This window comes from Symphodus melops, assembly GCF_947650265.1.
Source record: "Symphodus melops genome assembly, chromosome: 2".
Lineage (NCBI taxonomy): Eukaryota > Metazoa > Chordata > Actinopteri > Labriformes > Labridae > Symphodus > Symphodus melops.
In genome coordinates, this window is record NC_136692.1 from 22,504,369 (window position 1) to 22,792,726 (window position 288,358).

Below are 288,358 nucleotides of genomic sequence, written 5' to 3' on the forward strand. Positions count from 1 at the left end.
CCCTGCCGTGACAGTGAAGTGTTGTACAGTCTTATGGCCAGGGGGACAAAAGAGTTCTTGAGTCTGTCCGTGGAGCACGACTGTGACAGCAGTCTGTCACTGAACATGCTCCTTTGCCCGGTGAAGGTGCTGTGCAGAGGGTGGTGTGTGTTGTCCATGATGGAGAGCATTTTGTCCAGAGACCTCCTCTCTACCACTGTCTCCAGTGAGTCCAGCTCTGTGCCCACCACAGAGCCGGCCCTCCTCACCAGTCTGTCCAGGCGTGCTGCGTCCCTCTTCTTGCAGCTTCCTCCCCAGCACACCACGGCGTAGAAGAGGACGCTGGACACCACAGACTGGTAGAACATCTGCAGCAGCTTTTTGCAGATGTTGAAGGACCCCAGCCTTCTCAGGAAGTACAGACGACTTTGTCCCTTCCTGCAGGTAGTGTCCATGTTAGGCGACCAGTCCAGCTTGTCATCCAGCTGCAGCCCCAGATACCCGTAGGTCCTGACCACCCCGATGGAAACATTTTCTAGATGTGGTTTGTTCCTTCGGAAGTCCACCACCATCTCCTTGGTCTTGGAGGTGTTTAGCTGCAGATGGTTGTCACTGCACCACGTCACAAAGTCCTCGATCAGGCTCCTGTACTCCTCCTCCTGTCCATCCCTGACACAAGCAACTATCGCGGTGTCGTCCGAGTATTTCTGCATGTGGCAGAGCTCAGAGTTATACTGGAAGTCAGAGGTGTACACGGTGAACAGGACAGGGGAGAGCACGGTCCCCTGTGGTGCTCCGGTGCTGCTGACCACAGTGTCAGATGTGCAGTCCTTCAGTCTGACGTACTGTGGTCTCTCTGTGAGGTAGTCCGTGATCCACCTCACCAGGTGCGAGTCCACCCTCATCTCGGTCAGCTTGTCTCTCAGTAGGAGGGGATGGATGGTGTCGAAAGCGCTTGAGAAATCAAAGAACATGATTCTCATCACGCTGCTCCCTTTGTCCAGATGAGAGTAAGCCCTGTGTAGAAGATAGAGGATGGCATCGTCCACGCCCACCTTTGCCTGGTATGCAAACTGCAGGGGATCCTGTGCGTGTTGGACCTGGGGTCTGAGGTGTTGGAGCAGCAGCCGTTCAAAGGTCTTCATAACGTGGGATGTCAGAGCGATAGGTCTGAAGTCGCCTGGCTCACTGGGGTTTTTCTTCTTGGGGACCGGGGTGAGGCTCTTCCAGAGCACAGGAACCTTCCCAAGCCGCAGGCTCCTGTTGAAGACGTGCTGAAGTGGCTCCCCCAGCTCAGCAGAGCAGGCCTTTAGCATCCTGGGACACACCTTGTCCGGGCCTGCTGCCTTCCTGGGGCGGAGTCTCTTCAGCTTCTTGCTCACCTGGTCTCTGGTGATGGTGGGGGGATGGGGGATGGATTGTCACTGGAGGTTGTGTCTGTCCTGGTGGAGGTGTTGGGGGGAGTAAGAGGGGGGGGGTTGTAGAGGGGTGCTGGGGGGACAGGCACTGGCTGCAGCGACGGGGATGTCAAACCTGTTAAAAAACAGGTTGAGCTGGTTTGCTCTCTCAGGGTCCCCGTCTTCTGCGTTGTTGTTTTTCTTCTTGCAGCCTGTGATGGTTTTCATGCCCTCCCAGACCTCCCTCATGTTGTTCTACTGCAGCTTCTGCTCTACCTTCCTTCTGTAATCCTCCTTTGCCTCTCGGAGTCTGACCTTGAGTTCCCCCTGCACACGCTTCAGCTCTGCCTGGTCTCCCTCCTTGAAAGCCCTTTTCTTCCTGTTAAGGATCTCCTTGACATCGCTGGTGATCCAGGGCTTGTTGTTCGGGAAGCAGCGCACATTTTTAGTGGGAACCACAACGTCCATACAGAAGTTCATGTAGTCAGTTGTGCAGTGTGTGACCCCCTCAATGTCATCACCATGGGTCTCTTGCAGGGCACTCCAGTCAGTGGTCTCAAAACAGTCTCTGAGCGCCTCCTCTGCCTCAGGAGACCACTTTCTGAAGGTGCGTGTAGTTACCGGTTGTCTCTGGATCTTAGTCTTGTAACTGTGGCTTGAGTAGGACCAGGTTGTGGTCGGACTTACCCAGAGGTGGTAGGGGGGTGGCAGTGTAGGCGTCCTTCACGTTTGCATACAGGAGGTCTATTGTCCTGTTCTTCCTGGTGGGACAGCTTACAAACTGGTGAAAGTCCGGTAGTGTGGAGTTCAATGTAACATGGTTAAAGTCACCTGAGATGGCAATGAAAGCATCCGGGTGCAGCGTTTGTAATCTCACGATGTTAGAGTGGATGACGTCACACGCAGTCTCGGCGTGCGCACGGGGTGGAATGTAAACACAAACCACGATCGCGTGAGAAAACTCTCTGGGCATGTAGTAAGGACGGAGACCTACCGCCAGCAGCTCGATGTCTTTGCTGCACGTTGCCTCCTTCACAGTAATATGTCCATGGTGGCACCATCTGTTGTTAATAAACAGCGCGAGTCCTCCTCCTTTCCGTTTGCCGCTGCGTTTCATGTCTCTGTCCGCTCTCACTGTAGTGAAGCCCGGTAGATCCACGTTAGCGTCCGGGGTGTTTTGAGTCAGCCAGGTTTCTGTGAGGCACATTAAACTGCACTCTCTAAATGTCCGGTTGTTCCTCACGAGAGCAGCCAGCTCGTCTGTCTTGTTGGTTAGACAGTTTACGTTCCCCATAACTATCACCGGAACCGAGGGCTTGTACCTCCATCGCTTAGCCGCTAGCTTAGCCCTTAGCAGAGCCCCGGCTCGACAGCCTCTATACCGCCGCCTCAGCTCATCGGGTATCGGATGAACGACGCCGGCTTGTCCCGCTGACCTGAGTGAGACCACCGTCTCCCTTGAATAAGAAAGTTTTCCGCTGCTATTTCCACGAAGGCACGAAAGAGTATCCATAGGATACATAAAGTTATACACTGAAAGTGTACTATAAAATTCTAAAACTATAAAAGTAGAAGTTGGCACGGAGCCAAGACAAACAAATAACATATCACGACGAGTACGACAGGGATGGAGCTACTGGATTATGCAGCCACTCACGTCGGCGCACAGGTGAGAAGCTGCACTCTCTAAATGTCCAGTTGTTCCTCACGAGAGCAGCCAGCTCGTCTGTCTTGTTGGTTAGACAGTTTACGTTCCCCATAACTATCACTGGAACCGAGGGCTTGTACTTCCATCGCTTAGCCGCTAGCCTAGCCTTTAGCCTAGCGCCTGATTGACAGCCTCTGTACCGCCGCCTCAGCTCCTCTGGTATCAGGTGAACGATGCCGGCTTGTCCCACTGTCCGGAGTGAGAGCAGCGTCTCCCTTGAATAAGAAAGTTTTCCGCTGCTATTTCCGCAAAAACACGAAAAAGTATCCATTGGATACATAAAGTTATACACTGAAAGTGTACTATAAAAACTATAAAGGTAGAAGTTGGCACAGAGCCAAAACAGACGAATAACATGTCAAGACGAGTACGACAGGGACGGAGCTACTGAATGTGCGGCCACTCGCGTCGGCGCACAGGTGAGATCTTATGTCTTTTGAGACATTACTGATCCCAGAATATTCTACATTTGTCTTACTGATCCCAGAACAGTCTACCTATGTGTTACTCACCCCAGAACAGTGAATCTTTGTGTTTCTGATCCCAGAACAATCTAGCTTTGTGTTACTGATCCTAGAGCAGCCTGCCTATATTTTACTGATCCCAGAACAGTCTCTATTTTTGTTACTAATCCCAGATCAGTCAGTCTTTGTGTTTCTGATCCCAGAACACCCTGCCTATATTACAGCTTCCAGAGCACCCTGGCTATATGTTATTGATCTCAAAACAGTCTACCTATGTGTTACTCACACCAGAACAGTGAATCTTTGTGTTACTGATCCCAGAACAGCCTGCCTATTTGTTAGTGTTCCCAGGACATCCTACCTATGTGTTAGTGATCCCAGAACAGTCTTTATTTGTGTTACTGTCTATACAACACCTTTAGGGACTTCTGCACTGAGGACACAGAAGATCTTGTTTGTCCAAAACCAGCTGTGGCTCGTCCGTAAATATGTCCTCTACTATTACATTTAATAACACTACATAAGATTTTATTGTACATAATTGTTGTGTCATTAAATAATCTTATATTATTAATCAAATTACACTAGATTGATTACATTGTACATTAGTGTTTAAAATAGTCATATTAAATACACTTTCTACTACATAGCCTTTTCAAGGACTTTCCAGGCCCAGTTCCCTCTAACTCAAGGATCCAACACAGCATAGTTTGAGGCAGGGATCAAGGTTAATTACTGTGATAACACTGAGAAAGTTTTAAACTGAGAACTAGCAGGCTTTACTAAAGCTCAGAGACAACTATTAAATAGAGAAAGAAGCTTGAATGTGTGAACACTTCGAGCAGTATTATTGTGGCAAGCTATGTGGTCGATTGACTAACTTTAAGTATAAAAAATTATCAAAAGAACTTCAATTTCTATTATTGCACAAAATTGATAAATTCAAGCATTTGAATGACCCATGTCTATTTTCAAAAACTTTCCAGACATTCAGATTAAGGATTTCAAGGACCCGTTATATTACATTTTACATAATTGATTTTAATGATTGGACGAGTTATCAAATGATTTATTCTTCTCTTGCACTGTAACTTTTATTACCTGTGTTGTTCTATTTTAGCTTTTAACAGTAGTTTATTTTCTATCATCTGGGCCCTTAATGATTATTTTATTTTTTTTAAATTGTATCTAGGTCCTTCTACAATGTGTTTCTGTGCACTTTTTGATAATACTTGTAATGTTTCATGTAAAGCACTTTGAACTGACTTGACTTGTTTATAAATGTTTTTCAATTCATTTGGAATGTGGCGGAATGTTGATTGCTATCTTTCGAGCCCTTTTTCTCAAAAACAAGGTTTGGTGACAGTCGATTTTGGAAGAGCGTGTCTCATACAATATTTGGAGTAGAAAAAATAATTTTGGTATCGTTATGAAGCTGAGACATTCCTCTTTACAGCCATGAAGAAAACTCAATATGTGTTTCTGGGTGAAAGTGACTCAAAATGATGGAGCAGGTCACATATGTTTTAATCAAACAGGGCTTTATTAATTATAAGGTATTTGTAATTATCTATGTTCTTGTAATTTTTTGCCTCCTTGAACTCGTATGATCTTACGTTGACCTTCTTGGTTTTCTAGACAAGAAATACATGCTTGGAATAACAAAACACAAGCAGCCTGGCATTACAGGAAAAAGATAAATAGAAGTTATTCAACTTTTTTATTAGTGTGGCATATACTGTATGTATTGTGAATAACCCTGCCATGTGCTATACGCAGACAGCTGCAGCTACCCACCAGCTGTTTGGTTCAGGGATCACTGTTAATGGAGCTGATCTGGGGTTAGTGGAGGACGCTCTGCTGTAAGTGCCCTCTCTCTGGTGAACGCTGTCATATTGTACGATTGTAGAAGCAGCTGGCTGTGCATATGATGATAGTCCAACATTAACATTTCCACCCTGACTTATCACTCACATGTTACGATGTAGTTCACAGTAGAGCTGCTTACTTGCATTTCTTTATTTTTATTTCATTTCACCAATTCCACCAAGCTCTCCACAAAAGCTAGTTCTGTTCTGGTTTAATGTAAAAATCAAATTACTGATGTATTCTCCAAGAAGAAAAAAGAAAACGAAAACCCTGCTCCTGTGTTAGTGTGATAGTTAGAATGCTGTTCCATTGCCATCTGCCTGAATGGCTTTGGAGCTCATTATAACGATGAATGTGTGGGCTGGCCCCCATAACGACTCTGATGGTTTTCATAAACTTTGACCAAGACCTTTTTAACAATATAATCGTGAGTATACCCTTAATCTATGTAGGACAGTTTATCGTTGCAGTTTTAACTTGTTCCAACTCCCTGATGCTTAACTCATGATATGATATGAGCACAGCCTGTCTGTGAACTCTGCAGTTCATCACTTCACTGCCAAGCACCACAGAGTACAACAAAGGCTGTAAAGATAGCACGTGAGAAATGAAATCCATGACGCCACAATATCCCCGTCTTGTGCAAAAAACCTACTTTGATCTCCTATCCATCTCCCCAATCATCCCTGCGTTTAACTGTGAGCAAGACAGAATACCACTGTGCTGTAAATGTCCTGGGTAATTGATGCACCATTTTGTCATGGCATGAATTATTCATTTGTAGTTGTTGCTTCTCCAAGTTGTAGTCACCTCGTCTAAAATGGTCCAAGGAGAGATTTATCACTTTGCCTGCTGTCGAAAAAGAATATATTAAAGTGAGGTTTGTGGATCGCTTCTGTGATAAATGCCATATTTATAATGCCCTCTGAGAGATGATGGCTGCTGATAATTTGCCTTCTTGATATCTGCCCATATGTTGACTTTGATTCTGGTTCACTCACAGTTAGATGTATTTAAAAAAAAAAGGAAAAGTGCACCAACAGAGCATGGCTGATTGTAAATGAGTAATGGAGGTACAATTCCACAGAGACAGGAGGATATATTGTTTAGGTACAGAACAGAGTAGATGAGATGCGTTTAGTGACTCAACAAAAAAAAAAAAAAATCCAAAGAGATGGAGGAGACATTTATTAAGTCATTTGTTCTTTCATTTATCACTGCTGTCTAACAGACGTTGACTTCTTTTTCAACTAAAGGGCATGTGAGTTGAATTTGTGGTAACTTATCAGCCATAGTATAATAAAGTTTGTTATATTGTTGGGCTAACGTAAAGTTAAAGTATAGAACAAAGTGGAGAGGGCTTCTCTCTGTTGTGTTACATTGAGCACAGCCCCGCTGCAGTGTGTGGATTTTATAACCTTTACATCAAACCTAATATGTCTATTCCTTTGAGATGTGTCAAAGTGAACGCCATTGACCTGTTTATTTTCAACAGTGCTCTGGACCAGTTGCCCTTTTGCATTCCAACTTGAAGACACATCTTTATTTTCCCTTTATCCACTGACATTTGACCTATCTTACACACAGACTTTTTTTTTCAGATCACTGAAGTGTCAATTACATTTATTTTTCTTTTTTTCAGGTTAAACCAAAGGCAAAAATTGAACCGTTTTTTTTCTGTTTAAAACAAACTCTGGTGCACTTTGATAGTGTGTTTTGTTTGGGATGGTGTTAATTCTCAAACAAACTTTGGTGCAGGCCAAAAAAGTAAACTCTGGCCTGCTTGAAAACGTGGTTCGGTTTGCTTCTAAATGTACAAAAAAATCTGTTTGCTGTAGGTGATAACTTGATCCTTACCAAACTAGGCTAGCATTGCTGAAAACATCAACTTTCAGTCCTTCTTGCCAGTTAACGGGATAATTCACCCATTTGTGTTAAGCTTTGTATCATTAGAAACCTGGTAGTATGGTTGATGGTGCATCCCTCCCTCATTTTACCTTGAGATGGGCAAGCTCTGTATTTCTTGTCTGAAAATGAGCCTTTGCTGACACAAAAATCATATAATCAATAATTTTGTGTTATCTGAGGCTGCTGTGGTTTGAGTGGGTGAAACCAGAAAACTAGATCCTCATGTTTTCAACCATTTGAAGCTACAGACACACATTTTCCATTCACATTTATTTATCATTTATAAAGTTTCATCATTTGGATCCTAATCAATCATTTTCAGTGATCTTGACACATAAATATCTGTGTTTATACAGAGTTCATTGTCAAAATATAGGCTAGGCTAAGACAAAACTGTATCATAAGAAAAAAAATAAAAATAAACAGACAATTCAATGTAAAATCTTTGTGTCAGTAGAAATTGTCCTTTCGGTTTTCGGTTCCTTTCAGGTGTTTGTTATCAGGTAAAGAGACTAAACACTGTAACTGTGTGTGTCTGATTAGAAATAATAGTGTATTTGTGTGGACATAAACAGCTGTTAGATTGACTGAAAGTGATCAGCTGATGTTGCGTCATGAGATGTTGATGAGGAAAGGACGTTTCATGTCTCTTAACTGATTTCCTCTGTCCTTCTTTTCAGCTTTGTAGCATCACAGCCAACATATAACGTCTCTTTTTTATAGATCAAAATATTTCCAAGCTGCACTATGCAACAGTATACCATTCTTCTACTGTGCTGCTGTTCACTTTGGCGTCATAGTGCAGCATTATGCTGGGTGGCACTAGCCACTGACCTGAGCTACATACACAACTAATAGAGGGTGGCTCCAGTTCACAACATTTTGTTTTGTTGCGCTTGACAAAATGCACTTGTGAAAGAAAACTAAACTGAACGAGAAAATGCAGTCCACCAAACTACATACAGTATGTATGTAAAGGCTACCTGGGAGCACTGACTAAAGCTTAAATGTTTTTTTTGTTGATTTATGTACATATCAAACAATCTATACACAATGCATTAATTCCTGTGGTTCAGAAGACTTTAGTAGACATTAAGGAAACCGTGTAACCCCTAATGGGTAGTTTTCAACCCCTAATGCTTTCTGCTTGCTGAAGCCTAAATCAATATTTTATCTTATAGCTGTAATAAAACATGTTTGTTCCAAATAATAGGTAAAACGCCTTGCAGAAAAATATGAATGCCAAGACTACAACTCGGTGTCAACTTCTACTCTCACATTAGTGCATTGAAAGGAATGCAATGTAACCATCCGCCTCTATTTTCAGTCTCCTGTGCCCAAGGCTATAGTATTATTCTTTGAATTGCCTTTCTCTGCCTTCACTCAGATTCACCAAACACATGCAAGAAATACAAATAACTTTACACAGACACAACTTTACTCCTCCCATTTTTCACAAATCTTTTTATTGGTCGGTGTTCCAGTGAGCGGACGTGATCCCCCAGGCAGCCTGTAATGAATTGAAATCACTTTATGCTGACAATCATGACATGCTTGTTTATTTACAGGCTTTCTCCTTTGGGATGATTTACAGTGGCAGAGTGTTCAAAATGACCGCTCACATAAATCATATTGCAGTGTAATGAAAAGTCATTATGAAAGCCAGTCACATCTCAGGCTGATAAGAGTTGGGTTTGAGGGTGAAGCTGTGGCAGGGAATACTTTTGTTTTGAACCACAATAAGGTGTTTAATGTTTGAGAAATACAATAGTTTGATGACTGCATGCGTTTGCAAGGTGTGTGTTTTTCTCGCAGTTTGTGTCTCCCATGTATCCTGATCCGAGTGATCCTCTTTGCAAACAGCAACACTTTTAATCCACCGTTCTTCTGAGGGGCTGAAGGAACTGCTATAGCTTTTCTTTTCTTTTGCTGATGTGGAACAGGCCTGGTTGGCTTGCCTCCTACAACATTAATTAACACCATAGCTCATGATGGATGACCTCAGCTTCAGCTACCTAGCTCCCATTCATCACAAAATGTAGGAGGATAGAATTCCAAATCTTTTATTTCACTCCTTTATTTTCCCTCACACAGCACAAGCAAAGTCATTTTACCACCAACCCCCCCCCCCCCCCCCCCACACACACACACACACACACACACACACACACATTACGACATAAAGACGATCCAGTCAAAAATGAAGAAGAAAAAAAAACAAAAAACTGTTGCTTACAATTGTGTTGCCGACCATGGTAAATTTGATACATTAGAAGCTATAAATTGTCTTCTGCAAAGGGATTATGTGCGGCTATTTCATCTTCAGACTTCTTCTTCACTGTTAAAGAATTGTCTTGAAAATCTTTGAGATACACGTAAAAAAAAATGTAATATATTATGAAACTGTTTCAATATTGTTCCCAACTTTGGATTGTCAAACCTTAAAAAACCCATTCATTAGCTTAACGGAAGAGTAACAAGCCATTTACTGGGAATAAGTTGTGGGTTTTGTAAACTCACTTGTGTTAATCATCCTCCAGATGGACCTCAGAACAAACCTTTGGTTCTCCACCTTTCCTTGAAAAGGTGTCTGATCAATTGTTCCAGTTCAACTCGTTCTAATATTCACAATGTCATAAAACATAAACATACTGCCATATAGTAGTTGGTCCCCATGGTGTACATTAGCATTGGATATCACCTCTTGGTGTCAAAATTGAAGAACCATATTTATGATTGAATATGTAGTTTCTCAAGTCCTCCTCCTTTGACGATGATGTGTAGATGATGAAGAAATATCCGCTGACACTGACTTGCTTGTAATATAAGACATTTATTTACAAGAAACAGCATCAGTCCAGGTTAGCCATGTTACCTGGGAGAGTCACCAGCCAATTATGATCCCTCATGAACAAAGAAAAGACCCTAGTATTATACAGTATCGGTCAACAACATCAGAACATTTACGACTTCATTTAGGCTTTGATCATTCAGGTGTGCATCTCCTACAGTCCTGCACCCCCTGTGGTTCCTCAGGACATATGACTTCAAAGGTTATACAGTTCACCATGAGGTGACTTCTTATCTCCTCCAATGTATCCTAAGGGTCTGTTCTCATTTCAATACCAAATTGTTTATCTTTCACAGTCTTAAAGAATGACCCCAAATAGACCCCTTCATTGTCTTTGATGTTAACAAATCTCTAACCTTAAGAACACCATTTACCACTAGTTCACATATTACAACAGCATACTTACACTTCACATACTTATTCATATTACATTATGTCGCATGTAAAATACACTACAAATACATTAGGGGGCATTCAACCAGTGGCAAAAATAGACATCATCATCATCAACACACTTTCACACAGCGACCTCACCGGTGTTGTGGTTTTCAGGAGTGAATACCTGACCAACGGCTAGGTTGGGTTTTATGATGTAAAATTTGATTGTCGAAATAAATGTAATAATTAAGTTTATTTAATTATTAATATAAATCCATTTGTTATTAAACTGAGTTTAATAGAACCTCGGAGCACCACCCTGTAAACAGGGAACAACCAAAATATTACAAATATCAGTCTAAAGTTGATTAATTAAATACTAATATCATTAATAATTAATAATCTGTATTTAATTGAAGGTGTGAAATCCGAACACAAAGCCCTTTCACCCAGCCTAAGTCATAAAGCAAATCCACAGTGATCACAAACAACTGCTCTTCAAATATAATTTGAAGAGCAAACAGAATTTATTTAACAAAGAAACATCAAGTTAATCAATGAAACTCAATCAAACAACTGTTATAAACTAAAGGTAACAAGTAAGCGTAGCACATGGGTGTGTGTGTGTGTGTGTGTGTGTGTGCGTGTGTGAGAGAGAGAGAGAGAGAGGAGGAGAAGAGAGAAAACAAGATGGCAGCGTGACCACATGTGGTCACGTGATGGCAGACACTGAACACAGGCCTCCTAACCTGGTCTATTGTCTAGAGACGGAGTTCAACTCTGTCTCTACCTGATCTACGTTTCTGTTGATAAAGGAAGCAAAAGGGGTCCTTGGGACGGTCTCCAGCCGTCTCCCTGCAGTTGTATGGTGATGGCGACCGTGAGCAGGGCCGTGGTGTCCTCCGTCAAGCGAGGTGATCTCTGTGGATGTCCTTTCTTTACAGGACAGAACGAGACGTAATCTTTATGATCTCTCTCAATACCGTTTTAATATGGGAGAAATAAGACGCTCTTCTTAGAGATGCATTCAAATGGACGATCTGAGCTCGGAAGTCAGGATGTCGGTATGCTTCAAGGCCTTAGGTTAGCTGCGCACCAAAACTTTTGAACAAAGAGAAGCGAGGGGTATCCCCGGACGTCGCCAGACGACGTGTGAAAGAGAGTGAAACAATGGGAGACAACCGGTTTTATCCCTCCCAAACTTCACACCTATGTGTTAGGTGTGGCAAAGCATTCTGGGAGTACCAGCAAGGCCTGCTGGGATAAAGAGTCTTTTGTCATGGTTCTCCAAAGGGACACAGCCTGAACTTTGTCATCCTGGCTGGACCCAACACCGGAGTACGAAAGAGGGAGCACATTACTCCCATTCTGGCCTCCCTCCACTGGCTGCCTGTGCACTTTAGAGTTAATTTTAAGATTCTTTTATTTGTTTTTAAGTCTTTAAATGATCTCGCCCCACCTTACCTCTCTGAGCTGCTCCTGCCCGGTGCCTCAGGTCAGCTGACCAGCTGCTCCTGGAGGTACCGAGGTCTAAGCAGAAGCTCAGAGGGGATAGGGCTTTTTCTAATGCCGGTCCCAAACTCTGGAACGATCTCCCACTGCACATAAGACACGCCCCCTCACTGTCCATTTTTAAAACTAATCTTAAAACAAATTTTTATTCTTTGGCTTTCAACCCAACATGAGACTCTGTTTTTGTTTTTTATTGTTTTATTGTTTTTATTGTTTTAACCCTGTTAGTGTTTACTTATGTTTTATGTTTTGTGCTCTTCATGTCTGTACAGCACTTTGTCACAGCTACGGCTGTTTAAAGTGCTTTATAAATAAAGTTGAGTTGAGTTGAGTTGAGAGACACCCCCCCACACACGTGTATTGGGCCTCACGTCCTGTGTGTAGAGCCCTTTAAACATGAAGTTGCAGTATGAGAAATAAAGCAATGAACATCACAACCACAGGTATTAATGGTCACTAGAACTATAATTGTATATTTATTCATTTTTGGAGAGATGATGCGATCTATCGATTGATGCCCACTCTGCTGGTTCTGATAACCCCCCCCCCCCCCCCTCACACACACACACCCTTCCTCGCTCCTGTTCAGCCACACACTGTGCTGACAAGCACTCTTTGCTGTTAAATGTCTTCTCATGCTGTTGTTCAGAAAATGAAGATATTTGTACATGATGTAATTCCATAATGTTACCATGTTGGTATTGATCGTTTTGATGCTCCACTTAACTAATATCAGGTGTCTTCCTGTGACTCAGCTGCTGTACCAACAGATAGTAGATAAAAGTGAATGAAAACACAAGCTCTATTTGAAGGTGATTTAATGAAACAAAATAGTTGATAGTGTTGACAGTAACTCTGCTTAGATCCCCTTTTGCTTTAAATTATAAAATGCATATATATACCAAAACCTAGAAAACAAGTAAAAGTCAAGAACCTTAATATTATGATAAATATATATCCAGCACTTCACTCTTCAGCCTACATTGTTCGCACCTCATCAAGGACCGACATGTTCCAGACACAAGTGTGGGTAAGCACACAGCATGAACATTGAACAGCAAGCCTATGTTTGTCTTTTTCAAATGGGAAAGTTCTGAACACCATCTGCAGTTTCTCTGAAAATAAGTCTGAAATGATGAATTCATGCATGTGTTGGACTTGCCAGCACGGAATCCATGCTGAGAAAAATGTGAGCTACTTCAGTACATGACTGACATTATGGCATTTAGTTACAGCCAGGCGCTGCAGGAAATTTGTTTTTAAATGTTTCACTTGATGAGAACAATTTAGTTTAGTAATTTAGTAAACCCTACTCATTCTGGTATAATTTCCTAAATGGCATGTCTTTACCACATAATTCATGGTATATTTTTCCCCACTGAGCAGCATTTCATGAATATGAAAATGTACAATAAGAGGCTTCATGAGATCAAGTCCTTTTTAGTACCACACTGTAAATTAGTTCATTTCTGCTTAGCACGTCACACCTGTCAAACAGGGAGCACAGGTCAGTCTGTGTGTGGGAAAGAAGAGGGATGAATGTCTGCAGGACTGCTCAACCTTGAGGATAGATAGCACCAAATCGGTATAGTTCAGGCCCTCAGATTGTGCCTCCCTTTTATAAACTATTTCTCTGCTCAGCTCAACATGCTAGTAAGCACTCCTGACTGGAATGCTTACTAGCATACTAGCAGGAGGAAAAGAGCAGGAGGAAAAGACAGTGACAGCAGGTCAGTCCAAAAGACGGCTGTCTGCTGCTCTTTGATGTGACTGAAATACTTTGACTGTTAGTGATTTATTTTGTTTCTTAACCAAACTTAAAGTACTATTATTATTATTTTTTTATTGTTTCTTTTTTTGTACCCATAAAGTTTTAAACAAAAAAAAAACTTGAAGTAAAATGTTGAACCTTTTTTTTTGTTGATTTTTGCCTTGATAAGAAGGCAATTTACAATGACAATTCATTTTTTTAAATGATGTAGGTTGGTGTAATTGATGTTGTATTTTTGTTTGTTGTGTTTTTCGTTGGAATTTAATACAAAATACTTTATTGGAAGAACACTTGTTGAAGATTTCTGTTTTCATTGCTATTATTCGAAGGTTGTTTGTGGTAGTTTTTCATTGCGAGTGGAGACTTGGTGACATATTATGTGTTGGGTCCAGCCAGGATGACAAAGTTCAGGCTGTGTCTCTTTGGAGAACCATGACAAAAGACTCCCAGAAGGCTTTGCCACACCAAACACATAGGTGTGAAGTTTGGGAGGGATAAAACCCCAGGACAACCAGTGTTCTCTCTCTTTCATACGTCGTCTGGCGACGTCCGAGGATATCCCTCTGCTTCCTTTTTCACAGCATGAAAAACTTTGTTCAAAAGTTTTGCCACACAGCTAACCCAAGGCCTTGAAGCATACCGACATCCTGAATTCCGAGCTTAGATCATCCATTTGAACGCATCTCTAAGAAGAGCGTCTTATTTCTCCCGTATTAAAACGGTATTGAGAGAGACTGTAAGGATTACGTCTCGTTCCGTCCTGTAAAGAAAGGACATCCACGGAGATCACCTCGCTCGACGGAGGACACCACGGCCCTGCTCAACCCCCTTGGACGCGCCGCTATCACCATACAACTGCAGGGAGACGGCTCGAGACCGTCCCAGCAAAGTACCCTTTTGTTGATTCTTTCATCAACTGTGGACAAAACGGTTACATGTGAGGCTTAGCTAGGTCTGGGCAGTTAGATATAGAGAGTGTGTTTAATAACTGAGTTATTATTGTGAAACGGTGATATTTGCTTGGTATTTGACCACTGTGTCTTAGGTTTTATGAGAGTAAAACCTCTTTTGTTTTCTTTATTTGGGCCGCTGCGTCCCGTCTGTTTCTCTGTGAACTCTCGCGTAATAACCGGGTAATAGACTCATTATCAGAAAGACTAGTGTGAGCGCCGTCTGATACAAATCCGGCCACTGGCTTCTGGTAGTGAAGTTAACTATGCTCTGAGTTGTGCGTGAGTTCCAGGCTGCGATTGAGCTTTCGAGGTGCGCTCTTTTCTCTCTCGCTCTCTCCCTTTACACACACATGCACCTTTCGGCAGACGCACACACATAGATATCTGTGGCTTTCCAGACGCTGCAGAAACGTAGATCAGGTAGAGACAGAGTTTGACTCCGTCTCTAGACAATAGACCAGGTTAGGAGACCTGTGTTCAGTGTCCGCCATCACGTGACCACGTGTGGTCACGCTGCCATTTTGATCTCTCTCTCTCACACTCACTCACAGAAACACGCACACACACACACGTGTACCAAGCTTGTTTGTTTTTGTTTGTTACCTGTAATTTAGCTTATAATAGTTGTTCGTTTGATTGAGTTTCATTGATTAACTTGATATTGCTTTGTTAAATAAATTCTATTATATTTTAAAAAGTCGTTGTTTGTGATCACTGTGGATTTGCTTTGTGACTTAGGCTGGGTGAAAGGGCTGTGTTCGGATTTCACACATTCAATTAAATACAGATTATTAATTATTAATGATATTGGTATGTAATTAAGTAATTTGAGCCTGATATTTGTAATATTTTGGTTGTTCCCTGTTTACAGGGTTGTGTTCCGAGGTTTTATTAAACTCAATTTAATAACAAATTGATTTATATTAATAATTAAATATACTTAATTATTTAATTTATTTTGACAACAAAATTTTACAGTATAAAAACCCAACCTAACCATTGGTCAGGTATTCGCTCCTGAAAACCCCTACATAATGGTGCCGCCGTGGGAGGTCCCTACATATGTGTTATGATCTATACTGGATTGGACCCAAAAGTTCAACTCAGATGCCAGTAGTATCTAGTGTACTTTAATGAAAGTCAGAGCAATTTTGTGTCAGTGAGGGGGAAGGGGTGATGTGTCCAGAAATCCCAGTGGTGAAGAGTCGGACAGAGTGTGAAGAGTGTTCCAAAAACCTTGTAGGGAAGTTCCTCTTTATTTGAAGACGAAACGATCTGGCAGCGGTGAAGAAAAGACCAGGGTTTTATACTGTGAAGGTTGATTACTGGGTTAGGTTCACCAGGTCCTGCCTGTGAAAGAAAGCCATGCCCATGCTCTCGCAGACGGGGGAGGAGACACAGGAGGATCAGACAACCAGGTGAAGACAATAAAAAAAAGGGGAAGGAGGAGCTGCCAGGCACAGATCCTGACATTATGTTTTACACGTATAACAAAATATATTATTAACATACCATATATTATCATATATGTTACATGTGTACAAAACTTTGAACAAAATGTCTTAATAAATAAATGCAGAATATTGTACTCATGATCAATCAATCTATCTTTATTTGTATAGCGTCAATTCATAACAGGCGTTATCTCGAGACACTTTACAAATGAATCACGAATCATTGTGTCTTTGGTACGGCATACATTTTAGGACATCCTCAGGTCTCAGACGAAGGTGTCAGACCTCAGACGAAAAAGCATCAGTTCTCAGGAAAACCTCCGTCGGGTGTCAGACCTCAGACTAAACGGCCTCAGATGAAACTGTCTCAGACTAAACGGCGTCAGACCTCAGACGAAACGGCCTCAGACGAAAAAGCCTCAGACGAAAAAGCCTCAGACGAAACGGCCTCAGACGAAAAAGCCTCAGACGAAAAAGCCTCAGACGAAACGGCCTCAGACGAAAAAGCCTCAGACGAAAAAGCCTCAGACGAAACGGCCTCAGACGAAAAAGCCTCAGACGAAACGGCCTCAGACTGAACGGCCTCAGACGAAAAAGCCTCAGACGAAACGGCCTCAGACGAAAAAGCCTCAGACGAAACGGCCTCAGACGAAAAAGCCTCAGACGAAACTGCCTCAGACATATTTATTTTATTTATTTTTAAATTCGAGGGGGGGGGGGGGTGACTAAACGGCCTCAGATATAATTATTTTATTTATTTATATATTTTTAAATTGGGGGGGAAGCGGAGCGTTGCCGGGGAACATGAAACGTCATCAAGATGCGACCACAACAACCCTGGCGCGTCTATGGGCGCGGAATGAAAATACAGTAAGTAAGTTTTAGTTAACGTTCGCCGTTCTGTTTCTTTTGCTTATGCCATTGTTATATATATTGATTTATTGACTTATGGTTAAAAGGTAGGAAGAGAGCTAGCGTTATATTATATTTTTTTAAATTGTAAAATTAGGCCGATACTATTGTGTCTTGCTAATCGTAGCTAGCTTCAGTACATTAACGTTAGTAGCAATGGCTAATGTTTTGCTAAATTGGTCAGTAATTGATCCATATATATTTCAGCAGATGGACAAAGTGAAAGCCTATGAGGATCTTCAAAAAGAACTTGAAAACGGTAACGACTGTTTCATTGTGGTTTAACGGTAATGGTAGCACATTCATGCTGTGTGTCTGTGGGGGGGGCTTACTTACTTTGTCTGCTGCCACAGAAGCACAGGATGTTTGCCATAAAAGCATTTTATTTGCTAGAGCTGTATCTGTGCCTTTTTTTTTATTGCACTTCCACCTATGGGTAATTTGGAAGTTGACGTTCTTGTCAATACGTGTACATTTATTTCGGAAGAGATGCAGGACATAGTTACGATTTCTGCACACTTGACCCCATAATGTTTAATTTGAGCAACATTTTCACTATTTCTTTAGTTTACATATATTTTACCTTTTGTCTTGTTAGCTCGAAGGACATGATGCCAGTTTCATATCATTGGACCTTTCAATGGCTGTTGAGTATATCCATGCACAAAGAATCATTCACCAAGACTTAAAGCCAGCAAATGTCATGGTAAGCTACTTGTCTTGAATTACAGTTTTTCTCCCTGATTTTGTTAATTTTCCCAGATCACAACTGAAATTCTCAACTATTTGTTCAACCTCCACGTCATCAAGTCACTTATGCACATCAGAAAAGCAATTTCTCTGCTTTTTCAACAAGTGAAACAGATACAGTACTGCAGATGCAAATGCTTTGGCATATTCATGCAAAGGATTATGTACACTTATACAATTTCCTACATTATCCAGAGCGTATGTTATGTACTGTAGATAAACATGTTTTACATAGGTTATTTTTGATTGTCTTGCCCCCTGAAACATCTAATCATTCGTTCATTGCATGAATCAGTACATGCAGAATGGTTGAACATGTCACATTTTCAATACTGTAACACATTTTGATCGACATGGCATGATCACTTAAATGTAGGAAAGAGTGGACGACTATACATAATTTGCATGAATGTCCCAAAGGATTTGTCCAAAACAATTAGAAATTTGTTTTATGATGTGCACCAATGACTACATGTGGAGGTTGAATAATAAGTTTTGAGATTTTAAATTCTGATCTGAGAAATCTATCAAGCAACTGAAAAAAAATTGTAAAGACAAATTAACCCATATTGTGGGTGTGGTGCTAAGTTGTGAGCTTCATCCCTCTGCCAAGGTTGCCTTGCATCTGTTTCCTGAGATTCACTGCACATCAATAAAAAAAAAGTTAAAAGTGCATCCTACCTGAATACCATAAACATTGGGTGATAGGACTGTAATTAGTATGGGAATTATATAGGTATTATGTCTGTTGCAGCCACGTGGTTTTGACCAGTTATACAATCTGTGAGAGTTTGGACAACCTGACCTTAAAAGATTTGTATTTCAATACCTTACAGGTTCACTACCCATCTAAGAAGGCAATCCTGACAGACTGGGGCCTGGCAAACATTAGAGACACTGTGATGGTTCGTCAAGGCAGTAGGTTCACTGCACAGGCTGTAGGGCCAACTGGTGGTACTTATCTTTACATGGCTCCCGAATGCATTCTACACTTTGAAGAGGCCTCCTTGCAGACAGACATGTGGTCCATGGGAGCTACATACCTGGAGCTCCTCACTGGGTCTGTTCCGTGGAAGGTCAAGAAACAACGAGAGCTGGTTGCACTAATGGCTGCCAAAACCCCACCACATGCCCTAGCACATCTCAGTGAGAGGTACAGTTTTCTTAGTGGGTTGGTAAGCTATGACCCCGCATCGAGGCCTGCCGCATCTGATGTTGTACAGTTCCTCAAGTCAGGAGTTGATCTTGCAAGCCGATATGGCTACAGCTGGTAATCAAGCAATAAGTTGGGGTTCAACAGTACATTTTTACCACTGTGCTAATATGTTTTGCTGTATGTTGTAGTCTGCTGTTTATGAAGCACTGAAATTCTTTTCTTACAGTTGAAAATTATCAAGAAATCAAAATGTAGGTTAGGACCTTTGAAACATGGAAAACATTGTTTAACAAGAAAGTTTCACTTTTTCTGAACACTAAACTTCCAATACTGTGAAAATGTTTAAATAAAAACATTGCCAGTTATTTGTATCATTTTATTTCTCAAAAGGTATTTAATATACTCCAGCTGATAGCCCTGTCGCTTGTCTTAGCCAAAGGAAGACTGGTGAGGTGTTTTAAAGATGTCACTTGCTCACTCCCCTCCCATCCTCTGTCTGATGAGAACTTCGTATATCTCATTTGCCTCTGCAAATGTACAGGGTGTAGGAATTGTATTCTTGTTCATGGCAGTGGTGAATTCTTGGACTATCATGAGGTATGCAGCAAGACAACCATCTGCTGTGTTTGGAAAATGACTGCTTTCCAAAATGGCATGGCACATGTCTCGGAACTCCTGGTTTGCCACCATTGATGGTTCATCTTTCTCACTGACAAGTTCTTTAGCGTAGTCGAGGAGGTCTGTGTCGACTGGGCACAGCATGTCAGCAAAACCTGCAATTGGGGGAACATTTTCCATTAGAATGACAAGTACATCAATAATTGCAAAGCTGTTTCAGAGCATGCATATAAATCAGTTCACCATGACCTACAATGCTTTAAGCTGAAGCTTCAATGTCTTTCCTGCATGTTAATTTAAATATGAAATGTTTTAAGTAGGTTTACAGATTTAGTAATATGAAATTAAAAAGATAGGTAGCCAACACTAAAACATAAACAAATATTTACAAATTTCAGAATTTGTTCCTATAATCTGTCAGTCTGATGCAATGGTGTGATTACATTGGCAAATGACGTGTGTTTTGTTACGTTAGAATTAAGTTAAATAAAGATTATCAACTTTTGTTGCAACTTGCAAGTAACATACCAGGAGGTGGGGACGTGTAGAGAACATCTGGCTTCCCAAATGGACCTGCAGCATAGCGTTGTTTGCGGATGTCATGGGTGTTCCATGTTATCTGCTCAGTTTTCAAATCTTTCTGAAGGAGTGGAAGGTGTGTGTACTGCAAGCAGTTGCTTTGGAGAAAGAAATGGAACTCAATGTTAACATTAAATCTGTTAGTGACATGCAATTAATCTGATCATTATTGACTTACATGTGTACAGGGTTGTCAAGCTCAAGGATGCCAGACTCCATCATGGCCTAAGCATGTGATTTTGAAAAAGACAGAAGTTGTATGTTTTAGCATTACATCAGTGAACCAAATTCTAAATTTATGTCAATCAAGTCTATGATTACAATAAGAGTGAGGAAATGCCCAAAAACTACAAGATTTTAATTCCCAAAGATGAGTGGGTTTTTTAAATAAAAATAAAGTCATGTAGCAAAGTAACTAGAAAATCAGGGTATGCAGCATTTATTTTCTTTTATATTAAGTCAAAACATCCTCATGCTTTTCCTTAAATACGCATACACAACAGTTAGGATCACTTCAGAAGGCAATAGAATAAAGCAAATGCTCCTGCTTGACGAGGACTTTTTTGATCTTATACTCTACAGTTTATATGTGTTTCTTGGGGACAGATTCAATCAGCCTTGACTAGCAACACATTACATTTAGAAAACTATCTAATCCAAGATATGGTCCAAAAACAAAAGAAAGTCAAACATCTAAATTGTCAGTTGGTGTTGGATGTTCATTTTACATCAAGCTGGTGTAAATGTCAAGCAAAAAAACATTAAACTTTAGGAGCGTACTTTTTTTATTACGTCTGTATTGTTAAATCATTTGCTTTTATACCTCAAATGTTATCAGCCATTTCTTGATCCATGCCCTCTTTAAAAGGCTGTTGAACCATTCGGCTCTCTAAACAATGAAAAATTACACTATTATTTTGAATGCCATCAGTGCCGGTCTAAAAATATTTGTGTATAAATGTAAAAACTTTCCTGGTTGTGCACTGATGTCCCCATTCTGAAGCACTGCTGTGCCTGGTTCCCCTGCTCACGCATGTGAAATGCCATCTGCATTTGACCAACAACAAGGTTCTCCTTTCCTCTGTCACCTCGAATCAATTTGGGACAGCCTGAGCATACAAAAAGAAAATCTTTTGTTTGTGCCATAACTGTTTGGTATTTGAAACCATATCAAGGACATTCTATTGTTACCAAAACTTAAATCTTTCGCTTGGTAACTGTTTTCTAGGAATTCCAACCAATTAAAAACAATACAGTGCATACCACCCTGCTCCTGAACAGCATCGTAGAAGTATCTTGCAACAAATCTTTGCTTGCGGTTGGAAGTGCCTAGCTTCAACCAAAGAAGTTTCCTAGAAAAACTGAGTGGACAACAACAGAAAAGGTGCACATATTCACATTACTATAATAGGACTGAATTACCGTTATGGCACGTGTAATCATAGCAAGACTTTTACTGAAAGTCTACATGGCCATATGTGACAAAATCTACATCAACACCTAATCTTCATGGAACATTAAATTATCAATGAATTTACAGACTGCAAAGAAAATGCAACATACCCATCAATACCTAGATGTATCCACATGCCAAAGAACTTCAGTTTGTCATTACCTGTATGGAACAATGTATGTTTCTGAATGAGTATAAACTTACCATCTTAGAAGTTGATCACTTAAATTTAAAAGATAAGATATGTACCATCAATGTGCCAGGTGTCATTTGGGCCATGGCAGAAGTAATTCCTCCGGTGAATTTTCTTCTTGCCAGGAGCTCTTTTTTGAAGACCACTTGCATCCAGATCCCTCATTATTTCAGCAACATCATTTCTATATTAACAGGAGATTACAAATTAATTAAAATGACCTACAAATTAATTGAAATGAGCTTCTACCTCATAACATTAAGAGCAAAGTATAGAGACCAACCTGTAGCAAGGCTGCACTCCTCTGATATCCCGAACCCGTTTCAGCATTGCCCTGATGCCTTGTTCAGGTGACCACTGTCTCATCTCACTCTGTAAATCAACACATTGCACAACATATTAAACCATTTGAATTATCATAAGGAAAAACACTGCAAATACAACCTGAGCAACTAACATTTCATTACATGTATTCAATATATCGGCAAAAATCCTGCAACAAAGGTTCCAGAAAAACATATTAATATCTTAGCCTTATTGACGATACTTGTTTTATTAAGGCTTACCTCCACAGCTTTGCGGATTTCAGTGAGAGGTCGCTGGGGGTCTCTCCGCCTCAATCCCAGAACTTTCAAAATCCTTCTCATGTGTCTCTCACTGTTAGGTCACAAAACAACCACAATACATGCTTTCCTTATAAAAGCACATGCATTGTGTCTTGTCCACAAGGAAAAGACTTTTGTAATTATAAGACAATGTGCATATCAGAGATGTGTCATGTCAATGGTATCTGATACAGCAACACATTTCTCAAAATGCAGGCCTACCTGATTTCATGTCCAGATGAAGCCAATACAGAGCGTATTTCCTTCTGTTTCAAGCCATTTCTGAATAACAATATTATCATATCCTCTACAAAACGTTAAGTGTGACAACCATAGGTTGAATGATATTCTAACACCTGTACTGATGCAAAATAGCTAGCCAGTGGAATTATGGAAATTTCTGGGTGTGAACATTCTACTTAAGAGGTAGTAACTTTATTCAGCTAAAACTCATACATACATAGCCTCATAAGTATATTGATGATTGTGGATACTCCTTTCACTCTTGCTGTCAGTTGACATCTTGCACCAATGTCTGAAAAAAAGTAAACAACAAAAATGTTATTGCAAAATAATAGCATTAGGCAATTAGTAGAAATCCACAACTGACAGCTTTCTATACAATACGTCATTTGAAATTTAACGAGCTATAATTTTAGGACTAATGGTCAGTATTTACACTTGGTTCATTTTAAATATCAAACAAAATGTGAGAATTTGATTTACTACAATACACGACCTAATCACTTCACTGTTTTAAGTGCTTTAATAGCCTCACAGCGTTAATCATTTAAAGCCTCCCATAATCATTTAAGGGAGCTAAAATATGTGTCTGCTACAAACGTATGCTATGTACATTTGTAGCAATTGCTACTACTGAAGCTAGCTACGATTAGCAAGACACAATAGTATCGGCCTAATTTTACAATTTAAAAAATATAATATAACGCTAGCTCTCTTCCTACCTTTTAACCATAAGTCAATAAATCAATATATATAACAATGGCATAAGCAAAAGAAATAGAACGGCGAACGTTAACTAAAACTTACTTACTGTATTTTCATTCCGCGCCCATAGACGCGCCAGGGTTGTTGTGGTCGCATCTTGATGACGTTTCATGTTCCCCGGCAACGCTCCGCTTCCCCCCCAATTTAAAAATATATAAATAAATAAAATAATTATATCTGAGGCCGTTTAGTCACCCCCCCACCCCTCGAATTTAAAAATAAATAAAATAAATATGTCTGAGGCAGTTTCGTCTGAGGCTTTTTCTTCTGAGGCCGTTCAGTCTGAGGCCGTTTCGTCTGAGGCTTTTTCGTCTGAGGCCGTTCAGTCTGAGGCCGTTTCGTCTGAGGCTTTTTCGTCTGAGGCCGTTTCGTCTGAGGCTTTTTCGTCTGAGGCCGTTCAGTCTGAGGCCGTTTCGTCTGAGGCTTTTTCGTCTGAGGCCGTTCAGTCTGAGGCCGTTTCGTCTGAGGCTTTTTCGTCTGAGGCCGTTCAGTCTGAGGCCGTTTCGTCTGAGGCTTTTTCGTCTGAGGCCGTTCAGTCTGAGGCCGTTTCGTCTGAGGCTTTTTCGTCTGAGGCCGTTTCGTCTGAGGCTTTTTCGTCTGAGGCCGTTCAGTCTGAGGCCGTTTCGTCTGAGGCTTTTTCGTCTGAGGCCGTTTCGTCTGAGGCTTTTTCGTCTGAGGCTTTTTCGTCTGAGGCCGTTTCGTCTGAGGTCTGACGCCGTTTAGTCTGAGACAGTTTCATCTGAGGCCGTTTAGTCTGAGGTCTGACACCCGACGGAGGTTTTCCTGAGAACTGATGCTTTTTCGTCTGAGGTCTGACACCTTCGTCTGAGACCTGAGGATGTCCTAAAATGTATGCCGTACTTTGGTTCTCTATGTTCATTTGAGTATTTAAAAAAAAAAAGAAAAAAGAAATTTTACATTTAATACCAGATTTTGTGGTCAGCTTCTTTGTCAGTTGATTCTATATTCAGTTTCTTCAGGTATATGACCTCTACACTACTGTAATCTGTTGGTCTGAATCTGATTTAAGACATCTACAACAAACTGAAATGTTCCTCTTCCTGAGTGAGTCCAACATTACTCAGGTTGCTGTTCTGCTGTGCACGACTATCTTTGATGACGCCACATTAGAAAGTCTCTATCATCTCTGCACTGAGCTGCAGCTATTATCTGTATCTGACTTTCAATTGTGGGTGTCATAAGCAGTTTTCAGGATCCAATATTTATGAATACCTAACATTTTAGACTCTCTGAAATTGAATGTAGCACTTGTCTGAGTAGCATGTGAGCAGTCTATTTTGTAATGTCCTTCAGCACAACATGGCTATAAAAGAGGGATTTTTAGAATATAGAAAAATTGATCAACTGATGTAAATTAATGATGCCTCCTGTTTTCATTGTTCTTCTTCCAGCTGGGGCTATGTGCTTAATAGCTGTGTTCCAGCAAGATTCGAGCTTCAAATGTGGAACCTTACAAGATCAAAACCATAGAGTCTCTAATGACAAAATCTGATTTGCCTCAAGTGGAAATAAAACCAATTTCAGTCAGACAACTCATATTGTAATTGTTTTAAATGTTTCAGGAGCAGAACGTGTCTGTGTAATGATATCTATGCTCTGACCTCTTCACTCCTTGCAGATTTATTTTATTAAAGCATGATAAAATAGTACTTTGAACCTTCCAAGTCAGATCAGGTAGGTGGATGCTCCAGAAGTAAAAAATGTATGAGTCCAGTACTGACAGAGAGCAGCAGTGCCAATGACAGGGCAGAGGGGGGACACTGGAAATATGCTGATTAAAGAGACTCCTAAAGCAGGAGGCTGAGTTTGCCAGGTGATTGTGGAGAGAGACGCATAACTCTGAAGTCAGTGGTGCTCAAGTTTCATGCCTCAACTGGTTTGCAGGTGTTGCTCTGTTTGGTGCAGTTTACCTTAACATTTATGAAGCATTAGGTGGCCTTTTTTTGTTTTAAGTACATGTATCCTGTAGAAATGGAACACAGCAACTTTACAGAGCGGAAAAATGGTTGAGTGTAAAAGCAGAAAATAGTACAGCAGTCAAAAACGTATCTCAGAGGAATCTTAACTCCAGGACAGTTGGGATTTTGTCATGGTTTAGTTTTTATGTGCTGTCCTGTAACTACATGGTTTCAATGTCTTTTATTACTTATATTGTTTTATATTGTATTTTATGCTCTTGCTGAGAGGTTAATTCCCTTAGAGGCAAAGCTGGTTTCATTCATTCAAAATGAAAAGGGCAAATATTGGATGCTAAATTTCTTTTGAACTTGTCGATCTTTGACCAAATCGTTGCAGAGCGGAAAAAAAAACAACAGTTAAATATCTCTAGGGGCATGAAGAGAGAAAGGCATTAGGAGTTCAGCAGGGTCATCAAGAAACACATTTCAAACGGTTTTTGTCTGCTAGAAAAGATCCTCAGCTGTGGAAACATAGTGTGTGCTCATACCAGCACACACTATGTGCTTCCAAACAGGAAGAGCATTCAAGCAGCTTTTAAGCGGAGTTGGGCCATTGTTCAGGGATGAAGCTGAACGAGATGTGCAAGCGGATTTTGCCATTGCATCTGAGTTATATCTGTTCCATTGGGGTGTTTACAGGGGTACACTAATGAGGAAAGAAAAGTCAGATTTGACTCAGTTTACAGTGCACAGTTGAGAACCTATGGAGACATGATTTGGCAACACAAATGTTGCATACAGTTAGCTTCCTGCATGTCAGTCTATAGACAGCATCAAACATGCCCGTGATCTAGCAGTCCTTATCTTAAGCTTCAGGTTTCATGAACCAAGGTGCTCCAGTTTGCTATCAAAGCACAGCAGCATGGGCTGAAGCTTGCTTTTTGCATGCCAACTGTTGTGATGCACTCTAGTTGTGTAGTGTCAGTGGTGTGTGTGCTATATACTACAGGGCCAGTTATAATAGACGTATGTTATGAGCTTGTTGTCCGGATATGCCTGGTGGCCATGAGTTTGACACCTGTGCTTTAAACATTCAATGGCTTAGTTTATCTCTGTCATGTTATTGATGAATACATTGTGTTCACTGAATACTGCTTTTATTAGTATAATTAAACTATAAGAGAGGGTTTTGATTATACTAACACTATCCATCTAATAGGCCTGACTGAAAAACTGTTCCAGACTTCTAGCTGCTTCCAAGGTTCAATGACAACTGATCCTGTGGAAAATTAAGTTGGGTTTTTAAATCACAGCGTTTGGATGACACCTCTAACGATTATCTGCTGTGTCTGCCAATCTCAGCCAGATTGAGTGGCCTCTAAAGAAGCTGGAGGTATGTCATAGCAGTATTTGTAATCTGAATACCTTCTTAGTGCCAAAGAGTCAAGAGAGATCCATTTGCATTTCGAATCCAGTTTTGAGGTTTGTGTTTACTTGACTAGAAGTGGTTAAAAGCCCAGTATTGCTTTCAGAATGATGAATTATTTATGGTGTTGATGTAAGTGGAAAAACTCCCGTCCCTGTTCTTCTAAAAGAGCTGTTACATGGAGGATTTTCTGCAGCACATTTTCTGCTGTGAACAACCTTCTGATGTTGCCTCCTGTGGTTGTCCGGGGAAAAAAACACACTGCACTTCTCATCAGCTATGGAGGTCCTTGTTTTGTTCTGTTCAGACTTTACTGAGTTCATTGCATGTTGGCATACATCAAGGACACATATCAATAATAATAAAAAAAATTAAAAAAGGAACAACTGTATGTTTAATCAAAAAAAAAAAGCATTATAGTTTAAGTCAGTCAACTATACTAGTGAAGAAAATATTAAAGGGCTTAAATGGTTACTGGATTGGATTGGTCAACCACCACATTCTATGGCTTCCATTTTTAATAACACTACAGAAGCAGTTCTGCAGATGCCAATCTATATCCAATAATATTACAGAAAGAATGTGTTATATCAGCCCAAACAGAACTTTTTCTGAGCTTGTCGATTCTGTGGATAAGTCAGGGAAGAGAAGAAATGGTAAGAAATGGAGGATTAAAAAAAATAAAATAGCTGGAGGTCAGAGAACTCAATGAAAGTGAAGAAGACTGAAATGGGGGGGGGGGGCTAAATTAATAACAGACATTATTACTTTATTATTGGCATAGTTATAAACACAAAAAGTACAGCAAGCTTGTTATAATAACACACGTTAAATTTTTAGGGTGAACAACACAAAAGTTAATGTTCCATCAGTTAGCCAGACCCCCACTGCCTTACATTCTACCTCACCTCATAAAATACAAGCTATCTTATGCATTGCCACCAATAAAAGCACTGAATAAAAAATTACAGGCAGGAAAGTGGTTAAAATGACTTGATGACATGTATGATACACTACAATATGACTGGACGTGTTATAGACTTTACTGACCCTGTGTCTTGGACTGAAGTGTTGCAAATATTTGATGATGATAATTCAATAAGAACAATAAAAATGAATGTAAAACTCAAGCTTATTGACAGCAGTACATCAGGATGATAGATAGATAGATAGATACTTTATTGATCCCGAAGGAAATTCAAGGTAATGAAGGATGTGAAGTGAGTTGAGGATTTCATCAAATTTAAGTTGTTTCTTGTAACAATGGAAAATTATTTACTACCGATTGGAATTATAATTACTTTTAAATTACTATTAATTCAACTCTATTCTAAATCACTTTCTGCATATTTAAAACATTACAGGTGTTTTGGTAAGCACACAACTGACTTTTGACGCTACTATTGCTTTTGACATGGTGAGAGTGAATGAAGAAAGGTCAAACAGACATGGGCTACTGAGTTACGCTCTGGTGTGTCTGTTTACATTTGCGTTGCAATGTATATTGGTGTGCTCATAAGTGTGCCCTGCGATGCTCACAGACAGTCTTAACAACAGAGAGGAGCAGGGAAAAGTAGCTGCTGCTAAGCTACATCAAACACACTGAACAACAGCTCACCTCTTGCAAGCAGAGAACTATCATCATGATCATTTCTGTCTCTACTTTCTGCTCATGTTAAGTTTATTATCCCTGCACTCAAGTTCATCGCTCTGTCTACCCATCATTATCATTTATATTCAATAGTTTCAGCTTCTAACTTGTCTATTCTCATTATTGCACTTTAATATATTTAATATATGTATCATTTTTTGCTCTTTATATCAATACTGCTCACTTACAACTGTCATCAGTTTTTTTGCACAATCATCTTACTCCAGCAAAGTATGCTTACATTCAGTTAAACATGACTTACAAATGTCATAGTTAATTTCTCACTTCTTTGACGAGTTGGAATGTTTAAGTCAGTCCCTCCAGGAGTTCGCAGACTTTTGGGGGGATTGTTGTGGCCTAAAATGCATGATATTGCATGGCAGCTTTTCCAAAAAATTGCAATGCTTGTTGCAATGTTTTTAGCTGGACCTACAGTGCTTTTCTTTTCAGTGCACAAACGCTTCATGTACACACTTCTGAGTGCATATTAACAGGGAAGTGAGTTTGGTCCGAGGTACACACACAGCCCCTTAATCACGCATTCCCATCCTGCATCACAGTAATCATTCTAGGTCAAAAGGGATAAGCAGAGCATGGCATTTGGTTCGAACATTTTTTCCTAAATCAAATATGTACAACATATTTATTCCAAAATGCATTCTTATTTGAGCCATGCGTGCCAAAATGCTCTGTAGTTTCTTGCCAACCTTCCTCCCCTCTTTTCAAACAGCTTCTGAAGTTTGTTAGAAAGAACATCCAACTGCGAGAGAAATAAGGATTGCAGTGGCATCGTAGTGAAGCGTTAAAATTCTGCATCTGTTAAGACAAATTATAAAAGGCATAAAAACACAACTGCTCCAAGCTGCTGCTCAATTACCCTTTAGAGTTCCTTGTGCTGATTCCTCCAATCTAGGGACATACTATAAACTTCCTCTTCCAAACACTCTTGGTCCTGGGAATTAGCAATTGAATCTTGTACTGGTGGTGATGCTATAATAGATCATGTTCTCACAATACCAGGTATAAAATAAATTAGGGTATGAGGTGCGTGTCTCTGCCTCTTTTGAGACTGAAAAGTACCATAAGCTACAACCAAAAAACATGTGAGACTGACCAACCTCAAACACATGCAACAGAGTTTTCTGTATGTCGATAGAGCAACAGTGCCTAGTTTTTACTCTATGATAAATATGAATAAATTTTTTAAACAGTTCCAACACAAACTGAACAATACAACCTGCATGAGAGCTTTCTCTATTACAGAACAATACAATCAACTTGTTATGATCTCTACTGGATTGGACCCAAAAGCACAACTCAGACGCCAGTAACAGTCAAGTGTATTTAAATTAAAGTCAGAACAGACTAGTGTCAGTGAAGGGGAAGGGGTGAGGTCTCCAGGAATCCCAGTGGTGAACAGTGTTCCAAAGGCAAGCAGGCGATGAGCAGGCAGGTGAAGGTCTCCACGAACAATGGTCACCTGAAGTAAAAACACAGAGAAGTTAAAAAAACAACTGCCACAGTCTGAACAACATCTACCAAACTGGTGTGACAAAACGATCTTGCAGCAAGTGAAGGGGAGACCAGGGTTTTATACTGTGAGGATTGATTAGTGGATGACGTTCACCTGGTCCTGCCTGTGAAAGAAAGCCACACCCATACACTCACACAGAACAGACAGGGGAGGGGACACAGGAGGATCAGACTACAAAAAGAGGAAAGGAGGAGCTGCCAGATTAAATTAAGCACATTTATCATGCTTACCATATACATCAGAGCCTTCAAGGTCAGTGGTCACAGCTAACCGACTGAATAAATACCTGTGAAGAAAAACAATGAATTTTATTACTAATGTAATTCTGCTTGATTTAGTTTTGTAAGTCCAGGGTCTGTGAGGTCTGACTGTTCTAGCTTTTGCACACGGCAATTATCTTGCTCTCAACTGGCCCTCCTCCCTTGCACAGGAATTTTAGAAATAATTATCATATAACCCTATGGAAATATATTAAAGCACCTGGGTGGCTCATTTAACTGCAAGAAATACGGATTTCAGCCAAAGCTTGTTGCCTCGTGTAAACAAAAAGCTGCACTAAACGTTATAAGAAGCAACTGCTGATTTTTAGGCTTACGCAGACTTCAACCAGTATTTACATTTTACACTTTTAATTTCAGTTTGGATACTTACCTAACATTTCTTATTAGATAAATGTGTTTCCATGGTATTTAGCAGCAGATACATTTTAACAGGCACTAAAACTATCACTTCCAGCTCCATTCCCTACTCACTTAAATAGGCTAAGCTTATATGAACTTGATAGTACGAATTTCTGTGAATACGTTCAGTTTGGTTACACTTTGTAGAGGTGACTTTGCTGTTAGCAGACTACGATCTATTCTGAGAAGCTATGACCATATTTGAAGAGAAGCATGTCATTTGAGGTATTCCAAAGGCATAATGAATGGCCTCAGTTGACAGTAGAATGAGGAATTGTTCTTCAAATAGAGGGTTGACATTGAAAGAGTAAAGGTGATGTGATTCTCCAGACCATGTATAGAACTATCCAAAGTGGGAAGGAATTTATGACACCTGTTGTACTGTATATAATGGCTCCACACTGACATTGTGAAGCAGAACCACTTTGACTTATGTTTAATACATTTTTCCTGCAATAAAAACATTGACTGTTCACAAAGTTAGAGAAATATTAGTCTATCACAAGAATGATTTGGAAATGGCTTAGCTAGCAAGTAGCGCTAGCATGGAATTACCCTTTGCAACGGCAATGACCGTTTTGCTCAATGTTACTATCAGAAAGAAAGCTAGACTTAGTGGGAATATGGGTTTGATGTGGCTAGCTTTAACTCTGATAACAATTTATTGAAATACAATTACTTTTATTATTATTTATCATTATATTATGTTCTTATTTGTGTGTGTTTGTGTTTAATATTAACCGGTTAGCTGTCCATCGTTTCCGAAGATGACGCTTGCTTCGGGATTGGGGAGGGGGGTCAACGGCGTTGCCGTTGGTGCCACTTCTCGTGGGCGTTGAGGCCGATCCTTGAGCCGCAGACTCATCCGCAAGAGGAGCAGGGGAATCCAGAAGACAAAGGAGTTCCTGCTGCCCTCTGGTGTCTTTTCCTACGTTTCTCGGTTCTTCGCAGATGGTCTTTATTTTGGATTTGTGAAACTGCTCGAGCACAGGCAACCTGCCAGGCTGATCTATCCTGTGCCAGAACTTCAAGGTGCAAGGGATTGATGTTGGAGTGCTTTAAAAGTCCCTTAGTGTAGTCCTTATAGCGCTTCTTTTGTCCACCAGCTGCTCGTTTGGCACCTTGTAGTTGGCCGTAGAGGACTTGGCGAGGCAAGCGGTGGTCCGGCATTTGGATGGTGTGTCCTATCCAGCGTAGGTGTCTCTTAGCCACAGCGGCTTCCATGCAGATAGAGTTGGTGCTCTGCAGGATTTCCGCATGATGGACTCGGTCCATCCAGGAGAGGCCGAGGATCCTCTGGAGGCAGCGGATGTGGAAGGATTGCGGGAGTGAGATGTGTCGGCTGTATGGAGTCCATGTTTCCGCCCCATAAAGCAGGGTGGAGACACACACAGCATTGTAAACGGCAACCTTGGTGCTGACCCTCAGGTTTCGATTTTCGAAAACCCTGCACGAAAGATGAAGAGGCTTTTTTGATACGGGTGTGTATTTCCATATCCACAGAGCAACAAGAGGACAGAGTTGAACCAAGGTAGGTGAACTGGTCTACATTTTTAAGTGGAATGCCATTTACAGTATATGGAAGCTGGGGGATGGAGAGGTTTGAGAGAAGATTTGAGAGATGACTTCGGTTTTTTGAATGTTAACCTGATGACCTTAGGATTGATAGAGACGTTGATAGACATGTTGAGGGCATGCTGCATGGATTCAGGGCTGTGTGCTCGAATTGCACAGTCATCAGCGTTTTGCAGTTCAGCTATGCAGCAGGATTTGGTCTTTGTGTAGGCCTGCAATCTCTGGATGTTAAAGAGGCTTCCATCAAGGCGGTCCAAACCCAAAAAGACTAAAGATAAACACAAGTAGTGAAAAAAACCTGTAATCATATTTTTTGTATACTAAAGAGAAGTTTAGGCTGATTTTGAAATCCTCCCAGATAATTTGAATAAAGTTTCAATTTAGAGAATATTATTCTTCAGATTGTCAATTACACACACTACACAGTATTAATACATTTAATTCTTATTAGCCTAGTTAAGTAATCATCTATAAGTTGACCAGGCAACAATTAGCACCACAAAAGACAATCCATCAAACACTTATTAATGTGTCCTAGCTGTTGATACACTTGGTGGAATTTATCTAGCAAAATCAAGAAATTGCTGTGCACTCAATCGTGTATAAATGTTTCTTTGTGACTTCAAATACAGGTCTGCATTTTTTTTTGCTTACACATCATACAAAATTGCTCCCGAATGAACTAATCAACAGTGACTCTTGCTTTCCCATTCATGGGAAATTGTAATTATCTCTGCAGCACACCAAATTACATGAAACTAGGCTCCGACAGTGCTTTGGGTTAGTAATTACTGAAGATTAATAAGTGACATAAATCGGTATGTTTTTTTTGTCCTAAAATAATGCTTTTCTGAGCAGGCTTATTTTGGTTTGAACAAACATTTCAATAGTGTTTTTCTACCAGCAGGTGGTTTCTGTAGAAACAGCACTGATGATCAGTTCATTAGTGAAAAAAGTTCATAAAACCATCAACAAGAAACAAGCTGCAAAATGGCACAACACAGACCGGATGTAGATTCTGTTAGCTCACTTTTACATGTCTCTAAGTAATTCAATGTGCAGGCACATTACTCTTGCTCTGGCTTGATCCGGTCAGGTTAGGCCACCGAGTCTGACAGTTTTGTGTATAAATAACTCAACATTGTAATGTTGTAATGTAGCATTGTAATGTTGTGCAATGCATACGCCAAATTTTAATTTTGTGTGCATATGATACGCCAATCCCTTACGTTTGTCAGGGGTCAAGGGGTTACCCATAGACAACTATTCTAACCTCTCCCAATTCCTTTTCCTAACCCAATCCAGTCCCACAGTTTGCGTACAAATAACACAACATTGTAATGTCGTGCAATGCATACGCCAAATTGCAATTTTGGGTGCAGATGATATGCCTTGCAACACACAGGTTAAGGTTAGGAGTCATGGATTTATACAGTCTATGACCACAGGCGCAAACAGTGACAACCAGACAAAGCATTAGCAATAGGTTGGTGTTTGTATTAGTGTCCCATTAACTGTATAGAGGTGTTGAAGTGCAATAAACACGGACAATATCTGACTGCGTTGTTTTCGATTTGATCAGTGAACCAAAATGAACTCCCGCTAAGTGCCATGCAGGTAGATTTTCCACTTGATGAGTACTTGCTCCAGACTTCATATGAACATATTCAGTTCAGAGGGCTATCCACCACAGGGCAGGTTTTATGAAAAAGTCATTATAAAAATATACTGTGAGTGCTCAGACAGACGGACAGACAGATAGACAAGACAGAAATTATTGATCCCAAGCTGGGAAATTGTGGTGTTACAGCAGCAGACCATCAAACACATAATGTTAGTAACAAAACAATATAAGGATACAAAGTAGAAGAGCACTAAAAATGTAAGAGCTAAGAACACAAAAAATATACTGTATACACCAGGATTTAACTTACCATCGCAACAATTCATGCAAATTCAACCAATCCCTGCGATTTCTGGGCGACCTTGCAATTTTGTCCAATCACCGCAACTTTTCTGCAAATATGAACAATCAAAATAGTTTTCCCCACAACTTTCACCAATCAAAGTAGTCCCCTGTGAATACAGCGAGCTATACGTTCCTAAAGTTTAGTGACCACGGACCAAACTCACTTCCCTGTTAATATGCACTCAGGAGAGTGTGCATGAAGCGTTTGTGCACTGAAAAGAAAAGCGCTGCAAGTCTGCCCTGTCTCCATGACAACAGTTTGTTGACAAAGTGTCGCTGCGTAGCTGACACTGCTCCTCACTTTTTACTGCATGTCATTTGAGATTTTTAACCCAGCCGACACGGAGCATAAACAATCTGGGTACAAGATACAATCTGTGGAAAGATATCAAACACAGGGAATATCAGACATTTTGAAAATAGCAAATGTGAAGTCAACAGCGCCTTACGGAAAAGAGGAAAAAGCTTGGCGCGGACACACAAAAATGACGGGGTGCGCGTATGTGAGATGGAGATGTCACTGAGTGAGGCAGAGGAATATGCCTCAAAAGTAAATCGCTCTGCTCAAGATAAAATATCACTCAATCACATCAAAGTGTGTGCAATAAAATTTAGCAATTTTTGCTTCCTGCCGCAATTTAATTGCAAAAAAAACAGCTAAAAACATTGCACCGTGCATTGCAATTTTTTGGAAAAGCTGCCGCGAAATCATGCATTTTAGGTCGCAGCAATCCCCCAATAAGCCAGTGAAATCATGGAGGGACTGGTAATTATATATTACCAATTGATTTAGTCAAGGTAAAGTAGTGATCTTGAATTAAAAAATGGTTCAGTATAAGAAAGTGGAAAAAGACTGAAAATTAATGTGGTAGACCATTAGTTGCAAGTGTGTGTGTTTTTTTTATATTTGATTGACAACTAAGACATTTGCTCACAAAGCTCTTTCACTTATACAGCATACGATGAATTTTTTTATTTTAAAAAGTAAAGGACACATTAAGGAAACATGTAAGTTTTTCTTTGCTATTTATTTTTGAAATAGAAGCTGTTTAGTTTACATACAGGTGTAATTCTTGTGTACAGGTTATTAATGCAGCTTGAGTGTATATTGCATAAATATACACTGCTCAAAAAAATAAAGGAAACCCTTAAACAACATTCCAAGTCAATCACACTTCTGTGAAATCAAACTGTCCACTTTGAAAGCAACACTGATTGACAAATAATTTCATATGTTGTTGTGCAAATGGAAAAGACAACAGGTGGAAATTATAGGCAATTAGCAAGACTCCCCCAATAAAGGAGTGGTTCTGCAGGTGGCGACCCCAGACCACTTCTCAGTTTCGATTCTTTCCGGCTGATTTTTTGGTCACTTTTGAATGCTAGCGGTGCTTTCAATCTCGTAGTAAAATGAGACTACAACCGACACAAGTGGCTCAGGTAGTGCAGCTCATCCAGGATGGCACATCAATGTGAGCTGTGGCAGGAAGGTTTGCTGTGTCTCTCAGCGTAGTGTCCAGAGCATGGAGGCGCTACCAGGAGACAGGCCAGTACATCAGGAGACATGGAGGAGGCCATAGGAGGGCAACAACCCAGCAGCAGGACCGCTACCTCTGCCTTTGTGCAAGGAGGGACAGGAGAAGCACTGCCAGAGCCCTCAAAATGACCTCCAGCAGGCCACAAATCAATCAATCAATCAATCAATCAATCTTTATTTGTATAGCGTCAATTCATAACAGGTGTTATCTCGAGAGACACTTTACAAAAAGCAGGTAAAAGACCTTACTGTTTGTCTGTTAACATTGACAAAAGAGCAGGTAACAGGATCATGCTCATTGTTATGTTTACAAAAAGCAGGTAAAGGACCTTACTTATGGAGCATACACACGCACTAAATGTGCATGTGTCTGCTCAAACGGTCAGAGACAGACTTCATGAGGGTGGTATGAGGGCCCGATGTCCTCAGGTGGGGGTTGTGCTTACAGCCAAACACCGTGCAAGACACCAAGATTGGCAAATTCGTCACTGTGCTCTTCACAGATGAAAGCAGTTTCACACTGAGCACAGTGACAGACGTGACAGAGTCTGGAGACGCCGTGGAGAACGTTCTGTTACCTGCAACATCCTCCAGAATGACCGCTTTGACGGTGGGTCAGTAATGGTGTGGGGTGGCATTTCTTTGGGGGGTCACACAGCCTTCCATTGTCTCGCTAGAGGTAACCTGACTGCCATTAGGTGCCCAGATGAGATCCTTAGACCCCTTGTGAGACCATTTGCTGGTGTGGTTGGCTCTGGGTTCCTCCTAATGCAAGACAATGCTAGACCTCATGTGGCTGTAGTGTGTCAGCAGTTCCTGCAAGATGAAGGCATTGATGCTATGGACTGGCCCGCCCGTTCCCCAGACCTGAATCCAATTGAGCACATCTGGGACATCATGTCTGGCTCCATCCACCAACGCCACAATGCACCACAGACTATCCAGGAGTTAGCAGACACTTTAGTTCAGGTCTCAATGACTACACACACAAGGCATTTATAGTAAATCATTATTTATAACATTTAATTGTCCCAGGTATGTTACATTAGTAACTTCTATACCTATAACTAAATAATAACAGTGAAATATAGCCTCTGTATTTATTTTAGGTATAAACATCAGTATCATGTTACCGCTGGGTGGAGCAGAGAAGGAACAGTATATGTTTCTAATGACTTTGATAAAAATAAAAAATAAAAAAAATTCACAGAGATATTGAATAATGTAATCCATTAGCTGAGTTTTTTGATTTTTCAGTATCCAACCACACCAACCAGCGTGTTTCTGGTCATGGTACATGTTCTCCTGCGACTCTGTAAAGTAAACAAACAAACAAAAAAAACCTTTAAAATTCCATTAATAAAATGTAAATAACAGCTAACAATGCACACACCTAATTATTTAGCCTGACACTTACTGTATTGTATTTTCTTCAGGACCAGCTGAAACATGTAGGCAACAGATTAAAGATATAAGTCTGAGGTCAGCTGAGTCAACTACGTAATGTAACAAGGTGCACACACGGGAGCCTCTAAACCAAGTTAGACAGCTAATAAATACAACAACATCCACAGAGACAATCAATGAGGTTGTGTAAAAACGTTATTGGTTTCGTTTTAGTCTATACATTAATCTTGATTGTTTTCTCAGCCTTGATAACTTGCAGAAATAGGCTGGACACAACTAACTAACAGTGAGCACGGTCTTGTTACCTGCTCTTTTGTTAATGTTAACAGACAAAGAGTAAGGTCTTTTACATGCTTTTTGTAAAGTGTCTCGAGATAACACCTGTTATGAATTAACGCTATACAAATAAAGATTGATTGATTGATTGAACTATGTTTCACAATTAAGTTGTTTTTCAAAAACAAAAGTGGCAATTTCAACATGTACAAACATCACGTCTCATACATACTTATGATAAGGTTTGTAATAAAGCAAACCATTTGTATATCCGTTAACATTTCAGGGAGTTAACAGTATTTTTGATTAAGCTTATCACTCACCTTCCATCTGCTCCCATAGAGTGCAGCACATCAGCTGCCTGACCCAAGGTGGCCACTGTGTAGCTACTCCTAATCCTGTATGCGTCATCTAGTGTTTATATATATCTATGGTATATTCAGCAACTGTTTCTGAAATTATTATTTATACTTATTTAGAACAAGACATGCCTATTTACTTTTTTATACTTTGAAAACTGATATTAGCTTGTTGTTATGAAGCCACATTGAGGTAAATGTCCCTGCTCAGAATGATTTTATTGTAGAAACTTGCAACAAGACAACTGTAGCTACAAATGTAGTACAGCTTGGGAATGGTGCAAAACACCATTGTTATGAATTATATTATTTACTTACTCTTTCTAGTGGACATACTTGGTGTTTTTATATTTCATTTGATTCATTTTGTGACTGCTCTACACACAGGAGGAAGATGAAGCCCTCTGTCAAGGATCCATGGAGGAGACAATCGTGGGCATATATGTTGTCAAACCGATAGGTACCACTGATTCACCAGAAGACATTGGGATTGTCCTTGAAGGCCAGATGGTAATGCAAGACCTGGACAATGTTGCGTTAGCTGCCGCAATGCTATTTGGCGTTATGTATTTTGAAGTCCTCCAGAAAATAGTAATGAAGCTGGATGCCACCACACTCTACAAAAAAGCCCAAGTTCTCAAAAATGAAATGTAAAAATCTCCATTCCCATCTTGTGTCATTTTTAATATCAAGCAGTAAATGGGAGCCTGTCCTCCACAAAAAACGACTAACTCAAATTACGACCCATATTTACGTTTTAGAGTCAAGCGACCTCGAGCGGACGTATAACACCGCCCTCAAAAGAATACCTTATTACCAGTTACCTTGGTAAGCGCATCAAGCAGTGTAACAGAGCAGGGTGACGATTTACTGGTATTTCTCCGTTCACCGGTAGGGGTGCTAATTTACACTTAAAAGTAAATAGGCATGTCTTGTTCTTAATAAGTATAAATAATAACCTCTATGGTCTTATAGGTTGGAGGACTTGTTGGTAAATGATAATCAGGTATTAGACAGCAGTATTCAGACATCGGGATGGTTGCAGCTCCAATGTGAAGCGCCTCATTAGAGTGTATAACAAGGTTAACTGGTATACATCATTTACACACATATATCTTCGAGCTAACACTGCCACAGGGGATGTAGCTGCCATGTGCTGCATACGTAAATCCAATATTACATTTTATGAGTAAGATCACATATTACAGTTTTTCTCCCGTCAAAATGTTTTAGCCATGCTAACCAAAGATCTGTATGGATTGTTGGTTTGTCAGTGGAGGATAAAAGTTACAATTTAAAACTTTTCCTATGTTGTTAATAGAAATCTGACTCCTCTAAATAATTACCTCAAATCTCTGTGCATTCTTTTGATGGGATGAGAGGAATGACTGGAGGCATCTCTTTCAGGTTAACAGAGTTTATTAACCCGATGAATCAAGAATAGAAGTTACAGAGTCTCTGGGTTCAACACTACGTGTCCCTGACGACAGACAGATACCTGGTCAGTTCGCGAAGTCTGAGCCCCGACTATCTTTCCCTGAACCCTTTTATATATTAGACAGAGAATATCTAACCAAATTATGCATTTGAGAATGTGCGGTTTCCTTCCTCCGATTGGGCAGCTTTCCAAATTATGCGCCTCCTGATGTTTGGTTCCGCTTCTCTCATTGGTGCATCATACTCCCGAATCCTTTGTCCAATCTGTAGGGAAAGACACTTCCTACCTGTTTCTTATCACAACCTGACATCTCGTCTAGTAACTAATTCTTTTTAAGGAGAAGACAATTTAGGTAATGAAGAATCAAGGCTCACTCAACCTATATAAAAGTGGGTGAGTGATTAACTGTTCAGGGCCTTAAACTAAACCTATGTTTGATTTGGTGAGTGATTCAGTTTAAAGGGCCACATCAAAACACATGTTGGAATGTGCACTCACTTCTGCATGACCTCTTCACAGAATACATTTAACCTCTGAACTAAAATCTTAAACAATTAGATTAAAACACAGATAATAACTGATATAATATAAATGCGAGCAACAATCATTCATACAATGGATATCTAATCATTCCTTTGTATTTGGTGATCAAACCTTTATTCAACAATACAATATTGCAATAAACACTTTAATTATAAGCAGAAAAAGGCCTAATATTCTATCATCAGTCAGCTGGTAAATGAAATATATGTTGGTTATGGCATATCACCATGGTCTTAGCATGACGACATGGTATTTCACATGTCTGAGTTTGTATGTAGCTTCCAGCAGGGCAGCTGACCGAGCTCACGGAAACAAGTTAACAAGCGAGCCATGTGAAATTTGACTGCTCCAGTAAGATAGGTACAACCGCTGGAATAAGGACTTAAGGCTGTTCTAGTACCCCACTCCCTTTGTCATGATGTTTTTGATGTATTGTATAAAGCACTATAAATTGCCTCTGTGATTAAATGTGCTATATAAATACACTTACTTTGCTATTCACTACAGATTGAGTATATAGTTGCAGGAAAAGGTATCAGACAACATAGAGCTAAGGATGACCATGTCATAAAAAAACACAGGGATTTCTCCTTGATGAACTTGCAGAAATTTTGGACAAGGCAATCATGGTTACCCGCAGATAAATCTAGCTGACTTTGATAATTCCCTGACCTTTGCTTTAGCTCTGTCAGCTCTGAGGTTAGCATGGTCTTAAAGAAATATCTCTATTTGGAAAAGGTAACCATCACATTTGACACAGACACTGTTGTGCTTCTGAAGATGAAGCCTAATCCCGAGCTCCTATAGAGCCGTCACTTAGTTATATGACTGTATGCTAGAAATGTATATGGTGTTCTAGTCTCCTAATCCTTAATCTGTGTTTAAAACTACTTTTTGGCGAGCAAACTTATACAACTAAGACAATAAGCATTATTAGCATTATACAGGGTTCCGATTGTAGTAGAGTCCAACCATGCTGCTCTTGAACACAGCCTCTCACCTGCCCCTCCCCCCTTTGCTCATCAATCAGGTCGGCATATTTAATGCACCTGAGTGCCTGAGATCAGCCTGGCATTTGTTTGAAGGGTTCCTGGTGAGTAGGGTGGCTTTGGTTTTACTTTACATGTTATCAGTGTTTTTATTAATGGTTTCTTTCTTCTTTTTTAGGTGTTTTAACTGCTGTTGTTTTGCCCTGTTTTGCCTTATTTTGCTTCAGTTTTGTTACTAGTTTTGCCCTGTTTTGCCTTATTTTGCTTCAGTTTTGTTACTAGTTTTGCCCTGTTTTGCCTTATTTTGCTTCAGTTTTGTTTATTCCTTTGTTTGATTAGTGTTTTAATATATTTAGTAAATTTGATTTACTATAATAAATACCTTTTTTATGTTTTGATAACACGACTGCCTCTTCAGTTCTTTCGAACTTATGTGTCCTTAATTTTCCTGTTTTGGTTTCCTTATTTGTGTATCTCCTGGGGTGCAAGTCCCCAGGTGGCGTTGTCTGTAGTTTATTTTGTAGTTTAAGAGAAAATCCATAAAATCCCCACGCCCGCCCTGTCACATTCTTGGCGTTGTCGGCAGGATACTGTTAAGGCAGAGACGTGTAGTTTTCATTTTGGCATTTCAGTTGGTTAAGGCAATTTTTTTTGGTTTGTTTAATTTTGGCATTTGGGGCAAAACAGCAGCAGGTCCTGGAAGGATCTCCCCGCTGCCTCCTGGTACTCTGTTAACCCTTTCTGCTCTGCTTTTCCATGGAGGAGGAAATAGCCCAATTAAAGGACTTGGTTGCACAGCTGCAGGCTGAAAATCGACAGATGCGTCAACGATGGGACGACAGTCTTCCTGGGACCAGCTCCGCCTCAACAAGCTCCTCTGTCTCCGGAAACCCTTCAGTCAATGGTCTGGTAACTGAGAGACTGGTTTATTTACCGAGAGAGAGGAAATGTCCAATGTTTCGGGGCAGGACTGGTTTAAACATTGTTGAGTGGGTCGAGGAGGTCCAGGCTAGCATTCGTGCCAGACACCTGTCGCCAGCCGAGCAGGCACTTTTCATTTTCGACCATTTAGAGGGAGAGGCTCGGGAAGAGATTAAGTACCGCTCCAGAGAGGAGAAGGAAGATCCAGGACAGCTTTTAGCTATATTACAGGAATTGTATGGGTGTACTAGGTCATATGTGTCTTTGCAAGAAGAGTTCTTTTCAAGAAAGCAACAAGAAAGTGAAACATTGCAAGAATTTTCTCATGCTTTAATGTGTCTCATGGAAAAAGTTGTTCTGAAGACTCCGAATGACCTGCCAAACAAAGATGTGTTACTCAGAGATCAATTTGTTGAGCAGGTTTCTGATTGTGCTCTTCGCAGGGAGCTGAAGCAATATGTTCGAAGCCACCCTACTTCCACCTTGATCATTGTCCGCACTGAAGCAATTAGGTGGGAACAAGAGGGGGTGCCCGGGGGTGGGAGGAGTAGAAGCCACTCTGTCCCTTCTGTATTTGGTCTGCAACACACCATTCAGCAAAGCCATCCCAGCTATGGCCAGGCAGGTAACTCTTTTAGTGCTGAGTTAGGTGAACTAAAAGACATTCTTAAAAATCAACAAGAGCAACTGAATCACCTGACGCAAAGTCTGGCCACCCTAAGCAACCCCCATGGAACCCAACCAAATCGTAAGAAAACAGTAATCTGTAGAAGGTGTCAAAAGCCAGGCCACTTTGCCAGGGAGTGCGAGGGAGAGTATGTTGCTCCACTGCCAGTTCCCGCTCCAATGCGCCCCAGTTCCAATGGCAGGCAGCGCCCTCAGAACCAGGGAAACTTTCGCCCCCTGAACTACTGAGCCAAAGTTCAGGTGGGGGCCCCTTAGGCTCAGAGTCTGCAATGGATAACCCCGAAAGTTTGGTGGCAGATTGCCCCACCTTAGCGGTGCTTATGGGTGGTGTTACAGTCCCATGTCTGGTCGACACCGGGTCAATGGTGTCCACTATAACGGCAAGTTTCTTTGCACAGCATTTCGAACCATGGGGTCCTGACAAACTCCAATCTTGTAACTGGTTAAATCTGAGTGCTGCTAATGGTTTGGCTATCCCATATGTCGGCTACCTCGAGCTGAACGTTCAACTTTGTGGTAAGAATGTGGCCAGACGAGGGGTGCTGGTGGTCAAAGATCCCCCAGGCATTGTACCTTCAGTTCCAGGTGTGCTTGGTATGAACATTATCAAGGAATGTTACTGGGAGTTGTTTGTACAGCATGGTGCAGCACTTTTTGACTTACCGTCTGTGTTGCAGGCTCCCACTCAAATTCAGCAGGCTCTCCAAAAGTGTCACCAGGCCCAGGCCAAAGCCCCTCCCGATCGCTTAAGTCGTGCAAAGGTGAAGGGGGGGAGAGTTTGCAGAGTTCCTGGGGGTACCATGAAAATCGTGGCAGCCACCTGCTCTCAACACCTGGTGGATGCCGTGTTGTTTGAGCCCTTGAGCAATGGCTTGCCTGCAGGTCTGTTAGCATCCCCAGCGCTTGTAAGAGGTACTGCGTATATCCCGATTGTCAATGTAGGGACTCAGGATGTTGTACTGTACCCTCGCACTGTTCTTGGTACCCTGAGTCATGCCGATCTTGTAAGCTCTCCATCAGGTCTCGAAGAGGGGAAGATGGCTGCCACAGTGTCCTCCCAGTCTGTGACTAGTTCAGTGCAGGATAAAATTGCCGCGATTGATTTAACAGCCCTCAGGCAGGAAGAGCAGGTGCAGGTCAGGGCTCTGTTGCAGAAGTACAGTGGTGTCTTTTCTTCACATGAAGGTGATTTAGGTTGTACTAACCTCATTTTTCATGAAATTCCTCTAGTTGATGAGGCCCCTGTTCGTCAGCGATACAGGCGGATCCCTCCGTCGGAGTATGAGGCAGCAAAGGCACACATCCACCAGCTCCTTGAGGCACAGGTAATCAGAGAAAGTAGTAGCCCCTTTGCCTCTCCCATCGTGTTGGTCAAGAAGAAAGATGGCAGCCTCCGTTTGTGTGTGGATTACCGACTCTTGAACAATAAGACCCGTAAAGATGCCTTTCCTCTGCCCCGCATTGAGGAGTCCCTCGACGCCCTCTCAGGGGCCCGCTGGTTCTCGACCTTGCGGCTGGGTACAATCAAGTACCCGTTGCCGAAAAAGACAAAATGAAAACTGCATTCTGCACTCCCTTTGGTCTGTTTGAATGGAACCGAATGCCATTTGGGTTGTGCAATGCACCAAGCACTTTCCAGAGGTTAATGGAGAGGATCTTCGGAGATCAGCACTGCCAGTCATGGTTGTTATATCTGGATGATGTTGTTGTCTTCTCTTCTACCGTAGCTGAACATGTGGAACGCTTGGACGCTGTACTTGGCCGCCTCCAGAAAGAAGGTCTCAAAGCCAAACTGGAGAAGTGCTCTTTCTTCAAGTCAGAGGTAGGCTACCTGGGACATGTCATTTCCAGTAAAGGTGTGTCCACCGACCCTGCAAAAATAGAAGTTGTGTCAAAGTGGCCACGGCCTAACCAGGTGTCTGAGTTACGGTCCTTCCTAGGATTTGCTAGCTACTATCGTCGCTTCATTGAAGGGTTCGCTAAACTGGCTGCCCCTTTGCATCGTGTAGTGGCTGAACTAACTAGCTCAAAGTCAAAGAAACCGACAGGAAGGAGTCTGTCTGCTGCATGGACAGAAGAGTGCGAACAAAGCTTTGAGGGACTAAAAAGCAGTTTTGTGTCTGCTCCAATTTTAGGCTATGCTAATTTCTCCTTACCTTTTGTACTTGAGGTTGACGCCAGCTACAGTGGACTGGGTGCTGTTCTTTCACAAGAGCAGGATGGAAAAGTAAGACCCATAGCTTATGCTAGTCGTGGCCTCAAGCCTACAGAGCGTAACATGAGCAATTACAGCTCTATGAAACTTGAGTTTCTGGCCCTTAAATGGGCCATGACCGAAAAATTCAGAGACTATCTGCTGGGTCAGAAATGCATTGTGTTCACTGACAATAACCCTTTAAGCCATCTATCTACAGCAAAGCTGGGTGCTACAGAACAGCGCTGGGCTGCACAACTGGCTGCTTTTGATTTCACCATGAAGTACAAGCCTGGTCGGAACAACCAAAATGCAGATGCCCTGTCACGACGGCTACCCGCCATGTCAGATGCTTCACATTGTGAAGTCTCTGGTGTCAGACTCCCAGCGCCACTACAGCAAGTCCTTGCAAATAACACAGCAACCCAGGCTATTCAAGCCACCATCTCATCTTTCCCCTGTCATACTAGCTCTGACCTGCAGGTGTTGCAGGAAGCAGATCCCACCATCCAAGAATTCCGGAAGTTTTGGACCAGGAAGAGGGGCCCCGATGCAACTGAACGGCGTCAAACCTCCAAGGATCTTCTGGTTCTGGTCAGACAGTGGGACAGGATTGTGGAGAGAAATGGAGTGCTATATCGGAGAGTCCGTCGACCCAAGGGTGAGGAAGTATTACAATTGATATTGCCAATGTCGTTAAAGGACCAGGTTTTGCATCAGCTACACCATGAACATGGACATCAAGGGGTCGACCGAACAACGGATCTGGTTCATCAGCGGTGCTATTGGCCAGGAATGCACAATGACATTAGGACATGGTGCCAGGAGTGTGAACGTTGTCAGGTAGCTAAGAACACGCAACCAGCTGCCTGTGCATACATGGGTCATTTGCTTGCCTCCCGTCCCAACCAAATCCTTGCTGTTGACTTCACGATACTGGAACCATCACAGAACGGGTTTGAGAATGTCCTAGTGATGACAGATGTTTTTTCCAAATACACCCAGGCAGTCCCAACCCGGGACCAGCAAGCCTCTACAGTTGCAAAGGTGTTGGTTAATGACTGGTTCTGCAGGTTTGGGGTGCCAAATCGTATCCACTCGGACCAAGGTAGAAATTTTGAGAGCAACCTAATTCAACAGCTGTGCAGTATGTACGGAATACAGAAAAGTCGCACTACCCCGTACCATCCAGCTGGCAATGGCCAATGTGAGCGCTTTAATCGTACACTGCACAACCTTCTACGCACTCTACCTGTTACCAAGAAGAGGGATTGGGCTTGTTATCTGCCACAAGTGACCTTTTCCTATAACACCACAGCACACCAATCCACTGGTGAGTCCCCATATTTTCTAATGTTTGGCCAAGATCCTCAGTTACCTGTTGATTTCCTTTTGGGCAGAGTGCAGGAACCTGTTGCTGGCAGCACCCATGCATGGATCATAGAACATCAGACCAGGCTCCACCACGCCTTTGAAGCAGCAACCAAGCATCTGGAGGAAGCGGCGGAAAAACGAAAGAAACGGCATGATCAGCGTGTGACGGGTGTCCCGTTGAAAGAAGGTCAGATTGTGTACCTCAAAGACACTGGACTCAGAGGCCGACACAAGATCCAAGACATCTGGAGCTCAGAACTCTACAAGGTCCTGAGGGCTCCAGTAGTAGGAGGGTCTGTGTACACCATTGCCCCTGTGAATGACCTCGACCAGGTAAAACATGTCCATCGATCACTGCTGAAAAGCAAGCTGGATCGTGAGATTGACGGCCACCTTCCAGAGCTGCCTGAAGTGATTGAACCACTGCCTGACGATGAACCTGCACCGGAGGGTGAATGGTTTGTTTTGGTCTCCAAACCCACTCTGACACCAGAAACCGGTCCACCAAGTCAGCCGACTTATGCTGCTCAACCCGTCCAGCTGGAGACTATAGCACAACCTCCTGTGGATCGAAGTCGGAGGAACCCACTACCAGAGTTGCCCCATGTTGCCCTTGGCAACAGTGAGGCACTGAGAAGGACCAACCGCACAAACGCTGGGCAGCACCCGAATGTTAATCACCTCCCTCAGGCAGCAAGGAGTAGAGCAATAGGGGCTACGAACTCTCAAGTGCCTGTGCCAATTGTCTGTGCTATGTTTAGACCATGGCAGCAGTGATACAATCGTCGGGCCGACGATTCAAAGCCCAGGGGTAGATTGTAGTAGAGTCCAACCATGCTGCTCTTGAACACAGCCTCTCACCTGCCCCTCCCCCCTTTGCTCATCAATCAGGTCGGCATATTTAATGCACCTGAGTGCCTGAGATCAGCCTGGCATTTGTTTGAAGGGTTCCTGGTGAGTAGGGTGGCTTTGGTTTTACTTTACATGTTATCAGTGTTTTTATTAATGGTTTCTTTCTTCTTTTTTAGGTGTTTTAACTGCTGTTGTTTTGCCTTATTTTGCTTCAGTTTTGTTACTAGTTTTGCCCTGTTTTGCCTTATTTTGCTTCAGTTTTGTTACTAGTTTTGCCCTGTTTTGCCTTATTTTGCTTCAGTTTTGTTTATTCCTTTGTTTGATTAGTGTTTTAATATATTTAGTAAATTTGATTTACTATAATAAATACCTTTTTTATGTTTTGATAACACGACTGCCTCTTCAGTTCTTTCGAACTTATGTGTCCTTAATTTTCCTGTTTTGGTTTCCTTATTTGTGTATCTCCTGGGGTGCAAGTCCCCAGGTGGCGTTGTCTGTAGTTTATTTTGTAGTTTAAGAGAAAATCCATAAAATCCCCACGCCCGCCCTGTCACACTATCATCATACAAATAGTATCCCTCTGAGGCTGAAGACTCCTACAGAGTGTTTAAACATAAAATTTAGTGGAACAGTCAGTTAGCTCAGCAGCAGTATTTACTAAAGTGTTCATGTATTACATTGAAGACAGTGCCTGAGGAAGTGCACCAGGCCCGGAAGCCAAATATGGTCAGACCTTGTAATACCAATGCATGGGTCGATTACGTGATGTACACCAACTCTCCAGTTGAAAACTTAATTAAAGCTTCACTTTAAAGGGATACTTCACCCATTTGCATGAAGCTTTGTATCATTAGAAACATGGTAGGAGTGTTGAATGGTCGTGAATCCAGCCCTCATTTTGCCCTGAGATGAGAAAAATATGTTTTTCTTTGCCTGGAAGTTTTCTTCATGTGATGCAATATGACGCTTTTTGCATCACATGAAGAAAACTTTCAAGCAAAGAAAAACACATTTTTCTTGTCTCAGGGCAAAATGAGGGCTGGATTCACGACCATTCAACACTCCTACCATATTTCTAATGATACAAAGCTTCATGTAAATGGGTGAAGTATCCCTTTAAGCATGTATGCAGTACAGCCTTTAAAGTTAATAAAGGTTACAGGACATGGAAGTACCCTAACTCTACAGGCACCAAGTAGAAGATGTCGTTGGTGGCTTCTTTAACCACTGAGCCATTTTTACATGAATTAGCAAGGCCAAGTATCTGACACTGTATCCAGTTCTGCTTATACACCCATGATAAAGTGTAGGTGGCCCAAATGTTGACAGCACTTAGAGGCCAAAACACAGCCAATGTAGGAACATGCCTATAGGAGGAGTAAAAGACTTCCATCTTGACTGAAAACTCCTCCTGCAATCTCATCTGAAAAAAAATCTGCTGAAAAACATAGATAAAGCGTAAGTCTTGTTACTGCACATTTGTCATTACCCGGTGTTCAGGGGGCTAGGGGTGGTCAAGGAGTAAGTAGGACAGTCATATTTGTAGTGCAGCAGCGATTATCATGCTGAGCTCCACCTCGGGGTGCAAGTGGGCCCTGAAAGCTCTCCGAGATATAGGATTGATTTCCCAGAGAGAAAGATAATTACTCTCAGTTGCACAGTGGAGGAAACGTGCGACACCCTGTTAGTCCTATTCAATGTGGCATCTTTTCATTAGGCTCTCTGTCAAAGCTGCCTGGTGGTTTCCCCGTAAAGCTGCACAATAGATGTAGATGCTGTTGGAGCTATAACCCACAAATTGAAAGCAAAATGTCCTGCTATACTTTTGTCCTGATAATGCTTCGATAAGAAGAGAGGTAGGAGTGTAAGAGTGTACATTTATATGTATTGTAAATGTGTCCAAACTTATTGTAAAACTGTTTCTCCCCAGTTTGCAGTACGAATACAAATTGAGCTTCAGGCTGTCACATGTATTGACCTCTGCTTGTATTTTTGAAAAGGGCTAAGACAGTGAGCCTTGATTTTGAGTTATAATGAATGGCACACTTGAAAGACAACTACAACTGTATCTTGACCTGGTTCATACGTGCTTGTATAAGTGTTTCTTACTTTTTCTTCAGCTTTTTTTGTTCATTTTGACAAATACGCAACAAAACGTATACTGTCCAAAAGCACATAGGCACATATAAATTCATTCTCCAGAGTGCAGTAGGAAACCCCTGACTGGGTTTCGCCACAAGGCGCTCAACGTCAGCTTGCTTTTTTATATTCGGTTTCAATGAGTTGCTGAACTTCAAAAGGAAACTATGTTTTTAATGTCTTAATTTCGCCACTGCACCTTGCTTTGCTATTTTTTTAACAACTAGACTATAAACAGAAAGACAAGGAAGACACTCCTGGTTTGATAATGTCTCCCATGATTAAGAAAAAAATAAAGAAACCTTAGCTGGAAGAAATGTATCACTGACTGCATGCAAATGATACTTCTCTGACTGGTCACATAGTTTTTTTCACCACAAATTCTTTCAATATGGCATGACAAGAATTAAAACTATTCTGCTGCAAACTGTCAAAACATTCATCTGCTCCCTAAACTTGTTTGGATAGGCTCTGTTACGGTGCCCAATCCACTCATCTTGCTAATATGCGTGTGTGTGTGTGTGCGCGCGCGCGTGCGCGTGTTTGTGTGCGGAGCGGCTGCAAAGACAGATGGAGCCACTGAAATGCGGATGAACCCTTATTTTTGAGCATATGAAGTCTGGAGCAATATCGCAGATGTATTGAACGGGATGCCACTGCTTTATTATTCTCAAGACATGTATTCAATGGCATCATTGAACTTGCACCAGCTGTTTTCAATTCTTTGAAATGCATACTGTTTTTTTTTTTTTTCTCCCGCCATCAGGTGAGAAAGCTCACTGAATGCTGAGAACTGTGTTTTCCATTTTCTATCTTTATTCATGAGTGTGAGACAAAGGCGCTGGCTACTTGGCAGACCTTGTTTCCAGAGCGCAATGGAGACCGATATTTGTGTCCAGTGCATAAAAGCTGTGACTGCTTGAGTTAGACCTTGGATATCGAAGAATGATAAACCATAGAAATACGAACTTGTCTTCCTTTCTAATTCAACCACATAAATCATAGGAATATATATTTAAGGTAATTAGGGCTCAACGAAATGAATGAATGTTGTCATCATATGAACATATGTCCATACTTTGCGAAGAGAGATTTATTGTCATGTAGCTCTAAAGGCAGCTTTCTTAGGGTCTTAGAGTCAAATAGTTCAATTAATAATGTATGGATTTTTGTCTTTGTCAAAATGCATTTCAAAATGCAACATGTGTGTTTTCTCATTAACTATGTTTTGAGTAATGAATGCTGGCTGGTTCAAGAGGGAGGACAGGCCGTGTTCCCAGGTTTGGAGCCATATCATTTTTGGGGTACTCAAGCATCAAAAAAAGGACAGGGATTCATAGACCTCTGCCTTGGCTCCGGATACGTCTGATCATTTTGTTTGCTGTTTGGATCTTGGAAAATAAACACCTGGTCATAAATAAAGAAATGTCCTGTAAAACAAGAGGTACACTACGAGGAAATAATTGCACTTCCATCGGGTATTTGCCTTTATCCCAAAACCCTTATTTGCTCTCTTTCCTCATCAGCAAAGTTGTCTCACAAATGAGTATTTCTGCTCTTCTGTCACATATTCAAACTAATTTGTATCTCATGAATAACAAATCTATCTATCCCCATTTTCCACCACTTATCCGGGGCGGGGTCACAGGGGCAGCAGTCTAAGCAGAGACGACCAGACTTTCCTTGCCCCAGACATTTCCTCCAGCTCTTCCAGTGGGACACCAAGACATTCTCAGGCCAGCCGAGAAATACAGTCTCCGTAGGGTGGCTGGGCGCACCCTAAAGAACAAAACATTATCTTTAAGGCATCTGGCTTATCTGGCTTCCTCTTAAAACCTAACAAGTTATTTTTACTTCATTTTCAAAGTTTAAATTTGCATGAACAAGAATGGAGTCCCATTGTCCATAATCCATGCATGTTAATTAGCAGCATTGTTGTGTGTTATTATTGCTACAGTCAGTCCAAGTGATATGAAATAAAAGGTGACCTAAGGAAAGCTGTATTGTCTTTTGCACTGATTAGTGGTTAAGCTTGTGCCACCATTAAATGTAAATCCAAGAGTTTCTGCAAAACAAGACAACAGAACAAAAGAAGTCCAAGTCATGCCAAACTCACAATGTAGTGCTCCCATGAGGATGCTGGGAGGGCATGTTAGAATATGTTAACATTCTGGACAGCTTCTGCTTTAGGAGAAGGGATGTATATTTATTTCATGTAATTGGTAGAACCAACAGTATAAAGCCACAAAGGAGGCCATGACTCAGTCTGGATGGACATCGGAGCTGCTGGTGAAGCTGCAGTGTGTAGGACAAAGGAGCCTTACAGTCTTGCCAAACAGGTGTTCTGAGCACATCCAGCGAGGCTGACATTTTATTCAACTGTTGGATTACCTGGCCCGCACAGTGTTCAAGTGAGACTTGGCTTTTACAGGCCATCGGTTTTCCAGACTTGACTTTTATTGCCTGGCTGTTAGCCAACGAGGGCTAACAGCACCTGGCCCTCGTAGGTACCCCTTGCTAATTCACTCTCAGAGTGTAGTGTCATCTTCAGTGACCTTTGCTGACTCAACTCTGCTGCTGTATGCATTACAGCGACTTGCTTTAGATAGAGGGGTAAATTACACTGTGTGGATTGCTGCAGCCCATTTTTTAGGACTGTTCCCACAGCAACATACCAGGTATCTTGAGGTGAAGTCTAAATACAAAACACAGTGTCAATAACTGATCATAAATGATGTTTGTTTGTGTTGATTCAGTCTCAGTAGTCAGAAGGTTTCACACAGCCATGTGCACAGTGCCATCTAGTGTAGAGAACTTTAACACCTTTGCCGGAGAAATCAAAAAGGGAATGTCTTGCCTTTGCAAATTCAAGCATGCAACACGACAGAGAAATGCAATCCTTCATACCCAAGGATACAAGCAAAGATAATGTTAAATTGTGTCATAACTTGAAATGAACACAGTCAAAAAGCACTACAAAAGTAGACAAAACATCAAACACATTTTGAGGTTATTGAGCTACAGTTTGTAATTCCAAATGCTTTGAAATTTTCAGAGGGCTAGCCTTTGTGAACTCTGATCGATCTAAATTTAGACTGCCATATAAACCTCCAGGGCACCATCAAAACAACCCTTAAATTAAAAAAAAGACTTCAGCTTCTACAAGTCATTGTTCTCTCATCTTCATTGTCAAGCTCCAATTTTGGACATTGAGCAACATCGTCTGCTTTGTGTTCCCCATCAATGAGAGGCAGCTCATAATCTGCAGTGTGTCACCTTGCAGTGATAAATGTATCTACAAGCAGACAGGGAAAGAAACAGAGCCAGTAAGAATGAGACTGATCATGCAGGGGATGTTCCCTGTCTGACCCACAGTGTGCTTCCTCTCTCCTGCTTGAAATGAAAGCAGATCACTGAAAATCCCTAAAGTGATGTTTTTCTTCCTTGAACTTTTTCCCACATAACTGTTTTATCCAAAATCATATAGCTTCTGTATAGCGTCAAGCAAGCAGTTTATATCAGAGCATTGTGACTGTACAGGCACTGAACTATGCTCCCAGTGTGAAGTAATTCATCTGTGTCAGTGTTCCACGTCTGAAATGCTGTTATCATGTTTATGAGGTCGCTTGCGTAGATCCAAAGTCAGACAACAGGGGCTCTGACTGATCATGTAGGGTTTCAGTGAACAAGGTGAAAGCTGGTGTCATTCCTAATGTAAAACACAGCTGCAGGGCATGATGGGAGGCAGGATTCATGGCTGATGTTTTAAGGCCTTCTATGGAACTATGTAGTGCAATTAATAACTCAATACAGATGTGAACTACTTCAAATTTCCACCTTTAATGTCAAACTCAATGTCACAGGAATTACATACATATAACAATGTGAAACTGAAAACTAGAAGCTAAAACCTTCTGCTGCATGAATAGATCACTTTTAAAGTCTGGATTTCAACACATGCACATACTGTATGTGCTTCAGTGAGTTAGCAAGCAAAGAAAAGACAGAGAAACCTATTGATTCAAACAAAGTCGGATAGACCTCATGTATTATTGAAGGACCGCCTAACAACCAACAGGCTGTCATTTAAGCTAAGGCCAAAAGTATATTAGTCCATAACAAACTAGATTGAAGGTTGTGAAGGATCAGTGATGAAATGTCAATATTATTCGCAAGTTATATAACCCTTCAGTCACATTATATATATATACTGTATGTGTGTGTGTGTGTATATATATATATATATATATATATATACTTTTTTTACTGTCTTTTTTAGAGACAGGACAGTGGAAAGAGTCTGAAATCAGGGACATTAAGAGAGTGGGGAATGACATGCAGGAAAGAAACCACAGGTCAGATTCGAGCCCAGGCGACATGCTTTGGGGACCACATGGGGCACGTACAATGATGCTTCCGACACCCTTTGTCATATAAGAGCAGCAAACAAGATGAAAAGTGAAAACATTAAAGGTACAGCTAAAAAACATTTCCCCCATGGTATACTTTCAACTACCAAGATGAAAAAAATCCAATTTAACAGCTCATATACTGTTTGAATTTATTTTTCGGTATAGCTGCTAATCAAACTGTTGCACAACAGCATCCGCATTAATTCAAATATGAATGATGTTCATCGAAGTGATTCCAATTAGTGGTTTGTCTGTCCTTTTATTCCTTAAATGTGTCTTTGATGAATGTTGACAGATCATATCTGTGGACACCGTGGACACAGGCATCATGAAAAGAAGCTTCATGAAGGTGTTTATGATTAGTTCGCTGCAATGTTACATATCTCACAGAAGTGTTGGAATGTCTGGGTCATGGACATGTTGCTGGCTCCCGGCTTATGGTTCGTTTCTAGGGACAATTTTCAGAATTTTTCGAAAGGCCTAATTAAAAAAAAAAAATAGTTCTGTCGAACTATTTTCTTCTATAAGTGATGGTACAAATTTCTGTGTATACGTTCAGTTTGGGTACACTTTGTAGATGTAACTTTGATATCAGCAGGCTACTATCTATTCTGAAAAGCTATGACAATATTTGAAGAGAAGCATGTCATATAAAGTATTTTAGAAGCATAATGTATGGTCTCAGTTTACAGTGGAATGAGGAATTGTTCTTTGAATAGAGGTTTGACATTGAAAGAGTAAAGGTAACACCATTCTCCATGTATAGAAATCACTAAAGTGGGAAGGAATTTATGAAATCTGTTGAACTGTATACAATGGCTCCACGATGATCATTAAATTGTCTATCTTTCAGCCTGCACAGAGTCTAAGTGTTGTCTGTTAGATTAGGACCATGGCCGTGGTATGCTGCATTAATATTACCCTGTTTGTTCAATAGATTTAGCCTTAGGGACATTTAGATTATTCAACCATCAATAAGCAACGTTTAACATTAACAGAGTCATGTTAATGTCTTGGGTGCCCAAGTTTACCGTCATCCTAAAGCCCATAAAGTTACCTTCATTAACCAGACATCAATTATATTTGAAGTCGAAGAATGCAAATCAAGTAGATTATCTGATAAAGTGATTCAAAGATGTTGTATGATTTTGATTTATTTAAAAGAAAAAAAACAATAGGCCCAATAAAATGTATGAAGGATTACAATTTCCAACTCCACTAAATGCCCTAGACAATACCTGCCTTCTTCTCTTCACTTGAAATAGGCCTCATCAGTTTCCACTGATAGTTTTCACAGTGTTGATGTTTTATATTGGGGTTTCTTTCTTCCTAAACAAAAAGAACTAAAGGATCTTTTGGAAACTCGAGAATACCTGCTTGGTTGCAGTTTGGGGTAAATCGATCCATTGCAGGGAATTGGTCAAACCAAACACTTAACAGACTTAAATGAAATAAACTACAGAAGCTAGAATCACTTTCTGTTCCAGCATGTAAACATTTTGTTTTTGCTGCAATGTTGGGCATCTAAACATAGGGGTTAATGGGGGTGGACTCACTACTGGGCCCACTGCCAATTGGCTGACTGAGGAACTGCTGTTTAAACACTTCTGTTCACAAAAGCCACAATAAAGAAGTCACGCCAGCCAGTTTGTAGATGAAGACTGACACATGGTTTAGCAAAAGAAACTGCTGGTTTCTGTGAAACAACCATGAAGTGCAACCATGCTGCACAGTGTTTTAATCTAATCTCATTAATCGCATCATGAAGCTCATTTGAAAAAAAACAAAAAACAAAACAAAACAGTGTCATGTTAAATGAAAACTACAAAGAGAACATGCTCAGAACTTTACTTTTCCTTTAGCAAGCCACTTTTTTCAATGTTTCAGTGCAACACGTACAGAGTGTGTTTCTCCGCCTGTAACACTTTGATCTGCTGCTTGGGTCTACAGGCTTCAACAGAGATAACAAATACACTCAAACTAAGAAATGTGTAAGTTTTACAACAAATATAACACGCTGTTTACTGTATATACAAAAGGAAAAACAGATGGAGACTCAACAAGGCCCAAAGAGAAAGGGGGAAACTTCTATGAAAACTGAAGGACAAGAAATCTCCCAAGTTACCTTGCAGTGCAGCTGTGTAAACTCTGAGCCCATTTCCCTGAACACGGAGAGCCACGAGTGGGACTCTGAACCTTTATGGTTCAGAGGACACGAGCAGCTCACAAATGCAAATGCAGTCTAAAGCACTCATAATTCAGATTTCTCTGCCGTACTGAACACTGGTGTTTTAGACCTTCTCCATTTCCCAATTTCAAATTGAAAAGGAACACGTGGTGTTTTAAACACATTTCCTGTTCGCTTGATAACAATGTAAGCCAAAGAAACATACAAAGCAGTTTACTCTTACTGACACATTACACGATCTGCCCCTACCAACTCAAACACTGAAGAGCTTCATTGAGTTTAATTGGGGATCGAGTGCTCACTATATCCTATCATGCTACAGTGATCGACGTGTAACTGCAGGGTGTTTGAGTAGACAGTGCTGTCACTTTTGGTTGCGGCTACTGAAGCAAGATTTGACCACATCATCAGAGCTATGCTACATGTCAAGCACACAGCTGATGCAACATTAATCACTTGTTTTCAGCTACTCTTCCAGAAGTTTACACAAACATTTTTAAACACTTTCAGCCTATATACAACCTTTTGTAGCCGCATTCAAAGTCAAGAAGGGTGATCAGTAAAAAAAAAAGCATAATCATTAAAACAAGCAGAGATTAAACGAGGCCTGAAAGACTTAAAGTGTTGCCACTATTGTAGTTAAATGTCCGGAGCTTATGGATACAACCTCAGACACTGTCAAAGCAATACATTTGAAGGAGGTTCAGTGCTCTTGAGTCTGAAGCATTGGTCAATATACAACATGATAAGTGTTTAATCACTGTAAGTTATGAATCCTTGATGACCTGTGTTGCTTTGGCCTCATAAATTGTGATAAGGTGTTTGTTTTTTGTTGGGGGTTTTTTGTATCATGGTCCATTTACAGGGGTTTTAATGTTTCAATCAAATTTGAAAATTAAAAATGTTGCTCTGATTTGCAAACCTACCTTGAGTTGTGGGGGAGAGAGAGAGAGAGAGAGAGAGAGAGAGAGAGAGAGAGAGAGAGAGAGAGAGGAAATAATAAACTCATTTTGAACATTTTTCAGAAGGAATATATTATGGGCGGGTGAGTGAGAACAATTTGGCCAAAAAAGAGGAACAAAAACATTACTTTTAGTTTATACTTTAGGTATCTGCACATCTTGGAAGCAAAAGACAAAAACAAACAAAGCAAAGGTTCAAGTTCCACTTTAGAAACAAGTTTAACATAACAGCCATTCTGTTTGACACACACATGGTGGGAAATAAGGTATACAACACCTTTAATGTGCTCAGAGGAAAAATCAAATAAGTGTAGCCCCTTCTTGCATAATTTAAGGTGAAGTTACTCCCATAAAATGTTAAACACATTCATAAAGTATCCCTCCTTTTTAGCATACATACACAACTTAATTCAATAGGAATCTCACTATGAGGAATGTAGAGAATAGGTTCCATGACACAAACATATCCAGCAAACAAATCCAGCAAATATTCCTTTGTTTAATTACTTACTAATAGCTTAAACAATCAATTTAGATTTTTATCATTTGACTGTTGACCTGGCATGCCATGCGGATGACCACCCTAAACATCTGAGGCTTATCAGTCCTCTATATCGTGATTCACTGCACCCATTAATGTTGAGATTGCATGCAAAACCTGCTTTTTCCTGTTTAGACAACCATGATGAACTCCCAGCGTGCGTATGCACTCAGTCAGTGGAAGTGACAGACTGCAGGGAGTGACACATCGCTATGAAAATCCTATTAAATAACTTAAAAAACATCAAGTTCAAACAAGATCAGCAGCCTGCGGGGTTGTGTGGCAGGACGGGAGCACTCGTCACTGTCTGGGATTCGAGGCTTCTCTGTGAGGCGCACCTTTCACTGACACAGGACTGAGACCAATGTGACAGAGCCACATCTCCCCCTGTTGAGGGGAAAGTATACTGCCTGTCAAATCTCTGCATGTGATATCTCACAAGCTTTAGCTGATGCAAGTTAAATTATGAAGACTGGTGTGCTGGGCTCAAAGAGAAGCAGGGTGAACCTGAGAGTCATGTTTAAAGCGTCACACAGCTGAGCTATGACAAGAAGCTCTCAAAAATGACAAATAGTGCAGAAAGGTAGCAGCACTTTGGCAATGATTGTCTGATTAACTTATCACACTGGATTCTGGACCACCTAACAAATGCATCTTTGAATGAATGAATTGATTGGATGTAACATCTTTACTTGCAGTTTTAGCATTCTTATACCATATACAGTAAATTGAATCTGTAGCAAAAATAAACAAAAACTGTTCCTGTGCTGTCCATACTGTTAGCATTGTTTTCGTTTGTGTCCGTGTCTCGATAAATCCATTAAAACCTTATCCATATTTCCAGAGAACAAGGAAAGAGAAACATTTTAGAAGCATTCAGATGATGTTAAGAATTCAGCTGGCTCAGGGGGAATCTAGTAATAACCATGCCGGAGGGTTAACTCCAAATCTACTTAATCATTCCCTTCATCCTGAAGTATTTGTGGATACCATAGAAAAAGAAAAAATATATATTTTAAAAAGTCATGTCTATGTCTAAAAATATGTTTTATTGTTGTTTTCTTTTTTTTTCTGAGATAACACTTATAGTTAAATTGAAATCTTGATAGTTTCATATTATTGAGATATTAAGATATATTTGAGACTTCAACCAAACCAAAAAAGAAAAAGTTCGGAGAACTTGTTTAAAACAGATGTTTTGATTTGCATGAATTTAATTATTATAATTTAATTATTCAGTTTAGTCATGAGAAATTAAATTATAGTAAAGGCAAAATGTCCTCTGCTTTTTATCTTACCTATCAATTGGTCTGAGGGTTTGGACTTCTTCTTTATGTTTCGTTAGATACCAAGCGTTATATGTACAACATACATCTTTTGTACTTTCCTTTACCATTCAGAATACAAGGTCCATTTAATCTCAACAGAAAGGCCCACTGTATTCCTCCAAATACCAACTTCAAATCATTTCACAAAATAATTTTTTCCTGCCCTTATTCTTATAGTTTGTAGTTCCCAATGATACGCAGCTTATCTTTGTGTGCTCGGACTTTATAACCGATGTAAGCCTGAAAGCCTTTGGTGATTTGGTGATGGAAATTCCAAATGAATTATGAGCACATCAGGTGCTCTATGCAGCCATATATTCTGCAAAGAAAGTCGAGTGAGCCCAATGCTTAACTCACCAGCTAATACTTGTATTTAAAGGAGACCATTAAAGCAAACCAGCAGGAATCCCTGGGAAGGACTGTATGCTAATGTGAGCAGAGGTCGAAACGAAGAAAGAAACAATGAGAAAGTTTGCATAAAATATCCCTGAAACGGATGATAATATAACTTTCTTTGTCCATGCAGAATCAGGGGTTCAACCGGGTCTGTTACAAATGCATACGCATCGCCTCAGCTGTATAATATCAAGTCACACTGAAGCGCATACTCTACACACACCAATGCAAGCACAGATGCACAGTTATGCAAATCAGCCAGTGTTGATACAATAGCACTACTCCTTCTCATTCTCAGTCAATGGCAAATTCTCCTATAGGCTATATTTTATTGTCAGCTCCTATTTATGCTAAAGCCAAGGGACAAATACGCCCTTTGCAGTCAAAACAAAAGATCCTTTTGAGCTGCCTGGTGCATACAAAAAGGGACATATACAGAAAACCTCGGCTATAAATTAAGCAGTGATCAGCAGAATGCAAATGCACTGCTGATAGTATTCTGCATTTCCATATCAAACCCTCTGATCAATTCTTGAGCCTTGGCTGAATGTTTAAGTTGTTGTGTTGTGTGGTTGGGGTTTTCTTAAATAGTAAAATCCCGTGAAAATTCTAATGAAATTCAGTGGATGCAAAGAATTCATGTGTTCTTGATGTCTGGTTTCTCCACAAGTCCATAAATCTGCAAACACACAGTGGTGTGTGTCCTTTGCGTTACTGATTCAGTACCAGTTGCCTTTTAACATAACAAGGTTAAGAGCAAAGGCAGCACTCCCTTCTCTACAGCTGTAGAGAGAGACCCCATCCCCCACTGGGACACCCCCCAACTCCAACATCAAATCAAGCATTTCCAATAGCAATTAATACTAACGCATGCAAATTACCCAGGAGAACAAAATGACATTCCCTCGATGGACGCCCAGGCTCGGGCTCTATCTCTCCTCCTTGTGCCCTCCTGTCCTCAGGGGAGAATTGAGAGAGGGCTGGCGGCGGCCTTTCTCTGTAAGACTTCTTTTATCGTGTACTGTGGCTGGATGGTCCCTGCTCTCTGTTGCTGTCTCCTTAGGTGAGGCTTGGTTAAGGCTTCAGCTTAGCTGTTGTTCGTAAGAGTAATGCTTTCTTTCTAATGCTGTGTATCAAATTCAGCCTCTCACTCACCCAAAAGATGGTCACTATTAAAGCAGCAGAGGCCCAGATGTCCACAAATTGAATCCTACACTTCTAATAAGGTAAAGATTCTATATATGCCAGGTTAAAATTGCAAGCTGACTCAATTTAGCACTTTGGCTTTTGGTTAACCATTTACACACAACTTAATGACAGTGTGCTATTCTTTTAAAAATGTATTTTGTAGAGAGTTTTCAGGTTAAGTCTTTTGTATTTTGGACTAAATTAAACCCATGTCCAGAATCACAAAAAATGCTGGAATACTGCCTGTTATGAATCAATAGAATGCAATCAGGGAATTACCCTTCAAGCATTGATTATAAGAGCTGGACTGTCTATGGACTACAGTAGATAATGTAAAGGGAAATAAAGCCTTCTTTTGTTCATAGCAACCAAAACAACCCTAACAGGAGAGAGGATTTTAGTCAAGACCTTTTATTATTTACAGGTGGTCAGAATGGGACCCAAAATAATGCGTTGTTGTCAGCAGATAAAAAACAGCCAATTTATTTATGTAGTTACAGTTAGTTCATGTTGTGTTTATAGTTTATGTTCAGAAGAGGAATAGGTTTACTGGACTGACCTTTTTTTTAAAAAAAAAATCCCCAAGAACTCTGAATTTAAAGTCTGAGCTTTTTACATATAAGTGGAGAAAAATGCAATTACTTGCTTTTAAGTTGGCCCTACACTTCGACGCGTTAATAAAAACTTGACAATGTGCCCCTCCCTCTGGAGTTGTACTGAAAAAGTTTCACCCTGAATAGAGTGAATGTAATAAAGGGCTCTTTGAGCATGTGTCATGGTACCTTACAGGCGGCCCTACATGCAAGAAACAACACCTTGTATGTTGGTGCCCTGCCACATGCAGATGATTTGCTTATTAGCTTATGTCGATGAATTGTTTGTTGTACAAAAAACATCCATCAAAGAGCATGATAAAGAAATTTGAAAGCAAAGAAGTTTAGATCCTGGGGTAAGTGAACTGACATTCACATTAAATTATATACAGTACACAAGAAAAAATAAATTAATCGTATCTACAAGTTTTCCCCAGATGCAGCTCCAGCTCCCATCAGTTATCAGATATTACAGTGTTAGAAATGTGCCCAGAGATACATGAGTGTGCCAGTGATGATGTGAGCAAAGGTACATGTGACATCATACAGGTTGCACTTTGTAGGAATTCATGTGTTCAGAGGTCGTCAGTAGATTATTTTTTTTTTTTTATACCATTAAGTCAGTCAGCTTGGTGTTTTATAAGGACACGCCCGGTTCCCATCAATCACTGCTTCTTTATCATAATACAATGTAGCTGTACATGAAAGCAAAGTAGAAGTGTTTTACATAATGCATTACAAATAGACATATTTGCCTCGATACATAAAAACCAAGCAGATTAAGGCTGAGATGGTTCTGATTGAAGTATTCTGACCAAAAGGTGGTGCAGAACATAAATTAACCACTTTTTTAATTTACTGTGTTTGAAAGGTGCTCAACTTTTTTGCATATCGAATACATTTAAGGGGATTAAGTCCTATGCTTACAGCTCATTTATGCAGACATCTAGGAACAGACACATTTCGATATGATAAGTGCAATTTCATTCTTGTTAAAATGCAAAGAGTTCATACGTACATCAAATGATCAGAAGGTTCAGAAGCAGCGGTTTGGGTCAATTAAATGCCTTCATTATGTAAAAAAGGTATTTATGTACATTTGAGGTGAGAGCTTTTTTTTTCAAAACTAATTGTCATATCATTTAAATGTGAGACAGGGAATAGTTAGTGAGTAAAATTAGTGGACTTTTGGATCGCAAGAAACTGAAAGGCAAGATCCTTTTTTTTTTTTGGAAGCCTCTGGGTAAGCTAAAGATGCTAACTCTAGCTAGCTAATATAGCATCGAGCTAAATTCATCGATTCATCTTAACGTCATCAGTTCAGGAACTCTAGCTAACTATAGACCTATATCTAACCTTCCTTTTATCTCCAAGATCTTAGAGAAAGTGGTAGCTAATCAGTTGTGTGATTTTCTCCACAACAACAGCTTGTTTGAGGAGTTCCAGTCGGGATTTAGAGCTTACCATAGCACTGAGACTGCACTTGTTAGAGTAACAAATGATCTTCTGTTAGCCTCAGACAGGGGACTTCTATCTGTGCTTGTCCTGTTAGATCTTAGTGCTGCTTTTGATACAATTGACCATCAGATTCTGTTACAGAGACTAGAACAATTGCTTGGAGTTACAGGGACTGCTTTAAGTTGGTTTAGATCTTATTTGTCAGATAGATCTCAGTTTGTGTATGTTCATGATGAGTCCTCTTTGTACACCAAAGTTAGCCATGGAGTGCCTCAAGGATCAGTGCTTGGTCCGATTTTATTTACATTATATATGCTTCCTCTAGGTAGTATTATGAGAAAACACTCCATGAACTTTCATTGCTATGCAGATGATACTCAGCTCTACATAGCAATGAAGCCAGAAGACACCAACCAGCTTCGTAAACTAGAAGCCTGCGTCAAGGACATCAGGACCTGGATGACCAGAAACTTCTTACTGCTCAACTCAGACAAGACTGAAGTTATAGTGATCGGACCTAAGAACCTTAGAGAGACTTTCTCTGCCGATATGACGGCCCTTAGTAGTATTAGTGTAGCCTCTAGTACCACTGTTAGAAACCTAGGAGTTCTGTTTGATCAGGATATGTCCTTTGATTCCTACATTAAACAAATTTCAAGGACTGCTTATTTTCACCTTCGTAATATCTCTAAGATCAGGCAGATCCTGTCACAAAATGATGCTGAAAAATTAGTTCATGCATTTGTTACCTCCAGGTTGGATTACTGTAATTCTATTTTAGCAGGGTGCTATGGTAAATCTCTAAAGACCCTCCAACTCGTCCAAAATGCTGCAGCTCGTGTTCTTACTAGAACGAGGAAAAGGGACCACATTACTCCTGTATTGGCTTCTCTCCATTGGCTCCCTATAAAATCTAGAATAGAATTTAAAATCCTTCTGCTCACCTACAAAGCTCTAAACGGTCAGGCACCATCGTATCTTAAAGAGTTAATTGTACCGTACTATCCATCAAGAACATTACGTTCCCAGAATGAAGGCCTGCTCGTGGTGCCTATAGTCTCTAAAAGTACTATGGGAGGTAGAGCCTTTAGTTATCAGGCACCGCTCCTTTGGAATCGTCTACCAGTCGGGGTCCGGGAGGCAGACACACTAGGTACTTTTAAGAATAGACTTAAAACTTTTCTTTTTGATAAATCTTATAGTTAGGGCTGGCTTAGGACCAGCTCATAGTTATGCTGCTATAGGCTTAGACTACCGGGGGAACTGGCACCAGGATCTCTTATCTCTCTCTCCCTCTTTCTCTCCCAGCTTTCTTACCTTATAGTAATAAGATATGTCTATAGTGACAAGCAGTAGCTTGTCACTATCTTTGTATTCTAACCTCTCCTTTTGAGCTCTCTTAGGTTCCTTGAGCTCTCTTAGGTTCCTTGGGACTGTTGGTGAGGATGGCCTGCCCAAACAACCCCCCCCCCCCCCCTCCCCCTGAGGATGGCCTGCCCAGACCCCCCCCCCCCCCCCCCCCCCAACCTATCCCATCCTATTCTTCTTTCTGCATCTTGTCCCATCTCCCCCATCCCATTTTCAAGCCCAGCACAGTTTAGCAGATGGCTGTTCCGTCATGAGCCCGGGTCTGCTGAAGATTTCTGCCTGTTAAAAGGAAGTTTTTTCTTGCCACGCCATGACGGATTAAGCTGGGCTCTTGTAACATAGCCATAAGTAAGGTCCTTTACCTGCTTTTTGTAAACATAACAATGAGCATGGTCTTGTTACCTGCCCTTTTGTTAATGTTAACAGACAAACAGTAAGGTCCTTTACCTGCTTTTGTAAAGTGTCTTGAGATAACGCCTGTTATGAATTGACGCTATATAAATAAAGATTGATTGATTGATTGATTAACAAGTTGTGTCTCAATGTGAAACGCCAAATATGAGCCATATGACAAAGACGCCCATTGAATGTTTTAACCTGGGGAGGATGACGTGTTTTAAATTTGTGTGCATACAAACTGTACCCAAGACACAATCTCTTCTTTTAGAATACTTTCGCATCACCAAATGCAATCAAATTTGCCACCCATATATTCCAATTTTCATCCACATAACACCATACGATTTAAAATATTATGAGTATGATATTTTTACGCCAACCAATTCTAACGGAGGACGTAGATGTTGTTATGGTCCTGTGTGTTGTGCTGTATTTGTTCCTCCTCCTGTCTGTGTGAGAGTGGGCATGTCTGTTTTAGGGCGTGTCTGTTTTAGGATGTGTCAGGTGGGAGGAGAAGGCGGCTGCTGACTGGAGGAGAGGAGTGGACTCTGATTGGAGGAGCTGAATAAAAGGCAGTGGATTCATTCTGCTCACCCCTCTTTGCTCTTGCCATTTCCAACTCGGCCAGCCACGTTGAAAGATGTTGTAAATTGTGAATGTGTTATTTTTCCTCTTAACCCCAGCGTGAGAGAAGCCCTACTTTTGTTTAAAGATTTTTCTCCTGTTTTGTTTTAGTAGAAGTTAGGGGAAGTATTGTTTTTGATTTTCCAATTATTTTTGATAGGTAAGGTTGAGGGTACCTTATGTTTTTTTTATGTTTGTTGTTTTAAGGGTACATTTTTCTCTCCTTCGAAAATAAACAACCTGTGGGTTTACTAAAGTGGCCTGGAATGCTGGTTCTTGTTGGGAGTGGGAAGAGTGGGGGCCGCTTTTATGTTGTGTCCAGGTTCCCCTATACTGGGGACATAACATCATTTGGGGGCTCGTCCGTTCTTTCTAATGTCCGTTATAAAAATCAAATTTGTGAGTATCTGGTAAGTTTTTGGTTTTTGTTGTCTGGATGGCAGTTTTCTTGGTGGAATGGAGGAATGGAGTTTAAGTTGGAGGAGTTTGCTATGGACCCTACAAAAGAAAAATTAGATCGATGTACAAAAGCAGACCTTGTACTGATTGCAGGGTTTTTTGATGTGCAAGTACCACTAAATGCAAAAAAAAGTGAGCTCAAGGAACTGTTGGGTGAAAGACTGAAAGAAAGTTGTATGCTTGGTGAACTGGATGATGACGTTGAACCAGGGGTGAAAGCAGGTATTACCACCCCACTAAAAACCCTCCCTGTGCAAACCAGCAACACTACAGAGGAGGTCAAGCTCACTCTCCGCATAAGGGAGGTAGAGCTGAGAAACAAGGAGTTGGAGGTGGAAGCCATGCACCTGAAAATGAGAACTCTGGAGCTTGAACATGGAACATGGAGCTACTCCTACCAGGTCATCAACATCACGTCACCTGCATCTAACCCACACGACAACTTTGATGACAACTCTCTTTTTCGAGAGTCTGAAGTTGATTCATATTTTGCTGCATTTGAGCGCATTGCTGCAACCCTGCACTGGCCTAGGAGTGTGTGGCCTCTTCTGCTGCAGTGTAAACTAACGGGGAAAGCTCAAGAAGTCTGCAACTCTCTGTCTATTGATGAAAGCCTGGATTATGACACTGTGAAAGCCACTGTTCTTCATGCTTATGAACTTGTACCTGAAGCTTACAGACAAAAATTTAGAAAATGTGAAAAAAATGCCAACCAAACATTTGTAGAGTTTGCCAGAGTAAAAGCCCACCTTTTTGATAAATGGTGCCAGGCTAGTAAAGTTACAGATTTTGAAAATCTTCGCGAACTTGTGTTATTGGAAGAGTTTAAAAATCAAACTCCCGACAAAATTGTAACTTATCCCCACGAACAGAAAGTCTTGTCTCTGACGGCTGCCGCAGTACTAGCTGATGAGTTTGCGTTGGCACACAAACATGTTATGACTCCCTCACTTCGTCGTGATTCAGTTTCGTTTGAAAGAAATGTTAAATTCCCACAAAATGTCCGTCGTTTTCAGTGTTTTTATTGCCATGAGCAGGGACATCTAATTGTTGGTTGTCCCATATTAAAGCGGAAGGAACAGTTAAAAAGTGGGAAATCCAAATATCCGATTGGTCTCATTCAAAGGAAGACTACGGCAGAAATTCACATGAATAAAGTTGATGAGGATTTTCGCCCATTTGTGTCACAGGGATTTGTATTATTGAAGACGGAAACAAATAAAGTCCCTGTTACCATTCTGCGTGATGGTAACAGGGACTGGCCGTTACAGTTGTTAATTTGTGGTGGAGTATTGCCCTTTTCGGAGCAATCATACAGTGGCAAAGATATTATAGCGTGGGAAGTAAAAATGAGTGTGGTTCGTGTGCCGTTGCATGCTGTTCATGAAAACCGCTAAAAACTCTGAGTCATGTGACTCCGGCTCGGAACGTAAACAAACACCCATCTCGTTTGAGCTTCAGCCTGGTGACACTGCCCTACCACTTCCGATTAATAAAGAAACTCTAATCAAAGCCCAAGAATCTGACAACACGTTGTCAGCTTGCAAGTCTCTGGTAACCAAGCCAAATAATAACAAATCTGTGTCCTACCTTTATGATGAGGGAGTCCTAATGCGTCGTTGGTCTCCTAGTTCTGGTGTTACGCACGCGTCCGTGTGCCAAGTTATGGTACCGAACCCTTTTCGTGCCCATATCCTGAGTTTAGCTCACGAACATTGTATGTCCGGCCATTTAGGAATTAAAAAGACTTACAATCGTGTCCTCCGTTATTTTTTTTGGCCAGGACTTACATCCGACATTGTAAGGTTTTGCCGGTCATGCCACGTCTGTCAGGTCTCCGGAAAGCCAAATCAGGTGATACCGGCTGCCCTGTTAAAACCAATTCCTGTAGTTGGGGAGCCATTTGAGCAGGTTATCGTGGATTGTGTTGGTCCTCTCCCTAAAAAAAAGTCGGGACACCAATATATCCTTACTGCCATGTGCGCGGCTACACGTTATCCTGAAGCAATTCCGATGCGCGCAATAAAAACTTGTGGTGTTGTGAAGGCTTTGGTAAAGTTTTTTTCCACTTTCGGACTTCCACGGAGCATCCAGAGTGACCAAGGCTCAAATTTCAGTATTTGCCCAAGTCATGTCATAGTTAGGGATTAGACACAAGGTCTCTAGTGCATTTCATCCGGAAAGTCAGGGTGCTTTAGAACGCTTCCATCAGACTTTAAAAAGCATGCTCCGGAAATATTGCACAATATTGCGCAGTCAAACATGGACTGGGATGAGGGTCTGCCGTGGCTACTGTTTGCTGTAAGGGAGACTGCACAAGAGTCATTGGGGTTTAGCCCCGCTGAGTTAGTTTTCGGCCACACCGTGCGCCTGCTGAGAGAGAAGTCTAAGCATGGTGTTACTTTGTCGGACTATGTTAGTTCCGTTAATGAAATGCTTCACAAAGCGTGTAGCTTGGCCCGTGAAGCCCTCACTGTGGCACAGTCCAAAATGAAAGCCTGTTTCGACAAAAAAACTGTTGCTCAGACATTTCAGCCGGGGGAGCAGGTGCTGGTCCTGTTACCCGTCACTGGTCCTAGCCTCCATGCTAAGTTTGCTGGCCCATTCGTGGTTGACCGCAAACTTAGTGCAACTGATTAGGTCATTCAAAGTCAAAGAAAACTCTTAAGAAACTCATAAGAAAAAAAATGTTGCGTGTGAAATTGAGGAAAGTTCCCTTCCCGTTGTTCCTATTGCTTCGGTGTCCGTCACTCAGTCTCCTTACAGTCCTTGCGTCGATGGGCTGGATGACAGCTGCAGCTCAGTTTCAGGCGCGCGCCTCGGAAACTCCGAAATCCTTAAAAATCTGAACGCACACTTGGCGCACCTGCCTGACTTCGCTAGGACTGACATTCATCAGCATATTAAAAATAAATTGTCCCTTTTTAGTGACACTCCTTCCCAAACAAATGTGCTAAGTCATTGATGTGGGAGATCATAAACCGATAAAACAACACGCCTATCAAGTCCATCCAACAAAAAGAGACGTTATGCAGAAGGAGGTGAAATATCTCATTGAGAATGGGCTTGCTGTATCCAGCAACAGCTCTTGGAGCTCTCCCTCTCTTCTGGTCCCGAAACCCGATCAGACTCCGCGTTTCTGCAACGATTATCGGAGAGTGAATGCTGTCACTAAACCCGACTCTTTCCCTCTTCCGCGGATGGATGATTGTGTCGATCGGGTTGGTTCGGCTCAGTTCGTAACTAAACTGGATCTCCTTAAGGGTTACTGGCAGGTCCCGCTTACTCAGCATGTGTCCCAAATTAGTGCTTTTGTCACCCCAGACCATTTTCTGAAGTACACGGTCATGCCTTTTGGCTGAAGAAATGCTCCAGCAACCTTCCAAAGGCTCATGAATACTGTGTTGAGAGGAGTCGGTAACTGTCAAGTTTACCTTGATGATATCGTCGCGTATTCGGTAACCTAGAAAGACCACATGAAAACTCTGTGTGTGATTTTTGATCGGCTGCGTCAGGCTTCCCTTACTTTAAATTTGGCAAAATGTGAGTTTGGAAAAGCTTCTGTTACCTATTTAGGTAAACAAGTTGGACAAGGAAAAGTCTGCCCAGTTGCTGCGAAAGTGCAAGCCATTGTAGATTTCCCAGCTCCCCAAATGTGTCGTGAGTTCCGCCGGTTCCTGGGTATGGCTGGTTATTATCGAGCATTCTGTAAACATTTCTCGGACATTGTAGCCCCACTCACTAGTTTGGTTAGCCCCAAAACTCCCTACAGGTGGTCAGAGAAATGCCAATCTGCCTTTGAGGGTGCTAAAGCTGTTCTCTGCTGCGCCCCCGTGCTCGCTGCCCCAGACTTTGCACTGCCATTCAAGATTGAACATTTTTGGGGGAAAATGTTTGATTTTGTTTGTGTGGGGAGGTGTTATTGTCCTGTGTGTTGAGCTGTATTTGCTCCTCAAAATTGCAAATGTAACTGATGGTTGAATGCTGCCGTGTACACATGCACACGCCGCCAACACAACCATCCTCACACACATAATGACACAAAACCCTCTAATAACCCTGAGCGAAAGCAACACACTGAGAGGGAAGGGCAGGAGGAGGACAAAGTTTTCCCTTTCTGAGCAATTAGGTCTCCCTCCTGCAGGAGTCTCATCTCCATCATTAAGCTCAGCTTTTAATTGAACATGACGTCACGGGCCATTGAATCTGTCATTATCAGAGGTGGCCCTGAGCAATGTGGGGATTGGAACAGACTCAGTGTTCATTATAAGCTAAAGGCAACCACCATGTCCAATATGTAGGTAAACGCTGTTGTAGCTGTTCTTGTTCTGGCTTTGAACAAAGCTTCTGAGCCTTGTAGGAAAAGCTAGTTGTTAATAGTTGTTTCATAATAATCTGCATTTAAACATGTTTCTCTTCAAGAGTGAGATGCACATAAAGGCAGCTTAAGTAAAATATGGTGATCTGAGAGTAGAAATTCACCACTTTGCATTTATATTTGTGCTCCTGTGGAATATTCTCACATAGTAATTTGGGCATTTAAAAAACAAACATGGCAAAACTCTGGTGTGACACTGATCTATACATAAAAACTCGTACATATTGTCGAGGAAGGACAAACTAGTCCCCAAACTTGAATATTTTTCAATTTGAACCTTCAAAAAATCCTTTTGAACACAGTTTTTAATTCAACCTCGACTGTGAGACGGGCGACTCAGGTGCACTCACACATGCATGATGGAACAGTTATGTAATATACGGTGAGGTCAAAAGGTTAGTTTTCTTTTGAGACAACTGCACCATTTTTTTCAAACCTACTAAGCCTAAAATAATTTGATTAAGCCTTTAGTTTGTTACGTCCCTCAACATTCACATTGGACACTGTGCTGATCTATTCAGCTCAGGTGCTATTACAATATTTCTGCTTGCTCAGTTTTCAGTCTAATGGAACAAATTAAGAGAGATCTGTATTGTTATTGTGATTTTTTTAATTTATTCATACAATAAACCATGGTTATTCTTTAAAATATTCCTTATTGGATTTTTTAATCCTTTGTTTTGATACAAATAACTAAATGCAGCTGTGGGAACTTTCATTGTGTTCGATTTTGTTGGAGCATGTGGGCAAAAGCAAAGCACATAATGTTGTAACCTAAACGTGCCGGGAGTCCCCTTGTTAGCACTATTACATTTTATGTAATCCCTTGCTATTTACCTCTACCAAGAGCTTCTCCTCTACTCTCTGAGACTCTCCTTCACACTAAATCCTCAGTAATACCAGCCTGTATCGGCAGCTGGTCCCTTAGGGACACTGCAGTATACTACCTTGAGATGTCAGCAGAGCCAGCCCTGTTTTGGAATTGATCTCTTGGTAATCTTCTCTCTCCCTGGGGCAGCCGTGCATCTTCCGGCTCAGAACGATTAAGGAGTCCGTCTGTCCCCCCCTGTGCTCCATTCCCGTACGCTCTGTCTGTTTCCCCCCTCGACTGTTGTCAGCAGCAGAGGCATCAGTACACATCAGTGATGACACCGCCCTGTGGCCTGTCCCTCTCCTCCTTTGGTAAGGACAATGAAGGCCTGTGGATATGTGCATCATGTGAACTATGATGACTCCTCGCCATATGAAACGCTCTCATCATCCGTGTTACTCGAGTTGTTGTGCGCACGTCTCATGAATGCCTCAGCTGAAAGATACTCTGTTCACTGGCATGCGATGATATGAATCCCTCAACAATCAGTCTGTGTTGGTTTGGCCATCGCTGTAGCGGCCATCGTTATCACTGCTGCTGCTCCAACCGCCGCTATTTTAGGCACGACATAAGGGCCAGCTGTAATTACTTCTATCCTTTATGCACTATCACTCACTTCAGCATCATTATATTCTGCACTGAGACTTGTTAAGGTTATATCTATGCTGAAATTAACATCTTCATCTTTAATGACTCCAGCTCAGACACTCATCCCTATTTATGAGAGGATCCTTTCTGCTCGACAAACTGGTCTAAACTTCCCTAAGCTGTGAGGGGGAAGACGGACTGAGCTTTTTCGAGTCAAATTACTGTTAGGGCTGTTTAGGTTTCTCCCAACTAAGTTGAGCATGAATAATGTATGAAAAATACTAGAATAGCTCTTTTTAAAGTGCTTGAGCACGTTAAGCAAACTTTAAACTTTTTGAGATTTTAAATTTTAAGCACTAATATTCCGCAAGATGGGGCCTGGGTCAAATGTTCTTAACATATGCAAAGCATGTAAGGTTTTTGCAAATATATATCAGCATATTTTCCTTACATATTTTCAATTGGGGAACTTCTAATCTACTAGTCTTGAATGTGTGAAGTAGAATGACATTGTCACATCCCTACCAAATGTTAAAGCTTTGCCAGTAAATTGCAGTGATGCATTTAAGTCCAGCCTTATTTTTTTATTACTCCATAGGCCCATATTATCCCTGTAAATTGATTATGGTCAGCTCTTTGCCATTTTTTTTCTTTCTTAGTTGAGTGACCTCCAGTACAATGCTTTCTATGTCTATATAGAACATTGCAAGGAAATGTTCTTTACAATGTCCCCTCTCTCTTCTCTGGAAGCTTTGTGTTTGGCAACACAGATCTCATCTCTCATTTGTAACTTTGCCCTACTGTGATCTCCTGAGACAATTGTTTTCACTGAGTCGGACATATGTGTCACTGGAAGCACAGCAGTAAAGTCTACTCCCACACAGGAGCCACTGGAGCAAAACCATCTTTTTTTTTAAGGGAGCCAAACTAGGAACCAGCGAATAGAAATAAATGTAGTGTCATCTGGCAGGGATGTTGGCACTGTTTTGTCACTTTCTGACATTGTTTCCTCATTTTTAATTTCATTTCAGCATGATGATGTATCACAGGAAGAGTCGGGGATCGTCAGCATAGCAGTGGTATGAGAAACTAGAAGAGAAGGGGACCAAGCACTTGTCCTTGATTCACCCCTGTTGATACTCCAAATCACTCTATAGGATCTCCCTGGGAGGTAGGACATGAACCAGTGGAGAGCAGATCCTAAGATACCAAGCTCACAGAGTGTGGAAAGGAGGATTTGGTAGTTCACTGTCAGAGGGAGCTGACAGATCGAGCAGCAATAGAGCTGAGGCCTGAGACACATTGAACCTCCAAATCCTCTGTAAGTGCTTACCTGAATCAAGCAAGGTCATACTGTATAACTTGACGTTACAGAAGTACATGTCAAAGAAGAGACAGTTGTAGCTGAATAGGGTCTGTTAGGTTACAATTAACACTTGAGTGACATGAGGAAGTGATACAAGGGTTTATATATGGAGAAGAAATGAAACAGAGGTATTTTGATTCTGCCAGCAATGCTTTGTAGGGGAACCTTGCAGTCGAGGCTTTTACTTTGACACATGCCAAATTTTGAAATATTACAGCAAAGCAAGTAAACAGACGTTATTCCATGATGGAAATGATACAGCACCTAACCAAACTGGAAAAACTGTTCAGGATGGTTTGAGGAACAAGACTAGAGTTCCTCACAGTTCTAAATTGACCGACCCAGGTCGTTAGACGTAATACTTGACAGAGCAAGTGTTTTTCTTGTTTTTATTATCCACAACTACCATGGGCAAACAAGGTGTAACCCCTTTTTGTTAACTGGTCATGTAGCAACTGACAGAAAGAGGTAACCAGGACTCAAATTACCATAAGTTTTCTTGAGGAATGGGTTTTAAAAAAAGTGGCAACCTCCATTGTCGAAAAAGGAAGCCAATGTGGAAGTGCAAGAAAGTGCAGTTTTTTGAGTGCCCACTTGAAGCTGGCTACAAAAGCCAAAGAACTCCCATGGTTGAAATAGCTTTTCTAGATGGCCACTGCTATCGTTGGAATTAGGAACTCCTCTACAAAAACCGATGTGTGATGTCACTGAGACAATGTCTATGTTTTATATGATATATGATATTGAGTTTGAGTTTAAGGGTATTGATTAGGCCTTACAATCTTTAGATCTTAAGTCAATCTGTCAATCTGTGGAATGTGCTTGAAAAACTCATGTCCACTATATGTAATAATAATAATAATATTATATATATATATATATATATATATATATATATATATCACTCATATGTCATTTTAATGACACAAAATGAATTAAATATACAGTACATATTTTTTAAGGATTATGCATTTTAGCTTGTAAATAGTTTTATCTCTAAGTTAGATAAGTGTCACTTTTTTAACTCAATAACTATTTTGTGCGTTTTAACAAGGTATTTTCTATATTTTCAGGGGATTAGTTGGTCATCATTTGAAGTGGGTTACACCTTTTTTCCACATAACCAGACACCTTCAGAGCCGGCACAAGCTGGACCCACACAGAAAAACATGTTGCTCAATACTTTGGGTGCTTTGTGTTGCATGAGGAAGAAAATACCAACACAAGCTTGTTTTTTCTGTTTATAGGATGAATATTACGCCCCCAAATACATAGTATTTCTTTACAAATGATGTAAGAAAATGAGAACACAGTTAACAGACGTCTTTCCATTTAATAAATATGATTATAAATGCATAAAACAATTACACACAGCACAGTTGAGGTCAAACAAAAACACTGTAACACCTTACCGTCTGTTCTCATACAAAAGCTGTACAGTAATAAAACTCTTTTTTTTAATTATTATTATTATTGTCGTTTCTCTACAAAAATAATAATCTCGCTATTTCTGCAGGAGGGAGGGGATGGAGAGACATAGAGAGGGGGAAGATTGTGTAGCTCAAAGATAGTCTTCAACATCATACTGACTCTAAACACTCTCAAGTGATGTTTCACCCCAGCTTGTCCGAACAGCATCCTAACCAGAAGGCCAGAGATCCCTCGGGTTAACTGGACTTTATGTCCATTCAACCTGTCCTTCCCAGGCTCCTACTGCTGGTCTCCCTCAACATTTTTTGAAATCATAACCAGGAGACCGTTTTTGAAGTGTGAACTTAATCCTTCTTAGAATACAACTTTACATATTTGCTTTCAAAACATGAAAATAAATCTTTTAATCTCCTTATGCATACAAAACCAAATCATTGTTGTATTGCTACATTCCTAGATGTTTTTTGCTTTTATAAAAATCCCACAACAGCGATCTAAATTCAGCCTAAAGGACAATGCAATGGTACAGAATAAATCCCCTTGTAGCTGAGTTGGAATTCTGTCGTGAAACCTCAGGTGGAGCCCTAACATCTACATACTGGTAAACTACACACCTTTATGCAAAGAAATGTGTCAGTCTGCATAAGCTGCACAACTTAGAGAAACTGAAAGAATTCCCTCATTAGAATAAGAACTTCAAACAAAATGGAGGTGGGTGATCTTCAACTTATTATAAGAGCTCTGCGATATAACTTTTATCAGCAACTGGGGCCTGAACAACACTACAGAATGGCAATGCATCATGAAGTTAAATCACTTCTTTGTTGTGTACTCGTGATGACAAAAAAAATATGCTGCAAGCTTCAGGTTTTTGTCTCCCAACCAATGGTCATTTTTAGCACTGATTTACATCAACAGACCAACAGCAACAATGTCCATGAGTCTTCTTCAGTCTGTACACCACTGAATATATTATGGATGTAATGGTGAATGTTAAATCAGCAAAGGATCCAGTGGGGAAGCCAAACCTCGCAACTTCAACAGTTTGTACGGAAACTCCTCAGCCGAGTTCAGTGCAACCTTGGAGTAATGGATGTATAATGACGAAGCTATTTAGAAATAAGTCTGTGTGTGGAACTAAATGAATCTAATCGTCACCCTTGTGTATTGTTTGTACTGTTGGTAATGGTGTGAACAATTGAAGGAAAGAACTTTCAAACTGACCAAACCTAATTCTGAATTCTGAAACTTTCACTCACAAAGTAGCACATGGTTTGACAGTACTCTGAACACACCAACCATCCATGTAGCATCTGCGCTCTAGTTCCTCTTCTCCTACAGTGTTGTATAATGAGCTGGGATGAAAATGGGTGCTTCCAGAGTGGCTCAGGACATTAGCCTGAATGTGTCACCAACCTTGAGCTTGACTGACCACATTAAGAATTCAAAAAAATCCAACCTCCTCTTAGTCTTTCCAACAGAAAGCTCTTAATGCATCAGAACCCCAAAAAGCACTCTTCCGTCTCTATTCCCCTCTCTCTGTCTTGCTGCCATGCTCTTTGGATTCTCCCACTAAGCAGCTGTATCTCATTCCAGCTACAACCTTAAAATCCAAGCCTTGATAACTGTACTCTGCCTCCTGTTGTGAGCTGTGATTTTGGCGTGGCTGAGAACGATTTTGGGATGCTTTTTCTCTGCTGGATAGTCCTCCTGACATTCTACGTTTCTCCTTCTAAGCCTAAAAGGTATTGGGGGGGGGGGGGGGGGGGGGGGGGGGGGGGGGGGTTGGAATCACCTGCAGTCAGAAAGGTGCAATATAGCACCCAAGCCATCAAGTGTCTCTTTATCTGTTGCACAAAACATTTTTACAAACTGGTATGTCTCATAAATAGTACCAGAAGCGTTAGATTAACAGCAAAGGTTAAATTACTCCAGAAACCCTGTATTTCTGTTCCTAAATTAAAATCCTAAAAAAAAGAAACATCTCAGTAGAAAATGTGTATTGTGCCATAAATCAGCTTTCTGAGCGACAATGGACCAAAAGCTTTTAAGTACTCTATTCATATTTTAGAACAGAATTCCTGTTTTAGTCTGAAATTTGTTATTAAAATACACACGTTTATAACATAGACATTCATGATTTACAAAATAAATGTGTAATTCCCTCCAATATCATATTTCATAAAAGTATATTCATATGAATAAATAATACATTACTGCTGTTAGCTTCATAACAGCAAACCAATTTCAGATATGGAAGCAAAACAAAACATTGCTTTTTTTTTTTTACCCTTCCTATTTCATGCTGGCATCCTTTCTTTATTATGGATCTGACTTTCTATAAATAGATGGCATGTATCAAAATGAAATATGATTGGACATACGGTATGTTAAAAGAAAACAAATACAGTATGTTAAAACCTGTACACAGTTTTCTTCTGGTTTGAGCAGAGCACAGTATGTGTCAGCAGGGTCCAACATGCACAGGTATAAAGCTCGAAACCATTGTGTCCCAAATGGTAAGAAAAAAAAAGATCAATGCCGCAGATGGAGTGGTAATCCAGTCCAGAGTTTAGACGACGTACGTGGGGAGTTCTGTGGAGAATTTCACATGTACATGAGGTTTCATACATCCTGCGGGTAAAAATGGGAAAGGAACAGTGTCAGAGGATATTTCACAAAAAGACAAAAAAACAGAGTTGGACTTGAAATTAGTGTTTTGTTTTGTTTTTATCTTGGGTGTCAGCTAAACAAGTAAACACCAAAAAAACAGTCAGCCACCGCTTGCTCACTTCAGGCTTAAAGCCACCTTTTCATCAACTTAGAAGTCTGTCTTTGATCAGTCAGTAAGATTACATCATGTCCAACATTCATTCTGACATTTGTTCTACTACTTTCACCATATTAGTGTTAACTCTCACACATCCTGTTCAATAAGCTTAGGATAACTTAAACATCATTTATTTAGTACAGTAACATGCAAAAGTCTCAAGGAGTTAAACATGTGTTACTGTTGAAGGGAAGGCATGACATTAAAACAGAAAAGAAGCTCTTAGGTATCTTGTAAGGTGTGTTTAGATGTCACAGGACTCACACAAGTGACAATCAGATAATGAAGGCAGGTGCAAACACTTTGAAATGAAGCTGAAGGACAAAAAGAAAAGTTAGCAAACCGGCTAAGTGAGTGAGCCTTCTTTGGAAAAACAATAAACAAACAAACATTGAGTGTACTGTACTGACTTTCAGACAACTGCAGTCAAGAATCTGAACCATTCAGTTTCTCAACATAAAGATGACTGGAAGAGACAATGAATCTGCTGTAAAAAGAAAACTTGACAATGATAATACCTACTGTCAATGTTCAACTAAAGAATCCAGCTCTATTTATCCTATTTCCACTGTCAATCTAGGAGTGTCAATATAGCAATTATATAATCTATACATATATTTGAGCTCCTGCTTTTTGCTTTACAGACATTGAGAATCTATGACAAGAAGCACTGAAGCGGTACCAGAAAAGCTTCATGGATCATTGCATGACGAGGATATTTGTTTGAAAGTAGTAAGGGGGGGCCCCTTACTACTTTCAAACAAATATCCTCGTCGTCTTTATATTTCTTAATGTTTACACTATCCTGACATCTAAATTTCTATGTCAGTCTCTTGATCCATTCCTTTCCTGATTCATACATTTTCCTAGTATTATTATCCAAAGTTACAAAAACAATACCGGCCTTGACCTGCAGAGGCTTTCTCTCCATGGATAACTGCAGTCTTTGCTGAAATATTCTTCTGTCGTAGCTGCTCTTGTGCAAACAAATTCTACATTTCACAAAGCCATTACTACTAGATTGGGAGACAAGCTAGTTTCCATCCAAGAAAATGATACATGGGCTGTACTTACAACTTCAAGTCTTCTGACCACCTCAAGTACTTTTACACTATGTCACATGACTCTCATACACACATTCAAACTATATTTGTAAAGCACTTTGTGACTTTCTGTTCTTGAAACGTGTTTTTATAAATAAACTGATGGCAGAGGATGCTATGTAAAGTGGCCATCAGTTTCAACTAGTCCATTCAAAGATACTCATAACACCCACTGGGAGATATTTCCAGTGGGTGTTTTGGTTCAGTGTCTTGCCTGATGAGAACACTTTGCCATGTGAACAGTAGAAGCTGGGATCACACCAGCAACCTTCCAATTGAGAGACTTTACTTCCTAGCAACAGTATCCCAATTCCCATCTCAAACTGCTTAATCAGCCTAACATGGAGCAGTTTTTGGTCATTCAAAGAATGTTTCGTGATGGTCAGTTACGACAGGCACTTGCTCACCCAGAATAAAGTCACGCTATGTTTTTTCCCAAGCATGTTAGAAAGGATGAAACAAAGGTATGAGTAGGAATGTAAAGATTAATCGTGAGGCAGTTAAAAATAGACTCAAAGGTCTCACAGTTCACATCAATACTTTAACAAATGATCGCAGTAACAGGGTCCGACATCGACACCCGCCAAGCGCCAGATGCAGGTAGATTTTCCGTTTGGTGAGTACATTTGAGAGAGCTATCTGCCACAGAGCAGGTAAATGTTTGACCATAAAGTCATAAAAACTATGCTATGATTATTAATCGTGTTTTATGTAGCTGTAGCTACCTGCTCCTCTCTCTGCTGTTATGACTGTGAGCATTGCGGTGCTCGCTGGCTGAGAGCCTGACACACCAACAGACACTTCAGTGCTAATATACACACATACACACACGCACGGCGCACCCCTTTGAACTTTTAGTGCATCAGCACACAGTTGATCCATACGACCGAGTCAGAAACTCTGCTCTGGTCAAATGGTCGACTTTTCTCCATTGACTCTCACCATGTCTGCAGCTAACATAACGATAGCAATGTCCTCTCACAGTCGGTGTCGTCTCAGTCTGTGAAGGTCTCCACTCAGACTCTGTGAGACAGCGCTGCTTTAGAAACACTGCAGATATAGGGCATGCTAAGTGCACGAGCAGCAAGAGATACACATGACTAATAATGAGTAGGCTGATTATATGAAGGGTCTAATGTTGTCAAAGCTAAATCTAGAGAGAACTCGTTTTGTGGAATACTCATTTATTATTCTCTCAATTATACTTTTTAGTCTGTAATGTTGTAAAACTTTTTTTTTTTTAATTTTTCAATTTCCTGCTCTGATAAAATTATTGAATCTGTGACTTAAATATGTGATTGATTCAACAGATGAGATTGCCTTCTCAATTAAATATAAAGTAACACAAACACTATTTGTAATTTCGTATGGTATAAAATATGTTTGGCTGTTTGTTTGTTTTTTCTCCGCTTTTTCTCTACCTGCCACCTTGGCTGGTGAGTTAAAAAGTTAATTTGGGACCCTGTCAGTAATACAATGAGCGTGAGCAGCTGTAGTGCAGAGGTGGTTGGTTGTAACAAGTAGGCGTTACCAAGGCAACTGCGAAGACTACAAACAGGGTTGTAGCCCCGTAATTTTTCTTCCGTCTAATTTTGTGAACTAGATCGTGAAAGAATCGTATCGTGAACCCAGTATCGTTAATCGTATCATATTGTGAGTTGCGTGAATGGTTACATCCCTCGTTCTGCGATTAAAAGAAGCATCAGAGGGGGTAATTTTTGTCGTTTTGAGAAGATGTTTGACATAGAAGAATTCAGTAGTGTGCAAATGGCCTAAGGCACTTGATGTTGGATTTTCTTCAGTTACTTAAAAAAAATATTGTTATTTTTTTCAACTGAGAAGCAACTTTACTCCGTTCTGTTTAGCTCTCCTTCACGTCTTGACCGGACCCTTTCACTTCTAAGAAACATAAAACAAAAAGCACAAGATGAGATTCAAGAAATGGCACATAAACAGTACAATGGTATGAAATAATGGAGACAATATTGTTGTTGTTTTTTTAATCTAGCCACAGACGAGAGTAAGAAACCAGAGCAGATATTTACCGATGGGCCGCGAGTTAAACTCTGTGTCCAGAATCTCCAAAGAATTCACCAAGTCCCGCTGTGAGCTGGGCGTGGCCTCTGTTGGATTAGCTGGACTCATCATTTCTTGTTCTTTTTCGTTCTGCATCTGCGCATAGACGTTGAGGCCTGGGATCTTCCTTGAGGAAAGATTTACAGTGAGGCAAAGGGATAAAGACAAAAGCCTAACTAAAACAAAGAGAGCAAGGACATGACTGGGAAATCAGTATTAGACTTTATGTAACCATCTGTTGCCATGGATTTCCTGCTCAGCCAAACTCTTCGTGACATCAGACTATGATGACAAATCCATATTGATCAGCACTGATGTTTAATTTATGCATGATAATGAAGATATTGTAACGTGAGGGTCCGATGTGCGGTGGATGGATCACTCTACTTAGAGAAACAGCAGGATGGGAATTGATAACTTTCCCAGCAGCACTTAACTATCATTCACCTGGCTAGCTAATGCTACCTCACATAGACTTACGCTGTCTATTGGAGCTGACGTATCAGTGTGGCAGCCATCTTGGTTGGGTCACCGATGCGCCCGCCCTGCATTTATTTCTAGTGTGGAAAGTGTATCCCCAATTACAATAATCCTCATAACCCCCCCCCAAACTTTTAAATTGGAAATTTGGTTTGTTACAAATGGTAGAAAGAAATGTAATTATTATACAGGACGCTGTCACACATTAAAAAATATAATAAAAGACTTTGTATTATGCTCTAACAAAGACATATGGTAGTCTATGGCATATTGGTGTAAATGTATTAATGAATTATTTTGATGTTTAATAAAGAAACAATTTTGATTGTTTATTTGAATTTATTTCTTACAGAAGTCCATTCTCTGGCATTTGCAATTTGCTTCTCCTGCTCTAGACTCTCCACTCTAGCCAAAGCTTCTCTGAGTCTTCCCAGAGACTGTAAATACAATATCATACCACTCACAGTTGTTTGGTGCATGGCACTGCATATGTGCAGGTACACCGTCTTAATTTGTTACCCATAATATCACTGCCAGCACCATGACTATGAGAAAGAAAAAAAATGGTGTGTGTGTGTCAAAGAGAGAGAGAGTGTCAGTGAAAGGGGCTGTGTATGTGTTTATAATATAATACATTTTATTTATAAGCGCCTTTCAGGACACACAAGGACACTGTACGACAATCAAGTATTCATCTGTGTATTTATTTATTCATAACATATAAAAAGTTTATATGTGAGAATGTCTAAAAAGAGTTGCAGAAAGCAAAGGGGAGATATGAACAGAGCCATGGTGCTCACAGCTGTCTGGTTAAGGATGTTAGACCACAGCAAACAGAGGCGTGTGGTCAGCCACAGCCTGCAGCTGGAATCTCACTTTAATTTTCTGATTTATAAAAAATGTATGTATATGTAATCTATGTGTATTATGTGTATATATGTATTATGTTACATTTCCCTGTTTATTCCCATCGTTAGCCAATCACTGGCTAGGGTGATTAAACTGAAGGAAAACCTTATGACACCTACAGAGGTAGATTCAACATAACATGGTCACAGTTACTAGGAGCTACAGTAACAATTAGAACATGTAAATATTATCATTATTTACATAAACTCAGAAAAGGTAAATAGTTCACTGTATAAATGTTACCTTATTTTCAACTTGAAGTTAAATGAATTAATTCACTCAAATATATGAATGTACTTAGCTTTTAAATCTTACAATATGAAAGATATCTATGGAAATTTAATTAGGAAAATTAGGGCAGGGGAAGACACCTCTCACCAATGTTTTACATTTGGACGGCAGTACCCATTTCAAACGCTAGGTGATAGAGTTAATTTTGCACCTTTAGACTTCAGGCTAAATTTGATGAAATTAATCAAAGCTTTTCTATCACCTTTTAAGCTTTAATGTATTTTTGAAGGTATAATTAATTTATCTCTGTATAGAGCATTTTCTTTATAAAAATATGTTTTCTTGTATGCTACTCTGAGGAAATGTCATTAGGAGGGGCTGCCCGCTAAGCTGCTGCTAAGAGGAAATCCTATACAAGCCGTTTATTTGCAGCCATACAGGGGTCTCCTTCTTTTCAAAGTTAACAGGCCAGTAACTCTAAAAAAGATAAGCAATCAAAGTCTAAAGCTTCAGCCAAAAAAAAGATCATTCTCGCTTGGATGTCCTTCTGTAGTGTTTCAAAGGCTGCCAGCTGAGCTGCTGCTTATTTAGGACGCATGTTTAGCGTTTTTTTATTCCACAAGTGGTAAGCGCTCAACAAGTCAACATGTAACTATAAATACAATTATTCAGAGAGGTTTGTTGCTTTTTCCTAAACAAACATAGCTAGAAACAAAGCAGTGAGTCATTATAAACACTCCCGAGCCGACAGAATGAGGGGGCTGCCACTACCTTTAGCTGAGCTTCTTTGAATAATTTGAGATACAGACATCTGAGGGTGACTGAAAGCCTTTTTACAAATTGAAGAGATATGAAGACCTACAAAGTGATGTAGAAACTACCTCTCAGGTTTTTTTTTCTTTTTCACTCTCAGAGTATTTCCATGTTCTTCACTTGTAACAAATGGACAGGGACTTTGATACGCAGGCTATAGATGGCTGTTTTGAGTGTTAATTTCCAAATTAAAAGTGATGCTAAATGAAGGAATATCAAGAGATAAACTCATATGAAAGTATTTAGTGTCAACATAAATATATCATGACCCTGACCTGCAATTGTTTATCTTACAACTTAAGATGACACACTTAATGTTGCATGTAAATTTGCATTCACATAATATAAATTCTAATAATTGCCTGTAAATCTAAAGTTTAATCATGTCTCTGCTAGTCTTTAAAGCTTATAACCCCTGTGCCCTTTTCCCAGGGCTATTCACTTTGGTGAGGAGACATGATTTAACATTTGATAAAAGGTCAACTGCCCATGTTCAAAGGGCTTCATATTGATAGTGGCTGAAGGCTGACTGACATTTCTTTAGTAAAGATCCACCTGACAAAAGAATTTCCACATGATCCCCACAGAACGTGTGAAGGAAAAGCCAATTCACCACAAATGAGTGCTGGGTCTGTTAGGAGCAGTATTTGACAGGCAGCTATCAACCTTCTCTGTAGCCTCGCAGGCTGCTTTTGTTTACCGAGCTGTCTGGATGCTCTGACACCTTTTCAACAGCTCCCTATCACGTACAGAGTGACGACTTTATAGACACAGCATTTCATGAACACTTTACCTCTTGAATTTGTAGATGACAAATACAGCTAAACCCACAACCACTACTGATAGCAGCATTAGCATGGCAGAGCCACTGTGGTTCTCGCTGGTGTCTACTAGGGGCGCTGCAGACAAAGGGAGACAAAAGCAAAAGAGCATGAGCAGCACAACCACTTACACATCCTGTATTTGCAACCAGGTGAATCATGCAATGGGCAGTTAACAGCAATAAGTGAGACCTCACAGGTTAAATCACAGATTAATCATTTTATTATATATAGACTTCTCTTACTCTTTATCTTATAAGCCCCTTTAGGACAGTAGCAGCATCCCCAATAGGAAGAGGCACACATACTTGTAACGATGCTCACTCTCTGAATGTCTCTGTGTAGCTACATGGTGGGAGCCAATCAGACATAGGGGTGGTTATTGGGGCAGCAAATATAATAAAATTATTCCTAACTGTCTACAGTGTCTAAGTGTCCTGATAGTCTACATGCTTTATGTTCTGTCCCACTAAGTATAGAACAACAGAGCAACCCCCCAGAGTGAATCTTAACACACACACACAGCCATGGTTGTTTACCTGCTGAAAGGTGTGCCGCGTAAACAGTGACTTGGACCCCTGGTCGCAAAGTAAACTGCACAAGGTTTTGGTTTAAGGCGCCGAGCAAAACCTCAGAGAGCTGTGGGAACACAAAGGGGGATGGGGTTTGAATAACATGATTTAATAATAATATGTGATTTTACTTCATGCAATTTTTGCAAAGGGTTCATCCCTTTTCATTGGACTGTATTAATGAAATAATTAAGTCCAAATATCAGTTTCCCATGACAGCAGTCTAAAAGATGTTCTGTTTTAAATATCTGCTTCATCAGTTTGTGAATGTTTTTCAAGTTGGACCGAAAGTACATGAGCATATTGCATAATTAAAAGTTGTTAGTTTTGCAGTGGACGCTATGTTAAAAAAGAGGATTCAAAAAACAAACAAAAAAACCATCCTAGAAAAACAAATAAACATTTTAAAGTTACCTTATTAAACCAATATAAATAAGTCTTAGAGCTCCCCAAGACATATCTCTTTAATTTCTTGCGAAAAAATTGTATTTCAGCCCTGCTCAGAACAGGCTATTTCAGTGTATGTAGCTTTAAATGCAAATGGGCTGTGTCTGACCACGACCCTCTCTGGAAGGGCGTGGGTAGCTTAGGCTTTATTTCATCATGCCCAATTGTTTACAGTGAGAAGGTACACTCAGAGGGCAGGGCTTACTGCCCTTTGTGATGTCACAAAGGGAAAATCTCCAAACGGCCTGTTTGAACACACATTTAGATAATTAAAGCAGAATATACAGAGACCATGGACTTTTCTCATAATTTTGGGGTTTGTAGAAAGACTCAGGGCCTGATTTACTAAGATCTCAATTAAACAGTACTAAATTGCGGGTTCACTGCAAAAGTTTGCACGTTTCGTTGGTGGACGTTTTGCAGGTGATTTACTAAGAATAGTTGCATGAATGAATGCAAACCTTGTGGAAGCGGTTGTATTTCAGACAGGCATGTTCTACTGGTTTACGTCATGTCACAGAGTTTGGACAGAAAGCAGGACGACTACAAGCGCTAAATAGGTATTAGTGAGAGGCAAATGTACGTCCAGTATAAAGTAATAGCAGATAAATCTGAATATAACAAAAGGAAAACATGGCTTATAAGAAAATCTAAGAATTAAACAGGGACTCTCTTTTCTTCCCTCCCTCTTTGAATTGAATTGAATGAATTGTCATACATTGGACTGAAGGTGCAAGTCCTCTGTGGCACTCGTGCTCAGTGTGTGTGCCACTTGTGCCATTGTTGCACAGCAGAAGCTGGTCAGCACTGTGTCTGATCAGACATAAACGTACTATTTGGTCAATACGAGTTGTTTTGCTCATACGAAAGACACAATCCTCACTGCACGCTTTTAGTAGATCAGATAGCACATTTTTTGCTAGTGGTATCAAGTTTGTACACGTTTTAAGACACGCAAACATTTAGTAAATCAGGCCCTCTGTCTGCTCTCTGGCCTTTGTATTTTGCTTCTCCTGCTTTAGACTCTCCACTCTAGCCAAAGCTTCACTGAGTCTGACCCATAGGCTAAATATTAGGCCTTTAGACGAGTAGGAGAATTGGGTAATGCATAGGCGTGATCCTAACTAAAGCTGAAATGATTCCTCGAATAATTCGATTACAAAAATTGTCAGAAGAATTTTCGCGTCATCAAAACTATGCTATAAGTATTAAACATGTTTAATGTCACTACAGCTACCTGCTCCTCTCTCTGCTGCACGCTGATCTGACACACAGACACTTCAGCGCTTACGCGCACACATACACGAGCGCGGCGCACCCCTTTTAACTTTTAGTACAGTTGATCTGTGATCCATATGACCGAGTTGGGAACATGTGCTCCGGTCAAACGGTCGGCTTTTCTCTGTGCACTCTCACCATGTCTGCAGCTAACATAGCGATAGCAACATCCTCTCACAGTCGTAGTCTCAGTCTGTGAGCGTGCTGAATGCACACACTGCAGGAGCAGACAGTGATACGTCTAATAATGAGCAGGCTGATTATATGCAGAGTCTAATGTTGTCAAAGCTAAATCAAGAGAGAACTTGTTTTAGTTTTTATATATTTAAAGTTTCTCAATTTCCTAATCTGATAAAATAATTGAATCTATGATTTCAATCTGTGATTAATTCAACAGAACATGCTTCCTCAATTAAATGTACAGCAACAGATGTGTAGGTGACACAAAAACACTTGAACCTTGAACAGTGAATCAAAAAGTTAATTTGGGACCCTGTCAGTAATATGGTGAGTGTCAGCAGCTGTAGAGCAGAGGTGGTTGGTTGTAACAAGCAGGCGTTACCATGGTAGCTGCAAAGACTACAAGCAGGTTTGTAGGGACGACCCGAGAAGAAGTAAACCTTAATTAAGCAAAAGTATGATTTATTCGATTACTCGATTAATTGATCGGGATATTCGATAGAATACTCAATTACTAAAATATTCGATAGCTGCAGTTCTAATCCTAACACAAACTGTAATAGTGTTAAAAAAACAATAAAGTGTATTTTGCATAGTAGGTTAGCAAGATTATTTATAATTTTTGTCCACTAATTTTTGTCCACACAAATTATGATGATCTGACATCACACCGCACCTATTTACACATCCGCAAGTTTCACAGAGTAGTGTTTGTTTGTGGTTTTCACCTTTCCAAAACAGACATTTAATAAAACATTTGAACATTCAACCCATAGCAAAACTCATCATCAGCAAGGTACACTGTTTACAAGCAGCTTTAGCATTTTAAACTGACTGCTCATTCTGAAATGGATAGCAAAGCATTTTGTAACTTACCATTAAGATAACAACTAAAAATGATAATCTGACACCAGGGCTTCTGCTTCCTCTTAATATGGCTCAGACAACTCAAACACTGTTTAGAGCTGAACTACTGTACGCTGATTGTCATGTGGGTGCAAAGCTGGAACAGATGACAATCAGATGTGATCTGCAATGCCCCCTTAGTCTTGATACATTTTCCAATCGTTATGAACATTTACCTTGTCTCACTTTTTGTCATTAAAATGAGGCTTTCAGCTTTAATATCATCAATGCACTTTTGGCAGGCCATGGAACATTTCCAGAGGCTTTAAAAATCATGAAGGTTATTTTGTGCATTTATTATTTGTATGCATCTATGGCCCAAAGAAACTTCAATGTCCTTACAACGACCCAACATCTGAACTCTCCTGTTCATGTTCTAGTCTTTGTCTGAGGGATCTTTTGAACCTGGTGATGCACAATACAGAGGTTACAGCCTCACTTGCTTTCCAGACGGGCAGGCTACTTTCTGCTCTGAGAACAACTAACTTTGAAATAAATTCGGCAGATTACCCTGACCCAGAGGTAAACTCGCTTCAAATACAGTATGTTCCCCCCATAAAGGCTATTTCCATTCACTCAATTATAAACCTCTATCCTGCTGAGGCTGTGAGCGGTAAACACAGCCCACAAATGAGTAGGTCTCTTCAATCTGGGAAAAAAAAACAAGCATGGATGTGCAAAACAAAAATACTCCATTTCCTCTCTGCAGAGCCCATTTTTCCTCTTCAGAGGCTTCATCTATCTTGTCTGCCTCATTTGCTAAATTAATTGTGATATGAGTAATTTCTGTGGAGCTTCATTTTCTCCTTTTTATCCGTTAGAAGTTTAAATTTAGACTAGGCTATGACTAATTTATTTTTTTCCTAATGTATACCAGGGTCAGTAAGTCTATTATACATTCTAACGAGCAGAGCAAGCCTTGCATGTTTAGATGCTAACCTTGAATGGAGATTTATTGTAGGCTTGCAGGACGAGAAGATCTTTGCAGGCGATCAACCAGGTGAGAGCAGGGAAGGGAAAGAGGAAAATCCAATTGATTTCCTTCCCATGGACTCAACATTATTATCAATCAGTATGTATTATAAGGCTCTGAGCTAAATTGTACCATCTTGATATGCTGCTGATTTAGTGAGCTGATCAACCATGACAATTTCTTTGACCAGCCTCCCCACTTCAAACCACCACAGGATGTGGCTCAAGGGATTTTTAAAGTCGTTCCTTCTGATAACTTGTTAATACTTGTCAGGCTTATTGATGAGCCCATTGCATAGATTCCTCAGGCATGTACCAGAGTTGGAATCAAGCAAAGACACGGACATGCTTCAGTGGATCAATACTGACATCTGCTGGAGGAGGGAGGAACTCTGAGCGAGGACTTTCTCGGGGAGCAATTACTGAACAAGCTGCCGCTGTTAGAAAAGGGATCAACCATGACTCACAGAACAAGAAAAAAAAAGGATCATTGCTTCACAATTGTACTTGAGGTCAGGGCCATATTAGAATGAGGATAACGAGCTGAAATCCATCCACCTACACAAATACTGTCTAGGGATAGAGAAGAGAGTGACTGCTGCTAACACAGCCACAGAGCTGTTGCAGCATTGTTGTCCCACCTGATCTAAATGAGCGGAGCTCTTCTCTGGTTTTCCCTCTGTCAGCTCTTTATCAGGGAGGAGGAAAAACTCTGCTGCTGTGGGTAAACCTGGCAGGACGGTGACCAGAAGCTGATCTTCTCTCACTCCTGTGGCCTGAAGGGAACAAGATGGAAAGATTTAGAGAAAGATTTAATACAAAAAAAAATCATACAAAAGTAATTACTGAAGTCATGTCAATACAAAGTTGTGTTACAGGTGCTTTAAGTAGTGCTGGGCGATATAACTGTCTTAGATCGTGAAGGATTTAAACGTGTTGATGATCTGCCAAAGCAGAGAGTTCGTAGAACCGGGCTAATATGCTGAATCTGTGATGCTGCAGTTTATGCTCCCATACAGACGCAGAGCGGGATCACCGCTGAACATGAAAACGAAACTTGAGAGTTGGTCCATAAAAACAATTCCATCTTGGATATATATAACGGTTAGAGTTATTTCCAAACCGACAGGGGGCAGGAAACAGTTGTCTGAAGAGTTTGCACCGTGATGGTTTGTAACCTACTTCAGATAGCGACACAAACTCTAAACAAGACCGAGAGACGTTCACATTCTGCTGAGAGTCAGGCAGAGCAGAACTCAGCCAGTCAGTGAGGGGAGGTATAATCCCAGTGTTTAAAATGTTGCTGTGGGAGATTTCTGCTCTCTCTTGTTTTTTTTACAAGTCACTAAGAAGCACCTAAAGCTCACCTATTGTGAGAAATGAAACGAGAATGAAATGACATCATGAAATGCAGAGCGGCAAAACATTTGCAATAACTGATTTCTATACATTGATTTTCATGCATACTGCTTGAAGTGATGTTAGTCAGATGCTCTTTCTCATGTTAGCATGCAGGTGAGAATGAGTAACCATGGTGACTGTCCTTCAATCAACCATGTCCCGCCCCCACTATGAATAAAACTTACTTTGACCACGTGTCAAAGTAAGTTTATGTGTCACAGAATTAACACATGTCTATTATGTCCACATGTGTTTAAATGAATGACTAACTGTGAAAATGTACCTGAACTCTGAAATACATTTAAAGACACAAAAGAAGACACAATACTCAATTATTATTTTAAAGTGGAGCAGAAAAGCCTCATCTTATGTATTCAATACAATCAAAATGTAGGACACACATTTCTGATGTTAAAAATGTTCTGGAGGGAGATCTCCAGACCCCATAAAAAGAGATTTTTTTTCAACAGACTAAAAATTAAACTTGCACAGCCATTTTTGATTATTTTGTCTCTATGAAGACATTTCAATGCATTAGAAAAGTGGTTCCCAAATTTGTTTTCCTTAGACACCTTTTACTTGTATCTAAGAAAAGCTGAGCTGTTTATTACGTGCAAATATAAAATAAAACAAAGTATCATTAAGTCCCACCCCTTTACCTCTGTAATTCACAAACATTTGAGGTAACTGCAGCTTGAGCAGAACCTTTCTCCACTTTCCCCTTGTTATACATATACAGATATACGGTGCTTAGTTTTTCTTGACTGAAGTTAATCCATTTTAACAAACGGAATGTGTTCTTTGCCGTGGGGACTAAAGATGTGATACCAAACACCATAACTGTGATACAGCAGCGTGTACACAGCTGACAATATGGATCGTAAAAGTCAGCCACAATCATTTATTTTCTGATATTTTGTTCCTCTTAAATAAGTAGTCACCTTGCAGTGGTCACCTTTCATGTTTTCTATACGACAATGACATGTCATATTCATTTACTGACTATATACTCACAGGACAATCGTTCAGCCTCCTGCACACTTTCTTACTGGATGGGACATAGACACATTTCCTCTCAATGAAAAAACCTTGTCTGCTCAAAGCTTCTAACAAACTGCCAACAATGAGCAAAACAGGAGCATTGAAAGTTTGTATTCTTCTGTGTGTGTGTGTGTGTGTGTGTGTGTGTGTGTGTGTGTGTGTGTGTGTGTGTGTATTTGTGTGTGTGTGTGTGTGTGTGTGTGTGTGTGTGTGTGTGTAGCAACCCTTATTATTCTCTCAAACAATGACAGTCACGGCTGCTAGAGATGGAGAAAGAATAGGGAAAGCACCCTCGTGTTGTTGATAATTCTGAGTATGGTAATGCCCGCATTCAGAGAATTAAAAGAGTAAGGGGACTTTATACAGAGACCAGCAATTCAAATTTGACAAACTAAAACTAGACAAAAATATCACCCATAAGGAACTTTTTCATGACCTTATGTTCATAAATGAATATACAACTTTCACTGTGGCTCAGTTACGAGAATCAGTCGTCTCTGAAGCAGAAGGTCAGGGGTTTAATCCCCAGCTCCCCTAAGCTGCCACAGCTGCTTCTTCTGCTGCATATGAGTGTGTGTGAATGGAGTAATCACTTCTGATGGCTTTAAAGCAGACTCTGCCATCAGTGTGTAAATGGATGTGAAATGGTTGGTAAGACATGTGGAGTCAAAGCGCTTCAGTAGTCAGAAGACTGGAAAGCGCTATACAAGTTCATGTCCATTTACCATTTATTGTACCGTAGTCTTCATCCGAAATGAAATGAGTGAATATCGTGATCTGGATTAAGCAGTTAGTTAAACCTATATGTAAAGTGGTTTCCACATAAAGGACACCAGTTTCACATGTGAAGAGCGGACAAATGTGCAACAGAAGCAATGTCGACTGAAAGTCTTGCCGTCCTCTGTTTCTGTTCAAAGTCTTTGTGAATTTTCTTTTTTTTTTTCTTTGGAAACACTATCTGGCACAGAGTCACAGATTTAAGAGGCCACTGAATGACTTTCATTTGCATCTTTTTGTCTACTCCATGAAAGTTAACAGCATGAATATGTCCGTTCACTGTATGATGAGGAGCTCACTCAAGTAGCAGCCTTGCAATGCGTCTTATTTGTCAGGCTGTTGTGATACGGGTAGGATTTAGGGTTTGTCAATGTAACTGTGTTGTAGGATCAACTCGGAAATTTGAATGCAAAGCACAAAACTTAGTTCTAATACAATTTGCAGTCGGCTCAATTACTAACCCCACTGAAACGAAACCAGTGTTTTTGCTATGTGTATTGAGTAGAAACAAACTGAGTGCATTCTGATAATAACAGCAGCCTTATCCTGACACCTCGATGGAGGATGTCTGTGACTTTAAATGCATGTATGTGGTTGTTGTTGTACTTGGCTTGTGAGTGAGAACGTTATTTACTGCATGTTGTCATCATTCCTGCAGCCTCTCCTTCTTGTTCCCACTCAGTGAATCCTGTAGATGTTTCAAGCTATCATGTCAAATTCCTACCAAATTTTTTTTTATCCGATTTTTTTTATTTTTTATGTTCCGCCTTCAAGGCTGGGGTTGTCATGAGAAGATGATGTCAGTAACAAATAACAAAACAGACATGTTCACTGAAGACTGAAGGGCCGGGGTGTATTTCTGGCATCAATTTTGATTTTTTTTTTTTAAAGGATCAAGAAGTGTGAAAATATGATGCAAGACAGGCAGATTGCTTCTTTCCTCTGAAACATATTGACGTAGGAGAATGTTATGGAATTAAACAGGAAATTAATGAAGAAAAATCTGTACCTTGACATGTATTGTGTGTATGCTGAAATCCTGTTTTACACTTGACAGGTCAAAAAGCCCTCTGAGTGTCCCTTCAGGTTATTGCAGATCTCACATGAGGAACATACTGGCATTTATTCTTCTGTACACTTCCAACATCCACAGCCTCGTTACTGTTTGGCCATAAACTCTCAGAGCGTGTGGGAGTCACTGCATTCAACATGCTTTTGAACTGATTTTTTCCCCTCTCCTGCCCCTTGCCTTGTCATTTGTCATCATGAAAGTCAGATTCATGTCTCGAAGCCTTGGGGAGGTCACGCTGCATTCATACTGCCTCAGTGGTTCAGTAGAGCACGGACAGTATTTACCAAAGTTAAAGAAACGATTTCCATTTGAAAACCTGAGAAAGAGCTTTACCTGGATCAGGGAGTTCCTTATGACTCTGCTCACATCCAGCCTCCATTCGGCAACATCAGGGTTGTGGTCGTCCAGGTTTGATGAGAAGGCGAGCAGATGGGATTGGAAATATTCTGCAGGCACAGAAGAGTTAATGCTCGTGGGACGCGTCCTCGTTTTATTCTGACATTACATTTAGCAAGAGCCTTTAGATCCAGCTCACATGGATTTAAATCCCCATCATCATGAATAGAAGGTTATACTATTTAAAATTGTATCTACTTCCAATAATTCAAACATTGTTTCAGATTTTATTCTACCTTAAAGAATTAAACAAATTTGAGCAATATTATACAATGTAGAATTGTCTAATTGAGGGTTGAGCAATATGGACTAAAAATATATTCTCCGACCAAACTCGATGTTCAACGATTTAATCGATCTACAAAAAACACACACCGAAAACTGTGCATGGCATAAAAAATGAACTAAAAACAGGTTTTGCTTGTATGTTACTAATAAAGTTTAGGGAATTAAATGTGTTAATTGCTAAATTCACATGAATTTCGTCATGCTTAGTGCTGTGCTAATGATGGATTCATGTTGGGTCTGTAGATAATATAAAAATGAGTCTTTTTACTGCTTTTTGTTCATAAAGAGGGAGTGATGGAACTTGTTTTTTAAAGAATGATGATTCTGACACCCTAAAGTTATGGTACCTACCGATTGTATTAATCTATCAACCCTTTATCGGGCAAGTGACTCTTTTTGGTAATTTCCGTACATATTACATATGACCACCCTTCTGCACCTCAGTAAGGTCGAGAAGCATGTGATCCTCACTAAGACAATCAGAAGAGATCATCCTACGTCACTGATCCTGCTATTGTGGCATTTAACTTAGTCAATGTTGATTTTTTCTAAATGAAATAAAAAAAATGTGATTTTTATTCTTAACAGAAATAAAGTTCTGTTATGTCCCCCAACAATACTCTGAGGTTGAATTTTTGAATTTCAAAGTATTTCAACGAGTGCCCTATAATGGGTTAAAACATTAAATTAGAGCTATAAAGAAGATGAGTTCATTGTGGATTAGCCAAATCGATGCTGGTTCCATTCCTCATCCAGCAGATCAGATAAGTGAATCTTGAAATTACATGAATAAACAAAGAATAAATAAAAAGTGTAGGGAGGTAAAGCTGCACATGTAGTCCCTCAGTTGCTCGTCAAAGTTTGCCATAGGGATCCACAGATCTTAAGAGCAAAGGGAGAGAGATCCAAAGTTTAGGAGTAATCATTTTAAAATCACGGTCTCCTTAAGTTTGGAGCCTGAAGCGAGTAACAAGCAGCAAATTATGATCAGAGGACATCAGAGACCTACTGGTAATGTGGGGCTGCAGTGGCTTTATAATGTAGGAATCAATGGGCAGAGCCTGAAAGTCACATAAAGTATAATAGAGACAATTTCACATTATTCCGTGTATGTGAAATCAAAGCATACAAAAGGTCAAAATTGTACAAAGAAGTTTGTGGTTATTGTCTGAAAAGCGTCCGTGGACTAATTTTAGGTTGTTTTTTTTAAGAAATCGCATTGTCCGACCAGAAACACATTATATTGTTATTTTTCTATATCTGTATTTTTATTTTTATTCTTTATATTTTGTATATATTTTTAAAATCTGTTTTGAAGTAAGTTTACACCGTGGTTTTAGCATAAACCTTTTTTTTTCCAATCCTGCTCTATGTCCAACACATGTTGAAGAATTTACAATAAAAAAATAATCCAATACCATACAGTTTTATTGTATTACGATAGGCACAGTGTGAAAGTATACAATACTAAAGGATACGTTACGATAGGATGTGAATACGAGCATACCATACATAATGTTACATTATGTTAAGACCCGGCGCAGTTCTATTATATTTTAGACATAAAAAATACTTTTAAGTTGTATGGCTTGTCGACAGGTGATACCTATTCTTCATGCAGTATTTATTAGCTATTCATGAGCAACATTTTATTTCTGTGAGTTGACTTGACAGAAAGTGAGCAAAAACAATATAACACTCACAATCCAAGCTGTAAAATCTAGCTTCATTTTCCCTAAATATCGATTAAATATCGGTTACGTATTAGAGTGGCTATGTTAAATGTTTTGATAGTCATTGTGTGTGTGTGTTGACTCAGTTACAGATCCCCAGTGGAGATGGAGTCACAGAGTTTGACAGCTCACCGTGGACAGCGATAGTTTTTCTGTCCTGCAGAATAGTATTCCCAGCCGACACCTGCACCGTGACTGTACTGATGCCTTCCCGGGAGAATGTGCAAGCCACACTTCCCTCTAGGGTGATTAGAGGCTGCTGGGGATGAGAGAGAGAGAGAGAGAGAGAGTGAGTGAGGACTGATGAGGAGGATAGAGATAGAGAATGTAAGAGTCTGGGGGGTTCCAGTGAGAGACTCTTATCAACGGCTGGTCTCACACTGCTGTTATTTACACTACAGAGGTGTCAGCCTGCTGGCACACACTTGCACACCAACACACACACACACACACACACACACACACACACACACACACACACACTTTGAGATCTTTGCAAAAATCTGTGCTGTGCTTCATACAGCGTCTAGGCCCAGAGAGAGTTCCTCATGTGACACCGGCAGCCCCTTCCTGTCATTACTCACGTCTCCATTCGTTCCTCAAATAGCAGTGAGATGCTAATACAGCCACGCTTTATTACAACTTGACATAAGAGGCTGTCCTTGTGGAAGGCCTTTGATGGTGCTGAACAAACACATTTACACAATCATGAAGACAGATAGTAAGAGTGCAGCGTTGCTACAGTCAGGGCTTTCAGTGTTCAGAGCATCTAAATCTGTTGGTCCACAGAGAGGGAGGTTAGTTTTTAAGTGTCTCAAAGTCATCTAACAGCCTTTGCTGTTAGAAAAAGCTGTTTTTTAAAAGTGTTGTGTTCCTCTTAAAATGGACACTTTTAATGATAAGTATCCTGAAATTCCCCAAAACATATTTGCGTGTATACTTAAGATGATACTTATGATTACAAGATTTGTGGTCATACTTGTTAGCTAATTAGCAAGTATGCTAACTGCTTTGCTTTCTTCAGCTTAAGTGATGTGCTTTATTTATAAAAAGTGTTTTCTGATTCTAAGTTACTGTGACAATGTTTCACTTTGCAGTTTTTAAATAATGTAATGAGATTCAAGATTTGTATTTGTCACATACTCAGAAAGATGTGCAGTGACATGTGCAGTGACATGTACTGCACACTGCATGGCCTTGTTCCACAAGGCCATGCATAACAATACACACTCATATATATACAGTAAAATAGAATATAATGTTGAAAAAAGAGGAATTATTTCAATGTACAAAATATAAAATATGGATTAATGTAAACAGTGTAAATATGTGTAAGTGTAATATAAGTTTTTACCTCCTTTACAATCATATAATTCCTCTTTCAATGTCACAGAACTGAATTGGCGGCAGAAGTTTCACACTTCTGTTGCCGCTGGATACAAGGATGGTATTTTCAGCTCTGGAGGACATAAGCAGGGCTGCAGTTTCAGGTGTTAGCTATTGCAGTTAGAATAAATGATGATTCACATCACTGGCTAACAGTAATTAACCTGCCTTGTGTCTCACATGCATCAGCATGCTCTGCATTTTTATCAAAGCTGATTAACAAGGCTGCAATTTTTTCGCAACCTGGATACACAGAAATAGCTAAATGGAATAATGATTCTACCTTTTTAGAGGAGAAGAGTCAGCAACCTACTTAATTGCAGAGAGAGGTAAAAGCTCAGAAAGAAGAGGAAAAGTCTGGAGTGCACAGTACCTCTGTGTTATTTCCGATCCACCAGATGTAGGTGACCGTTCCCACTTGGCTGGGCAACAGAACTGCAGTCAGGTTCACTTCCTTATTCCTCACTGCCACAAAGGGAGCTGAGAGATGAATATACTCCAGCTGACCTACTCAGGCACACATATACATCACAGAGTGAATCTAATGCAGTGCACAGCATGTGCCACAAAAAATAAGAAATAGAAAAACAACAACTTTATTTTTTCGAATTTTTCAAAAAAAGTTGTGAGAAGGTATAGTGGGAAAGAGTTTGGGAAAGGGGAAGGCACATCTTTGTTTAGGATTTTTGTCTGACCTGGGACTGTTTGGCTGCCATCTGTGTGTTATTTTTCATCCGTGGCACTCCTGAGCCTGCAGTGACTCTATTTGTCTGGCTGGCACATAGGATTGACAGATTGGTGGGGGCATCTGCTCCCTGATCAATAAGTCAGTTTCAATACATCTGTCACTCCCTGAATACACTTGGGGTGGTCAGTCTAGTTACATATGAGGCTTCTGTGGGCCGAGCGGCTGTGAAGCATACGCCGACTTGAGTGGGAGGGCATTGGGATTTGTTCTATCTCACTTGTTTGTTTGGTTATGGGAGAGGAGCGTGTTCTTTGCAGAGATAAAGCACAGAATGTGGTACACAGTGTACGGGCTGACAGCAGCAATTCCAATGCATGTGATAAAAAGTGGAAAGCAAATTTAAGGTAAAAAGCAAAAGAAGGAAAAACTAAGAAGATACCCTCCAAAACAACAAAGAACACTTTTCACACAAAGATGTTTTAAAAATCCAGAATGTCTCACATGTCACATGCAGGTAGAGCATAGCTGTCTCTGAGCCCAGGCTGTTCTCCCCAGTGGCAGTAACCCGGTAGATCCCCACAGCTTTGTAGATGTGTTTGATCCCGTCCTCAATGGAGCTTACATTGGAGTAGGTCAAAGCATGACCGTCTCCAAAGTCCAGAGTGATACTTGTCCTTGCGCTGTCACCCTGCATAACAAAAGAAAGGACTTTCAGGGAATTTGCAGGTTCAGCTCTTTATCAAAAGACTCCCTCGGGTTTCAAGAAGCTTATGACATAGTTTTACCAAGAAGGAAGTGGATGTTGTCATGATGTTGTGACTAATAGGACAATGGTGTTTCAAGACTTTCAGATTGAATTTTGACTTACATCATGAATATGGATATGAATATTAATTTCTGGCCTCTATCCTAATGGGCAGGTCACTGTGGTGCCATCAAGTCAGGCAGCCATAACCTGCTTTATTGTCTATTTCTTTCTGAGCCAACAGAAATATGTCTACGAACGAAACGGGGTGTCAAAATACTACAGCTACTGGGGGAGCTATCATTTTTATTGTAAGTGAATTGTTAGATTGTTCATGTCCACATAATTTTGTGTTTTTAATGTGTTAGCGTCCTCTCGGGGCGTCTGTGGCTCAGTCGGTAGCGTCATCGGTCGAGGGTTCGATCCACAACTCCTGCAGCAACATGTCCGATGTGTCCTGGACAATACAATTAACCCTCATTTGCTCCCGCTGCTTCATCTGTGGCGTATGAATGTGTATGAATGGTGTTAGTTACTTTTGATGGTTACTTTACATAGCAACCAGTCACCCCCAGTGTGAATGTGAAGGTGTAACGTGGTGTAAAAGTCAGAAGACTAGAAAAGTGTGTTGCTGAAAATATGGCTGAATCCAAGCTCATGTCCATTTACCATGTACTTCTCATTCAAATTGTTAATCACAGCTTTCTTTTTTACAAAACTGGGCACATGGCTAATATCAAAAATTGTAGTAGTAGTCGTAATTTATTTCGGTCCACACTTACAGTTTTTCATCAGGAATACAAGTACAAATAGTAGAATGAAAAGAGAAAATAAGAATTTGCTTTGAAGCATGTAGTTCTTGTAACTGATTATTATTGACTTTACTCTTACAAATAAAATAAGGATAAGTGTGTGATGTCCTGTTTTTTTTTCAACTCAACTGCCAACTTCAGCCACCTGAAATTCTATATTCTTTATTTCATCAAACTAAAACTGACACATTCAGTCAAATCAAAGAAAAATTCTGCATTGTAATAGTATGAACTAACACTATATAATTTTAAGTTAAATAACAAATACTTCACCCTAATACCCTTGTTTACATTCTGTATATGAAGACACTTAGTTGGCTTGACAGTTTAAGAGAGATGTTGATTTGTACAGAAAATCAGCTTACCTCCTCCAGAAAAACAAGGAAGGTGACATTGGTGCCCAGTGTGGCCGACAGCGTGCCCTCACTGGTGACCAGGTGGAGGCCTTTAGGTGCTTGGATGGGACACTGCTGCCTCCTGGCTGTGTACTCCAAACTGACTCCAGCTGTACAGTTATTAGAGACGACTTTCCGATATCTGGGAGTGTGGAATAATAAAAATGTTTTTTTCTTAATATTTGACTGACTGTATATGCAGTAGGAGCAATATTTCATTTTCATTTGGTTGTTGGACATGTGCCAGAGTTGTTCTGAAAAGGTTACTTTTGGAACCTAAATGTAAACACTTGTGGTGATATTTATTTAACACTGACACCTATGCCTGGTCTCCACTGTTAGATTATGATTCTATTATGTGTTTGCAACCTGAACTTCAAGGTTCAAAGGTAAATATCGCTGAAACATGGAAAGGATATGTAGGGAGAAAGACTCAAAATAATAATTTTTAATGGAGAAGTTATACGTATCCACATGGCAGTGGCAAAAAGAAAATAAAACTGGAAAAAAAGTCATTGAAAATATGTTTATTTGAAGGAGAGTGTAGAAGGCTTTATTGACACAAAATAAATGTCATGTGCATAATAAGTGCTGGAAAAGACTAAATGTCATTAATTATAGGGCATATCTGACTTATTAACCATTTTGGCTCATAAAGTATTTTTACACCGTGTCCCTTTGCATTTTGAATGTTATGTGAACCATTTTCCAGAATCTGCCTTATGCATGCCCCTTAAGGTGTGTTATTAAATACATCCTCTATGATAAAGCCCACATTTCTTCTGCCACTGAAGAAACCACACAATTGAGCCACTTCAACTTCAGTTCGTTGTTCATTTACCCCAATACCTGCATGTCTCTATAGTGGATGTAATTTCATATTCTAGTCAGCTCTCATCCTCCACTTACCCAGTGCTGTTAAGGAAAGTCATCCCTGTGGTGCAACTCCTGGACATTGTTGATGGATGGAACCAAAAGGCTGGGGTGCATTTGCCGTTTGTCCGCCTCTCATATCCGTAATCACTGTAACGATTAGTTGCAGAGAAAAAAAAAAAAAAAAAAGTCACCCAAACGGGAACCACAGATAAATCAATGAGAAGACAGATTCCAAAGTTTGTGAGCCTCTTATTGGACACATCAGACTAAAAACAGACTTTAAAAAGTCTTTGATAAGTTTTTCTTAATGCCTTACATTACTTTTAAACAAGTCGATCAGAAGATATGTTCCATGCTGAAAATTGATTGAATGTCATGTATTTAAGACTTAATCAACATTGGAATTTCTGACTTATTTGCAGAAACAGCCTGCAGAAACTTGAGGTTTCTTTTTCCATTGACTTAACAGTAGCTACAGCAATAGATCTGAGCCTCTTTGGTGCTTCTTAAACACATCCCAGAAGTTGTTTGTCCTACAAATTAAAAGGCAGAGCAGCACTGCATCCCCAAAATGATAGGGACAAATTGCCCCAATTAGAGCTACATGCACGCAGATGCAAAAAGTGTTGTGATTGTTAATGAAAGCTATTAGGCCTAGTGATTTATGGTTTTGATGGTGCTTATTCCAAGAGCTGCCTCACTCAAGAGACCTGCAGATCTGGGACCAAAGTCAAAAAAAAAAAAAAAAACAGAAAAAGAAAGAAGCAACACTAATACTGCTGAAAATTCAAAGAAAGCAGTATGAAAGAATGTGGAAAACACCTTTTGTAGTCGCAGCTGTAAAAAGAATATCAAACAGCAGCTATAAAAACACAGTCACTTATTTCTCTGAATAATTTGACCTTTAAGCATTGAAGGATGGCACACATTCATGTGAAATCAATTGAACATCTTGTAATGAGTACTCACATTCTCTTGCACAACACACACTGAAATACTCCTTCTGGGCCAAAGTTAAAAAGGAAACATAAGAGGTTTTTTGGACTTGTTCTGGTAGTGTGATTGAAAGTGTGAACGCATGACTAATAGGGGTTTTCAAAATGCCTGCTGTTGGATTGTTAGTCCCCTTTTGGTCTATGTAAAATGATGTCAAGGTCCCCTGTCAGCTTCATAAACACACACACACACACACACACACACACACACACACACACACACACTGTAGGTACATGTTTAAGCATCTGACTGGATTCCATTTATCAGCAGCAGCTTCCATGAGAATCTGCCAGAGGTGCTCTACAATTCTAATCTGGAGGATGTTAACCATGATGTTGATCTCTTATCTCTAATCCCTCACTTGAACTCAGTCCCCTTAAACCCTAGAATATAGGAAAATTCATTTGCACTTATATAAGTCCAATACTGAGTGCAGAATACTTGCTTTCCTCCATCCATTTTCACATCATGGAAAGTTAAATGTCCAAAAACTGTATTTCATGCTTGAAGAAAGAAATCACAGATATTTTTTTCCACAAAATCTTCTGTAACTTTTGAAAAGCTAACTTTCTCTTTATAATTTTACAAAATATAATTCTCCAAAAGGTTTTAAACTACAATGAATACTTCTCGGTGCTTGCCAATGCAAATGTCAGAAACATGTAGGGAAGTTGCAGACGTTTTTGTTTTCTATTTAGATGTCAGCACTGGTCTACAATCTTAAAGTGCTTACACAGCTCAACATTTGTGCTGAAAGGGGTAACACAGTCTGTAAACAGAATAGAATATTTGTTTAGCCCATTGTTACACTTGCAGGCTATGGCGAATTTGACACAAACTGTTTAAAACAATCAGTGTATGCAACGTTTTCAATTTACAGGGGAAGAAAAAACACAGTTTTGTCTAAAAGTACACAACAGATTCTTATATTTTGGACCAATTGCCATTCGTCAAGATTAAAGATCTAGAAGCATTTTCATTTATGCGCCCAGCTGTTAGAAACTCATCTCTCATTGTTTGTTTTCTGAGCTGTTCTTAAGGATAGATTCTCCATCTCTGGTAAAAAGCAACATTCTCATGAACAGGAAGTTCATGCAGCAGAAGATGAACTTCAAACCATTTCTTACACAAATATGTATTTCTCTCAGCTTCAAGGTATATTGTGTGGCCTTGTCTTAGTTACTCAAAGAATAAAACATCTGTCCAAAATAAATTCAAAATCTTACAGTCCTTAAGTTAAATGATATGCTCTTCAATCAAAGTACAATTCAAACACAACTTAACCACATTTTAAAGTGCATACTGAAAGATTTAGATTTGCGTATTCTTATGCTCAAACTACTCTGAAAAATCCATGTGGAGTGGGACTTGCTACATTTTACTACAAATGAATTCCAAGTTTGGGCTGCGGCAACTCAGGCGAAGTCTAGGTAAGTCACATCACACTCATGTTTAAGTCTGAAGAGCTTACACATTATAGAACAGTCTAAATGAAAGCCACTGATAGATGTACACTCATAGATGTACTTTATTGATCCCATGCTGGGAAATTGTGGCGTTGCAGCAGCAGGACATCAAACACACAACAAGAGAACAAGAGAATATAACATGGAATACAAAGTAGAAGAGCACTAAAAATGTATAAAAGCAAGAAGAAGAATAATATATACACCAGGATTTAACTTAAATATCCCAACTAGTCAAAAAAAAGTGAGAAATTACCTACAGCATTAATTCATGTTTAACTGAATGTGAAACATTTTTTGCAGGAGTAGGTGAATGTGCAAAAAACAGTGATGTCAGTTGTAAGCAGTATTGATATAAGAGCAAAACTAAGTGATACATGTAATATAACAAGTGCAATATTGAGAACATACAGTTGGCAGCAGAAACTATTGACTATAATGATGGATGCACAGACAGATAAAGTGAACATCAGTGATGCATATATTAAAGTGGAGACAAGTTAGGCAGTTAGCAGCCGAACTATTAGCCTTAATGATAATGATGAGTAGACAGACTGATGAAGGGAACTTGAGTGCAGGGATAATAAACTTAACATGAACAGAAAGAAGAGAGAGAGATGATCATGATGACAGTTCTCTGCTTGCAAGAGGTGAGTTGCTGTACAGGGTTATGGCATTTGGTAGGAAAGATTAAGGCATTCTAAATCTTAGTCTTACTTAAAGTTAAGATTTAAATTCCCTGGATCATAAATTTCCTATGATTAAACTACTGCTGAACTAATCAATGAACAACCATACAGATGCAATGCAAGCGGGATTTAATAAGGAGGTTAAAAAAGGTCAAATAAGAAAAAAAGAATGCTCACCATTCAAAGTCAGCTTCTGTGCAGTCACAAGGGCCAGACGTCATCGACACAGAGTATGTCTTTCCCATAACGCACCTGGAAGTGGGCTTCAGTTTCCGGTAAATTCTTTTCACTCCCATGAGGCAAGGTTCTCCCTAAAAGGTCGATTTCAACAGAAAACCAAGAGGAAAATCACACGGAGAGAGTTTAAAAAATGAGGCGCTTTTGTAACTTGCCACAATAAATAATTTACACGATGCAACCAAGCATAAGTACATCTCCGGGTGTGTGAAAAGCACCGTTGCCTTACTTCAGCTTGTTGTGTATTCCTGTTCAGCAATTTTTGGGGGGAGGATTTGTGCTGTGTGGTGTGCTAAACTAAACAACTGTTCCTCCGTCACAAGTGTCAGACCTGAGAATGTGCTGCTTGAGTTCTTTTTTTTAAAGTTTCTTTTTTTTTCTTGTTGTTGAGATATTGAGAGGAATGAATAAGTAGGAACTTCAGTTTGAAAAGCTCCCAGCAACCAAGCCATTTTTAGACATGTATCTATGTGTGGGAAGTAGATCTACAATCAGTTGGAGTACCATAGAACTACTGCTCTTTATATTACCAGAACTTTCTGTCTTTGTGCATTAGGTGTCACTAGTGAGATAGTCTCAAATCTGGGTGTTCCACAAATAGATTCAAAGGGCCGGACACTGTCCTTACCTTCCCCAGTGGTCCTGAAACACAAACACTGCCCTCTGTTTTAAGGTGGTGTTCAGCTTATTTCAACAGTGAACTGATGGATGTCTGCATTTAGGCAGGTTGTCCCTGTAATTGGCTTGGAATCTTGTCATCTTCCCTGCTATATGTTTTGATCATCAGTCTGCTCAGAGCATATGGTTGTCCAAACCAATAACAGAACGGGGCCATGACTAAAGGCGCACACAAAGTCCCTGGCTCTGCCTCAGGCCTGGACAGGTTGAGGGGTTTTCAGAGAGGTTTAATGTATGCAGGGGAAGAGGGAGGGCTCGGGTTGGTTCACAGAGCACTTGGAACATCGGCAGGAATCTGCAGAGACTCTGCATAAGTGCTCTGGGTACCGAGAGATGTCCCCGCTTTAGTCCACTTCCTCAACAGCCAGGCTAAAGCCACTGATCACACATTACTCTGATGTTGAAAGGCTTCAGTTTGGTCAAGGGGCCCTACTCAAGCTTAGCTCGGTTACTGAACCTTTGAATTCATTGTTGGAAAAATGACAAGCTCTTCAAACTTCAGATGGTTGTTTTTTAATGACGTAAGACTGAAAACTTATTTTGAAAGAATAGCTCCTGCAGTCAAACTTTAATCCTTTCTGGGTATTTTTGTTGATGCAGCAGACAGAGGGCGTGTCAATAAGCTGAGAGTGCTGACATGAGATAAATGGGCTGAGCCTGATATCAGCCCCTTTGTGTTACCTCCAGCCCCATGCTTACTTTCTGCAATCTCATTTGGATGCTAAAATGCTACGTCTTCTTTTTAGTATCCTCAGGTAAACCAACATGGTGACCACAACAAGTACAATACTTGTTGTTATGTCTATAGTTTATATTAAGAATATGTACAATACAATCAAAGGCTGACAGGAGAATCACTCCTGAGTATATGTTACACAAGGAACAGAGAGAGTTATCCTGCAAAGGGTGAAGGCCCATGTTTGCTGATTGTTTTGAACATCTCTTGGGGAAAGTTGCAGAGCACATAGAGTACTCATGTTCCTGATCTGGACTGTTTTCTGATGTCTTGGATCTGATCTTTCTATTTTTAATACACGTTTATTAATTATTAGGAAAGTGCAAAAAATTACAACTGGAACCTCGAATAAGATAAAAAGAAGCAATTGCATAATTTATCACTATATAACACATTTATCAATCATTTATTGACGTTTTTTGTTTTCTCTTTGGGAGAATTCCTACGTACATACTGAATATAAAGTTATTACAGGTATTCCCATTGCTAGATGAGTAAGATTTAAAGAAATGTTTACTTTTCCCTCAGTATTTTTTTATTTTTGAAAAATGAATTGATGAATTTAATAATGATGCTATAATGTGTGTACCTCGTTGTGCAGGTGCCATGTCTGATAATCAACCTCTGTACACCTCCTGTTGAAGATGGACCTGAAGTCTATTTTCACCAGCTGCCACTCTGACCGATGACTGACGTGACCAAATATCCTGAAAAGAGACGCAAAAGATGCCTTTTCTTAGACACATAGCATATTGCAGGTAATAATGATCAGAATAATAATGATAGTAATACATGAGAACTTTTTGAACAGCACTTTTCTGACTAGTCTAAGACATTGAACTGAGAACAACGACAAAACAAAGAAAACAATAAAATAATAATCTATCAATCAGATATAATCTTAGGAAAGAAGGATGAGAACAGAGATTGGAATTACCCTTTAAAATGTTTTAAGCATCAGGAAAGGGATGTTCTATTCCACAAGTAGACCAACTAAGAAAACCAACCATTATACTTCTTCTTCCTTTGTGCCATACACTTTTGCCACCTCATCACTGCAGCACTCCTGCACTACTGTAGGTGCACAGTTGTAGTTCCTACATAGGCGATTGAAGTATTCTTATACCTCTCATTCTTCAAAATTAAACTCATATAAGTGAAGACATTTTGTCATGGAGCACAGTTCGGTGCATAGCAGTGCATTCTAAGGACAAGCAGGTGCACATGCTAAGTAGAGCTATTGACATGTTTACAGAAGCTGCATGGGCTCAAAGTCATTTGATATTTCCGAGAAGGCCTATATACATGATATTAGCCCAAAATATTTAAAAAACAGTAGTTAGGTAGTCAATGTTTGTTGGCTATAATGTTATTAACTAGTACCCTTTGACAGGCTGCTTCTTTTGTTAGCTAACTGTAGCCTATGTAGCTAAAGAAAACTCAGATGTGATGAAAGTACAGTGACTACACTGCCCAGTTTCATGAATTTACTACCGTCAGTGTTTTTCTATGTGGCTACCATTAGTTGATGAAAGACAGGCTTGGTCATATGACGTATTGACCGAACACATCAGAAAGCAAAGAGTTGAGAAGAGTCTTAAGATGTGAATTGTGTTTAAATGGTGTACACCTTCAGGAGGTGTGTCTTAGCAGGTTTATTTATCTATCAAAATACAACAATCATTGATTATCTTTTCTTTTTGTTATGTGCTGTATTGTATGTGAACGTGATATTCTCTTGTGTCCAAAACAAATTTCTCCTAATCAGACATTAACAACTAACTAACTAACTAACTTATAGTAAACCACAGTTGTTGTATTGTGTGGCAGGTTTGGACTCGTGTTTTACTTCTGAAATGCTTACTCATAATAAAAATCCTCTTTTTTTTGTTCAATGATCAAAACAAAGTATAATCCAAGGTTATAAGACTAACCAGATAAATATTCCATCTCCAGCTAAATTGAGTGGATGTGTTTTCTGCAGTGACCCACTCACCATTCATACCACAACATATTTATCACAATCAATCTGTCAATTAGCTCTGGGGGCACTCGACCATGACAGGCACTTACTGTAAGAATGAATACAAATTGATAAGAAAACAATGCATGATGGTCTTATGAAAACAAATGGCACACGTCTGCAAGCCCACAGGCTCCCTGCTGGAGAACTTCTTTCAGTGCAAACCTGCCAGTGTCTTCTTTCCACTGCCCCTTTCCACTCCCACTTTTTTTTCTTTCTTCGTATTGCTGTGCACTTTCCTCTCCTCCCTCTCCCTTTCTGTCTCTCCAGCTGTGCCCTTTCACTCTCCCGTAGAGCTGACGACTGAGCTGACTGTCAGTCTGTCATTTGTGGCAGATGTCATAAAACATTGATGTAATGGCTGTGGAAACCCTTTGCAAACACATCCCAAGTCCTAAAATCTCTGCTGCAATAAGGGAGCAGGGCTGTGTCATACCATATGCATGTACCCAGCTCTGGGCCATTCTAATGATAAATGGGAAAGTGCACAAAAGGAACCTTCATAAATCTGCTTTCTGAGGACAAGCCGCATCGCACTCACTGCTCTTCCCAATTTTAATGCTGTTAAAACTTTTTAAAACAAAGTTTCTTGTCTGTTTTCTCAGGGATATTTTTGATCATTTTGAGCATTTTCCTTTGAGCTTGTTCTTCAAATGGACAGTCACGCTGTCGCTGGCTGCCAAGGCATTGATCTCCTGTGATCAGAATCTGAAGACAGCCAGTTTTGATGTTTGGTAGACCTTGTGAGAAATCTTTTTTTTATTCATGAAAAATAAAACAGTCAGTCAGTCAGTCAGTCAGTCAGTCAGGAATGCTGAATCAAGCAGGCTTAGATGTAAAATGATAAAAGTTTGGTTTTACCACAAAGGAGAGTAGAAACGATTTTTTTCAGTGTGAATGATGCATTTCTATGTTGACAAATCACTCACGTCATGATGAGCGTCTCCTCCCCAGGCTCTCCCAGCACCCCGTCCACGAACAGAGGGCTGTTGGTGAAGCTATACTTGCTCCACTGCCGCCCTTCGTCAAAGCTCAACCTGAAAACACAAAAAGAAGCAATGCTCACATCTCGACTGTGTGCACACGCTAACGACCCTGAGAGGTGTCTAACATCTGTATTTTTCATTCCGGCAGGGCTAAGGCTCTCTGCTCACTGAACACTGATCAGCAGAGCCAGACTCATTATGGCTTCAAACAACGAGAGGGGAAATTGAATGACAATCGTCAAAGCAGCCGACTTCTCCACCATGGCTGCTAGGTTTTTTTTCTAGCCAAAATTGTATCATCCCCCCTGTCTGAAGACAAACTCATTTGCCTTTGTTTGACTTACTTAAGACTTGGAGCTTCCTCTGAGAGAATTAGTCATGCTGTGACAAATGGCGTCTCTGTCATAATGACTCACCACAGGTGTCGGATGGGTAGCGGAGTGTGTCTTATTGCGACCAAGGCTCCTCCTTTGTCAAGATACAGTACTGCGTACTCCTCGTTGAAGATCTACAGGGACACAGAAAAAAAAAAAAGAGGGTTGAGCCTTCAGTGACTTATTAGCCATGTACATGTCCAACATGTCTGCACACACCCATGCTGAATCATTAAAGGAATTAAAGTAATAATATACCACACACCCACACAGACAGACACACACACACATAAAATATACATCACAGCTAGAACTTGCTACATCAGCTTCTGTATAATTATTTTTTATTGCTGTATTGAATCAGGAACAGGCCCCATAAATTAACAACATGAGGCAGTGAAGTAAGGGAGCAACCCAAAGGCACTCTACGCACTGAATCAAATCACTGCTAATATTTTATTTGATTATCAACCTGAAACATGTTGCTTAGTGTACGAGGATTAAAAGCCTGTGTGACACAATCAAAGAGAGAGGGAGGGGCGAGCAAAAGGAGGAGGTGGATATTTTAAGTGGCAGGGCAGTCAGTTCATATTGCTCCATATAGGATGAGGGCATGATTGGCTCATCCTTAGAAATAATAATTATCAGGTGCAACATTGTGAATCGTATTCATAATATATCAAATCTACTGCAGTTGATACATGTGTCAATATTATTAACCTGATCTCAGCCAAGGACACGCTAATTGACTCTAAATACTAAATTCACAAAAACCCTACAAAATGCTTCCTGCCTTATAGAAAACATGCATACATCAATCTTTACAATCAAGGCTACAGCTTGCAGTGCTGTTGAATTTGACTACATTATATTATAAAAAGAGGTATTACTATTATCTGTCTAACATGTGAACAAAACATTAAAGGGGCAGAATATGAGAAAAACCTTTCAAATATGATGCACTCAAGAAAAACCTCCTCACCCACAATGAGCAAAACAGCAAAGAGGACAAAGAACGAATGCCTCTGTGTTGGTGAAAAGAGAACAATGTAAACCATGGGGAAAGTACACTTAATGGCACAGCTGCTGTGCTGGATATAAAAGTTTGTGTACTTGTTTGACTAATGAATGGCAACTAAATTTACATCTGTGGTTCTTCGTTCTAATTGTAGTCAAATTTATAATTGCAAAAAATAACAATACTGCAGACATTTAGAGGCCAGTCTTTTCTTTTACTAATGCAGCTAATGGGCTAACATTAATAGCTGTTGCACTCCTCTATTTTTTAATCTAGAACTACCGGCCTCATTCATTTGCAGAGGTTTTACTCCCCAGCCCCCATGCAGATGGTGTCCAGTAAGCTACTGACCTTAGCTTGCTCTACGCCATAAACTTAAAGCATGGTGGGTTCTCCTTAGAGGTTTTCCTTTATCAGCCAATAAAAATGTGTTACATTCAGTATCATCACCAGCCCCACAATAATAAATCTTCTGATCCATACACTAGTTGATGTAGTTCTTACTTTGACTAAAGAATTTGTACATTTTAGAAGCCATGTCTGCATTTGCCTCAGTGCCATTGCACACAGAGCACACTAGATAATATGTTTTCCACACTATGAGAGACTTGATGGGAGAGAAAGACGAATAAATGTGAATATCAGGATTGGCAGAAAAATGTATTAGGACGATTTACTGTAGCTGTTGATGTCCAAGGATGTGCAAACCTAATCATAATGTTCATAATGTTGTTTAAGGTTAAATGCATGTTTAAAAATCATCATTTCCAAGTAATTGACTCTCAAGTGTCATCGTCATGGAAAATGTCCAAATCTGTTTTTGTAACATTAGTATTAAAATAAATATGCATGATGGCAGCAGTAACATATTTATTAAATCACCAATTTTTACCAGAAGAGAAGATTTACATTTTACGATAGTGTGACTCATTCAGATATCATAGTAATGAAACATGTCCACACCTGTCTCCAAGTGTTTCCTGCATCCGAGGTGATGAACACACTGACATTGCTGGTGCTTAGCTCAGAGCCAATGGAGCCTGCAGGAAAGACGACATTTTTACAGATCAGTAAAAAGAACAAACCACAGTGAGTGCTTGAGCTGCGGTAACTGCATAATGCAGTCCAAGATCAAACAATTCCCAAATTTTATAAAGAACCTTCAGACTGGCAGTGGGGATTCAGCAGGGGGGGGGGGGGGGGGGGGGGTTGCAGCCTGCAGCTGCAGACCGGGGCTATAATTACAGTTCTCCACAAGAGCTCCTGTTACTGTGCTGTGTGACTCTCATACATACTCCGAAATTATCCAATAACTCTAGATTATTATTACATCACTTCTGACAGTATTTAACAGGGCTTTCCTAGTGCAGTGTGGAACGTTGTAATTGTTTTAATGTAACATGTAATTTAAGTTTTTAAACACCAGGATGGAACATATTGTTTGTGTTTCAGGTGTGATTTTCCCCCTTTCCTAAACGCTCTTGACAAAACAAAAAAAGTTTTGTAATCTATGCTTTTAAAGTGTAACAGCAGAATAATAAACATATTATCCCCTTGCAGCTGTGATCAGGTAAACCTAAGCATACAGTTTGACTGCCAAGTGGTTTAAGGGAGGTTGTATGAAGTTCTTAAAGTAAGTGTCTACTGTAGAGAAGTAGTGACATGGCAGCAAAGGCATCAAAGTTGATCGTTTCACTTTCTGACCCCAGTCGTTGATTACATGCACAGTATACTGAATGCATACACAGCCCTTGTAGCACTAAAATGTTTCTAAAGAAAAATGATAAAATGGTGTGACAGCAAGAAGGAGTGATTCAAATATTAAAAATGTCGTCTACGTTTAAACTGATATAGCTTTTTTCTACTTGGGGCTTTTTTCATAATTAATTATTTTACAGACCAGACAGAAGTCAACATCTTCAAGCTGTATGCAGCTCTGACTGATTGTTTCTCCAGTGTGCGTCCATCTTTCTCCCTGACAGTCTACACCAGACACATACAGAAGTATCTATTGTCACTGAACATTGGTTTCAAGCTAACTTTCAAAGTCTAAAAATGCTCTGCATTTCAGCACTCTGCTCGTCTTCTTTTCCAGCTGACTTTAAAAAAAGGAGTGACATTGACTCTCACCCCCTGGAGTATCCCACCTTCACTGATGGCCAAGATGGGTTTTTCAGAGCTGGACTCATTTGAATTATTAGCATAAGGAGGTTTCAGCACATTTAGTTCTGGCTATGGAAAGTGACAACTGAAAACTCTGAACTAGGGAGACTGACGATGTTTTTCCTTTAGTGTCAGAAGAGCTGATGATTTGCTGTCATCCCTTTAATAAATTCTAGATCACATTAAACTTACATTAACTGTCCTTCTTAGATTTGGAAGAAGATAAAGGGTCTTAATAAAAGCACATCATGTATGTTCTTTGTTTCTCTTATCATCTTTGCAGTTTTTCAATAACCAAACCTCCCAGCCTTGACCTTATACTACTCTTCAAGTCTTTGCTATCATTGGAATAATAAAATGAAGTTACAAGGAACTTCCAATCCAATGTCTGCTCTTTTTGTGCAGCACTTATGAGGCTATATATATAGTTTTTCGAAATACAATGACATATTACACAAAGGAATTCAAATCTACCTTATCTTATATTTGGTTAGAAAGTAGTCTGTAACACAACGAGTCATTAAACCTCCACAATCAGACCTCAGAACTCTTTTAACATCTCCACATATTTTTGAATGGTTTCTTTGTGTACAGCAAATGTAATGTAAATTTGAAAAGAAATCACTAAATATGATATACAGTAGCACTTGACGAAGAGTCCGGCTGTGTTCTTGAAAGCGTATAGCAAAGAAACTGATCTGTCTTTGGGAGCCATGGTGTTGTGAGTCTTCGTGTTTTTTTGGACTACGTTGACGAGGTGAACTCTTGTTTTTTTTTTTGTTTTTTTTTTGAGTGAAGCCGAGGTGAAGCTGCCTTAAATCTACATTATTTTAAATCCAGCAGGTGGTAGACTCTATCTGTTGCTAAATGAAATGTAAAGGTATATGTGAATATGGATAAGAAAACCAGAAAATAACGCCTACTTCAAAATTTATTATTAACTCAGTTTATCTAAATCTCAGTAAACCTTTTCTTAAATTCTTTATGGTAACATTGTCTAGTTTCAGGTCTTCCTCAATTCAGAGTGAAAAATACATTAAAAATAATAAAGCAGAGCATTCTGCGAGTCTACCTGGCACAGATGAGTTACTACCATGGCAACCTGTCAACCAAGATAGCAGTAAAGCAATGCCCATCTACCCTCCTGTCAAATACTGTCATTTAAAGGCCCAAAAAAAGACAACAGGGCACTGTAGAAATGCCAAACTCAAAACCTTAAAAAGGACGTCCACTAACAAAAAGATGATGTCACAGTTGCATTGCCCACTTTTTTATTGACAGCGAATGTCAACATACAACCACAATGAGTCCATAGGTGAAACCTGCTCTCAGAATTGGTAACACACTTAACACAACCAGACTGAAAGAACTAAAGGCCAGAATATACTGTTAAGGAACAACATTTTTAAGTGGGGAGTGAAGCCAAGATTGTCATGAAAAGCGGTAGTTTTGAGCATCTCTTTTTCACAAGTGTCTACAAAATTACGTTGAATTCCCTCTCTGTTTATTTATGCTGACTGACAACAGAGATCCAACCAAATCAGTCGATTGTTCCATGAAACTTGTTTAATTTACTGTGTTTCACTAAAGGTCCAGGCACCAACACGTTAAGTGTAAGCTTGGCCTTCTCCAGATACCCGGGGCGTGTGCCGATGTGTTATTGACAGTGCAGGTTCATGGGGGAGTAAATATCACTGAGGTGTGAATACACCGGGGGGCTGCTGAACTCATATTCCTCTATTTCTTTCTTTTCCCCCACTGAGTCGATGAGATGAAGTTCTGAGGGCTGAACCTTGAGAGTTGTATTTCATATTTTATATTTGCTCTTGCTTGTGTTGTGTAATTCCCCTTATTCAAAGGTGAGGTAGCACAGGGACAAACAAAGGTATCAGGCAAATATCTGTATTGAGAGCAGCAGTGCCATGTTGAAAACCTCAATGCACAAATACGCAGGCATGCGTCAGAGGCAGATTATTTTTTCTGTTGGCTTTGTTTGTCTGACTGATGTCTGTGGTCTTTGTCTCTCCTCGTTAGGAAAAAAAAATGAATATGCCCATCGTTAGAAGAAAGCAACCAAAATAAAAAAATAAACCTTCTGGATTTTGAATGCCAATAAAGAATGATTCAGAGGAGTTTTTAGAAATTGCAAACATGTTTAAATTCAGAGAGTTTAAACAAAAAAAACAACTGTCGAAATTTATGACATTTAATACATTTAAAAACATTTGAAAAAATTCTATCAAAAGCCTGTCTTTTTAAAAGAAAGCCTTTCAGAGCTTCAAGAGAGAAGACACTGAGTAAACAACATGCCACTCAGCAGAGATTTGATCTCACCCACCTGATGCGACAATGATTCCTGGTGATGACTCCCTGCTGGCTATGTTTCCAGATGTGTAGGGATTTGCAGACACGTGGAGATGAAGATGTAATGAGCAGTATGGCTGTGAAAAAGAATTCAAAAACTCAATTATCAGAATGGTGGACCAAAGCAAACAGTGTCAGTATAAACATTCATAAGATACTTGTGTATGAAGTGTCTGCTGAAGTGACATGGGTGCAAACTCCCCACTGAGTTTGATCCCAAACAGCACATCCCTATTGGCTGGCCCCACCATTAATTTTGATTGGGTTAACCTTTACCGACACAATTCTCATTACGAGCCAGCAAAATGCCAGTGGTGCAGGCCATGTTGTGACGGGCTGTTAAGAGGTTTATTAAAACTCTGACATTTCCTGACAAATGACTGTATAATATGGAAAGAAGGCGAAGCATGCCACAGAATTGCTAATTGGTTTATCAAAAATATGGGGATTAACGAAAGTCACATTAAGGTAAAATGTGCTAATGCGCCTTTTATATAAAGCACTAAAGAGGATGTAACAGTAATTAAAACCAAGGAGTCCATCTTAGTCCGCTTACTTTCGCTTTCAAACTAAAATTGAAGATGGCGTTCAACAAAACTGGCACATCTGCTGTTCCTGCAGTTAAACCAATACAAATGGTATCTCGTGGTACACGTAAATGGAACACGTGTGTTACTCCTTGGCATCTTTTGAATTGTTTTGAAATGTTTCATCCCCAGAGCATCTGTGCAACCAAAGTTGCAACGCACGTAACGTCAAGGAGAAGTATTTTTGAGATGAACAAGCCGCTATGTTCAAAAGTTATAGTTTAATCTCAGCTCTGTCCACATGTAGGATGACTACAAAGACATTCCATAAGTACCATTAAGAAAAAGAACAGGTTCAACTTTGATTTTCGTACTAATTACATAAAATACATTAAACTATTCATAAATACTATTCAAATTAATTCATAAATAATAATGTTAGCAAACTATTTTTGAATTGTGTAAGAATTTTAGTTTTTGAGATGTGTTGATTTTATGAGCAGAGTGGGAAGAAATGTGTTGTGCTTTTATTATTATCATATTTTTTTTAACATCATTTTAAGCATTATCATACAAACAATGATTAGCACCAGAGGTCAGCTTTACCCAATCATCCACTCTTTGAATCCACAATGTTTCATGCCGCATCACATCAACACCAAAACAAAAAGAGCCAAGGCCTGGGATTTTTTTTTTTTAACAAACAATACTACAACTTTGGGATACTTTTAGATGTAAGGAAGAATCTCCCATTGGAAGTTGATAGCCACATGTTCTCGCTGTTTTTTTATCACAAGTAAGGAAATATAAAGACTTCAGCTTTAAAAGCAATGTTTACGATGTAAAAGTTTTAGCTTTCCATTCTCAAAGAGGAAGGTATTACTTAATAGAGTTACATTTTAGATCATTTTAACACAGGATTATGCTGGTAAAGGTTTTCCTACGGCAGAACTGTTAAATGATTATTCAAGATTTCTTTGCTTTTCTCGTCTTAATTGTGGAGTGCAAACACAACTCGACTGTGAGAAGCACCTAACTTTCAGGAGCTTTTAGGGGTAAAGAAAGATGAGGGAAAAAAAGAACAGTCTGCTTCTCTGTCTGACACCTCTTTCTCTCTGTGTTTCTTAAATGGGAGGTCGGCTTATTGGACTGAATCAAAATGGCTGACCTTTCAGCTCAGCAGCCTCAGAGCACTCAGCTTTGACGGGCGTTGCTCTTTTTAAGCGCGGCCTCTCGTTGCTGCTGGGATCAGTCAACTCCTGTCAAGGCCTCTCTCTCTTGACGGAGGCGCACACAACTATATAAACACATACGAGCCCAGCACACTGATACACAGATCCTCACCAGTACGCAGTGAACACTGTTGCCTCTTAGGTCTTTGCTCGGGGCCTGCAGTAACCTCCAGTCTCTGCCCCTGTTGTAGGTGATGTGTGTCTTCACTTGATTGTCCGTCTTTCTGTTGGCGAGGAACATTCCCTTTATCCCCGCTACCTGGAAAATAAGAAGAATAAAAAGTGAATACAGATGCAGGCACACAGGCACAATACCTTAAGATATCATGCATTTCCAAATCATCAAGACACGTTGCACCAAATGAATGCTATGCATGGCAAAGTTAATCACCTGCCCTGAAGCGATGCAACCACACACTAGCCTCTTCTGTATTCCAAATACAGCAACAAACACTGAGTGGGTAAATGGATGCCAGCCCGGGGGACTTCTGAGTAATCAATGTGTGTCTTAAATGAATCTGACTCCTTGTTGGAGGCCCATGGGAAAAGCTCAGAGATACTGAACTGAATCAGTGACGATCTCATCAGGCACTGAAACTCCACTTTAGTAATTGACAGATACTTCAATCTCTTTTGGAGCAGAGATTTAGCATAATCCTACGTTTTAGGTGGCAACCCCAATCAAGAAAGTGAATTTGATTCTATCATTGAGACATGAGCAGCATCATCAACGGCTAAATTATTTGATTCAGAGATCAGGTTTTATTCCACATTTGGTGCTAGTATGTCTTAAAAAAAAAAATTAGACCTCCCATTTCCAAAGGCTCAGCATGAGCTCTGCACGTACTTCTATTTTCTTTTTGGATTAAGTGCATTCTGTGCAGTAATATCTGCAGTTATTCGTCAAAGAAAGAAATAATCTCGGCCTCCCAAAAAAAATCTATATCCCTGGCACAATTCCCCCTCCTGCCTTTTGTTGATGTCAGCACTTTGAAGCTGCTTCGTATTCACACAATGTGCTCGGAGGACTGTAGGCCTACCGCAGCTGGGTTCCTTTCCAAAATGACAAAACAAGTATGTTCCATCATCTCTGCCTCCCAGCTGTGAAATATTGATCAGCTTTCATAATAAAGTTGCTGGCTGGGCACTCATCAAGTGGGGCATCATAGGATACAGTTCAAAATAAAGAATTCTTCAGAGTTGAAAGAAGGCATGGGGGATGGTAAACCTTACGTGCACCATCCAAATTGAAAATTAAAGCGTCTTGAGTTTGCTGCTAGAAGAGAATATGTGAAGAAATGAATTTATTCATTTACCTCATAAAGGTCAACCATGACGTTGCCCTCGAGGCCCATACTGCTGACCACATTCTCTAGAGCAAGTGTGTAGTAGACTCCCGAGGTGTCTGACACGTATAGGTTGTAGGTTTCGTTTTGGTTCCACTCCTGTACTGCTGCAACCACCCGGTTTTCATCTGTACTGATGACATGCAGGTCCTGGCAGAGAGGCAAAGGTAACATCAAGGGATGACAGTGACACATAAAATAACTCTGTCATGTTACCACAGCGCTTTATATTCCCTTTAATCCTGCCGTTGTTTTATGTGCAAGCTGTGTGTGACTCTTCCTTACCTCGCTTTCACGTTCTTGTGTACTGAAAATATGTGTCTCGTGTTACTAGGGTCTGTATAAGTCAGGGGAGATAAATGTTTGTGCAAGGCAAACACAATATGTTTTTATTGGCCTATTAAGGTTTGTAAGAGCCTGAAATGTTACAACAACCCAAAATGTGATAAAAAAAAAAAAAAGTGTAATAAAACCCGAAATGTAATGCTGATAGTGTAACAAAATGCAAAGTCCAAACGAAATAACTTTTTGCAAAAACTGTGACAAGTTGATACAGTCAGCGATTACGTTATGGAGCAGGTAAAATATTTGTCTTCTGATAATTGTATTAAACAGACATAAACATAATACACACAGCAGTAGGCTAGAATTTCAGTTTGATCTTAATGTGTTTAATTTACATTATTCTGTACTGATGATTGGTGAAATCGATGTTGATGCTTTGGCAACTCTTCAATACCTGCTGCCTTCCCTTTAAAGCTCAGCTGACTGGGTGCATGCTGAGCCTGCTGTATGTCAGTGGCACAAAGGCTTCAGTGTTGATTGGCTATTGCTCGTATAACTAGCCAATCAGATAGTGTTGTGGACGGGACATTAAGTGAGAAAGTGAAAACAAAGCGGAGGGATAGAAATAGTCGAGCCAAAGATGCACACTTTAATAATTTGTTCTGTGATCAGTATTCTTTAGTAAAGAAAGACCAACACGCAACTTGTTTTCTTAGAACTCAAACGTCTTTATTGGCATTAAAGTGTGGTTAAAGCATCAACATCAATTTCACCAGTATAACATAGTCAAACACATTAAGGTCAAATTGAAATTCTACTGCTGTGTGTTTTGCTCCATAATTGACCTCTTAATGTCTCATGTGTTATCTTCTCACTTTCGTCATTTAAGAAAAAAGAAGACTATAAATGATTTGGGCAACAATAATCATTCATTAATAACATAGACTGTATATAGATATATAAACTTAAGATTCAAAGTGTTAGAACAACGCCATTCATCCAGGGTTATTAAAATTGAAGCAGTTCAAGTCAGTGAATATATTTACAATATATATCTGAAAATAGATATGGAGGGTGAGGGCATTTGTGTATGATACTCTACATTGAAGCAAAGACCCTTTATTCCATAAATTATTAACTCATTCTATGATGTTATGCAATTATTTCACTAAATGTCCTGCTCCATAATGTAAAAGCTGACCCAAAATGTATCAACTTGTTACATTTTGGGCAAAAAGTTACCGTGTTTTGGGTCCACCATGTTATTATATTATCAACCAGCGATTACATTTCAGGCTCTTACAAGGCTTTAAAAAGAATTTGTATTAGACATTTCTTTAAATGTTTCAATTTGTTCATTCATATCTAAAAGATGTGCTCTTTAGTCTCTAATAGAAATATACCAACTGGTTTTTCATCCTTTTTTTCACTCTTTCTGGTTTTAATTATATTCAATAATTAGAGATACTTGATCGGCTGTATTCAGGTGTTTTAAAGAGGATGCTTTTCTCATTAACACTATGTCAGGCTCATTGGACAGACATTATGCAGCTGAGGCCATGCTGTTCACTTGTGTGCTTCATCTACCTCTCACAGTGCCAGTAACACCTTGCAGTGAGCCGACAGCAACCAGAGCGCCTGGGGCTTGATTGAATAAAACATGTTTAATTGTCAATGGGGATGTGACAAGCAAGGCTATGCGCACTCCCCAGCAGCACGGAATAACAATTCTGGAATGACTGTGAGAGCTACTTTTGGCCTTGATTTGCCCATAAATAACAAAAAGAGTGTCACACAGAGCGAGTCATGAATGGGTGTGACTTTAGCTAGAATACCAAACAGAGATAGGAGCAAATAATTTGACTTTGAATGCAGAGGCCCCCTGAGAAAATACTGCACTGCAAGCTTAATTTGAAATACCTCTCATTTATTATAGTATCACTACAAACAATTTCTTAATTATTTGTTAATCATGAAGATGTAATTAGTCATATTCACTTCATTTGTATCTGGTGTTATTCCTTTACCTTGGGCAGGGTGTACTTGGGCAGCTTCATGGGTGTAAACACATCTCTTTTTGCAGACACGTAGTAGATCGGCCGCCCTGCCGTTGATACCTTAAGGTGATGACACCGTTGAGTAAAAAAGACTTTTGAAAAACATAAAAGAAATAGATAATGCATTTTTCAGCAGAACAGGGGCCCTGAATGCTACACTAATAGCCCCTCTCTGAGAATGACCTTGAAATATGTCTTATAAAATGCCCAGACGTTCTGCCTCATACACCACTCTAATACTTTTCACTGAGCAAACTGGACAATTACCTACCTGGACAAACACATACTCATCTTGCACCACCAGAGAATTGGGGTCAATGTAGCCAGGGAATGGTTTGCCCTTGTTGGCATCCGTGCAATTCTGTAGCTTGCAGGTGACATACAGCGCCTCTGCTTCCCCACACACACACACACACACACACACACACACACACACACACACACACACACACACACACACACACACACACACAAAGACACAGATACGCACATGTCAAGCAATGGCATCAGCAATGGTATTAGCCAATGAAGAAAGGCAGCCTTCACCCCGAGCCAAGCGGCCTCTTCTGGCTTCCTACATTACTCGTGTCAATAAAGCAGATCGGGGGAAGGGAGGAGCCGGACGGAGGGGAAGACAGATGACCAGAAAGGCCAATTGCTTTCTTTGCCTTCAATCACAGCGCCTGCAGGAAGCCTGTCTCCACATGTTAGCGCCAGCCAAATATGTGTCAACCTACTCCAAGTACACATGATCAATAGTGATAGTCTCTGGCTGTGTGACTGTAACATCTGACACTATTCATGTTTGCTATGTGTGTTTGTATTACTGGCTTTTTCTGTTGTGTTGGCCACAGACTAAGGTGGCAGAGACACTTTAAAGGCTTTTTGGACAGAGAGAGAAATCATCATTTTTGTTATTGTAAATGTATTCCGTCATTCATTTTTGATTGAACAATTAAGTGAGGTGACTCAAAGGAGGCAGAATGGGAAAAACATGAAAGGTTGTAGTCAAATAATGTTTTCCTTGTGTTAATTGGTGTCCTGTTATTTGTGTTGTGTATGTTGGTATTTTGGTGGTAAATATCTGGTAGAGTGAAATTGTTTTTTCATGCTAAAATATTTCAGTTGTGTTTGTGGCATCAAATCCTGCTGCTTTATTTGGTAGTTGCGTTGTTGTATGTCAGGGTTCTCCAACAGGAAGCTCACAGGCAGGTTTCCAGGAGCTCGCCTATAGGTTGACCGACTGTGTAAAAAAATAAAAAAAATACATCCAAAGACAGTAAATGCACCTCTTCCCACCATTCATTTATTTGGCCCATAAAAAACAAGTGCAAAGTAAAATAATTTTCTTTGGCTTTGATATGAATTTTCAGGAACATATCTGACTATATGGCACAATAAGAAGTGTACAAAATTCCTCTTTTTTTCTTGGACTTTAATGTGAAGTTAAGATTGTCCATCCGCATTGGCTTATTGCAATTTCACACATTAAAAATATTAGCTAAATTCAGCTGATGTGTGCTATGTAAATAAATGCAAGCCAGTACATCTTGGCCACTTTCATTTTGTCAAAGTAGCGCATTAATAGAATCTATTCTATTAGAATAGGATAGATTATTTTTTTACAGTATATAAAAAGATTCTAATGTATGCATTACTTCTCTCTCCATTGTCATTGTGTGTCCAAAGACACCATTTCAGCTGTCCTTTTACATTATCCCCCGAGGAATTATCCAAACAACTCCCAACTCCTTTCTACTTTAACACAATGCTCCCAATACAGTACAAAGACGAGAAAATGGAGAGCTGAACTTGGAATTCAATTACTCACGTCCTTCAGAGATGCTGGTTTCCAGGTGGATTAAGCCCGGCTCTTTGTCCAAACCTGTTTTGGACCTGAAAGTCAGACAAATGTGTCTCAGGAACATCACTATTAGTCTTTTGCCTGCCCGGCTGCTCTTACCTACCTGGCTAATGACAGACCTGAGTGATTTAAACTTCAAAGTCAGACACATTTATAATTACAGAGAAGTCATGTGCTTTGACAGTTGTGGTAAACATCAGCAGGGGCAATGGTCACAGGAATTACTGTATTTTTTCTCCATTGTGGAAGACAGCTTAAAAGTGAACGGAAAAAAAGGAACAAAGGTTTACTGAACGATCTTAATGTTTAAAGCCCCTGAAGGTCCTTTTTCCCCTAGACTGATGGAGGAAGATGTTTCCTGACATCATTAGCAGAGGAAAAGCCATTGATTTCTCTCTGCTACAGTTGGGATGTCCACAGATAGAATAGCATAAAATCATTACAGCATTAAATATGTATTAAAAAGACTGGGGGATCAGAGAAGAGGCAAAGACAGCACACACATTGAGTGGGAGCGAACAGGGAGGTGGAGAGACATGAGGGAGAGAAAGAGAAAGTGGGGGGATGGGAGGGTGTCGACAGGTAGCACACACATTAATGGTGAAAGGTATAAAGAGGGTCTGTGTAAGGGGAATGAGAAGCAGACAGTAGTGAGACAGTCAGAGACCACCAAAGCTTCTCATCATTATACGTATTGGTAGTATTGGTGATTTCCCAGATGAAACACAGCTGTGAATAGGATGGCCTACTTAATCCGCACCACATTTCCATTTTATCTGAATAATCTATTCAGGTATAAGAACAGTGTGAGACAGGCAAAGAATAACCCTTTGAGTTAGAGAAGCTTTATGGTTTCTATAACTTTTCCCCACTCAGTGATGGAAAGAAAAAGTGTGTTGTGTCTTTGTGTATGGATGACACTGGTTTAGAAAGACTTTATGTCAGAACAGGTGTAAAAATTGGACTCATGAGACGGCGCTTGCCAAAATACAGCATACATCAGGCTCCAGATGTTTTTTTTGTCGAGATTTGTAATGTCATATGCAAAACATTTCATGGCTGTACTCAGACTAAGCTCTCAAAGTGATTATGACTGAACATGGTGGAAGTGCTGTATGTAAAAGTTTGCCAACCTGTGCTGTGTGAGCAAGCACTTGCTCAAGTTGCCCAAATGAGCTTAGGAATCTCCATCTTCTTTACATGTTTGGTGGACACATGCACAGCAGACATAAGCTCTATCTGCAGCCTCATTACAGGACATCCACCACACCTACCACGCAGTGTGCGTCCCAAAAATAGAACTCTGACAGCTATTGCAGCATCAGCCCTCCAGGCTCCCTTCACTCCTGGCTGCCCCGCTTGTTACTATACGCTGACAGTTCTGCCGCAGTTTGTTGGGGTGAGAGCTTTTTGGTAAATGTTAGGTACTGAATTGAGGTCAGACATGTATAGATCCCGCTGAGTTAGACAGCACATTAGTGGTAGCAGTGAGACCATTTAGTGAAGAAAACGATAGGAGAGGAGGGAGCAATAGTTAAAGGTTTGGGGAATGTTTATGAGAAAGAATTGAAACAACTTTGCAACAGCTCCGAATGGACACATCATCTCACAGTTTAGCATTAAAAGTCTTGCTGAAGGGTACCATTCGATTATTTAAATCTTCATATATACACATATAGGTCATACTTTATTTTAGGATAGCCAAACTGTGATTCACCCAGAAACTAGTTTGAAGGCTCTCTCCAAAGTTGAACTGTTGGTTACCTAATGTGACTTTTCGCCAGGCAAAGATCAGGCATGTCATAATAAAGTCAACGGGAAACTCCAGCTCCTCAATTTTTGTTAGGAAGGAAAGGCAATGACCTGGACTGATCAGGATGTCTTTAAGGTCAAGCTTGATTAACAAGAGGCTTCAAAGCACCGTAGGTAAAATGTTACGAAAAACTCAAACTACCAGGTATAGCCCTAACCGTACAACTTCTGGTCTACAGTTTTTCTGCAGATGCCCTTCAGTTTGACTCGCATGTGTTTGGATGTAGGTTTTGCGGGAGGTTGTTGATTAAGAGCACCACACCAATGGCAATAAATACTATACGAAGAATGGAAAGCCATCATCATATAGCAGATCAAAGATGGAGAGGAAATATGGACGAACAAGGCGGCCCTTAAGGGGAAAAAAATGACCTCACACTTTTCAAAGTGTCAAACTGCTCTTCTAATAAACTTTGCTGCTGTAGATGAACTGTATAGAACATGCATACTGTTTTTCTTCAAATCCTCAACAGGAAATAAATCAATTACGTTAGAATGATAATCATGAAATGCAGCCTCTGAAAGTCATCTTGTAATTCAGGTTTTGTCAAAAACTTTAAAATTTAACAACTAACAATCTATTAGCTTTTTAGGATGTTTAAACGATTTTGAAGGTCGGTTGGTTAAGTACAAGACACATTTGTTGGGGCAGAGTTAGTTATCTCCTAACTGGAAGGATGGGGTTCAATCCCCACCTCCAGCAGCCACATATAATGTATGGCTCAGACATGTCTTTGGGAACACCACCATACAAGACACCATACAATGTCACACCTATAAGACGCAATGGATAGGTGTGACCTGTGGTGTAAAGAGCTATTACTAGTCAGAAGACCAGAAAAGTGCAAGCTTATGTCCATTTACCATTTACCAAAGTTGACTGATGACCAGTCCAGGATTTACCCCACTTGCCTCCTTGGGGTTTACTTATGTAAGACTGACTATTAGGAATTACATTAAATGAGCTAACACTGTTTTTAAATGTACATCAGTTAAATCAGACCTGACTTAACAATTATTGTCTGTGGAGGAAATATCTCACAGTGGGTACATTAAACTGATGGTGGGCTGGAGATTGTTTCTAAGTTTGTTTTTTAAAGATAAAGTTTTAAAGCACAGGAGGGGTAGGTCAGACTAAATGATTGAAGTTTAAATCTAATAGGTTAAGGTGGTTGTTGTTAGTGTCATATGAGCTACCTTTTCAACAAAAGCCATATTTTTCTACTTACCAGTAGAAGCGATTGGGAGCCACTCTCTCATGCACCAGTTGCCACCTCCTCCCAAACTCCACTGAGCTGTAGAGCTGAAGCGAGAAAACCAAGTATTAGTGCTTATTTAGTCACAACTAACCTAACACAAAATCTACTTTACAATTTTGTATCACACAAGCTTATTGTCACTTATTGAATGTTTTATTTTGAATCCAAAATGATGTGAGATTGCAGAGGTTTTCATACATGTATTTACTTAGCATCTCAATTAAGCTGTAAAAAAAAAAGGGAAAACAACTTTCTCACACGGATACTCATACATAACAAATAGACTGGACATACAGGTTCATTATTTAAATCCACTGAATGTGATCACAATTTTTACAAAAACTGCAGGTAAACAGCATGAACCGCAGACATTTAGAGATGGAAGCATTTCCTCCATCCACAAAACCAACCACTACAGCAGAAAGAGATGTTCATAGAGGGGACTTTTAATTACTTTATTGAAACTGTCTACACCCTATTATTTCATTATGTTTTTTGAAGTGTTTGTTTTTACTTTTTGTGTCTTTTAAGCAAACAAATAATTTTACTTTCACATCACACACACTGAAAAAAAAACAAAAAAAACAAATGAAACGATGAGCATGCGCCAACACCATGGCCCACTGTTTGATACCTGCTACCCAAGCGTGCACACACAGAAAGATGTGCAGGAGCTTGCCCAAGATGAATGCACGCTTCTATAACGAGCCTGGAATGGGTTTGGAGTGATGCAGAGAGGAGCACGAGCACAGTCGGTGGTCTCAGCACAGCTATTGTTCACTTTTCAGTAAATCACTGCATTGCTTAGATTTTATAGCACTACAGAGAAGGAATGGAGAATGAATGGGAAATCTCTGTAATAGAAGGCCAATAGAAAAAGAACCTTGAAGGGTTTGTGTGTCTTGCCACACACAAGCCCTGTGTGATTTAGAGGTCCCTGATTCAAGTGAAATAAATGTAACCGCACATATTAATTAAGTCAATTGTTAAATGGCTCATGCTATTAAAATTTCTACTTTTTAAATAAAATACTTTCTCACTTGAGGTTTAGACACTCACAGAGTTTTATTAACATCAAATAGTTCTTGTTAAGTCGTTCTCATTTGGGAATGTATATGTTTGTCTTATAAATATATGGGAAAGCAGATTGTTTGAATCAATTTCTTCTGATTATTAACGTTGCTTAACTCATATGACTACATGTGTTGTGAAAATTGTTAGAATGGAATTACTGTATGTCCTGAAATAAAATTATAAAAGTTTAGAGTATAGTATAGAAGTGTGCATTCGTCTTGGGCAAGCTCCTGCACATCTTTCTGTGTGTGCACGCTTGGGTAGCAGATATCAAACAGTGGGCCATGGTGTTGGTGCATACTCATCGTTTCATTTGTTTTTTTTTGTTTTTTTTTCAGTGTAAAATTATAAAAGTAAGTTGATATCAAGAATAATTGAGAAAGGTGTGCTGTATATGTAAAGTTTAATGATACAGGTTGGTTCTTTTCAGGCAAAGTCGACCTGACTTGTGTCTTATGAGTTACAGGTTGCTTTGTCTGCGTTGTCCACTCATGACATTATTTGTACTGGCAGCTCCTTCTTGCCATAGAAACCAATGCTGTACAAGAATTTCCGGGCTCAGCATCCAAAACTAAAAAAAAGAAAAAAAAAACCTTGTGGGCATCAGCAGTTTTTTGTTGCTGCACAGCGCTCTCAGTTGGAAAAAGTTCTCTGTTATAGAAAATGGCCACTGATGTCCATGTCACGTCCCTTGCATTGGCAAATCTAAATCAAGACAGGGAAAGACTTCACATATCAATCAACAACATCATCATCATCAACAATGATGGACTATTTTTCAAGGTCCAGAGTTGCTTTTAATGCTGTAAGATGGCCCAGATACATGTTTTATCAGATTTTTAAATCCAATATACGTAGTAAAAACACACCAAAGACAAACTTCCCCTCTTTTGTTTTGTTAGGTTTTCTTTGAAAATTTCCTTAAAGTAAATCTCACTTCAAAGAGAAGCAGAAGGGTCATGAGAAAACGTTGGTAACCTAGCAACAGTAGTGAAGGTGAGCAGCACTCTGAGATTTAGGTTGTGAGATCCCAGCCCAAAAACACAGATAACAAAATCTGGTTATAGGCTATATAGGGTAGAAATGCACAAATTAGAACAAAGCAAACTTGAGGATAAAAAAAAAAGTTTCTGATGTGATAGAAGTATAATACATTTCACTTTACTTCTTTTGTAAGCCTGTTTTTTAGAGCTGATAGTTAAAAAAAACAAGAAAAAAGAAGAGACACGTGATGCATTTCATTCACTTAAGGTCCAATGCAAGATGTGAAACTGACATGAAGCTTAGCGAAAGTTCAGTAAGGAAGACTTTAAGTGATCCACAATCAGGTTTCTCAGTCACCCTTTTTTCACCCTATCTCATTTCCGCTGTCATTCTCGAGCTGTCAGTTTGGGCCGTCCATGAGTTAATCAGCTGTTTTGTCACCGGACCTCATCTAACCAATGGCGCAGCGTTCCGCATTCGTTTTCGGCCTATCATCGTTCAACTCTCCTTTTAAATATGATCCTTTTTCTTAACTAGTTCTTTCAAGCTGGCTTCGTGCGCCCCTCCACCTCCCCATCACCGCCATCTTCAGAAGCAGAGTCAACTCCTAACTCGGTCTCATCAAATCATCAGTCCTCCACCACCAGGGTCTGGACTCCATGGGGGGATCTATCCTAATGACGAGCAGAACTTCATCACTAAATCGCATTTTCCACCCCATAGAGTCCAAGCGCCAAAATGTTCTGTCAAATCTCATTCTGTCAATCACTCTTTCACTGTAATAAATTCATTCTTAATATCACTTGTCTCTCCTGATTGAAATTTTTTTGACCCCCCCCCCCCAAAAAAAAAAAAAAAAAAACCTGCTTGGCACATCAACAACCTCACTGACATAGCCACTGAATAATTTGTCTCCAAACACACCTGTGTTCTGTTACAAAGCCCAATGACAAATCCGTTTACCCAATAGCTTACAGCTGCATTTTAATGAGGCATAAAACTTATTGCAGTGTGTTCATGCTGGACTTTTTCTATTTAAAGCATGAGCAACCACACAGAATATGTAAACAATCGCTTATTAGCAGATAACAAAATTGCGACTCTGTTTGGTTATATTAATTTATTTTCTAATTGTGTTTATTTACTCAATCCCAATGGCTGCAGTCTTGGCCTGAATCCAAAGCTCGTACGAGGAAAGACTTTCTCTGTGTTATCCTATGTGATAGAATAAAATCCATAATTCTTATTCTACTATGAAATATGTTATTCTTTTAATTTATATTTTATTTTAATGTTAATGCATTGTCAATGACAAATAAATAGAATTTAAATCAAAGATGAGGGTGACCATTTTTGCTCTAACACAAATAAGCTTACAAATGTATTGAGCCTTTCAAAATCAGTAACACATTGAAGCAAGACCTGACCTGGTGCTGAAGTTCTGTGGAGCATAAATCTTCCCATATTGTTCCCGCTTCATGGATTGCTCAGCGATGGGCATATGCAAACTGTATATTCACTCTGACTATTGCATATGGTGTATATTCTTATGTCAAACTGAGAGACAAATGGCCTGTGTGGTGAGATTCCCATGACTTCCAGGCCTTGCTGTGCTCAGCAGATGCAAACTAAAGGGGGGGGGTGTTGGGAAATCACTATGACTAATTATCCTCCCACCACAAGTTAGTATATAGCCAAGCCAGTGACAGTGAAGAGGCAGAGAGCAGAAGACAAGGGAGGTGAGAGGGATGAAGAAATTGAAACAGCCTTTACAACCTCCAATGGCCTCTCAATCAACAAATGCAGCAGCACTGCCAAAGGTAGGTGAGGAAATTGAAAGAGAAGCAGTTTTTGGGTGGAGGTAATGTGAACGAGTTAGAGCATGGGTTAGAGAATGGGTGAGTGAGTTGGCACCGAACATAAAAGCAATAACACAGCATCACAAATATTTTATAAACAACAATTCCACTTTTACTTAAACATCTTCAAAAATGTCTCGCTGTTGATTAATATACTGTACATTTTTAGTCACCCCTGTATTATAGAGCTTGGGCTCCTTACCTACAGGTAGGGACTTTGCAAACTCTTTAAACTCAAAAGGCAAAGCAGATTTGTGTCTTGTGTTACTCCTGATTGGCTAGTAACATTTCTTAAATGAAGGAAAAAAATCAGGCACTCTCAAAAAGCACATAAGAGCTCAAATCTATTCATGTTTCTGTTACGCACCATGAAATGAACTTTGATTTTGGTCATAACATGCCATACTGGTTTACAACAGAGTTAGGATTTCAAACCATGTTCATGCACAGAAAATACAATATTTGGTAACACTTTAAATTAAAGTCACAATATTCACCATGAACTGGTTTCTTCTCGGCATGCTAATTAGTAGCACACTGGCTGCTTATTAGTCATTATTAAGAGCTTACTTGTACCTTATTCTATATGACCATAGTCTTTTGCTTATCTACAATTAACTAAGAGTTTGCACTTAATATCCCCCAAATTACTGGTTTTTGGTAGTAAGTTGGGACGATGTTGAATAAGAATTATGATCTTAACACACTTTGTTAAGATGACTTTTACCATATAAGGGCCATACAAAGCAAAGCCTATCAAGATCATAATTCATGTTTAACAACTTTCTAGCCAGTTAATTAGGAGGAAGAACATACTTTTAGTCCCATTCATTAGCAACTAGTCAATGGTGAATAGTGTGGCCTTAATTTAAAGTGTTACCGACTTTTTTTTTTTAACTAACAAACAATTTTCACCTGTATATTTACTCAAATTAAGTTGGGAAAATAGTCTTCACCTAATTTGTTAAAAAAATTTGGTAAAAGGCCTGAACCTCTCAATACCTGCCAGCTATGTTCTAGATCCACCACCGTATGACGTCTGTGTGGGTGGTTAAAGTTGGCTACAGGCTGTTATTGGTGATGAGAGTCAGTCAGTCCTTGCCAGATCTTTGCATGTACTGTAGCTAGTGAAGAAGAACTGCCTGAAATACTGCACTCAGGGTTTGTGGTGTCACGGACTTCCTTTGATACTGTTGGCAGGGATTTGGGGTTACTTCTGACAGTGTTAGAAAATCAAAAGTGTTTGTAAAATGTTGCTTTGGTTTTGCAGCGATGAAGAAATGTTCTGTCTTTGTCTTTAACTCACATCAACTAGCTTTGTCCAATAGGTGGAGCTGTGTCAAGTGAGAAAACTACATTTTCTTTTAAAGAGAAGAAAATAGATGAATAAAGTAGCCACAACATTTTATTCCCCTGATGTTAAAGTGAAGCAAATCTGTTACACTGACTGCACTGATCCTGTACTTTTACAAGAGGGAAAAGTGCAATAACATCTGCCTGAATACATACGCATTCATAGACTCAAAATAGTGCCTTTTTGTGTTTTTCTCAAGGATACTCCAATATATGGACAGACCCTAAGTCCTGGGTTAACTGCTGCCATTTTCTCTTTATAAACAGTTTTAGAAAACATTAAAGCACAGGCAGGTTACCAGCAAAGCTTAGTTATTCAAACAAAATGATCCTTTACACTGACTTTAACAAAAATGCTTAAGAGTTTTCAAAAGGATTTGTCAGGTTAAACGTTTTATACTCATTTTCCAAATAAATGTTAAGAGGCTCTGCATCAATGCCTCAGCAATTCTTCAACTAAACTCCCAGAATTATATCTGAAGTAGCTTACTTTCAAAGCAAACTTCATTGAAAGAATATCAAAAATAAAAACTGGAGGGCAATGTGAAACTTTTATTCTATTATTATTATGAACCATAAAGAGTATCAGGCAATAACTAATCAAGGTTCTAAGTTGTTTTTGGTATTGTACCTCTACTACACCAAAAAAAATTCTTAAAAAATATTTATTTAAATAGTCAACTCGAGAAGTTTGTAAAAAGTACATTTTTTGAATTACTTTCTCTTTTATTACCTTTTTAGTCACATACCTCCACATGGAAGCTCAAGGAATTTTAACATCTCCATTTTTACCTCATGAAACAATAAATGATCATTCTGTTCTTAGGAAATCATCAGTGGCACAGTGCAGTCTGGTATACAGCATGGTATACCCACTTAATTTTCAGCCTCCATTTCATACCCAATTCTTAATCTACTCTGATTGAGAAACATAACTCTGTGCCATCCCCTTTAGTCTCTCCTTGACTGAACTGGCAAATCAATGAAAGAAGTTTTATAAATGGGGAAATGTTGTCATCTGTTGTTCTGAGGGCAACCTGAGGCCAGTTGTGTTGTGTGAGTGTAAATAAAGTATGTTTTTAGTGTGTATGTGATAGTTTTAAATGCAATGTAATGCTTTGGAGTGTACATACTTTGTATGTTAACAACAGCCTGCCCAGGGACTGCAGGTGGAAATTAGCACAAGTGCTACAACCTGGTACAATGCATCTCTCCTTTCTGAGGTTAATGTATATTGTACACTGCCCCTGTTCAAATAAATAAAAAAATAAAAAAATAAAATAATAAAAGGCTGGTTCAGACGGCAGGATAATTAGACCCATTTTGGCCGATAATCTTAAGGATGCCCCGATTATCGTAAAATAATCGTATAAAATCCTGTCGTGTGTGGAGTGTTAAAACTGCTCTCGTCTGCTCGGAAGGACGTCAGAACCACTTCCATCTCAAATCGGGGATATTCAACAAATATCTCGCCTTGACTGGACTCTGAATACAGCTACAGAAAACACGGCTTACTCCAACAGGAATATAAATTCAAATGCAATATTTTAAAATATTACCTAGTCATTACCTAGTAGAAAAACCTCCTCAGTTTGCTGTAGACCATATTTAAATGAGTTTTGTTTTCAGTGGCAGCATTTTGAGCAGGTTGTTCTGGTGTTTGTCATAAATTTGGGCGCCTTGGGCTTATTTTTTTTTGCCATGGTACACAAGTATTTCTATTGTTTTATTCTTTAATATGTATTAGCATCATATTGAAGTTTGTAATTGTGACAACCCATACTGTGTTTTCTACGAAAATTAGAAGAATTTTGAATCAAATAGTTTTGAATCTTTTACACAGAAAGCGGTGTTCTCAGCTTTTTTTTCCTTTTTAGTCTCGTTGTTTTCCTCAAGACACTTCAATCTTAATTTTAATTTAACTTTTAATCTGTGTATTTTAAAAGTATACACGGTGCAGAGAGATTGAATAAGGCAGTTTTAAGTATGGCATCTGTTGCATAGAACTATGTATTGTATGTCTTAAGGTTTTATGTTGTTTCTATTTGATAGTCCTGTAATGACCTGTCTAATTTAAAGTTATCTGTAACCTTAAGTTGTCTCACAATGTGCACATCTTGCAAATTGGTTATGTTAAAAACAAAACACCATGTTAAGAAAAAGAGTATTTTTTAAAGTACAATAACCTAATCATTCATCATTCGTACCAGTACAGTCTGCAGTTTTTTATACTTGGCTAGTTATATTCAGAATAACTGCTTGCAAAGGTCCTAAAGGTTTTCTTGGGATGGACAAAGTGTTGGTGTTTGTTGTTCTATGGATGAGAAAATGCTTGTTTCCAATCACTTCTTTATTCACTCTGTGCTATTGGCCTACTACAAAAGCAGAATAGCATTTAATATTAGTTGACTTAAGACTTGTTGTGTTGACCCTGACGCTGTTAGTGTCAGGAGTTCAAGTGTTTTTCCTTGCACACTTTAAAGGCCAGAGAAAGCCACTATTACATGGTATACGTATAAAGAGTACATCAAGTAATGAAAACACTGTATTCTTCTGCACTATCTTGAGCTAAACTGTTTTATAAGTATGGTGTGATGCCTTCTCAAGCTTTGAACCCACAAACCCCATCAGAGCATTAGCTGAACATTATCATGTAAGACAGGGAAAGCTGAGAATCACATTCATCTTTAAATTGGAGTCCAGAACAGGAAAATAAAGTGAAAAACACCTGAAAACACCACTTTAGAATGAACAGTTATTCTGCTGGGCGGGTTTCAGGCATCTCTGACTCATTAACCATTGTAGAACTGTCGGTTGTGTGTATGTGCGTGTCCTTGGTATAAAGGAGAATGGTTTCATTATTCTAAGCAGTTAGAGCTATTCTAAAGGTTAATCTGCAACTAAACCTCGTAACTTTTGACTTTTTTTCACTTTTTTTTTTTTTTTTAGCTTTTTGTACAGAATTTAAAAAGCTGCAAATAGCTTTTCTATCATTTCACAAAACAATGAAGTTAGAAGATGCAATGTTATCTGAACAAAATAAACTAAATAACCTGTTTAAAAATCTATTAAAAGGTCATTTTGATCAGGTATAAGAGCATCAAGATTAATATGCTCATCCGAGTGACACCTCTCTGTGTATGTAGGTTCATACACAGACGATGAATGGTCTAATAAGTAGGTGATCGAAGTCTAATTAAATGTTTGAAAAAATCCACATCATACTGGACTATTTTCTGTGAAATATAATGAAAATATTGAGTTAAGAAAGAAAATGTTTTTTTCCCAAGGTTGTTGATCATAATCTTGCCTAAATAGATACATTCAAGCGATGTGACTTTTAACAGCGTAAGAGCTTTAAGATTCAAAAGCACTGAAAAATAAATCAAAAGTTATCATCTTTTTTTTTTTCAATTAAGCCATTTTGTGAACACCAAGCCATGCCTGATTAGATTAAAATGATATAAAAAAGAAACAACCTTGAAAAGATGTAGAACAAGAAATGTGTATTTAGATAATATGAATTGATGTCTATTCTTAAAATAAGAATCTTGTTACTCTGACTTTGACTCAGAGTCTTGTTATTACTACTTACTAAATGTTACAAAATGTTTTATCAGAATTGTTATGCTGTAAAGGTATAAGTGGATTCTGGGAAAACTCTAACAGAGACCATTCAAATAATTTTGGTTTACCTTTAGATAAAAACCCACAAGTTTTATGATTAGGGAAATTATCAGAAGTGATAAAGAACAAAGATTCTCACTTTTTTTCTGGCGATAAGAGCAGCAAACAAATAACAAAGAGCTTAAAGGATGAGAATTTAATTAATTCAAAATGGATGGAGCTTGTAAATAAAATATATGGAATGGGAAAAAAAATGCTTTGAGAATTAGGAACCAGGTTAACATCTTAAAAGAGAGATGGAGGAAATGGGAGAAGTACACTATTTCTGACACCGCTGTTTAAACAATATTATTTAAATGTATTAGTAAGTTTCCTTTTGGTATGTATATATGAACTAAAATACAAATATAGATGTGTGCGCATGTAGGCAAATGAAGTTATACATTGTTCCCTTTAATCCATTAAGGATATTATATCCCTGTATCAGAAATGTTGTCTTTATGAAGAAACTATTACAATGAAGAAAAAAAAAAAAAGTCAATGATCATTCAAAAACTTTGAAATACCTCTTGTCTTTATCTATCAGAGAGAAAATCTGGAGCTACCTGAATTATAAAACCCTAACTTCTGTACCTCTTCTCTTCTCTTCCTGAACGAACCTTATGAACTCTGGCTGTGTGCTTTGAGCCAAAATCTTGTGTAACAGTAGCTTACATGTCTGCTCTGAGGCAGTGCAACCCCCGTTGTTCCTTATCTGACTTTACACTCAGCTTTCTTTTATACCTCTGAACAGCTGAACAACTGAAGAGGATTGGCCGTTCTCTCACCTTTTGGTCGTGGCTGTAGGCCAGAATCCAGTCCTCCTGCTCGGGGTGGAACAGCAGACTAAGGATGTAGAAGTTGAGACGATACTTCTGGTAGGTCGCTCCTTCATCAGAGCTGATCAGGAGGCTGTTTTCCACCTCTGGATCAGTGAGCAGCATGATCTGAAGGTGACACAAGAGTGAGGGGTTAGGGATTATGTAAGATGTCGAGAAGAACTTCACTTTCAACCAATACAGAGAAGCACTTACATGTCTTTGTGTTTACTTCTTTACTGATTGGACAGTCAAAGAACTTGAATGAACATTGTTATCCAGAACAGGATGTGAAGATGCTACGGTTGACAAGAATACAGACTCTCATCCAGAGTTCCTAACACAACAGCAGCTTTACAAGTGACAATAAACAGATTCAAATAAACACAAGCAGAGGCAATAAAAAAAGTGCAAAGTGTCAGGGTGATCTCATTAAAAAACAGTTTTAATCAATACAAACTGTAAGAGTTAGAGTTTTCATTCCTTTGGCAGCAAAAACCCCAGAGCTGTCATTTTCACAACGATGTAGTTGTACTGCAAAAACAATATATTATTAATAAGAGTGATTTGTTATGCATTCACAAATCCACTCTTTATTCACTTATGCCCTCCACCAAAGGGCACTGTCTTTTTGTATTTTTACTAGAAGCTATATGTATGTGTGTATATGTATGTATGTGTGACTTTTTTTTTGCCTTTTTGCCTTTATTGGAGAAAGAGAGACAGAGACAGAGTCAGAAATCAGGGAGAGAGAGAGGGGATCAACATGTGGGAAAGAGGCCACAAGGCGGACGTGAGCTCAGGCCGCCCACGTTGAGGACTATAGCCTCCGTACATGGGGACGCGCGCATTTTGAATTTATTTGAAAAATCACAGCAAACAATAACACTATTTTTGAGGGCTTGAATGTGTGTCTTTTTACTTCCAAATTTTTTCTTTGAATACTTTCAAAGAAATTCGGCTAAATTAAATTGTGGTCAGCAGTGTTAAATACTACAGAGAGACAAGAAAATCCTGACTTAGAGCAACATATGACATATGTTTTACCAGAACTTTGGCTGCAGAATAGCATGTTCTAAACTTTTCATCCATGGACAGGGTTTAACCAATGAGGCTACATTTCAGACAATCATCTGTATCTAATAGTCTTAATGAGATAATCAGAGTGATACATTCTGCAGCACATGACTGTTCTCCCTCTATGAGAATGATGTGGCGGTGAGATTTCATCATTCAGATTGCTGCTGTTTGTCTTGCTCTTCTTTCTCGCCGTCTATATATGCTCAGTCAGGCCTTGAAAGCACTAATTTCCCAGGAGCCCCTTTCTTTTGGAGGTCCAACATTTTTTTTCTAACAAATTCTGACAGCGTCCCCGGAAAAAAATCACAAACAATTCTCCAGATAATATCAGATGCAAATATTATTGAATCCATGGACCTGGAGACTCACAAGTCCTCTAATCATTAGAAGAGAGTACAGTGGCAGGGTATTTGGAGAACTATGCCTGTATTGGTCTCCGAATGATTGTGTGTGCTAAGGAGTCTCAAACCAACACCAGGAGCTCTGTCCCCTGGTGTAACCCTTATTAGAGATAATTCCTACATTTACAGGGTAAGCTGCATTTGTAAACCAGACTGTGTATAATTATTGGCTCAGTGTTTGTGATGTCACCCATTGATTTCTAAAGAAAAGTTGTGAAGCCAATCATTGTTGGTCTTCATATTGGAAATACTGACTTAAACCACATTTTAGGCAGCCTATAATAACAGGGAAAGAGCTGGAGCTGATGTGGGCCTATAGCCTCCTGACAGGTGGAGAAGGCTACAATGGGCCTTTTTGTCAGAAAGGTCAGCCACACCTTTTATTATGAATAACTGTCTTTGTATTAGTTGAGTTCATGAGTTTTAAACAAATAATCACCCCTATAGTTAGTTAATTAGTTAGTTACTTTATTGTCCCCGCGGGGAAATTCATTTTTACAGCTGTACAGGCAGAGAGACACCATACTCACACATATAACACACTATACATTGTGTCCATATAAAATTAGCTATTATATAAAACAAATGTATTTCTGTTAATTATCTCGTAGATTTCTGCCTTTTTTTACTGCTATGTATCTGACTTTCAAGCCTAAAGTATTCGCTCAAGGAACAGTAAATTTTTCCACTTCCGCATTGGCTTCATTTTTCAACACCAACACTTTCAACAGTTACGGCTGCAGCATTCTTCCTACGTCATGTCCTGCCTCCTGAGACCTATTATGGTAGTGGTATGACATTTCTAAACGATGGCGATGCTCTTGCTCATTTAGGGCCCTCCGCTGTCAGCCACTGTTACCATAGTAACCACACACAGTGTAGGCAGACACTTTACCTGGTGGAGTTAGAGCTACAATGTTTAATTCAGGTTAACAAAAATAGTAATCGTGTAAAATAATGTTGGTGTCAATTCTAAGGGAGAAAAATCATGATTCACATTTGAGCAAGAACCGTGCAGCCCTCGTACACACTGCACTGATCAAATCTTTTAAAAGTGTCAGTACTAAGAAACCATCCATTTGTATGAGCATTGGCACAAACAAAATACCAAGTTTTAACTTTTTTACTAAATATTGCCTTCTACTCCATGTTGTATGCTGTATGCACAACCCTAATCACGTGTGTTCAGAAGCATGCTCCTGTTAACATTCTACCTTATGCTGATTTTTATTTTGATTTGTTTTTTTGTTTGTTTAAGATTTTAATGTTTCATTATGACAGATCTGATTCTGCACTAAATCTAAATGTTTACCATTTTCCTCGAGACAGATTCAAAAAACACATTATTATTAATCACTGTAAATGTGTATTTGTCTGATAGTTCGCAGTAAATGACATGGAATCTATATGTTGCTTGTAACAGTATTATTTTATATGTAAATGTGAGTGTGTAAGTTAGATTTTTGTGGATTTACCAGATCGCTTTAGGTTTTGGAGCCCCTGTTGCTAACAGAGAGATGGAAGTTGTCATGTTAGTGCAGAGAAAGAACTATGCCTGTAAAACAAACACAGGGGATTACATGAGCTGCAGAGGTGGCCTTTGGCATGACGGTCTCCATGTTCCTATTATGTCGTCAGACAGCACTGAGAAAGAGCATATACACACTGCTCTCACAGTCAATATCCTTCCCAGTATGGCACTGCACAGCAAAGTATTTCTGGTCTCTCTTGCCAGTGACTCATTTGTCAGCACTCGCTTGGGTAGCAGCAGCCATGGTGGGCAGACCCACTAACACAAGTTCATCAATCACTGTAGGCAGATATAATGCCACATACGTGAGCCACATGCTGACCAATCCAATCAAATGCACTCAAACACTCTCTGAACTACAAATCCCAATAATCATTTTGCTCTCTCCCTGAAATGCAACTCAGCTGGAAAAGTGGGCTACTAGTAATTGGCTGACATATTTCTAGAGAGCAGAAGATAACAGAACAAAATAAGAAACAAAAAGAAAAAAAAAGTATTTCACTACATTAAAATATGAGGATCAATACACCCTAGATGTTTAAACACAATATGTAGATTAAAGCAGCTCTTGAGCTAGAAGCTTTGTTTTGGGTTTATTCTGTAACCTTCTTTTACACTTTCAATCATGAACAAAGACAAAATGCTAGAGGACAGATGCCATAACACAAGGATTCCTGTAGCGTAAAGCTATCCAATTCTGGGAAATAAAACTGTAGAAATATGGGGGCTTTGTCTTGTTTGAATTCTACACTCATTCCTTGGCTCCACACGCAGTTTTTCTGCTTGCTGAAGTAGTTTGAGATGAGACTTTTGAAATTTCCTATTCGCATGTGATTTACACTTTACACAGCGTGCTACTCCAAACACACACCAGGCTTAACGAGAGTTTGATTCCAGCTTCTTATGAACACTCACTATCGAAATAAAAGCACCCAGACAATGCTATTCTTCAAGTTCAAACACTATATTTTGGAAAATGTCCGAACACTGTTCAGCTCCCAATGGGTAATTATATTTAGACTTCATCCATCACCGTCCTCTCCCTGTTACCATCAGCCACTGTATCAAACAGTATACACGGGCTAACTGGCTCCTTTCTAAGCTGGTGTGTGAACCATAGACTGTAATTATATATGGAAGACGCCTGAGTGATGTCACCCTTCTGTTACTGCAGGGGGCTCCGGAGGCTCATCGGCAGCAGCTGCCATACTGGAAGTGCAGTCTCACCCTAACTTTCTGTCAGCCTTACATCAGGCTAAGAGGTGGAGCTGACAAACTGCTACATCCCATACGGCTAACAATCTGAACAGCCACTCGCCTAATTATGGATAACTTGCATCGTTCATAAAATCCAAATGCAAGTGATGAAAGAAATCCACTCCCTGTACAGTTAAAAGGCAATCGGGCCATGTTGGACTTGGAAGAGATGCCATTCTCCCATTTGAAATTTGATCTACTGTTAAATCAACCCTTTAAACTGAATGTTTAAGGTGAAAAAGTTGCATTTTGTTTCTTAGAATTAGCTCAACAAAGTTGTTGTAGATGTAGCTCATGAACCTCATCGCAATCTGAAAACAGAAAAAGGAAAATTCTTGATCTGTGTGCAAAGTTGACATTAAAACTTTTCCTATCAGCACTGGATAAGTAAAGAATCCAAACTTGTACATTTATAGCAAGTGAATAACATTTCACTTGCTATTTAACTCACACACAAAGAAGCAGTCTATAAGTGTGCGAGAGCGTGTGAGTACATGCTCGCCTGAGTATGAGAGACTGTAAATCATGAGGCCAAAAAGGTTGAAAATGACAAAGGTTAATGAAGCGTATATGTGCTGGCTGGAAGACATTTAAGATATGTGTAAGGAATACTTCAGTTAATTCCACCACTGCTACCGTAAATACTCCGAGAAAGAATATTAATGAAATTAGCTTCATATTTTCCATTTCACACAGTCACTCAGTAATTGGATTGTAACTCCTCTCCATAAATCTTTGCCTAATATCCAGCAATACCCCGCAATAAATAGATTTCTGTTGCTGTCAGACTTTAAGCGGGTTTAGACTGGAAAAGTATTTAGAAAGGGGAACAAAGAGAAAAGCTTGGGATTTATTCCGTCTGTGGCGAGTCAATTTTTGAGCTTTACAGGGACAGCAACTTTATTGGGAATTATATTAAACAAGTATATGAATTAATTTCTCTTGAATCTTCTATGTTTTTTTTTTGTTTCTGAGAAAAGAGATGGTTTGTCAATGAACCACCTACTGTAAGGTTACAGTCTGAACCAAGATTGACAGAGCCAGCAGGAACCCAAGAAGTCAGCCGCTGGCTTGTATTTGAAATCAATTTTACATGACAGGGCACGGCTCTGCCCGGTAAAATAGGGGGGTCAGAACCACTTCACATTTCGACTATTATCTGAGACATGATTTTTTAGCTTTGAGCTATGAGACAGTTGAAGCATACTGTGCCAAATAAGTTTCCTTTCACAAGTCTTTTTTTAGTGGCCATGAATATCTTAAATGTTCTCGCTCTTCTTTGATTCCTCTGTGTCCAGATTTTTCTGTAAGGTACAACAACAGACAGTGAAAAGAAATAAAAGACATATAACCTTGCAAAACCACTTCCAGCTTTCTTATCGATTCTCTGTATGTGATGAAGTTTGCTATAACATTGATCCGATTCGTTGGGCCATTTTCTATAAATACTTCTCCAAGCCAAAGAAGAAACTGGAATATTTCACATCCATATCAGCAGAGGCTGAGAGAAAAGGAAAAGTCTGCCCCGGGTTGTACTTAAGACACAGGTACTGACTCTCATAATTACAGCCAAAGGGCAGCCAAAGAGATGCAGGTCTTGCCAGGAGAGAGAAGAGAACTCACAAGAGGCTGATAAATGCCAGTTGTAAAGACATGCTGGACCAGCTAAAGGTCTCAGCATTTTGTCTTAAAAGTAACAAGGTGAAAACACAGGTAAATCTTCCAAGGATCGATTCATTCGCAAAAAAAATAGTTCTCCCATCTGCCTGTTGTCGGTGTTAAGCAATGCAGATCGTTGATTTCATCCAATGTGCCACACACAAATGCAGTAGTGCAGGCGGGAATAACGTAATAGCTGCTAAAACACCTCCTACCTATGATAATACAATTTTGCAGTAGGTTCCATGGGATTGTATAATGATGTTACATACAAAAATTTCAGTGCCATCATGATCTATTTTCCTAAGACCCTAGGAAAGCTGGCCTGTCCTCCAGCCTTTTAAAGTGGTTGGTTTAAACCATTGCTCATACAGTACAGTACAATTAATACATTTAGGAAAAGATTAACACAACTTTTTTTCACTCATAACAATTTAAGAAGATGAGCCAGTCCAACCAAAACAAAAATTAATATCTTTGACACCTTATACAAATAGATCTGCACATTTGAGTTGGATTTGTGTCAGTCAGTAAGTGTAACTGGAACTGACTTCCTGGATAACAGTATGGTCTTTACATTAAGTGAGAAATATATTCCATTCTGTGATCCCCCCAAAAAATCACTGTCTCTGTCCCTTGTGCACTCATATTGTAAACCCATCCAAATCATTATATTTGAACTGAAAAAAAACCCCCCAAAAAACCGATGCACTTTGCCACTGCCCCAATACCCCATTAGCAGACTCTCCAAAAATCTAGCCTCCCAAGACCTGCAGAGAAAGTTAGTTGTTACAAGTTGTATCAAATGGTATAAAATCCCAGTTCAATGAGTGAAGTTGGTCTCATTTTTCAGTTAAATAATAACTGTAAGAATAAAAAAAAAACTATGGAAGTCCATATAAGTTTATTATGTTCTAAGGGGACATGAGCGGTATTAACTGTTCAGCACAGACGAAGAGAAGATGGATCTATCTTGACAGAACCTGTGGGACTGTGTTGATTAGACAGAGACAGGTCTCAAACAAAGTCAATTTTGTTTGGTTTCTATGCCTGCAAAATGCTGTTTTCAGGTCAGAAGATTTGTAGTTTGTGGAAAAATGGGTCCAATGTTTACTCGTATGGCTATCGGGCAAATAATTGGCAGTATCATTCACTCCAATAAAGCTTGATAGACGTATCTGCTGTGATTCCTGATAAATGGCGTGCAAAAACATGACACAGTGACAGAAAAGGATTCTGTGTGCCATTCTCCTTTGAATCAGCTCCAATACAGAGGGGCAGCGCAGACTCAGGTGTTTAATAAGGGCAGGATACTACAGTCATTTTAACAAAATGGTCCATTGTTCTTGCCATCTACAAATACTAATCAGACTTACTACTACAATGGGATTTCGTCAAAAGCAGCCATGTCCTGTCTACAGTTGGTTCAAAACTTCCTTACAAATCCCAGATACTAATTCCCTTTTTGCCAGCCATGCTTTATAATATGCAACAAAGCTAATACTAGCAGACATACAGGTAGACTGGCAGTAATACTAATCATTTAACTGCACTCTTCGAGGAACAAGACGGGCCTCTGTGTATCCATGTGGAACCATGTTAACTGAACAAACTGTCAGCATTGACAGTGCATAGTCACTCCCGCTACTTTTCCCCATGAATATTCATGACAAACACCAGCTATCAAACTCTGTAAGACACGCCAAGCTTCATTCAGGACATGAAAGCAGAAATAGTTGATACAGATATTCATAATTATTACTTCTCTCATTCCCCGCCGTCTCGTCTGCCGCATCGACCAGGTGCTTTCAACTGTTTGATCCATCTTATTAAACGCATCTCCTGTCTCTTGATCTGCGGCATTTAAGCCCTGGCTAATTGAACACTGCCTGACATTTTAGCTCTCCCAGAACTGTGCCGGACCTGACAAACAGCAACATGTCAGTTTCTGCCTTTCAGTTTAATTGGGTTTCCGTCTCAGCTGGCGAGCTAGCTGCCCCTTATGGCAGTACATAAGTTGGAAGGCGTGCAAGCCGTGTGTGAAAACATAGAGCTACAGATTCATTATGTATGAAGCAGAGACAAGACAAACAAGATGTGTTTTAGATAATTAACCAGGAGCATTCCCATTTAGACATCTTGATCGTTCTTGAGTTACTGAAATGATGAATTCTTCAGTGATCATTAATAAATAACAGAACAGCATATGCCATTTGCTGGATGCTGTTGCACAAACCACACGTTAGCATGAGTTCACGCTGTTGCAGACAGAATACAGGTCCCTTATCCCAGCATTTAAGTCTGTGATCTCCACCCCCCTGCTGAGAAATCCTGGTAAAAGCATGTTAAAGAATACTGATGGATCCCAAAGCTCACCTAAATTCACCTATCCTATCGTCTTTACAACTTTGCTTGTCTGCCCCTCTATCTCCTTGTCTCTCCCTCTGTCAGCGAGTTTCCGTCTTGTTCCATCTCTCTGTCCATCTGTATTTATGTCTTTCAGCCTGTCTCTCCTCCTGTGTCTGTCTTCTCCAGGGTGCTTGCCTCTCCACTAGTTACAGCCATTTGGAGATTGTGCCTTAGGGCTGACAGATGTTGCGCCCCCCTCCCAGCATCGCTGCACCCCCCCCCCCACACACACACACACACACACAAACACACACAAGCGCCACAGCAAACTAAACCACCGTTAGTTTGTCCTCGATTGCGTTGCTGTGTACACGTTGTTCCGTCCAGCAAAGCGTGACTGATTTACTGCAATTTATTTGGCATGTCCTTCTTAAGCCTGTGGACTAAAAGTCTCTTCACCGTCCCATCTTTATCTCAATGCAATGTGCCGTTCCAGGATGCTGTGCTATCCGTATGCTGTTGTTGCACCAGGTGGTATCGCTCCAGGTATGTCTGGTGTAAGTAAGCATGTGTGGCAAAGACACTTGACCTGTTTTAATCAGGAACTGCTTGGTAATTGTGTCACTCAGTAATTCTGCTGTTGGCCACCACTAAACAGAAGTGTTGTTTATTGCATTTTGCTATTTTGAAGATGTATTCCCATAAATAAGCTGTAACTCTTTTTTTAAATGTCTTTAATCTCAAGGGGAATCTCCTTCCTTTATCTGCCACTGCAAACACGCTACATCTGTTCACTATAGTGCTTTTCTCTAATAAACAAAATAAGAGTTGTTAATGCATGTAGTTAAATAACAGGGTATTTTAAAACACTGAACCTTACTGTAAAGTCTTGAAAAACAAATGTCAAACCAGTTCCTAGTTTGAAGAATTGTGTTATTTACTCTTCAAAACGTATTACATATTTGAGGATAACACTGAAGTTTTTAGTTTTTTTAATTCTATCAAATATCAGCCTTTGAATTAGAAATAAATTCAATATTTGAAAATCAGTGCATTTAGAAATAACACTGATAATATTTAGACTCAAGCTTTGGCTTATGATTTTGACCCTTTAAACAGAACACATTTCGTCAGGACATGTATAAACAACATTGAAATATCGCGGCAAAGTGTGTCATAGACCCATTTTTCCCATTGTCTCTTTCAGCAAAAGACTTCTGTCCTTTCTTGTTTCTCTTCACATTTTGACTATTAGGGTGCTGTCAAATGATCCATATTTACTAACCGTAAGAGCATTTGAACAGCACTGCCAAAATGTATCGGACATATTTATCATCAATGATGCCACCTGACGAAGCTTTACACTACTCTGCAAAGTCACAATCAAGGCTTGTTCCTTCCTGGGTCCATTAAATACCTTTATCAAAGTTACTGTATCTCACTACATTACACTTTTTTAATTAGTAAAGCCAGCAGCAATGGTTTTTCCTTAACAACATATGTCAGATTTTTTTTTTATATATCGAGTAATAGTAAATAGTTTCTACTAATATAACTCTGATAAAAGGCTTCAAATAACTCAGATTCTGTCAACTGTTCGTGTTTTGCTGCTGGAAAAAGCCAGACTTTGTCATCTGCAACGTTCCCTAACTTAATTTTTTGTGCGCTGATTTGCAAAGCTGCACAAGAACAGTAAGTGCCCCCTTACAGATTCAACATGTACAATGGACCAAAATGCATCAGACAAAAGCTCACTGAAGAACAATGGCCACAGACACTCACTAATAGTCTTACATCTGTGGGCAGTCAGACTGGTATTCCAAAGTCCTTAATGATAATAACATCTTTGAGTTAACCAAAGACCTGTCCTGCAGTAGAAGACGCTACCTCAAATAGTTAACCAGACAAATGAAAAATACCCCTGTAGAAGATTCTGCAAGCTTCAAGGAACTTTGCATAATGCAACCAGACTGTTTGACATACCAACGGTCTCACTATTTCCTGTCATAGTCTTTTTTTTGTTTTATTTTCTAAATGGCTGAAGCATAACTTTTATAAGCTGTTTTCACACAAACACTTCTGAATTATTGTTGAAAGTTTCAGGACAGCCAGCCCCTGAAAAAATTGAATTTGCTGATTGTACAGTACATTAACTTTTATTTTAAAAACCAGATTGATCGGGTTCTCTGAAAGTGGACATTTTTAAAAGACAAAGCCCTGATGGTCCCTGCTTTTCTTCTTTCATTCAAATATATATTGAGCCTAACACAGTCATTAGGTTACACCACTTGAATATAATATCATGTGTAACATTCCTTTAAGTTTTTGCATTATATTTAAAGGCCTGACCTGTCTTTTTTTTCTCCTGCATTTTGTTGTTCTCACTGCTTGACTTTTCTGTCATTTTGAGGGCAGTTCGAGGATATAAAATATTAAAGTTCACTTTTAAGCCAGAACTTGTATCTAAAAGTGAGACAATAAACAAAAGTCTTTGAAGCCTGACAGTGGGAGAGGTCTCATCTGAGATGAATTCATATTCCACCCACCTGCCTGTTGTTGCTGTCTGAGCCACACAAAGCCGTAATTGTTTCCAAACACCAAGCATGCAAACACATGCATGCGCACAGACAGACAGACAGACAGACAGACAGACAGACAGACAGACAGACAGACAGACAGACAGACAGACAGACAGACAGACAGACAAAATTAAGGCCTGTTGCTGTGAATACACTTAAACCCAGGGATTGTCATTTAGTCGATACATTCATGGGGAAAGCAGTGAGTTATGTATTCCTTAAAGAGAACTCAGAGACTGAGTGTAAGGAATCTGTCACTCATACCCACAAATCATTTTTGTTTTCAAACCATTAGAGACATTATCCATTTGTAGACTGAATGTGTGATATTTTTTTCTGTTTATTTTTTTTATTTTACCAGCACTCACTATCCCCTGCCATTTACTGTAATAATGTGCTCTCACAAAATCTCAGACTAAAACCCCAAATTGTCTCCCTAATGTGTACTCTAGTTGTGTTCTCTCATGTGCAGGCTCACTCTGCACCACAATATGAAAACTGATGTAATTGCTGTATCTGTTTTCTACATGTGTGACCCATTGGCCTTCTCTATTTATTTATTTATTTTTGCTGGTTTTTCTCTCCTCATCCCTGTTCAAGCTTTCTTATCGCTTGCTTGCTGTCAGTTCATTTTTTGTCTTTTTCCCCCTCATGTATTGCGGTTCTCTCTGACTTTCTTTCCTTTTTCAGCATGGTATCTCTTTCCTTCCCTGTCTCTACCTCAGTGCTTCACTCCCTCTATCCCCCCCAGCCACAGAGACCTGATTTACTTCCACTATAGTGGCTGAAGAGAGGGGCTTTTGTTTGCCACCAGCAGCGGTCACATGGCGCCATGCCGGGGGTGACAGCAAGAGCGACGGACCTGCATTCTCTGCCACCCCCCCTCACAAACACAGGAGTGTGAGTGCGAGGGTGCTTGGAATTCACTGCATGCATGTCGGAATAACAGGGTTTGTTTAAATGTGAGTGTGTGTCTGTGTTTGAAATGGAGAAAGTTCCTTTATCCATGCGTATTTGGACTTGTTTGCTCACAGTTCATTTTTGCAACAAAAGCATATTGGATAACCCTGCTGGTCAACCATCTGTGTATGTGTCTAAATCTCTTTCAGTGTAAAATATTTGAACAACAACTACATGTATCGTCTTATCATTCGTCCAAAAATGTTTACTGTCATCACAAGATAAATGCTGAGTCATCGCTGATCTCTTGAATGTTTAATGTAGAGCCTATAGACAGTAAATGGACATAGGTTGTAATGAGCATTAGGGATGTAACGATTTACTCAGCTCTAGGTTCACTAAACGATTCTCTTACGATTTATTTGACAAAATCAGACTGAAGGATAATTTTGACTGAAAACGGGTCCTTTTGTTTTTTAATGAAAACACTAAAGCACCTCTTAATCTCTTTGGCTCTAACATTCGTTTGGGCGAGTGGGTCTACAAAACTGCTTGTAGTACGGTTTGGTCTCTGCAGCCGCCACAATTAACGTCTACTTTAAAAACCAACCACATTTAATCTACAGCTGCTGATGCTCACGAAATTACTGATAAGGTCTGAAATTAACTTTTTGACTTATCGGCCAAGGTGGCGGGTAGATGAAAAAATTTACTGGCCAAACATATTTTTTAACTGCCGAAATGACAAATTGTGTTTTTGTCACAAACACACACACATCTGTTACAGTACATTTAACTGAGAACTGCATTATATTCTGTTTAATCAATTGCATTGAAATGTAGACGTGCCCCGGGATGTTGACAGTCATGATAGCAGAGAGAGGAGCAGGTAGCTGCAGCTACATAAATTGCGCTTCATACTCATAGCATGGCATGATTTTATGGTCAAACATTTAGCCGCTCTGTGACAGATAGCCCTCTGAAGTGTACTGACCAAATGGAAAATGTACTCACATCTGGCGCTTGGCGGGTGTTGATTTCGGACCGTTATTGCAATTTGTTTTTTAGTGTATCGATGTGAACCGTGACACCTTTGAAGCAATTTTTCAACTGCCTCCCGATTAATCTTTACATTCCTAATGAGTATTGAACAGGAGGATTGATTAATTATATTATGCACACGTCATTTACACAAAGGGCACAACAATAATGGGTTTGTGAGACACCTGAAATTGAACTGTAGTGGTTCAATAATTCCTTACATAGATGCGGATCAAGTCTGGGAATAGGTCTGGTAGCTGGAGAGGTGCCGGTTCACTTCCTTCCAATAAACAAACCCCCTTCCACCAACTCAGGAGTGCCTGCTGCTGGCAGCCCCATCACTGTGACATCCCTCCATAGGATCCTGTTTCCATGTGGGTGCATTTCAGCCTATATGTGTGGGAAGCATATTCAACAAGTGCAAAGCTGAATATCTATCTGTCTGTCTGTCTGTCTGTCTGTCTGTCTGTCTGTCTGTCTGTCTGTCTGTCTGTCTGTCTGTCTGTCTGTCTGTCTGTCTGTCTGTCTCTCTCTCTCTCTCTCTCTCTCTCTCTCTCTCTCTCTCTCTCTCTCTCTCTCTCTCTCTCTCTCTCTCTCTCTCTCTCTCTCATCTCTTCTCTCTCTCTCTCTCTCTCTCTCTCTCTCTCTCTCTCTCTCTCTCTCTCTCTGTGGGTGTACTGATTCTTCTTAGATTTTGCAGCACAAAGGACAAAGGATGTGTACTTCAGTATCACTTTTGTGAGAATTAGCACACATTTTAAAATCTGTACTGAAATGGAACCTTTGAAGCCGAGCAGACTTTCTAAAAAAAGATTTTGAATATTGAAAAAAGCGGGTCATTTCAATAATATCAAATGAGCAAAGCATAGGCTGCTAATACTCAGCCTAATAATAATGATATGACTCTGCTTGTGAGGCTCACTTCAGCACTGTCATACTCGGTCTACATTTATGTGGAGCTGAGCATGGCACGTGAAGTCTTGTCTCAAAGTAGAAACTGAACCAGGGTTAAACCCTTTTGGTTTGGGTCAAAACCTTTCTCTTGCGGCACTCTCAAACAACCCTTACATCTTATATTAGTCTTACATAAGGGCCAGAGAGGAGCAAAGTGAACGCTCTTACATTTTACTTCTTGCCTTATCTATTATGTCTTCATGGGGTCACTGGTATAGCTATATGAACTTATAGTTTTCTTTTTAATGTTTTATTCTTTACAAATGTCATAAGTATTTTATAAGCCTGAGTCATTTTCTTTGTAACCTCTGTGTGTTTGTGAGAACATATATACGTCTAAGTTTTTCTCCCTGTCTCATAAAGTGTGAAAAGATGTTTTTGCTGGTTTTCATCTGCTTGCTTGAAGAGACAGGAAACACAGGGAGAGAGAATAGGCGACGGCATGCATCACAAATTCACAACAGGAAGTTGTGAACTTGTGATGCATGTCGTCCTCCATTCTCATGTTGCACATGTGCTCACCAACAGGCGCTTCCATAACCACATCATCCCTATCCTTCAAAAATCTCAGTTGGCTCCCTATCCCCTACTGTGTACAATTTTAAATCCTAGTCCTCACTCACTAAGCGCATGGCCCCCTGCTACCTCACTGATCTTGTCCCCTGTCACACTCCTTCCCGTATAGCCTCTGTTCTTCTGATGCCAAACTCTTCTTCCCTCCCATCGTCCTGGGGGGGACAATATCTAAGACTGCACCCACCTAACTACATTTCAATCATTGCTCAAGACTCACCTTTTTTAAGAAACTTTAACGTTTGATTTTGCTGTGTTCGTGATTATATGATTCTTGTATTTTGCTGTTTGTTTGTATGTTCCTACTGCTTCCAACTCATGAACAGTGCCTTGACTAACTCAAGAGTGATTTATACTGTAAATATACTGTATCATAACAGAGAGGCACTTTTAATTTAGTTGCAACAAAAGGCAGCCAAAAACATTTGTATCTCAGTTTGCCTACTACTGTATTTTAAATCAACCGCTGCTATGAAATGTCATGTGATTGAGTCCTCCATTCATAGAACAGTATTTAGATTAATTTACCAATTCTACTGACAATTAACAAGCCATGGATAAACCTCAGAAATGGATGGAGGAACAAATATACTGATAGATGATGGAGGGATAGATAGATTAATCTACCCATCAACTAAAATCTACAGTACTAAGCGTGAAGGCTAGGGGTAAAAGATTATTGAAAAGAAAGCCTTTTAAAATAATGAATTTAGATACTGATTTAGGGATCTAAATTGATGTGATCAGTGTGAAGAGTAGATTATACAGAAGTTGAAATTTTACAATTATGTTTTCTAAACATTAGTTCTCACACTGTAAAATGGATTAAGAAAATACAATGGCTGGAATAAATTGTTCCCTGCCATTGGACTCTAATATAGGGCAGCTGTGGTTTAGGGGAGGCAGCATGGTGTTAACTGATCAAATGATTGGCAGGTTCAATCCCCACATCCTCCCCATCACATGTCAAAGTAACCATCTGCAAGACACTGAACCCAACATAAACCAAAGCCATATTTGTCTGAATGGTAATGAGCTGGATAAGATCCCTATGGGCAGTCTGGCACCTTGAATGGCAGGCCCTTTGTGTATTAGTGTATTCAATTTGTGAATGTGTTTGTGGAATGTGAGTGGCCTTACGACTACAAAGGCTCTATATAAGCAAAGTCAATTGACTTTTTAACAGATATGTTTGGCTCCTGTTACACACAAGATATGCCAAAATGACAAATACTAAACAAGATATGTTTAAAGCTCTTTTGAGGCAACAGAATATACTCGAGTTACCACAGAGAGATTGGATATTTCTAACAGAATCTGTATGTGAGGGACTACTTATTTTTCCCTGACTTTAAGAATTTGTGCTGGCTTGTTGGCCTTTACGGTTTCAGTGGGCTTTGGCTCTATGTTCAGAAATAGTCCATGTGAAAAGCAAAAAAAGGAGGCATCACTCAATGACTAGTGCAAAACAGCTATCATCTGAAAATTATTGAAGTTTGATTAGTCTTTGTTGACAGACCTCTACATATAATTGCAGCTAACAATCCAGCTTAGATGTTGTGTCTCAACTCCAACTATGAAATGTTTCTCAAGTTGCTAATTAGATGTCTTATGTCTGAATGGCTTAGCCCAAATGTCCTTTACTCCTTATATATGATGACTACTAGCTACACACTAATAATAATACATTTGTAGAGGACTTTACATTCATGAATCACAAAGTGCTACAGAGTTAGATAATGCTATAATACTACTGACTATAATACTCTATAGTTTTTTGGGTTTTTTTGTATCCCCTCTTAAGTCTATAATCCATCAAACCTAGCTTTGTTATCAGCATTTTTGGCACCTTTAACTGACCTCAGGGATGTCCACAACACTGACAGACCAGTCAACTGGATCATGGTGCGTACAAGATTCTGAACTAGGATAGGGCTGCATTTCTTCTTCATTATGAATCACCTTTCAGGATTTGCGTTGTGTAAATGGAGAGAGGTGAAAATGACAAAAGTGATCACAGAAAGCAGGTTATAATCATCAATCGACCATAGCCCGGGGAAATGTAAGGGCACCGTCTGAAGGAATGACTACAAATATGAAACCAACCCTGTTTCCATCTTGCTTTAAATTGATTTGGTCCTGGAAAAAGAACAAAAAAAGAGCTATGATAGCCAAGCTCTCATTTGGGAAATTGGAGAGTACTTTCTCTGCTGCCAGCTACCTGTCTTTATAAATTCAACATGGTTATGCGTGAGCTACTGTTCAAAGCACCTTCTTGACATTGTGGAAGATGTCATAGGAAGAAGCAAACATCAAACAGACAGAGATGAGTCAGACAATAATATATGAGCTATTTGATTTTGCATACTTTCTACCAGACCAACAGTGAGCAGAAAACAGAAACAACTGAAACGATCAGGACAATCATCAAATTCAAAAGTAACAGCAAAAGAACCTTACCTTTCTCTTGTTGTTTGGGCTCACGTACAAATAGCTGAGTATTGTCTTCGCTCCAACTTTGTCATTCAACTTCTGGTACGTAGCTCCGTAGTCAGTTGACCTGAAATTTAATCAAAAAAAGACTGTTAAAAACCAGATGAATTACTTGTTGCAATTAAAAAATCCTCTCTTTAGAATTCTGTGTGGAGGTGAGAAAGAGCTCTAAAGTTATTAAGTCCCTTTAGTTCTCGATGCAGGGAGACGCAACCCAGAGGAAAGACCAAATCATTATAGTCCCTGTGTGAGTACAGCAGGTCACACACTAATCACACAACCTGAAGCCAGAGCTGTCATTAAATGTCTTATGGTAACCTAAAAAGAAGTTAGTGTTTTACCAGTGAAGTTTAAAAGCATTTCCATTATTCTATGCCAAATCCTGCAATCATTCTAAAATGAAAATATCATTTATTAAATCTGAACATGCTAGAAGATGTGTGAGAGCAGAGTTTCTTTTCCCTTGTCTCCCTGTTTCCTTCTTTCTGTGTGTTTTCTTGTTTGTCTTCTGTGTGTGTGTTTCCACATGGAGCATGGTGTGGATCCACACACTTTGCCGCCAATCAAGCCTGCATACCTGCTGCTCATCTGCAATTGAGACAGGTACAATTTCTATGCCAGCCTCAGTCTTCCACAGGAGTGGTAATCTGTTAAACGAGATCTATTATACTAACTTTCACTATTAATTATATGTCAGTCTGTGACACCTATTAATCTGTAGCTCAAAAACAACGTCTGACCTCTCTCAGACCTTCACAGTAATGTTAGCCTCTCTGTTGTGCTGTTTTTAATTTATGTTAACTGTTAAATTGTGATTACTTGCAGACTGTGATTTGGGTCACAATTTTTGAACATCTGACACTCTACATCATTACATTGTACAAAAATTACCTGTTTGATGCCCACACAGTGCTTTATGTGCTTATGCTGTTGTTAAGGATAGATGGACTTAATGATGGATCATTTTATGCAAATTATTTCAAATGAGATAGACCCAGAACAACACATTTGTTTTGCTGCCTTCAGATTAATGACCTGAAGGAGAAACTTTATAAAGATTTAAAGCAGCTGTTGAGGACAGATAAAAATTACTCATTGGTCTGAAGGAAACATGAAAGGCTTAAAGATAGCTGAAAACAATCTGTGGGTTTATTTTCGAAGAGAACAGGTTTGTTGTTAAATCTGTTACAGCAGCTCTCTTCTTCCCACAGAGCTATTAAAAGACTGCTCCAACATGTGCTTAATAAATTAAAACAATGGTTGGTTGAATAATCCTACAAACACTTCGTATGACAAACAAAGAAATACTGAATTAGTTCTTTTGTCAGTTTTCTCCTCCTCTCCTTTCATGCCTTCATCTGTATTTGATCTTTGGTTTAGTCTAACGTGATTGGGACACAGAGGCCTCTCATGATCCCACCCAGAGCTAAAAAATCAATTGCTCTCATTTGCAAAAAACAGACAATTATGAGTAAAACAACCGGATTGAGACAATCATTCGAGCAATAACCGAAAGATCTTGTCTAATTAATGTCTCAAGAGAATTTCATGGGAGTAATTTTAGAAATATATTATCCTCATTGGAGATCACATCTTTCAATATTCAGTGTTTTATTGTTATCTTATTTATGACTTTTACTTGTTTTACTTTTACTTTTTTTTTTTTTTTTTTTTTTTACATGGAACCAGGAATCTTTTGAATTAAGGGCAGTGTTGCCATTTACTAACCACAGGCTTTAACCTTTGATTCATGTTAGACAATATTAAAAGCAAAATGGACAACTACATTTCAAGATTACCATTTCTGTCTCAGACAGAGCTCAAGGCAACTAATTGTTTTGTTTTTGTGATTACTGTTTAAAACCTACGATTTTTAATTTACATTTGCAGGAAAAAAGAATATATATACATTAAAAAAACAAAAAAACATTTCCACACAGAAAGTGAGGTGGAACGTGTTTTCATTTCTCTTTAGCTCGCACTTGACTCCTTTTTTCCTGAAGCTTATATTTATGAATGAGGAAGCTTGTTTTTATGAATGAGACAATTGCAATAGAATTTAAAGACCTGGCACTTTTTCTGAGCTGAGATCTTGAAATGAGACATTTGTAAGACAAGTCCAAGAACTTAGGACTGTGAGACTGAATCTTCATTTTTAAGAAGTACTTGAGACTTTACTGTCGCTTCAATATACTTTTAGCTAAGATTTTAGAATGAGACAACTGTATGAATTATTAGAAATCTTGCAAAACGCAGACGGTGATTGTGTGAGTTGAGCAATTTGTATTCCTTCTTCCTTCTTCACCCTTCTCCTGGCCAGCAGCAGCGTATGTCTGAGGAGGCCAGGCTCACCCCTCAAGGCCAGATGCGGGACAGCTCGGCAGAGTAAGCAACTAGAAGATGTTGGCAATCTTGGGCAAAAGGTTATGCTATCCAACTGAGATGCAGTAAACAACCTTAGACCAGACCACATGCCCATCTTGTCTACATCTTTGAGACTGAAGTGCTGGGGGAGGCAGTAGATGAGTCACACTAGTGAAAGAAAGTGAGGTACACTAACCTGGCAGCCAGCATACAACAGCTTTATAAACTCATCAACATCTAGGCTACTGCAGGAGATGGGTGTGTGAAGAAAGGTCTATCGGCAGGCAGTCAAAGACCTTCTCCAGATCTGTGGAAAAGAAGTGTCAGCGGCTCTGACTGAAGAGAAAGGATTCCACCTGGACCCTCAGGTGAGCAGATGGCAACTAGAGAGTGAACTCAGTGAGGATCCACTGCTGAACCCTTTTGGAGGTGTCAAGGACCTATCAGGGAAACACTGAGGAAGGAGGGCACTCACCTGACAAACCACAGGATGCCATGTCTTACTTGAGTATCCCACAGAGTCTTTGCAAAGGGGCATGTAAGGGACATTAACACCTTGTCCGAATTAATGATCTGATATATCTTAGAGATTGTCTTTGAGACAAATGAGAAAATGGACTATTTATTTTGGGTCTTAATGAGTTCTACTTTTTGTCTTGGAAATATAAGACTTAAAGAACATCTTATCCTAATTTTGACTTTGCCATGGGCATACATTTTACAAACAAAGACGAGTGGCAAGAAAGCTTTGAAAAGCAGCATCAAATGTGTGTTGAATTAATAAACTCTTGGTTACTTCTCTAATGCAAAATTTGTGTTTTGTTGAAATTTAGCCTTTGGGACTGTCATAATACAGTTGAAATGGATTATTTGTGCTCTCAGGTCTAATATATTTTGAGCTGGTTGAGGCTCAACGAAGGAGCTTTCCGAATTTCACACGAAGATAGAGATGAAGCCCAAAACATGCAAATCTTAAAGATGCAGCAGGGACACCGCAGAATAGTTGGTGTAACTTTAATTGAAGCGAGACTAACATAAACTGATGTGAGTTTCTTTTATCTTCACCTTCTTTCCATGTAACTGTTAAATCCAGACTAAAGACCTTTTTTGAAGGGTTCTGAGTTAACGGGAAGATTCACACTTTAAATCTACAAACAGTAATGGAAATACAAAGTATTCATGGCACATAAGCAATTTTCTTCCATTTACCAACTCTTTTAGATTACCAGCAGGCTCGTTCAAAAGTGAGCACATACATTGCCACCAGGCAAAATGGATGGGTCCAGTAACCTCCATTAGACACCATCAACACCATGGGGCAATGACATCATCAGTCTATTGATCTGCTTCTCTAAAACCTGGCTGTGATACATTTGTTTTGATATAGGGGCCAATGACTTATTTTTAGTGTCTTAGCAACTTTCAACAAAAAAACAATAAAAATGGCAAAGCACCGGGATCCTGTGAAGATGAAAAGTTACAGCAAATGGAGAATGATAGTTTCTCAAGGACGATGATACTGTGTGAAACTTGCGAGGCACTTTTAAAAAGGCTATTCACTGGTTATGTGTGGGTGTGAAATGCAACCCCGACCACGCTGCTGTGATTTCGTCAGTTGTGAGGATGTTGGCTCCACAGGGGCTGTAGATGAGCCAACAACCCAGACTGTCCACATGTTGGATCGAACAGCGGGGAAGTTCAGGTCACATTGTTTTAGGACACATAATGACAACAGTCCTTTTACAATGACACAGCTCACTGGATCCTAGATATGTATAGATGGGAGATAAAATGTTCAGATGGTGGACATCTTCCTCTGACTTCATTCACATGGTGTTAAGTCCAAATTACTCACTCTTTTACTCACACACAATCACAATCAGAAACACATAATGTCCTTCAATTTAACCCAAATGTTTACTTTCTCTAAAACAACTGAGGAGTAAGTCGACGGACACTTGAAGGCTTATTAGAAAAACGTACAATTATGATTTCTGCTACACAAAGATACGCTGCTGCACAAAATCTTTTACATTCTCTGCAGGAGGTTTAATTAATTTTTGTTCGGAGTATGAGAGCGTCTGCATCTTAGAATAGTTCAAATAAGGTCAGTCCGTGCATTAGGGAGAAAAAAAACTCCAACAGAAATAGCTTGAAAAAATTGTCAAATGGCAGCAGAGATGATTGTTCCAGGAAGAATTTTGAAAAACTTTGCACTCACCCACAGTATGTCTGCTTAGCAGCAAGCTAAATCATACACTTCACTCCCTCCCTTTACACGTGCAATTTCTTTCCATTTCTTAGCTGCCCTTTTGTGCCAAACGTTGACTCTTAAAGCCACACTAGAAAAGAAAGTTTTTGAGAGAGAAGGGTGTCATAATGACAGGAAGTTTCTTTTCAATAAGCTCAGGGTGTGTACTATTTTCGTGGTTATAACTTTAACATTTCTGCTGTTCAAGTGGACAAAGCTGCACAATAATAATGATTATTCTTCATTTTAGCAATTAACTCTAACATTTGATTTTAGGACAGATACAAAAAAAACCTTCTTTGGGGTGCTGCTGAACTGGTGATTGGTGCGTACGCCCTACTGTATGTGTAAGGAGGATATCCTTCTTTCCCTCATGTCATTCCTCGCTCTCTCTCTTTCCCTGGTTTCGGACACATCCATTGTCCTATCTCTAGAATAGAGGCCCTAAAATCCCCCAAAATAAAAAAAATAATAATAATACTAATTTCTCAAAACCCACTGGTATTAAACAGTATGCAATGTTGCATGTTTTTTGTGACACATGTTTGTGTTTTCTGAAATGTGCTCAGGCTTTGATTTCTGAGCATATAAGTTTGCCTATCTGGCTGATATGAAAAAGAAAACTGCAACCTGAATTGTTTTATTTCCTCAGCTTTCATTGTTGCCACTTTGAATTTAAGGTTTATGTTTGATCAGCTAACTTGTCTTTACAGCGGAAAGAAAGACACTAAATGAAACATAGAGACTGATTTTTGGCAACATCCATATACAAGTTCAGTATCTTGCCAAAGGACTCTTCTACATGTGACTGCAGGTGCTGGGAATACTAGGGTGACCATATTTTGATTTCCAAAAAAGAGGACGGCCATGAGACACAAATTCAGACAGGCTTCTCAGAGGTCTATGATCATGATTTATTATGCCTCAATGGTGAAAATATAACTTCTGTAATGAAATCAAATGAAATATGTAACTACCTGTAACAAAATAATAGCTCTCTTTTCAAATAAATAATGTGAAAACATGAACTCTTTGTGTTAGAAAATCCAGCTTTTAATATATCCCTTTTCAAGGTAACAAGATAAATAATAAATTAGAAAAAACGCTCACAAAAATACTAACTTAACAAACAAAAATGATCTACTTTTAATCTTTTTTTTTTTTGTCTTATTCATCCTGATTTTTTTCTTCATCCTCCATCCATATTTTCTGCAGAACTGGTCTTTCCCAGCAGTTTCCAGTTGCTCAACAGCATAAAAGTCTTTGCAAGACATCTCTTTGCTGTTGCTGTGTAGCTGCTGTAGTGTTTTACAGTGTTTTTGTAGTTCATCTGTGAAGCTGCACTTACACATTTTGTGTGCAATCAATGCTGCTCCGCTGTCAGCTCTGTTGCCGCTGTCTGCTGTTCCCTGTGAATGTGAATGTCGCAGAGCCGCCCACAAAGCAGTCTTACGTCACGCAACGAAGTAGCTACCGTAGTATTTTGCGCCGGTCAATTTAAGTACAAACTTGATGGTTCCATGAAAGACAGTGAACCCCGGACATTTTCATGATTTTATAAAAAAAAACCCGGACGCCCCGGACAGGACGTAAAAAGTGGACATGTCCGGGCAAAAGAGGACATTTGGTCACCCTAGGGAATACCAAATGGGAGATGACCAACTCTAGCACTGAGCAGTTGCCCCTTTTTCATGAAAATTAAAGGAAACTGCTTTGAAAATATATTTAGAGTAATTGACCTTGAAATAGGGCATTGACCTGTGCAGAATGTTTTAGTAGGTTCATGCTAGTACTGAACACAAGTGAACACACCGTAGGCCAATAAAGAGCATATATATAAAAAAAAAAAAACGTGGAATCCTATCAAAGCTCCTGGATGTGAGAACTTTTCCTTTAAATATCCATTGGCATAAAGTCACACTTGACAGATTGATAGACTTGTGCAATCTCACATCAAGCCTTGTGATTTCGAGAAATAAAGGTTTCAAGCTGTTGCCTCATGCTGCTTTTTTTAAGCCACAACGGGCAGAGATACCTAGTTTAGCATCAAATTCTCCCAGAGGAGTCGTGGACTTCTTGCAGACCAGTTTGCTACCTTAAATACAGTTATCTGTTGCATTGCTTCTCTGTCTTTATACCTGGCTGTAAATTGCCCAATCACATTCTACACTGACTTTACCCTTCCTCCTCACAGAATGAGCACTCTGTTCACACTTGCCTTTTTCGGTGTCTGTCCTTCAGCTTATCCACATGCACATTTTATTCATCCAACCATTAGAGGAGGCTTCAGATTCATCCCAACATGAGTGTAACATTAGTACTCGATGCACCATTACCTGGCTAATGGTCATTGGAGGCACATAGTAATATCCTCACACGGGCCTCTATAAGAGCAGTTGAGAACACTCGTATAATGGTAAATTTACCATAGCTGTTTCAAGGAGCTAAAGCCTATGTAGACTTATTCCCATTTGCCAACATATAAAACTGTGCATTGTTGGCTCTTTGAACCTGATGCTTTTATCCCCAAGGACGGACAGAGGAAAGGATCAGGAAATACTTTGACTAATTGACAGCAGTTCTACTTTTGTCAACATTGAATAAGCATTTTAGACTCTAATACATTTTTTTCTTCTTTTTAATGTTCTTAGTTTGATTTGAGATGAATTGACAACATGTATTGAGAGTGTCAAAAAAATCTCTTCGAATGGGATTAGGTATCATGGATTTGTCTTTGCAAACAACGTGATCACACAATAAAAGTACAAATTTAACATGTTCAATGATGAATAGATGAAGAGGTATTTCAAACATATTTCGACATATAAGGCATGGTGGGATTACTCAAAGATAAAAAAAAAAAAAAGGGTTATGAAAAAATGACTGACCCTAAAAATGCAGTAGCATTGTGATTCCATTTAGGTTTAAGATTTTGAATTGGAGTTAATTTCAAGTCAATTCACTATGTATATCTGATCTCTGCTAATAACTACGCTGAAAACATTCTTTTTCATGTTGAATCTTTTAGAGAGTTTGTACGCGCATGTGAGATCAAAACATGAACGCTTGCACTTTGAAACCACAGTGGTGAAGTTAGCAAAAGGACAAAAGCTGTTTGCCCTGCACTAACGAGAAAGCTTTTGCAAAGAGGAACATGTAGAAAATAATGTCTTTAGTTACAATTGGTATTCATTTTGATTTGGTCATATGCACTGATTGGCCTGTATTGTTAATGCAAATGCAACTATAAACACATTTTTAGTTTGCAACTTGCTGCTGCACATACTGCAGTGGAACAGATCCTACAGCTCCTAAAACATTGAAAGACTTTTCTTACGAGTGGTTAAGGACTGGGATGAAAGAATTAGGAATTATTGATACAGCTCTATACAAATGGAATTTAGTCCTATGCCTTATCGGTACATACTTGCTTATGTTTGCTCTTATTGACTGTAATTACTGATAGTAGTTAGTTGTTTTTCAGGCGGTTGAGAGGCCAACTTAAACAGTAAAGGCATGACATATCTATGTTGCTGACCCTCTTCTTACCCCAAAGGTCACATATTAATAATTATTATATTATTATTAATTATATTATTATATTAATTATTAATTATACTTGTTTTAGTATTGTTGAACTGTCGTTATCTGCTGCTCTGTGTGCCCTTGAATTGCCCCCCGGTGATAACGTTTTTTGAACTGAATATTATACTCCTTTTCAACAAGTTTGTTAAGCTGTAAATCTCCCCGAAACAGAGAGTTTCTTGCCAATAGATCAGTTTTCATACTTTGCTTTAGCATGCCAACCCACTGTGGTTTGTCAAACCACAAGTGGATGAGACTTGAGCTTTCTTGCACCACGCACAGTTGTTTACGATGAGAAGGTAGACTCAGAGGGCAGAACAAACATCGAGCTGTAGGAGTGTCACCCACCTGGGGGGAGGGGTTACTGCCTCTTTGTGAAGTCATGAAGAAAGTTCTCTCAAATGGCTTGTTGAGCACACAGCAGGCAACAGATGGAGAGGATGGACTCTTTTCATAACTGGGGGATTTGTTAAGGCTAGGGAAACCTATTAGTGTTCAAGAAACATTTTAAAGTGCATTTTGCATTAATAGGTGACCTTTAAGCACTAAATAGAAAATGTTAGAGTCTGTAAGAGTAAAGGCACACTCAGGATTTTTGTTCTTTTTTTGCCCCGCAGCTTAAAATTAACCATGAAAGGAGGGAATTAAACACTCAAACTTGCAAAAGGAGTCTGAAAGGCTCAAACTTGACTGAAGAAAATTAAGCTGACACGTACAATCGTCAGTGTACAGGGAGGATTCTTTTGACAAAAATTTGGTATCTAATTTATACGTGGCAACAACTGTTGCAATAAAAAGAAAATGGACAGAGCATGAAGAAAGTAAAGTGGGTGCCACAGGTTGCCTTGACCTACATGTCCATATTGTTGCACAGAGGCAACATATGAAAACACAGTGATTATTGCTGTTAGATACTTCCATTATTAAGTCCACCTTAAGACTACCCTTTAACTTGTTTTTGTAGAGAAAAACATCTTGTTTTTTTTCCAAGCTGACTCTGATTGAACCTACAAAAAATATGAGTTATTTCAACACTTTATTGAATCTGCATGAGGCTTTCACCAACTGAAACATTCAACCCATGATGCCATGTTTTACAGCTGCATCATTACATCAAATGGAAACAATTGATATATCTTTTTAATGCATTATATGCAGGCCCGCCCCTCCCTAAACGTAGAACCTGCGCTGTGCGTAGGGCCCCGCGATCCATGGGGGGCCCCATTTTGGCGCAAGTGAATTGAATTTCCCTCAGGATCAATAAAGTATCATCATTCTCTGCAAATGCGCAAAGGATGCGCGTGCATTTTGCCGAGAGGCGCGCGTAGAGCCCCGCCACCAAGTCAGCCTGAGGCAATAGAGACAAAAAAAAAAAAGAGACACAATGATTGAAAGCGCAAAGCATCACCATCTGACCAATCAGCAGTCAGATGGGCCAGCAGGCAGTTTTTTACAGGTAGAGAGTAGAGAGAGAGAGATGGCTTCCAAACGTACTTCCAAACTAAGTACAACATGTGAAAATAAGGATATACAATATTTAAATATAGAAATATCATCAAATTCAATCATAATGAACATTAATAGTTATAATCATATTTGCATTGATTGCAATTTAATTTTGTGAGGCTAGTATTTAAAATAATTTCAGTGTTTAGTTTACCATTAAAACCAAAACAAATCTATAAAGTTCTTGTTCCACTGTTGATAGAGGCTGTTCATTTGATTTGTTAGTAATTGTAATTTATTATTATTATTATTATTATTATTATTATTATTATTATTATTATTATTATTATTATTATCATTATCATTATTATTGTTGTGTTATTGGAAGGGGGGCCCCAAAATAAAATCCTGATTAGGGCCCCCACTTGGCCAGGGGGCCCTGGTTATATGTGCCTGACTCGTGTATCTTTTTTTAAATTTAAAATTAGAGTCTAAAACATAATTATGTGAGATGGAGCAACATAGAGGTTCTGGTGAATGTTCAAAAGTTCAAAGAGTTGAAAGGAATCGTAGCTTTTTTTGGTTACATGTTTTTCTTCTGCATGTATCGATATTCTCAACTTTTCCAAATGCTGGTTTTTTTTAGCCATTTTGTTTTTGTTTTTTATAGCATTTTTGTGTTTTCATGCACGTTCATATATTTGTAAAATAATAGCAAAAATAGGCCCATTGGACCTTTCAGATGTTGGCTCTTAACATTTACATCCTCTCTTAAAGTTCAGAGAACTGCACTGGGAAGTCAGTGCCAAATGCCCCCGCAGGCTGCACATGGCACTGGAATGCCAACGTGCTCCCCACATAGCATCAGCAACCGTCACAGTGTGTTCCAGCAGGGGCCAATGGCACTGGGATGTCAGTGTTCACCATCAGCCACCTCGATCCACTGCTGCAGGCTGAACCAGCGGGGGCACTTGGCACTGGGTTTCTAGTTTCTCACCTCAAGCTATTGGCACCACGATGCCAGAACACAAGTTCATTCTTTTTCTCAACTCAAGCTATCCCTCTCAATATAAGGACAATATTAATATTGATTATTACTGAAACAGATCATCTTTGGTGATGACTTTATTTCTGTAATAGAGTCACACACTTTTCCCTGGCATCAAACAACATTACATCAGAATGAAGTCAGAAAGGAGGATGTTGCTGCGAGCAAGGCAGTGCCGTGTTCAAGGCTGGTCAAGGTAATTTGTGGGAATATACTGCCAGCTCCAACAGCAATGATTAGCGACTTTCATTAGAGGGATTTCTGTTGCCCAAAGACATGAAAACTGATTGAGGACATGCGGCTGTTTGGGCTCGTCATTTGAGAGATCTTTTTTAAACGGTAGCCTCTTTTTTAAGCTCTGACTGTGTCATTTATTCACATTGTGAGATCATATGAGTTTTCTGTATTTCTAACAGCAGTGCTTAAAGCGATTCAAACCACAGGATTAAATACTTCAAAAAGAATATGGAACCATAAATGCAACATTCCCCTCTGACCGGTTTATTCTGTCTTACCTCTGCTCGAGGCTTTTCTAGAAATATCATACACTCATATTGTGTCAGAAGCTTACCTCCACAAAGAACTTTCAGTCACACTGTTCAGGTTGAAGTCAAAGAGTTTGGTCAGCATCAGAATCACCTGCAGAACAAGACAGAGCATGACAATCAATACTCAGATGTGTGGGGTTAAAGAGAATCCAGTCACTTTTTAAAGGAACAAAAACAACCAACTGTCAAATCAGAAATCACTGTTCTATTGTATTTGGGCTATTATTTATATCGCATGTATTCTTTTAAAATAACCTAATTGAATATGTAATAATAATAATGATAGTATAAAACCAAACCAATTAGAGAAAAATTTCAGTAAGATAAAGCCAACTTTTGAGATACAGTCAGGACAGTGAGATCTGCATTTGTATGTAAAAGTCCCTGAGGTATCAAAAATCCAGCATATCTTTTTGCGGATTCTGACATAATATATAAAATATGTAGGCTTATGTAAAAAAAAAACAATTTTCCCAACTATTGTAAATAATAATAATTTACATAAACTGTTAATATTTTATGAAATATTTTTGAAAAATATAATCTCAAAACACTCCAGAATTTCAATATTTACTTACTCCCCTAATCAAGCCAAGAAGGTTGAAGGTATAGTTGACCAGTAAAATAAGCTCACTTCAGTTTAATCTGAATAACAAATACTTAATCAATCCCAGAGGAAAACACACCATATAGCAGTACAAATATAGTTATATACAAATGTATATCATGAAAACGATGCAGAGGGTCCTATTATCTAATCATTTAATGGTTGGTATAGTATCAAAATTACTTGGTAGCTTAACTTTGACCAAAATAAAAGAGATACCTCATATTTGTATTTACTCAAAGTATTTTTTTTACATTTCATCTTTCGATTTTAGTTTTAAATGAGAAATTATTTTTTTTTCGCACATCCACTTCTTTTCGTGGAGTCTGGTACCAAAACGTTGCCAATAAATGTTTGTTTGCAAGTAGGACAGTGTGCAGGAGTTTAACAACTACATTTTCAGTTCCATCTCTTCGTTTTAGAACTTCAACAACTTGTTTGTATGCTGTAATTGTACAGCACATTGTACAGCTCTAAGAAAGATTCATCTTTTACTTAAAGTGTTATGTGAAGCTGTTCTCATAAATCCCATAGCACACGTGAGAGCTGAGCACCGTTATCTTACTAATGCAAGTACCGTTATGACAAAGACAATTTTAAATGTTAGTAACTTCAACTCTTCAAATCCTTCAATACGGACATTCATTTGATCCGGTGTGCTGCTGAATCAGTAGCGTTAAGACCAGCTCTCCCATCAAATTGCTTAATTTTGTTTCAGTTTGTGGTTAGCTGTACTAAGAAAGTGAATTAGTAAGCTCAAGCTGTCACTCTTTTATAAGAAACATTTAAAAAGTATTAACCACCTTATTAAGACACAAATCCCTGTGTACGATGAGATGTTCATGTTATTAAATGTCTTTGTCAGGATGTAACTTGGCTCATTGTAACAAGAGAGATCTACACCCACACATCACTGTGAGCTAGTCAAAGATCCAATATGCATAACACCATATATACCATTGTGTCACGTGAGCCCCTTTTAAGTGTTTCAAACTCATTACTTAATCATATCAGAATGATTTTAAACACTGCACTGTTAATAGTCCTCACACTGCTCACACCCTTAAGGTGTATGGGATGAGGAAAAGTGGGTCAGCCAAAGTCTTCAGGGAAAAATGGAGGCAGAAACATCACATTTTTGCTTGGAGCATAAAAGAAGCAAAGCAGCACGGAAACTCACAATCTATTTACTTTGTGACTGGAGGTGTATTTGAAATAGAGAGAACTCGGAAGAAGCAGAGGAGGCAAGAACAATCTTCACAATAAATGCTGTAGTTTCACTTTAATAAAGTCTTTTTTGTGTAGTTTACTGACTTTTCATTCTCATGACGTTGTTAACTCTGCGAGGAGATTGTGTGGTGATTTTGACAGTTATCTGATGACCCTCAAGCACTCTGGGTAACCCAATGGCACATTGGTCAGATGATGCAGAGTGGGCGAGGAGGAGATGTTGCTGATGGAGAAACATCTGCTCACAATAATGTCTTGCTTCTGATGCTCTTCTAAATACTAAACTTTGTAATCGGTAAAAGAGCTGTATTTCCACGGCAGGGTGATGCCTAATGTTTTTAGATAATTATTCAACGTATTGGGCTAGACCATCCCAGGAATAATCAAATGGCAGCTTTTCAGCTGTTTAATCCAGCCTTCGCATGGTTTTTGGGCCCTATATTGTTTTTTTGACAGCTGATGTTGTTAATATAGCACTTGATAATGCAAATACCGAACTATCATTTAGCCTTGCATTTAAGCCTTTAGAACAATTTCCAAAGCTTGCATGTGTAGGCTAACTGCTAACTACAATACGCATAGCAAAGAGTTTTTTGAGTTTTCATCTTCCATTGACCAATCAAATGCTTCAGGTTACTCAAATCTAAGTTATCATACCTGCACGCCAAATATCCAGAGACTTTCAGTCCACTTTACAGAGCCAGTCGATACCCGACTGTTTTGTGTTGTCCTGGTTGCCTTTTAATAGTTCCTCTGCTTGTTTTTGAGGCGGCAGACAAGCCACTAGGTGACTTGTGTGACTTTGTGAAATAGTTCCATCAGCATGGGGTTCCAGTGAGTACAAGCAGAACAGATGCACCTTAGGTAGCAGAATTACATTGCGAGGTTGGGGGCAACTGTGATCAAGCTTATTAAGTATGCCTTAACATCTGCACATCCCCCCCCCCCCCCCCCCCCCAATTCTGCTAACCTGTGACTTCTGTTGTTGAGGATGTTTTACTACTGTTGTTGAGGAGGTTTTGTGAAAAAACAAGCCCCGGCAAAACAAATAGTAAAAAGGCATTGATTTAGAGTTATGCAGGAAGGAGCTGGGCGTGTTTTAGCACAGGGATATTTAGCCTGGGGAATGAATAACCTCAAATGTCTAGACGAGACCTTTGCATGCTAATGACTGACCAAGTCCATTTAGCTGCCCAGCTGGAGGCTGAATTCACACTCGCTCCACACTGCTTCTCTCTCTCTCTGTATTCCCTCTCTCTTTTTGACCGAGTCCCCCTTGTTATTTCCCTCATCCGTCTCATCTTAGCAGTATTTTCTCCTGTGAGTCTCTGCGTATGTGTCTGAGAGGGGGGGTGAAGGTAAGGGTAATGGTTCAATTATGTTTTTTAACACATGTGAGTCATGCTGCTGTGTGTGTATGGAGGGGTCAGTGTGCGTCTGGCTGTAGGTGAAGGTTAGAGACAAGTTTTTTTCCTTCACAGCTCTTCGTTTCCCCTCTGGCTCGTTTGTCTGTTTGTGTGTGTGTGCAAGCTGTGATAGGTAATACGTTGACCCCAGACTGTGGAAAAAGTCCTCTAAAAGGCTAAAGTATAAGCTGTGTGTCTTGGCTTCATTAGTTGAAGGGCAGTGTTGGTATGGGCCCTTCTGTCTGCCACATATGGAGAGTTTGTGGGCAGTCATCAGTGAGTGGCCCTGTCAGATGGGCTCCCACTGGAAAGTACATATGCTTCATCGGTGACCATGCCAATTAGGCCTGAGGACTTCTCCTACTGTAAATACTATGATGGGGAAAGATTTCCTCTTCACCAAGGTCCACAAGAGCAGGTCGCTGGACACACACACACACACACACTCTCTCTCTCTCTAATTTCTGACAGTGTGGACATGGACCATAACCATGAAGGCATCAGAAAGAGATTAAACCTAACTGGTGGCAGTTTGTTACAGAGATACAGTTACAAGCCCGAAAGATCCTAAAGTACCTCCAAGCACACTTTCTGAAATTCAATGCTCTGCTGTGCCCTTCAATTCAAAATCATTTCAACTATATCCATAATTTGAAGCTTTTACAAGTACTTTAGGTTGTTGTCAAATACTTAACCAAAAATATACATGATAACGCTGGAACCATTAATACAATGTCTCTCAGTTTTATAAAACGTGTTTTTTCCTTACTCCCAGCAAAAGCATTGTAAGTTATATGGTTCAAATTCACAACTCATCTACATTGTAGGTACACAGCAGGACCTCATTGGCAATCACACCTTCTTTTAGAAAAGCTTAGCATAAAGCAGGGTATACACAATAAGATAATCTAGCCTGATACCCTACTTCCGCCCAGAGTCAGCAATGGCCTGATTATCTAATGTTTCTATAGATTATCTCTCAGCATTTTTAAAGACATGGATCTAATAAACAAAGATGGGAACAAGTCACTTATTGCTGGTCAATTCTTCTCAATTCAGATCTCAATTCTTTGATAGGCAAGTTAAAGTCAAGTCTCAAGTCCATGAGCAGTGGGTTGAAGGCAAGTCTCAGTGCAGCCTCAAGTCCAAGTCAAGCTTCCTAGGGTTTTAACAAATAAGAACTCATGATGCTTTGGATGTACTGACAACAAGGAACTGTCTCATAATAAATAAATAAAAATATCACAAATGCCCCAGGTCCAGAAACGACACATCACAACTGTCAAGAGGAATTAGCTCATTGTGCACAACAGCTACACTGCAGCATTGTTGCCCAATCTGACAAACCCGATCAGCAATGATCATAGAACCCCCCCCCCTTTTTTTAACATACTAATTATATAAATGCTAAACAAGGAAAGAGGGGATTTAACAGTTACACTTAACAGTTTGCTGTTCTATCACTTTTAGAGGCTGTCTATGTGCTGTATTTATAAAAAAAAACAGCAATTAAATGTGTTAATTAACCTTTTGTGTTACAATAAACGTTTGAAACATTTAACCCTTTTTCTTTACTCTGCCTGCAACAATAATGATACCATCACTCAGAGAGCCTCAACAGGGGGACAGTATTTTGAAGGATAAAGAACTAAGTTCAAAGAAAAACTTGGATGCATTTTTAGAGTTTGCTTCAAAAGGATTCCAAATGTGTTTAAAGGGGAAGAAAGTACAGCAATATTAGTCATGCAAAGGAAAAAAAAAAAAAAAGCCTCGGCTCCGGGTGGGGATCAGAAACAACTGTGTCTGTTCTAAGCTTTAGGTGTTTAAAATATCTCCCTATTATTCCTTTTTAATCAAAAGTATGACTTTGCTGCTAGCTAACACTGTTATCTTCTATACTGTTTGGTAATTGTCCTTGGATGGAGGAAAGAAAATATCATCATGGATCAAAATACCCAAACATGCATATACAAACAACAATTACCATTTCCTGGGGCACAAGAAAGCAGAATAAACAAATATGAAATGCAAAGTGTACGCACACATTCTGCCTCTCCCCACACCGGGAAATGTACTGGGATCATGTTCTGCAGGGCATTATGAACTATTTGTTTTTCTCACATCTCATTTTTGTAATCACGTGAGACCAGATCTCTCCAGGGGATGGATCTTTTAGTACTGTTTTCATTACTGTGGTAAAAAATAAATAAATAAATAAATAAAAATCATCCAAACACAGAAGACGATGCATATATTAAGCGGGACAAAAACAAACTTTCTTGCTGCATAATGAAACCGAAAACTGTTTGGCAGTGTCTTTTTTTCTTTTCAATCATTGATTGAATTCAGTAATAAAGACTGGAAAACACTGCAATGCAAGCATATAATGATGTAAACAAGTATCAACGGTACACATCTCCATATAGCTCAATATGTCAGGATCGTGGGGAAAGGGGTACCATCGAGCCGGGAACGCTTCTCTCTGTGGATTAGCCTGTCACATCTTCCTCTAGAAAATTCACCACTTGTGCCTGTCGCTAATTTGAAAGTGAACATACTTGAGAAACAGAGTTGTTTAAGGTGCATGTCAAAAATCCAAAAATAACGTGTCTTCATCTGCATCAAAATTGATCAAGACCTGTCAGAGGTGTGTGTATGTGTGTGTCCCACTGAGGATATATTTGCCTTGGCGTAGTGTTGTTCAGCCTCTACATAGTCAACAAGTAATCAACTCTTCGGTGGCCTCATTTCACTTGAGACTGTTCAATCTTCATTAGAAGGGATAGAACGGCTTAATTAAAACAGCAAACCTTGATGTGGAGGGCGTTATGTTGTGCCATAAAATGATTACAATCTTTTCTCTCCCCCACAAAAATAATCGATAGATTATAGATATTATACACATTTTCTATTTCAGATTCCATTGGTGCAGAATATTTTCAGACGTGTTGTTTACAGAGATGCTCACAGAATACTGAGGAAGTCTCCAGCTCTTGTGACTATACCTGCAGTTTTATGTGCCGAGTGTTTGATCAACACAGACCTGTCACCTTTGGGGTTGTTTGTTCTTCCTCGTGATGATGCTTCCTGTGGATTCCAAAGCTAGTTTATTTTTTTCTCGCCTTGATCTTTAGCTATTTGCTGCTTCTAATTGGTTGTTAACCCACTTTTTTGGAACTTGAGAGTATCCTTCCAAAGTACAGGAAGAATTCAGTGGATGAAAAGTATTGCAGTTAAGTGGCTGATCTTTCAAGTGTGGAGCTGTTAATGCATTTTAAAACATGAAAGGCTTAAGGGCGACATTAAGAGCTTACTAAGTGCTAATTAGCAATAATAGAATGCAGAAGAAAAAATATTGCATGGAGATAAAGATCACCTATCATTGGCTGTTTTTTTGTGTGATGTGACAGTATGACAGCACTTCATTGCACATTTGCTTTAATTTTGTACGTATGTAAGGAAAAAAAACAGTTTGGAATAGTGTGAGCAATGTATGAATATGTAAATATATGTTAATTTGGAACTTCTCAATCTATAAGACGACAAACAAGACTTTAGGTTTTTGATAGATAATTCTCTCATGTGTGAATTTTTCCACACATGCATGTTCTTCTTGAAGTTGCAGTGATTGTGTTTTTGTTGTGTCTCTTATTGGATGTTTCATTTATCTTTGTTGACATTTTGCATGTTTATCATGTCTTTCTTTGAAGATGTGCCTCTCCCTTTTAAAAAACATAATTTCAGATACGTTTTGGATCTTTTTTAGTCATTCTGTGCAAATGTGTGTATTTTTGAAAATTTTGTTTGTGAATCTTTTGTACTTAATGTCTGGCTCTTTGTTTTTTTTCCCTTGTCATGTGTATCTTTGTATTTTGCTTCAGTGTTCTGTTTGGGGGGGCTTTTGGGCCATTACTGTAGAGAAGGGACAGTGGATAGAGTTGGGAGAGAGAGATAGAGAGAGTAGGGACTGACATGTGAAAAAAGAGCCACAGTTCGGATTCGAACCTTGGCCACACGCTTGAAGGACTCCTGTACTTTAGGCACACCACACTTGTCACCACGCTACTAGCACCCTTGTGACTGTATTTTTTGTATCGCCAAATTGCTATTTATAGTTATTTTATGACTTGCTGCAATCTTGTATATCCCTTTGTTTTCAGTTTCAATGTCTTGTTGTTGCTTGGTATCTTTGTTAGTTGTTGTTTGTCATTTTGAAGTTGTTGGTTCCTCTGTTTTCTTTTCTGTCTTTTTTTAATTTATTTTTTATGTCTGCCCGGCATACTTTGGGCCATTTAGAAAAAAATATGAATATAATTCAGAGGTGGGACAATGGATTTTACAGACAATGAGGAGCTGATGCATGTTTATGCAGGTCTTTACTGTCTTTCTTTGTACTGTCTTTCTGTCTTTTTTAAAAAAATAACCATTATTTCAGATAAGTTTTGGATCTTTATTGTCATTCTGCGCAATACTGTGTAGTTTTGAAAATTTTATTTGTGAATCTTTTGTAGTTATTCATGTGTATCTTTGTATTTTGCTTCAGTGTGCTGTTGGAGTCATCACACAACTCTGTTGGGTTTTTTTGGGCTTATATATTTAGCAAAAATGTCAACAGAAGAGTTGGAATCTTATGTTAAAGAAATATTGCACGTATTAACATGGCTTCTGTAAGTTTGATGACCGTTAAGTCAGCGTCAAAAAATAAATAAAAGTAGAGAGTATGGGTGTGTGGGTGCCTATTTCCATCTGTTACTTGCCAGTTAAAACAGAAAAGTTCTCAGCTTTAAAGGACCGATATATCTGTATCAAGTATACATTAAGGCAATAAATCACTGTTTAGCACTGTGTCATAAGGGGGAGATAACACCTGACACAATTATTGAAGAGGAATTTCATGGGCACTTGTCTTGCTGATAACAGAAACAACATCACTCAAAGTGGATAATGTGTTCCTGCACTGAATCAAAAGTTTTAACAACCTTGTTAAACTTCAAAACTGTAAGTAAATCACCTACATAAAGTTTACAATGTTTGAGGGAGTAATAGTCTTATCTGTTCTGATTACTTGAACAAAAACACTGACTACATGAGTCTTTATCGTATCAATCCATTTTCCTTTGGAGATTTGTTCATATGCAGCGAATAAATAAAAAGCCTGGCTTATGCTGCATTCAGGTGCTCCTCAGATGGTCCCAGTTTCTGACTTGGAAAGTAGTTTGAATGTCACTGTTGCGTGACATATTTGAGCAGAATACTTTTTTTTGACGTCAAGTCAGCAAGTTGGGCACCCAAGTTTACTAGTAATTGTTCGACCTAAGCAGGTGTTCACATGCATTTTACAACTCGGAATCTTTTTTTTTCCCGATATGTCCAATACCACTTGAATGCCCCATTGGAGTGCTGCTTGGTCGACAATCAACATGTAAGAAGTTTGAGAAAAATGCTGGATGTCCTGCTGTGCCCCTGGAGGAGGACGCTCTGATCTCTGAGATGTGTTAGAAGATATCAGGGAGTTTTAGTCTTTTCTAGTCTTAGAAAAGGCAATAACTGCTATGGGAGATACTCCTGGGACCTGCAAAGTACATTTTAAACATTATGAAAATATGTGGCATTTTACCATTTCAATATAATTTAAAATATCTCATCATTAACGTTCAATAGATTGGCATCAATGTATTTAATCTGAGGAACCTGGTAGTCAGCGTGGATAAATTATTCAAATTGGAATTGTCAGGAGTACCACTGCCTGCCTAATTGTTAACTAGGCCTTTAAATGGATTTAAAATAACATAATCTCCAGCCAATATGCTGACAAGTAAGAAAGAAAAGAAGAATTTGTCAACTCTCTCAAAGAGAATAGAGCTTCATTGATTTTTCTTAATTTCATCCAATTCAGACGCTTTAGGGCTGGGTAACTGTTGCCCAAGGCGATGCTAGATTAAAAGAAGTCCCCTCAGGACCTGCCTGGAGAGCTAACCCATGGTGGTAACTAACAAGCTCTTCTATTTTTTTCCATCTTTATCTTTGTTCGCGTGATTCGGGAATTAGAGATTCCTTCTTCTCATCGTTTGCCTTTTATTGGAAGTGATTAGACGAGGCTATGATAAAGAGAAAGGAACTTACCTTTCTTCCTCTGTACGGCTTAATCAACAACAACAATTGAGAACCGACATTGACCCTCTTTTGTTTGTGTTTTCTTCTCTTCCCTCTGTTTCATCAAAGCACTGTGTAAATTACTCTTGTGAATGCCAAAACTGTACTTGCAATTATTTCTGTGGGATATCTGTGTAAAGAGAGACTGACTGAGCAAAGAGTGGAACTAGAAATTTAGACACACGATGCTGCCACAGAAGAACAGGCTGTCCAAAGAGGGAAGTTGACTCATCTCTTGAGGCAAAGCAACGTACACAATTTTACCATCTTGTATGCTGGTCATGCTATCGTCTAAATTATATGGTAGCGACATGGTTTCTCCTTGTATGTGGACAGCTATACCAAAGCTATTCAATCAGATGACTAAGTGGCTCACAAATAAATCAATGGATTATTAATAACTCTTAACTCTTACAACTTATATGGCTGCAGCTCTTTTATTCAGGAAGGTCAAAACCAAACTGTATGACTTTACTTAAGCTATCACTAGTTCAGTTACTGTTGGCATTCGATCCCTCTCCTCATGATACCAGCCCTGACCAAGAATTCAACCCAGCCCGCATAGGAAGTCATTCAAGGCCAGGTTGTCGGGCCAGCTACAGCTTTGGCTGCAGTGATCATGTACAAGCTGAGACAGAAGGCATGCTGGCTCCCTTTTTTAGAGGGAATAAATCCAAGGACAAATGAGCAGGCTTGGCAGGACTGAAAGTGAAAGAAAAGCAGGCGAATCAGAGGAATTGAGTCGTTTCTCTCTTTAAGTATCATCAGTAGTAGCTCAGTGGCTCCTAACCACAGAATCAATTTGCAGACAGTGCAGTAAGGAGCATTGATCTGGATGGGTGTCATTACCTGCAGGTTAATGTACACGACATGAGTAAACATGATCAATGTCTATCTGCTGTGGCCTTCAGTGTGAACCTCAGCACAACTGCTGCTGTTCCCGCTCTGCAATGATTATTTGGAGAATGTCTCGTCAGTCTTCACCACACAAGGTGGTCTTTAAAGTTATAATCGTTAAGATGTGAATAAATCAAAACACATCTTTTAAACAGTATTTGCATTCTTTAGTTGTTCCATATTAGTCTGAATTTTTTTTGTCTGATTGCATTACGATCCTTGCAAAAACTAAAGGTAACATGATAGGATATCAGAAATCTTGACTCACAGAATGTTGCAAAGATGGGAAAAAGGTCACTTGAGACATAATGGAGATATGACAAAGATTGTTCAAATGCCTATGTATCAATTTGCAACATTTTTGTTAACTTTAATTGAAGTAATCTGTTGGAGCAGAGTGTATAGAGATGCCAAGTGAATGATACAAGAGAGTTTAATTATGTTCACACAGCAGAAAAGATACAGAGCATTTAGTTGTCAGACTGTGAAGGGATAAACCATTATGATAGTTTTACCTTTTACAAGCAGCAAAGAATTTTAAGGCAGTTGTTTTACCAGCAGATAAAAAATTAAGTGAAGGAGAAAGATTTTTTAAAAAAAAGGACGGATGATCACAGGACTGACAGAGAAGGAAGTGAGTCTTCAAAGAAGGTAAATGTGTAATGGACTCCCCTTACGAGTGCCTTCTGGGTCTTTCGACCACTCAAATACCTTTCCACCATGTTCAACCCTAAAATACACACTCAAATACACACACACACACACACATACACATATAAAGCACATAGATATACCGATGGTGGAGGCTGCCACTCAGGATGCCAATCTACTTACTGATTATGGGTTTGGTTTGGCTCCGCTTTGTGGGGTCAAACTAATCTTCCAATTACAAGCAGAAAAGTGGGCTATTATGGATATAGCCATGAGTATTGTTGTTTTTCTTTAGAAAGTGTGATAAAATATGTTTTTTCTTCTTTTGTCTACAAGGTATTGTGGCATCTGTGTGAGATTGTCTGTGTTGTATCTACACCGTGTTAACGTGGACGGGACGGTCGGCTGGTTCATCCCCTTGCGTATAAAAGTTGTTTAATTAAGGGACTAGAGAAAAGAAGAATGACATACTGTACTCACTGCTCATTTGAATGTCAGGTAAAAGTTTTTAGATCATGGTTATTTCGTTTTGCCTGCTAGCACAACAGAGCGAAATTGTCTTGGTTTCATGCTGGTGCTCAAATTCTTCTGATTAAAATGTAGAGAGAACTGCAGAACCATCTATGTGACATCACCACAGAAATTGCCTTGACAACAAAAATTAAAACTCAGACAGTTAAAAATTTGAAAATATTAATCATGTTTTCTCCCATCTCCCATGTATTTAAAGCTTATACTACTAAAGTCGAAACAATATTTAAAATGTTTATTCTTCTTTTTTTCAGAGAGGTTGGCTTGTCATCTGACTTCAGCTTCCGTAAATGTCTGTTTTAATCGACTTTTTTTTAGCTTCATTGTGTTAATGGTTTATGTCAATAAAAATACATTGAAGAAGTGGTGCCACATGCATATTGCTTTATTAAGTTTTACAGTTAAAGCCTAATTTTGCTGCTATTTTTACTACTTTACTGCAGTTAGTTGCTGCTTTAGATTTTGCAGGAGGTCAAAAAACAACAGTGTTTAAAACAAATAAAGGCAAATCCCAAAGAGGCAACGCTCAAAGGAGATTAGGCATGATGTTGTTTGGGTGGAGGCCTCGTGGTGGACGAGCGACAGTGATTGATTGCTGACCTGCTTCTGCCAGCCTCTTTACAGTTTTAATGGTATTCCTAACACCAACCAATTACTTACTGTGGTATCATTTAAGCCTGCACCGTCCAGTAGATGCCATAGGAAATTTCAAACTGGACGAGTTCCAAGTTAATGCATAAATTAATAAGTGGCTGTCTGAGAGGGGAAGGTAGAGTATATAGCAGGGTGCAGGGGGAAGGATCAAACTGAATACAGCTCTTCCATAAAAAGTAATAAAGTGGCAGAGTTATTGGTAAAACATAATTTTACACTTTGTTATCCACAAGTTGTTTTAATTCTTGTAAGCAGCAGCCGTTATGTAAACCACAAAACAAAGGCTCAGTTTACCTTTTTTTTAAGATATCATGTAGAATTTTTTTTTTAAAGAGTCCTTAGTGAATCCAGGTATATAGATTATAGAGAAAATAATATCCAGCTTTCAGGCCCTAATCAATGAAGAACTACTTTACTGTCTGTTACTTTAAGTCTGGAGCTGACCTTGTTCCAAAGATTTTTTGTAATATACCAGTGAGAGAAAGAGCTGAATAGACCTGTACTGTTCTCACCAAAACCAAACCTCTTAAAGGCTTGTCAGTAAATTGACTGAAAGCCCTGAATAAGACGATACGCCTCTGTCTCACTAATTCATCTGATTTGTCGGAGTTAAGCTGTCACATTCAATGCAGATTTGGTGATATTATAGTTATCAAAATTAAGATCACATCAGAAATGGAATCTATGAAAGGTCATTGCCTATTCCGTCAACTTGTTATGAGCAGATTGATTTGTGAAATTTGAAAATCCCTTGTAATTCTGCACAATTCTGCTGAGTAAATGACATTTTCAAATGTTCTCCCTGGTTGTGAATGGAAGGTTTCATTGTGTTCAGTGAATTGTAATTACTGTTGTGTATCCAGGAGATATTGTGATTAGCAAAGGACATGTACGCATCCAAAGGAGCAAGAGCACTGCTAGGCGTCGTCATTATTTTCCCCCTTTCATCAAATGAACCATATCAGCACTTGCATGGAATTTGCCAGAACAGTTTTCTTGTCTGCATATTTACCCTCTATAATTAAAAAAAAATGTCTCCCATGATGGAGGAGGTAATTGTTACTCTAGAGCCAGACTATACAGACTATGTTATTTGACTGGTGTAAATCAGCAGTCAAATATCAGGATTCATTTTCTGATGGCTTTGTAGTGTCAATATAAGATTGTGCAGCAAAGTCCTCCATTACATTACAAATTGCACTTGAGTCCAAAAGCATGAGACAGCATGTCATTACATGGATCTCTTCCAATCCAACAAATGTCTGAGTGCCATTCGTACATTCTGTCATAATTATATCACTCTTAAGTAGAGCATTCCTGAATAAATGCTCCATTTGTAAAAGCTGTGCCTGTCTTATTGGGCAAAGGATGGACACATCATCATGCTATACAGGACCTTGAAAGATGCCCATAAAAAGGGGCAACATGTGGAGACTGACAAAAGTAGTTATCATTTCATTATGTATATTATATCTTAAATGGAAACTTTGTTCACTATACATGAAAAATGTTTAATCCTTCAAGCAAACGCTACTGCAGTTTGCATCTAACATGAAGGTAACAGGGTCTTCCTATTTCTTGTTCCTGGACCAGAAATAACTCACAGATAAAACCAAGTTATAGCCTCAAAAAATGATTGTAAAATTAAAACACTGATTTAGTCACTTGTTTCAGATTACTGTGATGATATGTCACAATAAATAGAACGAGTCACACCATTACTGATGGTCATATTATAAGATGTTCAGATACCTTTTGTTCCATTTGCTATACCAACACAGTTTTTCTATGAACTAAGATCACGTCTCCTGCTGATACTAGCATGAGATTTATTAGGTGATTTGTATGCACTTTTGTCTTTTCTTAGAGGTGATGACCTACTAATACATGTAAAATTGTGAGGCTTTTTTAACATTGACACAGCTGTTTTAGATAACATCTGCTTACTTACTGTAGGACCCAATTTGAATTACCTTAAGGTTTGACATTTTCTCTCCTTTTAGGTATTTTCGGTCTTTGCCAATTTTGGTAGAATATTTGACTTGTTGGCTGCCTAATGCTACACTATGTTCCCTAACTTTGTCTTCCTTCTCTATAATACCTGGCCATCAACAGATAGCCGATTTAAAATATAGTTTTTCAAATATTAGCTGCCTACACTGATCAACTAGTGACACTAAACCAACTAAGTTGTGTGGCATAAAACCAAACTGAAAGCACAAACAAAATATTAGCACTTTGAAGTGCTAAAGGAAACAAACCAAAACATGTCCCATATAAATGTGTTCTTCTTCATTTCACATTTAATTTGCATCTCATTTGATTGTCAGATGATATTCCTTGTAACTGTAAATTAACATGAAGTAAAACATTTCTGTGACAGCCTGCCAGAAAGCAATGTTGAGGGCCAAACATTGAAATTACCTATATTAATGGGTATGGAAAAGGCATCTGTCTTCCCATTTGAAGCTAAATTTAGTCAACAAAACTGCCCCATGGTAATCTACTCTTCCATGAAACAGATAATCCCCTGGCCATATAGGCCCCGTTCTTCTGAAGTCCAGATGGCTATGGTGCTCAGTGAGGCTTTCTGGGGATACTAAGATCTAAGGACATTTTCACAGCTCATTTGCTCTGGTCAAAACCTTGTTACATTGTTGCGTAATAACTTAAAGTTTGTTCTATGTTCACAAGCAGATATTTCCAGGCAGACGTGATATACAAGGAGAAAGTTCTCTAACTGGTCAGAATTAAACAAAGACAAGTTGACTTCTGTCTGGTTGTTGCTGCTCCAAAGCCACTGTCCAATTTCAAAATGGACAGAAAACTACACAAATGGATGTTTATCCTTTTTAACCATAACCTACTCGTCTCCTAAAATTGTTTTCAAAGCTGTCTCAGGTATGCATATGACTACACCTTCTTGCAAGTCCACATCCAGCCAAGATTCAATATGCTGCTGTTTTGGTTTTGAAAGGCTACCAATCCTACCCATACTGCATTATGCGACTGTCTATGGTAGCTGAATTATTGGGAAGATCAAATGCTTCTTACAGTTATCAATCAATCAATCTTTATTTGTATAGCGTCAATTCATAACAGCTGTGTTATCTCGAAACACTTTATAAAAAGCAGGTAAAGGACCTCACTCTTTGTCAGTAACACACTGCACTAACTTGGTAAATGGACATTTTAAAAGGAACACACAGGTTAGCCAAAGGGACTCATTTCATTTGCACAAATTTCCACATACTACATAAGCGCCATGCCTGTTAGCGCGATGCACTAAGCAAAGTGCCACTATGCTCTGCTCCATTTCAAAGATGCTACGGGTCCATTTTCAATGGAGTACGCTCCAGGTTTAAGTCAAGCTAGACAGAATATTACAACGCGGACGAAGTCACACAAGGAAACGCACAAGCATTTTTAATCACTTTAGCAACAAAACATCGTCAGAAAGACAAAGCAACATATTGATAGCACGTTTCTTTCTCTTTATTCCTGCATGACCTTGTAGTTCTCCTGTGATGTGTGTTTTATTAGATATCTCTGTTTGTATGAAGAAAGTTTTAAAATGTAGAAGGTTCATGAGAAAGACTGGCCTCATCCCTGTGATGTTCCCTGGATAGTAAGCATTAGATTTGGGGTTTTGGGAGGGTAGGTGTTGAAAGATGGAGTGAACATCTCTTGTTTTCTTTCTTTGTGTTCACAAACTGCCACATCTATTTTCTCCAATCTAAAGTCAATCTTCACACTGTGTTGCTCTCTGTTGTCCCTTCATCCAATTTATTTCTAGGGAGCGCCTCTCCTACAGCAGTTGCTCTAGCAGGTTTCTTTCTACTGTCTTCTGCCACCCCTTCTTCCAATCATCCTCATGTCTTTAAACAGGAATTCTATGGCAGGACAGTCCCATTCTTTACGATGTTGCCAAAAAGTAGGAAAATGTCGGCAGTAAGCTGAAGGCAAAAGCTTACTGAAGCCAGCACTGCACAGTCCATCACCATTGGACAGTATGATTGTTCTGTGGGACTTTAGCTCTAAGAGTCTTTGGTTGCTTCATGGAACTAAGCCAAATGAGACCCTCAAGATATCTATGTGTCTCATATTGCTGACACTTTCAACAGTGGCTCTGGGTTGTTCCCATATTGTTCCCATACAGTCATTGGGTGCTTCTCATTACATGAACTTGCTTATCCTCGAGGACTCTATCTTGTAGTGATCCGCAAATTGTTTCACCTCTGCCTTGGTGAAAAATGTAACAGTTTCTTAAATGCCTGTGGAGGACACAACAATCAAGCAAAGAGAAGGCTGCCAGAGGAGTTTAGAGATGAAGAAACACAAGTATATGCAAAAATATTGTCTATGTCATCATATTATTTTACATCATTCCCAAACATACATTTTCTGACTTTAGTACTTGAATATCTGGACACGTTAAAGTAATACAATACACACTGATCTCTACATAAAAGACTTCAAACTGAAATCCAATGCTACAAATTAATAAGACAAATAGTTATCTATGTTTAACATTTGACATACCTACAGAGAAGTTTCTGACCTCACAGTTCTACATGACTAAGATATCCATCTATCTACGTAGTTTTTAAATGAGCACTTTCCTGGATATTTGCACTGCGTTAGGTGGTTTCTGCTCCAATACAAAAACACCTCTACTCTCAACTCCATAAAAGATTTTAACTTCTTTTAGTTCCTTGTCATTAATTTCAATGGTATTTGGCTGTTGTTGTCCAATAAAATAGTTTACTAGCTGGGTTTATAATGTTAACTCGATATGTACTCCTTTTGTAGTTCTAAAACAAGTATTCAATAAATTTGGGGAAAAATTCTTCACTTGACATATTTGTTAGATTTAGTAAAGTAAGAGTAGAGACAGAAAAATAAATCCTCAGGCTCAGGTTTTTAATTCATGTACTGTATTTATTCATTTAAATTATTAAAAGTTGTTGTTTTTCTCAGGGTTATAATTGATTTGAACGGGAAACAATTATACCCAAAACATAGTGAGTAACAGACAATTTAGTCCTTTGTTGGGAAGATAATCTGTTTCATTTCCTGTTTGGCCAAGATTGTGTTGGTACAGTTTAGCAAGAAACAAAAGGATGCTTAATGGGTCAGCTTTGCGGATGCACAATCCTCTATCAAACTTTGTCATTGAGTGAATGCCAACTGTAATAAAAAAAATAAAAAATAACAAATAAAAAAATCAAAGGCAAGCCATAAATTGTTTTGGAAATGCAGGCTGTGCGCAGCTTTGAGGGTGCCAGAGCTGGGTGAAAATTGAAGCAGAGTGAATGTGTCTGAACTTAGACAGATGAGATATCAAATTGGCGGGCAGAAGTGTGATAATCAGGGAACTGGAGTCGGAAAATTGCATCAGAATGGAATCATAAGCCTGGCCAGAAGTGAGGATTTGCTGATCCCTGACCTTCTGTTTCAGAGCTGAGGATTTTAAGTAATGAGATCCATGCAGTGAAACAACTCCCCTGTCAGACGGCCAGACTTCAGAATGCGAGGAGGAGCGTCTGCCACTACACAAGGCAAAGCAAATGGATTTAGCACATATTTAGAAATGTGCTGTGGCAGCAGTGAAAGATGCTAAGGGTTAAGAAGAAAGACTGAGAGGAAGAAAGAGTTTTGTTGTTGTTATAAACAGACCTTGCATGAGGGTATAATGTGTTGAAGGGCTTCTCAGGTGTGTGGTGCAGAATATACTATCAACCAGCATTTTGTTTACAGTCTAAAAAAAAATACATAGATGCCTTTTCTAAAATAAATTGAAATGAAGCTGTAGATGCGCTCAATATTCCTTTCAACTCTTTTTCTCTACTCAAATACTTCTCAAAACAACCCCCAAGTGAGTCATTTAGCACACCTTCAAGGCTAAAACTGTGATTCAGTAGCAGCCATCATCATCAGCAAGTTGTATTGGTCGTAATAAATGAGACAACTGAGGGTTTTCTGTCCAGCTTAAACTCAATACTTCTGCAGTTTGTAATAATGTCTGTATCTGTTTATGGGCATAGCAATCATGAAAACACAATGAAATAAGACTCAAACTGCTCACCTCTATGTGAGCATCCGTCCCTTTTCTTGTGATCACTCACTAATTGCTCCCAAAACAATATTTTGACTGGAAATGATCCCAAATAAAAAGAGAGCGGCTTTGCAGCCCGACAGCGTTGAAAATCCCCTCATTACTTTTCTCGTTATCGCTGCAATGATTAGATCGTATTTAGAGAAAGTTGCAAGAGGGTTCAACAGCTTGAGATGTGGAATTGCTAATTTTCTGCAGTCTTCAGAAATCTTTTCAATGACATCATTTAATTTGGATAATTAGTGTGAATAATTAACCTAATTGGACTAATTTGCTTCATTATCTTCCTTTCACAGAATGTGTATGGCTGGGCGCGCTCATGTTTTCCATCCCTTTCGTTTGTAAAAGCATCTTATTAACAATGTTATGCAGCTATAAACACATTTAAATTACGCAGCAAAATGAGAAGGTTCATTTTGGTACTGAATGCATCGTTTAAATATATGTAAAGGATTATCTGCCACATATGCAATAATTATTAAGTTCACATATGATTATAATGCTATTTTTTTATAAATCTGTAATGAAAATATTTATAGAAAGCTTTAAAGATGGGTTGTACATTTTACTTTATCTGCAATATTTGTGATTATTGCAAAATATAAATAAGACAAAGTCATCTTCTTTTCTCTTAAGCCTTCATACTCTTTGTACAACCAAACACAGAGACCATCAGTAAAGAGTTACAAATGTTCCAGTGGAACGTTCTAACAAAACAAGCAAAATAGTCATTATTTTTTAGGAAAGGAAGTGAATTATTCTGTTGACACAAGTAAACCAAAGACGAGCACACATGGTATCCCCAGCAAATCTAATGCAAATCCTGGAGGCCTTTACAAACAATTCCATAATGTTATCACAGAACAGCATCAGATGATGCATAATTAGGTGTCTCTGAGGTGAAAAATGTGCCTAACAGCTACACAAACAGGTGGCAAATCTGGTTATGGTGGTGTCGATAGAGGGATATCTGAATCAGCTTTGGGCCATTCTACAAGGCAATTTGGATATCATTTAGAATGGACAAAATGAGATGTATTCACGTGTTACAAATCAAACCACTGATCTTATGTCAGGAGATTGCTTGTTCAGAGATAACAAACAGTATTAGTTTTGGGAGAAGCGTATACCATTTAAAAGTTTAAGGTCACATGTTATTCTCCTTTTCATAACATGTAAATATGTCTCAGAGGTCACCAAAACACATCTGTTAAGTTTCTTGCCAAAAAATACCCTGTGATCCTGAATTGTAGCATGGCTATTATCCCCCGTTATTTTAGCCCAGCTCAGAACAGGCTGTTTCTTTAAATGTAAATGAGCTGTGTTTGACCACGCCCCTCTGAAAGGGCTTGGGTTGTTATGGTTTTCTCACAACGTTTAAGGTCAGAAGGTGGACTCAAAAGGGTGGAACAAACATCTTGCTGGGGGAGTGTCACAAACCTGGGGAAGGGTTACTGCACTTTGTAATGTCACAAAGGGGCAGTGTCTCCAAAGGCATGTTTGAGCACACATTTTCTGAAAAGTGGAGCAGGCAAAAGACGGAGATGATGGACTTGTCTTATACTTGAAAACAGTCTAACAACACATATTAGCGTTGGAAAAACATGATAAAGTGTAATTTGCATAATATGTGACCTTCAGAAGTCCATAGTTGTTCTAAGATCTATACTGCTACTCTGCGCTGTTCCTTTAGACGTTAGCAAAAACAAAGAAATCCTCATCAACTCCTACATTTCTCACATAAAAATTTCCCAAAAATATAACAGTTCAAGATGCAGTTAACATTAGTGCGCACTATGAATTTCCCTATGCATAAATGCAACTTTAATGTTGACTATTATTCCACAAGCTGATTTCCTTTGATGCCGCCTTTCTCAGGGACCTTTAAAAGGAGCTGCTTAGAGAGAGCCATAAAGATTCAAGGGTGAATAATGTCCCGACTTCCCTTATCAGGGTCTGACACGCTAGCTGACAAAGTATTACCATAACAAGCTGCAGTGCATTTTCATGACTTAGCAGAACTGTTGGCGTCAGCATAACAAAATATGGCTACAACAACATGCTCACCCCTGATCTTAAGACATTAAAAGAGGGGAAAAGAAAAGAGTGGAGCAGCAGCCTTTGAAAATACATTCATTATGTATTTGATGCTAATACGTATTGCTAACTCCTCAACAATACGGCTAAAGAAACATGCCCTAGGATCCAAATTTGGCACAGAGGAGCACTTTTCTTTACCACAGTGTTACCATTACTGTATCAGGAAAACAATCTCTAATTACCTTCATGGGATAACATATGGGAAGAATCTAAGGCATTACTAGATTTATCTCCCCACAAATAAGAGTGTCCAAAAATGAAAAAGGAAGCGCCTGTGTGCGCCGTGTGAGACATGACTAGGAGTCATGCCAGCCGCTTGCAAATGCGGTCTGAGCCCATCAATAGTGATCCTTTAAGCTGCTATCAGCACAAATAGAACACAAAGCCAACTGCTTTACATTTTCATTGATTGAGGATTAACTTTTCTTGTGATTAAAAAACAGGTCTTTCACAGAGGGATGCCTCTGTGTGGCCATTAGTGCTTCATCTTACCTCTTGCTCCCCATCACCACGACCAATTGCATCCACCCCCCCACCATAGCATTACTGTCAGCAAATCTATGATTTCCACCAGCAGCGTTTCACGGTGGGGCTCTGCTTCCCCGACAGTCCTGAATGGACAAATGCTGCCAACACAGTCGCTGATGCTTTCAATCCTTTATGGGATTTTTGCATTCTAAAGGCTGTTACACATTAGCCACCTAAACCTATTTATACACAGAGATCATTAATCTATTCATGTCTGTGAACCCATGTAGATGCTGTTCTGTACAATAATCAGGGGCTGGAATATGTCGATTAGTTCCAAAAGTGCACAGACACCTCACACTGGGCAGTAATTCGTTTTCTCCTTTTATAAGTACAATGAATATCGGGGCGAGTGTGAGTGTGTGCAGTTTAGTACAGAAAGTGAAGGTAGGATCAGAATATGTAGTGATAATTATGTTCATTCTGTGCATCTTCTTCACTATGTTCACAGATCAGAAATAAGAAAAAAGTTGTGAAAACAAAAAAACATTTTATTTGTGATAAGAAGAATCTTTCTTCATTTGAATATGGACATCTTTTGAACATGCAAAGTAATGCACCCTGTATTTAATAGAGGTTGTGTAGTTCACTTTTTGTGTTTATGAAACACGAAAATGATCAACAAGAAAAATGTACTGAAAGGATCTCAAAAGTTAGACCACAATATTTTGCTGCAGTTGTGAGCCTTTTTTTTCTTCATATATTCAGATTTATAACCTTCATATTACTGCTCATGAATTAAACATTGCAGTACATTTGGAGGCAGTTTTATCAATTTAGGGATTATAGCTTACTTAAAATTCTCTAACTGATCCCATAAAACAGCCACTTTGGATGCACTAGACAGGCAGAAGGGGCAAGCACAGGCGCCCGCCTTTCTGTCACTTTGTAACTTTCAGGTAAACGTATAATAAAGATTAATAGCCTGCATTAAAAAAAAGCATGGGAGCTAAACTGCAGTTTTAGAATAGCAGCAAATCATAATGACACAATGTTTTAAAGCTCTGACAGTGAATCACAGCACAGACCTGAGTGCGCACTGCAGCAATGCTAAGCGACTTGTTCTCATGGCTGCCCAATCATCTAACGATATTATGAAACCAGCCTTGGAAATCCCTCCGCACAAGATGCAGGAGCAAGTCTTTTTTTAGTTGGATTAGTTTGCAAATGTATGCACATATCAGATACCATCATCTATTAGCCATGGAGGAAGAGTTCAAGCAACCCTGTCTCCAAGAGACTCCGTTTGTATATTATTTAACTGATTCTTTATACTGTCTTCTGTCTAGTCTGGCAGAAAAGCCCCCAGTTATAAACAATCTACGTCCTTCTTTCAGAAATATTGTGGTCAAAAAGGCTGTATGGATATTTTCCCTTTCTGAAATCACAAAGGGCCGTAACCCCTCCCCCAGGTGGGTGATACTCCCATAGTTAGGTGTTGTTTCTGCCCTCTGAGTCCACCTTCTCACTGTAAACAATTGGGCATGGTTTGAGAATGGCCCCGTTTACACGGAGACGCTGTGACAGGAACGCATCGAAACAACTCCACTCCGGATTCAAAGTGCAGACCGTCTACACGGCAGGTCTTGCCTGAGTGAAAACGATGTAGTTCTCACGCCTGGCCAGTAGTGGGCAGTGGAACTTTACAGCGCGACACGCGCAACACTCACCAGTACAACCACTTCCTCCACAACATCCTCTTTAGCGGTTAGTTCTCCCAAGTCTTACCTAAACGCTGCGTATGGTCGCCCTGTGCTTGGGTAAAGGTTCAACAATTTTCCGATGCTCTTTCGGCGGCGACATACACGATGTATCATATCAAGGTTCTGTTTATACAACGTGAATAGCTGCTGAAGCACATAGCACAAGCGAATCCACTGCCATTGTTTATGTTTGTTCTCGACTACTGCGCATGTCCAAATGTATGGGGGGAGGTGTGGTGAGGTCATCGCAGCCAGAGAGTCCGCTCCGTTTCGTTCACATGACTGCGATACGCCCCCCGTATCAGTTTCGTTCCACCCTGGACGTCGAATTCAAAAGCTTGCATTTTCACCCCCCTGAAACACCGACGCTGTGTGAACGAAAGGCCAATCCGATGCTCAACTGTTTTGTTTTACTGTCACAGCGTCTCCGTGTAAACGGGGCCTATGCCATATCTCCTTCCAGAGAGGGGCATAGTCAGACACAGCTCATTTGCATTTAAAGCTACAGACACAGACACAGCCTGTTCTGAGCAGGCCTGATATAGAGGGGTTTATAAGCATGATAAAGTACAGGATCAAATGGATTTATAACAAGAAAGTTCAGAAGACTTGAGAGAGACTCAGAGACTTACTTAAACTTGTTAAAAAGGATTATATGTAACTTTTAATGTTAAAGGTCTGTATTGTTGGCTGTATTTATGCAGATTTGTAATAAAAAAAAAAAAATAGAAGCATATTTGATGTGAGATGATAGCCTTATGGGTCCTGGGATTACATTTCACCCAAAGCTTGCCAGCCTTTTATTCCCCACACGGACTGCTTCCCTGCATACAACCATAGCCAGCGAAAGCATACTCTACTAAAAATTACAGAATGGAAATTACAGAATGGAAACCAGAATTGTGCGGCAAAATGTTCTTTTTTACATATCTGTTAATAGAAATGTCTCTCAAACCAACAGGTCAACCCCCTTGTGCCCCTGGTACACTGTTAAGCCCGTAACATATACAATTAACCATCATATAATATCCATTTAGGATTAGTGCTTCACAGAGGTTATGTTTAAAAGATATAAAAAATTATTATAATAGTTTGGACCAATTCACAAGTTCAGGAATCTGACTAGCTACAAAGAAGGAAATTAGGTCTGATCCATTTCCTCTCTGAAAGGCTAAAATCACAGAGGTGATTATTAGAGAAGAAATGGACTTGTTCTTGTTTAATCCTTCCAGAGGGAGAAGAAACAACGAAAGACAGTGTTTGGTGGGAGGGGCTCTTAAATGCTGGAATTACAGTAAATACCAAAGAGATTTGTGATTGAATTGTAAATTAAGTTAACCTTAAAGCCGCAGTGCTTAGCATTTACAGCCCAACATAATCTGTCCCCTATGTAATCAATTTAAGAACAAACATCTCATTAAGGGCCAGGCAACGCAGCCACTGATCTCAACACAACAGCTGGCAAGGGTTCTGTAAAGGGGCCACTGATGCTCCTCGCATTAACTTTCAACTTATGGATACTGTGGCTCTTCTCCAGCTCTATCTTCAGCCGCGCCATTATGACAGCTAAGGTCATATCTGATGAAAACATGATGAAGCAGCAGTTTATCTTTCCACTTTTTTTCTATCTTTCCTTCCTTCCTTCACTCTCTCTTTCTCTCTGTGTAGCTCAATCTCTCTATCTACTTCCCTTACATTTTCCCTCCCCTCCTTTCCTTCTCGGTCTCTCCTGGCGCTGAGTTATTGAACAGTGGGGGACCACTGAGTTTTAATTACAGGAAGATCTGTGGAGTTAATTGAACATAGCGCAGTCCTTAATTTCACTTTACAGAAAATCAAGATGTTAGTTATGTAAATTGTTTTGTGTCCCACTGGGAGACTGGTGGGGATTTCTGCCAGTCACCAAAGTCATCCACTCCCCACTGGCACCAAGCTGCTGTCTCTGCAACTTACCTAAAGGACTTTTTAATACTCCCTAAAAGATACTGATTCTACTTATTATGGCCACTATGGCACCACCACAATCACATTTCTTTATGTACAACTTTTATTAAATTGAAAATATACAATAGAAATTCAAACCACGACATCAAAATCCTCCCGTTTTGTTTCTTTCATAACGCTTAAGGCCCTGTGTAAACCTTGCCTTTTTTCGTGGAGTTTTTTCTTTAATTGTTTTCAATCAGAAGAGAGCGTTTGCAGCAGCAGGCGGCCACCTGGGAAAAAAAAGTTCAGTGTCCAGTGTCTTTTTTCTAAGCGCTCCACCTTTTTTGTCAACGGCTCGGAGCACTCAAGCTGAAAATGCTGAAAAAACTTTTCTGAATGGAACTCTTGATACCAATGGCTTTTCGTCTTTTCTAAATGTATGACATTCCCCATAGTTTAGCTTCCTACAGAATTAGAATCAGCTTTATTGGCTTACAGTTATTCTTACATACACAAGGAATGTTACTTTGGTAAACAATGCTCTCTGTGTACAAAAGTATGACATTAAATACCAACCTTAAACACAAAATCAGCAAATATGTGTCTTGTACTGCTTAGATATGTGCCTGAAATCTGTCAAGAAATACACAATCAAAAAGAAAAAAATACAGTAAGAAGCAACAGAGCAGTGTTGCTCATTAAGTGGCTGTGTCAACGGACTGTTTTCACAGCACAGACTTACAGCACTTCTCAGAACACAAACGCTCCAAGTGCGCACAGCTTAGCACACAGCCAGCGCTTTTCTACAATAAAACCTGGACATTTGGCCTAAGTCCGCATCAAGATTAAAATCTTTATCAAAATTATCATGAGATCAAAATCCTCCCCTGCCTATTATACGTGAAGAAGCATCCAATAGTTTAGAATTGCATTTTACAATAACGTTTATTTCAATATCGGTCATTCAAGAGTAAAATAATGTGTGGTTTTTCATCCTAAATCTAAATGTTTTCATTCCTTATTATGAAAATTGTGAAAAAGACATTAGTTTGACAAAGTCTTTAAAGTAACACAGTAGATTTTATTTGACCAGAAGCTCATTGTTGCTGGTTGTGACCTTCCTCAAAATGTAACAGTCAGTGATTTAGCAATCGAACGCTTGATGTTTGAGTGTGTACAGGGTAAACGGAACTTTGGCAAAACAATCTATATCCTGTAAACTTTGTCAGAAGCTTTGTGCCAGCAAAGTTAAGGACATTACATGAAGTCACCTCTAACTTTCTTTTTAAAATTCCAACAAAGCTGAATACACAGCAGAGCACTTTTCATTAAGATGACTTTACATTGATTTTGTCAGATCATCAAGTAATTATTTAATCACCACACAGCGCAGCAGTTTGGGACGTTAGCTGTGTGTAGTCTACTCGATGTGTAATATGTGGAAATTAAAGACGAAGAGTTTTCTGAAAAATGTCATTCTTGATACAAATATGGATGAAAAAATGGCTGATTTCTTGAGGTAGACCACTTTTAAGAAGCTTTTTATTGCATGAGGGTGGAAAAAACTATAAAAAGGGTCACTGCATTTACTTTATGAATGATATAGAGTTGGCATTGTTCTACTTTTTAAGGCAGGAAAAGGAGAAACCTTATTTTTTAATTAACAGATGAGGCTATGGTCACACCACATGTCCTCTGGCACTGAACACACGTCGGAGCAGTTTGGATAGCACCAGTCTAAGTTACATTAGAAGACATGACCAGTTAAAGTTCTTGCTTTTTTTGTCCCTCCACCTCAGTGTGTCACTTCACTTTCTCTCCTTCTCACGCTGTGAACCACGTCCATGGGTGCTTGAGGAATCAACCAGACTGGCAGCGCCACTTTATAAGAGCTTCTGTCCCTGATTATGTCAAATAAGTGCTGTGTATTTAAAGAAAATAATAATATATTTAGTTCATGAAATTATGAAGAGGAGTTTTTATTGAACAGACTGTGAGCTGTTTGAGCATGGATCTGGGATGGGTATCATGCTGAATTGGGCCAGATTCCAAGGCTAATGTGAAGGTAGGCTAAATGTATTTATTCTATAAAAAATAAATTAAATTGCTCCTTTGGAATTTTTAAGAGCCTCCTTAGTCATTTGATCACAGCAGAGAGAAATACAATAAAGGATAGACGAATATGTGTGGGATATTCAAAAATGCAATCCAATAAGAAAAAAAATGCGTTGGCAATATTTATTGATGAAATACTTGTTTTGTGAGTGCATATGTATGTGGACGTTGGGGAGAGGCTAAATCTCCCACAATTTCAATTTGTCAGGAGTTCTTAAAGAAAAAAAAAAAAGACATTGCAGCCTGTTATTTCTTCTGCCACAGGGCTCCACCAAAACTTGGCGACAGTGAAAAACCCAGATTAAAGATGGCTCTTGGCCTCCTCTTTCTATTCAACAGAAATGTATCCCTTCACCAAGAATCTGGCAATCACACGCTGTAAATGCATTTTGAAGAGTGACAGCTGTGAGCGGCAGCTGCAGCACGACTGCATGTTATGGATCACTTCAATCAGATCAAATAGATTAGAGGGAATCCTTAACTGCTGATAAGGTGTTTACTGTGGCCTTTGTTTTCAACATGTCCAGGACTTACAGCAACACGGTGAAAGACTGAGATACCTGTGATCCTATTTGGAAACAATGTTGTGCTATTAAACGCATCACTATTTAAACCGACAAATTACCAGGGATTGTGTTCGTCTGGTTGATTTGATTTAAACACTGATGAGGTCTAAGAGGGAGTGATGTGTGGATGGCGATACATTCTGAATGCAACACTATTGAGCTGTGAAAGGGGAGGAAGCTCAACATGTACTGATTGAATTAAGCTCTCTGCAGGGCCGATGGGCCAGCGCTGGCCCGACAGGTTTTGTTTGAAGTCCCACGATACCGGAGCGCTACTGTTTCTGCAGGAGGTTCGTTCACTCAGCTTTTCTATAAGGTCTGTTTGCACTCGGGGCCCCATGGGAAATCCCATGCTGCTGCGGGCACGTTTGATAACAAAAGAAAATGTTCTCTCTCCATCTCAAGCTGGGCCTTATCTTAAATACCTTGTAGTCGATGGGGGCACTGGTTTGTTGGAAGCTGTCGGTAGTGCTGCAATGAGGGAGGCCTCTCTGGGGTTGATAGGACTGTGGGAAGCTTCACACTCAACACAACACAAGGCTGTATTACACAGTTGGAGCTTGTACATGTTTCATATGCTGCAGGGAAAATGCCTTAAAAAAAGCAGTGCTCAAATTCTATAAATGTTTAGAAAGTCCTGGAGTAGCACCTGTTTTGGATTTCTGCTTGGAGGAGACTCTTAAGTAAAACAAAGACTAAAAAAGCTCACAAACATCTCGTTTTGAGATGTGTAAACACATTCTATTAATTTTTCAAAATGTTGTTCAATCCTCTGTGACAGATTTTGCAGCAGGCTTTTAGCTCAGGAGGGTTGCTCTAAAAGCCCCCTGAACTCAATGAGACAGCATGGGTTTTTGCAATTTGCCACCAGAAGCACCTTTACAAATGCGTCGAACAGACATGACCTTGGACTCTTCCACTTCGACCAGACTGATGGGTATTTTGCCACCCTTGAGTCTCAGCATAAGCAAATGACACGTGGTGTTCCTTTGCAGGATCCGGTGTTACAGCCTACACGCTGAGGACTTGCATCACCATTCAGGATATGACAGAAAGTGAGAGATTTGGGGAGGAGGATGTCAACGGCAAAGGCATGGCTCTCAGTTAAATGTCATACTTTCATTTAATTTGTATGTGTAAAGCATAAGAACCAGAGAGACTTCCAAATGGCAGACAGCAGCAGTCCCTGTATACAGGCTTAAGCATGAAGGGAGGGAGAATTCTACTCTTTAAGCAGACAGCAAGTTGGATGAGATTCAAAATACAACTCTAACTATTTACTAATGGACATTTTAACAGCACAGATTGAAGTTAAAAGCACATTTTAAATTGTGTGTGCAACTGAACATGTTTAAGCTTTATGTGTTTTGGTCACAAAGGAGCTCCATCGCTTAAATTGATTCATAATGTAAGATTCTTCAATTTACAATTTCATTACACTTTCAATGTAAATGTTTCAGTTAGATGTACACGCAGGTTGCTACGTCACAGACACTGCAGCTTCACAGTTTAAGCAGCTCTGCATAGGTCCTAAAAGCTTTCTACGTTCTAACCTCTCCATTTTTCAAAACCAGTATTACCTGATTTCTGGTTATTAGTTTGCTGTTTTGTAAAACCAAGGGCCATTAAAAAGAGTTGTGGGAGGGCGCCTTAAAACCATCTACCTTTTTCGTCAAAATAAATACAGACCATTGTGGGCCAGAATTGAAAATTGGCTGCTGCATTATTTACAGAGCACTTTAACAAAGCATGTTTTCCTACTATCTGATGATACAGTACGGTCATTTTCTGATCTAATAAGTGAATGTCTTACGTATTGCACCTATAAGAATTGAAAATTTTTGATTTTATACACATCTTTATAGCTTGCATTTTGGTTTGGGGTGAATTAAGCTTTGTGTGTTGTGAGCAAAATACTAGCCAGAAATTCGCTTAATCGTTGTCTGTATGATGCATTTTAATGGGAACATAAGGAAATGCTTCATTTGATTTGGTCACAGGCCAAACAGATAATTATGTAGCTGTAATATCAAGTTTCATTGAGAGTGCAACATGGTGCTACACCAGTGACTTGGGAATAGGAGCAAATTGTTGTAATTTTACACTTATTTCTTGCAGCTCCAGCTTCGAGTCTCCAAAAGTGCAGATAAAGGCTACAACTTACATGACCTAGGTAGATATGGCTGGAAAGGGAAAAAAATACTGATAATCTCCAATCCTGCTTTTCATTTAAATTAGGAAATTGAAAGCTTTTTCCAACCCTTTTTAAGTTTAGAATCTAAAACATGTCACCCCTATTTGTTTCCTTTAATTTAACATACTTCATGAATCCCTGTGAGGAATTCAGGTTTACACTCTGTTATTAAAAGCTATTCTCATAATCATTGGCCTTAAATACACACATGAACACAGGACCTGTGGCCATGCTAATGGACGGGAGCACGGTTGGGGGTTCAGTGCCTTGCTCAAGGGCACCAACAGTAGTCAGGAAGTGACATGGCACCAATCAAGCTTCCAGAACAACTTCTATAGCTCCCAGAACAACTTCTATATTCTGCTCCGCACCATGTGACCCTCCGGTTCCCAACCCAAGTCCCTGCAGACTGATCTACTGCCAACCCTGATCATGTAGAATATTTCATCATGAATTGTTAAGAAACAGGAAAACATGCTGTACTGTCAATGTTTATATTTATTGATAGGTCACATTTCCATGTTCCCCATCTATTCTGTGGTTATTGCATTTATTACAGCCACTCCACTCAAAGCAAACAGAGCTTAATATCAAAGAAATGGAGGGAACAAAATGATACCTGCACTTTTCTGGGAATGAAGAAAAAAGGATTGGCACAGAACAGACCCAGCAATGATAAAAAAAAAAGAAGCCATCTTATCTTGCTCTGCATTCCTGTCCTTCTATTGTTTTTCATGTTTTTTTTCTCACTCATGCCTACAGAGACTAATTATTTTAACTATACTCAGTCCTCAACATTTATGTGGGGGAAAAAAACCAAAATGGTTAAGGGGTCAAAGACAGGGATGCTTGTTGTCAGGGATGACTTTCTTTTTTGCTTTAACCATGTCCTACCTTTTTATGCCTCACAATGGCATAGTTATGTTTATCGTCAATTCTTGTGAAATAAAATATTGATGGAATGCCTGGACGGAATATGTTCAGGTATGGCACAGGTATGGAATATGTTCAGGTATGGCACAAACCTTTTCTTGGACTAATGGATGAACAGATTACATTTCAGTGGTCAAAGGTTACTACAACCAATCAGAAACTGGCCATAACATTCATACACCAGGTGTTAGAGATTTGCAGAGTAATGTCTGGAAGGATAAAATGATGATAAGATCATACTGTATAATATTAATTTGACCCAAAAGGTCGCCCTCATTGTGATACTAAAAAAAGTCTTCTCTGGCCTTCTCTAGTCTCCTCCGCTGGTGAAGAAGAATATTATCTAGTGATGTGTCGGTCGAGAACGTAACGGCTCTAAGACTCGGCTCTTTGAAGTGAACGACAGGAGCCGGCTCGTCATTGGGAGCCAGATGGGAGCTGATAAATTTTTTTCTTGTCTTTTTTCTGTTAAAGCCGGATATCATTGGTAAAGATGTGCGGTTGCGTCTGTGTCCTCACTGAGCAAGGGGAGGGGTTATAAACACAGCAGACGAACAGGAGAGAGAGACAGAGGTTTACACCTCTGTTATGTACTCCTCATATTTTTCTTTAAGTTTCGTTTCATTAAACCCGAAAGTAAACACGTTCGCGAGTCTCACGACGTGACTGCAGGTCTATTTTTTAGAACGGCATTTAAATGAATCGGAGCAACAATGTAACGTAGTTTTAAGAGGCAGCGTCAATCAAGTTATTTGTTGCGGCAAGAAAGGCAGAGGATGATCAGGCAAAGAAGAGAGGAGCACTTTTTATTTTGAACCTGATTTTTTAGAAAGAGGATTTGGTCTAGTGTTCCTTCATTTTGAGACATTGTCACCATTTAGTGTCTATGTGTTTAGGTGTTTGGTGACCAAAACTGTAATAAGCTAAGAGAATGAGAAACAGTGAATGAGCCTATAGATGCAACAGATAGACAATAGAGATGTAAATGTAGCCTGGGCTGAAAAATGAAAGGACATGAATCCGAATATTTGAAGTTCATGTTCAAGGCTGAACATGAACTGTTTGGATGGATAAGTAATACTGTGACTAAACATGACATTACAATTGTAATAATCAGAATACTTTTGCTTTTCATTTAAATTTTTTTTACAGAGGATGAGACAGGAGGAGAGGCAAGAGAAAGAGTAGGAGAAGGAACCAGTGAGATGAATGTGGAGTCAGGTCCAGGAAGCCCATTATCAGACCAGGACAAGGTTACATACAAAGACCAGGACCCAGTTACATACAAAGACCAGAGTCTCTCTATATCCATCAGTCAGTCACCATATCCTATACCAATTCCCATCACTAATATCATCAGATTTGGCGAGACAATTCCCTGATTTAGATGTTAGTGTTAAAAGGGCAAGGTTAATGTAACCATAAGATTCTGGAGATATATAACAAATGTATTTTTGTTTTTTAGTTTCTTCCTTTGTCGATTGAGAGGACAAAGCCAACTTCGATTGGTCAGTGAATTTCCCTTCAATTTAATACTCGTGCAATGGCTTTCCACTGACAACTCAATGATATGCATTGAAACAGTGAGATAGATGTTTTCATTATGTCTCAACTGTCAATGATTAGTTTAAAAAAGTTATTAAAGTATAGTATAGTTTTATTTATAAGATCTTTAAAATTTTTTGTAGCGCTGCAGATATCGAAGATTTTAGTAATCGAATATTCTATCGAATATCCTGATCGATTAATCGAGTAATCAAATAAATCATACTTTTGCTTAATTAAGGTTTAACTCATCTCGGGTTGTCCCTACAAACCTGCTTCTTTGCAGCTACCATGGTAACGCCTGCTTGTTACAACCAACCACCTCTGCTCGACAGCTGCTGATGATGCTCACCATATTACTGACAGGGTCCCAAATTAACTTTATGATTCACTGGTCAAGGTGGCAGGTAGAAAAATACAGGCCAAACATGCTTAAATGGCTGAAATAACAAATAGTGTTTTGTGTCACCTACACATCAGTTACAGTATATTTAATTGAGAAAGCATTATGTTCTGTTGAATCAATCACAGAATCAATCATTTTGTCAGTTGAGGAAATTGAGAAACTTTAAATATATATTTGATTGCCCCCCCCCCCCCACCCCCTTGCATTAACATGACAGACTAAAAACTAAAATCCATCAGAGAATAATAAATTCTTATTCCACAAAACAAGTTCTCTCTTGATTTAGCTTTGACCACATTGGACATTTAATATAATCAGCCTGTATATTATTAGAAGTGTGTGTATCTCTGTCTGGTCCTGCAATGCGTGCATTCAGCGCGCTCACACACTGAGACTACAGAGAATGTGAGAGGACGTTGCTATCGTTATGTTGGCTGCAAACACGGAGAGAGTGAACGGAGAAAAGCCGACCGTTTGACCGGAAAACGTGTTCGGATCAACTGTGTGCTGACTAAAAGTTAAAAGGAGCACGCCGCGCTCCTGTGTGCGTGTTAGCGCTGAAGTGTCTGTGTGTAAGAGTCAGAGTGCAGCAGAGAGAGGAGCAGGTAGCTGCAGCTACATTAAGCATGTTTTATACTCACAGCATAGTTTTGATGACGCAAAAAAAAACAAAAAAAAACAAAACGAGGCCTCGAGGCAGCGAAAATTCCTCGATGAATTTTTTTGATCAAATTATTTGAGTTATTCGAGGAATCGTTTCAGCTCTATTTTTTTGTACACATTGTACAAATATATCCTTGTTGATATCCTGGCTCTCGCTGCTCATCTGTCCACTTCAGGGCCATTAAGAGCCATGTGATAGATGAGGTAGTACTGGTGTTGTCAAAACATAGCTTCTGTTGAATGTGGCAATGCTGTTTTGGTTGTGGAGGCCTGATTAAGGGCCATGTGGTAGATTATGTGATGGATTGTTTTGGGGCATAATTGGAGGAAGAGGTTCACCACTGAGTGCTTATTCTTTTAATGAGCGAACAAGTATTGTGTGTTTTATTTTAAACTCCCCCCTGACCGTGGTAAGTCTGTTTTGAGTGTGTGTGTGTGTGTTTCCCTTTGAATCATATGTTACTGTGTGATGCCATCAGAATCTGAACGCATATGAGCTATTGTATAAGTGGAATCACTATAGAGGGCATCGAAGGATCATTTCATTTCGTGGCAGTCTTTAAAATCATATTTGCACACCTCATCACTTCACCATCTAACCACAGAGAATCAGTGCTACACTGTATAGTGAAAGATGATAGTCTGTACTCCAGGAAAGAAGTGGTTAAAATGGTGTAATGTGCTGTCAAATTCTTCCAGACACATGACAAGCACGGCACCTCAAGCACACTAACACGTTGTATTTGCCTTATTCGAATTTCTCGACTTGGGCGGATTGCAGATGACAAGACATATGTGTTTTTGTTTTTATGAGAAGCACATCTGAGGCTAAAACAGGAGACTAATTTGCACACAGGCTCACACACACACGTTCATGCTAATGATTTATAATGTTTTATTAATGCGAAATATTCTCTGCCAAGGATCTAAACAAATTGCGGCAATTTAGACCTTCCAATGTGTATTATCAATCATTTCTACTGAGAAACTGTCATGCATCAATGCCAATTTTCTTCTAAAAGAGGTTAAAATGCTGCAGGCAGCTGCTGCACTTTTTCAACAGAAGGAAATAAAAAGTTGATGGCATTCTCCCAACGGTGTCTCAACTGAAATATTTACCTTCAGAGCAAGGCTTTTGATTTAGCATTTGTTATGTATACAATCAAGTTTTCATACAAACTTTTCATGGAGAAAAAACTGAATGTGTGTGTCGGGAGGTTTTCTACAGGCCTAATGAGCACCCCGACAGACACGCGGGAGGAAAGCCCTGGGGCAAACTAGCACTGGGGAGGTTTTTTCTCCTGATGAAAAAGCTGATGGATGCCATTAATGAAGGAAGTATTTTATAAAGAAGTCTTTATAAAAAGTGAATGGAGCAACACAGCTTAAAAGCTGTGTTGCTCCAAAGCGGTTTGTAATTTGTGTTTCTGAGGTATCAGATTGATGACTAATGACGAAAAAACTGTCTTCTGTAATGTAAATGATTAAAAAAAAATTTACAGCACAAATAAACATGTTTACAGCCTGGTATAAAAAACAAAATAGGTATGACAAGCTATTGTCACTGGCAGACACTACAGGGGGCACGAAGCTGACATGATTGACAGGTGGGTGCAATGTAACAGTTGGTCAAAAGGTTTAAAACCCACCTCAGCTTCGGCTCTAAACCTGTCGTTAGGTTGACTAAGGTTGAAAGTTGGCAGCTGACGATGAGCATCCTGAACCAGGTCCAAGATGGTTGCTACATATTCCGCAAACACGTATTTTTGTTGTTTTTTTCTCCAGTATTAGCTAAACGTGTAACTGAAGTTTGTGAGGAACACTCTAGAAGTTACCTGTGAATGATATCTCCCAGCCTGACCTTCACAGGTCTCCCTGCACATTCAGCTGCAGAGGAGTGGAAGAAATGGAAATGTGTCGTCCAGCTGCCAGTTCAGGGAGATCAATCACTTTGGACAGGTCATTGTTCTTCTCAGTGCTTTAAGGACAGAGGTCTCTCCCTGAGGTAAGAAGGGGTTTCAGGCAGGAGCCTTGGCTGCCAGCCGTCATTGCTGCCCCCAGATTAATCGGGAAGGTACACAGAAAGGAAGAGACAGAGGGGCAGGAGCTTGGACTTTCTGTTTCAAAAATGTAATTTTACCCACGAAAAATCTCTTGTGAGAAAAGGAAAATATAAAATGTTCTAATGATGTCTGTCAATTCAAGCAAGGTTCATTGTTCATTTTTATCTGCCTATACACTTAAATATCCTCTTGTTTGTAGTAGAAAACTTTAATTACACAAACTATGTGAGACAAGTTCCTGTCACTAATTTTCAACATGTACAAAGAATTATCCAGCAGTCTTACTACTTCTTTTTATTGTATCAAAACATATTCTCTTTTTTCTTTCTTGTGTATTTTAGTTATTTGTCATAGCAGAATCTGCAAAATTATAAATCTGTCTTGCATCATCTCATGAACAAAAAAATATGGTCTTTCAAACTAAGTGATCAGTCACTTTACATTGTACATTTATAAACTGTGTGATAATTCAAAACAAACTTTCAACTGCACTTTATATTTATAGTTTCTCTAAGCCCAATACTTTCTCTCATTCCGAGCCCCCTTCCCTCTCTTTTATCCAAAACCAGTGACATTGCATTACACTGGTCTTCTTTTACTCATTGAATTTCCAGCTGTTGGAAATGTTGGACAGGTATGTATAAAAGGTCTATTTTAGGTCTATATTAAACCTTGTCTATGCCAGATTATGTCAAGAAGTAGCAGTTTGAACAATTGGGGTTTTTGATTTTGTGTATGATTCCAAACTTTGTACTGTGATGCACAATGCCATAGACAGGCGCACATGTAAATTTAAACGGCATCATATCCCTTATGCTCTTTTGGCAAGGCAATTCATAAACAATTTTTAGGAATTGGCACAATAAAATTAATGATTGATGCTCATGTTTCTTATGTTTCCATATAATTTTCTGCTTTTTCTACACTTTAACAGACTCCAGTGGGTTGTAATAGTGTTTTTTTATTCCTTTTTTTGGTTCATGTTAATGAAAACAGGGTATAACCAATGTAAGATCACATACTATGCTGCATGTGTTACAATAACACTGACCAAAAATCCAACAGGGAAATCAAAATTAATAAGGTTATTTAGGAAGCGTTATGGTGCCATTAAGGATTTTACTCTATCCACATGGGAGGCATTTTACAGCTGTGGCAGGTAATCTGCAGGTGAAACAACATTTCACTTGTGACTTGTGACTTATAGTTATTCTGCAGATAACGTTACTGTTTTAGATTACTTTTTTTGCAATAGAACACAGTTGATCCATGATCCACATGGGCTGGGAACACACATGATCTGGTCAAACAGTCAGTTCAACTTTTCTCAGACTATGTCAAACACACTGTTATAAAAACAGGTGATATAGTGCAAGCTCTCCTTTCCTCTTTCAAGGTGCAGTTAGAGATACACACGTCAAATAATGAATTATGAAAAGTTTGCTTATGTTATGTCTTCACAGGTGTGTGGATTTAAAGCAAATACATTATTCACAGATGGATTTTTGTTTTGGATTTTGATTTTGGAATTCAGGGGCGGTTTCAGAGGGGAGCAGGAGGGGCCTTGGCACTTCATCAAGACTCAGTTTCCTGATCTTATCAAATCATCACATCCATGACTTATCTGTAATTCAATTCAACAGAGCCTAACACCTTATTGAATCAATACATGTGTTGTACATAATGGTTATGTGAAATTATTCGGGCCGTAAAAAATTATGCTTGCATGGTAAAAAATGTTTATCTACTCGCCACCTTGGCCGGTGGGTCAAAAAGTTAATTTTTCATTTTTGGACCCTTAAGTGTCAGACTTAAAAGGGAAAAACAGCTGTCAGTTTGTTAAAGGAGAATGGAAATTACTTAAGGCTTAGCAGCATGGCTAAAATTAAGCAAGTTGCAAAATATACAGTAGAGGTATTCGATAGAGGCTTAAACACAAAATAAATCCACTGAAAAAATGTAACCATTCACTATCTTGACAATATACATGTCATTCTTTCACCAATACAAGATAAGCAAGGGCCTCAAGTTTATATTCGTGTTTATCCGACTCTATATTTATCTCCACATCACTGAGTGTGAAGGAGGCATGAAGCTGTGCGTGCAGGAAAACATATAATTGACTATGTTGCCCGACAGGCAAGGAATGGAGAGATATGGCTCAATGCAAATAGCATTACAAAATACCAAAGTTGTGTCTATATTTATGGCAAGCTGAAGATGTGACAAGTGAACAGGGAGAAGAGGGAGAGACGAGGAAAAGAGAGAAACTTTTATCTGTAGGAATGAGTGGGAAGATGGAGAAAGTTACAGCGGTTGTAATGCTGTCTGAAACTTGCCTGTGATGGAGAAGGGGAGAAAATTTGTGAATCCTGACAGTTTTTTTCCCTGCATTGATCTCTTCTGGCTTGTCATAGGTGCTAGAAAAAAGTTTTACCTCGCACACAGTTCTCACTCTGGAATAGTAAGCCACTGGGATCGTTATAGCTCTGCGGGTGTCAAAGAAAAAAAAAAGGCAAGTGGACATCAACAGTTGAAGATAAGAAAAAAAAATCAGCAACTCATGAGATCAAAAACTGTTTGTGCAAAGAACTGACTGATAGATTATTGTGAAGGGAGCAAGAATAGAACTTGGAGGCAAGCAGATGATGAAAAACGTACAATTAGCTGAGAATCAGGGCTAAATCTTCTGTCACAAGTTTAACTAACACAGTGAAAAACCCAGGAGACAAGCAAGAGCTTTGCATCAATACCCACCATGCAGTAATTGAAGTAGTGACACAAATAATGGCCACTTGCAAAGAAATATCAGAGTATTGATCACTAATGGCTAGAAGGGTGTCTAGAAGGTCCTACATTTCAAAATAATTAGCATGTAAGCATTTTAAAGAGTCAGGGAGTACGTTTTCAAAAGTGTGATATTTGGCCAGCCAGTCTGCGGCTGTGTGAGATCAATATGGTCTGAATTAATGGCCAACTTAACAAGGCACTTAAAACCCTCTTAACAGGACAGATAAAAACCCGGTGAACTTTGAGAGGTAATGAACATGTTTTATCCCTATGAAGCGGCTGACTTTATTAGCTGAAACAAATGGAGTAGGCACTTAAATCAGACACCAACATTGACTTCTAAATACATTAAAGCAGCTGAGAATACAACAGAGGTCTTTTAAGTCCACTTTGTGGCAAATCCACGAGGTGGAGGCAAATAGAAGGAGTGGTATTTGTATTCTCCAACTTCTCTCCCGACCTCTCCGACATCAACAGCTTCAGACTGAACTCTGACGTTTGAAGAATGGCACACTAATTCATCATTAATCTTGCTTCTTGTGAAAATTTGGAAGCAGTCAGCCGTTTCAAGGTCCGACAGATTGTTGTAATTGGGAAGATCGAGACAAAAATCTAATTCCTGTCATAGTTTCTACTTCTCTCAAATGTAATCATCAGGCTTTAAGAAGCAAAATGTTTGCTTTGCTAATTTGCTAGCATCATCTCAAAAAAAAGTTTACAGCACAAAAAAGAGAGTTTTTCAAGAGGTACAATATAAACGTTTTAAAATGTTATCTTCTCTCTCTTGAAAAGGGTAGGATAAGAATAAAGAAAGTTATAGAAATTGAAAAGCGTTTTATGAGCCTTAAAATAGTGACATTCCTTGTAGAATGCTAATGGGGCTAAATAATATGCTAATGTCATCCAAAGAAAACACCTCTAGGAACGGCCCAGGATATTGCCCTTTAATGAGAAACAAGCTGATCTCATTTCTCAGTGATCCAATCCAATTTTGAAGAACAGATTAATAGCTAACTGCATTAATTGACTCACACAGAGAGCACTGAGGAGGACCCCGCAAAAACATAATCTACATAATATTCACTCACTAGAGATCCACCTGCACTTCTCAGAGCACCGTGTGACACAAACCCAGTCCCTCCTCCGAGGAGCGCCGACTCTGGATTGCTGATTTTTGACAGGAACGACAAACTTTGTTTGGAAAATCATCAGAGGCTGCGATGGGAACCGTGTTCCCCCAAGCAGATGGCTCCTTTCGCTATAATCAGTGTGCTAAACACGGGATGATACAAACTTTAATGAGTTCAATGCAAACTTTCCCTCACTCGCTCACAGCTGCTTTGCCTCAGAGTCACAAATTAATCCATTATTACAGGTAAAACAACAGCAGAGCGAGAGGGAGGGAACTGTGGTCATTAGTGCTGACAAATGAAGGGCCTAGGGATGCGGGGTAATTCATCTGCTGCTGAATATTCTTACTTCAGGAGCCGATAAAAAAAGTATTTGTTCCAATGTTATACACCACACATCCTGTAAAGATTCTGTAACCATTGATAAGTGCAAAAACAACAAAAATATAACTCCCCTTAAAGGCAAAACACACACGTATATTTAGATAGATAGATAGATAGATAGATAGATAGATAGATAGATAGATAGATAGATAGATAGATAGATAGATAGATAGATAGATAGATAGATAGATAGATAGATAGATAGATAGATAGATAGATAGATAGATAGATAGATAGATAGATAGATAGATAGATTGTAAATAACATTTCTGTAAAATGTCACAAAAACTATTTGCTTCATTGTAACTTGAATGGAAGTTGGATCTTTTCAAGTATTTTTTAAGAAGATAATAGTCTTTTTTCCATGTTTAGCCAATAATCTCTCTCTTTATTATGAAAGCAATGTCACTGCAGCTTATTATAATTCCTGATACGTCCTACCTGATCTGCATCACATCTTTCTGCCTCTTAAATCTGCACAAGACACACCAGACAAACCACTATCTCTAATGTAAACCCATCTGCAGCAATATTAGACACTTAAAAGCTCTTCTCCGGGCTGTCCATCATGTGAGATATTGGAGGATGTCAGGCAAATATTGATATAATGAGCTTGAGTTGGAGGACGAAGATAGATGGCTCTAACTGCCCAGACCTTCAACTGTCATCAAAAAGACTGGAGTTTAACTCTTCACATACATTTTCATGTTGACCACATCATAATGTGTATCCCAAACTGAAAAAGGGGAATACACTAAACTGACAGACTGATACAGTAGGGAAAAGCGGATGTTAAACGGAGTCTCCTAGTGAATCTGTATAAACTGCCAAAAGAGTGTATGTGAGAAAGCAACACTTTTTATTACAAACTGTTAGGAAAAAAGTCAGTGGTTGGTTGTTGAAAATACATGCTGCATTTTCTGAACTGCTTTTGTGTGTAATTTGGGAAAAGAGTCGATAGCCTGAAATGTCCATAAAGACACGTTTATGGAAAGTGCACAGAAAAACTGAACAGAAAAAAATGAGCAAAAAATCCTTCTATAAATAAACTACATGAATCTTCCAACATTTATTGAAGATTAATGTATTTCATACTTCAATTTGCTGGTCAATACAGACAGCCATACTGTGTAATGGATGTGCTCTGGTGCTGCTTAACTTTAAGGATCTGACTTTCAATGATTAGACAATGTAACTTTACATCTTTAAGGGTTTACCTTTTACTACAACCTAGTTTCCAGCATCTTCACAAAAATACTCTAATATGACTAATATGACTAACTGTGACTATATATATATGACTAGATGACTATGTGTGTGTGTATATATATATATATATATATATATATATATATATATATATACATACACACACACACACACATACATACCGTAAATTCCGTACCATTGAGCGCACCTGGATATAAGCCGCACCGGCTAAAAATAAGTAAATAAATGTATTTGTACATATATAAGCCGCACTTGATTATAAGCCGCAGGTGTCCACGCTATAACAAGAGCTATTTACACAGACGTAGGCTACCGGTAACATCCGCAAATACTGTAGCGTCCGTACGGACGTTAAAGGACGACGAGAGCGTTCAAATAATAACTTTTAATAACCCGATCACTGTCGGCCGTGACCACGCCGTTTACAGCAGAGAGCAACACATAACTTGCCGTAACAATCCAACTCTCTTCCCGAGCGTTCTCTCATACAGCCACTCAACACGTTCTCGCTGGTGCATTCACTGACTCACCACATAATCGGAATTATGAATTCATTATCAACTACTGACTTTACAACATGAACCGTTACAATACGAAGCCTAGCCGACGGTGTCTGTAACACGGCTGATGAAAAAGATGACCGTAATATATTTCACAAGAAAAAGTCCATCCATTCACTGCCTCAGAATGACTTCATCACTCACTTCCTCAGTCTCTGTTGTCGCTGTCAGTGTCATCTTAACGTGCAGCAGCTCTGTTAGCTTCTTTGACAGCCAGGTCGATCGCCTTTAACTTGAAAACTGCATCATATGTATTTCTCCGTGTGTTTTCCATCATGAGGGTGCGTGCATGAAGCGCAAAATGACTGATATTAAGATCCGACGTGACGAAGTCAAATGTTTTTGCGGCAGAAGCTCATTGTCCCCCAAGAAAAATCCATGCATTAGCCGCACCGGAGTAGAAGCCGCAGTGCTCGAAGTGTGAGAAAAAAGTAGCGGCTTATAGTCCGGAATTTACGGTATATATATATATATATATATATATATATTTATTTATTTGTTTAGTTATTTATTTATTTATTTTTTCAGCAGCTTCAAGTCTATGGTATTTGACATGTGCTGCTGCCCTCTTCGTCAGGCCACTGTTGTGAAAGAGGTATTGATCTCGAAGGGTTAATTACCTGATTAATGAAAGGTTATATATAACAAAATATATGATCTCCTTCAAATGATTTTATTCACACAATGAACTGTATTTATAGAGCACTTTTATACAATGATCAAGCACAAAGTGCTTGACATAAAAGTTATAATATGACCCCCCAGCCCTATCAATTAATCCATTCACCATGTTAGACAGCACAATATTAAAGGAGCTACTGACAGACTGAGGAAACACACTATCATGAATTTTAAATGATTAAAACAATGGATCTGTACAGTATCATATAACCATTGACTTGGCTTTAGAATGTATTAATTTCAGAATAGTGATAGGCTGATTGAGGCGGTCTAGTTCAGTAGCAAACTGCAGTATTAATTTTACCTCCAGCTGAATAAACCAGTATGTCACTCTGTAATCTCTTAAAAGGTTTACGTCTAGTGTTTCAAGAAGGACGAGTCTGTAGCAAAGATTAACCAAGTTCAATAGAGAATCTCAGGATCTCCACTATACAGTGCCACTGATTGTGCACTAAAGAACCTCTGTGACAGCCTATTCTACCCAATGGACAGACTGTTCTCTCATTTCTTCAGTGAACAGGGATTTATACTAAAATAAAATCCACATAAATCATAAAATGTAGGCTGTGTTGTGGAAAGCCCAGAGCCCCTAGTTGAGTTGCTCTCTGTTCCCCCTTGCCCTCCGTCCTACAGACAGCAAATTTAGCTGAGGCCTGTAGCAGTGGATCTCCTGGGCACAAAGGGACAGATTTAACAATGGCAGCTAAAGATACTTCAGTTGGATCCACAATATCAGGAAACAAAATATTACTAAAGAAAAAAAAGTGTCTCTGTAAAGAAGTATAACCGCAAAAAAAACTTTTTTAAGCTATTATTTTAGGACCATTTTTACCTATGTTAAAAAGAAAAAAGACAGGAAATATTGTGAGGAGAGGTGGGGGATGAAATGCTGCAAAGGGGCGAGGTCAAATCCAAAACCCATGGCCGCTGAAACAAGGACTGCAGCCTCAGTACATGGGGTATGCATCATAACAATGAGGCCATCTGGAGCCCCAGGCAGAGCAGTTTTTAATGAAGTTACTGCTAAGACACTCCGAATACAGGTTAAGTGCTTTAGACTCCAGCACTCGACTTGATGCAACTCATACTTAGGACTATAAATAATTAAATGTTCCTTTAAATACAATATCTTGTAGAGAAAGTGTCAGCAGAAGTCTCTGCAGCTTGATACATGCTGCACTCACAGTCATTTTTAATCAAAAAAAAGAACTGCTTTAAAAGAGCTGCACATTCGAGTGTCCCATAAAGTAATCATTGGAATAAGCTGAATAAAAAAAGGTATAAAAACATTTAAAAACAATGTCTAGGATAATGCGGTCATTTGAAAAGGAAAAAAAGAAAACGTTTTTTTCTCAAAACTTTGGACTCTTATTTACCAAACCACTAAAAACATTTGAAACTGTTATCCTGTCATCCTGTAATGACTGGCACACTGGTGGACAAGTCTCAGATCGTTATTGAAAGTGTCTGATTGCATTACAGATGGATCAGTACAGTAGACATTATAGAAAAGAGTAAGATTCATTGTTTTAAGCCTAATTACATCATACAACAATGACCTCAATGCAATCAGACTCCATTGGCATAAAAAAGTTCACATACTTTACATATTAAGCAAAACTACAGGTCTTTTGGGCAGTAGGCCCATCAGAGAAAAAACATTCATAGAGGCAAATAAGGTGGTGAACAAACCCATATGGAATGACCTACACAAACACAACAATGGACAACAATGGGGGTTGATTTTCTATTGCATCACAGATAATAATCTTTTAAAACACAAAAGTCAAACTATCATAACATTCCAATCACCAAGGTGGTTTTGAGCCTTTCCCCTAATCTGTATTAAAGCTACAGTGTAACAGCCCTGTTGGCTGCAGCCAGCTGAATCACTTTTTAAAATGAAGTTGAAATATTTGTTCATTTGGATGCCAAAGTTTAAAAAAAAGAAAGAAAGGATGGTTTGTGTTGTGCTATAGTTTTGATTTCCTGTCTTGTTTTTGTTCTCATTTTTTCCTTAGTGTCTTTCCCTGTATTCTTGTGTCCTTCTACGTTGTCTGTACGTAAGTGTTTCCTGTTTTATTTGGTAATATCAGGTTTAGGTTGTGTTTTCAGTGTCACATTTTACCTTGTAGTTGTCCTCAGTGTTTCTGGTCTTGTGTTCTTTGCTCCTTGTGTGTTTCTCCCTGTCTGATTGCTCTGATTGTCCTCACCTGTGTAACCAGTCTCACCTGTGTTTGATTATCCCTGTGACTATTTAGTCTGTGTTCATGCCCCTCTGTGTTGGTTCAATGGGTGTGTTTCTTGATACCAGTTAGATGTATGGTGAAATAAATCACCTTTTGATTTGTATCTGCAATTGTGTCCTCCTCACCTTAGTCTGTGAAAGTTTGAAATTACAGGAATTTCCCTGTAACACATAACTTAATGCGGCGTAAAACCATCACATTCCCTTTGTGTAAACAGGACTGAAACCCTTTGAAATACTTGACAGACATTGTCGCTCCCCTGAAAAGAAACTTGATATTATTACAAATGACGTAGCAACAGAGACCCAACATTTGTCTAATGAGCTTTTTAGCACAGGATGACAAACGACGGTGCATAATGTGTTGTAATTATGCAGAGTAATGCAATTCTCCGTGAAGCTCTATTCTCTGCAGCCTTTTGATAGCGGAAAACAAACCCAAAGCAGCTTCAGCTTCTGTTCAGGCTGAGCTGTCTGTCTGCAGCAGCAGCTGTTTAACGGGGATAACAAAGAGCCTCCATTCAAACTCGCACTGATCACTGCTAGTCTTTTGATTTTCTTTCTCTCTAAAGTGCATGAAATATAGTAAGAAATTGTGTTTGATGCTGTGAACCTCTTCAAAAGTGCTCATATTGTTCCACTGGTAATACAAGCTGTATTTAAGTCTGCATTGGATCATAGAACAATGCTGAATACCATGAGAAACACCCACACATATAGGCTTTTCATAAAGGTACCTCTGTTGTGGTGGTATTTATTCTTTTCTCCTGGGTCTAGATCACTGGCTGTTTTATCAGCCAATAAGCTTTGAATATATTCTTTAATATCACATGGCACAGTGTCTTATTGAAACCTTGCCCTGGCTGGCAGCCTACAGTGTCAGCAGCGGAACAAGTTCTTGGTGTGATACCAACACTGGTGAAGCATTCAGGTAGTTATATAAAAGGTTCTGAAAAAAATGGCTCTGTCGATTGCAATTGTCACATTACTATTAGTCAAACTACAAGAATTACAACCTTTAATTGTACACTCTTTCTTCTAACACTAATAAAGGTTGAGTTTGTACCCAGAACTGCTAACCAAGGAATAATAAAATGATTTTTCTGTATTTTGAGTGGGTTTGTAAGAGGTATTCATCAATATACTAGCTTCAATAGATAACAGTCAACACAGTCCCTGTTTGGAGAAGCCAGCTGTCGTTCCTATAGATGTTAAAATATGACTAAAAAGCCTGAGGAATGTGAAATGTGCTCTAGCTACTAAAAAAGTCTGATGTGTGGCACTGCCAGGCCTCATTTATTAATGATGTGTATGTCCCCAGATGTATAAAAATCTGTCATGATCCCTATCATGGCAGGTCCTTCCTTTCCCGTTGTGTTGTTTTGTATTCCCTGTCTGTGATCCTCATGTTTCTTTCCCCTGTCAGTCTGTGTGTGGCTGTAGGCGTGGCTACCTGGGTGCAGGCTGCACCAGGTGTATCTCATCTTCTCATCAATTTGTGGACCCTGCCACAAACTCTAGATCAGCCATGATCAATCTGCCTAATGTTGGACATCAGAAAAGGGAAACAAAAACACTTCTAAACCCACAGATGACGTGCCTTTACCACAATAATTTACAAATAAACAGCACAGTACTCTGTATTTGTCACGTTAACAGACATGGGACTGTACAGTTGCCGAGGTGAACTCATATTAATGACGCAAAGGAAGCGAGGTGCACTCCTACCTACTGTGAAAGCATGTAGCGTGTTGCACAATGTGGCAGACCAAGATAGTGTTCCTGTGCCTTTACAAACCAGACTCAACACCTGACAATGAGTAAATCGGCTATACAGCACCATTTGAATTTGATGCACAGTTTGGGAAACACAGCAGTAAGTGGAGGAAAATGTTTCCATTAATTTTTTAACAAAGTTGTTTAATGTGTTTGAATTAAGCTTACTGAGTTTTCCTCAAAACCTAAAGTATTTTAGATGTCACAGTTCTTTCAAGCAACTGACATTTTTTGACAGAAAGCTGAGACAAAATAATTCCTTTCGTTGTCATTTTCACCATAACCAAAAGAAAATGGCTTCCATAAAGGTATGAAATTGGCCTCTATCCACAACTCTTACCGTTCAAATTAAAGAATGGTTGATGTGTTTTTTAGATATGTTATGTCTTTGTTCAATTCTCCCCTCTCACGCTGCTTAAAACATTTCCAGTACACATGGGTACATTTATGTGCCTTAAAGTGTACACGGTGAAAAGGAGAGAATGAAGAGGTTGTTTATCTCTTGTTAAAAAGTTGGACTCACTTAGAGCCCATTGAATACTATATTGCAGTTTCTGCTGATTTTATTCCAGCTCTCTTAATTCCAGTGAAGAATTTTATCGTTCTGTAATAAGAGTGATAAATTTCCAAACCGAGTGATGGCGCAACATTAATCTTACCTGATGTAACAAGGACGCGTGAAAGAGATTTACAAATTGCAATATGGTGCAGATCAGTGTGTTAAAAATCCTACCTGTTTGATGTCTGTCTTGATGGAAACTACACACAATGACTGATGGATACACACAACCTGTCTCCTCTTCTGGGCGCTGATGGGTTCGAGTCAGAATAAAAAAAACGGCAGTGACATTATAAAGAGAGTTATGGCCCTCTGGGGAAAAGATCAGAGGAAGGCGTCACACAGTATTCTCGGCAAACATGCTACTCAAATGACAGCAAAGGGCTGGATTAGCACAGAAGGACAGGAGGGAATGAAAGAACAGCAAAGTGCCTGTGTTACGGAAAAGACACTGTCCAATTTACTCTAAGTAGAGTTTTATTGTAAATTGTTCATTCTCCATTTCATCCAATTTCTACTTTTGTTACTCCAAATGTCTCATTGTGAATCGAAACAGCAAGCTGTTAATCACTCTCCCCTACTTCTGTGGAGAGGAGCTATGTTTCTGTCTGGAGATTTAATAATGGATCAGAACTGCAACGCTTTTTATTTTTAAACCTCTCAGTCTACATCTTATAAGAACTACAGCATAATTAAAAACATAGGTGCTCAGTGTATCAGGACACACATGGAAATAGTGCTGTGACACAAAGTTGAGTTTGCCGCACTCTAATTACAGCAAACCAAGGCTGCAGAGGTAGCGGAAGGTTCACGTACAGGGTCTCAATGCATAATTCACATCACATCATTCTTTATCAGCTGACTTACTCTCACTAACGCAGAATGTTGGTGTTGAAATGTGCCACGGCCACGCTGTTGATGGTACTAATTTAATCTAAGTTTTCATTGTGATCATCTTCTGCAGGTGAGAGGAAGTTATACACCACTCTGACACATGCTGTTTAATTTACAGGAACAAAGCAGATGTTCTGCATAAATACCTGAAGGTCTCATATTTTGGATGTATTCATGTTTACATGTGCTGCATTTGAAATCTTTAACAAACAGAATAAAATACCAGAAACAAGCACTGCCTCTGTCTTTATCTCCCAAAGATTGTCAATGAAAATTGTCAGTATTGTATCTAAAATTAGAATAAAACAGGACGTACAAAAGTCTCTCGTTTTGTCTTTGCTCTGTCTTTAGTCATACTCTACAACAAAAGATCTACATACTTTAATAATGTAGGAAACATATAAACAATAACAAAAATCTTAAAAGATAAAGAGTTAAGGGTGCCTCAAAGAAACAAAAAACACAACTTACATAACAGGATTTTAATGTTAACATTTGATCAGAAAAGTAGTTAAATGAAATTAGATGGTTTTTTCAAGTTGCATATAATAGCAATAGTATTTTTTCTTGTTTTGTCAGATCAGCACTTTTCAAAGTTCTGCTAAATTTCTTACCTGCATTTTTTTGTAGTTGTACTCAAACAATGAAAAGACCACCACATGTCAAACTTCTGACACAAATGTTCATCTGATGTAGTAAGGACTGTGTTGATTATATGATTAGTAAATATATGGGCAAATAACCCCCTCCCTTAAACGATTGTCTGTATGATGTTTGTGTTTGACTGAGCCACTAGGGAAAAAGAGAAGATCAACAACAGCAAATTATACACAGACTCTAGTCACTTATATTAAGAACAAATCGTCTGCTCATCCATATACTATTGTAGTTTGTTTAATCCTTTTATTTACTCGTACTTTCACATGATAGCTGATACTGCTTTGAATTCCAAATAATGGCGGTGTGCCTCATTTAGTCATCCCAGTGAACTGTTTTTGAAACAAACATTTCATCTCTAGTCATCATTAAGTCTTAAATCATTCTCTGTTAATAAAGACAGCTCATTACACATTCACATTCATCTCTGCAACAAACATTCAATTGTATAAAACAAAAAAATAATAATAGTAATAATAATAATTCTCCTTCCTGTGACATTGCTTGGCTGGAACCATCTCCATGAGTATAAAGACAAGAAATTGGGAGGAAGACTGAAGCCAACTAATCACCCAAATGAAGAACTTCATGATTGATGCTAATTAAAAGAACTGTCTCAACTGTCCTCCCCTGTAAGTATCATTAGCAGAGTTCAAAACCCTCATGGATGCTGGTGATATCTGTTTGTCTGTTGCTCTATTGACATACAAGGTGTTTCTGTATTAGAGCTTGTGGTCATAGCTGAACTTCAGATAAGTGTTTAACCACGTTATATTTCAAATATTCGTACTTTACATTCCCAAAGCATGTATGCCATACTTTAAAGGGATAATTTTGTTTTTTTGGAGAGGTTGTTTGAGGTACTTATGTGTAATACAGTATGTAGATAACAGTTGGACAAATCTGTTTGTAGACCTCCCCACTCCCCCCCCCGCTAATAAATAAATGAAAAAATGTGCATGGAGGCTAAGATGGGCCACACCAAAAAGACATTAGCCACTTAATCCTTAACATCTAAGGAAAAACCTTTTACCTTTAGTTTAAGGGATTTTTCACGTTCATCATCGCTTTACCTTGGTGTCAAAAAGCGTTAGTCTTTGATACTATATTTTTGTCCCAACAACAGTCCTGTATAGAATCTCATACAACTCTAGATTATATCCAAACCTACCCCTCTAACTATCAAATGGTGAACTTTAGGTTGTGTGACGCTTTTCTAGTCTTCTGACTACTCAAAGCGCTTTTACACCGTGTCACACCTACACATTCACACCCTGATGGCGGAGGTTGGTATGTAAAGTGACCATCAGAAGTAATTAATACCATGCATACACACTTACACACCACTGAAAAAGTAGTGGGATCAATTTGAGGTTAAATATCTAGCCCAAGGACACATCAAACATGTTGCCGCAGGAGCTGGGGAACCTTCCGGTTGAAGGACGACAGACGACATGAGGCAGAGCCGGCCCTATTAGAGGGTATAAATGGGGGTTGTTTTCATATCATGCATACTGCAGTCCCATTATCAGTGCTTGTTACTGCTCACATGCATGAAGAACTAATGCAAAACATTTCCTATGGCATATCCATGTGTATGTATTGTATAAAAATTAATCAGACAAGAGAAGAATACCTGACCATGATCTAAACCATCACGGCCATCAATATTAGATTCTTAGAGCAGCAAAAACTTACCCATCTGACTGTTTCACACATTGACAATGTTATCATAGTTATCCTTTTATAGAAACAGCCTGTAGAAATGTCCTTCAGATGACTACTTTTTACTTTGAATACCTTACTTATTTCAGAAGTTGTACTTTTTCAACCTAACTTCACTGAAGAGTTGAATCACTACTTCTACTTTTACCTTCACCTCAAGAATCTGTGCTTTTGCTTGAGTTTGGAATGTGTGTACCTATGCCACCTCTAATTGCCTCAACTCCTAATGCAGATGTTGGTTTTGGGGTTTATATGTCTGGATATGTAAACAGCAAACTGTTATAAATAAGCATAGAAATAACTGTGTTAGATGAAGCAGCCTGAAGCAAAAATAGAACTGCACTGGATGCAATAAAAAGTCATTACAGAACAAATGAAACCTTGGAAGGGACGAGTTTTTTTGTTTTGTTTTTTGTTTTTTATACCTTACCTCATCAGTAAAGCAAGATGCTGCCATCTGTTACTGACAGTTATTTTCAGTAAAACCAATCCTAATTATCGTTTTCATGGATTTTTGTTGACGGGACAGAAAATTCCTTCTCTAATGACACAACGCCTGCATCACTCCGAATCCTTTAGCTTACTTTCATCACTCATCATCTGACAGTAGAACACTTTTTCTTCTCTCTCTCAGATCACCTCGTCATTGCAGAGCTAAGGGATCAAACAGGGTGGATTTGCTTGAGGTGTGAATATGAAGTCCTTCAATGGAGGAATACGGTAATAAGACCTCCACTTGAACTAAGCAAGGCTCCTGAAGCCCCCAGGAAAAGGGAAAAGCACAAGGAAATCTCATTAGGCACTAAGCCATTTCTACAAGGCTGTTCCATCACAATGTCGAACTTAAGGGATACAGCATTTAAGTTTCAGCGCAAAAAACTAGGAAAAAGAAAGTCATCCCATTTGCCTGAATGTGTCTCAGTAGCACTGAAACAGAAAAGGCGCTTTTTTAAAAAGAGAAGCAAAAGTGCAAAGTTTCTATCATGAGACGAGGGTAAAATGCTCATACCAGCAATATTTTAGACTCCCAAGCGGAGGAAGGGGAGCTCCTGCATACGAAGCACATATAAACAGAACCGGGGGAAAAAGTCTCCTTGAGATAAAAATAGACAACTTCAAACAAGTCTAGACTTTGTTCTGTTGCTTGCTGAGAGGAGGAAACCCTTTTCTCTGAGTCAATGCTGCAGCTCAAAATATGCTGCTTGAACTATCTTGAAGCCCAGCTTCAACGTTAAGATCCAAAGAAAATAGATGTTCATGGTTGTTTTTCAAATGGACATTGTGAGGCATTGTAGTCTCCTTTAATGAATGAGTTGCTTTAATATGTGAACATGTATTAATTAAAGTTGCAAAGGCTAAAGAAAACAGGTGAAGGTGAAATCATATCCAAATATGCGGTACACAGTTTACCATAGAATAGTCGACGACTCAAATAGAAGTCTTGTAGGACTTTTTTTTAAAGGGTTGCTGTCCATAGCACTGTATATCAAAGGGACCACCAGGCTTCCAGTTTGTGTTTGCTCAAAGTGTTGAATGTGATTCAACGCTAAAGTCCTGTGGACGGGAACCAACAGACTTGCAGTCCAAAGCTGAAACCTCTACCTTTTCTGGTATTACTGTAGCAGACTTCCAGAGTTGTATGTAATCAACACTAATTGGCACCATAAGCTGACTTAAAAATAAAGACTCATAACTCTATGAACTTAAAATGATGAGAGATCACAGTTTTCTTACCTCATTCACAGAATCATTATACATATGCAACAAGTAAGACATGGCCTTTACTCAGAGTGGTAGTTTGAGCTTAATAGTAACTGCGTTGTTTGAACTAAAATGCTTTCGAGAGTAAACATCTTTTCATCTATTTGTTGTGACCCTCCCTCTCCCACTCTTAGTGACCCATTTGATAAAAAAAAAAGAAGAAAAATGGATGAATGCAGGGCTGTACAAATCAAACTCAAAAGCAATAAGAGCACAATTACAGCTGAGCCTTGTACTGATGTTACCGCTTACATTTTTGCTCCGCTTCTTCATGGCATGCACACTGCGCTGCACATAATTATTGGGATATTCTAGGAGCTGATGGAGTCTCATCTAAGCGTGACCTCAGCACACTTTTGTTAACAGAACAAGTGTCGTGGATGAAACTACAAACTCCAGTTATAACTGCAGCAGTAAGTCAGAGAGAGAGCTCCTTAATGTCATGATTATCTGCACTCATTGTGTCACACTTTATTTGAATAACAAATTAGTAAATGTCGCAGCCCCATCAAACAAAACTAGCATGCTCTATCAGCTCTGTCCGATTTCTGACATTTTTGTCTCACTTTTACCTATGAATCAGAAAACAGTTGTATTAGAAGATCCTTGAACATGTGAAAGATTAGAATGGTGTCAGTTTGACATGAATAATTAATGAAATGCCTTGTCAGAATCTGTTTCCTTTTTCAATTACTTCTAAACACCTACACCAGACATTAGCAGTTGCATAAGCTTAGCTGACTTCTTTCTTTGTACAGGGGAAATGAAGCCACTTTGTGCATCTCAATATCTAAACAGGGTAGAAGCATCATTTCTGTACCTCCCATCCCTAACCTGATTCAGTCAACATCTGACAGCAGGGAGTGAGATGGAAAGAGAAAGCATGGAGGGATGGAGATGTAAGGAAGTACCCCCGCACAAAGCAAACACTGCTTCACTCTTATGTTCCGCTGCTGAGAAATGTGAGAGGTGCCATGTTGAGGATGGTGGCTGCTTTTTATGGGTTTGACTTTTATTTGTGGCAGGGTAGCATTGTAAGAAACTGCAAATTGATGAAGACTGGAATTCAAGGGCATGGTTTGGATTTAGCATTAAGGAGGGACACATCTTCAGAAGGACATCTGCGGGTTCCCCCCAGAGATTTTTTTAGTGTGAAACTCTTCATTTACTGCATATTGGTGTTTCTCATAAGCGAGCTCCGCGATACTCACAGACAGTCTTGAAAGCAGAGAGAGGAGCAGGGAAAAGTAGCTGCAGCTAAGCTACATCAAACGTGTTGTATACTCATGGCATATTTTTTACACTGTTGTGCTTGCTTTGGCTTGGACCTGATCAATTGATCAAGCAAGAGCGAGAGTAACCTGCCTGCGCAAGCGCATGTAATTGTGCAGCAAGGTTTAAATGGTATAGTCCACTATAGGGGTTTCTGAAATGATTGGGAAAGGTATTTACAGGGTATATACATTTTTTGAGCCCCAAAAAGTTTTTTTATTACCTTTTTTTTTAACTTTTTAAAAAACAAATTGTTTCTTTTTTATGGGATCAAATCTACCTTTTCCAAATATTGCGTCACCTCCCCTCTAATTCTACTCCTATGCTGGAATTTAATGCAAAATATCTTTTGACCCTCTGCTTAGGCGTTGGAAATAAATCTATTTAGATTTTGAATGATGCACAAAGTTAAAATAGGGGAGATATTGTATTTGTTATATTACACTCTTTTTAACCTTGGGAGATCTTCATGCATATATATCTTCATACACACATATATATATATATATATATATATATATATATATATTTGCATTAAAAAGCTAACATTTTTAAACTTTTTTTAAAATTGTTTTCTGTTCTCATAATCTCCATTCACAGACAGATAACAATGTATCAACAGATGAGCTGTGTGTTGCCTTGGGGATGTTTCACATGAGCTTTATGGATGAGCTGCTTTTCTTTTTTGTTTTCTTTTTTTTTACAGATGTGAATCAAATGGATATGCTTGTATGGTTTCTTCCACCTGTAACCTTGACCTTGAGCAGGCCTGCAGGGTGAGTGAGCATTGTGTGGAGAGTGGCCGGACCACTTCCCTAAGCCCCAACTTCCCTCAGCATGCTCAACTGCAATGCATTCTATCATGTGGCCATTGATTGTCGCATGCTGAATTTTGCAACAATCAAGCACTGGGAGAAGTTGTAAAAAGTTCGACATGGCTAAAAGCTCCAGTAGATTGAGGACGTTGGACTTTGAATTTGAATCTATCCTGATTGACTGACTGTGTGAAAAATTGACATATCTTTTCAATCCTCGACAGACTGCTCTATGCTTGAAAAAGGATAGAGTATGTTCAGAGAATTTTCACAAGTCTGATATTTATTTAAAGTCGATGGTAATCTGGTTTTAATAGTTTAAAGGCATATTTCATGAAAAGTTTGAGAATCTCATGAATCACATGTAAAACAAACAAAATTGAATATCCATTAGACGTGTAGTCCAGCCCTAAATAAGCTAAACTCATTTTACCATTGTATTTTTGATTCACAGAATTTGTTGTATAATATTCTTAACAAAATACACAAAACTATTCAAACCTAATATAAAAAGGCTTTCAGAAATTAAATTTATGGCCTTTCTATGGCCACATAGCAAAGCAGGCTATTTCAGTGTATTTATCCTAAAGTCGTGTAAAGACTATTACTGGATCATTGTCATATGAAGAATGCACTAAAAGAGCCTCTGTTTACATTTGCAAGACTAACTTTCAAGGTGGAAAGCGGTACATGATTTAACGTGTGTTGTATAATTGACAGGGGGCTTCAGAATCAACCTCAGAGTTGTATTCAATGACAGTGATTCAGATTGGATGGAACACTATTTGTATACATTAGATGCATGTCATAATGTAAATCCCAAATCCCAGAATCAGATGCTGTTATGGAAATTGGTTTCCAGGGGCTTTGACCTTGAATATTTCCACTGGGAGATATGATATGTAATAAGAGATGTACAGTTCTGCATTTGCCTTACATTTAAAATGTATTTCTCCTGATTTTTTTTTGTTTGTTATCTCTGGTGTGCATGATCAAACATTTCCTCCTCTTTAGAATTCTTGGTTTTCATGGCCAGTGGTCTGCAGAAGGGCTCAGGGGGAGGCTGAGTGATGTAGCCCCATGGAAGGGCCATCTGGCCTGAAGACCGCTACCTGACTCCGGCCCTTACACCACGGCCACAGGCACCTGGTAGGGCTGGCAAGGTATGCCTTGGCAGTTTGCCAGATATGGAAAGATACCCGTTCAATTTGGATGGGGCCCTCCACATGGAGGTCCTCTGGCTGGAAGGTTACCAAATGGAGCAAAGGAAGTTCAAAGGGCAACTCTGCTGGAGCTTCATCTGCAAGCCACACACTCACAGAAAGGCACATCTTAGAAAGAGAGGCTTCTGATGTTGACTAACACTGAATAATGAATTATTGTGAATTGTCACTATGATGCAGTTAAGATATGTTGTGTTGTCGCAAAACATTGAATCTGGCAATTATGTTAATAAGTTAATTTACTTAAAAATATAGAAGAAACCCATTAAAACAGAGGTGACAAGCAACAAAAACAAACTGTAAAATACTGCACAAATTCCATGAAATAAAGGTGTTCTAAAACTTAATAATGCATAAATCCATGGGTTAGGGCCCTACTCGATTGATAGAACTGTTACATCTCAAAGTTGTGCCCAGTGCTGTTTGTCCCTTCTCCCCTTCTGTTGTCTTTAGCCCAGATAAAGTCACTGATTGCACAAGGCACCCCTGGCCTCGGTGCTTAAAATACTTTTTTTTTTTTTTTTTTTTTTTAGAGTTGGGACTGCTTGAATGAATGAATGAATGAATGAATCAATCAATCAAATTGGGGGTTTGTTGTTAGCCCACCTTGGGGCATGATGTCTGTTTGCTACAACAAATGATCAGGCAGCCATATCTTTACATACCCAAGATAACTGCTTTGTGTGCATAGACCACTGCAGAATCAACTAAACAATCCTTTCAATATACCTCACAATTACAATATTTAAAAAATGTTCCATTCCCATGAAGGCAATAATACAACCTCTATTAACAAAAACTCAAACACACATTTGCTTGAATTTATCAACACAGTTCAAAAATTACACAATTTGCTGTTAAAAAAAGATGTATACACGAGACAGTGAAACACACTTGTGTGTTGTATTAGAGTGGATTTCAGCATGACATCAGGATCACCATTTTCTGAAAGAGTACCCGAATCAGACCAAAACCAGCAATTGCCTCATTATTTTCTGACCTTTTACTCAAGTCAATTTCTTCCTAAATGTTCCATCTTGTTACTGAAATAGGAGGATAAGACTGTACTCAACAAACAAAAATATATATAACATAGTTTTAGTCCACTTCTTATTAATTCAGATATGTTATTTAGATAGAATATACAAATTGTAGGCCTAATAAAATTGTACTAATAACAAATACGATGTTCATGAAGAAGTCTTCACTAGGTTTTACACAGATAGGATCAAGTTTGAGTCAGGTAACCTTTAGGAAAGTGTTGACTATAAATTTGAGGTGACAGAAAGTGTTTCTACTGATTAAACACACTGCTGAAACACTCATCTCTATGTTCCAGCACATCTGTATAACCAAAACAAATCTTTTCCCATCATCTTGTCAAATTTGTGTTTTATTTGGGTATTTCTCATGTTACACACACACTTTTGTAGACAATGTAGAATATAAGCGGTAGTCTCCCAAAATCACTGAATCCTCCCACACTGCACACCTCCACAGCACGTTGGCTCAGGCAAACAGTAAGTCAAAGATGTGATGTACCTGCTATTGCTCACACAATGATAATCACATGGAGCATCACCTTCTCTCACATGCTTCAACCTGAGCTTTCTGTAGACTGTCAGTGCATTACTTGGAGAGCAGATAGAAGTATGAAAGGTACGACGCACGCAATTAGGCGTGACAGACCCACATTTTTTTCCCTTTCAACCACAGTCAGCGGATTTCTTTCAGTCTATCACTGCCCTGAGAAGGTTTCCTGGTATGATAGGAGTCCTGCTTTAAAAGGTCCTTCCTACCTACTGGACTAACTCACTGCTGAGTGGAAGAATTTATTAGACCCCTGTGTTCCCGGTGACCAACTATAAGACCTAAGATACTAATGATTAACATCAGATGTCGAGAGACACACTTATCCTGTCTATCATCCTGCCTCCCAACTGTACAATTGCACACAACTATGAGATAGTTTCAGGCTTTGGGCTTTTGAGCATTTATCTATACCTTATTATTAGTGTCTGTCTTTTTTCTTTAATTATTCCACATTTATTTCTGTCTCATCTGTATCTTTATCTATTAGGCTATTTTAAAGAAATGTATTACAATCAATTGCTCTTGGTTGTGCAATGCCATTTATTCTATTCTATAAAATTCTAACCTATAAAAATCCTTAGGGCCTGTTGTCTTTACTCGAGAAGCAAAATGCAGATTTTTCAGTACCAGTCATTTCTAGTTTATTAAGCATTAAGACAGGAACACAAGCTCTTGCATAGAGTGTTTCAGTGTTTTACAGGAGACAGTATTACCTTGCCTTAAGGCTACAGACAACAAAAGTTCTTGTTTTTGACCAAAAGCAGTGCAACACTTTCATGACACACTAAACACATACAGTAGCTGCTATTGTGGAGCAGCAGGCCTGTTGCATTGGAATTCACGAAGATTGACCGATATGGTTTGTCAAATAAAGTAGCTCAAAGGTAATCTTTTCTTTATTTTGTGCCAATGGTATGACGTTCAAACAGACAAAATCAAATATGAAATCACAAAACGGTCATGATTTAGTTCTCATTTGTTCCCTGTATCCTTGTGTCCTTCTATGTTGCATGTAAGTTTGTTTCCTGTGTTACTTGTGTTTTAAGGTTCCTAGTTCGGTGTTAATTGTTTTTTTTGTCTCGTCTTAAGTGTTTTCTGTTTTATTTTGTAATATCATATTTCGGTTGAGTTTTCAGTGTCAGGTTTTACTTTGTAGTTGTCCTCACTGTTCTGGTCTGGTTCTGGTGTTCTTTGTGCCTTGTGTGCCCTGCCTGTCTGATTACCCTGATTAGTCTCACCTGTCTCATTAATCTCACCTGTGTCTGATTATCCTATTTAGTCTCTTTCTCCCCTCTGTGTCAGTCCATGGTAGTTTGTTGAGTGTCGCGTGTAGTGTATAATCTATAACCTGTCGTTTATTTCCCTCTGCTCCCTGGATTAATTTGATTTGGATTTTTCTCCTCTGTCTGGACATTTTGGATTTATTATTTCAAGTGAGTTGTTTTTGCCTTTTACTAATAAACAATTTTAGTTTTACCTGCAATTGGGTCTCCCTTCCTGTTTTCTGCCCGTATCCATGACAAAAATGTGGTGAATTGCAATACTTAACTATTGAAATTGTTATTGACTCTCAAATAAACATCATGACATCAAATTAGGAGATTGGTGCATAATCCCACCGCTGGATTTTAGTTTGTGTGTAAATTTATCTCTTATGTTGGTTTTTGGATTTTAATCTTGCTGTCTTGGCATTGGAATGCAGCTTTTCTTCTGCAGTAATAGCATGTGAAACATTTATGATAATAGTTTTGACAGGAGCTTTACACTGACTAAATAACCGCAAAGAAAAAGCTTGATTATTACAGAGAAAATGAAATGTTGTTAAAAATAGAAACTGAAAGCAGCAGAGTGGTAAGTACTGTATAGAGAACCATGCTGTTGGACCAATAGAAATAGATGTTAACAGAATATAACTTGTGCTTAATTAACAATGTAAACCTTATAAAGATTGTTTTATCTACTTTCATGATATTTGGTTGGCTTTTATGTTTAAATCAGCAATGCAATAGATCAGTATCTGCATATTTCTTTAAGCATAAAAATGCACTCTCCTCTGGATGTTCCTGAGCTGTTAATAGGAGGTGGATGTTTTCTAAATGTGATCCAGTGCTGCCACTGTGGCTGAGGTGTCCACAGCCTGACTCTTATGCTATCTAATGGGCTCTGATAGCTGCATGCTGGCTTCAAGCGCTGTGACAAGGAGTGCTGAGCCGATCAAAGCTTCATCCCAGAGAAACATGCTAATTCACATGCTAATGACAGGGTTGAGCTAAATGTATTTAGACATTAGCAGATGTGGCAGGCACTGTATCTCCAGATGTCTTCATCTGTCCCCAGTGTGTCTTTTCAAGGATGACTCTATGCCCAGATGGGGCCTGCCAAAAAGCAGGAAGTGATTTATTTTTCTAGGCAAGTATTCTTGGTTCATAAAACACATGGACACCTCTTGCAGGGCATTGCCAAGCTGAAGACTGTTCATGCAGAGTTGATGCCAAAAGTCAGCAGGAATGTAGGACAGTTTGATGTGCCCACAGCTTTTTTACTGAGCAGTCTGAATTTCACTATTTGATGAGATGCTAGTCTTTTTAGTAAAACAGTCGCCACTCAGCCAATACAGTAATGAGCGACTGTCTGATTTTGATTTTTTTTTTAACTTTTATAGGGGTTTATTTAGAAGCCACTAAAGATGACTCAAGAGTCTTATAATCGGTGGCGCCGATAGCGCAGCGGCAGCGCGAGCACCATGTTGCGAGGCTTTGCTCCTCGCGCGGGCGGCCCGGGTTCACGTCCGGCCTGTGGCCACTTTCCCGCATGTCTCTCCCCACTCTCTCCCTGTTTCCGACTCTATCCACTGTCCTATCAATAAAGGCAAAAAGGCCAAAAATAAACCTTTAAAAAAAAAAAAAAAAGAGTCTTATAATCAGATGCCTCATATTGTTGTATCGTATTTGAAAAGGTATTACAGTGCAAAGCAGCACAAACAACACATGACTTCTCAAAACCTTTAAAACACAGTCCAGGAAATTATTTTGATTGACAATTTTAAGTATAATTTTGTTTGATTGTGTATCCTTTTGGTCAAAGTGAAAGTCTGTGGGCAGGAATCTGACAGCTTATTCTCGACTATCATTCTTGCAGTTGAGCTTATCAAGTGACCTATGTTATATTTTATAATTAAACAAATATCATTTAATTTTAATTACATTTATTTATTTTTTGAGACAGTATTTCAGTGTCAATTGAATCACTAGGTATATAAAGAAAATGTCCCCTTACTGTAAAAATACAATCATCTAATACTTATAGACTGAGGTGGAGAACATGCATGTTAAAAGCGATGTGATATGTTTGTAATACATTTTTAAAAAGTTTAAATTTCATCTTTTCTTACACAGTCAAGAAACCTGAGAACACAGGGACTCAGTTTCGCCAGTCTTTGTGCAACAAATGTATTTACCCGACTATCAATTGAAAGACAAACTATAAGGACAACACAGTTAAAGATTTTTTTTTTGTGTGTGTGTAAACTGTCACTCCCCAGTCGAACAGAACCAGAGCGTGCAGTGAAAGAGGTGGCTGAATCATCTGCATTAGATGCTTTTGACTCTTAGTACTCTAATGAAGTGTTTGGCAACAAAAATGAACCACTTTATCTCTGTGTCAGGCAAAAAAAGAGAAGCAATTTGCATATCATTGCAACATCTTCTAAATGTAGTGTTATTGAACCAGATTAATACAAAATAATAGGGTTGCATCTAACTCAGGTTACAACCAAAGTAGAGCTGAAACGATTCCTCGAATAACTCGAATAATTCGATTACAAAAATTCATAGAGGAATTTTTTTTATTTTTTTTTTGCGTCATCAAAACTTTGGTATGAGTATAAAACACGTTTAATGTAGCTGCAGCTACCTGCTCCTCTCTCTGACACACACGCACACGCACACGCACACGCACACACACGCGAGCGCGGCGCACCCCTTTTAACTTTTAGTCAGCACACAGTTGATCCGTGATCCATACGACCGAGTCGGGAACACGTGATCCGGTCAAACGGTCGGCTTTTCTCCGTTCACTCTCTCCGTGTTTGCAGCTAACATAACGATAGCAACGTCCTCTCACAGTCTCTGTCATAGACATACTGTATGTCTATGGTCTCTGTAGTCTGTGAGCGCGCTGAATGCACGCGCTGCAGGAGCAGACAGAGATACACTTTTAATAATGAACAGGCTGATTATATTAAATCTCTAATGTCTTCAAAGCTAAATCAAGAGATAACTTGTTTGTGGAAGTGGTAGTAATTTAGCAAATATATATTTAAAGTTTCTCAATCTCCTGATCTGACATAATGATTGATTATGTGATTGATTCAACAGAACATAATGCTTTCTCAATTAAATATACTGTAACAGATGTGTAGGCTACACAAAACACTATTTGCTATTTCAGCCATTAAAACATGTTTGGCCTGTATTTTTAATTTACCTGCCGCCTTGACCAGTGAATCATAAAGTGAATTTGGGACCCTGTCAGTAATATGGTGAGTGTCAGCAGCTGTAGAGCAGAGGTGGTTGGCTGTAACAAGCAGGCGTTACCACGGTAACTGCAAAGAAGCAGGTTTGTAGGGACGACCCAAGACGAGTTAAAACTTAATTAAGCAAAAGTATGATTTATTCGATTACTCAATTAATCGACAGGATATTCGATAGAATACTCGATTACTAAAATATTCGATAGCTGCAGCTCTAAACCAAAGTTGAAGTGGTGCCTCGAGAAGCGGGTATGCTCTAAATAAATGCCCCAAAGGTTTTTTTAAGCAGCCCGTGCAGCAGGATGTGATTAGTTTAAGAACAAAGAAGCAGGAAAAATGCCCCCATCCCATGCATGCCACAGCATATTAAAATGCATAAAAGCTTGCAAAATGTTTACTGTGCCAAAACATTAAGTTTATTTGTTTAGCCATAAACTTAGAGTACAGCCTACACCACTTGTTGCAACACTGAGCCTGAGGTATGACCACCTGTCTAAAAAACGTCTCTCAATTTGTTCTTGTTAACGCTACTGGTAACTACTTTTATGTTGTATGAAACTTGTTTTACACAGAATGTCTGTAAATTAGCAATTGTGACCCGCTATTTGCTCAATAGTCCAAAATGGGTTATATGTGGAAATTCTACATTTGTCTGTGCTAATGATGTCAAAACTTTATTTTTTAATGCCTTTATTTTATCAATCAATCAACCAATCAATCTTTATTTGTATATGGTCAATTCATAACGGGTGTTATCTCGAGACACTTTACAAAAGCAGGTAAAGGACCTTACTGTTTGTCTGTTAACATTGACAAAGGAGCAGGTAACAAGACCATGCTCATCATTATGTTCACAAAAAGCAGGTAAAGGACCTTACTTATGGCTATATTACAAGAGCCCAGCTTAATCCATCATCAGAAAAAACTTCCCTTTAACAGGCAGAAATCTTCTGCAGACACGGGCTCATGGCGGAACAGCCATCTGCTAAACTGCGCTGAGATAGGACAGTGGATAGAGTTAAAAATCAGCGAAAAAGTAAAGAACTACAACCGCCTAGAGGACTATAGCTTATTTGCATAGCACGCACTAACCACCAGGCAACCCAACACTTTTTTTAAATGTATAACTTAAACAACAATTACAGAAGGAACATTTGCTAAACCTAGCTACAATTCTAGCTGTAGCAGCTCTGCCAAAGAGTGTTCTGGACCATTTTTTTTTTAAGTGAGATTGCTCATTCAACTCCTTATCATTTTTTAATAACTGGGTCCAATTGTTTTGAAGATGTAGGGAATAAATTGGCTCTAAAACCTTGAAAGTGCATGAACATGATCAATAATCACTTGTGGAATCCTAACCTAAAATTAGGCCATGCACCTTAAAACAGGCAGAGCATTTGCCGTGAATAGAAACACTTCAAATAAATAAAAAGAAAAATCTATGAGTAAATTCTTCTGTTCTGACATTTGACAGCATTCGCTTTATGAACGTATGTAAAACTCCATACAACAGTAGAACTGTTGGGTGACTCTCTCCCAACAGTTGAATGCAGTTTGACAATATCATACCAGATCTTTGCAGTCAACGGGGGAATATATTCTAGTTGTAAGGCTGATCCACTTTTGTTATGATTCTGTTCTGTATAGTGCCCTCCCACTTGTGTGTTGTCTGTGGATCTGTCTTGCTCCTCCTGTTTCTCACCCCATGTGTCTGTTTGCAATCAGCGGGGGTTTGGCAGCCAGCTGTATGTCATCTTCTCATCAACCTCCTGTGTATATATACCTGGTCTCGTCAACCACTCCCTGCCGGATTATTGTCTACTCAAAGCGGTAACTAGTATCTTGGCTCCCATATGTTGTCAGACTAAACTTATTTTTTTGATGGTTCCTGTTTGTAACCCCTCATGGTTTTTTTTCTTCCCCTGCGTCATCAGTGCAACAACTGGAACCACCTGCTGCCTGCCTGCCCTTCTTCAACCCACACTCTCTTCACGTGTTTTTTTTTTCTTATTTTTGACCCCAAGATATTCACCTCCACTGTTACTCATTGAACATTAAAGAACACTGTTTGTTTCTGGAAACCTGTCTCTGAGTCGTGCGCCTGGGTCCAAATATTCCTCACCTTTGTGCAATCGTAACAACTTTTCTATGAAGACTCCATGTCTATCTTAGTGTTCTCTTTGCATCAACAAATATCTCTAACTCTTTACCAACTACAATAATTATTCATTGCGCTAATTTGCAGCACTAATGCAACATCATGCTCCTCCACTAAACAGAGCTGTTAATTCATCCATGAGTCACACGCTGAAATAATAATTTCAAATGCCAGGTGTTAGATGAATGTTTCATTGTGTTTCAGAGGTCTTAATTATAAGAAAGCACAAAGACTTTGTAGCAGACAATTATTTGTTAGTTTCTTAATCATGTTAACAGATATCCAATTATATTATTCAGCCACCTTTATTCTCCAGTATAGTTTTGATCACAGGAGGGGATATACAATGCACAATATACAATGTACACAATGGTTCTATAGCCACAATGTCTGCCGTGCACTGGTCTTTGAGAAGCTTGGCAGCTTACAAGAGAGCAACATTGTCTGAACTCCAACACCCAGCAAGCTAAGAGGGAAATAAAAGAAATAATGAAGTATATCAATTAATAGTTTGTTTTGTACTTTTTTAAGTAGCCACGTTAGTACAAGGTAGCAGGAAAACAATTTGGTCTTTATGATCTGCAATGTGATATGGACTCATTAAAATATGTGAGAATTGCTCTGGTCGGTCATATGCACATGTAGAGCCAGGAAGTGTGTGGGCTGCTGTAAAGGCTGAGAAAAAAAGGGAAAAAAGGCTCAGTTGTGCTCTCTTTTGAACGGTAAGTATTTCACATCATATGAACTTCAAGAGTCTGAGTGGGCAACAAAGGATCCCTTCTTGACTCTTACTTTAACTGAGCATGAAATAAACACCACTAAAGCAACATCCAGCGTGACTTGAGAAGATAATTTCCTGTATTGCCTCGTCTTCCGTGTGTTGGTCATGGCTTTTTTCTATTACTTGCTGTCAACATATTATGTTGCACTTGTTCAATTAACTTGAATCGCCATTTCATCTGCTCTTCTTAGTCAACATGTTGGGCTCTTGAAAAACACCACTCTCACTTTCCTCCATACATTCTTGCAGTTTACAGATTGCCAGGGAATCAATTTGTGTCACAGAAATGTCCCGTCCTATTCTGAAAATGATGCAGCAGGTGAGATGGGGCTCTCTGCCTCCTGAAAGAAAGACCGCAGACTACCTCGCAATGGCTGCCAGAATCAGCCTTGTCAATCTGAATTGCTAGGAGGAGGAAGAACTTTCAAAGGAAGCAGATAGTACACACACCATGAACAGCAATTGAATTCTCGAGCCTCAGATTGAAAATATTCAGTCAGGATGTATCTTCACAACCATCACCTGGCAAATCTGTCTTTTTCTGAAATTCTAAAGCAAGTTTAAATCCTCTAACTTAACATAGCCAGTTACAGTCTTTATATCTTTTCAAAATAAATTAACCTAACTGTGGCAAATGTCCTGACAAAATCTGGTCTGTATGACAGTGCTCAACATTGCAGCAAAAGCTTGAAGATGTGCTTTGGTATTTGGAGCTCCTCTGTGCCAAACACACTCATTACCTCCATCACCATCACTTACATCAAAGTGTCAATTACATCACAGTGCAGTGCATGGGGATGCTGCAGTTATGTCACCTATCAAAGCAAAAAATGTTGTACTCTATTGTTCCCAATTAGACACTGATATCAATTTACAGACAGATCCATAACAGTTGAGGCTAAACCATGCATTATTCTACCCAATAGTGATGTGCACATGCACAATAGTCACATTGAAGGACAAGCAATGTCAGTCATGACCTGAAGCCCATCATGCTGCCACCTCTGTGTTGTGTGACACAAACCAAGACTGCCAGTCTTCTTATTCCCATTAATAACCTACAAAAAAGTCTGTCTGATATCCCCATCAGTGTTTAGAGAATCACAGATACCACAGTATTACACTGGAGGCAGCAGCACTTCATGTCTGTGTTTGTTAATGCTGTGACCACATATACAAACTGTTAACAGAGTTCCTACGGTTAAGTGTTAAAGACTAAATGTGCAACTTTTTGATCCAATACATGCCAGCTTTGAGCACCAGAGTGAAACCAAAACAACTCGAGCTGCATTGTTGTGTTAGCAGGCTAATGATAGCACTCTTTAGTATGCTCGTAGCTTCACATTGCATGTACATTTACACAGAATGCCCATGATCTAAAAACCATTACGTGACCTTTAAATAAACATCGAGAACAGTGCGTTTTTTGTCTTTTCCATAGTTAAATTTAAGAGCTTTCATACGCAAGTCCTGTCCATGAAAACACGTTCACAGACAATGTGACTTGTCACACTCATTTTAGACGGTCATGACAACGATTTATGTTAAATTTAGGTGTAAAAGGTTGCACATTTGGCCTTTAAGTGAGTCATAAGCAACTCAAAAGGTTGTGCTTTAGTTAAATGTATTCTCTCCAGAAACAAGGACGTTTTCCCTTAGTTCAAATATCGTAACATTAATAATGTGTTATCACTGCAAGATGTGTGAATATAGTTGTTGATCCCCTCAGCCTCATCCAAATGCTCAAGCTAAACCCACTAAATGCAGATGTGAGATATAGATTTTGGTAAATTATACCCCTCTTCCTACTAACATTGCTAACTAAAGACATAGGCCTCATGAAGGAGGCTGGTGCTTTACCATGCTGTAAAGCACCAGCCTCCTTCATGAGGTCCTCTATAAACTAAGCAGTGAGTGGATAAATATCTGTGTACAGTACAAGACAAATTCCCACCACTTACTGTAAATTGAAGGGGCTACTAATTGAGTGGGCTTTGAAAAAGCACCAGCAGAAATATTTTCATTGCATGATTGAATAAAAAAAGAGCACAAGAGGGAGAAGCAGAGAGGTGGGAGCAATAGAAGCGATGCTCTCAGCAGCACCCAAGGGTACTTACTGAAATAAAGTGAGCGCTCCTGAAGCCTCACAGGCTTGGCTCCGAGTGCCCTGACATATTACCCATATAAAGTCTGTATATTTTTTGTCAAAAGTCTGCCTACAGGAAGACTCTGACTCCTCTCGACAGTCTTTAACAGAGTATAACTTCAGAATAAAGGAAATAATGACTCACATGGGATTTTGTTCTTCTTTTGAGAGAGGGACTAGTTTGTTTGTGGGCAAATGCAGCCTGATGGCGAGTAAACCGACTCACTGAAGCGTGACAGAGTCCGCCTGCCTGATTACTCCTAGGCACTAACCCAAAAGATAGCTTAGCACACACCGAGGCTTCAGTTTGGTTTGTTGTATCAGTATGACTTTACTGTTTTGTTTTGGGTGGTTTTGAAGCACGATTTGTTAGGAAACGCGTCTGAAAGCGTTCAGATTAGACTCTTTGTGTTGCAATTGGATGTTCACAACCTGATTTAGAAGCTCACATTGTAATTGCAGCATTACATGGAATGAGGCTGTCTGAGACATTACATTGGGTCCATGTGTGCCAAGTATAGGGAAGAGAGTAAATGGGGGATATGCAAAAAGCGACACAGACAGACCTCGGAAAACTAGAATTAACACAAAATTGTATGTCTTCATTTAAGAATAAAGTTAAAGTTAACATTTGTCTTTTTTTCTCAAAAATCCACAGTGAGCTGTGGGAAAGATAAGTGATAGTTATGTATATTTAAAGTATTTTAAACTTAACAAGCAAAATGACAGCACAAAGAAGGCCTTGAACAGGAGAGGTCACGCCACAATCATTTAAAGGAATGAGATAAAACCAGAGAATAAATGTATCTTTCTTTTAATGCCTTTTTCACACCTGGACTCCAATTTCAGAACAGGCTGCCAGAAAAATCTTCCTAAGTTGCCTATTTACATATACACCTCACAGCAGGAAACTTTAACTTTCAAGATGAAGTTGGTGTGAAATAATGGGACTATTGCTTTCAAAAATGCCGTTTACCCTGAACTTTTTTCTTTTTTTAGATTTTTTTCAGTGCTTTTTGCCTTTATTGGAGAGAAAGTGGATAGGGTTGTAAATCGGGGAGAGAGTTTTTGGGGTGAAAACAGCATCAGCACTTCTCTGCAGATTGTCAGAACAACCTTCTTGCAAGATGTATTTGATTGTTTTTTGTAAAGGTTTCTCATAAAAAGCTTATGAAAGCCGAAGTTTTTGAGGGCAAAGAGCCACCTTCACCTCAAAGCATAAACACTTTTTATATGTACATACTTGAAACATAGAGAATGTCTGTTGAATGTATTCCACATGCTTTTTGAGACGATGCGCACAACAATAGGACAGACAATGTTTGCCGCAAATAAAATTCATTTACCTCAACCTTTCCATACCAATTCACACCTTGGTTATTTATTTTCTACTTGAGAAGTGTAGAGTGAGCCTGACAGCAAAGAAATCTGTTAGTCAGTCATCTGAACAACAAAGAGGAACAGCATGCCAAAGCAATATGGAGGTCAATTGCAATGAGAAACTTCTGAAAACTCTTCAAGCACAATAAAAAACAACCTCAGCTGTGTAACTGTGATATGAAAGTCTACTAAAAAGCCGACTAAAGAGTTAAAAAAAAACCTCACTCCTTTTAAGCATATCACATTAAAAATTGATTTAAACTGCCTTAGACCTCGAAATACATAAACACACAAGTATATTCAAACACATCAAAACAGAGCAAATACAGAATTAAAATGGAAGAGCATTTGCTTAGTAACATATATGACTTCAGAGCTAAATGTTCAGAGCTAAACATTCTGAACTAAATGTTCTGCAGCAACATTTTCAGAACTAAATGTTTAGAGCTCAATGTTCAGAGCTAAAGTTTTAAAACTAAAGGTTGAGAGCTAAATATTAAGAGCTATATGTTCAGAGCTAAATGTCCAGGGCTTATTGTTTAAGTTTTCTAAATCTTCAGAGCTCAATGTTAAAAGCTAAATGCTAATATTAAGATCCCCACATTATAGCCTATCATGCAGATGCTATTGGTTTACTATCTTAGTTAAGTGCATTAGGATGCTTTCAAAAAGCTTCGTAGCACAAAAAAAAAACAAAAAAAAAAACAACTGAGGTTTATGAGATTTTTTTTGTTTCTAATCAATCATCAGGTTTGGTTTATTAATGTTGCTGAATAGAAAGTTACATAGTCAGTGAAGTGAGAAAGAACAACATAAAAGGGAATGTGCGCCCTAAATAAAATTCAATGCAGAGAGTTGCTGAGCGATCGAACCATGTATTGGTGTAAAGCTGTCCCCAGTTGTTAGAATACATTCTCTGTCAACTGCTACTCTATTAAAATGTGTGCCAAACTATCAGGTGGAAATGTAGCAAATCCCAGGATGAATAAAAACTAAAGCTGATGGCAAGACAGATTTTTGGATTTGGATTGGATTTTTTTTTAGAGGTATGATGTCTGCCAAGTTGTTATTAATTACATATCATATATTTAAACATAATCATCAATGCTTTGTCCTTTCACAACTTGAACATGTTTAAAAATGTACAAACTATCAGATACTGTAGCAACCTTAACACTTTCTCTGCTGCACAAATCTAGTTATTTGGTGTGTGTTTGTTCTAGATTGCAACACTTAATTTCTGTGATCTCTGATAGGCAGATTGTAAATGTATTCACTTAACAGCAAGCCTACTACTCCATGAGTCGTCAACAGCCTTCAGATGTCTGAAAATGAGCACATTATCAAGTCTTGATTTGTCGAGAACCACTTCACAAAACACACCTGACTGTGGTCAACCCAATGTGGGATTGACAGTAAATTGGGCGTCGCCATGGCTACGCAAACGCATAAACAACGCATATTCCCTCAACACCCTGAGAAGTAGTGCAAGACAGTCGACGAAAACGGCATATGTGAACATCTTTCTCACAACGCTCCGAAGAACACCATGTGATCGACTCCTCATTAATTGGTGACAAAATGTCTTGATATATCTGACTTGTGCATCTGTGTGTGAAAAGCTGCAACAGTACTGTTGTCTCTAAAAGGATTTGTTTTATAATTTACGTCATTCTGTTCGCTTTTATTTGGACGTGTTCTAGCAGAAAATATCAAACGTCTCTGGCAGCATAAAAAAATATATACATTACAAATCTCTTTTTCAAGAGTGTCCTGGACATAACAAGCAGCCAAACATAGAAATACAAAAAAATACATCACAAATAAATCTTTGGGCACATTAAAGACACAAATAACAGTTTTGAGCAGCAAATGTTTGTCAGACTCATCCCTAAACATATCAGGAAGAACATCTATAGCCAGATGTCTCTGCCTCCAAGTCCGATAACTCCCTCTTAAAAGCGTCCAACGAGAGATGTTTGTTAAGTTTTAGTTCATTTTGTAATGTGTTCCAAACGGACCAGAAAATGTAAACTTTTTCCAAGCTCCGTTCGGACTTTTGGAGCAAATAATAAGAAGAGGTCCTGCAATCGAAGATTATAAGTATCTGTACTCTTCTGACTGATGAGGGTCAGAAGGTATGAAGGAAGCAGACTAAAGCCCCGTTTCCACACAGCAGTCCGGGACGGATCAGTACAGTTTGGTTTCGATTAAGCCCGATCCCGTTTGCGCTTTCACAGCCACCTGTGCCCTATTTGGTAGGCGGTGTGTAAGCCGGATGACGATAGCCGCTATGTAAATAGTGTCATATGATAGTAGCTAACTGCTCACTAATAAATTTAACAAAGGAGAAAAACGCTACACAAACAAAACCAACGCTGGAAACAGCCAGCAGTTGATCCACTTTGTCATTGGCACGTGACTCTTTATTACAAGAACTCTGTCAAGCTTTGTTTCAGAGAAGGTTGTGTGCCTCGAGGAGAAATGCAGACGTAAACAATCAGCTGTGGTTTAAACACGGCGGTATTTTGTTTGCCGACGTAACACAGGAAGTGACAATTCTTTCAACCAATCAACAGACTGCAGTGTTTAGCTCCACCTTTTCCGGTCGGCTCGATATTCTTGGTACCCCAATGAAAAGGTCCCATAAAGTGGGACGGTACGGATCGGTTATTTGAGTATCTTTCCCGGGATTAGTCTATGGAAACGCTGCAAAATGCGTGCCGTACCGAGACGAACCGAGCCGGACCGCTCGGTGAAAACGGGGCTCTAGAGGGTCTTGAAGATAAGAATACGCCAGTGTTAAAGTCTGCGTAGGGTCAAAGAAGTCCATCCAACATGTTCACACAACAAACAGTGATGAGTAAGGGATTTAAAGTTAGTGATGAACCTCAGAGCTCTATAATACACAGTATCCAGAGCATGTAAGGCTTGTGAGAAGGCATGCATGTATAAAACATCACCATAATCCAGCACAGACATAAAAGTGGCAGCAACCAGCCTCTTCTTAACCTTAAATGAGAGGCACAATTTGATTTTAAATCAGAATCCCAGTTTCAGCTTTAACCTTTTTACCAGCTGTGAGGAGTAAAAGAAAGACTCCTAAAGTAAAATTCCAATCTATATATAGCTCAAAATAGACTCGATTTGTGTACCGTGAGAGGTGAAAATTCAATGAACGTTGAATGGTTTAGACTTTCCATTAGAAAACATCATGACTTTGGTTTTGTCTGCTTTAAAACAAGTTTCAAGTCATACACATTTTGTTGAACTATGTTCAACAAAAATCAAGTGTAATCTTCTGTGACTGATAGACAATATGTCAATCTGAATACATCAAAGTGACATAGCAAAGTACTCAATGTGTGACATTTCATAATGTAAATAATACGGTGCCAGTGCCTGCTGTACCTCCACCTGAGCAATTTTCCCCAGCCCCCACAGAGAGTCTGCTCTTTGCTTGTAACCTTTTACTCAGAATCTCAATTATGGTGCCAACAACTCAGCAGGTATTTGTTTTCTGCAGGTATATTTTAAATTTGTTACATGACAGTGTTTCACCGGAGGCCACAATGTGCTTTTATTGTTGTTGAACCATTTCAATTATTAATAATCAAAGACAGAAATCTGAGATGAAGAGACTTCTCATTTGTAGTATTCAAAAACATGGCAATATACAGCAGCCATGGATGCCAGCTAGAGATGCCGTGAATGAAGGATCAAACAAAAACTAACAGACTACTAATTAAATGCACAAATTGTCAAATGTCCCACAACTTTCTATGGAGTCTTGAACCAGTGGACAGAATATTTTTCTGTACATTATTATTTTAAATCTTAAAAACAACAAGCAACAAGCTAAGTGTTTAGTAGAATTAATTAAGTCTTTATTTGATGGTAAATTAAACGTGAAATCATCTGAAACATTAAAAAAAGGAAAACAAATGTTGCTTCTTTTTGTATTACTATGGTGAGGCAGATGTGATTGGGAATATATGAATATATAGCACCAAAAAGTCCTATTTAGTAAATGGAAGAAAAAAACAGAATATGTTTTCCACAGAATGGCAAAACCAAATATTAATACGTTAAAATGTTACTGTATTTTGAATTACTGACTGGCATCTCAAGAACAAAATGCATTTTAGCTGAAGAGCTTAATCAGTAGACTGGCCTGCTCCAATGAAGCAACATCAACAAATACATACAAGGGTATGCACAAATTGTTAGCATTAACACAAAAAAGGAGGGCCTCAAAAAGACAGGGATGTAAAAAAAACAAAAAAAACATTATTTCTAATGTCTTTTAATTTGATGCAGACATTCTCTGGACCGATACCTAACAGAGCAACTTGAACATTTGTAGGTTGCATTAGTAATTTCACCTCAATTTGGAAAACTATATTTTCACCTCATTTATTGGGACTCATGGAAAACTTGGCTAACAAGTTTGACTGATTTTCAATGTTTTTTTTAGATTTCTTGTAAAACATGCTCAGAGGAAACTGCAACCGACGGAAATACTAAATGTATATGTTGCTGGCCTAAACTGGCTATAAGCATACATAGAGATTATACCACAATGGTTTAGGACTGAGGCATAATGGTTTGTTTATAATAACACATACAGTACTGTCATTCTTTCCTATATCTAGGTCAGTCCTATGAACTGCTTTGTATTTTTTACCCATAATACATTTGTTCTTCTGTTTTGCTGATAAAGGCTTATATGACTCCTGTGGCCAACATTTCGTGAGTCATAATTAGAAGCTAGAACCCAATCTGACATACAAGCTTCCAGTCATGCAGGCTGGTTGAGAAACACGCTTTGTAAATGCCTTAAAGGTTAAACATTAAGAGCAGAGAGGCCCTTATCTGCATCCCTTTCACTTTAGCTCCATGCCATTATGTTGTCTCATCCATTTATTTATACAGCAGCTCAGATTGTACAGACCACCGATGCCTGTTCCTGCTTATAGCAACAACGCTACATTTTTAATGCAGGATCTTCTATTCTTGCACTCCTTGAGTAACTTCTGTGAATCAACTGAAAGAATAGGGGCAAATAGTTTTATAGTTGAACAAGTATTCAGATACAGACAATCAAACAGTACTGCTAAATAGTAATGACTGTTTTGTTTAGAGGGTGCACACAAATTGGTAGAAGCAGAGACTTTCAAAATAACAATATAAAATAAAATTAAAAAGGTGGGGGGTTTATCAAGATATTTATTTTCCCTGCCTCTCCAGTAAGGTCACTTTGTCGCAAGCTACACCACTTTGTCAAGTCCACAGAAACACCGGAGGGGCAGGATGGAATTTCAGTGCAGGGCATGGGCACTGGTGATACATGTTTGACTGTAATTGGTTTTGTTACAGATATGGCTAAGTGGTGTGGGTGTAACACAGCTGTACGCTTGTGGAAAAAGTCAGGACATTGACTTGAGACAAATTCTCCATTTTGTTTCTCACTTGGAAACCAGATTTACCACCAGAAAGAATTACATTGTTACATATAACTCCTTCAATATCTGGTCTACACCAATTAAAATATATGACAGAAGAAGAAGAATGAACAGAAGGTTGAGATATCAGCCCTTGCAGCAATTAATACATTTGCACTACTGTCTTTCAGTACTTCTTTGCTTAATCTGCCTGAAGTCATTCCTCTTTCAATTTTAATTAAAGTTTAAAGCAATAATCTGAAATTGCATTGAGGCTAGAGTTATCACTCAGGATACGACATAAAGCATGTTTGCACAGGTTCTGAACCACGCTTAAATTTAACAAAAGGTAAAGCTTCTCTGTGTCTCCTACATCCTGTATTTGTTGTCTCTAAAGAATGGACAAAATGCTGCATTAGAGGCAGCTAGTAAAACAAAGTAATAAAATGTGCTGCACCATGGGTGACACTGCTCAGAGTGACACATCCAGCTGTAGCGTATAGAGGAACACAACACGTTAATGCTCCAATGAGATAGGTACTAGCTTTACTCCTCTTTGTTCAGCATTGGGGTTTAATATACTGTGTAACAGTCATTAAAATAAATTCCAGCGGTTGTGAGTGATCTGGAAATGTGCGACAGAAGTCTGACAGCCTTTGAGAGATGAGAGATGATCTTGTGAAGGACACATTCGGTCAATTAAAAATGAAGCTAAACACAAACAGGAATTGCGTCTGTGCTTGGCAGAAACATTATAACGAGAATTTTCAGTGATCAGGTGCAGGCCTGCATTATTTGAAAATGAGTTATTTTCAGGCAAAAACTATAACTGTGTTTCAGCACTGATATTGAATACTTACTGGAACAAATAGTCAAATAGTGTAATGGATGTATAATGACATTTATTAGGTAACTATCCTAATAATCAAAATGATTGGCTCTCTTCATCTTAGTTTGAACTGAATATCTTTGGTTGTATCAGAGGGACAAAGACTCACAAATTTCCATGAAAGGTTAGGATGTGTGTTTTTTTTTCATAAATTAATAAAATAATGGCTCAATTAATTAAAATTCATTAATATTAAAATACATAACATTTTCTGTTGAAAGGATATTTGTATGTAGCAACATATATTTGTCCAAATCACCCCATTTGTTTCTATATGTAAACCAAGGTGTGACTTTAATCCTGTCAGAAGCAGCGTTTTTGTCTAATATACACAGGTGGGCTACATGATAAAAAGAAAGAAAGAAATCAAACAGGTGCATAGAGACCACTGCTGGACATCTGATTTGGTGCTTTAACAACTGAATTTACAATTAATCTGAAGTTTAGAGATCCTGTAAATTCCATTTCTCTCCAATAGGAAACTCTTTCAACCATGTCACTCAAAACAAACAAGCAAGAAGCTACAAGAAGAAAAGCAGCTCTAAGTTGCATTCAGGCCTGTGGCTTGAGGAAGCCTTGCTTCAGAAAAAGGAAGGGGGTGGCCTGAAATTGCTTAACCTCTCCCACAACCTCCAGCTCCACTTGAAAATCCTGCCCTCTGGTCAGAGATGCTCCCCGCTCAACATGAGCAGCTTTAACCCGACATCAATTCAGCTGCTCAGCCCAAAGAAGCTCCTTAAGATCCCCCCTAAAACCCTTTTCTCTTTCCTTCCTATAGGTCACTTTCTCCTTCTACAACTTAAATAAAAGTCCCAAACAATCAAAATGCATTTTTGGCCTTTTTTTTACAATTTAAAATCAGAATACTGTGGCCTCTTTAAAGAAAATCACTGAATTAACAATAAATCAGACTTGAGGTTCTCTTAATGCCACGTTTTATGGACCATGGAAATGAATTTCCACATGAAACCTACCAATCTTTGTAGCTATGTCTCATTACTTAAGTGACAGTTTGTTTACAGAAGTGTGTTCCTCTCTCATCTTTCACACTCTTCTCTCTCTCTCTCTCTCTCTCTCTCTCTCTCTCTCTCTCTCTCTCTCTCTCTTTCACTCTCTCCTCACACACGTACACACAAGTACTGCAAGGGCGCATAGTATTACATTAATATTTGGTTTCTGTCTTGAGGGTGCTGTATGCCCACCTGAAGGCCAACATGGGCGCACATCTGCCTCCTCTATGGGTTCGTACATATATGCCCAGTAATGCTTCAAGTAAAAATATTCAGATAAATGACTTACACTGCTGTTATGGCCGGACCAGTGCACCATAGCCTGGTTGTGAGATGAATCCCCGGTTAAGGCGAACATAGAGCTGTTAAGTTTGAGCTCCTCCAGTCTCGCAGATGCGGCTCTCCGCTCGTCACCGCTCCAGTGCAATTCAGAGCGCGTCACTCGTCGCCCGGCCGCAGAGCTCGTGCCCTCTCCCGGGTCTTGACTCTTGGAGGTATCGGGGGATCTGACATTACCCCCACCGTCAGTATTTCTTCTGGTACGCTTTCTGTTCCGGGTCGCAGAGGCAATGACTGCATCACTGCTTTTTTGCTGACCGTTTATTTTGTCATCAGAAACTTTCGTCTTTGTTAACTCACGAACAACAATTTCGCCTTCTGAGCTCAGGTAGTGCGTATTCCGTTTCAGTCTCGGCTCCGTGTATTCCGCACGATCTGGAGCGCATCCGGTGGACCCAGATGCGCAACGGAGACGATGACTTTCGGCACCTGCAGCCCCGGACCTCCGTGCCCCTTCTCCGTGCACCAAAACTTCTCTCTTTAATCCTGTTGCAGGTTTATTTGTGTCGAATTTCAGAAGTAATTCCTGTGCACGCCACTTATTTGCAGGTTGGCATGACTTACAAGTTATCTCAGCTTCGGCGGCATGATAGAAGCAGCAGAGTATCATCAAAAGCAAAAACCAACGCGTTAAACTGTGCCACTTTGGGTAAAATCTGACCTCCCTCTCCATCTCCGGCGGCAGAGTAAGCTGCTGTGGATGCAAATGGTCCCTCTTCCTCACACTCGTCTCGGGGATTGAATTCGCGCTCGGAGAAGGAAGCGGTGGAATTGCTACGCAAGTTGTGGCGTTGCCTAAATGCAGCGTTGTAAAAAGTGCAGCTGAAGTGGTCCAAGTTGAAGGATTTGATCAAATGAAGCCCCGCGCGCATGGGGGAGGAGCTGAGAGTGAGAGATAGATAATGTTGTGTCTTTCTCCATATTTGTTGCTTTCCACCATATGGTCTTCTATAATTAAAGCAGTCAATATCACAGTCCTTTTTGTTCTTCTTCTCTTCTATTTTCATTCACAACTATATTCTCGAAGAAGCTATTCATGGTGGGGTTTTTTTCTTTTTTTCCTTCTTTTTTCCCATGATGCAGATTTTATCATCTGCCTCCCTTCAGGAAAGTCAGTTCCTTCAGAAACTGAATTATTTTACCTGTGATTAACCTGGATCCATTCAAGCTTCTCAGGTCTCAATCAGGGTTTTTACGGTTATTGAAAAACATTAATATGTGTCCAATAAAGTGCAATGTCAGGGGTGATATCTTCCATGACTTATTAAAGAACAATAAAGAATTTAAGAGCCTACACAGAAAATAGTTTTTTTCTGCACAACACTCCTCCATCAGCAAGTATTTTGCAACTGATCCTGCATTTCTACTGTTTTTCATCACCAGATCAGCTGAGGGCGAGCTGAAATATGTTGTCTGGACTGAGTCATGAATATTTGAATGCTTCGCCAAAAAAGAGACATCATGTTAAAATGTAATATTTGGTCCCAACTAGCAGCCATGCGTATCTTAGGCGACAGGGCTACTCTGAACAACAAGAAAGGATGTTCATCTCTCTGATAGCGGTCCTGCGGCTCTTCATGTCTAATGACTGGAGGTTATGGTGATTGCTGATGAACACTCAGTAGCACAATGGGACACACAAATGGTCACAAACTACTCCAACAGCTGTCTGCTTTAGACTTTACGGCAGAGGATGCCATAATGGAGGGGCTGAAGGGGGCAGATTGGTGCCTTATGAGGTGAATCATTTCACTGTTAGGAAGAGAAGGGAAGGAGGAGGCCTGAAATAGCTTAACCTTAATCTGTAGGCTACATTAAATTAGGTAAATGTTTAAGGCATTAGGTAATTAAGGCATTAACTAATATTACTAAATGGTTGATAAAAATGTTAATTTAGATTCATGGAGGTACACAAATGTATGTTTTTTTAGTTGCTTTCACTTTGCAAATGGCTTTTATATCAAACCTAAAAAAAAGGTTCTGTCTGTGTGACATCTGAGACTTGTGGTGAGCCTTTCTACCACCCAATGTCATAAAACAGTTGGTACATTTGTTGGGATCCTGGAACTTCTGATCTGTGTAATCTGCTGTGATGTACTCTGAAAAAAGGGACAAAAAAAAGCAAATTCATATTTTTTTGTAACATGAATCAGAGGTCTTCTTGATCATAATAAAATAAGTAGACCATATATCTCTTACAAAACAGAGTGCCTGCTGCACATTTATTTACGTTTCTTGTGTTATTGAATTCATACTTTTATTATCTATTAACCTGTTGTTTGAAATACAGTACATTGCTAAAATAACAAGTTAAACGAGTTAAAATGAGACCCCAATATATTTTGTTATGTTTATGTGTTGAAAACGGCTACTTATAGCCAATTTCCAGTGCACTGAACTTGTTACAATGTTTTTGCGAAACAATCAATTCACAAGAGTGCATGGTGCTTGCGAAGAACATACTATAGCATAAATCCTGCAGCTGAGCTGAATACAAGTATATTATCATTGCCTCTTTGTATTTATATACAGGTGGGTTTAATGTCCTCAAAACCATATGCATGGACACCAGTATAACGGTTAAGAGTGTTATGAATTTTGTCATTAAAGTATAATGTTCTAAGTCAGGTATTTATGTATGAAAAGTAAAGAAGTTAAGCTGTACACTAGCGTACTAGGCCTGCGCACCTGTTGCTAATAACTAGTAACATTACGGAGCACATGGAAATGCTGAGACACCTTAAAGGTTTTTTTTTTGTTTTGCTAGATTCAGAAATCCTACAGAGAGTTAATGTATATATTTCATGTTCTGTTTTACGTGTGTAAGTTTCTTACAGACTTAAACGGCTACTTAATCCATTTGCATAAAGCTTTGTACCATTAAAAAGCTGGTAGTATATTTTTGACTGGTAGTGCATCAAGCCCTTAATTTCTCCCGAGACTGGAAAGCTCCGTTTTTGAAAAGGAGCCTCTGATGATACAAAAATCATGATTTTGCCACTCTCCATGTAGCCACTTTTTTTTTTTTTTTTTACCAAACAGCGATGCATATGATTTGGTTAAAGGAATAGAATATGGCATTCAACAGTCACCTGGGATATTTTGATTATCTGGTAATGCCTTTTAGTTTGACCAGCTGTGTTTCAGGCCCTTGGGAACAATGTCCTCTGAGATATCCTAAATAGGTTTCTTTTTATATATTTAGATGTGAATAACATGTCCAGAAAAACTCCTTTCTTGGCAACATTGTTGCACAGGCAGAAGTGCAAATGGATCAAGGAAAGGTTCCTGCAATGACTGTGGCCAGTGACTGTGGATAGCACCCACTTACGATTCCTGGGGTTTGCCAACTTCTACCAGAGGTACTTCAGAAATTACAGTTGATTGTTGCTCCTCTTACTGCTTTCCCCTTAACATTGTCCCTCTTCTGCTGGACCTCAGAGACTCAAACTGTTTTTGGGAACCGCTTGCTGTAAAATTGGCCCTAGAGGAGTGGTGCCACTGGCTGGAGGAGGCAGACCAACCATTTGTGGTATGGACTGATCACAAAAATCTCTCATACATCGAATCTGCAAAACATCTTAACTTGAGACAAGCCAAATGGGCTTTGTATTTTGGCAGATTAAACGTCACTCTAACCTACTGCCCAGGTTCCTGCAACACCAAGCCAGATGCCCTTTCAAGCCAATTCTCAGGGGAGCCCTGTCCTGACCCAGAACGAATCCTGCCACCAACCTGTATGATAGCTGTTGTAACCTGGGTAATTGAGTTCCTAGTAAAGCAGGCCCAGAACCATCAAGCAGACCCATGTAATGGTCTTTTGCAGACACAGTACCATTCAGTTTTCAAGGAGCACAGACACTCGCTGCTTTTCACGTTTGTTTATTTTTATTTAACTCAACACAACACAACACAAAGAACCTTGAGGTGTGGGAACTCAAGCAATTTAACACATTTCCACCAAACAGCCACACCCCTAGGTAATCAGTTCATCGAAAACTGCTGCGCTCAGCTCTGGAGCGCCCAATTGGCACACATCCTGCGTCCACCGTCTGGGTACGCTCATTTTATCAACCTGTTAGTTTTAACATGAACCCCCTAACTGTCTTTTTCTTCTGATTCTGTCTGTTCTCAAGTGGGCTCACTCCTCCCAATGAACGTGTCATCCTGGCATTAATAGGACCATAGCCTTTCTTTGTCATCAGCTCTGGTGGCCTACCATGGAAGTGATACCCTTTCATTCATCTCTGCCTGTTCCATCTGTGCTCAAAACAACACATCCAACAAACCAAGCTCTGGTCTTCTTCTTCCTTTACCCATTCCCAGTCGTCCATGGTCACACATCACTCTGGACTTTGTCACTAGTCTCCCCCTTCAGATGGTAAAAATGTCATTCTTACAATTATTGATAGTTCTTCTAAAACTGCCCACTTTTGAGCCCTGCCTAAACTTCCCTCAGCCTGGGAAACTGCTGACCTTCTGGTGAAAAGTGTTTTTTGTCTGCATGGGCTGCCCACTTACATTGGCTACAACAGGGGACCCCAGTTTACCTCCTAGGTCTGGAGCGCCTTTTGTTCAGCCCTGTGAGGCACCACAAACCATGCACAAACGGTCAAGCAGAAAGGACTAATCAAGAACTGGTGGCCCTGGTGTCACCTCTCCAATCCGTCCTCCTGGAACTTCCTATTCCCCTGCGAGGAATATGCCCATAACACCTTGCCTAATACCTCCTCTGGTAAGTCACCCTTCCTTTATTCTCTTGGTTACCAATCACCCTGATTTCCTGCACAGGAACAGGAGTTGGCTTTGCTACGTTCATCCACCAGAAGGTATGGCTCAATTCTAAAACTTTCCCTCTCAAAGTGGAATCAAGAAAATTGTCTGCCAGTTTCATTGGCCCTTTTGAGATTGAGTCTGTTATTAACCCATGTGCCTTAAGATTCTTGCCTCCCTCTGCATTCACCCTATGTTTCATGTCTCCCAAGTCAAACCTGTCTCTTCCCATCTGTGCCCTCCCATTCCTTTTCCTCCTCTTCCTCCCCCCAGGAAAGTGGATGACCAGCCTGCCTACACAGTCAGACTACAACTGAATGTGCGCTGTCAGGGCCATGTCTTACAGTATTTTGTGGATTGGGAGAGGCAAGGTCCCGAAGAGCACAGATCAACATGGCCAAATCTTGGACTTGTCTATGGTACAGGACTTTCATCTGACTCATCATGATAGTGTGTGTGTAAGAAGTGTGTTTATAATCGACCCTAATTTCAACATTAAGTCCCAATTAATCTACCCTTAATGTAGTCTGAGAACCTGTCCCAGGTAATCTCTCCATCACAGACTACATCAATTTCTGTATACAGACCACCATACCAGTAAAGAAATTTTTAAAAATACCCCAACTCCAAACCATGGATTATACCACAGTTAGGAAAGAAGCCTGAAAGAAAAACACAGCCTTCAAGCTCAAGGACTGGATAGCACTCAGTGCAGCAAACCGGGCCATAAAAAATGAAGTCTTCAGAGCCAAACTACAATATAACAATGAACTGGCCCAAAACTTCAGCTCTATGAACTTCAGGCAAGCTTTCCATATGGCCAAAACACTGACTGGAAGTGCACCTAAACCCAGCACTCCAATCCCACCGGAGCAAGGACATCAGCTGAACATCTTCTTCAACCGGTTTGACACAGATGATTACTCAGAGGGCCTCAGACAGCTGGATGCACTCCCCCCAAAAGACCCAAACAACCCAGCCCCCTTCTCAGGAGAGGATGTAAGTAAGTAAGTAATTAAGTACATTTTATTTATATAGCACTCTTCGCAGGCAGAGGCCACAAAGTGCTTCACAAACAAAGTTAAAACATCACACGCAATATACAGGCAGTACAAAGATCATGGCAGCCCTAAAAGAGGCTAATTAAAAGCCTGGACAAATAAAAACGTCTTCAGTTGACTCTTGAAAGTGTCAACTGAATCAATTGAGCGCAAAGATGGCGGAAGTTCACTCCAGAGCCTCGGAGCAACAACCTGGAAAGACCGGTCACCTCTAGTGCGATAATGAGCTCGAGGGACCTTCAACAGATTGTGATCCATAGACCTCAGCGCTCGCACAGGAGCGTAAGGCTGGATCAGATCACTAAGATAAGAGGGAGCCTGACCATGCAAGGCTCTGAAAGCCAGAACCAGGATTTTGAACCTGAACCTAAAGGACACTGGCAGCCAGTGAAGTTCTTTCAGAATAGGGGATATGTGGGTCCTCCTATTTGTGCGGGTCAGAATTCTTGCTGCAGAATTTTGAATTAATTGGAGTTTCGAGAGCTCTTTCTTGTTTAGACAGGAAAACAAACTGTTGCAATAGTCTAAACATGAAGACACAAAAGCATGGATAATGAGCTCCAAATTGTTCTGCGAAACCATGTTTCTGAGTTTGGAGATCTTCCTCAGTTGAGAGAAGCAGTTCCTTGACAGCTGTTTACAGCGCTGCACTAAGGACATGTCTTTGTCGAAGATAACTCCCAGGTTTCTAAGACTAGGCTTCACGGACTGGCCTAGGTCCCCCAAGAACTGCTTAATCCCTGGAATTGAGTCATCAGGGGCGAGAATCAATGTTTCTGTTTTGTCTGCATTGAGCTGCAGTGAGTTTTCGCTGAGCCATTGTTTGATTTCTATCAGACAATGATGTAGGGAGCTTAGCTTCTGGATCTCGGACGGCTTAAAAGAGGAGTACAGCTGGATATCATCAGCGAATAGGTGGAAAGAAACATCACCGAACCTTCGTATGATCTTTCCCAGAGGGATCAAATACAGCAAAAACAAGACAGGACCCAAAACGGAACCTTAAGGCACTCCACACAGCAGGTCCGCAGACTCCGACCTTATTTGGTTGGCTGCTACACTGAAGCTACGTCCAGCTAGATAAGAGGAGAACCATTTTAGAACTGATCCCGACAGTCCAACTTGATCCCTCAGTCTTCTCAGCAGAATCTGATGGTCTACAGTGTCGAAGGCTGCGGAGAGGTCCAAGAGAACCAGAACCGTGGAATTTCCAGAGTCAGCAGCCATCATAATCCATCATGTCAGGCGGCAACTGAGAAGATGCAAGCAAGGCAAGCACCAGGGCCCGACAGGATCTCAGCAAGGGTACTTAAGATCTGTGCCACTTAACTTTCCACAGTAATCCATTCACTCTACTGTCAAGTCTACCGTCAATGTAAAATTTCCACTCTCTGGAAAACAGCTATCATAATCCCAGTACCCAAGAAACCAAGACCCAAAGAACCAAATGCCTACCGTCCCATTGCACTCACATCCATCCTGATGAAGTGCCTGGAGTACCTGCTGCTTCACACCATCCTGCCAACACGTCTGTCAACACCTGGGTCCACACAATTGACAATAACCTCACCTTCGAACACCACACAACAGACATCCATAAAAAAGGAAACCAGAGACTGTCAGCAGTGCGCAAACTCAAAGGTCTTCATGTGTCTCCCCATCTACTCCTTGTACTGTACACCAGCATTGTTCAACCCATCTTACTATACTGTTCTACATGCTTTTTCAATATGCTCACTGTAAAAAAACGCAATAAACTCACCCAGATAACACATTCTGCCACCAAAGTAATCGGTCTGCACACACCAAATCTAAAGGAATTAAACAACAAGGCCATCACACGCATCGCACATGCAATATCCCTGGACATTACCAACCCACTCAATCGCTATTTCTCACTCCTACTCTCTGGTAGGAGGTACAAGACTATAAAATGCAATGAAGCCCGCTTCAGCAGAAGCCCAATCCCCTCAGCAATCAAAATAATCAGCAATGCAACTCCTCACAGATGAATGTATACAACTATATGTACCCCAAATTTAATGTATGTATAAATGTATGTGTTTATGCTTTTTGTGAGAGTGAAAGAGAGAGAGAGAGAGAGAGAGAGAGAGAGAGAGAGAGGCGTGATCACGTGATGACGGACACTGAACACAGGTCTCTTAACATGGTCTATTGTCTAAAGACTGAGTTAAACTCTGTCTCTACCTGACCTATGTCTCTGGAGTTCACAGAGAAACACACACGTGACGCACCGGCCCAAATGAAGAAAACAAAAGAGGTTTTACTCTTGTAAAACCGAAGACACAGTGGTCAAATACCAAGCAAATATTATCACAGTTTCACAATAATAACTCAGTTATTAAACACACTCTCTAAAGCTAACTGCCCAGACTTAAAACTAAGGCTTACTTGTAACCGTTGTCCACGGAAAGGTCCATTGCTAGGACGGTCTTCAGCCATCTCCGTGCAGTTGAATGGCGGTGGCGGCACGTCCAAGGGGGTGAGCAAGGCCGAGGTGTCCTCTGTCGAGCGAGGTGATCTCCGTGGATGTCCTTTCTTTGCAGGACAGAACGAGGCATAATCTTTACGATTTCTTTCAATACCGTTTCAATTCAGCAGAAATAAGACGCTCTTCGTGAAGATGCGTTCAAATAGATGATCTGAGCTCATAATTCAGGATGTCGGTATGCTACAAGGCCTTGGGTTAGCTGTGCGCCAAAACTTTTAAACATAGAGAAGCATGCTGTGAAACAGGATGCCAAGGAGTATCCGGACGTCTCCAGACGACGTGTGAAAGAGAGTGAAACAATGGGAGACAACTGGTTTTATCCATCCCAAACTTCACACCAATATGTTAGGTGTGGCAGAGCATTCTGGGAGTACCTGCAAGTTGAAGTTGGAAGTCTTGAACACACTGAAGTTGGATAAATAATAATAATAATAAATCTTATTTAAGGGTGCCTTTCAGGGCACTCAAGGTCGCCTTACAGAGCAATAAAAACAGCATAATAAAAACATTGCACAACAAAGTAATAGACAACACAGTACAACATGAACACAGTCAAGGACATAACAAATAAAACGACAACAGTGAGGAATGTGGATGGGTTGTACGGAATAAGCTGATCTGAAAAGGTGAGTTTTGAGCTGGGATTTGAAGATGGAGAGAGAATTGATATCTCGGATGGATTGTGGGAGAGAGTTCCAGAGACGGGGGCTGTACAGCTGAATGCGCGAGACCCCTTTGATGAGAGGCAGAAAGGGGGTGTGGTGAGGAGCATGGAGGAGGCAGAATGGAGGGACCGGGAGGGTGTGTAAGTGTGGAGGAGATCAGAAAGGTACGGGGGGCGAGATTATGAAGAGCCTTGAAGGTGAGGAGGAGAATTTTGAAGTCGATACGGTATTTGACGGGGAGCCAGTGAAGCTGTTGAAGGACTGGAGTGATGTGGTCGATGGAGGGGGTTCTGGTGAGGATCCGGGCAGCTGAGTTCTGGACCAGTTGGACTTTATGAAGTAACTTGAGAGGAAGACCAGAGAGGAGGGAGTTACAGTAGTCTAAGCGGGAGGTGACCAGGGTATTGATAAGGATGGCGGTGCTGTTGGGAGTGAGAGATGGACGAAGATGGTTGATGTTGTGCAGGTGAAAATATGCTGAAAGAGTGATGTTGTCGATATGTGCTTCAACGGAGAGAGTGCTGTTGAGGATGACACCCAGGCTCTTAACTTGGGGGGAGGGATGGACGGTGGTTATTGCAGAGATTTCGGACTTGGCCAGAGTGGATTTGGTTCCTACAAGAAAAACTTCAGTTTTGTTGCTGTTGAGTTTGAGGAAGTTGTGAAAGAACCAGGATTTAACTTCATGGAGACAGTCTGAGAGGGATGAAGGTGGGAGGGCGGAGTTGGGCTTGGACGAGAGGTAGAGCTGGATGTCATCTGCGTAGCAGTGAAAGTGGATGCCAAATTTCCTAAAAATGTGACCAAGGGGTAGGAGATAGATGGTGAAAAGGAGGGGACCCAAGACAGTGCCCTGAGGAACACCGGTAGTGACTGGTGAGAGCTGTGATCTGAACTGTTTGAGCTGAACTGAGTGCGACCAGAGAGATATGACTTAAACCAGGTGAGAGAGGTGCCAGTGAATCCAATTGAAGCTAATCTGTTGAGGAGGGTGATATGAGAGATGGTGTCGAAAGCTGCACTTAAGTCGAGGAGGATGAGTATTGTTAATAGTCCGGAGTCAGCTGCCAACAGGAGATCATTTGTGATTTTAATCAGGGCTGTCTCGGTGCTGTGGAGGGGACGGAAACCAGACTGGAGTTCTTCGAACAGTTTATTGCCAGAGAGATGAGTGTGAACCTGAGCTGCGACAAGTCTCTCCAATATTTTTGAGAGGAATGGTAGGTTGGAAATCAGACGAAAGTTATGGAGGTTGTTTGGATCGGCACCAGGTTTTTTAAGTATGGGGGTGATTGCAGCTGTTTTGAAAGATGATGGAACAAGACCAGAGGCAAGAGAGGACTGGATGATGATGGTTATTAAGGGGGACAGAGAGGGTAGACAGACTTTTACCAGGTGGGTGGGTCGGGGGTCCAGTGGATGACTTCCCAACTCGGAAACCTGGACCACCTGAGCAGCACCTGAATACAGCATTATTTACAGATATTTATTACAACACATACGGCTGTTTCCTCAATTGATTCCAGGATTTCTTGCAGAAGGAATCAGCATTTTTTAAATTCCTGGCAGAAAATGGACTCTGTGCCTGTGACAGTTTCGACAATCGACAAGTTGGCCCTAACTTCTTATCTCACAGCCACGGACCTGCCTGCCAGCATCAGCCATGGCTTGCTGCTATATTTAACCTGATAGAAAGAGCCATGAACATCTGATTCAAGCGCAAGACCTTCAAAATCCCCTTCATCCATACCAGTTTTGTACGGTGGTGAAAATAATAAAGCCTGGTACATTCCGAGATATGATGATTAAGAAAGGTGACTTAAATATTGATGAGCTAAAGTCCTTTCTGTGTGCACCCATCACTGACAAAAAAAGTACAGACCTTTTTCAAGAGTTAAGTAATGCTAAGCAACAAAGAAAGCATACATCAGGGTCCTGTTTATGTGTTTATGCATGCATGAGGGAGTCAATAAGGAGGATTGCTAATGATCTACCATGTCAAGTTATTGTTTTTACCTATATGGTGGACCATTGTCTTTGGAACTCCAGCCACAATATAAATACAAATGCTTGCTATTTACTTGCAGGTAGTTGTTTCCAATCACAGACTTGCAAGGAATAAATATTTCCTTATTCGCCAACCTCAACATCTGTTATTTAATATAACAGTAGTTAAAACAAAAAAATGTATCCCTCGTCTGGAGTTGTTTGTGTTTACTTATAATCATTGTTAAGTCCAGTTATTTCAAAAATATCACACTATGTATGTAGAAAAATCTATATTTAAAAAGAAAACATGCACGTTTTGTTGTGTTTTTTTTTGTTTTTTTGGGGGGGTGGGGGGGGTTAAAGAAACAAACATTGCCTATGGTTTAAATGAAGAAGTATGTAATCAGAGCTGATACTGAGTCTGCTACCTCTCTCTAACACTCTTGACAGTACAAAGGGACACTACTTGATAAGGGTCTGCTTAATATTTGGCTACTCTGGGCCAACATTACTTCTGTGATATCTCACCTGACGTTTTTCAAGTACACGCAGAAACCTAAAAAGTATCTGCATACTGAATAGGAAGATAAAATGTTTGGGTTTGTATTTATGTGAGTGAAGCCGTGCTTTGTATTACACTCTTAAAGTGGAGTCTGATTACAAACTCCCGTTTTTGGGGTGTAGTGATCCTCCCCAGCCTTGTCCTACCAGAGACATTAAAGATGATAAGTGTCGCCTATCCTCATGGCACACGGCATTAAGCAGACATATTGTGTCAGATTAATGGTGCTGCAATGGACAGGGCCACGTGGATCTCAGACACTTATCAACCCGTTCTTGGTGTGTGTGTGTGTGTGTGTGTGTGTGTGTGTGCGTGCGTGGTTGCGTATATGTGTGTGTGTGTGTGCATCTTCTTTTGTAACACACCATATCATCTCCTGTCCCTGCTTGGACTCACCATCCATTCCGAGAGAATCAATGTCCTGCCAATAGCAGAGATTGATTTTTGAGGATGTTGCAGAAGGCAATATGCAGGCCTGAGATGTCTGATTTGTATGTAAGTCCTCAGTCTATGAATCCCCAACAAAGTGGTTAGCTTCAAAAAATCAGAGTGGGAGGTTTATGTACATGCAAACAGAATATGCCATGTAGCTTCCCTGGAAACAAGTTAGTAGGACTGAGAGTTTGTTTTAGAGGCAGGCTGTGTTTTTAACTTCTTGTATTTCTTTTACATACTATACTTATTCATACTTGCAAGTAGAGGTCTTCATGAGTCCACAGGAAATTAACCAAATCCCATACCTAACCATTTCACGTCTAATGAAAACTCAAATGTTTATCAATCAATCAATCAATCAATCAATCTTTATTTATATAGCGTCAATTCATAACAGGCTATCTGGTTATCAGGTTATCTCGAGACACTTTACAAAAGCAGGTAAAGGACCTTACTGTTTGTCTGTTAACATTAACGAAAGAGCAGGTAACAAGACCATGCTCATTGTTATGTTTACAAAAAGCAGGTAAAAGACCTTACTTATGGCTATATTACAAGAGCCCAGCTTAATCTGTTATAGCGTGGCAAGAAAAAACTTCCTTTTAACAGGCAGAAATCTTCAGCAGACCCGGGCTCATGACGGAACAGCCATCTGCTAAACAGATAATATAATGCCACGCTGCAGGTTCTAGGGTAAGGGCCTGAATCACAAACGTGTACAAGCAGGACCTGTGGACATGCATTAGAGGAGAGATGTCAGAGTGCAGTGGCGGCTATACTGGAAGGGCCCCCTGAGCTGGTGGGGGTTCAGTGCCTTCATCAAGGGCACCTCTGCAGTGCTTGAGAAGTGATCTGGCAGCTCCCCAGCTACCACACCAACTTCCATATTTTGGTCCGCATCGGGACTTGAACTGACAACCCTCCGGTTCCCAACCAAGTCCCTGCTGCCTCCTAATATATGGACAATTATCCAAATATTTAGAAAAAAACGAACATACAGTATGTGCACTTCTGAAAGCTTCTGTAAGGTTTAACAGATAAGGTTAATATTCAACTAATACCTTTTGGTCAATGCTGAAATAATAACTTTAGTTTGGAATTTGTCATTTTCACAATACTGTTAGCTAGTTATCATTTCAATAATGAAATGACGAGATTTTGAGTCATTTGGAATGGAACTGAAATACAACAGGGGTGATCTGACGGATATTGTGAAGTAGTACAGTACTGTCAGGCCCAAAAAAAGAACAGGACCCGGTAGCAACACTTGATCTGCACAAAAATGACTGCATCCACGGAGAGGTATTCAGCTGCTGAAGGCTTGGAGTTACTTATGGACACAGACTCAGGTGATTCATGTGTTGATTGACATTAATCTATTCTGGATAAAGTCAGAAGTGAGTCTGGTGGGTTGAATTTGGGTCGCGGACGTGCCAGCGGTGGACGTGTGCAAAGACGAGGGACACCCAGTCGCCTGTAAATATTTTAAATACTTCAGACTGTGATTCTTTAGACACGGAGTGGAGGACCATCCAGGTGGTCTGATTCATTCAGACCTATGCAGGTGCAACAAGATTTGATGGCTTAGTTTTTTTTTGTTTTTTTGTTTTTTGACAGCATGTTACTTAGATCGTATGGTAATGAGACGCTACATGATGAGAGCGTCTGCTAAATATCTAACGTAAGAGAGGAGAGAAGATCAAATAGAAATCATTTGTCTTTAATTTTGTTCACAAACTATTTATCAAACCAATGTTTATATGACATTTTACTGTCATTTCCCAGTCAGAGTCCAGGGAGTCAAGGCCTAGGTCACCTTCATTTAGAGCTACTCGAGGTGAAAGAGGTAAAATATGTCGAACCCAGTGTTTTATTTAGTTTGATAGTATCTTAAATTGTATGATTATTATACTACAAGATATCTGCTAAAGTGTGAGAAGAGATGAGTTGAATTATTTTTTTTCATTTTGTAAACAAAATATTTACCAATTTGATGTTTATTTAATATTTTACTGCAATGTTATTTTATTTTAGAGTCAATGGTCCAGGTCTTAGATTCCACCTTTCAGAGATACAAGAGGTGAGATATGAGATTAAAAGGCTGAAAAAAAGTGTTTCTCTCTTTGTGCATGTCACACTGTTGAATAAAAAGATGTACAGGGTTTTATTTCTAATTCTTCATATAATTATTTACAGGTAACTTACAGAAAAGAGGCAGGGGTCAGACATGTGGACCTCTTAGGCGTGGTGGAGGCCAAGTATGAACACAATGATGCCTGTTTTTGTTTAATAAATGTGTAATTGTTGAAAATAACCAATACTGTATTCAGGTGTTTGTCAAAAAGAAGTTTAACAAAGGATTTATGAATGTATAACTGAAGAACAATTCATAAATACATAAAGTTAATGAGTTGCCTCACGATTGTAAATGTTGTGGTGCTACTCTACTATTCAAACAGAATGTATACTTCATAGTCATATTTTTTATTTTAGTTATTTCTTTTAAAATGAAACTGCAGTTACCAAATTAAAGTGAAAAAACAAACAAACTGTAAACACAAAATCTTTTTTTTTTCCTTAAAATAAGTTTTCTAAGCTTTTTGTCCGGAATGTTGATGTTTTTTTGGGGGGGGGGGTTTAATGTTTTTTTTTAAATGGCCGGTATTCAAGTTATGATTAAAAAAAAAGAATGACGCTAGAATAAAACTGTTTCTTGTATTTAAAACCAAAAGCTCTGATATTTCTTTTGAAGTATTCACTATTTACATATTCAAAGACCAAAATATTCTGTGTTTTGAAAGCTCGCAACCATTCTAAAATTCTCTGGTGGGTAAAGTGTGAAAAGAGCTGGGTCTTTAGCTTTTTCTTAAAGAGCATATTGCAGGTTAAATTTTTTGGTAAATTAACACTTCACGTTGTCTGATAAGGACTGTAGAATAAGTACATTATTTTTTATATGGTCTTCAACACTTAAAGGGCTCTAATTTAAAGGAGAAAGTGGCTGTTTAGAACTCGCTTTTCATTTTCAAGAACTCGTCATATGACGTAACATAACGGAGTCGTCTTCTGTTACTCTGTACGTGTATGAATGAAGACTTTATCGCCCCTGGGAGGATTTGTCTTGCATAGAACACTTTACAAACAAACATTTATAAGACAGTACAAAAAAATAAAAGCACATAAAACACACTAAAGCATCAAATGATTAAAGAGGTGTAATAATAGGTGGTAGTGAGGGAGAGCAGACAGGACGCCTCCCTGCAGCACAGACTTCACTGGGCCATGGGCTGACATTTCCCACACAAGCACCTATCAAACTAAAGTTACAACTCTTATCCCTCTCTGTCTTTGTCACTATGGTCACTATTGTGATGACTTAAAGCACAAAGCGATTTCGGGCATGTCCAATTATAGTATGGAATTTGTGCGTGTATGTGGCTTGATTATTCATAGTGTGTTTTGTCTGAATTATTCCCATAACCTCAGAAACGATCAAACAGATATTTAATTAATAATTATTTGATCTGGTGGAATCCTGTTATATTCTCTAGTTTGCGTGTAATAGACACTGGACAGTCTGTATTCATATACAGTAGGTAGTCATACGATTTATTATAACTGCAATTCTGATGCAAGAGAGCGTGTGAGTGTATGCACAGAGAGGAAAGACGGAACACGCAGTTTGGAAACAAACAGAAACACAAGCTTTGCGTCTGTCAGTCCTCTATCCCATTAAAACTTTTAAACTTTTTTTGTAGTAATATTTGTGCAAAAGCGCAGATTAAACTGTGAAGTGTGTACGCTGTTGTGCATGTTTGTGTGGATTACGTTCAGTGGACGTGTGCTCTCTCTCTCTCTCTCTCTCTCTTTCTCTCTCTCTCTCTCTCTCTCACGCATAGCGCTGTGGCACCGTATAACGTTGTACAGATTTTCCGTTTTTACAAGACAATCCCATACAATGTAATGGTGAATGATCGGCACTTACACCAACTATAAGCACTTACACCTACCACACAGCACTAGCCCATATATCGCGAGCTGACACCTGTCACTTTACCAGGACGCCTGCTTCGGGTCCCTCCTCACACCAAAACTTCTGAACTCTTCCTGAAGCCGTTATTCCTCCTAATCCTGCCCTGTTTCTCGTCTCCAGGAGGCCCTGTGGTTTATTTATTTCTGAATTTTTAACACATTTTCCTATGATTAGTTAAGTTTTGTCTTTAACCTGCAATATGCTCTTTAAAGGTGCAAAGGGCCAAAAAGCCAGCTAGCTTTTCCAATAAAATGAAATGATCCTCAAACCCCGTACTGCTTGTTTGAAATTATTTTAAAGCCAGCGCTTCATATTATTTTACTCTTTCGATTGAACAATCAAACTGACTTTTTACAACACTGCTCTCCCTTTCCTCAACTCCCAAGGCTATACCCTCAGCCCAGTATAATGTTTAGACCATTATCACCAACAAGAGTTGGACTCAGTGGACCTCGGTGTTCTTTCTTTTCCTATGCTAAAACATTCCTGTTTAGAACAAGAGAGACAGACACAGAGGAAACACAATAAATGCAGAGCAAAAGCCTGTTTTAAAACTTCTTGGTCAATGAGTCAGAGTTTAAAAGAGGAAGGCAAAATAAAGGAGGCAAAAGCATGAAAGAAAAGGAGAGGAGGGAGGGGGATTAAGTAAATGGCTCATTTCTTTTCCTTGTGTTTAGACTTGAATGGAAAGTTACCCTGCATAAATAAGTTTCCGAGTTGCGTACACTTTATTGGTATTCACCCACAGCAGAGAGCAGACATGAGGTCAGGAGCAATCAGTTTGCCGTGGGCTCATAGGAACAAGTTCAACATCTTTTATTTTGCAACACTTTTGGCATGTTTGTGTCTCAGCCTGACATTAATTGCAAACTGTCCACCCTTAACAATAGGAGTTTGGAAGGTGAGGCATGAAAAAGGGGACTGCCTTTCAATTCATGGATTTAATTTAAAATGGTGCTGCAAATTGACTAAACCTGACTGCAGCCCTCTCCTGTATTGTCAAGACAAGTTAGTTAAAAGCAGTAGTTAGTAGTTAAAGTATTTTAAGATGATGGTGAGGGATCTCCCACATCAGTAATGTTGGTGTTAAGAAATGATGCATGTTTTTATAAAGAAATACTCATCTATGGGTTTACTTTGACCATCACTTACAGTTCCCGTCGCAAAACTTCACAGCAAGAAGTAAGCATGGATAGCCTGCACTTCCTGTAGGCACACTGTAAATACGCAGACTACGTGGCTGTTTACTCTGTCTTGTTATAGGCTGTTTTATCTCTACGAATAGAATAATTATGCCCAAAGTTTATCATTGCTTTCGATAGAAACATAGATCAGATACAAACAACGTCCTCCTAAAATCATTCTATTGGCCAACCATGATGACTTACATGTGGCAAACAGACACCACTTTGTGGTACAAACATTCTCATATTTTAGATCGAGGGGCGCTTATCAAGGTGCTATGTTTGACAAGTCGGGTGTGAGATAAGTGATCGTATTCACACTGACATGAACGCTTTCAAGTGCCCTTTTTTTCTCCATAGAGATAACTCACTAAAGAGTAGCTCGAATACTCCTCTGCCATTGGACTTTATGTTAGAGCAGTTAATGCCCCACTGTTTGGATTCCAATGGCACTTTCGGGGCCATGTCTCAAACTTTACTGCAATCTTCTTAATTTACTTAATGCAAATATAAAAGCCACAAATTGATGCTTTCTAGTAATTATCATTATAGGACATTGAATAAATCATTGAGGCTTTAAGGGAACTTGAATTGTGGGTGAACAACAGAGGAAGGAGGGATTTCTCTGTCTATTGATTGCACCAGACAGTGACTTTATTCATACAGTTTAGGACATGCACATATTTCCACACAAAGGCAGCTCTTAACAGTATCACTCAGTGTCCTCTGTGATGTGTTCTGCGTTGCTACGAATGACCCCTCCCCCTTTCAACATCCTGCTGGGTAAAAATAGAAAAAAATGACTCTTCCATAAAGTGTTTGTGATTGGACACATAATCAGATGTGCTTCTGATATTTAGAGCAGAAACGGAATACAGCTGCTGTTTATGCACTATTCAGCCAGAGATAAGCCATTAGCTTCTATTCATCAGGCAGGCTTTTTCTGTTCATTTCCTCAAGAAGAATAAAGGCAGAGCGGTGGGGTGATCACTTTTTGGGGGCTGTTAATGCGGTTTCCTGCTGACATCTTGAGCAGTTGTATCAACATGAGCCATAAGAGGGGAAAAGTTTGGAAATGGCAGGTGAAGAAGTAAAACCAAATCCACATTTGAAGAGCCAAATGAAAGACTGCTTTAAAAGCTTTCCGACAAGGGCTAAAATATTAATATTTGCTGCTCAGGAACATTACCACCAGTATCCTCGGAGTGGGGCCATAATAATTATTAATGCGTCTCTTTTTCAGACCACCGTGCAGGATATTCAAAGTTCCTGCAACCCTCAGAGGGAAAGCAAAGCTCAGCCTTGCCTTTCATCAGCAGTCAGTAGACTAGAAATGAACAATATCTTACTATTCTTTTGTTGCAGTTGGAGCTCATCTCGACGATGTGTTTACCACAGTGGTTGTGCTTGAGATGACTTATTCATGAAAATGTTGAAACCCTTTTTATTTGAACGGAGTTATCAGGCTATTTTTGAACTCATTGATGCTACAGGAAAGATGCAGCCAGTGTCTCTGTGACATAAAGACTATTGTTTGAACCAGCATAAGGTCCTTCAAAATAAAACATAATGCTCCAGTATCCGTAAAAGACACTTGATCTTTGATTGAGTGTAGACTAATCATTTTGAACAAGTGTTGTAGTTCCTGTAGTTAGACTATGTTGCATTTGCTGAACACTGTGGTAAAAGAAATACTAATTAAAACATACACATAATTATTTTGTATGTGCAGTTGTACCTCATAGTGACAAAAAACAAAGATAAGTAACACCCAACTCTGCAGACGTATTAACTTGTAAGAATATTTTGACCATCCTGCTTTTTCTTTTTTCTTTTTTTTTTTTGCTGCCACAGCATCAAACAATCTCTAGTCCTCTCCAAACAACATGCAAACATTGAACAGAACCAAGCTGCACCAAGCTGGTGAATGCAATATTTAACTGTGCTGACCTAAGTTTGTTTCACAGCTCGAAACACCTTCGCTTGTTATGTAACTTCCTCCTCAACAATAGTATAAGCTATTGTTAGTTCTTCATCGGATCTTCTAGTTTATGATACTTTCACGTTGTTTTGTCTGTGTATTTTTTCATACGATAAAGGTACACATCAAGCATTACCTAAAATCAGTCCACCATCAGTCTAAATTAGGATATGTTTATAGCAACTATACATTGTTCTGGGATTCTTAAAGGGTGCTTATGTATCCCTTTTAGCTCATTCTTCTGATTGGCCATTTTCTACGAGATCCCATCAAAAGTATAAAGAAAGCGTGCCAGGCTTATAGAGCGTGTTTGCTAAAGTGGCCAAACTGTTCAATTACAACTACTGTGGCGCTTCTGGACAGAAAAAAATGTTGTTGTTTTTTTCTAATGAAGCTTATTGTAAAACAATATGACTGTATATTAGCAGATTAGGTATAATTTGTGAAATTCAGTTACAGACAATAAACATTTTGTTTTCTTCAAAATAATCAAGAACCACAAGTGTTGGTTAGTAGTGTTACAGAAAAAGTTTGTGCGCTTCAAAAATTACCTGGACTATCCTGGTTATTCAACCAAGCTTTTCTGGCTTCATGCAGCACTGAGCAGCTTTAATGAGAATGAACAGTGCCCACCATCCAGTGCAGTATACAATTGTTTCCCTGCAGTGTTTGCAACCTTTGTGAACATCACTCAAAAACTTTAGAGAGTTGTTTCCTAGCTGAGTTTTAGAAAAACTTCTGAGATCCACAGTTGGATTGGCCAATCTATTCCATCACAAACAACAGTGCCTAGAGCAGTATGAAGAGGTCACTTAGTGCAAAGGTCGAGGGAAACATTGAAAACCTATTATTAAAAGACATCTGACAGCTGAGAATTCTGATGTATAACTTTCACACAATTTTACCTAAGACCATGATCACATTTAACAGGAGCCTCTGATATAACCACATACAGTTTGATAACAAAAAAGAGAAAAGAAAAATAGCCTCCTATACTGTAGGTGTAGATTTCGAGCTATATATTGATTGTACATCATCTTGCTGTACCATTCTACTACACTTCCCAGATAACTGATTCATTAGTTCCTAGAGTTGAAATTGCAAACCACCAGCTAACATGCACCTCCATGCAAATAAGTATATTTGTGATTGACCTCACATCTGAGTAGAGCCACCAGCCTAAGAGGATAATTATGAGAGGAGCCGTGCTAATGATGTCTTTAAGTTTCAGTGCCCTTCGCCAGACAGTCAACTTTGACCCGAGGAATAGTTTGCAATGGTATGATTTTGAAAAGTTTAATTAAGCTGCAATTTCAAGCCGAGACTGCAGCATGATTGCAAGATAGTGGGTGGTCTTTGAGTTGAGTCTGAGCATGCCTAATAAGCAGTTTGTTTCATGTCTCACCAGCTATTAGCATCTGTTCCCTGATGTGAGATGATGCTGAAAAGACAAAGAGAAAACAGAATCTGTTCAAAATGTATGTTCCCTTCAGAGTTTAGAAATAATGAAGACAGTCTGTTTTACCTCCAGTTAATTGGTTAAAAAAAAGAACCTTTAGAATGAACTGTCAGATAGGAAAATGTAAAAAATCCAGAATATCCACTTACTTTGCATAGAACCTTGGGTCTAAAGAGCTCACATGAAATGCCTTACCCTTGTTCAGCATGAGATACAATACATGTTCATATAGAACAATACACATGTTCGGTATCTGCTATATTGGCCATAATGACGTATGCAAGACTCTAAAGGACACATTTGTTCATTCAAGGGCATGTACTCCTGGTGATTTCAACATCAAAGTGTCAGACATTGTCCGGCTTTATGCTGATATCGAATCAAATCCATTTGTCAGCAAAAATACGAGACAGTATGCGGGAGCCCTTGTTATTGCCGACACACCTGTCAAACATTCAGGTGTGCAGGGATTTTTTTTAAACAAATATTGAAGCTTTAATTATTGAACTCATTTACGAGCATAAAGAAGAACAATATCTATAAATGCACTTTATAAATATTGGGTAAAGTGCTGATTTGCTTATGTTATCCTATGACGAAGAATTGATTGATTTCAATCTCCAAAATGGCACAAACCATTACTTTACCCAAACAGTGACAAATCACTTCAAAAGTGTCTGTGTCACATGCCCGCGCACCATGATTTCCTTCAACTGAGTCAAAAAAATAATGTGCTTGTTCTCACAAAGGTTCACTGTAATCTATGGCCATGATGAGCGGCATAGAACACACCAAGTAATTGAGTCCACTCTGCATATTTATGACTAAATAGACACCCTGTCGGCCCCTGGATTTACAGTGAAGAGTTATGGTTTTGGGTATTGGCTTCCCTCTGCAATATATGGCTTTATAAAAGGGCTTTAGCCAGCTAAACAGTCAATCTGTCATTCCTATTAGTGTGGAATATATCAGCAGAATGGCTGCATGTTCTACAGTTCATGTTTCTGTTGGCAAAGATTTTAAACAGTCAATGGAAATGAAATGATAACCATTAGCCAAATACAGTAAGGATAAGGTAGAGCAAAATGCACGTTTAGGGAGATTGTATTTACATTTTGATACAGAAATTTAAAGCAAAAAGTCAATTTCTTAATGTGATCAACATTTATGTTGGGTTTGATCGTGAAATTTGGTTATTAAATTAACATGAATAATTATTGTTATTTAATTATTCATTTAAATAAACAATTGTTCTTTAATAAACCTAGGGGCACCACTCTGGCACGAGAGAACAACCACATATTACATTATTAATCTCAAATTAATTAATTAAATACTAAAATTATTAAAAAAATAACAATCTGTATTTATTTAAAGGTGTGAAATCCCAACACAAAGCCACCAGCCTAAGTCACAATGCAATTACACAATAACTGCTCTTTAAATTATAACTGAATTTATTTAATAAGGAAACATCAAGTTAATCAATGAAACTCAATCAAACAAATAACTATCTAGTCTAACTGTCTGTCTAACAAATGTGTGTTTGTGTGCGTGTGTGAGAGAGACAGAGAGAGAGAGAGAGAAAGAAAGGAGGAGTAACAAGAAGGCGCACGATGGCGGCATAACCACGTGTGATCACGTGATGGCGGACACTGACCACAGGTCTCCTAACCTGGTCTATTGTCTAGGGACCGAGTTAAACTCTGCCTCTGATCTATGTCTCTGCATCATCAGAACGGCTACAGGTCTCTATGTGTATGCATCTGTGCCGAGAGGTGTGAGTGTGTATTAGAAAAGGTCAAAGGAGAAAGAAACAGCAAATCAGATCTCTAGTCTGTTTTCATGCAGAGTTGTGATGGTGGCTGCAGTTCCCAGAGGTTTAACAGGCTCTGTGTGTCTTCTGCCTCGAAGTGAGGCGATCTCCATTGTTGTCCTGTTCTTTGCAGGACAGAACGAGAGGTAATCTTTACAATCGCTAAATACCATTTTTAATTCGGTATATGAATAAGACACTCTCTTAGAAAACTCAGTCGAGGTGTGTTCAATAAATGATCCAAGCTCGGGATTCAAAACACTGTTATTTCTTCTGAGGCCAAGGGTTGCCTGCGCGCCAAAACTTTCAAACAAAGAGGAGCGTGCTGTGAGGCAGGATGTAATCTTGTGTCTTCGGTGCTGGAAGCATTTCAACAGGAAGAATAATGAGAGACAACTGACTTTATTCATCCTAAACTTCACACCTACGTGTTAGGTGAGCATTCTGGGAGGATCTGCAAGGTATGCTGGGGTTAAGAGTATTTTGTCATGTCTCCAAAGGGACACAAGCCTGAATTTAGTCTGGCATTCTGGCCTGACCCAACACAGGTAAACCGTGTTTTTTTTATGGCCAAATAATTCTTAATCTAACGTTTAAACTCACTTTTTGTCTCCCTAAACTCTAGAGGAATAATTTGAGCTTGAATTTCTGTTCCCCCACCACTGCCCTATTAGATGGTCCTTTGTGTAGCTGTAAAGGAAGATGTAAAGTTTAATTATTATTAAAGGTATTTTAATTGTGTTTTCATTTAATGCTTCGCTAGTTTACTTTCAGTTAACTACTTTCACCATCAGAAAGACCAGTGTACCATTGAATCAAAGTCCAGCCACTGGCTTTCTGGTGTTTAAGTAATAGTTACTGAACTCAGCTCAGAGAGCTTCAGCTATTTCATTGGGTGACCAAATGGCTTCCCTTGTTGTCCACCATCTTGACCATGTGATTGACCACATGGTGCTTTGTCCCCCTCCGCCATCTTGTTTTCTATTCTTTCTTCTCTCTCTCTCTCTCTCTCTCTCTCTCTCTCTCTCTCTCTTATTTGACCCCATAACAACTTCTCCATGCAACAAGGATGCATCCATGTTGTGTCAAACACTTTCAAAGAGATACATGCACACAAACAAAATATTTTAAGGCCATGTTTTACAAACTTTTTTCTGTTTATTTTCATCTGACAAAGAAGCATCCCCTGAATTATCCTTATGCTGTATACTCAACGCTCGAAGTGTTCTTTTTTTAGCTACTGTAAGATGATGAATGTGTGTGAGCTGAAAGGCAAATGGGAAAGAAAGATTAAACACAACAGTTATTATTCTGAATCTTCAGGGAACAAATAATGACCTTGGGTAAAATGAAAGAGTAAAGAACAACAGCAGAAAAGTTTTATTAGACTTTATTTGCATTCTCATAAGCAGAAAATTGCTGGCAGACATCTCATATTGATATTTTGAAGATAACAACATATGAGTGTTGATATTTTGTCGGTCTAAGTATTTGCATGAAGCACCTCAGCCCAATTTAGACATATTACTTTTTCATTCAGGGTTCTTAACACTGAATGAGGCTGGGATGAAAAATGATAATGACATGATGACTGTATAGAACACATACATACAATTCATATCCAATAGAAAATAGTCCAATCAAAAACCTTTGTCAATGAGCCACAATATAAAACAAACCTTGTTTAAAAAAAAATTGTCACATAGAATAATTCAGGCATCTATTGGCAATAAAAGCCAAATTACTCAAAGTGTACAAATGATATTTGCACCTGAATTGAGTGGAGAAATCCACCCTTGAAGCAGGTTCGCTTTGGTTGTGAATGAAGAGTTTCCACTGCAGCTAGTGCAAAGTAATTAAAGTGATACTGTGGCTAACACACTGTTAAACACCCTGGATATGACACCAGGGCGGTCAGATGCGCAAGCAACAGGGACGTGACCAAGCAGTGTTTAACAAACATGCTGCATAGAGATGCTGGGGACTGTCTAAACCCTGGAGGCATTGTTAATGTGATGGCATTTACAACTCCTCGCTCAGTGTGTGGATCAGAGCAAGAAGTGCAGTGACTGCGAAGTTTTCTCTCTAAACCTCTCAGTGACGCTGCGATGGAACAAACACAACACTGTGAGCAGCATGAAAAGGTCACTGTCTAATTAGATCATTCACAATTGATATGAAGCACTTGGTCTGCAGATTAAAGATGGTGTGGATATATGTAATGACATGCAATAGTGAAAGTCTATACACTTGCAGGTGCATTTCATAAACTCGAGCTTTGCTGACTGTGTGCTCTTTTTGTAAGCAGTGCTGCGCTTCACATTCAATTCTGCATAGTTACACACTTTACACTTGCCTGCCAAGATACTTCAACTTCTGGCCACTGGGCACTTTCAGCTGAGCATAAGCTTGCTGAGAGACACACTTATGAAATACAGAGCTGTTTTCACCTATATTTATGGTTGTAGTGTTGTGTATATTGTGTTTTAACCTTTTTATGCCTTTGTAAAGTGTGCATCTAATAATCAACAATGATGAGAAGTTTGGAGCGTTGTCATGTCACGATAAAAACTTTTAGACTTATACTTGTGTATTCATTAAAGAATCATTTTATTTGGGAAATGGGCAAGGCACATTGGTAAACTGAAGCAGATTCAAAAGACTATGATACATTATATGATATGAAATACAAAAATTAAACGCATTCAAAATGTGTTAAAGGTCACATATTATGCAAAAAAACGTTTCACCATGTTTTTTGAACACTTTAATGTGTCCCTTTGTCTGTCTTCAAACCCAAATTATGAGAAGAGTCCACCTCTTCTTTTTCCTGTTCCACTTTTCATGTCATGACATGACATGACATCACAAAAGGCAGTAACCTCTTCACCTTGTGGGTGACAATACCCAGAACTAGGTGTTTGTCCTGCCTTACGAGACTGCTTTCTCACTATGAATAATAAGGTATCCTTCAAGAAAACCCAAGCCATATCCCTGTCTTGTGGGGTGTTGCTGAACACAGAATCAGAATTGTTTTCTATTGCCAAGTGCATTTTCATATAAAAGGATTTTTTCTTGGTGTATTGGTGTAAAAGAAAGGACACGATGAAAAGCAATTACCAATATATAACATAGAATTCAAAAGATGTCAAATGTAGAGAATAATAAATAACACAAAATGTATTAAAAAACAAAACGTACAAAAGTTGCTCGGAAGAAAATAAATCTAAAGTACAGTAAGCGATGATGTAATGCATAAATGAACCGTTTCATCCTTCACATTACTGTGATGTTTTCTGTGGGGCTGATGAGAGTCTGTGTTATGTGGGGGAGGGGGGAGGGCAGGGACATTGTTCATTAGGCTGACAGCTGAGGGGAAGAAACTGTTCTTGTGGCGAGAGGTTTTGGTCCGGATGGACCGCAGCCTCTAACCAGAGGGAAGAGTCTCTGGTAAGAGGAAAAGAGGGCTTAAAATCATGATAATATACAGGATTGGAGTTGATTTTTAACAATGAACTTCTAATGTGTTTTGGGGAGCTCTGAGATATATTTAAATGTTTTTTTAAAAAAAAACTAGAATGTGACCTTTAAAGAAGCATGAATGTTAAAAAATCCGAGTAAACTTTCCATCCATCCATCCATTTTCTACCGCTTATCCGAGGCAGAGTCGCAGGGGCAGCAGTCTAAGCAGAGAGGAAGAGCTGGAGAAAGTGTCTGGGGCCCCACTTCACTTGTGGAGGAGTAGCGGCTCTACTCCAAGCTTCTCCCTGGTGGCTGAGCTCCTCACCCTATCTCTAAGGGTGCTCCCAGCCACCCTAAGGAGGAAGCCCATTTCAGCTGCTTGTATCTAGAATCTTGTTCTTTCACTCATGACCATAGGTGAGGGCAGGAATGAAGATCAACCAGTAAATCTGGTAAATCCAGAGCCTCGCCTTTTGGATTAGCTCCTTCTTCACCACAACGGACCAATACAGGGACCGCATGACCCACTCCGGTCATAAAGGGACCGGACCACCCTTAGCAAAAAGGCCCCGGTCCCCATACTCTTGGCACATCCCCCACAGAACGCCATAGGGGACACAGTCGAACGCCTTCTCCAGATCCACAAGGTACATGTGGACTGGTTGGGCGAACTCCCTTGAACCCTCGATAACCCGATGGAGAGTTTAGAGTTGGTCTAGTGTTCCGTGGCCAGGACGAAAACCACATTTTTCTGCTTGGATCCAAGGTTCGGCTAACAGGCAGATCCTCCTCTCCAGTACCCTGGAAAAGACTTTTCCTGGAAAGCTTAGGAGTAAGATTCCCTGGTAGTTGGAATACACCCTCCGATCCCACTTCTGGGATCTACATGATGTTACAGAGGCTCTTCTCCCACGTTGCTCAGTTTTGCTGGATATTTCATTTTTTCTTTTTTAATAAATTTGCAAAAATTTCTACATTTCTGTAGTGTACATTAATGAGAAATAAAGTTAACTTTTTTGATTTTAGAAAATAGCTGCAATGAAACAAAGTGAAAAATGTAAAGGGGTCTGAATACTTTCATTACCCACTGCATATACATACAGTAGATAATTATAGAGCCATAAATACAATGCACACAAGCCCCACATTGGAACAGGCTCCGCTGTAGGCGATCTTCATAACGTCCATTTAGGTTGGATATCACCGAGTGGAAAATAAATGATGAACAGATTTTTTTCTAATTTAATATTTAATTGTTTAAAAAAATAGTGTGAATGTTTAGGCAAGCATATAATCTGGCTAAACTTTCTATGTTAAGTCCCTTATATAACAATCATCTTTTTCCAGCCGCCAAATTGGATGGTACATTTAAACAATGGGTTGACATGGGCCTTAATACATGCAAATGTTTTTTCATTGACAATGTCCTTCCTAGTTTCATTGATTTGGCCAATGCATTTAACATTTCTAAATCCAGCTTTTTCTGTTATCTTCAGATCAAAACGCTTAACTCATCCTTTCCTCATCTACCTGATAATTCAAACCTCGATGTTATACTTCAGTCCTCTTAAATTATGAAGGGTCAAATTTCTAATGTATATATTATTATATATAAATTAGAGAATTAGAGACAGTTTCAAGAGATTCATGGGACAGGGCTCTGAGGTTGGTGAATCGAACCTCTTCTCCTGCATGCCTGAATTTAATTTTGTTTAAGGTTGTAGCCTATAATAGCCATATTTGGAGTACAAGGGAACAATGTTATAATATCCAGCAACAAGCAATGTCATTGATAGCTCGCAGAAGATTACTTATGGAGTGGAAATCTTTAATACCACCAAAGGCATTGGAGTGGCATGGTGATATGATGATGTTTTTAAAAATGAAAAAAATAAAAATACTTTTCAAGAGGATCAAATAAAAGCCACAGCCCCCATTTATTGTTTATTTACCTTATTTCTATTCAATTTAATATGTTATTTATTTTTATTTTATTGGCACACGGGTCTGTTTTGGGAGGGATAGGATTTATAGAAATGAAAATATTGCACTTTTAAAAACTAAATGTCATTATTTTATGTAACAGTGTGCACATCTTGTTTATTACAAAATGTAAGTGTTGTAAGACATTGCCGTCTGTGTGACATTGTACACATTTTGTTTAAAGAACAATAAAAATATGTGGGGGAAAAAACGGGGGGAAAAACACATCCCTATGGAGTAACAATATCTTTCACCTGTGCTTTTCAAACATTGACTTTAATAACTGTAATCAATACTGTGCCATTCTCTTATTGTTTCAATTCAAACTGGTTCTGATTTGTTGTAAAAATGTTCATGACTTCCTCTGTTAATTACTCTAACAAATCAGCAGTTTCCAGAGCACCAATAAAACTCTTTCGCCTTCACTAAGTGATATTTTTTAATACATGGTGCCTTTTCATGGGGGTGGGGGTTAGGGGCAGACCTGTGTGAATTGGGATTTCATGGTTGCAGTTAATCAAATAAAATCACAGAGAGTCTCCTTAGTGGTTCAACAGCTTAGTTTTACTCATCTGTCCTAACTGAGGGTGTTTTGTTCAGCTTGCAAGGACAGATAGTGTAACCTTGCACTTGTTTGTTGTGCTTTGAGTTGATCATATAAAATTGTGTATTTCATTTTTTCAGCAGAACATGTGCACAAGTCCCCAGTATATTAAATCCTTGGTATAGATTAAAATGATAAATGCCATAGGTACAGTAATTGCCACTCCTCTCCTGCAAACAGAACAGAACTCGTCTCAATTTTAGCATGCCCATAAGTAACGATAAAGAATTATTGGAAACAGAGGAATATGAAACCTGAGCCCTATAAATGAGCAACAAAGAAAAATGTTTCACTCAGATTTCTTTTTATCTGCTTCATGATCCTCCCCCTGCATCTGGACCACCATCATTATGACACCGTACAACACATACTTCTTAATGCAGCCACTTTGAATTATTTACCGCCGTTGCAATTTTTATGAGCTAGGAGATTACATAGTGAAATCATAGTGCAGGCAAAACAGGAAAGTATTTCTTCACAGCATTAGAGGCTTTTCAGCTTTGGCAAAGGAGGACTGCCCAACATGCTTAAAGTAAAAAAAAAGACATATATAGATTCAGATATAGTATATTCACTTTCAGGCATTTATAAATGGCTTTTCAACAATCCTTCTGTTGCATCTTTTAATAATGGTTGTGAGCGCTAGCTGGGCACATGCAGCTGAAAAAGATGTTTGCGTACATTGAGGGTTGGAGCAGCACATTTATAATGGAGATTCCTAGTTGAAGTCATTCTAAATGCTGAACAGAGGGTCTTCAGTTTGATGGTTTGGTCAATGACTTCAATTGTGTCAGCAAAGCTTCTCATTTTGAGCCTAATATGGATATGGATTGTGTGTTTGCTGGAACAAATAACAGTAAAATGTACTTCATATAAATAAACAGGCCCTGGCTCCAAACAATGGGAGCAGATTTTGTGACAACCTGTAATAAAATATCCACTAATTCATCACAGATCAGCCATAACATTATGACCACTGACAGATGAATTGACTAACCCTGATTATTTATTTTCCATGGCACTATTCAGTGGCTGGTGTATGTAAGCCAGTAAGTGCACATGTTGTCCAAGAAGTTGATGTGTTAGAAGCAGGAAAAATGAGAAACAATAAGAATGTGGGTGACTTTGCCAATGGCCAAATTGTGATGGCTGGATAAGTGCATCTGAAACGCTGATGCTGTTGTGAAGTGTACCAGGTCTGCAATTATAAGGACCAAACAAAAGAGCTGCTGTACTTGAGCTCAAATTGTTGGAAAAGTTTACACTTGTTCTGATTGAAAGGATTCAAAACCTACAGTGTTTGGCATTTTGTTCTATATGGGGTTACTGTACTTAGGCACAGACAGTCAGGCTGCCCACAATGACCCCTGTCCACCATTGAAAGTGCCAAAATAGACAAATGCACATCAGAACTGCACCACAGAAGATGATCAGGAGGAACATGGACAGACATTTAAAGTGATGAGTTGGCTAATTCCCAAATATATATCTATCCACCTATAAACTATTGAGAATGAGGTGTGCTGCACAAACACATCTCACCTCTTATTTGTTTTTTGTTTTTTTGTTTTTTTTTACTATCATACAAAAGGGTGTGCCTTTTCACAAAAAATACAAGGGGTCTTCAATGATTGATATTGTGTTAATTACTGTATCTGTTGGAAGCAAAACGCATACAAATAAATCTAAATTTGTACAAAAATAAAAACTGCAAAAGCAAAAGTGCATAATAAAACTACAAAAATGTGTCTAGTTTGTGAAGATCTCTAGAATTCAATTTCACATTAAACATTATCTTAGTAATTTAATGACAAGCCTTCCTCAAGATCAATTTGTTTTTCGGAGACATACTACATGGCCACTGACTGCTGCCCAATGACTTTAAGGCTTTGGAAGTCAAGGTTCCAGTTACTGTTGCTCAGGTAATAGTCAGGTCCTGCATAACATTGTAAACTTTCAGGTGAAGGTGTTTATATTGTAAATTAAACTAAAGTTTGTGTCTTGCATTCAAATACTGATTTCACATCATCATTGGTTTTGAAAGTATGCACGGCTATGTGAGTCTACATGGTAAATTTGTGCTTGAGAAGGAGCAGTGATTTGACTTTAAAAGAATTAAAGTCTGTCACTCATGCACTGTTAGGCTTAGAAGGTCTTTAAATCTTGCAGTTGAGGCTATTTGTCTCTGTCCACAGCCTCAACGAGAGAAAGATAGATGCATTCAATAAATGTGGTCTTGAGAAATCTGCAGGAAATGATTAAGAATGATAAATGGGGACAGGATTTTTGCAGGACCGAGTTTCATGTGGCATCACTTATATCAACGGCAAAAAAAAAGGACCACTCCTGCTACATTTGTGCATGTGTCTTTGAAGCAGGCAGATGAATATTATCTGTAGAAACTGGAGCTGGCAATAGAGAAAAACAAGATTTCTACAATGAATGTTCCACTGCTTGAAAACATCTCTTTACTAATTAGGCACCAATCTGTCACATTTTTAAAAGGAAGGAACTGTTTATCTGAAAATGTTTTATTATTATTATTATTATTATTATTATTATTATTATAACCCAGACAGTCATCAGGCCATCTAGTTGTCCTATACAATTGTATTGGACAATTGAACCAAGTATCTCTGAGGCTGTCTTTTTTTTTTTGTACTCCGCTGGTATTAGGAACATAATCAGGTGCTAAGAAACAGCGGTTAACTCTAAATGCAGCTATGCATGCAGGGAAACTGACAGACTCCTCTCTGTTGTTCAAAAGGAGTCTTTGTTACTAAGGATGGATGCTTGTATGGTCTGTGTTTGTCACATAGTTTGTGTGTTGCCTTACAGGAGATTAGACTCACTCTGAAGAAATGTAGAGGGACCAAACAAAGCTGTTCAACCTCAAGAGGAAGCACAGTACCTGTGGCAGAGAAAATGTATCAAAGCAAGTGCTCTCCTCATGAGGAATAGTCTGCCTTTAATGTACTTCCCTGCTTATGTATGAAAAACTGACAGATTACACACTCATGTGCTGTTATTAAAACACATGATCTTCAAAGATATACAAAGGTTTCTAAAAAAGTTAGCAAAAAACAGTAACATGATATTTGGTTAAAATGCAAAAAGATGTTTACACATACACACATATATATGCTTACATTTTATATTTCCCTTTTTTATGCAACAGACGGACACCTTCCTCCCACCCCTATGCACAGAAGTCAAGCATTATTGAATGCATATCAATATGGACAGCGTTCTTTGTCTCCTTCCATTTTCCAGGTGAAGCCAAAATAGCCACTCAACAGGCACTGAAATATTGCCTGGGTCATGTTCTTTTGATAAAGGAGGAGCTGACAAAACCTATGGATCAATGTCACGCCCCTAACAGATGCACACATACAACATGCTGATAAGATTTTAAAGACAACTCAGGTCGGAACAGTCCTCAACAGTAATATCTTTTGTAAGAGTGTTCTGGTCAATAGACGCAACAACACAATTAACAAAGTTTCATTGCAGCAGATGTGTCGATCATCAAGTTAAATATGCTGTTTTTTCATCACATTACAAATACCAAATAAAACTATTCAAATAAAAAATAACACTTGGATAATAATTTAAGGTAAGAGTTCCTTATTATGCTAATTCATGGGTTTTACCAAAAATTAATTGATGTGTTAATTAACTTTAGAGCTTGACAAATGGAGTAGCCTGTGACCTATCTTGCAGACAGTCAGCAGAGGGAGCTCTTCAAATTGTGGCTTCACTCCCAGGCGGCTGATGCACCATTTTTCTTAATATGCATTCAATTTAAAGCATGTGTGTGGGCCTAGATCCCATTTCGCAACAAAGGGAACTATTGCCGTATCGGGTGAAGCAAGTTGCACTTATGTACAATTTTTGTTGCAATAACTTTTTTTTAAATAAAGGTTTATTAACTTAAGCGATTATTCTGAATATTTATACGACAGAGTGAGATAAATGTTTCATGGAGACACAAACCTGTCACTCTTCTTTCAGACACTGTTATAATACATCTTCAATCCTTTTCTGTGCATTTCATAATTAATTTATTAAAGTACGAAAGGTTTCAGAAAACCTATGCCTTCCTTCAGCCTTTAGGGGAAAGGCAATGCCTTCTAGAGGGCATATTAATTCTCCAGCCAGATAGCATGGCTTGATTGATTCAAAGTCTATTCTTAGTTGGCATTTAGCTTAGCGCTAAATGATTTTCATCTGCCTGTTTCTATCTGTCCTCCTCTATTCCCCCTATTGTTTTTTTGGCTTTTCTCACTTTGTGGATTTTTCCACTCCATCTGTCCTTTCTTCCTCACCTCATTCTCTCAGTCTTGTTCGCTAAATCTCTTTCCTTACCATCTTCTCTCCCCTCCACTCCTTGCATCAATCCTAATTCTTTGTTGCATAAAGCCATGAACTGACTGGCTGAGAACAGCTGTCCTTCCTGTTTACCAGGCATGAACAGATCTTGTTACAAAATACTTACTTAGCCAGGCTGTCAAGAGTGCACGACTCTTTACTCATTACTCTGAGAAGTTAGCGCTCCAATTAAGGTCCACTTGATTTCTCACGCTTCAAGAAGAATGCTACCTGTAAAGACCTTGCATTGAAGAGGGTCTCTATACATTATATATTGCAAATCTATTCAGATTTTCCTTCAACACCTTTGGGAGATGATCTGTGTTGCTGAAAAGAAATGCCACTGTAAGAGACAATACAAATAAAGGTACATCTCAATGAGCATTGACACAAACATTTAGCTTCCGACTTGAAACCTTGGAAGTTGTTCGACTTTATCCGATGGATACTATGACTGTGTTGGCAACATTTCATGGAGATGCATCAAATCTTTGTTTCAGTTTAGTAATTCGGTTTCAGCCAAAATTAACTCTGAAAAAAAAAAGAAAAAGCTATTTAAAAGCTGAACATATCAAACTTAATAACTATAAATATGTTTGAAACAAATTGGATTAAAAACATTAAGCCTCCTTGAGGGATTGAAAGTCTTCATCCTCGACTAGTTTAAAAAAAAACATGTCACAGGGATATAAATACATGTTTATTCTTGGAAGAGTTTATGTACTTTATGTCTGTCACTTTGAGTTTGCAAAGATTTAGGGACCATTTGTGGATAATATTCGTGGTAAGGGTGTCTGACAAGTGCATTCATCCATGTCTGTCTCTTGAGGAACAGTGTATTCCACACTTGCTTCAGCTAAATCTATCAGACTCTCTGAATCTCTCCAAATTCATTGTCAACCATGAAGACTCAGACTGGTCTTTGTTTCCTCAGGTTTCTAAATTCCCTGCTGGATGGCGTGTTGCTTTGTTTTTATAAAATTTGAAACATTTTACAATATACTTCATAAACTTGGAAGATGAGATCTGTTTGTGTGAGTGTATATTGTAAAAAATACAAAAATTAAAAACTTTTTTTAAAAACGTCTTTGTTTAAACCAATACATACATTGGTGGGTTAGTGATTGTAAATGTACTCTGACTGGTCAGTTGAATTCTATCTATCAGCCAGAACCATACTGTTAAATCACAGGTCTCTACCCAACCCTGCATTCCCATGCCTGACTTTCTTGCCATCCCTGTTCAAGCCAACACCACCAACATTATAAAAGCCTGCCCTAAGGAACTGTTGCAAAATATTCCCTTTGCATTTACCTTCTTTATTGAGAGTGAAGTCGACCTAAATTGAATGCATTCACTATATAAAATCATCCACTCTAGCTGCAAAAGAAAATAAACTGGAGATACAGCATACAACACTTTGTAGAAATCTGTACTGAACAAATGTTCTATGAAATGGTAGCAATTACATCTTAGCTTTTTGAAAGATATTCGACACTCTTCACGTATCAAATTAGATGACAATTGTTCCGAATTTAGGAAGAGGTGGCTAACAGGCAGATGAATAGAAGTTGCTTATGCCAGCAGGAAATGGACTCAAGTAAATGGACTTGACATTGTATAGCGCCTTTGTCTTCTGACAACTCAAAGGGCTTTTTACACCGCAGGTCACACCTACCCATTCTCACACTGATGGCAGAGCCTGCTATGTAAAGTGCAATGAATTATCCACTTTTCTATAATTATGGACTCAAAGCATGAAAAGGAAGATGCTCATGTGCTATTGAACAAGCTCAGTGTCAATTGTTTTTGAAAAACAGAGCAACCATTTACCTGTTCTATGGTCAGACATTTCTGTTAACCAGGATGACTCAGATACATACATGCCAATCATTCATGTTGATTTTCAACCTTCCTGATCCATGGACAGCAGGGTGGACCAAATTACTTCACATCTGTATTTTTTTTTTCCAACAGAACAATGTTTATTTCAATATTTTATTAAACAACTATTTAGCTACAACAATTCTCCAAATCGAATAAAGATGTTTTCATTGTAAAGAAAGTCAGTGATTTAGGGTTTCTTTGGGTTAAAAAACAGTGGCCTTCACAGAGATTGCCTTTCAAACAGTAGGTAGTCAGAACACAGCCAACCTGTTGAGGTAAAATTACAGCAATTCAGAAAGTGAAAGTTACTTGGAACCAAAATAGTTGGGCTCAAACACAACAACATGAAAATAACAAGTTTTTTAGGGCCATATGTATTGAAGGCAGGGTTATGCATTCATGCATATCCTGGTCAGTGCATTCATAGGATAGGATAGGATAGGAAATTACTTTACTGATCCCCAATCGGGAAATTTGGGCGTTACAGCAGCAGCAGCAGTGCAGAATCAAAACAAAAAGTCAAAAACCGAATAAAATAATAACATAAACATAAATACAATTCCAGGTAGTAAGGGGGGATATATACAGAGGACTATAGTGTGGTGGACTCAACAGGACAATGAAAACGATAGTAATAATACTGTGCAGTGAATGGCATTTTAAAGTGACCAGTGAAGAATTTAAAGTGACATTTGTGATCAGAAGGTTATGTAAACAGTATTGACAGTTATAAGTTATAAGTATAATAAATATAGTGCTGTTTTGACTAGAGTATAGAAAGCACATAGTATAATGTAATATATAATATAGATAAGATAGATATAATATAATAAAGGTAACATGATGACATTGTAATAATATTCCCTGGTGAGTGGGAGCGGCAGGGGTTACGCAGATGATAATGCAGAAAGGCTTGCATATACTGTATATACTCTATAGCTGAACCATGATATCGTAAGCATGTTTAAAGGATGCCTAATAGCATATTTTTTTTACCATGAAGATTACATGATGATGAGTTGTTGGAGGTTAAGTTATTTCCAAACAGAGGTACAGTTTTGAACAAGAAGCTTGATTGGATACTCTCAATAAGAAGTGAGGGACTTGAGGCCAGGCGACTGCAACAGGCACTGATACAGAGCTATGCTTTGGGGGGCACTCCAAAAACAATACAAATTGGATTTAAGGATGATGTTGTCAATGACGTTAGGAAGAAAAGAACTGCTGTGTGCAAGATTTGCACTTCAAGGATCAGTGACATGACCATCAGAGCTATGTTAGCCTGCTTGTTCTAAAATTATTTATCGTGATGTATTTTATTAAAAATAAGTTTTGTTAATGTACTAGAAGATCTGTGGATTAAACTATGCAAGCACATTACGAGCAAACAAAGCTGTGTGCTGTCTAAGAAATGATCACCAACGGACCATATTACCCTTAAGATGGGAAACCTACATTGTATTTTTGTTACCTGTCTTACTTATATACTCCAGATTTCATTAAAATAAGCTAAATGAAGATTATACATTGAGTGTGAAGTAATTCTTCTTATTTATTAGTTTCAGTCAGCTGCTCTATTTGTTGCTTTAGTTAAAAATAGGAATGGTTTGTCAAACTTTGTTCAATCAACAATTTTTTCTCCATACATGCCTGCTTCTTAATCTAGAAATGGCAACAATTGGATTTTCAGGGCTTGGTAGGGTTGTTTGTTTGTTTTGTTTTTTTAAGTTTATTTTTCGGGCATTTTTCAGCCTTTATTGTAGAGGGGACAGAGTACAAAGTCAGAAAGTGGGAGAGAGAGTGGGGAGAGACATGCGGGAGAAACACCACAGGCCGGACGCGAACCCGGGCCATTCGTGCAAGGACTGTGCCTCAATACGTGGGGATATTCCATTTTCCATATTCCATTTGGCTCTCATTTGAGCAAAAACAGAGAGTAATTTGATGTAAAATGTATCTCAGTGTTGATAGAACTACAGGCCCTAGTTCCAGGACTGTATTGCTGTAGTGTCAAAGAAGTCACATTATGGGGTAGATTCAAAGCATTTATTAGTGGGAACGGAAAGTATTCAGACCTTTCAATTTGTTACTCTTAATTTCATTGCAGCCATTTGCTAAAATCAAAAAAGTTCATTTTATTTCTTATTATTTCACACTAAGTGTAACTAACTTTTTATCAAATAAAAATCCCCCCAGAAATGTAGAGATTTTTGGCATTTTATTAAAAAAGAAAATCGGAAATATCGCATTCAGACCCTTTGCTGTGACACTCATATTTAACTCACATGCTGTCCTTTTCTTCTGATCCTCCTTGAGATGGTTCATTCATTGGAGTCCAGCTCTGTTCAATTAAACTGATTGGACTTGATTAGGAAAGGCACACACAACTGTCTATAGAAGACCTTACAGCTCACAGTGCGGGTCTTTTTTAAACCGTCCACTAGACCCTAGCCCTACCCACTACCCCTCCGTTTGCACGTCCACGCGGAGGGCCCGCCATATTAAGTCAGTCTCAAACCACTTAGCAGGGAGTGGTAGTGGGCCATAAAACCCTCAGCCAGCGAGTCTGCACCGATGCCGACTTGATATGATCACGTGTAATGCCTATTGCGTCCGGTAGTCACGGAAGGAGTGACCTATACAAAAGTAAGTTCCGTGTGTAAGTGTTTGTACAAACCAAAACACTACTCCAACTAAGATGGACATTTAATATCATCATACAGACGTGAACAACTTCACGTGTTTATTGTTGTGAGGATCAAATAAAAGCCTCCTCTTCTTTTCTTCCTTCTGTTGACGTGTTTATTTCATTGTGTTTCATATTTAAAGGGACTGTTGCAAAAACTAAAGAATATTAAATCATGTTGCAGACAACTTCTCACTGTTATTTATTTATCATTGTTTTACTTTCGATTTCTTTGTAAAACTTAATTTCGGCTACAAAAAAATAAACGTTTTGCAGCTGTGATGTCCATTTATAGTCTCCTTGTCTGTGCTGTCATTTAAGACAACCTGTTCTTTGATATTATAATAAATTAACTAAACATTAAATTATAAATTACAATAAAGAATGTGGGCTCCATCTGATCGTTTTGTCTACGCTAATATACATTTACTAGAGAAAAATAATCTACATCAAGACTTTTACAGAATGTATCACGTACATTAATAATAAGCCGTTCCCCCAGGATGCCGCCGAGTAACCATGGTAACACACACTTCCTGTTTCCACCTGAAGTTTGTCCCAAAGCCTGCTGCTGTATTTCTACCCTACACCTGGATGGAGGGGACTTCATTCAGCTGCGAGTGTGACTTCTGACGGAATGCACTCCGTCACGGAGGGGGAGTGTGTAGGGGTTGGTTTGAAAAAGGCCCTGCATGTCAGAGCAAATGAGAATCATGAGGTCAAAGGACAAAATTGTGGAAAGACAATTATGGCAAGGCACAGATCTGGCCATGGTTACAAAAAAATTTCTGCAGCACTCAAGGTTCCTAAGAGCACAGTGGTCTCCATAATCCTTAAATGGAAAAAGTTTGGGACAACAAGAACTCTTCCTTGACCTGGCTGTCCAGCTAAAATAAGCAATCATGGGAGAAGAGCCTTGATGAGAGAGGTAAAGAATAACCCAAAGATCACTGTGGCTAGGCTCCAGAGATGCATAGGGGGATGGGAGAAAGTTCCACAAAGTCAACTTATCACTGCCGCCCTCCACCAGTCAGGTCTTTATGGCAGAGTGACCCAACGGAAGCCTCTCCTCAGTGCAAGACATATGAAAGCCTGCATAGAGTTTGCCAAAAAGCACATGAAGGACTCTCCAACTATGACTATCTGGTCTGATGAGACCAAGATTGAACTTTTTGGAGTTAATTCTAAGCATTATGTGTGGAGTAAACCAGGCACTGCTCATCACCTGCCCAATACAATCCCAACAGTGAAACATAGTGGTGGCAGCACCGTTCTATGGGGGTGTTTTTCAGCTGCAGGGACAGAACGACTGGTTGCAATTGATGGAAAGATATATAGAGATATCCTGGAAGAAAACCTCTTCCAGAGTTCTCAGTACCTCAGACTGGGCCGAAGGTTCACCTTCCAACAAGACAATGGCCCTAAGCACAAAGCTAAAATAACAAAGGAGTCGCTTCAGAACAACTCTGTGCCCATTCCTGACTGGCCTAGCCAGAGCCCTGACCTAAACCCAATTGAGCTTCTTTGGAGAGAGCTGAAAATAGCTGTCCACCAATGTTAACCATCCAACCTGACAGAACTGGAGAGGATCTGCAAGGAAGGATGGCAGTGCATCCCCAAATCTAGGTGTAAAAAACTTGTTGCATCATTCCCAAGAAGACTCATGGCTGTACTAGCTAAAAAGGGTGGTTCTACTCAATACTGAGCAAAGAAAGTCTGAATACTTCTGACCATGTGATATATATATATTTTTTTTTTTATTTATTTATTTATTTTTTTTTTGGGGGGGGGGTGTTCATAAATATGCAAACATTTCTACATTTGTTTTTTTTTTTTTTCTGTCAAGATGGGGTGCTAAGTGTACATTAAAAGTAAAATTAAAAACAGAAATAATATTAACCTTTTTTTGATTTTGGCAAACGTCTGCAATAAAACAAAGTGAAAAATGTAAAGGGGTCTGAGTACTTTCCGTACCCACTGTACATACCTGTATATGTATGAGCTAAAATCATTTTTTTATTTTTCAATTCTGAGTTAGTTAGGATAGGAAAATAAGTTTGTTGATGTCAGTGATACATAATCACTGACATTAACGAACTGATTTTGAATTGGCTGCAGAGAGAACCCAAGACTTAGTCTGATGTGATGACTCACCCAATTAAGAGTTAAGTGATTTGAAATAAACAGCATGATGGAAGAAAAGCTTCGTTCTGATTAATTAGTGTGACTTAATAGTCATTCCACCTTGGAATATTACATGAATGCCCCAAAGGCAAAATACTAGCAGGTTTTTTTTCTGTTCTTCCCTCTTTGCCTGTGCTGTGTGAGTGTGGCATACATAAGTGGTGACTTGAGGCAATTGGAACTATACTGTAAGAAGGCAAGGTCAATACTTATGCAATCCATCATCAACCTATTTTTTGGTTGTAAATGGGAAGGGCTTTGAAAGGTCCTTTCCAACATAGTTTGAGGTTTGCTGCTAATCGCTCTCCATGGTAAATGGCAGCACATTCTCAAACGGAAGAGATTCTGATATTAAGCTCAGATGCCAAATCAGTACCAGGTCGAAGTCAGTTTCACATAAAAGCACAAACGCCCCCCACTTTCTCAGACCAACACACAAAAAATAGTTACTATGTGACAACCCCTTCACACCTATAGTTGTTCCCGTGCTGTTTGTGTTCTGTTGCAGGTTCCAGAAGGCGGGGCTGCGCTACACCTTGGCCCGGTGTTGTCCTCCTCCATAAAACTCCTTCTGAGGAAAGATGGGCTCTCTCTTTTTGATCACACACAGACTGTGGGGGAACATGGTGGCGCGGCTGTGTTGCACAATTTTTGTGGTCATGTAAATACACCTGGGGTGCATTTAGAAAAATCGTCTTCAATTTGTATTTCTTTGTTGCAGCTAAGAGCCGGGTTGTAACAGATGGGGGCTCGTCCGGTAATTGCACTCGGGTCGTCTCGCACCCGAAGTGAGTATCATACTCCTAGACACAATTTGATAAAGCGGGACACATCTTTCTTCAAACAAGGCCAAAAGAAGTAACGTTTTACGCACACCCAGATGTCCAGACTGGTCATGTGCTGCCTTAAGTACCTCATGTGTCACGACTGCCGGGCAGAAAACAGGAAGGGAGGACCCAATTGCAGAAAATAATTTATTTAAACTAAACAGGCAAAAACTTACTCGAAACAAAATCCAAAATCCCAAAAAAAAACCACGTTAGGCAAAAACAAAGAAAATCCAAAAACGAGGAGCAGGGAGTATCCAAACAAGCAGCACAGATACATGAGACAAACGACAGAAGCCAAAGACATACAAAAGACAATGAACCGACAGAGGACTGAGGAAAAACACAGAGACTAAATAGACATGAGGTAATCAGACGCAGGTGAAACTAACGAGACAGGTGAGGAACATCAGGGTAATCACAAAGGCGGGAAACACAAGGAACAAAGAACACAAGACCAGAACAACTGAGGACAAGTACAAAGTAAAACCTGACACTGAAAAGACCAGAGCTAAAACAAGAAAGAAATAAAACAGGAAACACGCTTACAGACAACATAGGTTGCAACACAACAATAACACAAGAATACAGGGGAAACACTAAGGACTAAAGTAAACCACCCATACAGAACACGAGGGAAAGAATGAAAACTTAAATTAAATACAGAAACCAAACCAAACATCATCACAGGAACCACAATCTGGAATATTGGCTTACCAACAAAGTCCTCCCCATGTGGCAACCAGTTCCACACCAGAAGCTTCCCTTGCAACAGATAACCACTGTCAGCGGTGTCTCCATCCATTATAGGGAGAACAGCATCAAATAAATGACGTAAAGAGGGATCAGCTCTCTGCGAGAGACAGACAACAATGAGTCAGGAACAACAACAGAATCCTCCTCACTCACACTCTTCTCCAGTTTCCCCTGTGCACAGCTCATAGCCCGTGTAACAGCACAAGCTGTAAACGCATCCGGGAAACATCGAGCATTCTCATCTGGGTTATCAGTCACAGTGGGTGAAGCGGATTCTATAGGAGGGGCTACTTGAGCTGGGTGTGCCGTGTGTGGCGTTCCGTCGGCCTACACACGGGTACCAGCCAAGACGTTACCAAGTATGATGTCCACACCTTCAATCAGCAGTGCAGGCCGCTCCTCCAGGGCAACCTCACCTTGTACTAAACCATATTTAAGCACAACAGAAGGCAACGGAACAGGTACAACATTCAATCCCATACCTCACATCAGAACAAATCTGAGCGATCAGAAAACGGCAAGAAAGAGCTCAAAATGTATGAGTCATAGGCTGCAGTGTCTCTTAGAATTTTTACCGGCCTGCTGATGTCACTTCCAACCAGTGACACACAACCGTCAGACACAAAGGCAGAGAAACCTGAATCCTCCACACTGCTTGGTTCTCCAAACTTTAACTATTGATGAGAAGAAACAGGGACAGATTCAACCGACACAGCACAAACAGCAGAGTTACCCCAACCCCCACTATTTGCCCTTAGCTTTAGGGCAATCAGCTCTCCAGTGTCCTCTATCTTACATACTTTAGAAGGGTTAAAGTGAGACTGGACTCGTGTAACCTCATCCTGACATGAATGAGAATTCTCCTCCCATCTACCTGAGGAACGATACATACCCCCTTCGGTCCGGACCTAGAAGCCTCGACCACCCCTGTGCGTCAGCACATACTCATCAGCCAGCGCAGCAGCCTCTGCAGCAGTTTTTACCTTGTGCTTACTAATGTACACCGCAATGTGGCCAGGTAAAGAATTTTTTAAACTGCTCCAACACAACTAGATCACACAAAGCAGCATAAGTGTCAACATGTAAAGCATTACACCACTGGCTGAAAAAAGTCCAGCAAACTCTACATGAGCCTGTTTGCTTGACTTCTCCCAGGTCCTAAACTTTTGACGGTAAGCTTCAGGGACTAACTCATATGCCTTCAGCACAGCATCCTTCACAGTTAAATAAATCTTGCGTTCCGTCACTGTCAGTGCAGAATAAGCCTCTTGAGCCCTACCTGTTAATACACACTGCAGTAACAAAGTCCGGTCAGAATTGGACCACTCCCTGCTCTCGGCTTCCCGCTCAAACAATGAGAAAAAGGTATCTGGGTCTCTCTCACTGAACTTAGGAACTAACCGCAGATTACTGCCAACATCAAAAACAGATCTACCTGAGACGTCAGAGGCCTGACTGACACTTCCAGCAGTGAAACTCAACCTCCGCTCTTCAATCTCCAGTCTTCCGATTTCTGCCTCTCCCTTCAGTTTCTCCACTGCTAGCTTCTCCATTTCCGTCTGCAAGAGTAGCAACTCTCTCCTCTGCTCGAATGTCAGTCCAGCATCACTATGTATGACAGTGCCAACAACCCTCTTTTCAGCTCTAATAAGTCCCATGTCAGTCAGATTGGCTTTTAAAATGTCTTTAATGTTTTCTTTCATTCTTTTATCATCAATATCCAAGTTAAAGTGATCTGCTATCCTGACCAACTGCTGCCGAGAACAGCACTCCAGCAGCTCCTCTGATGGCTCTGATTCAGAAACTCTACTGGCCATGTTCAAAACAACAACAAAACACTCACCTATCGACACACACTGTCTGCTACTCACCCAAAATGCAAAACCGGATTGATGGCTCACCCAGCTCACATAGCCCCTTACACAGCCTGGACGTCACCGCATCCTCTCGTCCCTTTAACTGCCTAACAAAAAATAAGCTCCCCCCGCCTTCAGGTGCTACTTGTAATGGGTATTTATGCACTTACTCCCGCAAGCCCTGCAAAGCAACCAGTAATTGGTGACTTCACCGCAACATCAGACGTGCTCCTGACCTAATAGCTCCAACCGCTTTCACACCACTCTAACCACCCCCCTCACAAACTTCATATGGGAATCCACGCTAAACCTTACAGGGACAGAAACAACAGCAATTATCAGCAGCTGCACTGAGACATAACTCACTGCCACAAATAAACAGCACATTAAACCTGGCGACCTTAACAACAGTAAAAACACTTACCGTAGTCAAAGCTACTCAGCTGCGTGTCACCTCAAAACGTAACACTGCACATATCAACAGCTACTTCCTCAATCACGATTACGCGACAACCGGCTTAATTCAGAAAAAAGCAACTACTTCACCCATCACCCATCACCCACCCATTCTGAGCTACAGAAAATCTAGTAGGACAAAAACGGAAGAGCCCCCATCTGTTACAACCTGGCTCATAGCTGCAACAAGGATATAGAAATTTAAGACAATTTGTCAAAATGCACCCCAGGAATATTTACATGACCACAAAAATCCTCAGAAGGAGTTTTTATGGAGGAGGACTACACCGGGCCAAGGTGTAGCACATCCCCTGATTACAGCCCCGCCTTCCGGAACCTGCAACAGGACACAAACCAGCAACAATAACAACAATAGGTGTGGAGGGGTCGTCACAACTATGAGTTATTTGTGTGATTCACCATCTGGTGATTTACTGTTTGATCAGTGTCTAAAAAATGTATTTCACTGAAAACAATTGGTTTTGACAGTAGACTAAGCTCTTTATATTTAGAAATGATTGGCTGTGAGGTCCTTGTTACTGTATTAAAAAGATGCAATGAAAAGATGAGATTATAAATCCTCTAAAACTGACATCTTTGTCCTGTAAAACCGAATGCATTTTACTGGAATATTTAATACATGTGCTTTAGGTGACCATGCGTTTCATGATAATTGCAATAACAGTAATACTTCCTCCATTTGTAATTTATGCAGCTTGTCACTGCTGTTCACTTTTATATAGATCATTCTGAGTGGCTGATTTATGAACGCTCCAAGCGAAACTTCTTATCTGTCCGGTTTTATACCTCCATTAGGGCCCTCTTTGGGTGTTATTGATGGTTCTGCAGAGATACATCATTTATGTCTCCGCTTCTGACACCAGTCCTCTAGATCAAAATCTGGGGCCAAGGCGTGGCATCTCCACTTCCTCCAACAGCAATCTCTGTTTGTCTCCATCCCTCTCTCTCTCTCTCTGCTTCTGTATCCCCCCTACCCTATTGCTGTCTTTTTACACTCCAGTAGTTTATGACGATGCTGAGAGATTGAGTGTCTAGCATAATAATAATTTTAATGTCTAAAGGTAAAATCCAGTGTTGATGTGGATTTCCAACATGGAGACAGCTAGTGAACAAACTTTAAATCCCAAATATGTACTTCAACATTTGGCACAGTTGGTTGTCAACCACTTCCATGACAAAAAGATTGAAGATTTTTCACAATTCAAGTATTACTGTTTCTTCTTAATTTGTAATGTAATTAATTAACTCGGTACATATGTTTTTGTGCACCACTTTCTATCTGTGCAGTGCCCACCAAAGCTGATCACACTCTCTTCTAGTCAGTGATCGCGCTTCCACTGCACATCCGTATCCTTCTGATCAGAGCCTGATGAAGCATGCATCAAGCTGAACAAAGTGAAGAAGAAGTTGAAGTCTGACAAGGTAACGCAGAAAGCATCCAGTCAATTTCAAAACAAATCACAATCCCGTGTGTACATCATGTCACTATCAACATTACATCAAATTAGAATCAGAGAAAACAACGTCAGTAAGTGCACACATATAGCTTCAAGTCCGGCAAAGGTGCTGACAGGCAGCGCACAGAGGCAAAGCACAATATCGACATCTGTTGTTGAGAGTTCCAATCAGCATCAAAACCATCCTCAATATCATCATTGCCATTATCAAACAAAAACGTAATCATTACAAATATCATTTACAGCGTAGGTGTGCAGTTTTTTAAAGGTGCAAAGGGACTCTGCAGATCAAATAATTTGGTAGTTCAATCTACCACCTGGGGGCAACAGAGGAGAAAAGAGATTTAGAGCCTTGTTGTTAAATAAACCAAATGAAGGCTAATAAAATTCTACATTTTGCTTTTTCAGGGCAAAATATGCAACAGTATAAAAGTTACAATAAATTACTAATCAAGTTTATTAAGTCAGTTTCTTAAACTGCAAACTTTAATTTGTGAGCCAAAAGTTTTTTGACGACATCCGACTTTTTGAACATGTCATAGATGTTGCCCTTGAGTGCCATGAAACCAAAACAAACTGCTATTTGAAGAAACTTACGCCATATTGAATCATCCACAGTCCTACAGCAACACACCTCCAACCCCTCTCCCCTCACATTTGCACAATTCATTCACTTGGAAGTCAAATTAATTAAGCACTTACTACAAGCGGCAGACCAAATAGTAGAGAATCGTGGAGAATGTCTTGTGACTGTTTCTGGGTTTGTTTTCTATTTCTAATAGAAGGGAAGCTTGAACTCCACATTTTAAGTTAGTACTACACAGAATGTGTAGTCTTTAACAACAAATTGTTGGTGATTCTGGGGCCTTGACTATCTCCATTGTAATATTCTGCTTTTCAGTAATATTTATATCTTATCGCTGACCTTTGAAATTACCCTGAAAGTCTAACAGCAAAGGTTTGTTTGTGTGCTAACAAATGAATGCATAAAAAGTGCATCACTCTATAGCTTTATGAATCAAGATCAGTTTTCATTTAGCAACAATTCAAGAGACTTGTTGAAGAACATTTTCAATGATTTATTTTATATAGACATTCAGACAGAGGTTTTTTTTTAAGAGAGCAAAAATCCAGACACACGGAGAACACATTCATCTTTTGGATGCCTACTTGTGATGGACATCTTTCTTGAAAAGACATGGCCCATACTTACGGCTCTCATTTAACATGCAGTCTCTCTGCCAGATAATTGGTCGTCGTTTGCCGGCCAGACTCATGCGCACACTGGCTTCCACACAATATAGTGACTCCACATATCTGGAAAGCACTTATAACATTACTCCCAATGTAAAAGGAGCAAGAAAGACCTGTGAAAAAGCTTTCCGGTGTCTTTTTACCTGTCCCCACCTTCCCTACACTGCTGATTAGGCTGAGTGAGGCCACCTGAGCCTCATTGAAGAGTGAAGCCTTGGTATAAATCCAACTCAAGCCAGTCTGGGGGAGAAGATTGTTTTGAACAACAGCTGGATGTGAGACTCTGTCTTTAAGTTTATTAAAACTAGTTTTTTCTCAGTTACCAGAAACTTTTGTTTTGCCATTTTGTCATATTTTTGGTCAAAAAAATTAACCACTTTATTGTTTTTGCATCAATGTTTGCCTTCTGACCTCTTTTTGGTCCCTTCCAGTGCCTAACAGCTGCATGGAAATCCTTATTTTTAAGGTAACTTACAGTCAGTAATGTCAGTAGCCCATAAAGGCTCATAAATATGTTCACGTTACATTTGCACATTATAATGAACCTGGTCATGCACAAAGCTCTACACTGACGAGTGGGTGGTATATAAAGTGCATAAGTGTTGAGAGCCGAACAGTTCATTCATTGAACTAAATTAGCCTACATTTGAAAAACAAGCTGCTAAGAAGTACCACAGGGGTAACATGATAATTGTGTGTGTGCCATCTCCATCAAACCCTCTCTCTCTCTCGCTCTCTCCCTTTTCAGGGTCTCCACCCTCTTACTCAGCAGGCGATGGAAATATTAACTCACCAATACTGCAGCACACTCACTTAAAAAGCAAATTGCTAATTATCAGATTTGTTCACATGTCAGCGTATTCTAAATAGGGCTCATGAAGGGGAAAAAGCTGCCAGCCCAGCCGAGAGCGGTAGAAGAGGTGCTGGCTGGTAGCTTGGAGCTGAGTGGGGGCGGCACTTCTTGAACAGCCGTCTTCACTGTCAGCACTTCTTTGAACAATATGTGGAAGTCAAGAGACTCAATGAGGAGTGAGAAGGACTGAGAAACCTTTTTTTTTCTTCTTCTTTTTTTAAAGATGTATCTTTGTTTCCTCCCCTGGGGGATTAAGTCCTTGAGCATCGAACAGCACAGACATGTTAAAGTAACGCGCTTTACTGAACCAGAAGAGGCTGCAGAGAGGAGCTGAGAATCTGTCAACCCTGTCTTTGTCCAGTGGCATCACAAACCGCTTCTGAATTAAAAGTGTTCAAGGCAAAGGAAAGAATGACAAGAGGAGTTTTATGAAAAGCAGAGAGTCTTGCAAATTTGTGTTTTGCATTTCTGTTATGGTACAGAAAACTCAAATCCTTTGTGATACAACTCAAACTACACACAAATTATACAAAAAATAAAAGAAAATCATATAATTCTCAACGTGTTGCTCACCAAAACTTCTACATATTTTTTACTCATCCAAATGACGTACATTCCCTTCAATATCTCTTCAAAGCTTTCTATACATGTATGTTGTGTATGTTTTTTTTTCAGCTACAGAAATTAAATGAGAGAAAGTAATTATTTATGATTAAGAGGAGCTGTTTTTGTTTGCAGGAGTCGTACAAAATACAAAATCTGCTTATGACAAAGAGCCATCATCCAGCCTTGATATGAAATTTATCATGAGTGCTTAGTGCTTGCTTCTGCTCCTGATTTGAATAGCAAAGGAGATGCAACAATCACAGCTAAAATGAACACATGTCCATTTCTATGCCTTTGCTTTCTGCTCTGGTTCTAACTTAAAGGACTTGTGTATTCTTTTAAGGGATGCATCACACTATGATGTTAGTGTGGAGGTGAGCCCGGCCATGTACGTCAATTGAAATGTGATCAGCTGCATGCCCACACAATTCAGAAATGTTTTAGAAAAGAGAAACTAGTTTTTTTGTTTTTTTAAATGTTCTGATATTTTTGCTTAGACTTCCGCAAATGTTATCTTTCCTATTGTACATGCATTAGTGCTGAATAAAGCCACAATTCCAGAGGTTTTTTTACAAAATATGTTTTTACACAGGCTCTTTTGTAATGGCCATTTGTTTAATTTATGTTTTAATGGATTTAATGTAATGAGTAACGCTGTTAGTCGTTTGTGTTTGCTGTCTTCACCCCTTTCTCATAAAAGGCCAAGACCTGGCTTAGGGGATCCATCCCAGTGCATTCCCCTTTAATAAGACAAGAAGGATGCCAATTATGGGTCCTCTGCTGCAGACTCAACTCCCAGACGTCCTCTTTAAATTGGACGCTTGAGCTGTCGATGTGTAAGGAATGTCCATACTGTCTTGTGCTCAAGTTTCACAAAGAAAGGGGGGGGGACTGTCTGTGTGGGTGGGTGGGTAGGAATCAGGTCTTGTTGGCATACAAGCTGCTTGTATTTAGAAGGTTACAGTGAAATGTGAGGTTGATTCATCATCAGTTGTCAGTGTCAGAGGGCCTTGGGAGGATTGTGGGATGTTTTGAGAAAGAAAGGAGGTAATGGTTCCTTATAAACAGGATCAGGAGGACACTGACAGAGTGGAGGAGGGGGGGAAGGTGGGGGTTGTCATTCATCACAGAGGAAGTGATTTAAAGATGATCAATGGGCGGATTTTTGAATTGACTTGATAGGCTGTATGCACTGAGGTTTCAAGGAGGCTGCACTTAGTAGGTAAATAACTGTCCTTTACAATTTCAAAAGCTCTTGAAACTTGTCAGAAAAAAGCACACATATTTAAATAATATCAAATTAAGAATCTCATAAAGCAGCCACTAAAATCTAACTGAAAATAAATATAAAGACAACAGCTAATTTTGCTGTTTAGAACATTTGTCGATCTGTTATATGCAGTACAGATTAGTGTAGTTTTGCATACAACATCAGTAGTGCAGGCTACAAAATACAAAATGTTTGAGTCCCTGGGTAAGAATCAGGAAAGAAAGCTAAAGCCCTGCCATATGAAACTGTGGACACTATTTGTAACATATTTAGCAGTTAGCATAGATGTAGCATGACGAAAATGGATGAATGGGTGACCTGAACGTTTTATTAAATCATTAAGAGAAATAAAATGACATTGGAAAATGTGTAAATGTTCTGGACTGCATGCAGCTGCATATAAATCCTCTCTTTTCCTTTCTGCGCTTCATTTTCAAAGAGTATGAGATTTTCAGAAAATATTTGCAGTGTTACACTGCACTAGTCCTCTTATCAGGCTACAGATTTTGAAAAGAATTTAAAACCATCAGTGCTAGTATTCACAAATGACCTTTAATAGAGTCCCAGGAGCACTGCTGTGAATTAATTGAAGACATCTGTGTTTATCAGAAACAAATATCAAAATGTGCTGAAGTCACTGCGAAATACTGAGAACAAAGGACCCTCAGAATTGTTCCTTAGTTTTGAAGATAAAATGCCAAATCTCAGGCCACAAGGATTTTCTTTTATCTTCATATTACTGCTTCTGTTGTTCCCATGCTCGTATCCATTTTTCATTAATACAGTGAACGTTATATTTTAATAATCAGACAAAAAGAAATGACATGAAGAGTCCTATTTCCGGATGCTGTTTAAAATAATAATACACTCTGAATTATGGATGAGAGAGAGGGGAATGAGAGGCAGGAGAGGAACCCCCTTGCATCATGTGCGTTTATGCCAGAGTTTAACATGAAATTTACACAAACTTGCCAGTCACTGCATAGGTGAATTATCGAAAAGTAAAAATGTCAACGTAATGGCTCCAGAAGGGAGCACAGAAGCACAAAACGGAGCAGAATTGGAATATAACACAGGTCTCATCCTTACAAGACCCCATAAAGCCGTATGAGTTGGTGTGAGTGCTTCCGCCAGCAACAAGCAGCCAGATACAATATCATCATCTGTTGCTGCTGAAACTGAATCGAAAAGCGACGTCAATATTAACCCAACCTTCAAAAGGAAAGGCCATACTATTGTTCAAAGGATAGAGTAGAGTACATTTGCTTCCAGAACAACCGGCTCACTGGCAAAGACTAAATGCTTGTGTGCAAGGTACGTAACAAATTCGCCTCACTAGCAGGGACTTGGGTTGTGAAGTGAATGGAGTGGGTGTTTAATATCTGCACTTGGTGCTGACAATGCTGAGCAACTTAATTAATTGTAAATATTGGACACTGAGTATGGAGATGCAGAGGCTCTTCGTTTATGTTACAAACTCAGAACGTGAATAAGAGCAAACAGGCACTTCTATGAACATCAAGTAGTTTTGTACTGATTGCAGTCAGAGTGGCACGAAGAACTGACCTCTTCAGGAGTTCTGCAGAGCTGTGAGGTCATCACACGTCTGCCTTCAGCAATTTTGTGAATATATGAAAAATTAAATAAAAGCAGGTCTGAAATATACTTGAACTGCCTGCCCAGGTATCGTCTATGTGAGGGAAACGCTACGTTTATTTAACGAGCCAGATGCCGCATGTACCAATCCCCCTGAAAGTTTAAATGTTTTTTGGTCCAACATGTAAACTTCAGTTGTCCGCAATAGTCAATAAACAAATCAATATATCTGTTACAAAGTAAATCCAAAAACAATGATATTGCTGTCTGTATCACAGTCCGACATCAACAACGTGCCTCTTGCACACACCTGCAAAACATGCGCACACACCTCGTTTTCTCTCTCTCTCTCCTTACTCACTCCATAATCCACATACAAGCACAGACAACATACAGACTAACATGCAATACTTTTATAACAAAATCCTTGAAGTAGCATATTCAGGAGCATATTCCGACTAAGGCGTTTACATGACCCAATATTTGGGTTGATACAGGCATATACCAGGGGTCTTATTCAGGTTTTTATTAACCGGAAAGTATTTTTAGTTCCTGCCCTATGATTTTTTTTGTTTTTGGCAAAGCTCAATTTTAAAGTTACTATACAACGGTGGCTTTTTAAAAGTAGTTAGCCAGAAACTAAGTTTGAGTTGTTTTTCTCCTTTTTTTCTTTTTTCACATGCAAATTCTTAAACTGTAAACCCCAACCCTAAGACACATTGGTCACAAATGTGTCAATAAGTACTATTTGTTGAATTGTTAGAGTTAAAGAAAATGCAAGGTTGCTGGTAATCTCTGATATTATTAGAAAAAAAAAAGTTACATCATTTTTATTTATTGGTTAAAATTATAGCATTATATCTGCAAGCTGGCCATAAGAGAGAAAGCTCTTTAAAAAATCTGTTTAGATATGTTTCAATAATCATCATGTTTGTCTGAAGTCTAAAAAGTAAAACATTGATCTTAATTCTGTTTAAATTACCCTTAAGTTGCCTCAGCCATCAACACCGTGCCTCTGTGCTCCACAGAACTCAATTTCACAAAAGTATGAGATATTGATTCTATACAGATGCAGACATGTCTGAGCTATTACATTAGAACTCGGTTAATCGCAGGACTAGAGAGAGCACTGAATGTGGCGGGTATCAGCCCTAAATCTACACCTCCCCAACACCTGCAAAAAAAATCCTCCAGGAGTAGCTCGTTCCACTCTGCTGATGTATTAAAAGCAACCAGGCGTAAACATCTCTTGATAGACTTGGGGGAGTGCAAATCAAACTTCCCTGTTGTTCAGTATGTAATAGCACAGGTCGGCTACAGTGTGTGACATATAAACTAACCTTTGTCATCAAAACAAAGGCAGCTGTAACATTTTAATTCCATAGAGGGAGTATCAGACCTTCATGAACTCTAAAAAAATGTAGTTTACCCTGCACGACAACATAATCGCTTACCTATTATACGTGTGCAGACTCATTGACCCATGTCAGTTTAGGTTCAGAAAACGTGCAGTTCTGCAGCACAGCAGTCACATTAGTAGGGCAAATGTATGACTCGGTGTTTCCTCCTTCACATGACTACAAAACATTTATTAGGAGGACCGTGAGCATTGAGGACGATTCGGTATAAGGAGAAGCTCTATACTGCAGGACTGGTGAGTGCCATTCTAGTGGATACTTTTTTCACCTTTTGCAGATTTTTTTGCAATGCATTGCTTATTATGGCTTTTGTTCCTTTATTTGTGAATTTTTGTGATTTTTCTGAGCGTTATATGGATTAATTAAGAGTTTCCAAGATATAAGTGTTGACACTAAATGTGGACAATATTTGTTTTCAATGACAGTAATTAATTTGGTTGATTTTGTTTTTTTAGATGGCGATAAGGCATACATTTAATTTGTCCCTGTGTCTTTTTGAATTATTTTACAGTTAACCAGTTGACTCTTTGTTATTTTTCTTACCAAATCCCTTCTTGGTTAAGGTCCTAACCTGGGTGTAGCCTTAATTGTGGTAGATGTGAATTACATTTTATAACTTTTGCTAGATTAAGCTCATTGTAATACTCTAACTGTTGTCATTGCACAATGTTAATATCCAGCTCCT

General features: G+C 39.3%; 2 protein-coding genes across 9 annotated transcripts; both read right to left on the reverse strand.

Moving 5' to 3' along the window:
- Positions 1-19,436: 19,436 nt before the first annotated feature.
- LOC306819659 (uncharacterized protein) lies at positions 19,437-23,710 on the reverse strand. Of its 8 annotated transcripts, none has more exons than XM_079337077.1 (13): positions 23,565-23,710; positions 22,971-23,045; positions 22,733-22,792; positions 22,472-22,562; positions 22,189-22,277; positions 21,962-22,089; positions 21,823-21,874; positions 21,523-21,620; positions 21,228-21,368; positions 21,083-21,144; positions 20,438-20,484; positions 20,209-20,357; positions 19,437-19,835 (listed from the first exon to the last, which is right to left on the reverse strand). In XM_079337077.1, the coding sequence occupies exons 1-13, from the start codon at positions 23,612-23,614 to the stop codon at positions 19,537-19,539; spliced, it is 1,341 nt and encodes a 446-aa protein (XP_079193203.1). In that variant the 5' UTR covers positions 23,615-23,710; the 3' UTR covers positions 19,437-19,536. The 8 variants fall into 8 exon arrangements, with proteins under 8 accessions (XP_079193203.1, XP_079193204.1, XP_079193206.1 ...); XM_079337078.1 differs by having other exon boundaries at positions 22,733-22,817; positions 23,005-23,045; positions 23,565-23,709; XM_079337080.1 differs by having other exon boundaries at positions 23,561-23,580.
- Positions 23,711-73,348: 49,638 nt separating this feature from the next.
- On the reverse strand, positions 73,349-236,688 carry sorcs1 (sortilin-related VPS10 domain containing receptor 1). Its single transcript, XM_079337819.1, has 27 exons — positions 235,607-236,688; positions 160,715-160,782; positions 149,417-149,516; positions 132,603-132,761; positions 122,849-122,922; positions 119,775-119,839; positions 118,215-118,333; positions 117,914-118,003; positions 115,572-115,751; positions 114,368-114,514; positions 112,471-112,573; positions 108,933-109,009; positions 106,994-107,085; positions 106,521-106,628; positions 104,158-104,275; positions 102,095-102,228; positions 98,800-98,913; positions 97,861-98,032; positions 96,440-96,626; positions 95,624-95,757; positions 93,997-94,123; positions 91,781-91,893; positions 87,798-87,932; positions 83,341-83,440; positions 82,774-82,879; positions 79,517-79,674; positions 73,349-76,172 (listed from the first exon to the last, which is right to left on the reverse strand). The coding sequence occupies exons 1-27, from the start codon at positions 236,327-236,329 to the stop codon at positions 76,111-76,113; spliced, it is 3,765 nt and encodes a 1,254-aa protein (XP_079193945.1). The 5' UTR covers positions 236,330-236,688; the 3' UTR covers positions 73,349-76,110.
- Between the last annotated feature and the right edge of the window lie 51,670 nt (positions 236,689-288,358).

What these genes read in the sequence shown, in the direction of transcription:
- LOC306819659 (XM_079337077.1), bottom strand. Translation starts at nt 23,614, where the DNA reads ATGCGACCACAACAACCCTGGCGCGTCTATGGGCGCGGAATGAAAATA. An exon ending in TCATCTGGACATGAAATCAG is followed by an intron (nt 22,563 to 22,732) that starts GTAGGCCTGCAT and finishes GTGACCTAACAG; the next exon opens with TGAGAGACACATGAGAAGGA. An exon ending in GGAGTGCAGCCTTGCTACAG is followed by an intron (nt 22,090 to 22,188) that starts GTTGGTCTCTAT and finishes CTGTTAATATAG; the next exon opens with AAATGATGTTGCTGAAATAA.
- sorcs1 (XM_079337819.1), bottom strand. Translation starts at nt 236,329, where the DNA reads ATGGAGAGGGAGGTCAGATTTTACCCAAAGTGGCACAGTTTAACGCGT. An exon ending in ACAGAAGCTGACTTTGAATG is followed by an intron (nt 98,914 to 102,094) that starts GTGAGCATTCTT and finishes TAATCGTTACAG; the next exon opens with TGATTACGGATATGAGAGGC. An exon ending in GCTCCGCTCATTTAGATCAG is followed by an intron (nt 83,441 to 87,797) that starts GTGGGACAACAA and finishes GTGTTCCCACAG; the next exon opens with CTCTCTGAGGTTTTGCTCGG.